Source organism: Culex pipiens, chromosome 2 (assembly GCF_016801865.2).
Source record: "Culex pipiens pallens isolate TS chromosome 2, TS_CPP_V2, whole genome shotgun sequence".
NCBI lineage: Eukaryota > Metazoa > Arthropoda > Insecta > Diptera > Culicidae > Culex > Culex pipiens.
The window spans coordinates 28,789,194-29,077,551 of NC_068938.1; the positions used below are offsets into that span (position 1 = coordinate 28,789,194).

A 288,358-nucleotide genomic window follows, 5' to 3' on the forward strand; every position below is an offset into this window, starting at 1 on the left:
ACAGAGGAGACTTTTTTCTGACTACCATCGCAGAGGTCTGTCAGGCTCCAACACAGAGGAGACTTTTTTTTCTGACTACCATCTCAGAGGTCTGTCAGGCTCCAACACAGAGGAGACTTTTTTTTTCTGACTACCATCGCAGAGGTCTGTCAGGCTCCAACACAGAGGAGACTTTTTTTTCTGACTACCATCGCAGAGGTCTGTCAGGCTCCAACACAGAGGAGACTTTTTTCTGACTACCATCGCAGAGGTCTGTCAGGCTCCAACACAGAGGAGACTTTTTTTTCTGACTACCATCGCAGAGGTCTGTCAGGCTCCAACACAGAAGAGACTTCAAAATTAACTATGACTAATCAATTATAACGGCAAAAAACGTTGCTCAAATCAAATTTCAAAGCAAAACATTGATTGTCAATTTCTGCATAAATCTATAAAATTTTCATTAGATTTCTAAAACGATAGTTTTCAATTTCCACAGCATCAAGCAACAATCTAATATTGCATCAAATTCACATCAAAAAATTTATCGTCAATAATAACAACAATCAAATCTTCATTCAAATGAGAACTATACATTTTTTCATTAACCATAAAATTAATAATCAAATTTAGCATCAACTTCAAAACAAAACATTGGTCATCAATTACCATATGAACAATCAAATATTGCGTCAAATTTAAAACTCAAAATTGCCCATCATAAAACCACAATCAAATATTGCATGAAATTTAAAACCGAAAAAAATACCTTTCTATAATAACAAAACTCAAATTCTGAAAACAAATCTTGGCCTTCGATTGCCACAACAAAAAGCAAATCTATCATCATATTCAAAATAATAACTGGTTTTCGATTACCACAATATCAATCAAACCTCGTATCTTAATCGAAACAAAATATTGGTTTTCATTTATCGCAAAAATAAGCAAATTTGTCATCTTATCATAACAAAACATTGGTCTTTAATTCCCTCATCAACAATCAACTCTTTCAATCAAAATTAAACCTGTAAATTTTGTAATTTGTGATTTTATTGGACTTTGCATCAAGTTATTGCCACAACAAGCATATCTTTCATTAAATTTAAAACAAAACTAACAAGAAGCAAATATTTATCTTATTCAAAAATAAACATTGGTCTTCAATTACCAAAATAATCAGCATCCAATCCAAAATAAAAATAATGATCATCAATAATAACAACAATCCATAACAATCAAATTTTGCATCAAATTCAAAACAAAACATTGGTCGTCAATTATAATAACAACTATAAAATTCAAACAACAAATTTGATTTCAATTACCAAAACAACAACTAAATTAAAAACAAATTATCTACCTTCAATCGCAAACTAATCCTCCATCAAATTCAAAAAGAAATATTGATTTTCAATTTCCACAATCTTGTCAAATCTTTTGTCAAATTATAAACAAAATATTGATTTTCATCAATCACAAAAATAAGAAAAAAAATTGAAGTCTAATTCGTAACAAAACATTGGAGTTCAATTTCCACAACAACAATTAAACATTGCATCAAATTAAAACAAAACATTGGTCGTCAATCAAAACAACAACAATCAAATCTAAAGCAAAAATGTGATTGAACAAAAACAATCAAATTTCGAGCAAATTATTTGCCTTCAAATTCCACCATTAACTTAGAATAAAACATTGGTTTTCAATTATCACAACGAAAAGCCAAACTTACTACTTCAAAACAAATCATTCATTCCCAATATCACAACAACAAGCAAATCATTCATTAAATTCAAGACCGTCAATTATCGCAGATAATTTTATGCCTTTTATCAATTTCAAATAACAAGTTCAAGCAAACATCTACCTGTTTCAAAACACAGGCAAAACAACAAAGCGAAACTTTGGACCTGCATCCTGGCAGGTAAACAAAACTGTTGGATTTCACAACACAACAATTCAAGCAAAACAAATGATCTTTCATGAATCAAATGGTTCGACTTACCGGACTGTGCCATTGTCGTGATCGGGGACTTTCTTTTATAATAAAAACACAGATATTTTGCAATTAACAAACAACACGTCTTATTCCACAGAAATTAACCACAAAACTGATTTGACAATCTTCATTCTCTCTTTCGCCAGCCGCGCGCATCTCGTTGTTTTCTCGCTTGTTGTTCTCTCTCGCAGCTCGCTAGCGCGCTCTCGCACTCCATCCGCAATCAGCTAACAAGGCAATATTCATGAAGGTGCGCACTTTTTGTTGCGCTCTTAACTATTATTTATGATTTATATCAATGTTATAATAAATACTCATTTAATAATTTATTACATATTCAATCCTGCAACCCATAATCCCTACATAAGACGTGTTGTTTGTTAATTGCAAAATATCTGTGTTTTTATTATAAAAGAAAGTCCCCGATCACGACAATGGCACAGTCCGGTAAGTCGAACCTTTTGATTCATGAAAGATCATTTGTTTTGCTTGGATTGTTGTGTTGTGAAATCCAACAGTTTTGTTTATCTGCCTGGATGCAGGTCCAAAGTTTCGCTTTGTTGTTTTGCCTGTGTTTTGAAACAGGTAGATTTTTGCTTGAACTTGTTATTTGAAATTGATAAAAGGCATAAAACTGTCTGCGATAGTTGACGGTCTTGAATTTAATGAATGATTTGCTTGTTGTTGTGATTTTGGGAACGAATGTTTTGTTTTGAAGTAGTAAGTTTGGTTTTTCGTTGTGATGTTTATGGTGGAATTTGAAGGCAAATAATTTGCTCGAAATTTGATTGTTTTTGTACAATCACATTTTTGCTTTAGATTTGATTGTTGTTGTTTTGATTGACGACCAATGTTTTGTTTTGAATTTCATGCAAAATTTGATTGTTATGGATTGTTGTTATTATTGATGATCATTATTTTTATTTTTTATTTTGGATTGGATGCTGGTTATTTTGGTAATTGAAGACCAATGTTTATTTTTGAATGAGATAAATATTTGCTTCTTGCTAGTTTTGTTTTAAATTTAATGAAAGATATGCTTGTTGTGGCAATGACTTGATGCAAAGTCCAATAAAATCACAAATTACAAAATTTACAGGTTTAATTTTGATTGAAAGATTTGATTGTTGATGAGGGAATTAAAGACCAATGTTTTGTTATGATAAGATGACAAATTTGCTTATGTTTGCGATAAATGAAAACCAATATTTTGTTTCGAATAAGATACGAGGTTTGATTGATATTGTGGTAATCGAAAACCAGTTATTATTTTGAATATGATGATAGATTTGTTTTTTGTTGTGGCAATCGAAGGCCAAGATTTGTTTTCTGAATTTGAGTTTTGTTATTATAGAACGGTATTTTTTTCGGTTTTAAATTTCATGCAATATTTGATTGTTGTTTTATGATGGGCAATTTTGAGTTTTAAATTTGACGCAATATTTGATTGTTTATATGGTAATTGATGACCAATGTTTTGTTTTGAAGTTGATGCAAAATTTGATTATTAATTTTATGGTTAATGAAAAAATGTTTAGTTCTCAGTTGAATGAAGATTTGATTGTTGTTATTATTGACGATAAATTTTTACTGTGAATTTGATGCAATATTAGATTGTTGCTTGATGCTGTGGAAATTGAAAACTATCGTTTTAGAATTCTATAGATTTATGCAGAAATTGACAATCAATGTTTTGCTTTGAAATTTGATTTGAGCAAGGTTTTTTTGCCGTTATAATTGATTAGTCATAATTAATTTTGAAGTCTCTTCTGTGTTGGAGCCTGACAGACCTCTGCGATGGTAGTCAGAAAAAAAGTCTCCTCTGTGTTGGAGCCTGCAGATCTCTGCGATGGTAGTCAGAAAAAAAGTCTCCTCTGTGTTGGAGCCTGACAGACCTCTGCGATGGTAGTCAGAAAAAAAAGTCTCCTCTGTGTTGGAGCCTGACAGACCTCTGCGATGGTAGTCAGAAAAAAAGTCTCCTCTGTGTTGGAGCCTGACAGACCTCTGCGATGGTAGTCAGAAAAAAAAGTCTCCTCTGTGTTGGAGCCTGACAGACCTCTGCGATGGTAGTCAGAAAAAAAGTCTCCTCTGTGTTGGAGCCTGACAGACCTCTGCGATGGTAGTCAGAAAAAAAGTCTCCTCTGTGTTGGAGCCTGACAGACCTCTGCGATGGTAGTCAGAAAAAAAAAGTCTCCTCTGTGTTGGAGCCTGACAGACCTCTGCGATGGTAGTCAGAAAAAAAGTCTCCTCTGTGTTGGAGCCTGACAGACCTCTGAGATGGTAGTCAGAAAAAAAAGTCTCCTCTGTGTTGGAGCCTGACAGACCTCTGCGATGGTAGTCAGAAAAAAAAGTCTCCTCTGTGTTGGAGCCTGACAGACCTCTGCGATGGTAGTCAGAAAAAAAAGTCTCCTCTGTGTTGGAGCCTGACAGACCTCTGCGATGGTAGTCAGAAAAAAAGTCTCCTCTGTGTTGGAGCCTGACAGACCTCTGCGATGGTAGTCAGAAAAAAAAGTCTCCTCTGTGTTGGAGCCTGACAGACCTCTGCGATGGTAGTCAGAAAAAAAGTCTCCTCTGTGTTGGAGCCTGACAGACCTCTGCGATGGTAGTCAGAAAAAAAAAAGTCTCCTCTGTGTTGGAGCCTGACAGACCTCTGCGATGGTAGTCAGAAAAAAAAGTCTCCTCTGTGTTGGAGCCTGACAGACCTCTGCGATGGTAGTCAGAAAAAAAAGTCTCCTCTGTGTTGGAGCCTGACAGACCTCTGCGATGGTAGTCAGAAAAAAAGTCTCCTCTGTGTTGGAGCCTGACAGACCTCTGCGATGGTAGTCAGAAAAAAAAGTCTCCTCTGTGTTGGAGCCTGACAGACCTCTGCGATGGTAGTCAGAAAAAAAGTCTCCTCTGTGTTGGAGCCTGACAGACCTCTGCGATGGTAGTCAGAAAAAAAGTCTCCTCTGTGTTGGAGCCTGACAGACCTCTGCGATGGTAGTCAGAAAAAAAGTCTTCTCTGTGTTAGAGCCTGACAGACCTCTGTGATGGTAGTCAGATTAAAAAAATGAATAATCTGTGCTGGAGTTCTTTGCGAAAGCAGTCAGATAACAATCTCCTCGATAAAAGAACCCGACAGACTTTTGTAATGATTTTTTTAAATAACTTCGCAGAAGGAGCCTTATGGATTTTAAAAATATATTGTTCAGCAAATCTTTTCATTCAATTAAGGACCGTCTTTAACATCATTAAAGAAATTGACCTAAGAAAATAAATAAATAAATTTAAATGTGAAAGTGAGCATTTTTTGGTATCCACAGATAAAGTAATATGTATTTTGGCGTTATGTCTGTGAACTACCTAAAAAAAATGATTTTAAATTCATCGAATAGGACTAAAACGGTTGTCACTATAACTAACACTGGAGTTTTCCTCTCTTGAAAGATAAACCTCTAAATTGAAAGACGTTAATGATTAAGTATTCCATATTGATAGTTGTTATTGTTAATTGTTACTTTAATCGATTTACTCAGCTGTGATAGAAACATTTCTTGAAACCCAACATTATTTCACAGGGACGTAAAAATTTAAGTAATCGTTAACATGAACAATACATTATTAGTTAAAAAAAGGTAAAATAATTCACTTAATAATTTAATTTGATGTATTTTTAAATAATAGATAAAGGAATGATTAATCATCAGAAATGCTTAAAATATAATTTAAATTGTGAGAGCGTTGCGTCACAAGAGAAAATAATACAAATATTTAAATATTAATTTTGAATTGAGCAACGAAAAAAAAACATAATTTCAAAAAAACTAGGAAATATTTATATTAATTATATTTATTTTTATTTTTCAATGCAATATCTGTGATTTGTATCAAAATAGTTCAAAATCATTAATTAATTTCGATAGAATTATATTTTAACAATTTATCATTTTATTGAGTTTAAAAAAAACTTTCAGAATTTTAGTAAAGTAAATATATCAAAATTTAATTAAGAGAAACATTATTTTGAAATAAATTAAAGAAACTTTGGGGTTCTTTAATCGATTGTACTTAATTATGAAACCAAACTTTTTCAAATTACATAACAGGAGTTTATCAGCAAAGAAAAAGTTAAAATTTTAAATAAGAAAAGAAACCATTAACAGGGATCGTAAAGATCGTGATTTAAAAAAAAAAATAAGTTTCTGTGAACAATCTACTGATGTAATATATCAAAGTTGCTTGGAACCCATTTTACATTACGAGAAAAATAAATCAAAATATTTAAAAATAAAACATTAAAAAATCTTTCAGCTGTTTTTAGATAAGCAAGATACGTTTTGAAGGAATTTATGGTTAGGATATTTTCTCCTCCGTGTTGGAGCCTGACAGACCTCTGCGGTGGTAGTTTGAAAAATGTTTCGCCTGAGCTGGAACCCTTTGAGAAAGTAGTCAGATTGCAATCTATACATCTATGCATTACAAGAATAATTGAATAAAATATGTTTTTTGTTGTTTCTGATAGGCACAGTACATTTTGAAGGTATTTATAAATAAAATGACCTTAAACATTGTTTTTAACATGATTATATGTAACATTGAATAATCTAATCTACGGTAATATCAATATCACCTTTAGCTACAATAAATACAATTTGAAGAGAAAATTAATTTGACATATAATAGAAATCGAAAATAGCAGAACGGCATTTATTTCAGTTTATATATTTTATTTTTATTGCAACAATTTACCACATGATTTTGATTTATTCATTAGAATAATATTTTCTGAACTATGTTTTGTTTCAAGATAAACAAAAATATTATTAAGTAGACACAACAGAGAAAAAAAAACTATTCGGTAAAAACTATCATTTGTTTGGTTGAAAGATCGCGTAAGTGAATATCTGGGTGCAGAATAGTTGTCCGCAAAGCGGCCTCAATTTAGAACTGTCAAAGCGGAACCAATTTACTGTTTGAAAAATGATGCCAAGAAGTGGCAAGTATTGTAATCGATCTATAATTTATTTTGTCAGGAATAAAAAAGTCGAGGGCGTCGAGCTTTTGAGTCAGTCTTAAGAAAAGAGACGAAATCGAGATTGCCATAATTCGTCGCTAACATTTCCATAAGCGCTATGTCTCACTCAAAACCTATGTTTACGAATTGTTTACGATGAATTATCAGTAACTGTGAATGGAACCTGCCAAATAATATTGAATTATCACTGCGCTTCAAAGATACATAATCTCATAACTTCCATCCGGTTGCTCTTCTGATTCACAAAATTCCCCCACTTCTGACGCAATATTTCATCACGTTGAAAACAAAGAAGGACTCATTTAACCACCCATCGTTTAGTCTACGAACAAAAAAAGCACGAAGAACTTAAGTTTTCAGCGAAAACTTAAATATTATTAGATCCAAAATGTTTTAAAACGAGTCACTTCAGCAGCAAAAAATATGTCACGCTTAAGCTTGAACAAAGCCTTCTACTTTGTTTATGTTTACAGCTGTAGTGCAGTTGTATTAGTGAGGAGCAGTAAGGATCATTCGGAAATCACGTAACGCATTCTGTCTTTTCAGCACCCAGGTGAATATTAATAGAAAGTTCAAAAATTTTAATATAAAAGTTGAAAAATGTTGATACTACCATGCATTTACAGAACAAAATCGTTAAATCGGTAAAAATGTTTTTTCAGAGAGCTTTTGTGGCAAGAATTAACAACATTTGATTTTATTTTTTTATAAAAAAATGAATTTTGTGCAGCAAAGCACATTTTGAGCATTAATTGAATTATTTATATTATTTTTGCAATTTGCTTCATTTATTGAGATTGCTTTTCAAGAAATCATCTTAAACTGAAATATGGACTATTTTTTATTTTATAAAAGTGTACCGGTACCCAGTCACGAAATTTTCTAGCAGAGCTGGTTCTGCCAGAACCCTTTTAGAACGGTGGAACATTTTTACTAGAATGCTGTAAGAATATCCAGCTCTGTAAGAACTCTGCTAGAATCCTGCTAGAACGTCGTGATTGGGTACTGATGAAAACAAATTCTTCGAAAATATTACTGATTTTGCATTTTAGTAATTTTTGCCATGATTTATTAACAGTTTCAAAATAAGTTAAAATGCGGTAATTTTTGATACAATGTTAAGCGGTGTATGCACATCGGAAGGAACCGGTCAAGACAAAATTCAAATGGGCAGCAGTTGAAGCGAAAGCAAGCCAGATAGGGTGAAAAAAAGCCCCAAGAAAACGCTCCCTCTCCTTTGTTCTGCTGTTCGTTAAGCTGTTACTTGACCCCTTTCCTTCCGATCTCCATACTAGCCTTTATTAAAAAAATGTTGTTTGTTTTAGCTGTACAGCTTGGTTGGGAATAAATTACAGAAAAGTACAGATAAAAATATTGAAAATGAGGAAGGAATAAGCTTGCTTGTAGATCCATTTTGGGTGTTTTTGGGTATTAATTACAAACTTATACTTTTCGTCACGTCTGCATTTAATATTAAAATCAGTTTATGTTTACCTTCAAGTCCCGTCTGGTGGATCAATCGGACGTGGCACTGGGCTTGGGCTCATAATCCATAGATCGTTTTGAACTCCGTGGCGGGCACACATAAATTCAAAGTGTAAATTTGAGTAAAAACAATATCTGTGCCTGTCATAGTTTTTGTTTCAGATTTTTTTTAAATAAGGTAAATAAATTACCACATTGTATATATTTTTAGAAATGTTTATTCTTTGTTTTTTAAGGTAAACATAAATTTAAAACTTTAAAAACGCCAGGATTATGCTTCATTTGTTATTTAAGTCAGCAACATGTTAGATTTTTGAATTTAGAACACATTGTTTTATATTTCATATTCACAAAATGATGTGATTCCATTTAATTCGAAATGTTTAAAAAAATAAAAATTGCTTTTGAATTTGAATTATTATTATTTTTAAATCGTGTTGTGTTGTTTCAGCAATGTTTGTAAAATTTGCTTTTTAATTTTAAATTACATAAAATTTAAAGAAAATCAGGTAAACAATCACTAATCTCGTATTGCATAAAAAATTGATAAACCTGCGTTTATTTGAGAAATATTTGTGGTTTTTGTTTTTCTCCTCGTTTTTTCTTTTTCTTATATTTTCAGGTGTTTTAAATTTTCAACCTCATCAGCGCATTCCATTCTCTACAACTCCTGCGATCGGATGTCAGTCTCTTGGACAACATAGATGAAACATTTCGAAGACTGCGCTTTCGTATTTAGATCAGCATGAAAACAAAGTCGAGGAACCCGACGAAAATCTTTTAGGAAATTTAAAAAAAAATTGATTGATTTAGCATTCATGCAATTTTTCTGTTAGGAATTATGATTGATATTCGTCATCTTGAGAGTAGAAAAGAGGGAGAATGTAGGGATTATGGGTTGCAGGATTGAATATGTAATAAATTATTAAATGAGTATTTATTATAAGATTGATATAATTCATAAATAAGAGTTAAGAGCGCAACAAAAAGTGCGCACCTTCATGAATATTGCCTTGTTAGCTGATTGTGGATTGAGTGCGAGAGCGCGCTAGCGAGCTGCGAGAGAGAACAACGAGCGAGAAAACAACGAGATGCGCGCGGCCGGCGAAAGAGAGAATGAAGATTGTCAAATCAGTTTTGTGGTTAATTTCTGTGGAATAAGACGTGTTGTTTGTTAATTGCAAAATATCTGTGTTTTTATTATAAAAGAAAGTCCCCGATCACGACACTGCCCATGTTCGCATAAATGTCCCATATGCAAAAACAGCAAGCTGAGAAAAACGCTAAACAAGTTTGTCCCACACATAAGGCTACGTGTTAAGTTTTCACTAAAAAACTGTATTTCCTCCTGATTTCTAGAACAAAGTACTGGATGTTATAGGCTCTTTTGAAAGAGCACACGATTTTGAACCAAACTGCATCAAAAACTCAAAAATGACGAAAATGCATATGGGACATTTATGCGATCATGGGCAGTGTAGGGCTCATTAAACCCCAATTCTTATGAAAAAGAATGTTTGAAAGTTTTCAAATGTTATGTGAGTTTTTGAAAATCTGAAAATATTTTTATCAAATCTTTTTCGCTTGCGAACTTCTTTAACCCGCGAAAGAGACAGGAGAAGAAACACGCAAAAGAAAATCGCTCCCGAACTTCTCAAAGAAAATCAATCAGTTGAAGATTTGTATGTGAATATACTTGTCAGCGCCACTTAAGGGGTAACATACATGTAAAAAATCTCAAAAATCCATATATCCGATTGATTATTAAATCCTTTCAAAAGATTATTTCCAATCACTCCTGAAAGTTTCATAAAGATATTTCATGATTTAAGTGAGTCGAAGACGATTTAAGTTTAAAGTTTTGCCATGCGCAAAGCGAACCGTCAAACTTTGTGAGCGTTTTTCTCAAAACACCGAGTTGATTTGCGGGTGCCACGATATCTCGAGATGGGATGGACCAAATTGGCTGAAATTTGGAGTGAGGACTCTCAAGACATATCCCGTGTGCATGACGAAGCCCGATTTTGAAATTTAGGTTTTTAAAAAATTACAAAAATCAAAAACTGTTGATTTTTTATATGAAAAACAGAAAAATATTTTTATCTTTTTTTTAAATAAGTGAGTCTTCACCAAAATTTTGAGCCGATTTGGTCAAGGCAGTGTTGAGATATCGTGGCACCCGTTTTTTGAAACTGCTACCTTAAAATAGCTATATCTCGGCAATGGTACATGCAAATGTCTTCATATTTATTTTGTTAATAGATGAAAATGTATATTAATGCCCTGAAAACAAACTTAAAAAAAAAAGTGTGTGCTCATACCAACCCTTGACAATTTTGCCAATTTACATGTATGTAACCCCTTACATGAGTTTGTTATATTATTATTACCTACAAAAAGTTACAAACCACCCGCGTTTGAATAAGCGCGACTTTTGGTCCGCTTCACTCATATATAGGGGCAGGGGGGGGGGGGGGGGGCAGAATGGCCCGCCAAAGTAAAATGCGCCAAAAACCATAGAAAAACATGAAAACTAACGAATTCAGTGTAGTAGGCTTATGTTTTGGGATGTTCCCTTCAATGTTGTATACTTGGTTGGTGAAATTTTTTAGCTCAAAACTATTTTTGAGCCACTTTAAAAAAAAGTTTTTTCGACTGCTTTTCCAGGGTGCGGGGCAGAATGGGCCACCTTAGAATACAAGCCATTTCGTCTTATACAACGTTGAAGGGAGATAAGAAATGACTTAAGGTACCTTTCTAACATAGTTTCCATGAAGTTAGACCACTTTAATAAAAATAGTCACTTACCAAAACAAACATTTTTTGAAAATAGTGTTAATACGTTGAAAAAGGACACTATTTTTACAAATAATCATCCAAACAACTAAAAAATCAACTAATGTTGCATTTAACGTTATTTGTGAAGCTACCAGGAGTTAAATATTCCATTTAATTAAAATTTCATAACTTTTGATTGCTTTTATAAGGCAGGATAAGGGTGGTCCATTCTGCCCCCAAGTGGATTTTAATTTAACACTTCCACCACCAAGCCTCTAAATGATTTTTAAGGTTCCGTTGTAGTTTGTACACCTTGGTAGTAACATCTAGTAACGTTATAAGCATTGAGCAAACTTTTTCAAACAATCCAACTTTTCAGAAAGCTTATTTAAAAACCTCGAAAAAAACAACATTTGCGTGATTTTGTCAATTATTTACATTTTTGCTCATAATTCGAAAAATACAATGAATTCAAACGTCGTTTTCGGTATGGTGAAGTTATTTGACGTCCTTTATAAGACCCTTGCCTTACAATTGGTCTAAATCCATTCTAAAGCCCAAAACCAAGGGTGGCCCATTCTGCCCCCCTGGTCCATTCTGCCCCCCCTGCCCGTATCTCAGCATATCTCAGCAACTAATGGTCCGATTTTCAATGTTAAAATATGAAATATATGTGAAATTTTTCGATCTTTTCGAAAAAAATATTTTCAAAATAATAATAATAATTATTTCACTCCTGGTAGCTTCACAAATCCCGTTTAATGCAACATTAGTTGATTTTTAGTTGTTTTGATGCTTATTTGCAAAAAAAAAGTGTATTTTTTCGACATATTAACACTATTTTCAAAAATGTTTGTTTCGTTACGTGACTATTTTTATAACAGTGATCAAACTTCATGGACACTATGTTGGAAAGGTTACTTAAGTCATGAGCAATTCTCTACGAAATCGGTCTTTTTTCTTCAATTTTAATTTTTGTATTTTTTATTCCGGCTGAAACTTTTTTGGTGCCTTCGGTATGCCAAAAGAAGCCATTTTGCATCATTAGTTTGTCCATATTTTTTTCCATACAAATTTGGCAGCTGTCCATGATGTATGAAAATTCAAAAATCTGTATCTTTTGAAGGAATTTTTTGATCGATTTGGTGTCTTCGGCAAAGTTGTAGGTATGGATACGGACTACACTGGAAAAAAATGATACATGGTAAAACAAATTTTGGTGATTTTTTATTTAACTTTTTATTACTAAAACTTGATTTGCAAAAAAACACTATTTTTTTATTTTTTTTTATTTTTTGATATGTTTTAGGGGACATAAAATGCCAACTTTTGAGAAATTTCCAGGTTGTACAAAAAATCTTTGAGCGAGTTATGAATTTTTTAATCAATACTGATTTTTCAAAAAATCGAAATATTGGTCGCAAAAATTTTTCAACTTCATTTTTCGATGTAAAATCGAATTTGCAATCAAAAAGTATTTCAGTGAAATTTTGATAAAGTGCACTGTTTTCAAATTAAATCCATTTTTAGGTGACTTTTTTGAAAATAGTCGCAGTTTTTCATTTTTTTAAATGAGCACATGTTTGCCCACTTTTGAAAAAAATATTTTTGAAAAGATGAGAAAATTCTCTATATTTTGCTTTTTTGAACTTTGTTGATACAACCCTTAGTTGCAGAGATATTGCCATGCAAAGGTTTAAAAACAGGAAAATTGATGTTTTCTAAGTCTCACCCAAAAAATCCATCATTTTCTAATGTCGATATCTCAGCAACTAATGGTCCGATTTTCAATGTTAAAATATGAAATATATGTGAAATTTTCCGATCTTTTAGAAAACAATATTTTCAAAATTTTCAAGTCAAGACTAACATTTCAAAAGGGCCAAACATTCAATATTATTATTACACAGTTCAACAAAAAATCAAATGTTTCTTGTCTCTGAGACGAGAATATGTGTTCCCAGTAGATTTTTGCCTGCTGAATCCGAATCCGGGTCCAGAATTGCTCCAAATGGTCCCAATTTTGAGATACACCCGTTTGAAATGTTAGTTTAGGCCAAAATTAGCTACTTTGTCGACTATTTTACAATAGAACTATTGAATAAACAAATAAACCAATACATGTATCTTAAAGTTCACGTTCTCCCCTTTCTGAAACACCCCTGGTTTTTAAAATTTGATTGTTTCTACGCATATTTATAGCCATTTCAAAATTAGAATTTGACTTGCATGCAAGTTGGAAAAACTTGAATGAGAACCAACTGAAAATATAATTTTAAAATGGCTATAAATATGCGTAGAAACAATCAAATTTTAAAAACCAGGGGTGTTTCAGAAAGGGGAGAACGTGAACTTTAAGATTCATGTATTGGTTTATTTGTTTGTTTAATAGTTCTTTTGTAAAATAGTCGACAAAGTAGCTAATTTTGGCCTAAACTAACATTTCAAACGGGTGTATCTCAAAATTGGGACCATTTGGAGCATTTCTGGACCCGGATTCGGATTCAGCAGGCAAAATTCTACTAGGAACACATATACTCGTCTCAGAGACAAAATCTTGTTGGACTGTGTAATCCATTTCAGGAGTGATTGAAAATCATCTTTTTAGTGAATTCAATATTTTCTAGTAATATGAAATTTTGTGATTTCTTACATGTATCTAACCCTTTAATTTGTCAAAAAAAAAACATTGAAGATTCGAACGCTGATTGTTGAGGTACAGCGGATAAAAGAATTCTTTTTTAAAAGAAACAGGCAAATTGAAGTTTTCTTATTCTTACCCAAACAACCCTTCATTTGCTGATGCAAATATCTCAATGAACATTTTGTAAAATTATCGTAACTTTTTCGAGAAAAAAATATCAAAAAAGTATTTTCGGAAAAAATCGAAAAAAAAAACGAAAATTTCAAATTCAAAGTTGGTGTTGTAAACTTTTTCTTACTTTTGCCTTCTATTTAATATTTATAAGTAATAATACTTTCGTTTGAATTACGATGTAACACACAGCTGAAAGGAACTCCAAAACTCTGTTATGTACCTAAATGAACTCATTGTAACTTGATTATTCACAAATAAACCGAATTGAATTGAATTGAAAGTTGGTGTTGTAATTTTTTTTTTCAAAAACTCATTTTTTTAATTATTATAATCCGTCAGCAAAACTTTTGTTCCGTACTTCAAAGACTGATTTTTGGTCATAGGAAAGGCTCAGAAGTCGAATGCATCTGTGTTCTTCTTGTACTAGACGCCATGTTCCTCCTCAGTTGGCAGCACTGTTGTTATTACGTTACGGGTGGATAATCCGTATATCCAAGCAGAATTGGTAGTTGATGAGAAAGAGGCGAACAAGCAGCTTGTTTTAAACTAAATTTTATTAAAAAAAAAACCACGATCAAAAGAAAAAACGAAAGGACGAACAAACAGAAGCCAAAAAGAGGACCGCGAAACCAAAGGGAAACCATACTCAAACGAAATAAAACAAAGCGTGTATCTTAACCGTATCAACAATTTACACTGTATTACATTAAATCACTAACTTTAAATAAACATTTAAAAGTGTGTTTTTTTTTCGCGATTACAGCAGGATCCCTCCTTCTTTACACTACTCCGCATCTTCTTCTTCCTCTTTTTTTTTACCTGCCCGCAGAGCAGAATCCTTACGCACTAATAATTATAATAGCTAGAGCGCGTTCTCGCTCGCTAGTGTTTGATAACTGTGTGTGTACTAAACCGACGACAAAAAAAAACCTGCTCAAATTAGTATCTCGATATGGACAATAGAGTGTGTAAAATAATTGAAACAGAGTGTTGGGGGTGGAATATATAAAAAATAAATATTCTGAGTACAAGTTGTTCGCGGTTCGCGGGGTAGGGGAAACGTAAAAAAAAACTAAAAAAATTTAAACTTTTCACGCACTTTTTTTTCTTTCGCTTCGCTTAGTCTGTGACTCTTTTCACCCGCGAACCCCAACCCGCCCCGCCGCCACCCTCGTACACACAAATCAGTGCAGCTTTTGAAGCTTCTTTTTTCGTCAAGGCGGAACAAAATTATTGTGCAAACTCGATTAAAATTTCAAAACTCTTGCATTCATACGTTGTACGTTAAAAAAGGAAGATTAGAAACAGAAGAAGAAAACAAAAATGGCACACGACTCGGGAAAGTGGTTTTTAAAATTTCGAAAAATTTAGCTGGCGAGAGTGCACACGGCGGGGTGAGGAGTTAGGGTAGGCTCAATAATAATCATAATCGTCTAAAAAAACCTTCCTGTTTTTTTGTTTCCTAATTGTTGTGTCCCTTTTCGCTGACACTCTATTTTAGAGGTGTGTGTGTGAACTTGTGTGTCTGTTTCTCTCTCTGTGTGTGAATATGTTGTGGGTTTGTTTGTTTGTTTTTTTACCTATAGTTTTTTTAGACTTTTTTTTATCCTTTTTTGGAGAGTATACTCGCTAGTTACTTTTTAATTAGTTGTTCTTCTTATAGAATATGTGTTGTTTTTTTTACTTACTTTTTTCTCTCTTTTTAAGGGGTTGGTTAGTGTGTGTGTGTGTGTTTGTTTAGATTGATAATCACTTACTGATCGTGCTACTACTACTGCTATCGGTTTGATTATTTATTGTTTGTGTTGATACAGAAGTAGCGACGTCTACGAGCTGTGAAGGTGTTGCTAATGGCAGTGTCGTGGCCGACGACGACGACGTTGCCGCCGAGTGATGATGGACCGGACTGGGGCTGTGTGGGACGACGACGACTTCGGCGGCATCGCCCTTGCCATCAACCAAGCTCATTCGACTCATCGAGACCGAGGCGGACAGTGCTGCGGGGGAAACGACTCCGACGGACGACACGACGCCCAGCGCGGGCGACGACGACGACGAGGACGACGAGGGTGCGACAATGGGCTGGGTGGGGCCACCACCGGCAGCGGACAGGGCGGCGGCAGCAGCGGCCGCGGCCAGCTGTTGGCTAGCGATCAGCGACGCGTTGTAGTCTAGCTTGTAGATCGAGTTCCGCGTGACGTCCTCCATCGAGGACTCCTGGCAGTCCAGCCCGGTGTGCTTCTGGGAGCCACAGTTGAAGCAGGACTGCGGCGAGTACAGCGAAGACGCGCCTCCGGTCGGGGTGGACGCCGCTGACGACGGGTGCTGAGGTGGAACGACGGCCACAGGAGGAGTGTACGCAGTGGGCACTTTCTGTTGCTGTTGCTGCGGCTGAATGAGTGGGGGCTGTTGTTGCTGGGGTGGAGGCGGCGGCTGCGTGGTCTGGGCAGCTGATCGCATCGTTTGCTGCAAGTTCTGCGGAGGCGCCGTCGCGGCGGTAGTCAGAAAGGCTATGGTCGGCCCACCCGCGTACGGGTACAGAATCTCTCCGTTGTGCTGCAGCGGCGGGTACGCAGCGGGTACGGTCGGCGGTCGGAATGCGGAACCCGCCGGGGCGGCAGCAATGAGCGTAGGTCGCGACGTAGGTGCCAAGTGTGCCGCCGTATGATATGGTGGATAGGGAGCGGGGGTAAACTGCGGCTGCGAGCTCAGAACCAAGTTCGCACCACCGGCCGTTGGCGTCGGGGGCCCGATCAGGACCGCGCCCGACACTACGCTATTGTTACTTCCATTGCTAGTGTTCATAGTATTCGTGTTATTATTACTATTAATTAAATTTTGAGTAGCTGAAGTTACCATTATCTCGTTACTACCGCCGACAAATTGCTGGGATTGAACCTGTTGCTGCTGCTGGGACACTTGCTGCTGCTGCGTCTGAGTATATATCACAGAACTACCTAATTGCTGCTGCTGCTGCTGTTGCTGTTGCTGTTTGTCTGGACGCCCGTTGATCCGGCCCAAGTTTGACGACCTGCTGCGGATCAACCCGCCGCCACCACCTACCACATTCGGCGGCGGCGGGACCGCACTCAAACCGGGCGTCTCCGGCGGCGAAATGTCCCCCGTCGAGCTGCCCGAGTCGCTGCTCGACTTTTGCGTCAGGTCAATCAGACTTATGTTGTTCAGCGTGTGCGTCAAACTGCCCAAACCAACGCTCGGCGTGCCGTGGAACCCAGACTGTTGCTGCTGCTGCTGCTGGTGATGGTACTGGATTTGATTGACGTAGCTCTGCTTGTTCGACTGGCGGGGCAGCGTGTTGTGGCTCGGCCGGTACCCGTTTCGCAGCTGCTGCAGCTGAGTCAGTGCCGTCGTTTGGTCCACGTTCAACAGCATCGACTGGGGGAAAAAAAACAACCACACAAAAATTTACTAACAATTCGGTCCAGCTCCCTCGCATCCCCCAAAACCCCCTCACCTCATCAAGCGCCTTAAGCGACTGTTGCTGCTGCTGCTGCTGCGAATCCCCACGCTCCATTACCCGATGATCCTGCTGTGGCCCCACCCCCACATGTGACGACCGCTGCTCGACCGGCGTCGCCTGCTGGTTCCGGCTGATCCGATGCTGCACGCTGCTCGTCGGCAAGATCCGCGTGGGGCTTGCGGTGCGGCTCGCGATCGGCGACGACGGATTGCTCAGATGGGGCGACGACGACGACGGCGGCGGAAACGATGTCTGCGGAAAAGAAGAGCACCATTTGGTTTGGTATATCAGAGACCCAACCGCCCAATGCCCATAGGCAAACCACCGGGCGGCGGCGAAACGGAACTACTGGGTCTGGGTCTAGTGGTGGGGATCTGGGGCTGGTCGGGGTGTGACGGAGAAGGAGGACAACAACAACAACTACTACGGGAATGGTTCTGGTGGTGGTGGTGGTGGTAAGTAGCATGATGAGGTGGTGCACTCACATCCAGTCCCACCTGGTGGAACACGGTGTTGCGCAGCGGCCAGTGCGGCACGGTCGACGGCGGTGGCATCGTAAAGTCCTGAGGTATCAACTGCAGCTGCTGGAGCCCCTCGACGGTCACGTGTGCCGGCATGCTGCCATCGGCCGGGATCATCTGCGGGGGAAAACAGGCAAAACAGGCCGATTAAAATTCATTCATGGTTTCTGCCTGTCTCGGTCATAGCCAGAGCGATAAATTTATCAATGAAGAGATATGACGTCGATCCCTCATATTTGCGTTGTGTCGTTTTTCAGCTTGCGTGCACTGGCACTACAATCCAACACGACTCATTATTCTGTGGCTAATTCGTAGTGCAACTGGTTGCTTTTCAATATGCGCCGCGACTAGCACATCATAATGCAAAACAAAGAAATTAAGGGAATTCATTAAAATTTGCTCTGAAATTTTATGAATTCCTCTTCAGTGGAGATAACTTATGGCGGAGTTTACCAGAACTTCTAATTTTATTTTCGAAAACCTTACTTTCATAGAAATTCACAATACAACATTTTTTTCTGTTCCGGAAAACACCATTTCAAAAGGATTTTAAGTGAAACGTCCATGTGATTAGTCAGGATGAGTGTTTAATAACAGTATTGAAAAGTATTACATTGCGATACATGTGCTGAAAAGTAGAAGTTTCTGCATTGAAAAAGTGCTAGAATGAACCTTTCTGCACCGTTTTGTTTTTGGTGATCATAAGGCCGGTACAATTTTTTTTTTAATTTTTTGTCTCCCCTTCAAATTTGACCCATCAAGGAGCAAAACACTTATTTTTTCAACAAACTCCAAAATTTAAGTGCAATCAGCTGCGCTTAGAATCGTTTTTAGCAAGTTCGGGTTGATTTAAAAATCTTTAGAATTTTTGAAAATTTTCGATGTTTACTATCGCAATTTTTTTTCGATAAAATTTTTGTTTTCGTCAGATCTTAAATTTTTTAAAATCTAATGATTGTAAAACAATTGAACAGTGTAAATTACATTTTAAAACACTTTTTCCATGCAAATGTTTAAACTATACATAGCTTGTTATTTCAATATTCATATTTTTTAATTTCTTCTCATTGAGCAGGTGGGATGCATAGGAATGAAACTTTGAAAAATTGATCAAAATAATCACTTTTCAAAAAACTTGTTTGCAGAATTCTGATAACTCGTAAAGAATACGTTATGTTTATAGATTTATAACTTTTTGCTTCTTCTTCAACTTTGTAATTGGTAACATTGGTACACTTTTAAAAGTGTAAAAACCACGTAATTTTAAAAGGACATTTTTTTATGAAAAAAAAACCTTTCTCGATTATTGCAGATTTGAAAAGTACATTAAATTTCCCATAAAATTACATGTCTCTCGATATTTTGTCAGTTGAGTAACGAAAAATTGCAGCGATTTTAAAACTTTTTTTTTTTAATTTATTTTCTATGAAAAATACCTTTTTTTTTTATTTTAAGTACGCTATGAAATCGGCAGTCTAGTTTTACGCATAAGTCCCTTTGTCAACAAAAAACATTTTTAATTTTTAAAACCGCTATATCTTCACAAGGATTGGACTTAGGATAATGGTCAACATGGAGACTTTTATGTAAAATTGTCTAGAGAATCGATTGCCACTATCGGTTTTTGAAAACTTCGAAAGTTAGACCAATTTAAAAAAAAAAACAACAAATGATTTTTTCCGAAAAAAAAATTGTGAAATCACCTTAAAATGTAACTTTTAAACTTAAACATCAAAAAAATATTTTATTTCAGACTATTTTTTCAGAAAGCCCGTCCAATGTCCTACAAGTTTGTCTTTGACAACAAATTGATGCGATGCGGCGGCTTCGAGATACACTAATTATACAAAAATATTTGAATAACTTTCACCCTTCTCAAACGTCATTAACGAGTACAATTGGCTCCATATACTTTGGCTTATATAAGCTTAGGATAAACTGTCCACAAAGTTTCATTGAAATCGGAGAGGGTCGGGTACAAAAGTACCAGAAAAAAAACCTGATTTCAGCTGGAATTGCTCTCTTGGAAGTTATGAATCCTATTTGAATGTTAAAAAACAGAATGTAGAGTTATTTTTTTATATTTCTGTATAAAATAAATATGTACAAAAAATTATACGCACGGCCCTTATGGCCTGTTTCTCAGCAGTTGGATCAAAAATGTTCTGTTATTCAGATTTTCATCATTCAGGCAGGACAGAACAATTTGTTCGTCAAGCACAACTAATCATAAGTTTGCACACTCTAAAACATATAAAAAAATGTAAGAGGGAAAACTTTGGAAAAATGTCTATGTAATGAAAATTTAATTTAAAAAAATGTCTTCAAATTTATTGGCAACCCCGGTTTACGTTAACATAACATGAAAACAAAATTTAAAAATACTTTTTTTTTCAATTTTGTTTTATTTCGTGTAAGTTGGCGAAGAATGACCCATAGTTTACAATCAATGAAATAAGTTATTATCAAGTGCGCTGTATTTTTTTTTGTTTTTTTTTTTTCATATAAAATGCTATTTTCTCCAGATTTTTTGGGAATATTTTAACGAAGGGAGGGGAAAAATCAAATATCCATTAAAAAAAACAATAGTTGGATGATCGAAAAACCACCGTAAACTTTTTTAAATCTCTAAAAATATCAAAAATTCTAATATAAAACTGGCGTAAATGGGAACAATAAAACGTTTCCATTTTAACCGAAATATATTTATTGTTTTGAATATTTTTCAGCATAGGTTAAAAATTCTGTTTTTTTTATATTTATTTTTAAGCATTGATTTGAATTTTTTTTTTATAAGGCTTAACTAAATTTATCTAAGATATTTGTAAGGAGACTCCGGTTTTTAAAGTCAAAGAAAAATGTCAATTCAGAAGGTTATTAACAAATGATCTTTAAAGTTTTGTAGGATTAATAAAAATATGTACTTTTTTTGTCTTATTTTATGTTTACTGACTAACAGTTGAAAATTTACAAAACAACTGAACGATAAGTACTATGATTCTGAATTTACAATATTTTGTAAGTACAACCCAGAATCGATTATCCTAAGGCCTTGGCAAAATTTCACTTCGGATTAGAGCGTCCAATTTCCCGGGGTTACAAAATTCCCGGGAAACGGGAAATTTTAAATTTATAGAAAATTGATCTTATCCTGCTCTGCCGCTCTAATCTGCTCCGTCCCATATGTAAAAAGTGAGTGCTGAGATAACGCTGTGAGAAACCCAAAAAAAGTTTCACCATTTTTCCCGTTCTAATCTAAATATTTCTATATAATTATTTTTACTGTTATTTCAATATCAGTCTTAAAAACGCAAGTACCATAAATTTGATTAAAAAAATTCACAATTTGGAGGTAAATTTGAGAAATTTACAGCAAGAGACCAACTTGACTTTATTTGTCCATAAATAAAGGCAAGTCAGTTATGATATCAAGGTAGGCTTGAACATTTACAACACAGTTTCAACCTGGTTCAACTGTCATTTCCAGGTTTGTGTTGGTAGTTTTCTAAGTAAATAATTATAAAAAAAATGTTTATTTCAGATTTATTTGCTTTAAATAATGTATTTAATAAAGTTCCTGGATATGAAAATGTAATCGCAACGACACCAGGAAATTGGAAATATACTACAGAGGCAAATTCTAGAGCGTCCAATTTCCCGGGAATTCCCGGATAAAAATATTTCCCGTTTGTGAATTTCCCGGGAATTCCCGAAATACAAGCAGAAGTATACACTTTCCTACCTTTTTGGCACCAATGTTTTGAAATTATACAAAAAATAATAATTGGAGAACCTGATTCATATTGAACAAATCAGATTGTCTGTAAATTTCATGTCAAGGTTTAATTCAGATAATATTTATTTCTGAAGTATTCACCACTAGGAATATTGTTTGCTTATATGTTGGGCAACAACAGTTACGCTGTTATTAAATGAATATTAACTATTTTATTTTTGACAACCTTTTTTAATGTTTTTTTTTTGTAATATCATTTGAAAATAAGATATGTACATCTTCCGGCCAATATCAACATTGAGATTTGTTTGACTTTTTTTACCTTGAACATGTTGGATGGAAATTGAACTGATATAATTAAATTTTTAAAAAAGGTTTGTGTTAGAAAATTTTGTTTCTAAGTATTCGAGAAATTACAGATTGAAGTTATAAATTTATTTATATAAGAAAAAATATCGTTGAATTTCAACCACTTTCAAATACTCAAAATTATTTTAATCTAATTGATTTATTAGGCTGAATACCATATAACTAAAATCATACAATAAAACCATGAAAAACCATTAAAAAACAACTTCGTATCAAATTTCCTAGTTGAAAAATAGTGTTTCAAGTTAAAAAGCGCTAGGAATTAGATTTTCAAGGTAAATTCAATGATTATTTATTTATTCACAAGTTGAATTTTTTGGTTTTTTTATTTTAACTTTAGGTCACTGTGACAAATTAAAAAGCAATTTTATGGTTGTGGAGCATAGATTTTAACTGTCCAAACACTTTGATTTAAAAAAATCCTTCTCAACATAAATACTAATCATATTTTCTTTCATTTGGGACGATTTAAAAGATTTAAAAATTAGAAAGTTTATATATTTTCTCAAAGTTGCATGTTTTTTTACAAGCAGTCAAGCCATTGATTGATCCTCTCACTCATTTTGACCATTAAAGTTGCTGTTCTATACAATTTCGTTGCAAAAGATTAATCAGAAACAGGAAAAGAATAATTTTCGTAAAATTTCAAATTTCCCGGGATTTCCCGGGAAATTTGTTGAAAATTTCCCGTTTCCCGGGAACTTTGTAACCCCGGGAAATTGGACGCTCTAGCAAATTCTCAACTGCTAAGCCCTTGAAAATAATACAAAAAACTACGCTTATCGTTGGTGGAGTCTCTCCCAGAACCAGGATCAAACTTATTCATTCAAGAAAAAATATAACTAATTTTATGGTTAATAACGGTATGTATTTTATATTTTCTTTCCGTAGTTGTACATTTCAAAAGAAAAAAGTCACTTAAGGTTTGGAGTATCTTGTTTTTAAATTTTCAACTATTTCTTCAGAAATGAACAATTAATGATATTTTCAAGTTATACGTACTATTAAAAACATACTCTGTAGATTTCAAATAATGACGCAGCAATTTAAACGATTTGCGAGACATTTCGATATGAGGAACTGACTTGCCTTATTTTGCATATGGGACAGCACGAAAGTCATATTTATTTTGGATTTTTTAGAACAAACACTACTTTTTTATTCAATATATAGGTTTATCTCAATTTTGACAAAAATACATATGGGACGGACTAGATTAGAGCGGCAGTGCTTCTGTTCGATGTTTTGCAACAAAATTGTATGGAACAGCAACTTTAATGTTCAAAATGAGTGTGGGGTCAATTAATGGCTTGACTGCTTTTGAAAATCAATACAACTTTATAAACATATTGAAATTTTCTAGATATTGTTTTTGACGATTGCAATTAAAAACCTTTTTTTATAAAAAAAAAACATTAAAATTTCAATGACCATTGCAAGTTTTTGATACATTTTTCAATATTTTAAAAATATTTCCAGCGATCTATTTTCAGTATGAATAATTTGATTTAAAAAAATGTTTATTTGACTTATTTTAATTTTTGCTTGTTTAAAATTGTATAGATATTGTTTTTGACGATTGCAATTAAATACCTTGATATATTTTTTTATAAAAAAACATTCAAATTTCAATAATCGTTGCAAGTTTTTGATACATTTTTCAATATTTTAAAAATATTTCCAGCGATCTATTTTCAGTATGAATAATTTGATTTTTAAGCTTTTTTTAACAAAACTTTATCACTAAAAAGTTGTTCTGGAAAAATACATTAGTTTTGCTTACTTATTTATTTAAAAAAAAAGAAAATAGAAAAAAAAACTTCAAATTGAAGTAAAAACAGTCAAAACTGAAAGAAATAACATTTAGTCTTTTTTTTGTAAATTTTAAGATAACAATCGAAGTTTTTTCATAAATTTAACAATTTTACGAAATGGATATTTTTTTTCCTGAGCATTTTTTTCAGTTAAATAATGTCAATATAAAAATTATAAGAATTAAATTAAACATGAAGAATGTTCTAGCAATATGTTCAAATTTGATCTCAAGCCTATTTTTTTAATTCAGACAATAATTTAATTTATTTAATACTTCATGAACAACCTTAAGGGCCGGCCATAGAAATATTTTAGAAAGCCGTCGCGGGCCGGACGTTGGGCAGGCCTGTTCTAGACCGTAATTTTATCAACAAAACTCATTTTAACGATTTTTCGGCCAAATTTAGTCTTTTTATCAATTTCACCAATAATTTATATGTATATTATTAAAAAGCTCATAAACTCAGTGATTGTGTAAAATTTGAGCACTTTAAATCTGATTTTAACAACAAATACTTTGTACAAAGTCACCCCAAAATACTAAATACAATTTTCAACGCCACTTTTTTTCAAATACTATTGAAAACCATTTTTTCCAACAATAGTGCATGGATCTTGTGTGGCCTACCCCAGTACATGTTTTACAAAATAATAATCTTGAGACAAACCTTACCAGTTGGAATTTTTTTTTATAAACATAGAAATGAAATCTTATCATTGTTACCCCGTTTTACAGTAAATATTATCTGAAATACACCTGCAATGAACCTGATTTATTCTTATTAGTTCAATATGCACAGTAGATTAAAATGAATAATAAGGTTAGGTTCTCTCATTATTTATTTTTTTATAAATTTTCAAAAAATTGGGACTAAAAAAAAGGAAAATGTATACTTCCGCTTGCATTTCGGGAATTCCCGGGAAATTTAAGAAATTCCCGGGAAACGGGAAATATAATTTTTCGGGAAATCCCGGGAATTTTTTTCCCGGGACGGGAAATTGGACGCTCTACTTCGGATAATCGAATCACGAAAACATTTTTTTTTATTGTTGAGTTTTAGTATGACCTCTAAACTTTTCTTAGATTATTGAGAATTTTTAAATCCAAGATGACAGCGGTGATGAAATATTGAAAAAAAGCATACCTCAATTTAATACGCAACTAACCATTCAAATTTGACTAGAATGGGGTCGCAGAACTCAAAGTTAGGAAATAAAAAAATACGATTTTTTTTGTTCGTGATTCGGTTATACGAAGTCCCATACAAACTTTCGGATAATCGAGTCTGGACTGTATACAGAATACCTAAGAAAATGTTTTAGAAAAGTTAAATTTAATAGATTTAGTAAATGATCTCATTCATAATCAGGATTCAATAAATAAACAAACTAAATTGCCATCTGGGGAAACCCCCTGATTGCTTGTTTGCTTTTACCGTTAACAAACCAATCGACACTTTCGGTCAATGACAAATTTACACACAATTGACCCATTTGACGAGGGGAAGGGGGGAGTAGGCGGAAATCGATCCTACATGTGTAAGTGGATAGCTTTGCTTGGCTTTTTGTTGTTGCGTATTTTGCAAATCATTGAACATAGCCAGCATACCAACACACCGTTCCATGCATTCATCACACTACTTCAACTCCCAGTTAAAGAAGCATGCAAGCTGCAGCAACAAAAAACAACCCTCTCTGAGCAAACGAACTGCTCGTATAGCATTAAGCTGAACAACATCGAGGCAAAATAAAATCATAAAAGGAAGAAAAAAAAAACACACGGGAAAAGGTGCAAAACGAGAGAAACTTGGCATGTGTAATGAATGTGCAAAAGACAAAATCAACAACAACAACAACAAAATGCTTGACAAAAGCAGCTTGGACGCTCTCGATTTGTGTGCGTTGTGTGGAATTTGGCGAAGCAAGGTCGTCCCCAAAATCGTTTCGATATCGTCCAGAAGACGGAGTTCACAATTCGCTGAGGAAGTTGCACTTTTGCTCTGAATCTTTGTTCTGTTCAGCGTTCGCAGAGCGAAATTGCTTTGTTCATTCTTCTATTCCAGGCAAGTACAAGCTTCTCAATGTGTGCGACTTCCATGGATGCCAGAGCCAGCCAGACAGACAGACACACACTCAGAGAACACGCAACAGTCAGTCGGGCGGTCGTCGGTTGGATTGGATGAGTCATGGAATTGATGGGCTTTCACATCGTCGTCGTGCATCCGTTCAATTTTTAATTCTACACCAGAGGTAGACACCGTGTTGTTGGAACGCACAAATCAAAGGCGCAACGACGTCGCGAATGCTACCGCTGGGACGCGTTACGACGTCTAGGTCAAGGACGTTCAACAGTCGCACAGCGGTCATATTTATTCAAATCGACATCGAATCCACTTCCGAGTTATACTTTCTTGTCACCTTACAAGGCATGAAACAAGACATGAACGCAAACACAGCAATCAAAGGCCATTCATAATTATGTAATGTGCACCCTACTCAGGATGACAGTGCACAAGAAGTGTGTTGACCGCAGTTCATTACAAACACAGCAGCAGCATTCATTCATAGATTTGTGTGGTGAGAGCAAACAACCCGAAATCATAACGAGTTGTGGCTCTCGAATGCAAATAATGCAGCTCACATGAGAACCATGTTTTTTCAGCGAGTGGGGAAGAAACGTTGAAATGAGGATCTTCTACACGAGTTTGGGTGCGCACAAAATGGAGAGAATAACAAGTGGAATTATTATTTTGGGAAACTAGTAAACAATACTGCTAGGTTCTTATCAGAAAAGTGGCGCACTGGCATTAGCTGACTGATTATGATGCATCCAGCTGATGGGTCTAATTAAATTGTTTCTTTAAAAATAATAAAAATTCAATACCATCAATATGCCGATGTTTAATGCCTTTCCCGTTTATTTTATTTTTTATCAAGCAAACAAACCACTTTATTTAGGAAGTGTTTTCAAATAATATAAATTATAAAATATTGTTTGATTATTCCCGTGTTTTAACGTTAAAGAATTTATGGTCCACGAAAAACCTTACTTCTCTCGATTTAGGGAAACAGCATCCAACTCCATCGTGCCTCTAATGTTGCCATATCAGCAGTTTGATGTTCAAGTACAGCTCATAATAAGCATTTTCAACAGAAAACGAGTGATAAAAAGCTCAATAGGAAGTGAGCAGGCAAGTTTCTATCAACAGTTTTTTTTTTGCAGAATAAGTTGTTTGAATCAGGGTTGTTACGGAGGAATCAATAAAAAAAATCCGCGCCGTCCAAAACCAAAACCACGCCAAATCCACGCCATATTAAGAAAAATAATTTTGAGTTTTATCATGATTTCATTTTTTATTCAATGTAAAAAAAGTATTTAAAAACAAAAACTCGTTTTATGTTTAAGGGCTCCGTCGGAAGGAACGCAAAAATCACAAACGTTTAACTAATGATGTATTCAATAAAAACAATATTAGGAAATCCATAATCAGTCTGAATCGCAAAAAGCAGAATTTTGAAACGCTGAAAATTTGGTGAACATGTTTATTTTTGCTAAGATGAAGTAAACCAGGACACGGCGCGGCAGTAAAAAAAAATATTATAAAATGACATACCCAGACGGATATTTATACGTAGAAAGTTGTGTTTTACCGGCTTGAATCAGAATCTATATAGGGGAAATATGCCCATTTTAAGCATAATAAGCGGTCGTGTTTCAATGATGCTGGATAATCTGGATTGTTCCTTGAAATTCACTAAAACCAAATACACCAACGAGTAGAGCAACTTTTTGTGAACATTTCTGTTTATTTTCACTTTCATTAAAAGTTATGCTATTCCTTTTACAAGCATTTAAAAAAAATATTTCAAAAATGCATTCTAATCAGTCGAATGCATTGAGCCACGCCCATTTTTTTCTATTTTCAGCTTAGTTCTTTTTTTCTTCCAGCGCTCTTTTGGGTCTGCTTAGTGCTGCCAAAATTGATGAAATTTTAAGCGAACACTCACGAAAAGTAGCATTCATAGCGAAAGTTTCCTGGCAGCACTTGCTCACTCTAACAGGCGCCGCACCAGCATGTTGGTGGTGTTGGTGGCCACCCTTTGTTCTTTATTTCGCTCGGTTTTCTTCAGCCTTCGATTGGAATGGATTTTTAAAATTGAAACGTCAAAAGACTTAGCGCGTTAGTTTTTTTTATGGTGCTTGCTAATTATTTACATTTTTCGGGATTATTTTTCAAGTGAGTGATTTTATATCTTAAGCGCTTTGAAATCGTTAGCGCAAGTGAAAAGATATTGATGGCGACTTTCGTTAAGCAGTTAACCTCGGATCTTGCGTGTGGATGTGTGTGCCACCAAGATGATGAAAAATGGTCTCGTAAAATAGAAATTATGATCAAAAGTGCATCTTTTTGGCCAGTAAGTGGCATACATACTCGAGGTGGTGCTGTTGCTGGTATGTTTATAGCCTAAATAGTATTTTTGGAGCTTAAATCGAGCATCAAACACTCCATATGACGAAGATAGGTGTTTGATTAGACGGGGTATATTTCCCCTATTTGAAAATATTCTATCAGTGAAAATTGCGTTTTTCCAAATTTTTAAGGTTTTTAATTTTTGGTACAGAATTGATCTGGCCTTATAGGTGGATCGATCTTTAAAAAATATTTTTTATTGCAAATTTGTAGAGAAATATCTCACTTTTACAACGCTGTTTAAGGTTTGTAAATCCGTTTTGAAATATTTTTCGACAATCAAAACGGATTTACAAACAGCGTTTTGAAGATGAGAAATTTTTCTACAAATTTGTAATAAAAAGTAATTTTCAAAGATCGATCCACCTATAAGCCTAGATCAATTAAAATATGTACCAAAAATCAAAAACCTTAAAATTTTAAAAAACGCAATTTTCACCGATACAATATTTTCAAATTTATAGATTCTGATTCAGACCGGTAAAACACAACTTTCTACCTATAAATCTCCGATAAGGTATCTCGGTTTATAACATTTTGTTCCAGCTACACCGTGCAGAAGGAAAAGTCAAAACAATATTTTTTTTTTTCAAAAATTCGAAGATTTAAAAAAAATTTAAATTAGGGGAATTAAAGATTAAAATATAGCTTGTACTCGATAATACTCGACAAAGAGTCACTCAGAAAAATCGAAACACGAAATTTGTATTATTTTTCTTCAAATTAATATGACTCCAAAAATGCTTCAAAGTTATCATCACTTTTTTTTGATGGTAACAATATAAGAATTCTGCAGTTTTTTTTTTTTAAGAAAAGAATTTAGGAATTAAGGAATTGAACAATTTTTTTTTTTTTGAATTTTGGAATGTAAGAATTGAGGATCTTAAGGTATTAAGAATTTCAGCTGTTAAGCAACTAAACATTTGAGAATTTGTGATTTTTTTGTTCTCTTGATTGTTTTTAATGCTCAATTTTATAATATTTTCCCATTTTTACCTTTTAAACTTTCAAAACTTTTGAATATTATTTTAATTTTGACTTTTAAATTTTAAAATTCTGGAATATTTTTTATTCCTAAATTTTTATAGTTTTGAATTAAAATTTTTTCAATGTTTTTTTTTTTGCAGCATTATTTTTTGAAGTTTAAAAAACAAGAATTTTTGAATTTTTGGATTCAAAAACTATAAAAATGAAAAAAAATTTAGAATTTTTAAAAGTTTGGATTTTGAATATTACAGCTTAAATTTTTTAAATGTTGATGTTTTCATTTGTTCCCTCAACATGCAAATCAAGTTCATATTCAGGATTTAAGCACATCCACCGAAATAAATCAAAACTCATTTAAAATTGAATATTCAGAGCCGGTAAGCAGATTTGAAAAATTATTTAATAGAGGTAATCAATTTATTATAAAAATCCTCAAAAATACATTCTAAAAAAATCTTTTCGACCAGTATTTGCGTGGAAAAGGTGTTTTAAAATGCATTTTACACTAGTACAGTAGTTGTTGGTAACTGGGCTGAGAACATAGCCCAGTCACCGAATGTTGCTCGTTAACTGGGCTGAACAAAAAATAACGAGGGGACCACCGATGCATAAAATTTTCCAGATGGAATATAAAAAAAAGTTACCCAAATTTATTTACAATGCTTTTCATATTTCTTTAATTGTAACTTGAAATCAAACAAATGTTTGATTTTTTTTTATTTATGGAATATGATTTTTGCATCCATTAACCCCTCGGTCATTTTGGTTTGTTTTGGTTTTTTGACGTTTGTCTGCTTTTTAACTGGGCTACGGCCCAGTTATCGAGCGCCCAGTTAAAAAGCAGCCTAGTTAAACAACGCCCTGTTACCGAACAACTACTGTACAGTTGTGTTGAAATCATTAGTTTTCAAACAATTTAAGATTTGACGAAACAGGTTTTTTCTCTCAAAATTTATTTTCCCTAAAAGAGCACTCAGCTAGCAAAATCTTAACTTAGAAACATGTACCCTCCCTGTAAAGGCTTATGAATTGATCTCAGTTGAAAGGTTCTCCAAATCACTGAATTGCAAATGTAACATCCTGGAGCAGAACTGTTAAATTCTAATAAACATCAATTGAATTGAAATTGAAGTTTTGACGAAAACCAAAAATTTAGGGAAAAAAACTTGTTGCGATAATAAACATCGACAATTTTCGAAAATTCAAAAGATTTTTAAATCAACCCAGACATGCTAAAAATGATTCTAAACTCAGGGGAATGCATTCATAATTGATTTCAACGAATTGCACTTAAATTTCCATTGAAATATTGCAGTTTTTTGAGAAAAAAAAAATTGTTTTGCTTCCTGATTTTTTAGGCCAACTTTGAAGGAGGGGACCCAAAAACTTAAAAAAAAAATTGTACCAGCTGAGCAATTCTCTACGAAATCGGTCTTTTTTCTTCAATTTTAATTTTTGTATTTTTTAATCCGGCTGAAACTTTTTGGGTGCCTTCGGTATGCCCAAAGAAGCCATTTTGCATCATTAGTTTGTCCATATAATTTTCCATACAAATTTGGCAGCTGTCCATACAAAAATGATGTACGAAAATTCAAAAATTTGTATCTTTCGAAGGAATTTTTTGATCGATTTGGTGTCTTCGGCAAAGTTGTAGGTATGGATACGGACTACACTGGAAAAAAATGGTACACGGTAAAAAAATTTGGTGATTTTTTTATTTAACTTTTTATCACTAAAACTTGATTTGCAAAAAAACACTATTTTTAATTTTTTTTATTTTTTGATATGTTTTAGAGGACATAAAAAGCCAACTTTTCAGAAATTTCCAGGTTGTGCAAAAAATCATTGACCGAGTTATGAATTTTTTAATCAATACTAATTTTTTCAAAAAATCGAAATTTTGGTCGCAAAAATTTTTCAACTTCATTTTTCGATGTAAAATTGAATTTGCAATCAAAAAGTACTTCAGTGAAATTTTGATAAAGTGCACCGTTTTCAAGTTATAGCCATTTTTATGTAACTTTTTTCAAAATAGTCGCAGTTTTTCATTTTTTTAAATTAGTGCACATGTTTGCCCACTTTTGAAAAAAATATTTTTGAAAAGCTGAGAAAATTCTCTATATTTTGCTTCATCGGACTTTGTTGATACGACCTTTAGTTGCTGAGATATTGCAAGGCAAAGGTTTAAAAACAGGAAAATTGATGTTTTCTAAGTCTCACACAAACAGCCCACCATTTTTCAATGTCGATATCTCAGCAACTAATGGTCCGATTTTCAATGTTATAATATGAAACATTTGTAAAATTTTCCGATCTTTTCGAAAACAATATTTTCAAAATTTTTAAACCAAGACTAACATTTTAAAAGGGCGAAATATTGAATGTTTGGCCTTTTTGAAATGTTTGTCTTGATTTGAAAATTTTGAAAATATTGTTTTCGAAAAGATCGGAAAATTTCACAAATGTTTCATATTATAACATTGAAAATCGGACCATTAGTTGCTGAGATATCGACATTGAAAAATGGTGGGCTGTTTGTGTAAGACTTAGAAAACATCAATTTTCCTGTTTTTAAACCTTTGCCTTGCAATATCTCAGCAACTAAAGGTCGTATCAACAAAGTCCGATGAAGCAAAATATAGAGAATTTTCTCAGCTTTTCAAAAATATTTTTTTCAAAAGTGGGCAAACATGTGCACTAATTTAAAAAAATGAAAAACTGCGACTATTTTGAAAAAAGTTACATAAAAATGGCTATAACTTGAAAACGGTGCACTTTATCAAAATTTCACTAAAGTACTTTTTGATTGCAAATTCAATTTTACATCGAAAAATGAAGTTAAAAAATTTTTGCGACCAAAATTTCAATTTTTTGAAAAAATTAGTATTGATTAAAAAATTCATAACTCGGTCAATGATTTTTTGCACAACCTGGAAATTTCTGAAAAGTTGGCTTTTTATGTCCTCTAAAACATATCAAAAAATAAAAAAAATTAAAAATAGTGTTTTTTTGCAAATCAAGTTTTAGTGATAAAAAGTTAAATAAAAAAATCACCAATTTTTTTTACCTTGTACCATTTTTTTCCAGTGTAGTCCGTATCCATACCTACAACTTTGCCGAAGACACCAAATCGATCAAAAAATTCCTTCGAAAGATACAGATTTTTGAATTTTCGTACATCATTTTTGTATGGACAGCTGCCAAATTTGTATGGAAAATTATATGGACAAACTTATGATGCAAAATGGCTTCTTTGGGCATACCGAAGGCACCAAAAAAGTTTCAGCCGGATTAAAAAATACAAAAAAAATCGAATGACCGAAATCCTAGAGAACTGCTCAGCTTTAAAATTACAAATACACTCAACCCCCGGTGGTTGGTCAAACTCAAACTAAAACGTGACGAACTGTCACTTTTTACACGGCGCTCACACACACTATCAAACCAAACGTATGATAGTGTGTGTGAACTCCGTGTAAAAGGGGTGTCAAACTAAAAAGTGGCCCCGCTCGTTTGACAACAGTTGGTGTCAAACCATCGAGGTTTGAGTGTATATTATATGTTTTTTGATTCAGACCTGAACTGCCCATGATCGCATAAATGTCCGATATGCATTTTCATCGTTTTTGAGTTAATGATGCAGTTTGGTTCAAAATCGTGTACTCCTTCAGAAAAGCCTATAACAGTACTTTATTCTAGAAATCAAGAGGAAATCCAGTTTTTTCACGAAAACTTAAAACGTAGCCTAATGTGTGGGACAAACTTCAAATGCGTTTTTCTCAGCTTGCTGTTTTTGCATATGGGACATTTATGTGAACATGGGCAGTGAAAGGGTTGAAACAGTTCTCCTTATATTGTTTAATGTCCTGATTGAGATTAATGTTGAAAAAGTTACGGAACGTTGCAGAATCATAAACGATTTGGAACAAAATATTTGTAAAAATTTTGACAAAATATTCATTTGAATTAATGGAAACATGGTGCAATTTCTATAATGAATCAATTTGCTTAAAATTTTGATTCAAGTTTAGAATAAACTTCGTGGACGTGGAATATAACACTGTGTAAAATAACGGCTACCCAAACCCCCCTGATATTCCCCTTCTTCGATAGCTCAGTTGGTAGAACAGAGTAGTGCGTCTACGCATCCCTTCAACATACCTGCGCTAGCGCCGGCTGCGGAAAGCCCGGAATCGGAATCGGGCCTGGCACCGCACCCACGCCCGCGCCCTGCTGCTGCGGCGGCACCACCACCGGCATCTGTGGCAGCTGCTGCGGCGGCATCGCCAGAATCGTCGGCTGCGGTTGGGGCGGTGGCGTCGAGTTGGCCGAATCCGAGTGGTGCTGATGGGGGCTTCCGCTGCCGGCTGGGCCGGGTTTCAGTTCGCAGTTTTTGAGTTTGTTGAAGATGTCGCCGCACTTCATGCGCTGCTCGAACGAGAAGACCGGATGGTTGGTGGCCATGGTGTACACGAGCAGCAGCTCCTGCAGTACGTCCTCGTCGAAGAGCCGGGTAAAGTCGCGGTTGCCCCAGCCTTCCAGCGTGCGGAACAGCTCGTTGACGCAGGTGTGGTTGCAGGCTCGGATCAGGGCCAGAAAGAGGGCCATCTTACGGCGGTGCTTCCGGTCCGTCGGCTCGCCGGTTTGGCAGGACGCAATGTCCGAGATGAACTCCTGGGGGTTGTTGACGCGCAGCTCGATGCCGCGCAACTCCTGGGCGTCACGCCGGCCGAGCTCCTCCAGGCACGTCCCCAGAAAGCGCAGCTCGAATGGAAGGCACATGTTGAGCAGGGTGCACATCGTATCTATCCGGTTGTAGCTCTTTAACTCTTTGAACCAGTTTACGACTTCGTCCTTTGTGTTAATCATTTCCAGCAGCACATTTGATGACGAACAGCGGGGAGGGGGGGGCGTGACCAGAGTTGTTGTGTTGGGGGAGGGCGGGGCAGAAGGTTCAGCGGGGGTACTCTTAAAAGATACTCTTGCGCGCCCTCTCGCTCCTTCTCGTTGAGGGAGGTCGTGGGGGGCGTGTGTCCGTTTCTGGGAGCGCTTCCTGCTCCGGGTCAGTTAAGCCAAGGCAGGCCAAGCTTAGCGCTTTGAAGTTGTTGGTTTTGTTGCTGTTGTTGCTGCTTGCCGCACACGGTGGTCGCCACACAAACACATCCGAGTGCTGGTTCAGGCCTGCTGCAGTGGAATCGATTCCAACGGGGCCTTCTTCGATCCGATCTTAACCAAAAGGGTGCTCCGCAAACTACCCCTTCTTGCTGTTGTTTTTGTTGTTGTTGTGGTCTTCTTTTTCCCTCTCGAGCTGTCAGTCTGAAAATTTCTACTGTGCAGCGACTTCCGCCTGTCCCGGAAAGGGGAACCGTTTCCCGAAACTTCCCGTGCGTGCCAAACGGGAAGACCACTTTCACGGCCGCTGCATTCCCAGTTTCGGGGTTCGATTTCAAACGTCGACGACTCGGAATCTTTTTTCGCACGGCGCTGGGAAAAAAAATGTCCGCGCTCTTGCCGTCTCTTTCACTCCTTCTGTGTCCTCCGCAAGGGCCCAATTCCTACCTCCTTCAACAAGAAAACTTTCTTCTTAAAAAAAAGTACGCCGCGCTGTGACGACGCCCCCGTGAGGACCACAATCGAAGGGGAGGCTACTTCCTTCCAAAATTCCGGAACGGGCACACGGATTTACACTTCCTGCGCCACCATCATCGTCACACGAACATACATACACACACACACGTACGCACGCACCGACGGCTGCAAAAAGAGGAGGAAAAGAAAAAGAACTCTTCTCACTTTTCGGGTCGCGCGACCGAGCAATATCCGCGGAACGTACGCGACACTTCCGTGGGCACAAACCGACACCCACTACTGCGGTGGACACAACCGACGGCGATGATGCGGATTTCGAACGGTGTTTTACGGCGGCGGGGCGCACTCACAAGTTAATTTTCTCTGTGGCCTGGCTCTGTGCTCTTTGCTCCCTCCTCTTTGCTTTTTCTTGCTCTTCTTCTTCTTGTTCTGTCCGCGTTTCGGAAATGTCATGCGAACAGCGCCCCGTACGCGGACAAACCGGAAAACTACCTGACGGGAAGGGAAAAAAGCCCGCACGTAGGCAACGCGCACAACACTTGGCAGAATCTGTAGTGTCTGTGAAATATCTGTATTTAATAGAGATATTTACGCGCGCATGTATTGTACGATCAGCGTGTACATATACAAAAAAGAATGAGGTTAAATTTTGTACCGGCCAGCAAAACAAATGGTCCGCTAGTGTGCGTAAGATCGGGCTTAGATATAGTTATAGTTTTTAACTATATAACATATAGTAAGATAACTCTTGTCGTTTTCTGAAAACAAATATTTTGAATGCATATTTATATTTATTTTACGACAGTTATTAGAAAAGGGCATCAATATTACTTATCTTCAATTGGGTACTAAAGCTCGATACCAATTTTTATGTACAACGGTTAAAAACACGATCCAAAACCATTTTTGATCACTTTTTTATTGTAATTCAAAAAATTATTGACAGGACAACATATTTTCGATGGATCAACGCCGTGAAGTTAATTTTTTTTAAAAATATTTAAAAATCCATTTTAAATCCTTATAGCGATCATTCAAAGGGTCATTGTACTCAGAAGAATAAGCTTTATCGTTGTGAACAATGAAATCACAAATTTAAGCTTAAGGGCCGGTATGCTCTTCGAAAGAAAGGGGGTCAAGAAACAGCTTTACGAACGGCAGGACAAAAGAGAGGGAACGTTTTCTTGGGGCTTTTCTTCACCCTCCCTGGCTTGCTTTCGCTACCGCTGCTGCCCATTTGAAATTTTTCTTGACCGGTTTCTTCCGAAGTGCATACCTTACATAAGGGTGCACACCAACCAGGGAAGTTGTTGTCTTCTTATTCCAAAATGGTCAAACTTACGGACCCAATCCTGCAAGAATCTGATTGTAAAAATAGTCAAACTTTGTTGTAAATAACTACAAAGACAGTAATTTAGGGGATGAATAAAAAATTATGTCAAAAGTTCCCGTAGTTTTGAAAATACTAAAGTATCTGTAATAAAAATCTGGGTGCAAAAGCTATGGTTAAATCAATTTAAAAAAAATAACTTAGCGAACCTTCTTGACAGAAAGGTCCTCCTTGACAGCTCGTTCCAAGGGGACCATAGTTGATCCATTGAAAATTTTTTGTCCTGTCAATTTTTTTTTGTCATTTCATTTTATGGCACCATAAAGTTTGCTGGTAGCAGGCGTGCCACAAAGTGGAACCAAAAATCAAGAGGCAGGGGTTACTCTGTGGTGAAACTACTTTTTTCTGTCATTCTGGAATGACGAAACGACCTACTTTTCATCGACCAATATAAGAGTTATCTACGTGCGCATGTATTGTGTGTACGTCCCGCATAGTCAACAACCATACAGTCACCATTTGTCGAATGATTTTTCCTAAATGATCTTAATAATACACCAAATAGGGTGCAACCGTACATTTTCCATTCCCCAAACAATCCTACAATTTATTAAATAGGTCGTTAGGTAATGTTACAATACATTTTTACAAGGGATTTTTTTCGTGGATCATAGTCATACCCTACCCCAAACTGTTCAATTCTTATTTTATGGGAACCGTACCACAAATTAATAAAATATGATTTTAAATGGTGAACTGCTTTACCGACACTTACCGACACCATTTGAAAAGGGAGGAGCCAAAAAATAAACTTTACAAATGTTCTGGGAGCTATGGATTTAACGGGAATGGTAAGTATATGATTATTAATGGTGAGCGTTTTTTTTTTGTAATGTCCGGGATTTGTTACCGCTTGATGATGATGTCTCCTCCCGCATAAAAATGTATGATGATTTGCACTGTTAAAACCATCCAATTACAATACATATTACAATATTTATGGTAAGTTTATTGTTGACTTTTTCGAACTTTACTGGAATGGCGATGAAGCTACTATACAATTCATGGTTACAGCTAATTGTAAGGTTTTGTTATTGGAAATGTTATAAATGGAAACAATAAAACTATCGTAAAATGCATGAATATAGCAAATCTTATGGTTTTTGTATTGGAAATCTCATAATGCATTTTTTCCAATTTTTTTGTTACATTACGTTCATTGTAATGTTATAGTTGCGTAGTGTGAACTTTTTTGAACGATTTTTTTAAAATAATTTGAATCATGTAATAAAAGTATTAAAAACGAGTTATATTTTAAAAACAAAACATCACAAACGATTTTGTGAAAAGCTCAAATCAAATCAAACAATTTTAAAAACTTAAGCATTAAAACATTAATTATTTTACTGTTCCCTCACAAAAAAAAATATTAAAATATTAATTTATTAATATATTGATATATTAATATATTAAAATATTCAAATAATAAAATATTGAATTATTAAAATATTAATTTATTAATATATTGATATATTAATCTATAATTTATTAATATATTAAAATATTAAAATATTAATACATTTAAACATTTAAACATTTAAACATTTAAACATTTCAACATTTAAACATTTAAACATTTAAACATTTTAACATTTTAACATTTTAACATTTTAACATTTTAACATTTTAACATTTTAACATTTTAACATTTTAATATTTTAACATTTTAACATTTTAACATTTTAACATTTTAACATTTTAACATTTTAACATTTTAACATTTTAACATTTTAACATTTTAACATTTGAACATTTTAACATTTCAACATTTTAACATTTTAACATTTTAACATTTTAACATTTTAACATTTTAACATTTTAACATTTTAACATTTTAACATTTTAACATTTTAACATTTTAACATTTTAACATTTTAACATTTTAACATTTTAACATTTTAACATTTTAACATTTTAACATTTTAACATTTTAACATTTTAACATTTTAACATTTTAACATTTTAACATTTTAACATTTTAACATTTTAACATTTTAACATTTTAACATTTTAACATTTTAACATTTTAACATTTTAACATTTTAACATTTTAACATTTTAACATTTTAACATTTTAACATTTTAACATTTTAACATTTTAACATTTTAACATTTTAACATTTTAACATTTTAACATTTTAACATTTTAAAATTTTTAACAATTTAACATTTTAACATTTTAACATTTTAACATTTTAACATTTTAACATTTTAACATTTTAACATTTTCACATTTTAACATTTTAACATTTTAACATTTTAACATTTTAACATTTTAAAATTTTAAAATTTTAACATTTTAACATTTTAACATTTTAACATTTTAACATTTTAACATTTTAACATTTTAACATTTTAACATTTTAACATTTGAACATTTTAACATTTGAACATTTTAACATTTTAACATTTTAATATTTTAACATTTTAACATTTTAATATTTTAACATTTTTACTCAAAAAAAGAAAAGGCATAAAATAATAAGGATCCCAAAACGAACACACCATGACACCTGACGTCGTCGCCTGAACCGTACGACGCTCCCAAACGAACGCACCATGGTTGAGCGGGTTGAGCAAGCTGTCAAATTTTTTCACTCGCGATGCGTGTTCGATCCTGTTTTGTTTGGCCGCAGTTTCAAAAGTTTTAATCGAAATGAAATCGCGTGTGCTTGTGAAAAACCAAACTCCCGGCGTCAAATCTGCCGGGTGACTGATCCGGGAGGGAGAAGAAGATTAGTGTCAGCAACTTTTGGTGAGTATTTGGACCGGTGAAGAACATTAATGCGTCCGCAATTTGGGGCAGATTCCGTCGCCATCGTCGTCGTTTGAAGTAGGTACGTGTGTTTTGGTACTTCTTCCGGACCGGTTTGGAAGAAGTTACCAGATGCGTCCGGGATTTGTGCCAGATTCTGTTGTCGTCGTCCTTCCGGACCGGTTTGGATAAAAGTTGCCAGATACGTCCAGGATGTGTGCCAGATTCCGTCGTCGGTCATGTGTGGGTGCGTGTGTTTTTGAACTTCTTCCGGTTCCAAAGAAGTTGGCAATCGCGTCCAAGATTTGTGCATCGTCATCGCCGACGTTTGTAGTGTTTGTGTGTGGTTATGTTTTGGAATTTCTTCCGAAACGGTTTGAAAGAAGTTGCCAGTCGCGTCCGATTGTTTATGCCGCTCACACGTTCCGTCGTCGTCGTTTGAAGTGTATCCAGCCCCATTTTTATAGCCCTCTTAGGAAATACCTTTTTTTTCTATTTTACAGGATCCTCAATCGTCAACGAATCAGAAGAGCTCCGGGATGTAAATATCAGGCGTTTCATGAAATTTGGAGATGGCGGAACCCCTCCTGCAGCAGCAGCAGATGTTTGTCATGGTCTGATGCATTAAGTGATTTGTTTAAATTTTCAAGATTCTTTCCGCAAACGTCAAACCATAAAAATTATTGCCGGATCTTTTCTGGAAGAGATTCGGCACCAGTTTGTACTGATTTGACGTTTGCTGAGGGTGTCGAAAAGTTTGACTAAGTCAACTGCTTGCAAAAAAACAATGGTCTGCTTGGGTAACTTTCTTAAGTTTATTTTGTTATTTTTTTTCTTTTACAGGAGGCATTTGCAACGGTGCGGAGCTATTTGATTACGGGACACGGAAGCTTGATCAACGAAATGAAGAATTCAAAAGTTAAGATATCTTAGATTTTGAAATTTAGCAATTTAAACATTTGAAAATTATACATTTAAATATTTTTTTTCAAAACTTGAAAAAAGAAAATTTAAAAATTTAAAGCAAATTGAAATTCTACAATTTCAAAACTCCCAAATCCTGAAAATACAAAATTAAAAAACGACGGTATAAAAAATTAAATTAGAAACTGTGGGTTCAAAAATTCAAATACAGTCTGCATTTGATTTGATAATTTGAGAAATTTAAAATAAAGGGCTTAAATAAATTTTAAATTTAATAACCAAAGTTTTTGTTTAAATATCTTGAATAAAAGCATTTAAGAATCTCAGAATAAAATCTGAGAATTTTGATCTGGGGGGGTGAATAGAGCGGTTCAAAAGCGGAACCGTTTTGAACTGCAAAGCGGAGCCATTTTACTGTTCGCCAGAAGCAGCAAGTATTGTAATCATTCATTAGGGAAATTATTGTAAAAACCAAATATGGTTTGTTGATTTTCTTTTTCTTTTGATATAGCGAACCTTTTGTAATTATTCTCCGAATCACCATAACCATTACCAGTAAAGTCGTCGTAGAGCCATTCTTTCTCCAATGAACCCACTTCCTACTGGCTATTTCTCCCTTTTCAGTGCTCATCCGGAGGTCGTCTCCAACAATTGATTCCGCCCGAATTGTGGGCACGATTCGCTTTTTCTAGTACAAAACGTTATTTATTAAGACTTGTACTTTGTCTCAAAATGGGCACTGTACTTCTTAGAGCTCTTGCTTACATTTTGTTCCAAACCGACTTCGCAAAACTTCACCCACTTCTGACGCAGTTATTTGTCTTCCGAAAACTTGGAAAAAAATGCGCACAGAAGATTTCAAAACAAATTATTCAAGTGCAAAGAAAAAGTCACGCTTGTGCTCATTCGAAAATCACGTTACGCATTCTCTCGTCTCATCCCCCAGATTTTGATTATTTAAATTAAGATTTTTCTTAACTTAATTGTCTTCTCATTTATTAATACCAGCAAATCAATCCGGAGTCTCCAGTCGACAAAAGGTACCGGCGGACAGACTGAACACACCACGGCATCACCCACCCGAGGGGGAACAGGAACCGGTCTCGATCGAGGGTTTCAAACGGAATCGAAAGCGAAAGAAAACGTCGTGGAAGGATTCCTTTTGGCGATTTGCAAAAAGCTGAAGAAGGCGTTAACAATTCATGAACAAATAAACAAAGTGGTTCAATGTTGAATATAAATAACATACTATGAATAACAATAAAACTACTGTAAAATTTACTTTATTTACTATTTATTTTAATGTCCGAAAATAGTTTTCACAGTAGTATTTAGTGGGGAATAAACCATAAAGAATTATAATTTTACTGTGTAATTCATTGTAATGCTTATTAGTTTTATTGTCCGCATATAGTTTTTACCGCATCATTTACTAGATAAAAAACCATGAAGAACTGTAAATTGACTGTGCAATGCATTGTAATGCTTGCTGTTTTTATTATTAATGTATGATGATTTCTATAGTCAGGACGAGTTTTTGGATGAAAAATGCAACATTAGATTAACAGTAAAATGCGTCGTATTTGGTAAAAAAATGTATGGAAAAATTTCGAAATTTTTATGGTACCGGTGCATAACAACCCCCCTTTTTTATGGTAAAATCCCAAAATACGACGCAAATTATCTTAAAAAACGATGCTGTCTACTGTTAAAACACTGTCAAAATGACAATATATTTTATCGTTTTGTAACGTTAAAATTTACTGTAAGTTCATCAGAAATCTTTATGCGGGCTGTTGATTCTTCCGTGGTGCTGCCGCCTTATCTAATTGAGCTATCTCAGTTACATTACGTTTGGCGGTTTAAAATGCATTTTATTATGAAATGTGACCTCAAAATTTATCATAAATATATCGTAACATGTATGGTAGAACCATACAAATAAATTATAGACCAATCACATGGCGAACAGTTATCGTTCTGATAATGGTCAATCAATTGATTAAAGATTTGGACTTATAAAAATTATCACGAAAATAAATTAGCTTTACATACAAACTATATGGCAAACAGGTATATCGTTCCATGAATTGTTGAACAATGGTTTGAATTGTTGGGACTTAGGAAAATTTTCGCTGATTCAGGTATATCGTTCCATGAATTGTTGAACAATGGTTTGAATTGTTGGGACTTAGGAAAATTTTCGCTAAATTCAGGTATATCGTTCCATGAATTGTTGAAGTATTATTTGAATTATTCGGACTTAGGATTTTTTTTTTTGCTGTAGTTCAATTGGCTCAATCATACAATACCTGTTTCAAATAATCCTAAGCGTTTGGCGAACAGTTATATCGTTCCATGAATTGTTGTACAATTGTTTGGATTATTGGGACTTAAGAGTTTTTCGCTGAGCTTCAAGTTGGAAATACTACGTCGGCTATGGTACCCTTATGTTTTAACAATAGCTGTTCCGAAAAATCCTTACCATATGGCGAAAAGTTATATTTCTCCATGAATTGTTGAACAATTGTTTGAATCATCGGGACTTAAGAAAATTTTCGCTAAAATTCATTTTTGGCTCATTCATACAAAAACTGTTTGAAATAATACCAAACATATGAGGAATAATTATATCGTACCATTAATTGTTGTGCAATTGTTTCAATTATTAGGACTTAGGAAATTTAGGAAATTTTCCGCTTAAGTTTCTTTGACTAAATCATACCGAGTATCATAACTTTTATCATACCGGCTACAGTACTATTATGTTCTAACAATAGCTGTTTCGAACCATCCTAATCGTATGACGAATAGATACCGTTCATTAAATTGTAGGGAAAAAAATCAACCATTCGAATATGTCAAGATAAGTGTAACAATTCGGGAAATAGTACCATTTTAATTTTGTTATATGGTCGTGACATTATATCAACAATATCACAAATGGTAACCATACCAGAAATAATTTTCTTATGATTTCGACAGTTTTACCTTTGGTATCCCGAATAAAATTATATGATAATATGCATTGTCAAAACCATGCAGTTACAATAGATATTATAATATCTATAGTTAGTTTATGGTTGATTTTTTTGAACTTCATTGGAATGACGATAAAGCTATCGTAGATTTCATGGTTACAGTCAATTTCATGGTTTTGTTATTGGAAATGTTATAAATTGAAACAATAAAACTACCGTAAAATACATGAAGACAGCAAATATCATGTTTTTGTTATTGGAAATCTCATAATGCATTTTTTTCCAAATTTTTGTTACAGTAAGTTTAATTGTAATGTTATAGTTGCATAGTGTAAACTTTTTTTTAACGATTTTTTTTTCAAATATTGCAAATCATGTAATAAAAGTATTGAAAATATTAAAATATTAAAATATTTAAATATTTGAATATTAAAATATTAAAATATTAAAATATTAAAATATTAAAATATTAAAATATTAAAATATTAAAATATTAAAATATTAAAATATTAAAATATTAAAATATTAAAATATTAAAATATTAAAATATTAAAATATTAAAATATTAAAATATTAAAATATTAAAATATTAAAATATTAAAATATTAAAATATTAAAATATTAAAATATTAAAATATTAAAATATTAAAATATTAAAATATTAAAATATTAAAATATTAAAATATTAAAATATTAAAATATTAAAATATTAAAATATTAAAATATTAAAATATTAAAATATTAAAATATTAAAATATTAAAATATTAAAATATTAAAATATTAAAATATTAAAATATTAAAATATTAAAATATTAAAATATTAAAATATTAAAATATTAAAATATTAAAATATTAAAATATTAAAATATTAAAATATTAAAATATTAAAATATTAAAATATTAAAATATTAAAATATTAAAATATTAAAATATTAAAATATTAAAATATTAAAATATTAAAATATTAAAATATTAAAATATTAAAATATTAAAATATTAAAATATTAAAATATTAAAATATTAAAATATTAAAATATTAAAATATTAAAATATTAAAATATTAAAATATTAAAATATTAAAATATTAAAATATTAAAATATTAAAATATTAAAATATTAAAATATTAAAATATTAAAATATTTAAATATTAAAATATTAAAATATTAAAATATTAAAATATTAAAATATTAAAATATTAAAATATTAAAATATTAAAATATTAAAATATTAAAATATTAAAATATTAAAATATTAAAATATTAAAATATTAAAATATTAAAATATTAAAATATTAAAATATTAAAATATTAAAATATTAAAATATTAAAATATTAAAATATTAAAATATTAAAATAATTAAATATTAAAATATTAAAATATTAAAATATTAAAATATTAAAATATTAAAATATTAAAATATTAAAATATTAAAATATTAAAATATTAAAATATTAAAATATTAAAATATTAAAATATTAAAATATTAAAATATTAAAATATTAAAATATTAAAATATTAAAATATTAAAATATTAAAATATGAAAATATTAAAATATTAAAATATTAAAATATTAAAATATTAAAATATTAAAATATTTAAACATTTAAACATTTAAACATTTAAACATTTAAACATTTAAACATTTAAACATTTAAACATTTAAACATTTAAACATTTAAACATTTAAACATTTAAACATTTAAACATTTAAACATTTAAACATTTAAACATTTAAACATTTAAACATTTAAACATTTAAACATTTAAACATTTAAACATTTAAACATTTAAACATTTAAACATTTAAACATTTAAACATTTAAACATTTAAACATTTAAACATTTAAACATTTAAACATTTAAACATTTAAACATTTAAACATTTAAACATTTAAACATTTAAACATTTAAACATTTAAACATTTAAACATTTAAACATTTAAACATTTAAACATTTAAACATTTAAACATTTAAACATTTAAACATTTAAACATTTAAACATTTAAACATTTAAACATTTAAACATTTAAACATTTAAACATTTAAACATTTAAACATTTAAACATTTAAACATTTAAACATTTAAACATTTAAACATTTAAACATTTAAACATTTAAACATTTAAACATTTAAACATTTAAACATTTAAACATTTAAACATTTAAACATTTAAACATTTAAACATTTAAACATTTAAACATTTAAACATTTAAACATTTAAACATTTAAACATTTAAACATTTAAACATTTAAACATTTAAACATTTAAACATTTAAACATTTAAACATTTAAACATTTAAACATTTAAACATTTAAACATTTAAACATTTAAACATTTAAACATTTAAACATTTAAACATTTAAACATTTAAACATTTAAACATTTAAACATTTAAACATTTAAACATTTAAACATTTAAACATTTAAACATTTAAACATTTAAACATTTAAACATTTAAACATTTAAACATTTAAACATTTAATCATTTAAACATTTTAACATTTTTATTCAATAATAGAAACGGCAAAAAATATTAAGGGTCACAAAACGAACACGACGCTCCCCTAACGAACGCACCATGACACCTAATCTGGGCGACGCTCCCCTAACGAACACACCATAGTTGATCGAGCTGTCATCAAGGCTGTCATTTTTTTTTCACCCGCGCGCGTGTTTGATCCTGTTTGTGTGGCGCAGTTGAAATCGAGAATACTCAAGTCGAATCGCGTGTGCTCGTGAATGAAGTTGTTCCGGCGTTCGTTCAACATGGTTCTGATGGACAAATCCACCGGGTCACCGAACCGGAACGGCTCTGGGATGGCGGAATTTTCGCATATTTGGGTGAGTATTTGGAGTTTTGTTGAACTTGGAGAGGGCGGAATCGCACCCGCAACAGCAGCAGGCATTTTCAGGCAAATTTCCCAAGCTACTGTCTGATGCACAAAGTGATTTGTTTACCTTTTTTTGGTACTCTCCGCAAACTTCAAGCCATACAAAATTGTTGCCGGATCTTTTACGGGAGAGATCCGGAGAAAGATCCGGCAGCAATTTGTTTTGATTTGACGTTTGCTGAGGGTGCGGACAAGTTTGGTTATGTTCAAAAGAGAATGGTCAAGGTCAAGTTTGCGAGAGCAATGGTCTGAACAAACTGTGTGTGTTCCTCTTTTTTACAGGGACTTCTTCTACCAGGCCCGGCGCCTGCTGCGGACACTTCCGGCCGGATTTGTTCAGGATGGTCGTTTCGTCTGGAGGCGAAAATCGTTAGGTAAGTTGTGTGTTAATGCTCAACGGTGAACGTTCAAACAACGGTCAAGGAAAAGGTCACGAAAAGAATTTTGTTGAGTGGTACGCAACTGAAAATAACAGAAACAGAAAGTAGCGTTTGACGTTTATTGACACGGTGCCTGTGTTAAATTTGTTTTGATGAATAAATAAAATAATAGAATTTGCAAATTTGAATGCCACTGATAATTACAAATGTTTATATAATTTTGTTTTTAATGTAAACATATAGAGCTGCTCATCAGCCCGAATCTCAAAATGCTGAATCTTGGAAGGAAATTAGGCAATTAGGATATTAGGAAATTCGGAAATTAGGAAATTAGGGAATAAGTAAATTTGGAAAATAGGAAATTAGGAAATAAGGAAATAAAGAAATTATGAAATAAGGAAATTTGGAAATTTGGAAATTAGGCAATTAGGAAATTCGGAAATTAGGCAATTCGGAAATAAGGCAATTCGGAAATTCGGAAATTAGGAAATTCGGAAATAAGGAAATTTGGAAATTAGGCAATTAGGAAATTAGGAAATTGAGAAATTCAGAAATTCGGAAATTAGGAAATTAGGAAATTAGGCAATCAGGAAATTAGGAAATTAGGAAATTAGGAAATTAGGAAATTAGGAAATTAGGAAATCAGGAAATTAGGAAATTAGGCAATTAGGAAATTAGGAAATTAGGTAGTTAGGAAATTAGAAAATTAGGGAAATAAGAAATTTGGAAATTAGGAAATTTGGAAATTAGGAAATCAGGAAATTAGGAAATTAAGAAATTAAAAAAAATAACAATTAAGAAATTACAAAATAAGTAAATTCGGATACTAGGAAATTCAGAAATTCGGAAATAAGGCAACTAGGAAATTAGGAAATTAGGAAATTAGAAAATTAAGAAATTAGGAAATTAGGAAATTAGGAAATTAGGAAATTAGGCAATTAGGAAATTATGAAATTATGAAATTAGGAAATTAGGAAATTAGGAAATAAGGAAATTAGGCAATTAGGTAATTAGGAAATTATGAAATTAGGCAATTAGAAAATTAGGTAATTAGGAAATTAGGAAATTATGAAATTAGGAAATTAAGAAATTAAAACAAATAACAATTAAGAAATTACAAAATTAGTAAATTCGGATACTAGGAAATTCAGAAATTCGGAAATTAGGCAATTAGGAAATTAGGAAATTAGGAAATTAGGAAATTAGGAAATTAGGAAACTAGGAAATTAGGAAATTAGGAAATTAGGAAATTAGGAATTAAGGAAATTAGGAAATTAGGAAATAAGGAAATTAGGCAATTAGGAAGTTCGGAAATTCGGAAATAAGAAAATTGAGATATAAAGAATTTTGTAATTTTAGAATTTTAGAATTTTAGAATTTTAGAATTTTAGAATTTTAGAATTTTAGAATTTTAGAATTTTAGAATTTTAGAATTTTAGAATTTTAGAATTTTAGAATTTTAGAATTTTAGAATTTTAGAATTTTAGAATTTTAGAATTTTAGAATTTTAGAATTTTAGAATTTTAGAATTTTAGAATTTTAGAATTTTAGAATTTTAGAATTTTAGAATTTTATAATTTCATAATTTTAGAATTTTAGAATTTTAGAATTTTAGAATTTTAGAATTTTAGAATTTTAGAATTTTAGAATTTTAGAATTTTAGAATTTTAGAATTTTAGAATTTTAGAATTTTAGAATTTTAGAATTTTAGAATTTTAGAATTTTAGAATTTAGAATTTTAGAATTTTAGAATTTTAGAATTTTAGAATTTTAGAATTTTAGAATTTTAGAATTTTAGAATTTAGAATTTTAGAATTTTAGAATTTTAGAATTTTAGAATTTTAGAATTTTAGAATTTTAGAATTTTAGAATTTTAGAATTTTAGAATTTTAGAATTTTAGAATTTTAGAATTTTAGAATTTTAGAATTTTAGAATTTTAGAATTTTAGAATTTTAGAATTTTAGAATTTTAGAATTTTAGAATTTTAGAATTTTAGAATTTTAGAATTTTAGAATTTTAGAATTTTAGAATTTCAGAATTTTAGAATTTTAGAATTTTAGAATTTTAGAATTTTAGAATTTTAGAATTTTAGAATTTTAGAATTTTAGAATTTTAGAATTTTAGAATTTTAGAATTTTAGAATTTTAGAATTTTAGAATTTTAGAATTTTAGAATTTTAGAATTTTAGAATTTTAGAATTTTAGAATTTTAGAATTTTAGAATTTTAGAATTTTAGAATTTTAGAATTTTAGAATTTTAGAATTTTAGAATTTTAGAATTTTAGAATTTTAGAATTTTAGAATTTTAGAATTTTAGAATTTTAGAATTTTAGAATTTTAGAATTTTAGAATTTTAGAATTTTAGAATTTTAGAATTTTAGAATTTTAGAATTTTAGAATTTTAGAATTTTAGAATTTTAGAATTTTAGAATTTTAGAATTTTAGAATTTTAGAATTTTAGAATTTTAGAATTTTAGAATTTTAGAATTTTAGAATTTTAGAATTTTAGAATTTTAGAATTTTAGAATTTTAGAATTTTAGAATTTTAGAATTTAGAATTTTAGAATTTTAGAATTTTAGAATTTTAGAATTTTAGAATTTTAGAATTTTAGAATTTTAGAATTTTAGAATTTTAGAATTTTAGAATTTTAGAATTTTAGAATTTTAGAATTTTAGAATTTTAGAATTTTAGAATTTTAGAATTTTAGAATTTTAGAATTTTAGAATTTTAGAATTTTAGAATTTTAGAATTTTAGAATTTTAGAATTTTAGAATTTTAGAATTTTAGAATTTTAGAATTTTAGAATTTTAGAATATTAGAATTTTAGAATTTTTGAATTTTAGGATTTTAGAATTTTTGAATTTTTGAATTTTTGAATTTTAAGTTTTTAGAAACAGCTAATTTAATAGAATTTGTATTGAAACAAACATGTTTAAATATTCCCCATGTCTTATTTACTATTTTTCTCTTCTACAGAGGCCTATTTCACTAAGGATTGTGCTTCACAAATACGCGAGAGTCCGCAGTAGATCCGGCACCGGCTACAAACATTTCGAACAACGTCAGAAAGTTCGGATTGAAGCAGAATATTAAAAGAAAACGACGCAGAAAAAAAGTACTATTTTTTTTAATCAACGAAAAAAAACTATAAGAATACAATAAAACTTACCGTATTGACCATTAATTTCAATGTATTAATATATGTTTTAAAGTACAATTTAGTGGAGAGAAAAAAATAAATACAATGAAAATACAATGAATCATACTGTAGTTATTATTTATTTCAATGTACGAATATAGTTTAAACCGTACTATTTAGTATGGAAAAATCCATGAAGAACTGTAAATTTACTGTGCAAACCATTGTAATGGTTACTGTTTTTATTATAAATGTATGATGTTTTCTATGGTCAGGGTAATTTTTTGGACGGAAAAGGCATCAATGAAAATACGGTAGAATGTATAGTTTTTGGTTTTTTTTTGTATGGGGAAAAGTCGAAATTTTTATGGTGACTGTGCCTAACAATACCCCTTTTTTATAGTAAATTCTCAAAATAAGATATATTCTATGGTGAAAAAACATAAAGGCTACTGTAGAATCATGGTAAAAATAACCATAGAATTTATCGTGTGATAACCATAAAATCTACTGTTGGTTTATAGTAAAACTTTATGCGGGATCCCGCATAAAGTTTTACTATAAACCAACAGTAGATTTTATGGTTATCACACGATAAATTCTATGGTTATTTTTACCATGATTCTACAGTAGCCTTTATGTTTTTTCACCATAGAACATATCTTATTTTGGGAAATTACTATAAAAAAGGGGTATTGTTAGGCACAGTCACCATAAAAATTTCGACTTTTCCCCATACAAAAAAAAACCAAAAACTATATATTCTACCGTATTTTCATTGATGCCTTTTCCGTCCAAAAAATTACCCTTACCATAGAAAACATCATACATTTATAATAAAAACAGTAACCATTACAATGGTTTGCACAGTAGATTCACAGTTCTTCATGGATTTTTCCATACTAAATAGTACGGTTTAAACTATATTCGTACATTGAAATAAATAATAACTACAGTATGATTCATTGTATTTTCATTGTATTTATTTTTTTTCTCCACTAAATTGTACTGTAAAACATATATTTATACATTGAAATTAATGGTCAATATGGTAAGTTTTATTGTATTTTTATCGTTTTCTTTAATTTCACTTAATTTAGCACTTTTTTTCGTGTCGTTTTCTTTTGTTATTCCGCTTCAATCCACACTGTTTGAAATTATTCGGAATGTCCGTAGCCGGTGCCGGATCAACTGCTTCGTAATTGGGATAGACATTCGCGTAATCTAGAAGCACAATCCTTAGTGAAATTAGCCCCTGTAGAAGAGAAAAACACTGAATTAGACATAAGGAAAATTTACATATGTTTGGCATGTTAAGGATCCGGTTCATTTTCTATTAAATTAGCTGTTCTTAAATTCTGAAATTTAGAAATTCTTAAATTCCTAAATTCCTTAATTCCTAAATTCCCAAATTCCCAAATTCCTAAATTCCAAAATTCCTAATTTCCTAAATTCCTAATTTCCTAAATTCCTAAATTCCTAACTTCATAATTTCCTAATTTCCTTAACTCCTATATACTTAAATTCCTAATTCCCTAATTCCCTAAATTCCTAAATTCCAGAATTCCTATATTCCTGAATTCCCAAATTCACAAATCCCTTAATTCCTAAATTCCTAAATCATGAAATTTTGAAATTCTTAAATTCCTAAATTCCTAAATTCCTTAATTCCCAAATTCCTAAATTCCAAAATTCCTAATTTCTTAAATTCCTAAATTCCTAACTTCATAATTTCCTAATTTCCTTAACTCCTATATTCTTAAATTCCTAATTCCCTAAATTCATAAATTCCTTAATTCCAGAATTCCTAAAATCCTATATTCCTGAATTCCCAAATTCACAATCCCTAAATTCCAAATTTTCTAAATTCCTGAATTTTTAAATTCCTTTATTCCTAAATTCCTAATTTCATAAGTTCATAATTTAATAATTTCCTATATACCTGAATTCCTAAGGAATTAAGGAATCTAAATTCCAAAATTGAAAAAAAAACCTAAAAAATTCTAATTTCCTAGATTCTTAAATTCCATAATATCTCAATTCCTAAACTACTAAATTCCTAAATTCTTAACTTCATAATTCCATAAATTCCTATAATCCTAAATTCCTTAAATTCCTAAATTCTTACATTTCTAAATTCCTGAATTCCTAAATTCCCAAATTCCCAAATTCCCAAATTCCTAAGTTCCAAAATTTCAAAAATCCAAAATTCTTAAATTGCTTAATTACAAAATTGCAAAATTCCAAAATTGCAAAATTGCAAAATTCCAAAATTGCAAAATTCCAAAATTCCAAAATTCCTTAATTCTAAAATTCAAAAATTCCAATACTCCAAAATTCCATAATTCCTAAATTCTTAAATTTCTAAATTTCTAAATTCCAAATTCAAAAATTCCAATACTCCAAAATTCCATAATTCCTAAATTCTTAAATTTCTAAATTTCTAAATTTCTAAATTTCTAAATTTCTAAATTTCTAAATATCTAAGTATCTAAATTTCAAAATTTCTTAATTTCTAAATTTCTAAATTTCTAAATTTCTAAATTTCTAAATTTCTAAATTTCTAAATTTCTAAATTTCTAAATTTCTAAATTTCTAAATTTCTAAATTTCTAAATTTCTAAATTTCTAAATTTCTAAATTTCTAAATTTCTAAATTTCTAAATTTCTAAATTTCTAAATTTCTAAATTTCTAAATTTCTAAATTTCTAAATTTCTAAATTTCTAAATTTCTAAATTTCTAAATTTCTAAATTTCTAAATTTCTAAATTTCTAAATTTCTAAATTTCTAAATTTCTAAATTTCTAAATTTCTAAATTTCTAAATTTCTAAATTTCTAAATTTCTAAATTTCTAAATTTTAAAATTTCTAAATTTCTAAATTTCTAAATTTCTAAATTTCTAAATTTCTAAATTTCTAAATTTCTAAATTTCTAAATTTCTAAATTTCTAAATTTCTAAATTTCTAAATTTCTAAATTTCTAAATTTCTAAATTTCTAAATTTCTAAATTTCTAAATTTCTAAATTTCTAAATTTCTAAATTTCTAAATTTCTAAATTTCTAAATTTCTAAATTTCTAAATTTCTAAATTTCTAAATTTCTAAATTTCTAAATTTCTAAATTTCTAAATTTTCTAAATTTCTAAATTTCTAAATTTCTAAATTTCTAAATTTCTAAATTTCTAAATTTCTAAATTTCTAAATTTCTAAATTTCTAAATTTTCTAAATTTCTAAATTTCTAAATTTCTAAATTTCTAAATTTCTAAATTTCTAAATTTCTAAATTTCTAAATTTCTAAATTTCTAAATTTCTAAATTTCTAAATTTCTAAATTTCTAAATTTCTAAATTTCTAAATTTCTAAATTTCTAAATTTCTAAATTTCTTAAATTTCTAAATTTCTAAATTTCTAAATTTCTAAATTTCTAAATTTCTAAATTTCTAAATTTCTAAATTTCTAAATTTCTAAATTTCTAAATTTCTAAATTTCTAAATTTCTAAATTTCTAAATTTCTAAATTTCTAAATTTCTAAATTTCTAAATTTCTAAATTTCTAAATTTCTAAATTTCTAAATTTCTAAATTTCTAAATTTCTAAATTTCTAAATTTCTAAATTTCTAAATTTCTAAATTTCTAAATTTCTAAATTTCTAAATTTCTAAATTTCTAAATTTCTAAATTTCTAAATTTCTAAATTTCTAAATTTCTAAATTTCTAAATTTCTAAATTTCTAAATTTCTAAATTTCTAAATTTCTAAATTTCTAAATTTCTAAATTTCTAAATTTCTAAATTTCTAAATTTCTAAATTTCTAAATTTCTAAATTTCTAAATTTCTAAATTTCTAAATTTCTAAATTTCTAAATTTCTAAATTTCTAAATTTCTAAATTTCTAAATTTCTAAATTTCTAAATTTCTAAATTTCTAAATTTCTAAATTTCTAAATTTCTAAATTTCTAAATTTCTAAATTTCTAAATTTCTAAATTTCTAAATTTCTAAATTTCTAAATTTCTAAATTTCTAAATTTCTAAATTTCTAAATTTCTAAATTTCTAAATTTCTAAATTTCTAAATTTCTAAATTTCTTAATTTCTAAATTTCTAAATTTCTAAATTTCTAAATTTCTAAATTTCTTAATTTCAAAATTTTTAAATTTCTTAATTTCAAAATTTTTAAATTCCTAAATTCCTAAAATCCTAAATTGCTAAAATCCTAAAAATCAATCAGAATTTTAGCAAAAAAAAATATAAAAAAATACTAAAAACATTCCATTTTTTCGTACTCGATTATCCGATAACTCGACTATTTCGGTTTATTTTGATTAATATCGAAAAATCAATCATCCGAAGGTTCAGATTACCGAAGAAGGAAAAATTCTACTTTTATTTTGGACTGAAATTTTAGTTCACTCATACAAAATAAGTTGATTCGATCTGTTGGTTACAGTTTTCCATTTTAGGTTACACAATTTTGTAATTTTAAAATGTTAGAATTTTTTTAAACTCAAATTTTCTGATTTTCTAAATTTAAATTATTTGAAATAAATTGTAGAATTCTTAAACATTTGAATCCTAGAAAATCTCTTTAAAAAAATATGATTTTTCTCTATGGTTTCCAATATTCTGAACAATAAGCAAAATCCTGCTTTTTGATTTTCGTCCTTTCAAGATTCAGCGTTTTGAGATTCGGTTTGATGAGCAGCTCTGGATTATCAATATTTTTACATTAAATACAACTTTATTTGTAATTTTCAGTTGCATTGAAATGTGCAAATCCAAATTACACTCAAACCCCGATGGTTTGACACCAACTGTTGTCAAACGAACGGGGTCACTTTTTAGTTTGACACCCCTTTTACACTGAGCTCACACACACTACCAAACGTTTGTTTTGATAGTATGCGTGAGCGCCGTGTAAAAAGTGACAGTTCGTCACTTTTTAGTTTGACTTTGACCAACCAACGGGGTACAAACTAAAAAAGTGTCAAACGAAAAAGTGACCAACCACCGGGGGTTGAGTGTATTTGATTCACTAATCAAAACAAATTGCACCGCGTGAAACGCTACATTCCGTTTCTGTTACTTTTCAGCTGCGTACCGCAAAAAAAAATCGTGACCTTCTCCTTGACGTTTGAAAGTTTTCCGAGCTGCGCAGCCCCAACACAGAACTCACCTAACGATTTTCGCCTCCAGGCGAGACGAGCTCACCATCCGGAACAAACACGGCCGAAAGTGACCGCAGCAGGCGCCGGGTCCTCTCCCAATCGAACGCATCCGTTGGGTTGTGTCCCGTTAGCGAACCCGGTGGGAGAAGTCCCTGTGAAAAGAGAAACAAACAGTTTGTTTAGATCAAATGTTGCTGCAGTAGGCCACGAAAGATATCTGCTGCTGCTACGGAGATTTCGCACCGTGGCTCTCCCCTCCCACAACAAATCAGAGGAAAGTTTTCCAAGCAAAATTCCACCACAGCTGAAATACTCACCCAAAATGGTTGACAATTTCAAATTTGCTTTTCCGGATCGGTGACTCGGCAGATTTTTTCTGCCGGAAACGTGTGGAAGAAGTCCCTGTAAAGTAGAAAAAAACAAACACTGTGATAAAGCAATCTGCCCAAGCAGGCAATAGATAGTGCCGCTGCTGTTTTGTTTGGAATTCCCCTCCACCCTCACGAAACTCAAAATACTCACCCAAAGTTCCGCCATCCCGGAGCCGCTCCAATTCGAACTTCGAACATCCGTCCACCAACACTAGGATCGCGTTCGGCAACTTGATTGCCAATCGCCGGATGTTGCCAATTGGCTTAAACGACCGCCTCAACGCGAAAAATCCGGGTTTCCCCTAAAACTTCAGCAAACACCGTCAACACGAACATGATCGGACACGCGCGAGTAAAAAAAGTGACAGCTCGCTCGAACCATGGTGCGTTCGTTTCAGGAGCGTCGCACGGGTTCAGTGTAACTTGGTGTAACGGTGCGTTCGTTGCATGAGCGTCGGCTGAACAGGTTCAGTGTAAAGTTGGGTTTGTTAATTGATATTGGAATGTTTAAATGTTTAAATGTTTAAATGTTTAAATGTTTAAATGTTTAAATGTTTAAATGTTTAAATGTTTAAATGTTTAAATGTATAAATGTTTAAATGTTCAAATGTTTAAATGTTTAAATGTTTAAATGTTTAAATGTTTAAATGTTTAAATGTTTAAATGTTTAAATGTTTAAATGTTTAAATGTTTAAATGTTTAAATGTTTAAATGTTTAAATGTTTAAATGTTTAAATGTTTAAATGTTTAAATGTTTAAATGTTTAAATGTTTAAATGTTTAAATGTTTAAATGTTTAAATGTTTAAATGTTTAAATGTTTAAATGTTTAAATGTTTAAATGTTTAAATGTTTAAATGTTTAAATGTTTTAATGTTTAAATGTTTAAATGTTTAAATGTTTAAATGTTTAAATGTTTAAATGTTTAAATGTTTAAATGTTTAAATGTTTAAATGTTTAAATGTTTAAATGTTTAAATGTTTAAATGTTTAAATGTTTAAATGTTTAAATGTTTAAATGTTTAAATGTTTAAATGTTTAAATGTTTAAATGTTTAAATGTTTAAATGTTTAAATGTTTAAATGTTTAAATGTTTAAATGTTTAAATGTTTAAATGTTTAAATGTTTAAATGTTTAAATGTTTTAATGTTTAAATGTTTAAATGTTTAAATGTTTAAATGTTTAAATGTTTAAATGTTTAAATGTTTAAATGTTTAAATGTTTAAATGTTTAAATGTTTAAATGTTTAAATGTTTAAATGTTTAAATGTTTAAATGTTTAAATGTTTAAATGTTTAAATGTTTAAATGTTTAAATGTTTAAATGTTTAAATGTTTAAATGTTTAAATGTTTAAATGTTTAAATGTTTAAATGTTTAAATGTTAAATGTTTAAATGTTTAAATGTTTAAATGTTTAAATGTTTAAATGTTTAAATGTTTAAATGTTTAAATGTTTAAATGTTTAAATGTTTAAATGTTTAAATGTTTAAATGTTTAAATGTTTAAATGTTTAAATGTTTAAATGTTTAAATGTTTAAATGTTTAAATGTTTAAATGTTTAAATGTTTAAATGTTTAAATGTTTAAATGTTTAAATGTTTAAATGTTTAAATGTTTAAATGTTTAAATGTTTAAATGTTTAAATGTTTAAATGTTTAAATGTTTAAATGTTTAAATGTTTAAATGTTTAAATGTTTAAATGTTTAAATGTTTAAATGTTTAAATGTTTAAATGTTTAAATGTTTAAATGTTTAAATGTTTAAATGTTTAAATGTTTAAATGTTTAAATGTTTAAATGTTTAAATGTTTAAATGTTTAAATGTTTAAATGTTTAAATGTTTAAATGTTTAAATGTTTAATGTTTAAATGTTTAAATGTTTAAATGTTTAAATGTTTAAATGTTTAAATGTTTAAATGTTTAAATGTTTAAATGTTTAAATGTTTAAATGTTTAAATGTTTAATGTTTAAATGTTTAAATGTTTAAATGTTTAAATGTTTAAATGTTTAAATGTTTAAATGTTTAAATGTTTAAATGTTTAATTTTTTTAATGTTTAAATGTTTAAATGTTTAAATGTTTAAATGTTTAAATGTTTAAATGTTTAAATGTTTAAATGTTTAAATGTTTAAATGTTTAAATGTTTAAATGTTTAAATGTTTAAATGTTTAAATGTTTAAATGTTTAAATGTTTAAATGTTTAAATGTTTAAATGTTTAAATGTTTAAATGTTTAAATGTTTAAATGTTTAAATGTTTAAATGTTTAAATGTTTAAATGTTTAAATGTTTAAATGTTTAAATGTTTAAATGTTTAAATGTTTAAATGTTTAAATGTTTAAATGTTTAAATGTTTAAATGTTTAAATGTTTAAATGTTTAAATGTTTAAATGTTTAAATGTTTAAATGTTTAAATGTTTAAATGTTTAAATGTTTAAATGTTTAAATGTTTAAATGTTTAAATGTTTAAATGTTTAAATGTTTAAATGTTTAATGTTTAAATGTTTAAATGTTTAAATGTTTAAATGTTTAAATGTTTAAATGTTTAAATGTTTAAATGTTTAAATGTTTAAATGTTTAAATGTTTAAATGTTTAAATGTTTAAATGTTTAAATGTTTAAATGTTTAAATGTTTAAATGTTTAAATGTTTAAATGTTTAAATGTTTATGGAGATCGAAGTAGGTCGCGTAATAGGAAGGTCGTGAAATTTTCGCTCGCGTCATTTTCGATGAAAAAATATATTTTCAGTTAAAATTAACGAAGATTTCTTTATTTAAAGTCGTCGGTTACATACCGTCCCGTTGTCCCTCGCGAACTGTTAAATCTCCGATGAAGAGGAGGAATGTCTCCAAACATTTGAATTAGTGTTTTCAATAGAGGAAAAGTTTGTTTGTGGATAAAAATCATCTGGGTCGAGTGTAGCAAAAGCTTTAAAAAGAGTATTCCGTGTGTTTTACGCAGTGCCAGTTGGAACCGTTTTGGCATTAGTTTTAGAAAAACGTTTCACTCGCTGTTATGTGATGCATGAATGTAGTATTGTGGTCAGCAGCATCATGAATGGCCTGTTCCGTGAAGTGAGGACCAACTCCGTTCGAAAATGGGGCCGGAGGTGGATCCGGGGCATTCAGAGGACCATGACCGGAGTGGGTTCCACTGAAGATTTAGCTGAGGAGGCAAGTTTGCTGCGCGAATGATTTCGAGTCATGAAGACCAGTTCTAGAAGAAACGCAAGCCATCATCGAGGAATTCGGTGAGATCAGTCCATTTTAAATCCTTATCTTAACTGAACTCGCATTGACTTTATCTGCCCTCAACTTGCTCTCCATCTGCCTTGCCTTTTTTTATTCTTGATTTTCAGTTCTAATTTTGCTTCATCCTACCATCTGTTTCTTTTATGTCATTGTGAGGGGATCATCGATCCATCCGCATTGACATACTATCTTTTCATTTTTCTTCTTGTCTTTTCTCACATTTTCTCTTTTTTCACACTTACTACCAGTCTTTGTGAGGGGATACTGAGCTCGATTTGCTCTCCATCCGCAATGACCTTTTCTCATCTATGATTTTCCTTTTTATCAGTAGTTAGAATCAAAGCCGGGGATCGGGGTGTTAGCATCAGGGCAGTGGACAGTATGCTGTAATGGCGGAGACTGGATGTAGATAGTGGAAGACCAGAACTACGTCACAAGGGGGAACTAGTTTATTAATTGTACAATTCTTAAGGATTGTCCAATTACTACATCTATTGACCTCTGTCAGTTTCCAGCTGTCTGCCGCGCCCTTTTAGGCCCCCAACAGGGTGCAAGCCCTGTTTTTCAGCTTTGTCAGTCTTTTTTCGGAGTCATTGAAGGTTACTGTCGGAAGGAGATTCTTTTCCCCTGAGGACACCGTGAGTGATTTTGCTTGTTCGCGTCCAACCACCCCCTTTTGGCCCTTCATACGACAGTAATTTGAAGATGCTCCCTTTAAGTCTGAGCCACTGTAATTCTAGGCAACCGCTACATAGGTCATCCTTGTGGCCCTGTTGGTTATCAAATCAAATCAAATCAAAAATGTTTAAATGTTTAAATGTTTAAATGTTTAAATGTTTAAATGTTTAAATGTTTAAATGTTTAAATGTTTAAATGTTTAAATGTTCAAATGTTTGAATATTTTAATATTTTAATATTTTAATATTTTAATATTTTAATATTTTAATATTTTAATATTTTAATATTTTAATATTTTAATATTTTAATATTTTAATATTTTAATATTTTAATATTTTAATATTTTAATATTTTAATATTTTAATATTTTAATATTTTAATATTTTAATATTTTAATATTTTAATATTTTAATATTTTAATATTTTAATATTTTAATATTTTAATATTTTAATATTTTAATATTTTAATATTTTAATATTTTAATATTTTAATATTTTAATATTTTAATATTTTATTATTTTAATATTTTAATATTTTAATATTTTATTATTTTAATATTTTAATATTTTAATATTTTAATATTTTAATATTTTAATATTTTAATATTTTAATATTTTAATATTTAAATATTTAAATATTTTATTATTTTAATATTTTAATATTTATTTTTTTTGTGTAGAAACAGTTAAATATGTAAAATTTCTAGTATTTTAATGTCTTAATGCTTAAGTTTTTTAATAATTTGATTTGATTTGAGCTTTTCACAAAATCGTTTGTGAAGTTTTGTATTTAAAATATAACTCGATTTCAAATACTTTTGTTACATGATTCAAATTATTTAAAAAAAATCGTTAAAAAAAAGTTAACACTACGCAACTATAACATTACAATAAAACTTACTGTAACAAAAAATTGGAAAAAAATGCATTATGAGATTTCCAATAACAAAACCATAATATTTGCTGTATTCATGAAATGTACAGTAGTTTTATTGTTTCAATTTATAACATTTCCAATAACAAAACCATGAAATTGACTGTAACCATGAAATCTACGATAGCTTTATCGTCATTCCAATGAAGTTCAAAAAAATCAACCATAAACTAACCATAGATATTATAATATCTATTGTAACTGCATGGTTTTGACAATGCATATCATCATATAATTTTATTCGCATAAAGATTTCTGATGAACTTACAGTAAATTTTAACGTTACAAAACGATAAAATATATTGTCATTTTGACAGTGTTTTAACAGTAGACAGCATCGTTTTTTAAGATAATTTGCGTCGTATTTTGGGATTTTACCATAAAAAAGGGGGGTTGTTATGCACCGGTACCATAAAAATTTCGAAATTTTTCCATACATTTTTTTTCCAAATACGACGCTTTTTACTGTTAATCTAATGTTGCATTTTTCATCCAAAAACTCGTCCTGACTATAGAAAACATCATACATTAATAATAAAAACAGCAAGCATTACAATGCATTGCACAGTCAATTTACAGTTCTTCATGGTTTTTTCGCTACCAAAATGTACTGTAAAAACTATATCCGTACATTGAATTAAATAATAACTACAGTAAGTTTTATCGTTTATTTATTGTTTTTTCTCCACAAAACTGTATGGTAAAAAATATAAATGGACATTGAAGTTAATGGTTAATACAATAAATTAATGAGTATTTTTATCGTTATTATTTGTATTATTTTTTCACTTTATTTAGCACTTTTTTTAGCGTCGTTTTCTTTTGTGATTCCGCTTCAATCAGCCAAGCAAACAGTTACTGTTTGGCGTTGTCCGGAATGTCGGTAGCCGGTGCAGGATTCACTGCTTCGTACTTGGGATGGACATTCGCGTAATCGAGAAGCACAATCCTCAGTGAAATAAGCCCCTGTTGAAGAGAAAAGACTAAATTAGACAAAAGGAAAATAATAAATAATGTTGCAAAACTACGTGGTGATTACTGCACTCGATCGTCAAATTTCGATCGTAATTTCTCGACTCACGATCGAGATTCATCGATACAGAGCGGATTCGTTTTTTTGAAAGGAACTAAATTCGAAATTGATTCGCTAATAGGAACGAATAACAGCTGCCAAAAACTTGAAACCACATGCTCAGAAATCTTCGAACAATGGGGTTGAAATGTCAACAACAACAAGTTTGACAATAGGGTCCTAAAGCCATATGCCAATTTTTATGTACAACGGTAAAAGCCCGTTTTTTCGAACCAATTTTGAACTTAGAAAAAAAAATGCAACAGACAGGTTTTTAATCGTGTTTTTTACCGTTGTACATACAAATTTACATAGGACTTTAGGACCCTATTGGTTTTGACGTTAGAGTGCTTTTTTAATTCAAATATGTTCGATTTAACTAATCCGCTCTTTGGTAAGATTTCGATCTACCATCGCCAAATTACAATCGAAAGTTTATTACACCGACCAACAAAATTTCTCCGCAGGCTCAACTCGAGGGGAAGCAAGAACTTTGGGGTTCCCAGAAGCACGTGCACTTTGAATTTTTACAAAAATGATAGAGAGAGAGTAGTTCAAAAATATGTATGGGGTGGCACGTCAGTTCGTCAGTGAATGAACTTACAATTTGGATTTTCTGGAATCATTACAACGTACAAACCTAATGGCACATGTCAGGCCGACGTTTGGCGAAAAAGTGTCCATCCCCGCCAAACTTTTCATCGACATCACCGAGTCACGACGTTTTAGCAAGTTTCTAGCAGAGTTCTTACAGAGCTGGATATTTTTACAGCATTCTAGCAGAAATGTTCTAACGTTCTAGCAGGATTGGCAGAACCAGCTCTGCTAGAAGAATATTTAGTGACTGGGATGACGCGAGAAAATTTACCGATGAAACATTCCAAAAATTCTACCAAAATTGTAAGTTTAACAACACCGCTCTAGTATCGGAAAGTTAACTCAATCCGAATTCTGAAACGGAATCTAATTGGAATCGCAATTCGCAATTCCGTTTCAAACGCAACAACCGGTTCCGTGTTCGAACCGGTTGTTGCGTTTGAAACGGAATTTGTGTACGATTCTAATTAGATTCCGTTTCAGAATTCGGATTGATTTGACTGGGTTCCCAACTGATGTGAAAAAGTTTTAGTCTATAAAAAAATATGGATCAAAATTTTGATCTCTAATCACTTCTCCGACATCAGTAATCATTTTTCGAACTTGCTCGCAAATTTTAAATTTAATCGGAAATTCTTATTTTTATTGAAAAAAGTTTTATTTTTAACCACATGATCACCCCTAATTCTGGCCCGATGTCGCCATCATGTGACCGCGCGCTCTGTTTGTTTGTCAACAAAGCTGCAGCTGGATGGTGAGACGAAGTGAGGGGGAAGAGGTTTTGACATTTTTATGCCCGCATCTGGCCCGCCGCCTATTTCGTCGGTCGTTTCCAACGACCGAGTCCAGTTAGGAACTGATCGTACAATACTTTTGAGAAACTATAATTGAACGTCAAAGACTCGTTCGAAATAGAAACAACATCGATCAAAAATCAAATGAGTTTTTCAACGTTAGCTTCTCAAGCCGTACCTCTGCCCAGATGAAAGTTTCCAAGGTAAACATTTCACTTCATACCCCAATACTCACACGTAGTTGCTGAACTCCTTGTTACCATTCCTGAGTCGTACTAGATCCGTCACCCGGTGGATCTATCCAGCGGTCCAGCCTACACCGAGAACGCAGTCACTCCTTGCCAGCGCTTCCACACATACTTTCGGCGCGCCACGGCGGTCCGGGATGTGTGCAGCAGCAGCCGGTCCACCGTGGAGAAGTGTCCCTGTATAGAAAAGAAAAAAAAATGGTTATGGAAAATTTCTTGACTTTTTTTTTGATTAGGTCCTATAAACAAATGTAAACATTGAGTGTATCCCTTTCACACCTTATGTCAAAGTCCATCGGAGTAAGCGGGATACACTCAATGTTTACTTTTGTTTATAGGACCTTATCAAAAAAAAGTCAAGATTTCTGCCGCTGTTGTGATATGAGATTCCGCCTTCCAAAAATTACGCCAACTTTCAATTACTCACCTAAAAATATTGTTGCTTCACAGCGGCAACACCTATTCGCCAACCCCGAACCTTTCCGATTCGGTCTTCCGGCGGAACTGTCCAACCAGCACCGGGATCGGGGCCATTATTAGCACCGCGAACACGCACAAATGCCGGGGATGTTCCACATCCCCGGGGACACACGACTTTACGCGGAAATTTCCTCTCGAAACGCGCGACACGAACAGGATCAATCATGCGCGAATGAAAAATAATGACAGCTCGCTCGAACCATGGTGCGTTCGTTTCAGGTGCGTCGCACAGATTTAGTGTAATGGTGCGCTCTTTAAAAGAAGGTCGCACGGGTTCAGTGTTAATGTGAGTTTGCGTTCAAAAATGTTAAAATGTTTAAATGTTTAAACGTTTAAATTTTTAAATGTTTAAATGTTTAAATGTTTAAATGTTTAAATGTTTAAATGTTTAAATGTTTAAATGTTTAAATGTTTAAATGTTTAAATGTTTAAATGTTTAAATGTTTAAATGTTTAAATGTTTAAATGTTTAAATGTTTAAATGTTTAAATGTTTTTAATATTTTAATATTTTAATATTTTAATATTTTAATATTTTAATATTTTAATATTTTAATATTTTAATATTTTAATATTTTAATATTTTAATATTTTTATATTTTAATATTTTAATATTTTAATATTTTAATATTTTAATATTTTAATATTTTAATATTTTAATATTTTAATATTTTAATATTTTAATATTTTAATATTTTAATATTTTAATATTTTAATATTTTAATATTTTAATATTTTAATATTTTAATATTTTAATATTTTAATATTTTAATATTTTAATATTTTAATATTTTAATATTTTAATATTTTAATATTTTAATATTTTTATATTTTAATATTTTAATATTTTAATATTTTAATATTTTAATATTTTTATATTTTAATATTTTAATATTTTAATATTTTAATATTTTAATATTTTAATATTTTAATATTTTAATATTAAACAAAACACTTGATCAACATATCCTAATTTCCTATTTTGTGTTTGTAAAAGTTTGAGTATTGTAAATTTTTACTGTTACTAATTTTTTTTTAAATACGATTTCACTGTAAGTGCCCATGCGAAAAAGTTTTCAGAAGTATTTGAATCAACGCGGATTTTTGGATTAAGCCAGTGGTTTCGGCAGTTGCGACGGTGGTTCCTGTGGATTTATAAGAAGCTCGATTTTGGATCCTGGAAGAAGCACTGGCACGATGAACGCCATGAAGGCCACGATGGGTTATGTACCGGAATTGTCCGAACTACAAACCGGTGCAAGAGATTGCTTCAAGGGTGTGCGTTGCAAGCTGCTGCTCGTGGCCAAAGATCCGGACGGTGGACCCGCGACCAGACGCTGAACAAGGAACAAGCCCAAGGTTGGTTTCGTGGCGCACAAATTTACACTTACACACCACACCACAACTGTTTCGGAGCGTTTGGTACGGTATGTCCACGCATCCTTCCTCCCCTGATGATTCTATGAAATGTGATCCGTTCACAGAATCTGTCTCTGCGGTTAATGCAACGCAGTAGGCCTGGCCGCTTTAATTTTTGCTATACATTTTCGGGGTAACTCGGATGTACTGTAATCATTAATATTGATAAGAAAGGACTTGAGGCGTAATCTTACCACAAGTTCTTCCAGGATGCTTTCTTCGGACTGGCTGCGCTTGTGTTCGATTAGATTAGATTAGATTAGTTACTAATTTTTTTTAAAATACATCATGAGAAAACCAATATAAAAACCATGCAATTTTCTGTAACCATACGCTTTACGGTAGCTTATTTGTTATAACTTTATGAGACTTCCAATAACAAAACATTTCAATTAGTTGTAACCATGAATTTTATAGTAGCTTCATCGTCATTCCAATAAAGTTCGAAAACGTCAACAATAAACTTACCATAAATATCATAATATGTATTGTAATTGCATGGTTTTAACAGTGCAAATCATCATATAATTTTATGCGGGATTTGATTATGCGGGGTACATGAAAAAGATTGAGGTTAAATTTTGTCCGGCCAGCAAAATCAAATGGTGCGCTAGTGTGTGTACGCGAAACGTCATTAAGCTCTATTGAATTTTTTCAGAATTTTTTTAAATGCTTAAATTCCTAAATTCTAAAATTCTAAAATTCTTCTTAAATTCTTCTTAAATTGGGTACTAAAGCCCTATGTAAATTTTTATGTACAACGGTGAAAAACACGATTAAAAACCATTTCTGATCACTTTTTTTTTTATTTTAATCATTTTAAATATTTACCGTGGCAGATATTTAACAAACCCAACACATACCTGCACGCAGAAAAATAAGGCGTATTTGAATCAACAAAATGTTTTGTTGATTTGAAAATCAAGATTTTTGTTGAATCAACGCTAAACGTCAAAGCAACTTTTTCAAAACAACAACAGATTTTTGTAGAATTGAGAAAATCAAGGTTTTTTCAACGCAAAATCGGCGTTGATTATATTCAACAAAAATTTTGTTGAATCAAACCTCGTACAGGCTGATTCTACAAAATATTTTTCTGCGTGTGTTCAGCGGAGGGTGCCGTGTAGTGCGGGTTGCCTACATGCGGGCTCATCACTAAAATGATAGTTTATCGGTTTGGCCGCCTAGGGGACGCTGTTGAGGTTATTTGACTACTGGCAGCAATGATGCCAGATTGTTACTTTAAAATCTGTATGAATCTTATGAATTATCTGTACAGGTCGGTGAAATTTGTTTTTCACACACTCATCCAAAACCAACTCAAAAATTCGGATTGTTTATCTACACGTCCTTCAAGTTTAAAGATAAATGAAATTTTGTTTCAATTTGGAGAAAAATGAAAACTAGTGTCGGAGGTCAAGTTGGCTCTTACGGCTTTTTAAAAACTCACCCGAGACATAAATACTTTAAAAAGCTGGTATTATCATTATCATAGTTCGTTTGGTTGCAATTTTTATAAAAATGAAATTTCTCTTAGACTTAACATCGACCTCTTTTCGACGACAAATCAGTTTTATTGTTCATCAGAATATTAGAATAATAAAGGGTTTGCAATTACAGTAAGTGTGTTCTCAGCGGTGTTTAAATGGATTTGATTACTAAATTCAGCACTCCTGCTCTCCTCCTTTCTCTCTCCCGCAGCTTAGAAGCCATCATCGTCCTCCTCGGCCATCTCCTTGGCAAGCTCCAGATCCTGCTGTTCGCGTTCGCGCCGCTCTTCGGCACTTTCCAGCTCCTTGCCGTACGACTTGGGCGGGTAGCGCATCGCCTTCACACTTTGGTTGTGCAAATCCAAACAGAAGCTGATGCGCTGATGAAACGCGAGTTGGGGCTCGCGAGTGGAGTAGATGTCGGTGCTTTCCTTGCTGCGCATGTATCCCTTCTCGGGGTCCAGGGTGGCCTCGATGACTCCGTCGCGGATCGCTTTGGCCACGATGAACTCGGCGTCCTCGTGCGAGTCCAGTCCGAGCTTGCGGGCAATGTCCTTCGGGCTGATTCGGCTGTAAGACAGGCCAATCGACCGGATTGCGGTTTTGATGACGTTGTGGCGCAGACGGATGATCAGCGTGAAGGTGTGATCCAGACGGAACTGGTCGCCAAAGTTCTCCAGAACTTCTCCGAAGCGTTGCAGGTTTCCGAGGCGGACGGCTTGGGTCAGCTGGAAATAAGGACCGAGGGAACGACGCAGCGCGGCCTGGCGGAAGATTTGTCGCTCGGGGATGTCTCCGAGCAGGAGTTCAACGACAATGACCAACTTTTGGACGGTCTGACGGAATCCAACGGCCGCCTGCTGTGGGGCTTTGCGCAATGCCTGGACCAGGTTCTTGTGAGCAGCGCTGTAGTCCAACTTGGCACCCTTGATGCGACCCAGATAGTACAGGAAACGGGCCCACTCGTTGTTGCTGGCCGTCTCCGGGAACACCGACTTGTTGACCAGCTTGTCGGCCTGGTCGTACAGCGAGTAGTGCAAATAGTTTCTCAACAAGCAGTTGATCAGCACGGCTTGGCCCTCGAAATCGTTACGAAGAGTTGCGGTGCGCAGCCGGGAGTGCAGGAACGAACGAATGCTATCCAACTCCCCGTTCAACTCGGCCACCCGCGAGTGATAGAAGTAGCTCTTGGCCGCAATCAAATCCAGCGAGCGACGATTCTGGCCAACAATCTTCGTCATCAGATCCTGCGTGCACTTCGAGGCCTTGGCCAATTCGTTCTTGTCCAGCAGTCTCACCAGCAGCAACAGATGGAAGTACGCGTCCACCTCCGGCAGCGGACTCTTAATCGCAGCTCGTGGCCGCGGCAACTCCGGCTCCTGCGTACCCTCCGGGAACTCCTCGATGTAAGCCATAATCCCCTCCCTCTCCGACCCGGCCGGATACAGCTGCACCGCCAGCGAACGGACCACCACCAGACTCAACTTCCGGCGGGTGTTCGGCAGCGATCGCAGCACACGCAGAATAAATCTCGGTTCCTTGCTCGAAACGGCTTTGTCAATCTGGCGAGCGTGTTCACGAATCTCCTGCACCGACAACAGTTCCGCATCTTTCTTGGCGGCCTCCACGTCCTCGGCGCTCTCCATTTCCACGTCCTGGACGGCCGGGGCCGGGTCCGCAGTTTGGGCGACCATCGTTACGCGTTCGTTCCGGGATGATTTTACACAATTTTCACGGGAGAAATCCTTTTCTTTTTCAACGACGATGACTTGTTCCGACCGCGGTGTTTTGTTCAACAATGGCTGACGACTGTCAACTTGGTTTGTGTCGAGTCATTGGAGCTGTCAAAAGCGGATGAACTTTTCCTTCTAGCGCAGGGTGAACTTTTTGGGGGTTGAAGTTTGAGGTTCGTTTCCAATCGAGTCGAGGGTTCGATGATACACTGTAAATTGAAAATGTACAAAAAATGTAAAAATTATGATGTATATTAAATATCAAATTTTGTTTTTTTTTTCGATTTTAATTAGAATAAGGCTTTTCAGTCAGAAAATTACCAACATATTCAAAGTATGTTTACATGACAGCTGGACATTTTTTAACTGACCACCCGATATTGACGTATTTCGCAGGGCTGAGCGCAGCCTTTCCCAAACACATTATTTAGATTCAAGTATCTAGCACTTAGCAAATTTTACCTTACCTTCTGCTTCCGTGGAATTGTCACGCGAGAATGTTGCACCATGGTTGTAGCATGTCGTGCGATACTATTTAAGCTAGCACTTAGCCTCAGAAAATTCAGGGGTTTCATCCGAGGCGGACCTCGCGTTGGTTTTTTTTCTTCTCTCACACACACACACACACACACACACACACACACACACGCGCGCGCGCGCGCACGGTGTGAGCACCAACTTGGATGAAGTTACTTCATCATGAAGATTGCCAGGAGGCTTTCGGACCGCAATGATTTGGGGCAATGGGGTTAGGACCAACTGATAGAATATGGGTCTCAACTTGGAGTGGCCGGAAAGCCGAAAGTGGTAAAGAAATTTTAAAAATCAACATGGCGGCGATGAAGTATTGAAAAAATAAATTCGGTATTTTATAAGGCAATCAACCAATCAAGTTTGACTAAAATGGGGTCACAAAATCCGAAATTGATAATTAAGAGAAAACATGATAAGAGCTTTGTGCAAAGTTCTCTGTCAATTAGTCATATGTGCATAACCACCTTCACCTTTTTGCATTAAAATGAAAAAAGTGATCGCAAATGGTTGAAAATCGTATGAAAAGATGCAAAATTGATCAGTTTCAGTAACAATAAACAGTGTTCCTCCAACCTCGCTGTGTATCGAGGAACAGTGAAAATCAAGATTTTTAAATGCTTCCACCTTACCAAGCTTTTTGCCTTCCTCACTTCACTGTGGCAAGGCTATAAAATCACTCGAAAAATGAACTTCTTAAATACACCTCCTAGATATATCTTCACGTATACCTATCGACTCAGAATCAAATTCTGAACAAATGTCTGTGGGGATGTGTGTAGACACGATTTTTTTTCCACACGATTATCTCAGAACTGACTGAACCGATTTTGGCTGGATCCGCCTTTTTCTGTTCGTTTTGGGGTCCCCTAAGACCCTATTAAATTTTATTTTGTTTAGTTAAGTATTTAAAAAGTTATGCCATGAAAAAGATTTTTGTAGATACAAAAACGGTGATTTTTTGCATAACCTCAAAAGACCGGGTCTCTTTGTTTACGTGCGAGAGTCGCGCCAGATGCGAAACGCCCGGTTGCCATATTGCTTCAAATGAGAGTCTGAATGTTTTCTGGAAAAGTCTGTATCAGGTATATATTTTTTTCACAAACTTATTTTCATTATTACTTTGTAAATGTGAGGAAGGCACCACCCACCTAATGGTGGATTAAGAAACGTTTTTTTTTTTTTGTCTGCCTGTGTGGATCAATCAGACCGCGCACTGAACTCGCAATCCAGAGGCCGCCGGATCGAATCCCGAGGTGGACGCAAAAATATCTAAGTGTAAATATAGGTATTCGGTGCCCTCTCCCCGTGCCATACCGTCACACTTAGGAGATCCGGGAGGCGGAGTCTTATCGCAAAAAAAAACGATACACGCCTGTGTATCCGTTGACGAAACCGAAAAGGTTAAAGAGGGCCACATTATAAGGTGTTACGCCGATTCCGTTCCGTTCCAAAAGCTTATGTCTGGAGTTTTTTTTTTAAAGGACCAATAAACCAAATTTTTAGTTTTTGCTTTTTGGGTGTTTTTCAATACCCCTGACTCAAGGCGGTTCTAAAAACACCCAAAAAGCAAAAACTGGAAATTTGGTTTATTGGACCTTTTCAAAAAAAAACTCCAGATGTCTTCTTTCTAGTCAGAAATTTACCAACACATTCAAAGTATATACACCAAATGTCAAAACTCGATCGAGAAATTAAAAAGAAATATGTGAGCCGATAGCATGGAGTGAAATTTTCGCAGCTGTCATGGTAAACATCACAGAAGCTTGACAATAAGTTTAACGTCGTCGGTTTAAAGGTGTATTCACATTATACCGCATCCGCAGCCGCAGCCGCATCCGCACAAAATTTGACAGTACGGACGCACAGTGCGGACGCGATTTCTCCAATGCATTTCATATGCAACCATTCACACTGTTCCGCATCCGTATCCGCAGTACGGATCCGTATACGGATGCGGAACAGTGTGAATGGCTGCATAAGAAATGCATTGGAGAAATCGCGTCCGCACTGTGCGTCCGTACTGTCAAATTTTGTGCGGATGCGGCTGCGGCTGCGGATGCGGTATAATGTGAATACACCTTAAAGGGTGACGACGGGTGAACTGGAAAAAAGGATACTTTTTACTTTGAGTGTTCGTTGCATTTCTGAAATATCGGTATGTAAATAAATTTAACCCAAATAAGAACTATTTCAATTGCGCGTGCACATTTATCGCCCCATCATTGGATACTAACCTCGACTGTTTCGAGTTTCATCGATTTCGCAACACACCCTGAAAATCGAGTGACGTGAAGACGAACTGTCAGAATCGCGCGACGGTCAGAAATCAAGGGTGAAGATCGCGGACCAGGAGAATTTTATTGGCCTCTTCTAGTTCGATTAGTCAAGTGTGTGTGTCCCCTGCAGGAACGAAAACCTTCCCGATTCCGGTGCCATTCGTTAATTAACTTATCCCCGATTCCAAGATGTGGTCCGACACGTTGCTGATTGTGTTTATCTCCATTTGTACCGCCTTCCTCGGCGAAGGTCAGTCCTGCGGCTCACATGCTCCACACGGATAAAAATATCTAACTCTTTTGAACTCTTCCGCACAGGTCTCACCTGGGTCATGGTGTACCGGACCGAAAAGTACCAGAAGCTGAAGGGCGAGGTGGAAAAGCAGAGCAAGAAATGTATGGACTGCTTGAGGTTGAGAAATTTAGGAGGTTTTTACAAAGATTTCTTTTTAAACTTTCAGTGGAAAAGCGCAAGGAAACCCACGGCGACTCGCTGGACAAATCGGCCAAGAAGAAAATCGAACGCGATGAGGAAAAGCTGAAGAACAACAACCGCGATTTGTCGCTGGTCAAGATGAAGTCGATGTTTGCGACGGGTTTCGCCTTCACGGCACTGCTCAGCATGTTCAACAGCATCTTTGACGGTCGCATCGTGGCCCGACTGCCGTTCACTCCGATCTCCTGGATTCAGGGACTGTCCCACCGTAATCTTCCCGGTCAGGACTACACCGAGTGTTCGTTCATCTTCCTGTACATTCTGTGCACGATGTCCATCCGCCAGAACATCCAGAAGTTGCTCGGCTTTGCTCCGTCGAGGGCCGCCAGCAAGCAGGCCGGAGGACTCTTCGGACCGACGCCCGGACAGTTTAAGTAAAGCGGGAAAAGGGACAGTCATCAGAGATAGGCATTTTTGATTCGTTTAAAAATCATTTCAAGAACAAGTCAGCCAAAAAGCGTGAGTTAAATTAAGGGTTTAGCGAAAAACAGTTAATGTTTGTAAACTTAATCGACGTTGATTCATTTATTTATAACTAGACTAGATTATGATTTACTCCTTACTTTTGTGTGTTCTTTTCTCCAACTATCACGCTCCACTCCCAAAGAAGAGAACGCGATCAGCAGAAGAAAGGTGTTAACAATCAATCATCCTACCGAACCGCGCGCGCGCATCAGCATCAATCCATAGATTAACAGTGTGTAATGCATGGAAATTTGCGTTAAAAAGTTTTTTGCTTTCTTTCTTACCAAATCTCACAGTCCTTGCGTCGAATCCTTCGCCCGCTGTCAGACGATGTTGGCCTCGAACAGCGGCTGGTCCACCAAAATTCGGTCGAATCCGAACCGCGTCAAGTCCACCGTGCGGAAGTCGCCGTCGATGATCATTTCGGAGATGGCACGGCCCACGGCCGGGGTTTGTTGGATGCCTGGAATGGCGGAACAAAAGTGGGTGGTTCGTGAAAGTTTCACGGTGAAACTCGAATTTGAAAAAAATAAGGCATAAAAAGGTTGCCAGATTTTTTTTAAATGTTTGTCCAAATTATCAAAACGTGGTCGATTGGTACCTTTGATTTAAAATGTGACTTTTCTAACAGTGTAGCGTTCTTTACAATTTACTTCAACCAACTAAAATTTGACTTTTTTAAAGTGAGGTTACAGTGCTGAATACCAAAAATAGCAATGCTAAAATTACACTGTCAAACAACTTGTAAAATAAGATTTGTAAAAAATAATGACACGTTTAAATACCTTGAAAAAAATCATCGTAGATAACATACAATCCTTCCTTTTTTGCTTACCTACTTCTTTTAAAATGCCAAAAAAATGTTGTGAAGTGTTTGAAGTTAAAAATCAAAGTTTAAATACATTGAAGGAGGTATTAGAATATGGCAAACAAACAAACTCGCACTTTTTCGTGTTTGACAGTTTGTCAAACTCGCAAACAAAGCAAAATGTATGCAGGCTGACCTTTCTGCAAACAAATAAACTGTAAAAAAGTGCGAGACTGTTTGTTTGTTTGTCGTAGTCAGATACCTCCTTGAGGCGCAATTCGACAATAGATTATTTCGAATATCGCGGCATTTCACGGTGTTTACCAATATTAGAAAATCTATATCTTTTGAAAGAATTTTCTGGTCGGAAAGTTGTAGGTATTCAGAAAAAATAGTACACGAATGAAAAATTGTAATTTTTTATCAAGGTTTTTTTTAACAAAAAAAAACATTTTCCAAAATCTATATTTTTTAAGTTTTTTTATATGTGTTAAAGGACAAAAAATCGCTATTTTGAGCCAAAAATATGAACAAAAATTTTACCGCAGAGTTTTTTTTTTTAATATAAATTACTTGAAAAACAAGTTTACTTCAGCTTTTTATGTAAAACCAAATTTCGAGCCAAACATTTCATTAGGGCACAAAACCAAAACGTAAACATTTGGGATTATTCCACTACTCCATTCATTAGTACACTCCCTACATGCCCTCCAAGAATCAGATTGATAGCAAACAATTTCCTATTGAAAAAAACAAAAAAAAAGTTCAAGATGGTATGTCAGAGACATAACCGAAAGACATAGGACCAAACATTTTGAATGAGTTTTTGGATTGCTAGTGAAATCTGGGATAAGATTATTATATTTTGTTTCATAGATTTGTCGGCAAAATTGTCCTAAATGTTCTCCCAAGGTGAACTTTCCATGAGGGCACCGGCAACTCCAGGTTGTGGCCACTACTGTCGAAATGGCCATTTTCATGTTCAGTATCAAAAACCATGAATTTTGATACCCATATTGCCAAAACTCGTATGGTTCTGTAAAAGGCCCCCCAGGCCCCGGGGGAACCTTCTTTGAGGGCACCGGCCACTCCAGGTTTTGGCCACCACCCCGTTGAAAATCGCTGTACTAGGTTAAGCGATTTTACTCCACTGCCTAAAAGTTGCCTACGCTAGCGGTTTTGCTCGTCCCCGGGTGTTTCTGTAGTTGGTCGCAGTCTTTGATGGCCTTTTCAGGTGACGAATTTAGATACATCAATCGAACATCCGTGGAAGGGAAACTCGACGCATCGAACCCAATCAGCGTGTACCATGAAACGGGAGTGTGTGTGTATGTGTGTGTGAACGCGCATTTGGCAATTTTCTTGAATCTGCCATCCTACGGCATTTGGTGTGTCATTCTACGGCATTCGCACACAATTTGCCCTCTTCGGTGCTGCTCTCCGATTCTCTCTCTCTCTCTAGAAAATAAAGGTAATTTTTCAGAAGAAATCCTTCTCCGGAAGAGAGAATTTGCGTTGCTAGGGCTCTCTCTCTCCCTGCTGCTGCTGCTTCACCCGTCTGCGGCTCAGATATTATGAGCCGACCCGACTTGTTCAGCATCTCGGTGGCAACTAAGTGGAGTGGAAAGGGTAGAACGCATTTTTATACTTCTACTTCGCTATTACTTCCCCTCTTTCCACGATCGTCGACGACCAGTTCTGCTGCGGCGATTTTCCCCTCAAAAGCTATTCTGCCAATACTGAAAGATTTATAGAAAATTGCTGAAGGTTTTCCGAATCGAATGGTCCAAAAATTATGTAATTCCAATGTGTCGGGATGAAGATATTACCGTTTGAAATAACGTTCGCCAAATGTGACGCTTGGGATCGAAATTTTGAACTGCCCCCCCAGTATAGTAAGTAAGGGTTCGTTCAAAAATTACGTCCATGAATAGGGGGAGGGGGGGGGGGTCTGAGGTTTGTGACAGCCCATGTTAAAGGTATAGGAAAAGTGCGTGACAGGGGGGAGGGGGGGGGGGTCTAAAATCCCGAAAATCTCTGGACGTAATATTTGAACAAACCCTAAAGACATAGTCCTATGTCAAAAAACAAAAGGGCACATAACAATGTTCACTCCAAACCAGAAAAAAAGTTCAATTGTGCCCTTTTCTTTTTCGTTAGTTTTTCGTGGTTAAGGAATTTTCTATGTTATAAAGTGAACTTTTCACACATTCTTAACACTAATTCACTTCAAAACAAAGTTTGGTTTACGTTTCACCAAGGATTTCTGCAGAAAAAAACTTCGTATAAATACAATATTTAATACGGCCCGCGGCTGCTGTTCAGTACACTTTTGAAGAATTTTTATGTTTCACATACCTTATCTACACCATTCGATCACAAAACTTCACAAATTATCAAAATTTCCGCTGAATTCCTCATTATTTCTAACTAAACAAAAGGGCCCATAAACATCATTAAAAACAACAATCAGGTGACAGCGCTTTAGTGCCCTTTCAGTTCTTTTCGAAATTGCATTAAGAAAGGGCCCATTATGAACAACAGTTGGAAAGTTAAAAGGGCCCAATAGGTAGATTTTTTAAAATTATGAGTTTTATTGCGAAAATCAACATAAATTAAGAAGCATTAAAGCAGAGTTGAGGATAATGATGTGTTTTATCGTATCATCAGTAAAAATACCACTAGTCAAGCTTTCTTTTTAAATAGGAATTGAAACAAGTTGTCCACTTTTTGCCAGCGATTTTCTCGAATCGCGGTTTTTGGTTTTGTGCCCTAATGAAATGTTTGGCTCGATTTGCAGATTTGTTGATAAAGATAAACATTTCATGAGGGCAGAATACCAAAATGTAAACATTCGGGATTACTCAACTACCTACTCTATTCATTAGTACACTCTCTACATCCCCTCCATGAACCAGATTGGTAGCAATTCAAATAATTTCTTATTGAACAAATTAAAATAACGTAAAGGAACATAATGATGCATTTTTCATTAATCATATTTAGCATGTTTGGGCTTGTTTAAAAATGTTTTGAAATTTTATGAAATTCCAATGTACAGCACAGCAAAAAAATATTTTTCGCAAATATTTTTTTTAAATTTTTTTGCCTCCCCCCTCGACTTTGGCCAGCGTCGAGGGGCATAAACTTCAAAAAATATTTGCAACGGCCTTATGCAACTTTTGGTGTTGTCACACAATCTTCGCACTAAATCACTTCAAAACCAAGTTTGGTTTACTTTTCACCAAGGATTTCTGGGATTACTGCAGAAAAAACGTGTAGGCCCTAATATTTAATATTTGACCTCTTATTTAAAATGTCAGTCTTGATTCCAAAAAAAAAAATCGAGGAGATCACAAAATTTCACAAGGTTTCATTTTTAACATTGAAAATTGGACCATTGAAGCATTAGTTTGCGAGTTTGGCAAACTGTCAAACACAAAAAAGTGCGAGTTTGTTTGTTTGCCATAGTCTAATAGCTCCTTTAGTATCTGAGATATTATTATTATTATTAGTACTGAGTAGTTCTCTACGATTTCGTAAATATTTTCGCGTGTTTTAAATTGTTTTTATTTTTTATGTTTTTTTTTTTTGTTTGAATGAAACTTTGTCCATGCATTCCTACGTAAAAAGAAGCCATCTTGGAAAAATAAAATAAAAGAATAAAAAAATAAATGAAAAACAGAAAAAAAAATTATAGTTTTCCGAATATGTCCCCATACAATTTTGGGGCTGACCATGTAATCGTATGAAATTCAATATTTTGAGAGGGGTTTTTTTTCTAATCGATTTGGTGTCTTCGGTAAGGTTGTGGGTAATGGTTTAAGACTTTTCGGAAAAAAATCCCGTTTTTGTTATTTGACTTTGTGTCACTAAAATAAATTCTTAAAATACGTAGATTTTTATTTTCTAATTTCTATGATATGTATTACTGCCGTTCTACGCATAATTGTCCCATGTCATTTTTGGTCGATACTGACTTTTTGTCAGTTTTAGGTTTAGTTTGACGTTTACTTTTCGAAAAACACATAAAATCTACTACTTTGTTCGGAAACTCATTGAAAACAACACCAAGTCTGTTTGTCCCATCGTTGTACTTCTACGCATAATTGTCCCACCAAGTATTTTCTTACACGAAATCATTAGTTTTACTAAGCATTATGTCTTGTTTACCTATTGTATAGCAAGAGGATTACTAATAAGAGTGATAAACTGCTAACTGGGATGATTAGGGACTTATGGGGTGAATAGGGACTCACGGGACAATTATGCGTGGAAACACAAAAAACAGACGAAAAATTTCAATCGCGTTTTTCTCAGTTGCACTTTTTTGAACATGGGACAATTATGCGTAGAACGGCAGATTAGGGGACTAAAAATAGTGCGTCATGGAGCATAATTTGGTTCAGGAGTTATGATTTTTTTTGACAAATATTGAAAACTTTTTTTTTGCGGAGCGAGGTGGGACAGCTAGGATCAAGTCAGTCCAAGTCCGGTTGTGTCAAGGAAAGGTAATGAATGTGTTAGCCTGTGAAGTGCCACTTACATCCCATGGGGAGCGGGGAAAGAGGACATGAAAACTTGAACAAAACATTTTAAAAATATTTTTTTAAACAAAATTTAATTTGGAATATATATTTTTTGATAAAATATACCGTTTTCAAGTTTTTGCTACTTTTAGGTGTAAATTCTCGATTTCTTTTATTTTTTTTACGTTTTAAAAATACCTCTTGAAAGGAAATCACTTCTGAAAAAAATATGTTTGAAAATAAAAAAATACTACAATTTTCTTTCTGGAACTTTGAAGATCGGGCAAAATGTTTCTGATTATTAGCCTCACAAAGGATTCGAATGGATGAAATGTTTTTTTTTATAAGTGTCACCTAATTAGCCTGTCATTTTTAACTGACGATATCTCGAAAACTATTGGTAAACTTTTGTGAAATTTTCTTATCTTTTCAATAAAAATATTTATATTATATTACATTATTATAATTATTAATGTACAAATCTAGAGTTTTTTTTATTAGGTCCTATAAACATATGAAAGACAATAGTTTATTGGTCCTTTTAAAAAAAAACTCTAGAAATAGATAATTTTCCAAATTTTATAATTATAAAATAATACAAAGAAATAAAATAAATAAATCGAATAAATTGGTCGAGGTCTTGATCGCGTTTCTTCTTAGGTTAATAAATATTAAAAAAAAAAAACTAGACAATATTTCAAACTCCAAATCGACGCCAACATTTCAAAAAGCATCATGTACAAACCATCCGTTTTGAGAAAAGCGCATTTGAATGTTGAGCATCCATTTTCAATTCCCATTTTAATATAAAAGCAAAATAAGATGTTCTAATGATAACAAACGATGAAAAACGTTGCTTTTATTAATACTTGATCATCCAAATTCAATAAAACATTAGTTCCGTAATTTTATTTGAGAAAAACAAACATAACTTCTTTTGAAATCACCAACGTCTATATCACCCTGCTGTCATTGAGGGGAGCACTTTGTTATGATTCGTTTTTCTTCGCCGAATGTACATGGCGCTTTGTTCATGTTGCTTTTTTTTCGTCACGAGGTTCATGTAGTCTTTTGTTTGACAGATTGACAGGGCTATATAAACAGGGACTGCAGGTGGCAGAGATTTTGTTTATGTTACTTTATTTAAAATCATGATTAAACAGACTTTACTGAAGTAACTTTTGCTCATTTTTTGTGAAGAGGTAACTTATTAGGAGTACTTTCAGAATATGCAATATGCACCCAGAAAGTGTCAAAATGTACATGATGCTTTTTGAAATGTTACCGTCGAAATAGGCAAAAGATAGGGAAAAATCGCTTATAGGAAATTGTAAAACAGACCTAATAGCCACTACCAATACACAACAAAAACTAAAGAAAACATAAACAAAAGTTGCTCAAAAAGACCACTTTTCCAGTTCGCAAAAAAAAAACCAAAAACACACCCAGATATTACTCACCATGCCCGCTGAACCCGGTCGCAATGTACAGATTGTTGTAGTACGGATGCGGCCCGACGATGCCATTCTCGTCGAACGTGTTGTACTCGTAAAACCCGGCCCAGGCGCTCTTCACCTTGATGTTCTCAAAGCACGGCACCAAATTCGCCAGCTGCGGCCACACGTGACTGTCAAAGTAACCGTAATCCACGTCCAGGTTGTCTACCGAGGGTTCTTCCTCAGGACCGGGGCTCCTTCCGGCCAGATAATTTCCACCAAGGCCATCCCGCCGGAAGTACGTTCCGGTGGGATCGATCGTGAGCGGGGTGTTGATTCCGGGGCCACCGTCGCTGCCACACTGGTACACGTACACGTACCGCTTGCGAGGTTCCACCGGCAGTGGCACACTCAGCATGCCCTGGCCCGTTCCGATGCGAGCCATTTTGGCAATTTTGCCCGATTGGGCACCGGCCGCAATGATCGCGATGGAGAACTTGATGTCGCGCACTTCGCCGTCCTTCATCCGGATGTACGCCTTGTCCAGACCTTCGTACTCGCCCTGGTTGATGCCTTCGGCTAGAATATCCGGCTGTTTGCGGAACTCGAATCCGACCATTTCCGCCTCGACGTAGTGGGCGCCGTACTCGATGGCGCGTTTCTTGAAGCCGGAGAGCAGTGCCCACGGATCAAACCAACCTTCCTTTTCGAGGCCGTGACAACCGAGCGCGATTCCTTCGGTGTTCATCCAGGGGAAGCGTTCTTTGAGTCGTGCCGCAGTTAAAATTTCATTCTTCGCTCCGAGCGTGTTTTGCAGTTTGGAATTCTCCTGCAGCTGTTCCGCTCCTTGCTCCGAGGCCAACATCAGATATCCGTACGGGGTGAAGTTGACCTCCACGTCGTCTCCCAGATGTTCCTTAATATTCCGCATAAACTCCGCCCCGTACAAACTCATCTGGATGTTTTCCACAATCGAAAACTGCTGCCTCAACCCGCCCACCGACAGACACGTGGACGCTTCCTGGTAGGTCGCATCTTTCTCCACCACGACCACGTTCAACCCATTCCGGGCCCGTTTCTTCAGCCAGTACGCAATCGACGAACCCACGCCACCTCCCCCAATGACCAGCACGTCACAGTGGCTCTGGAACTCCTCCCTCCGGTACCGTTCCAAATAGTTGTCCACACTCTCGACCGATTCCCGCTTCGGCAGGATAAAGTTCTTGACACGTTTCATGTCGTTCCCGAGAATCTTCATCGTTCGCGACAGCGGGTTCTGCAGGTTCGCCTCGACCTCCTCCGGCCGCACCTTGGAGTCATCTCCTTTTCCGCCGTCGGATGCGAACCTCCGGGCACTTCCACACGACAGCGGCCGCCGGCCCAAAAGGGATCGACTCAAACGGAACATTCTGTTCTAATGATCCTTTCACAAGCCTCGTTGACGATTGATTGCCACAATTTAGCGTAATGCCGTCCTTATGGGGTGGCCGGTTATCTTATCAGTGGCAATTTACGTATGATTCTGCCTCGCTGTTTGCTGTCTAGCAGATGCTTGAGATGTTTGCTTGCGTTGATTTGCTCAAAGCTTAACAACAAGTGCTCCCATTCAAAAATGCACGTTCATGACGAGGATTTCCGGCTATTTGTGTGGCTTAAATGCATTCAAATCCTTTCCATTACCGGGCAAATTTTTAATGATGACTTTTTTAGTTTATATTTTGCCTAGAAGTTTGATTCTTATGTAAGACTTTCTTTCCTACATTAATCACTTTCGGCAATCACATTTATTTTCATTCTAGGATCTACTCGCATGTCGGTTCACCATTTCGCGATAACTTTTTTTTAACTTATTTTACGAATTTAAAATAAAAATTTGGTAAACTTGTAATCTCGCACGCCGCGGATACAGATGTTTACATAAAAGTTCTGAACCGAAAGTGAAATTTTGATTGACAGATGGAGTGGCCGCGCGCGGTAAACAAAACACGTTTTCGTGCAGTTTTTGCACGGTGAAAAAAAAAGATGCACATTGGAGGGGAAATTTTCAGTGAAAATTTGTTTTACCCAAAGTATGATGACACGCAAAAACAACAAATTTGAGACCGTTTTGACATTTTGTGACGCGTCAAAAATATTAAAATTTTAAGCCATGGTTTCAAAATTTTAAAGAAAAAAGTGTTTTAAAAAGGCATTGTAGGGGATTGAAACTCGTCTGAAAAACTGTATTAGTTTCTCCTTCAAAACGGTAGCGGCCCTGTTTATTACACTGTGAAATTATCCATGGCTAATCCAAGGAACCAAAAGGTGGCAACAGGTCCGTCCAAAAGGGGTGCTGCCAAAGGTGCTGCAAAAAACTTATTATTTTTATCAAATTTTCGAACAAATCAGCAACTTTTTACAAGTTTGATAGGCAACCTACACTTAAAAGTTAGTTTTGTTATTTGTTTTTGCAAAACTCATGTTTTTTAATGAAAGTGCAGAAAATATTCGTAATTACCTTTTCCCTCTTGGTGGCGCTTTGTATTAGTATGTGTGTGGTCGAAGATTGCGAACGTGCACGCAGAACACAGAACAGTGAGAACTAGCGAAAATGCCTCACTTTCTTCTGATGCAAGTCGCCATATTGAAATTGGGTACTAAAGCCCTATGTAAATTTTTATGTACAATGGTAAAAACACGATTAAAAACCATTTCTGATCACTTTTTTTCATTTTATTACAAAAAAAAAAGACAAGACAACATTTTATCGATGGATCAACTCTGGTCCCCTTGGAACGAGCTGTCAAGTAGGAGCTTTTCTGTCAAGAAGGACCGCGAGGTTAATTTTTCAAAATTGATTTAAAAATCCATTTTAAACTCTTTGTGGTCGTACAAAGGGTCATTGTACTCAGAAAAATAAGCTTTATCGCTGTAAACAATAATATCAGCAATCTAAGCTTCATTTTAGGACCCAATTGCTTGGAGTTTATACCCGTGACACTAGTCCATTTGTTATGCAAACCTTAGTTTTCAAAATATCTATGTATTTAGGTATAGACAAAAAAAATCCCAACAAAAAACTTTTAGTGGCAAAAATAGAAATATTTTTAAAATTATAAAATTATAACATTATAAAATTATAAAATTATAAAATTATAAAATTATAAAATTAAAAAATTATAAAATTATAAAATTATAAAATTATAAAATTATAAAATTATAAAATTATAAAATTATAAAATTATAAAATTATAAAATTATAAAATTATAAAATTATAAAATTATAAAATTATAAAATTATAAAATTATAAATTATAAAATTATAAAATTATAAAATTATAAAATTATAAAATTATAAAATTATAAAATTATAAAATTATAAAATTATAAAATTATAAAATTATAAAATTTAAAATTATAAAATTATAAAATTATAAAATTATAAAATTATAAAATTATAAAATTATAAAATTATAAAATTATAAAATTATAAAATTATAAAATTATAAAATTATAAAATTATAAAATTATAAAATTATAAAATTATAAAATTATAAAATTATAAAATTATAAAATTATAAAATTATAAAATTATAAAATTATAAAATTATAAAATTATAAAATTATAAAATTATAAAATTATAAAATTATAAAATTATAAAATTATAAAATTATAAAATTATAAAATTATAAAATTATAAAATTATAAAATTATAAAATTATAAAATTATAAAATTATAAAATTATAAAATTATAAAATTATAAAATTATAAAATTATAAAATTATAAAATTATGAAATTATAAAATTATAAAATTATAAAATTATAAAATTATAAAATTATAAAATTGTAAAATTATAAAATTATAAAATTATAAAATTATAAAATTATAAAATTATAAAATTATAAAATTATAAAATTATAAAATTATAAAATTATAAAATTATAAAATTATAAAATTATAAAATTATAAAATTATAAAATTATAAAATTATAAAATTATAAAATTATAAAATTATAAAATTATAAAATTATAAAATTATAAAATTATAAAATTATAAAATTTTAAAATTATTACTGCGGGCGTCAATAATTAGAGTTCACGCGCGGTGATACGACCGCAAGATAATGGTCGCATGACAGCCGCATGACAACCGCAGAACAAATTTTTGGCTGTTGTCAAAGGTTGCCTTGTGTTTTCAGTTGACTTTTTGGAAAATATTCAAAACAAACCAAGTTGACAACCAAATCAACGCAGAATTTCAGTTCAAATTGCTGATTTTTACACTGCGGTAGTTAGGCGGCAATAATCTCCTGTCACTCACAGCGAAGGAGAAACGTGATTTTATCTCGCAATAAGCAATATAAAATTATAAAATTATAAAATTATAAAATTATAAAATTATGAAATTATAAAATTATAAAATTATAAAATTATAAAATTATAAAATTATAATATTATAAAATTATAAAATTATAAAATTATAAAATTATAAAATTATAAAATTATAAAATTATAAAATTATAAAATTATAAAATTATAAAATTATAAAATTATAAAATTATAAAATTATAAAATTATAAAATTATAAAATTATAAAATTATAAAATTATAAAATTATAAAATTATAAAATTATAAAATTATAAAATTATAAAATTATAAAATTATAAAATTATAAAATTATAAAATTATAAAATTATAAAATTATAAAATTATAAAATTATAAAATTATAAAATTATAAAATTATAAAATTATAAAATTATAAAATTATAAAATTATAAAATTATAAAATTATAAAATTATAAAATTATAAAATTATAAAATTATAAAATTATAAAATTATAAAATTATAAAATTATAAAATTATAAAATTATAAAATTATAAAATTATAAAATTATAAAATTATAAAATTATAAAATTATAAAATTATAAAATTATAAAATTATAAAATTATAAAATTATAAAATTATAAAATTATAAAATTATAAAATTATAAAATTTTAAAATCCAAAAATTTAAAAATTTTAAAATTATAAAATTATAAAATGAAAAAAAAATTGAATTATAAAATATTAAATTATAAAGCTAATCGATTATAAAATAAGAAAATTGGAAAATTATGTACAAAATTGGGAGGTACCCAAAACTGCAACGCTCACACTCTACCCACACTTTAGGTAGTCTCCAATTTACCCTCATTCTTTTCGTGCAGTTTTGAAACGACGACGACTGACAAGCCGCGAAGCAGATTAAAAATAAGAAGAAGAAGCACACACACTCTTTTCTCGATGGTGGTCATTTTACGGTGCGCGTTGCAGTTCGTTTGAAATAATTCGCATTAATTACCCGTTTTTACGCCGGAAATCGTTTAAAAAGTGTCGCACTCTGTAGTTCACGTTTCGCGGATTCGGGAAAGTGTAAAAGTGAGCGGCGGAGGTTGAAATTTGACCGGAATTAGGGCGAGGTAAGTTGGGCTAGATTTTGACGTCAGAAAGGCGAAAAATTGAAATTGTGGCTCCGGCGGCTGCCATGGTTTTTAATGCCGGCTTGGTTGCGGGCTTTGCGATCTGAAATTTAATGGCTTTTCTTTTTTTTCTGTTTGCGGTAGGATTTAAGATGCGTCGCAAGGCAGCGGATAAAAACAAAACATCGCCGGAGAAGGTGTCCCGGCGGTCGTCGCGGAGGGGCCGCGAGCGGGAAGAGGAAGCCGTAGAAAAGGATGAGGCGGTTGAGCAGGAAGGTGAAGAAGCGGTTCCGGCCGAGGCCGCCGAAGAGAGTGGCGGTTCCGATAGAGAGGAGGAGGAAGCTCCCAAGAGGCGGGGTGGCCGCAGGACGGCGGCAACGAGAACCAGGAAGACGTCGGAAAAGTCTGTGTCGACGCCCCGGCGGAGCAGCCGACGCAAGTCGTGCTCGGTGGAACCGTCGGATAAGGAGGACAGTGACCGGGAAGAGAACGGAGGCGAAATTGCGTCCGGCAAGGACAAGGACACCACGGTGATGGAGACGATCGTGGAGGAGGAGAAGGCCGAAGAAGAGAGTGCTCCGGTGGCTGAGGTTGTGGAGAAGGTTGAAGAGAAGCCGGAACCGGAGCCAGAAGTTGAGGAAGAGCCTAAAGCAGAGCCTGAAACGGAGGCTGAACCTGAAGAGACGAAGGAAGTTGAACAAACACCAGAGCCAGAGCCGGAGCAGGTCCAGCGGAAGGAAGAGGAGCTGGAAAAGCTCAACGGTGACGACGAAGAGGAGGTGGCCGAACCGGAGCCAGAGCCGGCATCGGTTGCTGAAGAGCAACGGGATGAGGACGAAGCTCCACCGTGCGAGCAATCGCGTGAGTCTGGTGAGGTAGATTCCGAGAGTGTCCAGGATGACGAAAGTCAGCAGGCGCTGCCCAAACGAGAGGAACCGACCAAGGAAGCTTCTCCAAAAGCTGGTGAAGCCTCCGAGGACGATTCCTCTTCGGACAAGGGCGATCGCCAACCTGAACCTGAACCCGAACCAGCACCTAAACCTGCACGTAAATCACGCTTCAGATCTCGCACGCCCGAACGTAGGGAACAAACGGAGGCTCCGACGCCGGAACATGAGGATGAACCCAAACAGCAGCAGCAGCAGCAGGACGAAGAAGAGGACAAAGTCGACGAAGAGCTGGAAGCGGGCGAAATCAAGGACGACCCTGCTCCGAAGCGAAGCCCCGAAAAGAAACCGGTCGAACCGGCGCCACGTCGAACTCTACAGCGAAAGCGACGTTGGCTTTCTTCGAAACCCGACAGCTCCAAGTCGTCGGTCATTACAATTTCCACAGATTCACTTAAAAACATCATCTCCGAGCCGGTGCGACCGGTTCCGCTGTCGGATGTCAAGCTGGAATCCTCTCCTGAACCGGAAGAGGTCGAGGACAGCGCCGAAGAGGGCCGCCGTCGTCGCTCCCGGGACAAACCGTCCAAATCTTCGGAGAAGGAAAACGTCGAACACGACGACGAAAGCGGCGAAAAGCCAGAAAAGCAGGAAAAACCTGCGGCTCGCAAAATCAGCATCGTCAGCGACGATGGCAAACCGCTGGCCAAAGCACCGAGCCCGTCGCGGAACCATTCCAGTAGCATCCTGTACATCACCAACCTGGTGCGCCCGTTCACCGTGCTGCAGCTGAAGAGTCTGCTCGCTCGCACTGGAAAAATCGTCGAGAACGGCTTCTGGATCGACAAGATCAAGTCCAAGTGCTTCGTGAAATACGACAACGAAGAGTGAGTTCAACTGTCCCCCCATTTCTCCTCAATCTAGATCTTAACCCTTGTCAAAATTTCCAGCGAAGCGATTGAGACGCGCCACGCGCTGCACGGCGTCCGGTGGCCCACGTCCAACCCCAAATGTCTGAACGTGGACTTTGGCACCGAGGCGGCGATGGAGAAGGCGATCATCTCGACGCTGGATGACGCCGGCACGACGCGCATCACGATCGACAACAGCAAGGACGCGAAGGAGTTTGGCTGGAGCAGGGATGCGGTGAAGCAGGAGGAGGTGAGTAATGGGGATGGGGTTGGGAAGATTTACGGGTCGAGTCTCGTGGTAGCGTGGAACTCTAAACAAAATGTTGCAAAAAAAAAATCCGTCCGGGAGTCATATGGATGACGTTGCAGGAATAAGTTGTCTCTGTACATTTACTGTGCGTTTCGCTCAGTACTTGTACAGAGCCAAATTAGAAGGCTAAAAGACTTGATCACACACACATACTTCCTCAAATGGCCCTTCGCTGACTTAGTTTTCCGTCCTTTATATCTTCTTCTATGACTCTTAGTCGACCTATCCACCTAAAATTTCATTATCTTTCTTCTAAAATTTGCGTCAGCTTTCACCGATAAAGACCGATTAAATTAAATTAACAAAAAAAAAAATGGGATGCTGGACTCGGGTTTCAACAATAAGAAGCTGTCTCTGAGGAGATATCGCTTGGTTTGCCAAGCAGTATCGATGCTCAAAATATCGTCCTGCTGAACAACGGTCAGCCAAGCTTAAGAAGTTTCCCCAGTCCTTCACTGTGAGTTGTTGATTGCCTGCTTCTCTTGTGCTGAGGTTGAAATGGTCACGAAACGGGTAGTGGTGGATGCTTTGGACGTGAATGCAAAAGATCTACGGGATGTTGTGAAGAAATCGCTACCACGAGGTGAATTCGAAAACGTCTACTAGAATACGTTGTTGATTTCAATTTCAAAGCTTGCGAAATCCAAGAAACTAGAAAACCACAGGATCTGTACAACTCAACTGATGTGAGACAGTCTAGTTTCAATATTTCCTTGAATTGACGCCACCTAAATGCTAATAGGGGAAATCTACCCTTTCCAATCAAACACCTATCTTCGTCATATGGAGAGTTTGATGCTCGATTAAAGCTCCAAAAATACTATTTGGGCTATAAACTTACCAGCAACAGCACCGCCTCGAGTAAGCACGCAAATGTATGCCACTTACTGGCCAAAAAGATCACATTTAATGCACTTTTGATCATAATTTGTATTTTGCGAGACCACTTCTCATCATTTTGTTGGCACACACAGTGACACACACGAGAATCCCTCAAACGCTTAATGAATATCGCCAAAATTAACTTTTCACTTTCGCTTACTTTTTCACGGCGCTTAAGATACGAAATTGCTTCCAACTACCGGCAACATGTTCTTTTGATCATTAGTAAGGCACTCACTTGAAGAATAATCCCGAAAAATGTAATAAATTAGCAAGCGCCATCAAAAAAACAAACGCGCCAAGTCGTTTGACGTTTCAATTTTCACTTTGCATTCCACTCGAAGGCTGAAGAAAACCGAGCGAGAGACGAAGGCAAAAAAGAACAAAGGCTGGCCGTCAACACCACCAGCAGCACAGCCAGCGATGCCAGGAAACTTTCCCTATAAATGCCACTTTTCGTGAGTGTTCGTTTGAAATGTCAGCGCAAATGGCAACACTCGACAGAGTGTTGGAAGAAAAAAGAACTAAGCCGATATTAGAAAAATGGGCGTGGCCCAATGCATTCGCCTCGATTAGAATACCCTTGGGAATTTTTTTTTGTTAAATGCTTGGTAATGAAATAGAATAATTTTTAGTGAAAGTGAAAATAAACAGAAATGTTCACAAAAACTTGCTCTACTCGTTGGTGTACTTGGTTTTAGTAAAATTCAAGGGAGACTCTAGATTATCCAGCATCATTCATACACGACCGCTTATTAGGATTAAAATGGGTAGATTTCCCCTATCACTCGAAATGCAGCAATCCAAAAACGAAAAATTCTACAAAATTATTAAAATTTAAAGCATACCAATTTCAAAATAAATCATTAGATTTATGAAAAAAATCAAAAACTTATTATCACATGTTTGGACCTTGGACTGAGCCGACGAACACGAGTGTTTCTGATAAAGATAACCGCTTTTACTACAAACTAACATAAACTATTATAATTATTAATTTATCACGTGACCATTGTGTTCGAAAGTTGGGAGAGACAAAACGCTTCACTTGTTGACGCGTGATCCTATTGATGCGCAAACTTTAAGAGATCATGAATTCAAAAATATGAAAAAATACTTATCGTGAATTTTAAAATTTTAAATCAAGAATTCAAAAATCAACCATTTTTTTATAATAACATATATTCTTCTCAAAATTTTTGAATTTCACTCAACAATTGAAAGTTTTTGGTCGTTAGATTGTTTTTTTTTCTTGCAAAATAAAATTTCACAAAATATCTGTTTTTTAATACTTAATTTTTCATAATGCGCAATAGAGGAATCAAGCAAAGCGATTTTTTATATGCATGTTCACTTTATTACAGTATTTTTTGTAAAATAATCTAATTTTCAAAATTATTGTGTTTTTCAAAAATACTGCATTTTATTATTTGAAATATGCTGCCGCTCTAATCTAGTCCGTCCCATATGTATTTTTGTCAAAATTGAGATAAACTTGACAAAAGTTTTAATTTTACATGTACTTTTAGCCTATTGAATAAAAAAGTAGTGTTTGTTCTAAAAAATCCAAAATAAATATGACTTTCGTGCTGTCCCATATGCAAAATAAAGGCAAGTCAGTTCCTCATATCGAAATGTCTCGCAAATCGTGTAAATGGCTGCGAAATCATTTGAAATCTACAGAGTATGTTTTTAAGAGTACGTATAACTTGAAAATATAATTTATTGTTCATTTCTGAAGAAATATTGAAGATTTAAAAACAAGATACTCCAAACCTTTAGTGACTTTTTTCTTTTGAAATGTGCAACCACGGAAAGAAAATATAAAATACATACCGTTATGGCTAATATCTAAACCACAAAATTAGTTATATTTTTCCATGAATGAATAAGGTTGATCCTGGTTCTGGGAGAGACTCCACCAACGATAAGCGTAGTTTTTTAAATTATTTTCAAGGGCTTAGCAGTTGAGTAATATATTTCCAATTTCCTGGTGTCGTTGCAGATCACATTTTCATATCCAGGAACTTTATTAAATACATTATTTAAAGCAAATAAATCTGAAATAAACATTTTTTTTATAATTATTTACTTAGAAAACTACCAAAACAAACCTGGAAATGACAGTTGAACCAGGTTGAAACTGTGTTGTAAATGTTCAAGCCTACCTTGATATCATAACTGACTTGCCTTTATTTATGGACACATAAAGTCAAGTTGGTCCCTTGCTGTAAATTTCTCAAATTTACCACCAAATTCTTAATTTTTTTTAATCAAATTTATAGTACTTGCGTTTTTAAGACTGATATTGAAATAACTGTAGAAATAATTATATAGAAATAATCAGTTTAGAACGGGAAAAATGGTGAAACTTTTTTTGGGTTTCTCACAGCGTTATCTCAGCACTCACTTTTTACATATGGGACGGACCAGATTAGAGCGGCAGTATGGGTATCATACGAAGCAAAATTTTTAATGCATTTTAATTTTATTACAGATTTTTTTTTTTTGTAAAATGCACAAATTTTCATTAAATAGAGTATTTTTTTTATCGTCTCAAAAATTTAGAGAAAATTTATTTAAAAAATAATAATAATGTCTACCAAAAAACTACCAAAACTATCAAAATTTAAAAAATTTTAACTTCAGTAACTACTTTCAACCTGGGTGATGAATAGAGATAATGCGTAACGTGATTTTCGAATGATCCCACTTTGTTTACTAATCTAATCTAATCTAATCGAACACAAGCGCAACCAGTCCGAAGAAAGCATCCTGGAAGAACTTGTGGTTAGATTACGCCCCAAGTCCTTTCTTGTCAATATTAATGATTGCATTACATCCGAGTAGCCCCGAATATGTATTGCAAAAATTAAAGCGGCCAGGCCTACTGCGTTGCATTAACCGCAGAGACAGATTCTGAGAACGGATCACATTTCACAGAATCAACAGGGGAGGAAGGATGCGTGGACATACCGTACCAAACGCTCCGAATGAGTTGTGGTTGGTTGTGTAAGTGTAAATTTGGCAAGTAATTATTATTTTTAAGGAGGGGGAAGAGGGAGGAGGGGGTAGAATTTGGATTAAGGACATGGAAGATGGGGTGGGGTAGGAAGGATATTTCATTTGATAAAAAGAATATAAATTATCTGGCAAAAAAAAAAGTATGGAAAGATCTCACCAAGGTTCTTCAAAGCATTCGACAAACCGAATATACATCGAATACGATGCTGTTGCTTCACTAGAACATCATCGAATTCAGGCATCCGCAGGTTGTGAACAGCTTCTGGCCTTGCTCAGGGTTGTTACGGACGGCGCGGATCGCGCGGATGGCGCGGATGGCGCGTATCGCGCGGATCTGGCGCGGATTTGCTGACTAATTTTGCTCAGGCGCGGATTTCGCGCGGATAGCAATTTTGATAAACAAAATAATTGAGAACGATAGAATTTCATTCAAATTACAAAGGAAAATATTATTATGAATTAATTAAATTCATTCTTATTCGTTGAGTGCGAAAACATCAATTTCTAAGAAGTTGTTAATGAAGACAATTTTCTTCTAAAAATTATTGATTGTTTTTTTTTTCTTAATACGAAACTTTGAAATAATCTTCAAGGAGCGATTTTGTTAATGTATTGAGATTTGTTATATAAATTTAACATAACATTACAATTAATTATTTTTAAAACATCTGCTTAACAATTCAAATAAATACCAATTTTATGAAAATCAAAATAACAAAATTCGAAAAAATTACAAAATTAAAAAATTTGAAGCTTTTTTAGATTTTCTATGTTTTTTTCAATATAAAAATTTAAATTTTTAAATTTTTGGTTTATTGAAAAAAATTCTGTTGCCACTCTGATTCAGGTAGAATTGATTCTACTCCCAATTATCACAACATGACGAAATCCACTTAGAAATCTGCTAAAATCTCCGTCTAAAAGCGAAATGTAATGTTAAAATTAAAAAAAAAAGAAATCTGGAGTTCAACAATTTGAAATTTCAGAATTTACATATTCAAATAATAAAAAAAAAATAGAATTCATTATTTGAAATTGTCAAAACTTACAGACTCAAAAAACGTAAAAAAGTACGAATTATTAAATTGAAAAATTACGAAAATATTACAATTCTCGATTAAATTTTCAAAAGGTCATATCTGCATAGGAAACCCATGAGGGATAGGTTGTTTTGAAAATTTAATCTAGAATTGATTTTTTTGTTAATTTTTAATTTTTCAAGAAAGTTCTTAAGTTATTAAATTATTAAATCATTAAATTATCAAATAATTAAACTATTAAATTATTAAATTATCAAATTATTATAATATAAAATTATAAAATTATAAAATTATAAAATTATAAAATTATAAAATCATAAAATTATAAAATTATAAAATTATAAAATTATAAAATTATAAAATTATAAAATTATAAAATTATAAAATTATAAAATTATAAAATTATAAAATTATAAGATTATAAAATTATAAAATTATAAAATTATAAATTTATAAAATTATAAAATTATAAAATTATAAAACTATAAAATTGTAAAATTATAAAATTATAAAATTATAAAATTATAAAATTATAAAATTATAAAATTATAAAATTATAAAATTATAAAATTATAAAATTATAAAATTATAAAATTATAAAATTATAAAATTATAAAATTATAAAATTATAAAATTATAAAATTATAAAATTATAAAATTATAAAATTATAAAATTATAAAATTATAAAATTATAAAATTATAAAATTATAAAATTATAAAATTATAAAATTATAAAATTATAAATTATAAAATTATAAAATTATAAAATTATAAAATTATAAAATTATAAAATTATAAAATTATAAAATTATAAAATTATAAAATTATAAAATTATAAAATTATAAAATTATAAAATTATAAAATTATAAAATTATAAAATTATAAAATTATAAAATTATAAAATTATAAAATTATAAAATTATAAAATTATAAAATTATAAAATTATAAAATTATAAAATTATAAAATTATAAAATTATAAAATTATAAAATTATAAAATTATAAAATTATAAAATTATAAAATTATAAAATTATAAAATTATAAAATTATAAAATTATAAAATTATTAAATCATTAAATTATTAAATTATTAAATTATTAAATTATTAAATTATTAAATTATTAAATTATTAAATTATTAAATTATTAAATTATTAAATTATTAAATTATTAAATTATTAAATTATTAAATTATTAAATTATTAAATTATTAAATTATTAAATTATTAAATAATTAAATTATTAAATTATTAAATTATTAAATTATTAAATTATTAAATTATTAAATTATTAAATTATTAAATTATTAAATTATTAAATTATTAAATTATTAAATTATTAAATTATTAAATTATTAAATTATTAAATTATTAAATTATTAAATTATTAAATTATTAAATTATTAAATTATTAAATTATTAAATTATTAAATTATTAAACTATTAAATTATTAAATTATTAAATTATTAAATTATTAAATTATTAAATTATTAAATTATTAAATTATTAAATTATTAAATTATTAAATTATTAAATTATTAAATTATTTAATTATTTAATTATTTAATTATTTAATTATTTAATTATTAAATTATTAAATTATTAAATTATTAAATTATTAAATTATTAAATTATTTAATTATTAAATTATTAAATTATTAAATTATTAAATTGTTAAATTATTAAATTATTAAATTATTAAATTATTAAATTATTAAATTATTAAATTATTAAATTATTAAATTATTAAATTATTAAATTATTAAATTATTAAATTATTAAATTATTAAATTATTAAATTATTAAATTATTAAATTATTAAATTATTAAATTATTAAATTATTAAATTATTAAATTATTAAATTATTAAATTATTAAATTATTAAATTATTAAATTATTAAATAATTAAATTATTAAATTATTAAATTATTAAATTATTAAATTATTAAATTATTAAATTATTAAATTATTAAATTATTAAATTATTAAATTATTAAATTATTAAATTATTAAATTATTAAATTATTAAATTATTAAATTATTAAATTATTAAATTATTAAATTATTAAATTATTAAATTATTAAATTATTAAATTATTAAATTATTAAATTATTAAATTATTAAATTATTAAATTATTAAATTATTAAATTATTAAATTATTAAATTATTAAATTATTAAATTATTAAATTATTAAATTATTAAATTATTAAATTATTAAATTATTAAATTATTAAATTATTAAATTATTAAATTATTAAATTATTAAATTATTAAATTATTAAATTATTAAATTATTAAATTATTAAATTATTAAATTATTAAATTATTAAATTATTAAATTATTAAATTATTAAATTATTAAATTATTAAATTATTATATTATTAAATTATTAAATTGTTAAATTATTAAATTATGAAATTATTTAATTACTCTATTATTAAATTATTAAATTATTAAATTATTAAATTATTAAATTATTAAATTATTAAATTATTAAATTATTAAATTATTAAATTATTAAATTATTAAATTATTAAATTATTAAATTATTAAATTATTAAATTATTAAATTATTAAATTATTAAATTATTAAATTATTAAATTATTAAATTATTAAATTATTAAATTATTAAATTATTAAATTATTAAATTATTAAATTATTAAATTATTAAATTATTAAATTATTAAATTATTAAATTATTAAATTATTAAATTATTAAATTATTAAATTATTGAATTATTAAACTATTAAATTATTTTTTTGCCGTTGTTCAGATCATTTTCGGAGTCATATTTTAGTTTAGAGAAATTTAGAGAAGAAAATAATAGAAATTTCGTGTTTTGATTTTCGAGAGTAAAGTTTTGGCGAGAATTATCAAGTACTAAATCCTTAGATTTTATTATTTGGTGATTTATTTTATGGTTTTAATTTTTTTAAATTTTCTAATTTAAATTTTTTTTTTCTGAATTTGTTTTTAAAGCAACGATATTTAATGTGTTGCAAAAAATGCTAATATTGTTTCAGAAATGGCAAAAAAGGTTCCATTTGGTACAGGAGGGATATGAATTCACAACTGATCAACGGTACTGATCCAAATGCCTTCTGTATTATTCTTTTTTCGTTTAAACTTTCATTCATTATGTTACTCTCTTCTATGTTTGTCGCGATTTTTTATATGACGCGGATTTCGCGCGGATCGGGTTTTGGGGTCGGCGCGGATCTGGCGCGGATTTTTTCTCGGCTTTTCCGTAACAACCCTGCGTTGCTGGAACGGCTGGAACCAAACGGAAATCCTTTCCGTTACGCCACACGAAAAAAAAACACGCAGAGCTTCACTTTTGTTTTCAGTATTCACTTACAGCACAAACAAATCTATAAAATCATCAGAAACCTTTTTGGAATTTGCCAATGAAAACTAACTCTAAACCGAAGAAAAACGTCAAATTATCGGCACCGAAAAAATTTCACGTCCGAACTCCCGAATGATCCCACTTTGTTTACATCTACAAAGTAGGAGGCTGTTCAAGCACAAGCATGACTTTTTCTTACTGGTAAATAAGCTGTTTTATAATCGATAGTATGTGTTTTATTTTGTCTAGTTTTTTACTTTTTTGCTTTAAAATCGTGTGTTTTCAAGTTTCGATCGGTTAGAAGGTGTTTTCTTTTTTACGGGTGATGACGAACTGCGGCGAGAGTGTCTCTTTGCGTTGTCGCAGATAAATTCTCTGGCTGATTCAGGAATCCTGCAGCTCTTCCTGGTCCAGCGAAAAAACATCGCTATTTCTAGCAAAGCTGATCCAACAAACCGAGCAGATTTTCACTAAACCAGCAGGTTTTCAAACGAAATTTAACAATGAAGAAAGCTTGTAGATGGATACAACCGCATCGACTCTATAAACAACTTCCATTCATCATTATAAAAAATGACGATCTCGCCTTCAACTTTCTTAAGATTTCTTGACTTCAACTCCAGGTCCTCAAATGCTTGTGGCCTTAGTCATTCTCGCAAAAAAAAACAATTTTTAATGATCGATAACAATACTCTCTACTTTTGGCGAACAGTAAATTGGTTCCACTTTGACAGTTCAAAATTGAGGCCGTTTTGCGAACGACTATTCAGCACCCAGCTTTCAACCATTTTAATTTAATTATAAAATTGATTTTAAAATATCCAAGCCAGTGCTGAAAATGTCAGGGGTCATGACGCGAAAATCGGCGACGCTGACACGAATTTTTGAGATCCATTCACTGAACCGCAAAACCGTGACATAAACGAACCCGGCGCAGTCGTGAGTGCCCTAGCTCATTGAGCAGCTGCAACGCTCATTTGACGTTGCACGCACACACATAAAGAAACAAGTTTTTACACAAAAAGTTCGTATTTATGCGTGAAAATGTAATTTTGAATATGAGTTATGGTTGTTTTAAGTGTTTTGCACAGTCTACAACCATTCAATTGTTTACAAATAGTCAAAATAGTGTTTAAAGAGGATTTTACGAGTCAGTCATATGACACGAATTGAGTGAGTGTAGCTCATTTTTTCTCGTCTCTCATTCTCCAGCAGCCGACTGGCTCAAGTCAGGCGGCCGTGGTTGAATAGACACAGTAGGCCTGCAGTCACATGCTAGCAGTGAACTGACATTTTGGTTTGCTTCATGTGTACGCTGGGTTAGAAACTTTTTTCCTGATCCAAGCATTAAAAAAAATAATGCGATAAACATAAAAAAAACACACAAAAAAGATTGAATTCAAAATTATTTATAAAGAAAAAAAAATAAAAAAAACAAAAACTAACAATTTTTTTAAATTAAATTCAAATATTTAACAAAAATCAGAATTTTAAAATTTAAAGTCAGTCCAACAAAAAAAGATACCGAAATAAAAAAAAATCGAAAATTTATTACATTAAAAAATTCTGAATCAAGTCAAAAAAGAGAGAATAAAAAAAGTCGACCAAAAAATTAATAAAATTGCTCGAATTAAAAACAAAATAATTTTAAATTCTTTTCAAGGATTCAAACAGTAAGAATCATATTTTTTTAAATATTTAGAATTCGACTCGAAAAAAAAACACCAACATTCAAAACCTGGGTGCTGAATAGTGGTTCGCAAAGCGGCCTCAATTTAGAACTGTCAAAGTGGAACCAATTTATTGTTTGCAAAATGCTCCCAAGAAGTAGCAAGTATTGTAATCGATCAATAATTTATTTTGTCTGGAATAAAAAAGTCGTTACGTGGAAACCAAAAAGGCCTCTTATGACCGCTTATCGTTAAGTCCTTGAACAAATACGCGCTAAGTACTTAATCCTGAGCGAAAAGTCTAACTTCAACAGATCCAAAATGTTTCATAACAAGTCACTTAAGCAGCAAGAAAATTGTCACGCTTGAGCTTGAACATAGCCTTCTACTTTGTTTATGTTTACAGCTGTAGTGCAGTTGTATTAGTGGGGAGCACTAGGGAGCATTCGAAAATCACGTTACGCATTCTGTCTTTTCAGCACCCAGTTCAAAACTATCAAAATTCAAAAATCCGAAAATTATGAAAATTATAAAAATAATTATAATTTAATCTCAAAAATATTTTGTTAATCCCAGCTTAATGCTGATAATAAAAAAAACTCCGAAACATCTAATTAAAATTCTTAAATAATAAAGCAAAAAAAAAAATAAAGGAAGGAATTAATTATAATTGAATTCAAATATAAAAAAAATACATTTTTAAAATTGAAAGTCAATCCAATAAAAAAACTGAAATAAAAAAGATCTTAAACATTTTACTCTAAAAAAATCAAAATTGAAAAATCTAATCTAAAAAAAAGGGGTCAATAAGCGACTGAATTTTTTTTCTTAATATAAACTTAAATCCAAAAATATGTAAATTTACAAACAAATGCAATTTCGAAATGAATTTCAAAAATCAAAATTAGAATTTTTACAATTCCGTACTTTTCCTGTCATTCTCGAGCGACGAATCGGCCTACTTTTAAATACCATAAATATCAGACAGGAAAAATAATACGTTTCATTAACAAGTTCTGAAATGGGTGCTGTAAAGTTGAACTTTTCAGCACTTATCGAAAAGTGGTGCTGTAAAGTTGAACTTTTCAGCACAAGTATCGAAAAGTAACACTTTTCATTTTTTAAACGGTCAATTTATTTAACACATGGATCGGTAAACCTCGTTGGATAAATGTACGATTCGTGCTGAAAAAATCTTCTTTTTGCAAATTATGATCACGAAACTAACCCCACCGTGTATGTCCCCTCTCTTTTTTCAGGACAACCACGCACCACGCCCCGTCCGCGAGTGGGATCTCGGCAAGAAGGACACCTTCGAGGCTGGTGACCGCAGCCGGGACGGACGAAGCGGGCGCGGCGGCGGCGATCGGGAGGCGGACCGTGCGGCGGCGGGACGGCGCGGCGACGGCGACGAGGGACGTGGACGGGATCGGGGTGGAGCTGCGGGCGGAGCGGATGCGGACGGAAGCAGCCGACGGTCGAGACGGTCGTCGGAGCGGGGTGGGGGCGACCGGAACCGACGGCGGAGCGCCAGCTTGTCACCAGGTTGGAGAGAGGGATTTTTTTGTAAACGAGACTGGATATTGAAAGTCTTTTTTTTTCGCAGCGAGGAAGTTCAAGAAGAAGGAAAACGAACCGCCAATCAGACTGTTGGATGATCTTTTCAGGAAGACCAAAGCGACGCCCTGCATCTACTGGTTGCCGCTGACTGCGGAGCAGGTGGGTTTCCTGGACATTTCGGAGTTGAAACGGTTTTTGATTTGAAACTTAATTTCTCGCAGATCGTCGTACGGGAGGAGCACCGTCGCAAGCTGGCTGCGGAAAAGGAGCGTCGCCAGGAGGAGTCTCGTCGGCAGGAGGAAGAACGGCGCAAGCGTCGTGAGCGACCACGTTCGAGCTCGCGAGACCGGCGTCGTCGTTCCCGCTCGCGGGACGATGGTCGCCGGCGTCACCGATAAGGAATGACGTTTGAAAGTGTAAGAAGGAATGGGGAAGGATCGAGAGAATGTTTTGATGTTGATATCGATGTTTAATTCAGCAGAGATCGCGCGGATTATGCTCCGGAGGATTCACACTCTAGTGTGCGCGTGAGAGGCAGAAAGAGAGAGGGAGAGAGAAGCAACCTTTTCCCGGAAGAAACCTCCGCGAATTCGTCCCCGACGAATCCGAATAGGGTCTGTTCAGATATTTTTTTGATTTTCTTTTCGACTGTTTTTTTGACTACCCTCTCTCATCCTACACGTTTTGCTTTTCCCTTCCTTTTCACACCTTATTTTTCCCCTGTTTCCCCCTTCTTTAATATTTCATAATTGTAATTTGGTAAGCGCTTCTCGCTTATCATTATTTTTATCCAAACACATCGCATCGATTGATGCGAGGAGTTTTTTTTAAGGTTTATCCCTAAAATATTTGCGCGGTAAATTTCGCGTGGGCATAACAAAAACAGTAATCTGGCAAAGAATTGTTTCGTTTTCGGAAACAAAACAGTATTTGCAAAGATTTCCCTCGATTGTATTGATTCTATCCGATTTGCAAAACAGAAAAAAAACCTAACATTTCTCTAAGAAGTAAGCTGCTGTTAATGATTTACAACAAAAAATAAATATTAGCACTTAGATAGGGCGCGTAGAACCGAACCACAGTCACAGACACACAAAACCACAGAGACAGGAACTAGGCCGCAGTCCCCTCAACCCCGTAAATTCTCTAGCACGAAAGGATCACCAGCTGAAGAAGAAGGGCGCCAGGAACTTTAAAATCCACCATCAACGACCAACGACGATCGTCGGCTGCAAGCAAAAGCAAACTCAGACCCGTATTCTCTCTCTTCTGTATATTGTGTATTTCCCAAAACCCAAATCAGAAGCCGGAAATGCAACGTCGAACCTCTCGAAGGACCCCCAAAAAACGCAGAGAGAATAAGGAAGTCAGTACGATTCTGGTGCGAAATGCCCAGCTATGAGGAACAACAACAACAACGTCACATCAGCAAACATCACGGGAAATAGCAACTTGGACGACAATATCTTGTGAGAGTTTCATGGATTTCGGATTTTGGCGTCGTCCCTAACAAGTAAACAAGTAAAAAATTGTGTAATCGCTCATCGATGCAGTATAATAATAATGTAATTGAATTCAAATGCTTGAACCGCACGAAGGCACCCGAGTTTGTGAGTGTGAAATGAAACTGATGCGCGTGTGGTAACGACGCGGTTGATTTTGTATAAAATACTGGCGTGAAGCACCGCGACCTGTGGAGAGACCCCAAGTCGTCAGTAAGTAAAGTCTACGCAAAAAAAGATATCTCCTTCCCCCCCATTGAAATATCGCAAACTCTCTGATCAACAAAACAAAAAAATCAGCAAATAAAGTACTATCCTTAGATAACCGACCGTCTTTAAGCGCCTCCACCCCTAGTGACAGTTCCGGCAGCTTGGGTGGCACTTGCGGCCGCCAACGCCGCACTGGCAGCCCCCGCTAGTGTCGCCCTGGCCGAGCGGTCCCCAGCGGGGTCCGCGCGTCGCCCAGCAGATGCCCGTTTTGCAGACCGTGCACGGCACAAAGTCGCAGCCGGCAATCTTCTGCACCACCACCGTGCACCGCGGACAGCGCATCGCTTCGCCCGAGCTGATGAGGGCCTGCACCTGCCGTTCCGAGCACTTGAGCTCGTAGTTTCCGTTCAGGCGGTCCTGATACTCCTCGCAGCCTATGTTCGGGTGGATCGCCTGGAAGAGAGGAGGGTTTCGGAATTAAACTCGGTGCTTGATTTAAACTATTTCATTTCATTTATTTCGTTGTTGTTCTCCCCTAACAATTTAAATTTGTTTAAAAAAATCTGGGAGCCAAAAATAGAAACATTCCTTAAAAAAAATTACTTTATCCACATTTAAAAAGTTGGTGCACGCAGAAAAATAAGGCATATTTGAATCAACTAAACATTTTGTTGATTTGAAAATCAAGATTTTTGTTGAACCAACGCTAAACGTCAAAGCAACTTTTTCAAAACAACAAAAGATTTTTGTGGAATTGAGAAAATCAAGGTTTGTTTCAACGCAAGATCGGCGTTGATTATATTCAACAAAATTTTTGTTGAAACAAACCTCGTACAGACTGATTCTACAAAACATTTTTCAGCGTGTGCTTTTCTCATGATCATTCGGCCTTCAGTTGTATAATTCTCGAGTTAGTTTTCAAAAGGTACTTTGCGCTATTTGTAGACTAAGCGACTTTTCGATAATTGTTCGTTCAATTTACGGAACAAAATTTTTTTTTTTTCAAATTTTAAATCAACTTTTATGATTTTTTGATAAAGTGCGCCGTTGTTAAGGTATAGCCACTTAAAATTTAATTTTAACTAAAAAAATCCTGTTTTTTCAGATTGGACCTACTTTTCGAATGCAAATTAGATTTTACACTGTAAACTAAAGTCAAACATTTTGTTTGACTAAATTTCTATTTTAACCAAAAAACAATTTGATTTTCAAAAAATCATAACTTGGTGGCAAAAATTTTGTCCATTCCTCTGGTTTGTTCAGAAATGACGTCCATGAAAAGTTGCGGTTTTTGTCCCCTGAAACATATGAAAAAATTACAAAAATAAAAAAAATACGGATTTTTTAAAATAGATTTTTTGTTACCAAAAATAATTTTAAAACCGGCAATTTTTTTTTTCATATGTCTATGTTTCTGAATAGTCCCCATCAATACCTAGAATTTTGCCGAAGACACAAAATCGATCAGAAAATTCTTTCAAAGGTTACGTACATTAGGTATGCAGAAGAAATTAAAAAAATAATCGGAAATTCATAAATTCAATAAAAAATGACCGAGCCACGTAGCCCAGTGGTAACGCTTCCGCCTCGTAAGCGGTAGATCGGGGTTCAAATCCCGGCTCGGACCAACACAACTGGTGATCTTTTCTTTTCTGGATTCGATTGCTTAGTAAAGGGAAGGTAGTGTATCGTCACAAACTGGACCTTATCAAGACACCTTTAATAAGACATTTAATATGAAACAGGTTTTTAACATAGCTTTTTAAATACATGAGAAAACTGCATAATTTAAATAGCAACTTAGGGGACGTTAAGACGGATCGATTAAAACCATTCCGGCCAAAATCGGTTGAGCCTGTGACAAGATATTCCAGTGACATTGATTTGGTACACATGTCTACATACAGTCAAAGCACACAGACATTTGTTCAGCTGATGATTCTGAGTCGATATGTACAAATGAAGGTAGGTCTAGGAAGTCTAACTAAAAAGTTCGTTTTTCGAGTGATTTTATAGCCTTTCCTCAGTAAAGTGAGGAAGGCAAAAACAAATATTATTAAATTCAAAAAATAAAAAAATCAAGAAAATCAAGAAATTAAATCTAAAAAAGAACATTGAAGCGGAAATACCAAAACAGTAATTCAAATAAATTAAATTTCAATGTTGTGGCAAAAAATAGAAATTAAAAATATGTGCAAAATCATACATTTATAAATTCAAAAAAAAAATAGTCTTCAAAAATCTAAAAAATAAAAAATTAACAAATCAAACTTCTAAAACAAAAAAAAATCCAAAAAAAAAATTACAAAAAAATTGGAAATTAAAAAAAATAAAATTTAATTAATAATTCCAGAGTTTTTTTTTAAAAGGTCCTATAACCTATTGTCTTTCATATGTTTATAGGACCTAATCAAAAAAAAGTCGAGAATTCAATTTATAAATTCATAAAAAATTGAAAATTAAAATCAAGAATTTAAAAAAATCACAAATAAAAAATTCCAAAATGCTTTATTTTCTAAAATAAAAAAAACGAGAATAACAAAAATAAATAAATTTAGAAAATCAAAAATCCAAAACATAGAATAAAAATAAATTTTAAAATTGAAAATAAAAAAAATTTCACTCCACTTAAATTTATGAATGCTTTTGATTTATCTTAAGGAATTAACAAATTTAAGATTTCAAGAATGTATGAATTGATGAATTTATCCCATGGCTTCAAAGTACTTTTAAAAATAATTCTAGAATTGAAGAATGGAACACTTCCTTTGGAGCAGTTTTTGCTTTTTTAGACAATGTATTCCTCCATCAATTTTTTTTAAATTTTTTGGAGTTTTTATGATTTTAGATTTTGTGAATCACGGATTTAAGAATATTTTTTTTAAGAATTAGAACTTAGTTTTTTTTTATTTCTTGATGTGTATGATGATTTTACACAGAAACATAGAAAACTAACGATATTTTGAAACTTGAGGTAAAAATAAGTACCTGTATCAATTTGAGCCAAATCGGTTAAGGGTTAACCCCTTCCCGCCCAAAGCAAAATAGAGATTTTTACGGTATTCCTTGCCATTTTCTACAGAATTGACCAAACTGGATAGAATTTGAATTGGAGGCAGTAAACATCTTAAATAACACTGTGCAGAAAGAATGAGATCATTTCACTCAATAGTATTCGAGAAATTTCAATTTGAAGTGAAAAATTAGTAGTGCTCTGGTGCAACCATGAGTGTTAGAGGGTTAAGTATCGCTTTTTATCGTTGAAGTTTGTATGGGGAAATCCGAAAAAAAATATCGGGAAAAGCAAATCATTCAAAATTCCGTTATTCGCTGTTACTTATTTTTGCCTAAGGAATCGAATCAAGGGGTATCGCTGATGTCGATTTTTTTTTATTGTCACCCTAATGCTTACTCTAAGTTTGGTCGTACTAGGTGTATATTGTGAGATAAAGTTTGGTGTCTTCGACAAAGTTGCTTGGCAAGCACAATATTTTTTGAGAAGACAACAAATTCTCAAAATATTCCTGAACAGTTGGATTAAAAAATAAACACCCCAAACGTGAACTACCCTAATTTTCAAGCAAGCCAAAAGAAAAGTAATTTCAAGTGTTATCAAAAAGGAAAAAAATATCTTACCTTGCACTCCAAGCAGTTCATAGAACCGCACACAGGACAACGGAAACCGCTGACATGGTCCTCAACAAGACACCACCCGTTACAGTTCGGCGTCTTACAGTGAAACGAGTTCACCGCCAAACTCTCCGCTTTTTGCAGCGATCGGCCCAAATAAGCGTTGTATTCGCCTTCGCTCAGCAGACTCTTGATCTCGCGATCCTGAATCATGCTGTCACAGGCGTAATTCTCATCCTGAAAGGGGCAGCGCACCACGACGTCGTCCGCGTGCTTGATCGAGCTGGCCAAACACTCGCGGCAGAAGGAGTGGAAGCAATCCCGCAGGATGACCCCTTCGTAGGCCTCGAACGGACCCATACACACCGGACACTCAAACGCTTCCGGGTTGGGCACCACGCTGGCGTCGGTCAGCGTCACCAGCAGCTCCAAATCCTCCGGCAGGATCGCCCTTTTTGGGGCTTCGTCCGTTTGATAGACTTCGAACTGCCGCTGAAGGAAGCCCTTGTACTCTTCCGGGCCTAGCAGCGACTCGATCTCGCGATCCTCAAGCGTCCCATCGCACTCGAACTGACCGTACGGGTAGGGACACCGGACGGTGGCGTGTTCCAGCAACGAAGTCTGCAGACAGTTGCCGCAGAACGTGTGCAAGCAGTTGACAAGTACTACGCCGCGGCTCGTTTGGATCATTTTACTGCAGAGGAAGCATTCGCTTGGCTCGCAGTTTCTGATAAGATCGGTCGCCTTGTTTAGCTGCATCAGCAGTTCGTACTGCGAGGGCTTGCGCTCGATCGACAAACGAACTGCAGCTCTAGAAGGTCCAGCCTGGGGAGTAAAGTTTAAATTAATTTAGGACATTTAATACGCTGAAAGAGATTGATTTACCTGCTGTTCAGAAGCCTGCTTCAGGGCCATCATTAGTTCGTGCGGAGAGGGTTTGCGGTCGATCAGCAAATTAACTTCAGCTCTAGAAGGTCCAGCCTGAGGAGCAGCGGCTTGCGCCAATGCCATCATCAGTTCTTGTGGAAGGGGCTTACGATTCTATCCACAAAAAATAAAATTATTTTTTTTTAAATCACAAATTGTAAAAAAATTGTTTACCTCGTTCAGCCCTTGCATCGGCAGTCCTGATGGACCGGCCACGGCAACCGTTGCCGTCGTCGGTGGGAAATTCTAAACCAGCGCGCAAATCGTAATTAATTCATAAATCCAAAACTAAAACAGGCCGAGTTAGAAATTACCTGGTTCGGTTCCGAGGACGTGCTCGCTGCGGCTGCCGGTTGAGCCATGGCCATCGTGACACATTTAGGGGAACCTTTGGGACACAAACTAAGACGGATTAAACGAGCAATAAACGGTTTCTTGTTCCGCGCGCAGAATCAAACCGAAACATTCGAAACGAATGATGCGTTTGAAAAGTTGACAGTTTGGAGAAAACACTTGATCGTGCGGGAGTAAGGTTTGAAAATGGCTTAGGTGATGAGCTGAATTTTATTTTTCTGAAAACAATTTGGATCAAATGTTAGATTCTAACAGGGCTATATTTAATTACACCCTTATAGAATGGTTCCAAAACATTACACAAAACAGTCATGTTCTTCACCTATCTACAATCACTTAACTTAGAAGTTAGAATCTAGAGTTTTTTTTGATTAGGTCCTATAAACATATGAAAGACAATGGTTTATTGGTCCTTTTCAAAAAAAAAACTCTGGAGTTTAGCTTCTTAGAACAGATAACTTTGTTTAGAGAAAGTATACGTAACTTACTGCCGTTATCTACAATCTACTTAGCTCTTGCTTGGTTGTTACCAACGTAATCTATAATATCTATTAGAGGGACGTTGTTACACAACACGAGAAAAGAGCGGATAAGCATTGGACAGCTGGCATTCTCATAAGGTAAGTTTATCACTAAACTTGAAGTTAAAAACAATATGGGTTTTGTATTTCTTTGTTAAATTTGTTTATTGCTGCCTGGGAAAATGCAAAAAAGTCGAGCAAATAGCTGAAGCTGTGCTGCAGGTTGATGCGCCCTTTTCCAATGTTACTCTAGATTTGCCTTTGGCTGATGAACGAAGCATTAGGTCTATTCCCGTACTGCAGAATTCTGCAATTCTGCACAAAAACGGCAGCAGAGCGTTCCCGTACTTTTCTGCAACAAAAGTAACTTTTCTTCCAGGCAGAACTTCTGCAATGAGAGAGGCTGAAGTTGCAGCAAAACCGTTCCCGTACTTTTCTGCAAGTTCTCTCTTCTCTTTCGTGTTGAAAAGTAACTGCAAGTTGGTGTGAGTACACGCTTACATAAAATTTGCAAGTTGGGTTAAATCAAGCATTTTTTTATTATGTAGTTGTAATAAATTTGATGTTTTATTATTACGAAATTTAAGTAGTCTTTTTGAAGGGACGTTTGTATATTTGGAATTGATGGATTTTGGGGTATTTTTTTTAATGTCTGGTTTCATTGTTTAAGGATTGATTTTTGATCTTAAATTGTTTTTGAACAGACTGTGTTAAAATAATAGGTAAATTTAATTGGCAAATAATAAATTGTACCAGTGACGGAGCTACCAATTTGTATTCTTATATGCAGGGTTGTTACGGACGGCGCGGATCGCGCGGATGGCGCGTTTCGCGCGGATAGCGCGGATCTGGCGCGGATTTGCTGGCTAATTTTGCTCAGGCGCGGATTTCGCGCGGATGGCAATTTTGATAAATAAATTAATTGAGAGAGATAGAATTACTTTCATGTTATTAAGAAAAATATTATCAGGAATTACGATAATTTGTTTTTTCCTTTGAGTGCAAGAATTTTATATTTTTTATTAATTGAATTTTCTTCTGAAAATGTTTGTTTGTATTTTCTTGGTACGAAACGTGGAAAAATGAAGATGAAGATTATGTAGAAATTATTTTGTATATGTTTCTTGTCATTTCTTAACATCTCCTGCTCCGAATATTTAATTTCTTTTGAGTTTTGAGTAATGATTTTTAACCTTATTTATTTTTAATTTTATACTGGATTTATAAAATTTTTAATGTTGTAAATCAAATATTACAAACTTTTCCCGAAGATATAGACATTAGAATGTGTAACAAAAACTATTATTGGGGCTTGTTCTGGTGGGCGCCAAATATGAGCTTGATGTAACAGAACTCCACTTTCAAATTTTAGATAGAATTTAGAAATATGGAATTGAAATGGAGTTTAGAAATTTTGTTTTTCTAAGTTTAAACAAACTTGGCGAAAATAAAAAGACCAGAACATTCCAAATTCAAAGGTTCCGAAATTCAAAAAATCGAAACTTGTTTTTGTTTTAATGGTTTTTATAAACAAAAAAAATCAAAATACATATATTTTTTTTCGAAATTTCTAAAATTGTAATTTAAAAAATCTGAAACTTCTAAATTCAAAATTTTAGAAATCTGAAAAAAAAATTAAAAAATTTAAAATCTAGAAAATATCAAATTCAAAACAATATAGAAAACAACAAAAAATATTTCTCAAATCTAAAATAATTTTAGTATTCCTAAGCTTTTTAATGATTAAATTCTTAAATTCTTAAATTCTTAAATTCTTAAATTCTTAAATTCTTAAATTCTTAAATTCTTAAATTCTTAAATTCTTAAATTCTTAAATTCTTAAATTCTTAAATTCTTAAATTCTTAAATTCTTAAATTCTTAAATTCTTAAATTCTTAAATTCTTAAATTCTTAAATTCTTAAATTCTTAAATTCTTAAATTCTTAAATTCTTAAATTCTTAAATTCTTAAATTCTTAAATTCTTAAATTCTTAAATTCTTAAATTCTTAAATTCTTAAATTCTTAAATTCTTAAATTCTTAAATTCTTAAATTCTTAAATTCTTAAATTCTTAAATTCTTAAATTCTTAAATTCTTAAATTCTTAAATTCTTAAATTCTTAAATTCTTAAATTCTTAAATTCTTAAATTCTTAAATTCTTAAATTCTTAAATTCTTAAATTCTTAAATGCCGCCATCTTGAATCATAAAAAATACACATATTTTGGAGTAATATTCTAGGTTAGAAACGCATATTTAGAGGATTTAGAGATTAGAAATTTTGAAGAGGTCTTCGGATAACAGAGTACAAACTGTATCTATTTTTTATAATTGAGTTTTTAATTTTTTTTATATACAAAATTTTCAAATTTTACTTTTTTTCAAATTATAATTTCTTTGAATTTTTTAACTGTAGATTTTGAATTTTTGATGTTCTAAACTCTTAAATATTCAAACTTTTGATTTTTTATTTCGAATTCAAAATATTTGAATTTTTGAGGTCTGAACTAGGGTCTGAACTTTTATATTTTTCAACCTTATTTTTTATAATTTGATTTTTTTAAACTAAGCTTTTTTTTAATTTTAAACATTTTGAATTACTTAATTTTTAATTATTTGAATTTTTTAAGCTTTGAATTTGTGATTTTTTTATTTTTCTGATATAAATATTTGCATTTCAAATTTCTCAAATACCTGATTTAATGTTTTTTTAGTTTCTCAATAAAAAAATCTTAGTTTTTTTAAATATTTTTATTTATGAATTTCTTAATTTCCGAGTTTCTAAATTTATGTGTTTCCATATTTTTGAGTTTGTGATTCATTTACTTTCTAATATTTTTCAATTTTGCTGCGTCACCGTTGTTCTTCCATGTGACATCCATAATTTATTTATGTTATCCTGAATAAAAAATCCTTCAAATGGTCTGCTATCAAAACATGTATTTATGATCCCTTCTATATTAAACCTTTGTTTGTCATTTTTTTAATTATATTTGTTGAACTTACCTGCAACTCTCATTTCTATTTTTTTACCTAATGTAAAAGTTTTGAATTGTTTCCAATGTATAATTTCTACCTAAGCATAAGTCGTCGCATAAGCATCTTTTAAATAAAAAGTTGAGTTGCATAAAACAATAAGTCCCCGTTCTAGAGGTAAACTTCCTTCAATTAAATTTTTGTCAATCCCTTTTTTTTAGTAATAAAAAAAACTTTAATACCCAATTTGAGTAAATCCACTCAACTGTGTACAATATTGCAGAAAAAGTACTGGAACGCGCTACCCAGGCAAAAGTTTTGCGGCTTCTCTCCTTGCAGAACTTCTGCAAAAGAGAGAGATGAAGAGAGCGTGCTGAAAAGTACGGGAACGTGCTGCAAAAAAGTGACTTATGCTGGCTGCAGAATTCTGCAGAAGCTGCAGAAATTCTGCAATTCTGCAGGTACGGGAATAGACCTATTCTGTCAAAGAGATTTGTTGACATTTTTTTCCGACTCTCGATCCCAGCAAACGCAAACCATACCAATTTGTTGACGGAGCATTTCCCGAAAAGATGTATTTCAAACAGTTCTTTAAAAGATAATTACTTCAGGTAGTGTCTTCGTCTTTAAAAAATAATCAAATTTCAAAAATAACCTAATTTTGACAGCGACTGAAAACAGTGTTTATGTTTACGCTGTGGACAGTTGAGAGCGAGGTTGATAGTGAATGTTCGGCGCGGAAGTGTGGGTGTGATTGAGTTGTGCTGGAACCGGTTGGCGGAAACCGGAACAGGACACGATGGAAGCGGGGTGGGTGGTTGGAAGGTTAATAATCGGCAGCGATGGTGCTGCGTCCGGAACGTCGCGTCTCATGGAGTCCCGGTTGCGACTTTACACTACCAGAACGTTTACCGAAGGTAAGGGTAATATTTTTTTTTCTCTATCTTATTTACATGTTATTTTAATAATTTTTTAAGCCATTGCCAATTTTATTTAAAGTTTTTGCATTTTCTTTTTTTTTTGGAAAAAGGTGACACTCCAAAAAACTTTCCAAAATTAAATTGAAACCCATGAAAAAAAAAATATTTTTCCTTTTTTCTTTCAAACTTGCCCGCTGCTTAAATAGTCTAAGAACTCCACAGAACTTTGTTTTCTTTCAAACTTGCCCGCTGCTTAAATAGTCTAAGAACTCCACAGAACTTTGTTTTCTTTCAAACTTGCCCGCTGCTTAAACAGTCTAAGAACTCCACAGAACTTTGGGCATTCTTGAGAATCTTCTTGAATGTTATCACTTTATTGTGTTTTATGGGAGTTCGAAAGTTATAAATCTCGAGTTTTTTTTGAAAAGGTCCTATAAACAAAATTTTTACTTTTTGATTTTTGGGTGTTTTTAAATACCCCTGACTCAAGGCGGTTCTAAAAACACCCAAAAAGCAAAAATTAAAAATTTTGTTCATAGGACCTTTTCAAAAAAAACTCTAGAAATGTACCACTAACTCTTAGTTTTTTTTTTCTTATTGCTTTTATTGAGGCTTGAGATACATTAGATTTAATATCCACACGGTATGTTTGTTAAAACGCACAATTTTTACGCTATACTTTCGTGTTCCACTCCTCGCTCTTTGGCATCGACCCTTATACGGCACAAAAGAACTCGCGCGTGAGCGCTTAAAACTTAAGTATAGGAGGCATTAACTCTTCAATGGCAGTAATTGCAAGATGGATGGCACTTTTTTCCGTCGACACCACACCGGCAGCCGGCACTCGTGTCGCCCTTTCCGCCGGGGCCCCACCGTGGACCCCGCGTAACCCAGCAGATTTCCGTTTTGCACATGCTGCACTTGAGCCAGTCGCAGCCCCACTTTTTCATCATTACGACCTGTGCGGAGGGAGGTTAGTTGGTTATGTGGTTTGATTTTGGCCACATTGGCATGTCTACAAACCTGGCATGTCGGACACATGAGGGCATCTCCCCGGTCGACCATTTCCTGCAGCATGTCCCGGGTTTGTCTCGCTTCGATATTCGTATCACAGTCGTTTTTAATTCGATCTTGGAACTGCTTGCAGTCAAGCCCGTCGTGAATTGCCTGCAATTTGCGTAAATAATATCATTTGATGTGGTTTAACATCTTTCAAGGCGAGCCAACTTACTCTGCACGTGAGGCAATTTACGATCGTACACACGGGGCACTTGAACTGATTGACGTTGTCCTCGTAGATGCACCAGCCGCGGCAGTTGGGCGTCTTACAGTGGAACGTATTGTCCAGCTTGCTTTCCGCTTGTCGGATGGACCGTGCCAGGTAGGCCTCATACATGTCCTTTGTGACCAGAGCTTTGATCTCGCGTTGCTGCAAAAGGACTGAATTAGCAAGCTGTTCAAAAGATGAAGAAATACCCCCTACCGTGATGACACTCTCGCAGCTGTACACGGCATCCATGAACGGACACCGGATTTCCGCTTCTTCGCTGAAGTTGATCGTGTTCGCCAGGCATTCCTTGCAAAATGTGTGCAGACAATCGCGCAGCACAACTCCTTCGTACTGCTCAAAGGTTCCGAAACAAATGGGGCACTCGAACGCATCGACATTCGCGATTACATCTGCAGAATCCAGATTAACCAGCTCCATGTAGTGATTCGTTACGTCTGTTTCATCGTCCGGCATTACCAGCCCATTGCGCTCGAACTTGACGGGCTTCTTTTCCTTCAAGAGAACCGCTCGGACTATCGGACTGGCAGTGCTGATGATGGGTCCTTCCTTTGGCGCGGGTGCCACTCCGTTGTTGTACGAGTTCGGATTGAAGTTGTCCACTCCCCGGTACTTGTTCCGGGTTATGTTTGGACTAGCAAAGGCCGTCATCACAATGTTCTTCTGCTCGGGAACCTGGATATGTCTCGTGGTCAACAGATCCGTAGTACTTGGATTGGGTTGACTGGTTCTGGTTTGTGATTCCGCGACTTTACTTTCATCCAGCAAGATGTTGAAAATGTCCGAAGACTTTCGATTGCTGGACACGCGATTGAGATCATTCCGCAACTCTTTGGGAGGATTCCGAAGCTGAACATCGGAAGATTTCCGGACATCATCCTGGATGAATCTTTTCAGTTCTTCCGGAATTAATTCGTCGTCGTTTGTTCTATAACGAGCAGGGACTACGTAAGAAGCTGGTCTTGCCTCGGAACATGCTCCACAGCCAGGACGATTCGGTGGATTGATCAGCGTGCACAGTGGACACACCCATCCCTCCTCGGTATCATTTTGAGGTCCGTTGTTCTCGGAGATTGTTGGCAGCGCTGTTGCTCCTAAAATAAATTAAGAATTGGTAGCGACACCACGGACAAGGACTTGAGGTCAAGGTGGTTAATAACTACTTACCAAGCTTGGAATCATCCTCATGCATCTCGTTCTGCGTATCGGACCCATCTCCGTCGGAATCCGACACGGACAGTATCTTTGCCTCGGTCTTGCTGAACTGGGGCTTTACCACAGTCATCACTGGAACGACCTTCTCCTCAACCTTGACCACGGAAGCAGCTGCTACCGTTGTTCCCAACGGTTTCAGGGGCTTCACTGCTTCGCTTACAATGTACAGCTGCAGCACGTGGTCGACGTCCACACCGTAGTCGTACAGCGTTTTGCGCTCGTTCGAGAGATACAGGTCGTTGCAAACCCAGCGCTGAATTGCGAGCGGAATTCCGTAATCCCGGGCAAACTTCAGCTTCCACTGGGCTAGCGTCAGTGTCGACGAAACGCTGACCTTTAGCGGACCCTTCCGGCTGTTCTTGTCGTTGATGTAAACGGTGATGCTGAAAGCGGAAGAGTCTTGCCGTCACTACTTCAAAGACAAAAGATCAATCGTAATTACCTAGTTTCCGTGAGACTTCCCGACGATCCAGAGTCCGACCCGCCCGGACTCTGCCGCGTAACCGACAGCGACACCTTCATCTTGGCCAGATCCATCGCCAGCCGAGCGGCCTTGTCGTGCGCTCCCTCGCCGATCGCCAACTCCAGGTTCCTCAGCAGCTTGTTGATCGCCAGCGTGTTCGTTCGGGTCATCGAAGTTCCCGCGTACTTGAGCGTGTTCTTGAAATGCTGAACTCCTTGGGCCGAACGCAGCTGGTGCGATATCTGACGGACCTTCTCGTTTTGCTGATCGGAGAACGGTGCCTGACGTGTGAGTGAGTCTTGCCGTGGAGCTGGGTTCTGCTGCTTGAACTGTTCTTCGTCCATCACTTCGTAGCGAATTCGTTGAACGTCGTTGGTCAGGATCAGCTTTGGTTCGTTCAGTTCGGTAACGGTCTTTGGTATTGTTTGTGGGCTCAGGTTCTGCTCCCTAGCAGGACTCTTCACCTCTTGGTTGATGATCTTTGGTTCCTCAGTTTTTCGAACGAACGTTTTCTTGATCGCACCCAGCTTGTACGGTTCCGCTACGACGGGTGGATGCTCCTCGACAATTGGCGCGGCTCTTTTCGCCATTGTCGGACTTGCCTTACGTATCGGCTTGGGACTGTTGGTAGAGACTGGAATACCCGAGATGAACCCGTTCCTTCGTTGCATTAGTGGCGATTCTCGCTTTGCTGGGCCACTGCTGGGCGGTTTCTGAAGCACAGGATACTTGTCTGCCAGCGCTTTGGCGTTCATCGCTCGAATCATCTCACGTAAGCGTTCCTTTTCCTTCTCCAGCGCTTCATCGTCCATGTCTTGCACGTGCTTTGGTGGCTCGTCATCGTTCTTGTCAAGGTTAGTGCTGAACCGAGCGATTCGTGCGTTGCGAACTTCGTCTATGTCGATCTGACTGGTAGGCACTCCTTCCACAGTAGGTTCCGGAGAAGCTAGTGGAGCAACCACCGTTGGAACTGTTGTCACAACAACAGCGTTTTCCTTCAGTTTCTCGTCGTCAAACTTGTTCGTCGTGTGGTACACGTCAGGAGTGGCGTTGAAATTTCTAAAGCCGTTCGGTTTGTCCGGTGACATGCGGTTCATCAAACTCTTGACGCCCATTTTCGGCGATGCAAGCATCTTAGCTTGTCCGAACGATTTTTTGGGCGATTCTGGCGTTCCACCACTGCCCATGGTTGGGTTCGTCTTGGGCATAAAGTACTTGAGCACGCGTTCCGTTTTCTTGTCCCAATCTTCGGCGGTAGGCTGTTGCGGTGGTGGTTTTACCTCAGGGATTGCCTTCTTCAGTGGGTGATTGGGTCGCAGTGGGGGTTCCTCGAGAATGCTTAGCTTTTCGTACGGTTTGATGCGTTCGCACGCTTCACAGATGATTCTCCAGTTGGGGTTTTCCAGGGTGCAGTACGGGCATGACCACAGGCCGAGCAGGTTTTTGTCGCTTCCCGTTTTGACGATGCCTTGCGGTGGAGTGTTCTCCTTGGAGTCCGGTGGCGTAGGTTGCGTGTTTCGTGGCTCGCCAAAGTAGTCCTTCTTTGGGATAAAGGACGGATTCACCGTCACTTTGCTTATGTTTGTGGAAGTCGCTTCAAACCTGGATATGAGTTCTTTGGTTGATTTCGGTTTTCCGCTTGCTTGATCGATCGATTCCGGTTCATCTTTGCTGACGAAGGATCTGCTTCGCTTCACCAGCTGTTCCGGTGCCGAGAAGTAAAGGTCGCTTTCCGCAGCTTGGTGAGTTTGCTTGAGGGCGTTTTCCTTGTTGATGATCTCGGCAGCTTCCCGATCGAGTTCGCTGATGCTGGGGATTCCGATGCCGGATTTTCGCTTTTCGTTATCCCTCTCGCGTCGCTTCGTATCGTCGGATTTCTCGGTGATCTTGGCAAACAGGTTGAATTTGGTTGCGGAGTGGCTTGTGCTGCCCGTGTCTACCAGTGAGTTGCGACAGTATCCAACTTCGGGCAGATCCTCCTTGTCACGTTGTTTGGCCTTCCGCTTGTCGATTGTTTTCAGAATGATGTCTTTCTTGAACGGAAGGGAGCTTTCCTGTTGCTTTGTTCCGGAAATGGGACGCTTGTACCAGGGACGGGGAGAGATCGGCGATGTTGGTATTCCCGGCTTGACGTTGCTGTTGACGGCTTCTGCGTAGAGGTAGTCGTGTATTGGCGATCGTGTTCCGTTGGTGTTGATGAAGTTTTCTTCCAGTTTCATCACATCGTTGTTGGTGAGCATAAACGATGGCGAAGGAGCGTTGGTTGGCGTTGGAGGATCTGCTTCGGGTGTTTGTACCCGTCTGATGTTATCGATCAGCTGTTGCTTTTGTTCTTCCGTGAGTCCTCCGGGTGTTCGCTCTTCGCTGATTCCTGGCAGAGGTGTCGTTCGGATTGGCATTATGAATGTGGGGGATTTCGGGCGGGAGGTTCCTTCGATTATGGCTTTGATTTCTTTATCTTCGAGTAGACTAGTGTTGGACACTGCTTCGTTCAGTGTTGGGGACGTGGGTGATCGTGGCGGTGGTAACGGAGCAGGTCGTTTCTTACGAGAAAGCGTTGATCCCGGCGATAGCGTTCCGTATGAGCTTTGCGATTGGTTGGAAAGCGTTCCTTGCGAGTTTGCGTTGAGATCTAGAGGAGGTGGCGGAGGTGCCCGACGTTTTCCACGGACGTGGACGTAAGCGCCCGCTTTTCTGTCCTTGGAGCTGTCGCTGACCGTGCGACGGTGTCTCTTCACGGTAGAATCAGTGGGATCGTCATTTTTGTTTGCTTCTGCGGTAACTTTTGAAGTGCTCGGTAGACTGAGGTCGGGGTAAGTTGGCTTTTGGTTGTGTCTCGTAAGTGTTGCGTCCCGTTCGGGAGGTTTCGGTGCGGCTGATCGTATGCTTGAGAATAGATTGTACTTTTTGCGCAGAGTTAGGTCATTCTTTTTGTCCTGCTCTCGCGTTTGGTCGAGTTGCCTTACGCGTCGCTTGTAGCTATCGGTGTACGGACCCGGGTTGATGACACGTTCAGTCTGGGGCAGCCTGCCGATCACTTCGTCGTAGCAATTCGGTGGCACGAACGCGAAACCGGTGGTGGCCGTACTAAGGATACTATCACAGCTGGAGGCTTTCGATAAGTTATTGCAGTCTATCACTGGGCTCGGACTCGGCGAGGAACTGTGCGTTCCGTTGCTTTGGCTCACCTCATCGGACGAAGTTTCGCTGGCCACTTGCGGGTTACTGGCGCATGCTACTGCTGCTGGAGTGCTCGGTTCAGCCTGTACGGGTTGTGGTTGTCGGATATCAACGACCTGGGGCAGCTCGAGGTCTGGATCTCTCTGGTCCTTGCGGAACCAGCGGAAAAACGAGTGAAACCCACCACTTCCGGTCGCAGACGATCTGGAGTCGGGAACATTTTTGTTCTAAAAGAAGATTTTTTTTAGTTAAATACGAGTCAGTTACATCTTGAACACACTTTGCCTACCGGTACTATTTTCTTCTTGTTCTTCCGTTCGTTGCTCAGTGCCTTGTCGCCATCGGATTTGTTCATATTACGTACGGGCAATCGCCTGAACACTCTTGGAAATTTGTCGCATTATTGTGATCGTTGACGGCGTTGAACTAGTAGTTTGATGAACCTGTGTAGAATAGAGAATTCCGTTAGTCGCTAGTTTTTGAATGAACGTGCGTCCCTTCACGAGCACGCTAGCAAATGACGCCAGCCGTCCAAAGATTCTGTGCGTGTCACGCAGCTCAAATTTCCCCATGCGTTGGACGACGAACCACGCTTCTAATAATATTGCAGTTGCACAGCGTTTTACTGGCTGTAACAACAAGCAAGCACACGACATTTATAAATAACTCTCTCTTCGAAAAGGCAAAAAACTGAACTGTATATTAAAGACACGGTTCAAGATCTTTGGCGGAGGAGAAAAAAATGTTGCTAAGAAAACGACGGAACAAAAACCAAACAGATTTATATTATTATATTTGTCCCATTGTACGTCCGGTTTCACTCGGCACAGCTTTGCGCTGGGGAATGTTCAGGATTCTCTCGCATTAAGTGACGCTGTCTCTGTGCATTTTCTGCATATTTCCCGATGCAAAAACACAACCAAGCTTCTCCATCTTCTTGGACGTGTGTCAACGACTTTCTTTGCGCCGTTTGCACGTGGAATGCGTTCAAATTCCCGTGCGCGGAACGGAACTATATTCGCCAACGCAGATGACCCCATTCCAAGTGGCTCGATCTGCTCGCGTGTTTTCAAACTTAAAATAGTTGGACGAATGTAAACAAGCAATCGAGCAATAGTTATGACTGAATGGCCTCAATTTCGGCGTAAAATTAAATCGCAAAATCTTCAGAGATTCCAGATTGCTCTGCTGATTTCTAATTGTCCAACCGAAGACAATGTGGTTGCACCGAGTTCGTTACACAATCCCAAGAATCACTATAGAGACTTTTAATTGTCGATCCTCCACTGACATCGACATGTGTTTCCAACTGATGGGTGGCACGGAACGGAACAATATCATTCAGCTGGATAGATCATCCGTCCAATATCGTGTTTTGTTTAGCTTTGGCCGCCACCGAGGGTGTACTTAACCACCGTGGTGGAGACTGAAGCTGTACTCAGAACTGCTGGCTGCATCGGAACGCGTGGGTGGCACAATTACAAATCCGGCGACCGGCGGCCGTGGTACCCCTCCGGCTGCTGTTGAGTGGCAAGCGTGGGTAATTAAATTGTACAATTACCATTAATTGGGTGGAATCACACGAACGTGGTGCATCCGGATGTGGTCGAGAGTTTTGTTTATCAGGTGCCAATTGGAAATAGATATGATAATTTCAAATGGTTAAATATTTTCAAAAATATATATGAAACTATCTAAAGTTTTCAAAATTGGTTGAAAGCAAAAAAATCTACCCGATTTTATTAAAAATTCAAAAAAATAAATCCAGAGTTTTTTTTTTAAAAAAAAGGACCAATAAATTATAGTATTTCATATGTTTGGACCTAATAAAAAAAACTCTAGAAATGTTAACGCTTTCCAGGCCAACCCCATCAGCCGAAGGTCGCACCAATTCCAATTTGTTCGATACTTTTTGGGATGGTTTTTTTTTATCGGTAAAAACAATTTACCTAAAACAAAACCAATAAAAAATTAAATAGTTCATATTTGGAGTGAATCTTTAGCCTATAGTGAGGAAGTTAAAACCGACGACGCAAAACGGTTTCGTTTGGATTCTGGAACTTGTGTCGTGTTTAATGTTTTTGATATTTTTTTATTAATTGAAATAAAGTTATATTATTTTAAAATATCAATTTCTATTGAAACTAACTACACTCAACCACTTTTTTAGTTTTTACCCCGTTGGTTGGTCAAAGTCAAACTAAAAAGTGACGAACTGTCATTTTTTACACGGCGCTCACGCACACTATCAAAACACACATTTGGTAGAGTGTGTAAATTCTGTGTAAAAGGGGTGTCAAAAAAAATCAATGTACGTTTTAACAAACATTTTTTTTTCAATAGTCCTTTAAAAATGGTTTGAGTCGCTGTAAATTGAAAGTCTTTACGTCAAATTGACCGATGGTAAGGTAACTTCGAATGCTTCATTTCAAAAAATCACAATCAAGTGTTTGTTTAACTAAGTTCATTAACTTTTAATAAAATGTATATAAATTTGGGTTAAGTTGATAAAAAGTATCAAATTTAATCAAAATTCATTATAAATTGTATTTTTTTCAGAAAAATATAAAATTTTGTTACTACAAAAACCCATTTTGTAGCATGATTTTCCTAATTTACAAAAACAAAAAAAATACGGAAAATGCCTGTAAATCTGATAACATTTTTGAATTCGGTTTCAAACTTGTTAAACTTATATAACATTCGATATTTTCGAAAACAATATTTTAATTTTTTTTTAAATCAAGACTAACATTACAAAAAGGCCAAATATTCAATATTACGCCCATTTGAAATATTAATCTTGAAAATATTGTTTTCGAAAAGATTTCACGAATGTATCATATTTTAACATTGAAAATCGGACCATTAGTTGCTGAGATAGACATTAAAAAATGGTTAGTTGTTTGGGTGAGAAAAAATCAATTTTCCTGTTTTGAAATCTTTGCATGGCAATATCTCAGCAACTAAGGGTCGTATCAACAAAGTTCAAAAGAGCAAAATATTGAGAATATTCTCAGCTTTTAAAAAATACTTTTTTCAAAAGTGGGCAAACATGTGCACTAATTTAAAAAAAAATTACATCGATAAATGAAGTTTAAAAACTTATGCGACCAATATTTCGCTTTTTTTTTGAAAAGAATCAGTATCGATTCAAGAAATCATAACTCGGTCAAAGATTTTTTGTCCGTTCTGGAAATTTCTGAAAAGTTGTCATTTCATGTCTTTTAAAACATATCAGAAAATAAAAAAATAAAAATAGTGTTTTTTGCAAATCAAGTTTTAGTGACAAAAAGTAAAATTAAAGATCACCAAAAAAAATTTACCGTGTATCATTTTTTTTTCAGTGTAGTCCTTATCAATACCTACAACTTTGCAGAAGACACCAAACCGATCAAAAAATTCCTTTAGAAGATACAGATTTTTGAATTTTCATATAACGTTTTTGTATGGACAGCTGCCAAATTAGTATGGAAAATTAAATGAAAAAACTTATGATGCAAAATGGCTTCTTTGGGCAAACCGAAGGCACCAACAAAGTTTCTGCCGGATTAAAAAATACAAAAAAATCGAATGACCGAAATCTCAGACAATTGCTCACTTAGAGAGTTTTAAAATCTTGTCCTATTAACATCATATGAAACACAATAGCTTATGGGACCTTTTAAAATACTCTAGAAATAATTCTATTAACCTTTTTTCCTAACTATAGTGTACTAACTTTTTGAGGTACTTCTTTAAACACTTCTCTACCTAATTCCGTCTTTTTATCTTTGTAAAAAAAAAAAACAAAAACTTCAGCCTATCAATGTCGCCCCAGTTTACAGTTCTTTCAAATCGAACAATATCGTGCGAATTACGGTATTTTTGCGATAAATTCAAAATTTGGCCGTGTCGGTCACATTTGGTCTTTCAAAGAAGTCAACGATCGGAAGCAGAAATGGATTTTATTTGCACTCATTTTTTTAATGTGTATATCTCTGGAACAAATGGTTCGATTCTAAAAAGGAAAAAAAAACATTCGTGAAATTTTCTGATCTTTTTGAAAAATGTTTTGTAAATTTTAAACATAAGACTAACCTTCATTTTTCGCGGAAAAATCGTTTTAATTGGCAAAAAATAAGTCCTGCAAGTTTTGAAACCATTTGTTTCTAAATGGATCTTTTTGTATGGAGCGTGAACAATCGCCAAAGAATATAAAGCTCAAACAATAATACAAAATTTGTCCTTCTGAACATGGAAGAAATATAAGACTTTATGACATGGAATAAATAAGAAATCAGAGGCCTTCATAAGTTGGAAAAAATATTTGTGGCTCCGATACAACTCAACGATTTTCAATAATTAGCAAACGACACCGTGCAGTTTTGCACCTTGCCCGTTAATTAGAAAGACAAGCTATGTCTTTGTTGGTAAAAAAAGGATAGCAAATTTGGAATCTAAAAAGAAATTTAATTTCTTAAATTATGTGATTTGTATTCAATATGCTGATTTCAACATTATTTCAATTCCCGCAGTTTGAAACAGTAATGTACTCAGTTATTCTTCCGACTCACTCCCGGCAATCTGTGGATGGATTCACCTTCATGTGGCATGATTCCCGTCAACGTTTCCGGCCCAAACTCTCGACCGCAGTTCACGTAAGACTGAGGGGGTTTTAAAATAAGTTCTTTTTTGAAATATTCCGTTTGCACGACTATGACTACTGCTGGGTGTAATGTGTCACGATCACCGACAGCGCGCAACGTTCGGCGCATAAACAAGGCTTAGCTCATCTCTGAATCATACCCGCCGTTAAGCCGCCAAGAATCAGTAGTAGTGATGCAGTCTGCAGGTTCCTCTTTTTTTTTTTGCTTGGTTCACTTCTGTACGGTAACGACATTGGGTAATTCTCTACCAACTCACACGAAATCGGGAAAAGTTGCCCCGACCCCTCTTCGATTTGCGTGAAACTTTGTCCTAAGGGGTAACTTTTGTCCCTGATCACGAATCCGAGGTCCGTTTTTTGATATCTCGTGACGGAGGGGCGGTACGACCCCTTCAATTTTTGAACATGCGAAAAAAGAGGTGTTTTTCAATAATTTGCAGCCGGAAACGGTGATGAGATAGAAATTTGGTGTCAAAGGGACTTTTATGTAAAATTAGACGCCCGATTTGATGGCGTACTCAGAATTCCGAAAAAACGTATTTTTCATCGAAAAAAACACTAAAAAAGTTTTAAAAATTCTCCCATTTTCCGTTACTCGACTGTAAAAAATTTTGGAACATGTCATTTTATGGGAAATTTAATGTACTTTTCGAATCTACATTGACCCAGAAGGGTCATTTTTTCATTTAGAACAAAATTTTTCATTTTAAAATTTCGTGTTTTTTCTAACTTTGCAGGGTTATTTTTGAAAGTGTAACAATGTTCTACAAAGTTGTAGAGCAGACAATTACAAAAATTTTGATATATAAACATAAGGGGTTTGCTGATAAACATCACGAGTTATCACGATTTTACGAAAAAAAAGTTTGAAAAAGTTACTTTTTGCATTTCTCTTTGTTTCGTCGTCCGTGTCTGTCGCGGGTGACCATGAACGGCCATGATCAACGACGACCAACTTTTTCCAAACTTTTTTTCGTAAAATCGCGATAACTCGTGATGTTTATCAGCAAACCCCTTATGTTTATATATCAAAATTTTTGTAATTGTCTGCTCTACAACTTTGTAGAACATTGTTACACTCTAAAAAATAACCCTGCAAAGTTAGAAAAAACACGAAATTTTAAAATGAAAAATTTTGTTCTAAATGAAAAAATGACCCTTCTGGGTCAATGTAGATTTGAAAAGTACATTAAATTTCCCATAAAATGACATGTTCCAAAATTTTTTACAGTCGAGTAACGGAAAATGGGAGAATTTTTAAAACTTTTTTAGTGTTTTTTTCGATGAAAAATACGTTTTTTCGGAATTCTGAGTACGCCATCAAATCGGGCGTCTAATTTTACATAAAAGTCCCTTTGACACCAAATTTCTATCTCATCACCGTTTCCGGCTGCAAATTATTGAAAAACACCTCTTTTTTCGCATGTTCAAAAATTGAAGGGGTCGTACCGCCCCTCCGTCACGAGATATCAAAAAACGGACCTCGGTTTCGTGATCAGGGACAAAAGTTACCCCTTAGGACAAAGTTTCACGCAAATCTAAGAGGGGTCGGGGCAACTGCTGTGTGAGTTGGCGGAGAATTACCCCATTATAAATAGAAGAACTTGTCCTAGCGCATCATTCCGTCGTCATTGCGGATCTTCCGGACAACGACGCCCGCTTGTACACTAGGACGTGTTTCTCGCGCGAACCTCTACGACTGGTGACGTCTTTATTACGCACTTAAGGTGAGTGGCACTAAAATTCACAGATTGAAGCTGGATCGTGATGGATTTATTGCAATCGATTCGTTCGTACATCGAAAGTTCGGCAAGTCTTCGCGACCTCGCGTCTAGACACGGTCCTGTACTCTGCAGAATTTCACTCTCCGTATGACTTAATTCACATCCGCACCACACTAATCCGGCTTAATTGCCAGAACCACAACGCGCTACGGTGCCAATTTTTCACCACCGGCCAGCAGTCGTTCACCACGGTTGTTGATCTTCGACGTCACGCGGCTGGACGTCCATGGATTTCCAAGTGGTTCACGCGTGCTTATTCAAGGGTAAAATTTTCCTTTCTTTTTCCTTCACCGAAACACCCCAAAATCACTCACGTCTAGTTTCTAATGCAAAAAGAAAAAACCAAAACCCGTTACAATTTTTCACACATCGTTCTGCCCGTCAACGTCCGGACAAGAAGGTTGAAAAGTCCCCCCAAGTCTGCGCACACTTCAAGTCCATCCGAGTCCCCCTTTTCCGATTTGCTTAGAGGCGGGCGCGCGCGCCTACAGGATGAGCTGAACAATCTTCGCGATGCCGAACCGCTCCCTCGGCGGGATGAAACGCTACTACCGCGATCGACCGATCGAACGAGAGCGACATGTCCAACTCGAGATGTCGTCGGCGAGAGCTCCATCAGACACGAATATTAGGATTAAGGTAGGGGAGGTAGTTTTGATCGTATAATTTTCTATACTGATTTAAGCTCTTTAAATCATTAAAGCGTATTTAAAAAAAATTGATATTTTTTTATTTTTTATTTTATTTTCTTTAAAATAAATCATATTTCAAACTTAATTTTATAAATTTGTAAGCAAAAAGTATCACAAAATACATACATTTTTATAGTAATGCAACGTAATGCCGCTGTCACAAATTTGCTGAATACAAGGCTAAATATCAATAAATTTGTGATTTTTTTTTCTATAAGGTTTCACGTCTTTTCCGAGGAGCGGCCATGGCTGACTGGTTACGGTGTTCGCTTTGTAAGCGCAAAAAAAAAAACAAAATATAAGCCACCGTCTCAACATTTTAATGCAAAAATTGGTTTTAAATTCATTTTACACTAGTTCCTCTGTTTTGCAATCATTAGTTTTCAAAAAATGTAAGATTTGACGAAACCAAGCATCAAAAATTTAATTAAAATTTAAATAAATTAAATTTTTTTTGTTTAATTCGAAACATTTTTTTATCAACCCAAACATGCTAAAAATGTTTCTAAACGCAGGGGAATGCTTTTTAAATTGAATTCAGTTGACTGTACTTAAATTTTCTTTGACATTTTGAAGTTTTTTGAAAAAAAAATAAAATATTTTTGCCCCCATGATTTTTTCGACCGACTTTGGGTGACAAAAACTTAAAATAAAATTTGTACCAGCCTTAGATTAGATTAGATAAAGTTTTACGTCTTTTTTCGATCTGTGGTCCTAAAATTAAAAATTTGTAAATAATTTTGTAAAAATTTAATTTTTTACCAATATTTTGTTTGCTCTCTGAGATTGGTTCAATACAAATTTCTGCATTTTTGTATAACCGTTTTTCGATTTTTTTTTTAAAGCTTCCATTTTTTTCGAGAAGTTCACAAAATCGATGCTTCTGTGCTCTCTTGTACTAAGCTTGCTGGTTTTCCTATATAGTTAGCATAAGAGAGCACAGAGGCATCGAAATGTCTAATAAAGTTACCTAAGAGACATCGAAGATTGGTCCTCTGGTTGCTGAAATACAGCGAATAAAAGAAACAAGAAATTCCCACATTTTCTAATGCCATTATCTCAGCAACTAATGATCCAATTTTGAAAAATGAACATTTGTAAAATTTTATGATCTCTTAAAAAAAATATATTTTTTGAAAATTTTGGATTCAATAATAAAATTTCAAAAGGGCCAAACATTCAATTTACGCCCGTTTAAAACTTTAGTCTCGATTCTTCTTTTCCATGTTTTTATTCATTTTACGGCCTCAAAAATTAACAAAAGGCTTTTGAGCAATTCTCTGAGATTTCGGTCATTCGATTTTTTTTTGTATTTTTTAATCCGGCTGAAACTTTTTTGGTGCCTTCGGTATGCCCAAAGAAGCCATTTTGCATCATTAGTTCGTTCATATAATTTTCCATACAAATTTGGCAGCTGTCCATAAAAAAGGATATGTGAAAATTCAAAAATCTGTATCTTTTGAAGGAATTTTTTGATCGATTTGGTGTCTTCGGCAAATTTGTAGGTATGGATATGGACTACACTGAAAAAATACACGGTAAAACAATTTTTGGTGATTTTTAATTTCACTTTTTGTCACTAAAACTTGATTTGCAAAAAAACTCCATTTTTATTTTATTTTGACGAAGAACTTCGTCTTAGGGCTCTATACAGGGTAGCAATCCAAAATTTCGCGAAGCGAAATGAAACCGAAAAATGAAACGCCTTCCCCAAGCAGAGGGGAAAATCACAGAAGCAGCGCGGCCGACGGTTTTGATATAAATATAAACGGCACCCCCTCCACCGCATTAGTTTTATTTTTTGATATGTTTTAGAGGACATCAAATGCCAACTTTTCAGAAATTTCCAGCATGGGCAAAAAATCTTTGACCGAGTTATGATTTTTTGAATCAATACAGATTTTTTTAAAAAATCGAAATATTGGTCGCAAAAATTTTTCAACTTCATTTTTCGATGTAAAATCGAATTTGCAATCAAAAAGTACTTTAGTGAATTTTTAATAAAGTGCTTCTTTTTCAAGTTACAGGCATTTTTAGTTAACTTTTTTGAAAATAGTCGCAGTTTTTCATTTTTTTAAATTAGTGCCCATGTTTGCCCACCTCTGAAAAAAATATTTTTGAAAAGCTGAGAAAATTCTCTATATTTTGCTTTATTGAACTTTGTTGATACGACCCTTAGTTGCTGAGATATTGCCATGCAAAGGTTAAAAAACAGGAAAATTGATGTTTTCTAAGTCTTACCCAAACAACCCACCATTTTCTAATGTCGATATCTCAGCAACTAATGGTCCGATTTACAATGTTAAAATATGAAAGTTCTTGAAATTTTCCGATCTCTTCGAAAAAAATATTTTCAAAAATTTAAAATCAAGACTAACATTTCAAACGGGTAAAACATTATATATTAATTTGATGTTAGTTTCTAGTTTACAAATGAAGGCTTAAATTTTACACTTCAAAATCTTGTTTTAATCAATTTTCAAGTTGATTTCTATTCAAACAATGTTCAACATCCAATCAAAATAAATTAGGAGATTTAATCTGTTTTATTATTTTTTGAAGCCATGAAGCTTACTTTCTGAAAACGCATGGTTATGAAAGATTGATAAATGTACGTCATTATGAGAAATCTTTTTTCAAGAATAACCCTGTTATTGGATATTTACCATTTTGTATATGTTACGTATTTTTTCAGAAAAAGTTTGAAGCTTTTGGCTTTTTAGTCTCAATACTTTCAAATCAGCATATTTATTCTCAATCTTAAAATCTCATCTTAGTTTTTGCAATGACTGAAGTTTTAGGCCTAAAAAATATTTTTTCTTTTCATTTAACAATTTATTTTAAAACGTTGAACTGAAATTGGTTGAGTTATTAGGGAGAAATGATTTTTTAAAGTTATTTTTTGTGAAAACTCTTTATTACTAGCTTCAACTAAAGTACGATTTTTAATTGTATAAATGTTAAAATAAATCTTACTTTTAAAATTATTTTGACAAAAATATGATGTTAAGTTTTCCAAAAAAGTATTTGCATTTTATTTAATAAAAATAAGATGTGTTTTTGATCTTTTATATTTTCACCTATTTTTATATGGAAGCATTATGAGATTTAAGTTAAATAAAAATTTCTTACAGTTATTCAAATTAATATCAACGATCGACAAGCCCCATTTCGTTCCACTTACCCTAAGTTTTTCCTCATTCAAAGTTAGAAATTTATAAATACCCAGCGCCGCCGCACACATTTTAGAGCACTCTCTCGGTCATAATTGCGAGAGGGGATTCCAATAGACATCATATAGGCTGAGGAGGATGTGGTCCACCGGTACACAACCAAGAAGTTTGAGGCAGGTTTGCTGATGTTTCGTCAGAGCGGGCGACGTTCATGAGAGAAAAATTGAGTGACGATGAAGAACGAACAGTTTTCTGTGGCGGCAATCACAGCTCACTTAACGAATATCGGATTCCGTATGATGGGCATGTCGCACGGAACGCCGCACTTCATGACGGGTTTGTTGCGTATATTTTAAGTGCAGAGGATCTGAGTCTGCTCGAGAGATGCACGTGGATAGAATGAGATTAATTATTTCCGGAGGAGACTTTGTTCATTTTGTCTTTAAATTATATTGGTAGAAACAGTTTATTTAGCATGATGTTTATTAATTTTAAACATTTTTTTTTAATTTCTGATGCAAACTGAGTTTTGTTTCATTTCAGAAGAATCCAAAAACACCTCTTGATCAACTTCAACTTTGTCACCGAATGAAAATCGTGCTATTATTTCACTACCCACAATACGCAAGGGTGATGGAATTGATATTAACGATTGACTAAGTAAGTGAGTAACCGGTCTGCACAAAGATCACGTTATTCTCGCGCTGTACTTGTACACGGGTATTGGCTCACACCCATCATAACCTTTATATGACCGCCTCCACTTGATGGTGCCCGGCCGTGCCGGAATGTCCCACCGTCTGTGGCCGTCGAAACGATGATGGAATGGATGCAAATTCCAAACATCACGTCGCGCAAATTCGAGCACTTGAGACACAGCGCTGGAAGAGCTCTTTGGATTGCACCAATTTGGCGTGATAAATTCAATTAGATGGTGCGATCAACTTTGAAATTTGGAACGTCTCACTTTATTTGAAAGTCGATTTTTTAAAAATTCATTTAAGTTGCTAAAAGATGCAACGTAACCATTTCAAATATATAAATTTCCCAAAAAAATAAAAAAGAGTAAGCGAAGGGAAACAGTGGAGAATTTCCCATGTCATCTTAAAAAAGTTGGACATCATTTCACTATCCGGCCTTTAGCGAAATGATACAATATTGCAGTTTTGATAATACACTTAACATTGTCCTAAGTTAAGTGTTTTAATATTGTACTTCAACATGTGCGAAACGTTTCAAAATTTAATTGTTCTTTTTTTTACTTTGCTTTGATTTGAACCTAACTTCGTTTTATTTATTTTTTGTCGTCCTTGTCACTTACTTTTTTTTTCATTATTATTGTGTGAATCACCAGCCGGTAAAAAATCAAAGCACCAAACCTAATTACTCTCTTTTTAACAAGAGGATTATTATTGTAGCAAAAGCAACGCGCTGTCTGTGTTTGTTTTGTTTACTTTACGCATAATCGTTTTGCTGTCCGTTCGGTTGGGGGCCAACAGGGTGTCGACACTTGCTTGCTGCTTAATTATTGGTTTTTATTCCCACGCCCGTGCGTGCGTCATCCGTCACCCGTGTTCGGTGTGTTGTCCACTTTGCCGTTTCCGCGTATCGTAAAAGCGGTTTGTTTATTTTAACCTGAATTACTTTCGGATTGTAGTACTACACTTGCTACTTGGCGTGCGGTAAATCAGTGGGGATTTCATCGGAACTGGTTGATTGCTTTTTATTCATCAGGAATTGTGTAAAAAAGAACTTTGGCAATAAATTTTCAAGATAAATTCTAGGATAAACTGATTTAAAACAGAAATAGCAAATCTCCTTAAAATAGGCTATTTTTGAGATAAGTATGAATGATTGAATCAAACCATAAATTTTAGTTAAAATCGCTGTAAACACAAAAATCACAGACAAAATTAGTTCCATTTAAAATGTCTCATTCAGAAATTTAACGGACAATTTGAATGATCCAGAATTCACCACGGCAATACGGGCAATAGAGCTTTATGACGTTTCGCGTACGCACACTAGAGCACCATTTGATTTTGCTGGCCGGACAAAATTTAACCTCACTTTTTTTCGTGTACGTACACGCAATACATACGCACGTAGATATATCTATACTGATCATACCACACATAAAAAAATGATGGTAATATTCATCAGGAAATGGTGACAGATTTTGTGTCAAAAAAAAATGATTAATTTTACCTCTGAAAATGATGAATTTTCATCAGTTTTTGATGAATATTCATCAGGTTCACATTTTTACACATTTTTTATGTAATATTGCTCAAAAAAGAGGTAATATTCAACCTACCAAATTTTCAACATTCCAAAATTCAACTTTTTTTTTCTGTGCACTGCAATTCTGACTCAACAAGGTTAACTTGCATTGTTTTTTTTTCCACTGAATGCACTGAATGCCCATAAAATTGATGCAATGCAAGAGTCCATAAAAAATGGTTTATGAAAAGATATTGATGTGTTTTTTGGTTAATTGTTACGTCCGTTCGTCTTTGCTAAAAAGTTTCAAAATAATTAATTTTATGGAAATGGTCTTGTATACAGAAAATCTTTCACAAAGTCATAAATAGTCAAGATATTGGAAATCACAAAGAAATCAGTTCCGCTATTTCCGTTTAAGTGCTGTTTATTTAGCCCGAACTTCTAATAAAACCATGATTGGTTGAGCAGAACATCTAATCTGTTATCTAATTTTTTAGTAACTTTGCATTTAAAGATTTTTCTAAAAAAATACCTAGAACGGTGCCCAAGACTACGAAGCGATTCGATGAATTTAAAGGATTTACAGAATTTGCTGCTTTTTCTTCCAAAAATATTGTTTCATGTAGCTCCATTAGAAAAAAGTTGATTTCTATTTTACTTTTTATGTATGTTTAACACAAGTCAAGAAAGTTTCCCCTTCTTTAAAGAAGGGAAAATTCAACTTAACGGTGCACATCAACCAGAGCTTTTGCACCCAGATTTTTGTTACAGACATTTTAGTATCTTCAAAATTACGGGTACTATCGAAATATTTTTTTATTCATCCCCTTAAGTACTGCCCACAAAGTAATTTACAACAAATTTTGACTATTTTTACAATCACTTTGTTGCAGGATTGCGTCCGTAAGTTTGATAATTTTGTAATAAGAAGATAACAACTTCCTTCGTTGCTGTGCACTCTTAAGATTAGATGATCCATTAAAAGTATCGTAGGAGTAAAAAAATCAAATCGATACAAAATGAATGTAATTTGACGAGTTTTGTATTCAATTTGAATTTGTGATCCAATAAAACTTATGGCACTTAACAGCCTAAAAAGAATAATCTTCAAAAAAAAAAAATCCATAATTTTTATGATTACAGAAAAAAAACTATGTGTTCAAAATTCGAGAGAATTGCTCGTCTGTTTTTTTATATTTTCAATATATTTTTTCTAACAGAAAAATTAAAAAAAAATGATTTCAGAGTATAACAGGGTAAAAATTATTAAATATACAAAGGTGATGAATTAACAAAAAAAATATAGGCAAATAAGAAAAATGCAAATTAAAAGATGCACATGTTTCACACAACCAAAAAGGAAACCCATCCTAGACATTGTTGCAAGGTCAGAGGCCAGACCCGTGTGCGCTCGGATCGTTAACCTACAGAATTGGTTATTAATTTGTTCCAATTAATCAATGTCATGCGGGGTGGAGAGGAGGTTTCTTCGCTTTTTTGCTTAATGAGCATAACGCAAACAACAACCAAAACAGCAGCCTCTTTCGCATGTGGGTGAAATTTGCATCCCATGTCGAGGAAGCCGAACATTAGACTTGTAGGGTAGCGTGAGCTATGTTTGTCTAGTTTAGTATTTTTTTGGCGTATAAACTTAAACTTTTTTTTTGTAGATGCTACAAGTTTATGGTTGCCCTTTGATGTATCATTTCTAAATGTATCCTGTTAAGCCCAATTGAGTGTCATTTACCCCGACATATCTGCCCTGTCGCTGGTGTATACATTTTGCCCCAATCGTCTAAAAAAACCCCGTTGAAAGTGTGCGAATACACGTTTTGCAGACGAAAGAACGAAAAGATCGAGTTCGCTAAGTCAAATTTTGTAATTTCAACACACGGCCCAGCCAACTATAGCTAGGAGAGAGAATCCGCGCCACATGCGCGCCATAAATCGTAAAAGAAGATCCTCGCGTCTGCTTTGCACGATCACCGGCGAGGAAAACCCCTTGATATCGTTGCGCTCGGGATGAAACCACAGACAAATTGTCGAATATTGTATTGGTTCGATTGGGTTTTGAAGTCAAATTTGATCGATTGAAGATAACAGTTTAGAGTGGCGCCACAAAAGTCTTCAGTGACAAAAACCGTAACTACAGTTTGCTCAAATCTTGATTCGAATTGACCGTTTTTATAGGCGTTGAAGTAGAAAGAACTTTCTGGTATGTTGATCTTTGGTGAAACTTTCTTCATGCTGTTCGGCCCACCAGTGGACGCGATCTTCTCTAAACGATCCCCGCAAGTAATTGAAATTGAACAATAAAAATAAATTATATCACTCATGGAATCATTAGCTGTGTCAATTGTCACCACACCAGAACTCGGAACCATAGGTATTCCACGGGACACAACCCATACGACGACCACGTACAAGCACTCAACCAATTGAAGATCGTCGCGAAACAGGTCACGGTTCGAATCCGGCTGCGCCCTTCTTGTTTTATCTCCAATCGATCGCGTGTTTTTTTCCCTGCTCCACTCTCAATGACTTATTTCGAGCGCCGAATGTTGTTGATCAATGAGCGTCTAACGGTGGCCAGGGGAGGTGATGAAAAAATAGCCCGATTTTCCCACGCAGCACCCGCAGCAGTCGTCGGTGGGGGGTAAGTCCGGCGGGAACCGACGACGGAGGTTGTGGCGGCGAAACGGTTTGCAAACTCGCGAGGAAAAACCGCGATCCACACGATCAGAATGCCGACGAGAAACTGAATCGGCGGAGGTTGTCGTGCGTGTTGAGGGCTTGCGAGCGATGATCGGTAGCGCGTTTTGCGCGCGATATTGTCGCGTTTCACGATTCACGGCGTGTCGTTCGTGAGTGTTGTGGTGTGGACTCGGATGGGACGTCGCGAGCAGGTCACACTTTGTTGTCTGTGATAGAGGGAGGAAACGGTGAGTGATTGTTCTCGGGTTGAATGAATGAGTTTGATTTTAGAGTATTTTTCTGTAGTAAAGTTACAGTTACAATTATTGTTTTCGAAAAGTTAGATTCACAACTGAATAAACTTGGTTCAAACTTGATGATATTTGGTCAACAACTGGCAGAGTTATTTCACTTTGAAAAATACACGAAAATCGGAAATAAATTACAATGACCAACAAAAATTTACACAAATGTCTGCGCAGGCTCAACTTGAGGGGAAGCATGAAGTTTGGGGTCCCCAGACTGGACACTTTTTTTTGGGAATCTCAAGTCCCCCCCCCCCCCCCCCTCTTCCATCGTGGACAATTTCTATAAAAATTAAATCTTTTTGTATGAAGCCGGTGACCGTGGTGTAGGGGTAAGCGTGATTGCCTCTCACACAGTCGGCCTGGGTTCGATCCCAGACGGTCCTGGTGGCATTTTTCGAGACGAGATTTGTCTGATCACGCCTAAAAACCTAACCTAAAAAAGGTTAGGTCGTTAGCTCAGTCCAGGTGTAGGAGTCGTCTCCCTGGGTCCTGCCTCGGTGGAGTCGCTGGTAGGCAGTTGGACTAACAATCCAAAGGTCGTCAGTTCGAATCCCGGGGTGGATGGAAGCTAAGGTGTAAAAAGAGGTTAGTTTCGAGTAGGAATCTCGCAATCGAGAACGCCAAGGCAATGCTGTAGAGCGAATAATTAGATTTGTATGAAGCGTGGACAATCGCCAACCCTCCCTCCCCTCAAGGTGTCCCCGTGGTTTATGGATGGTCCCTATGGAGAATTAGGACGGTTCGTCGCTCTTGCATCGCAAAACCAGTATTTTATAAATAAAAAATAACCTTTGAGTAAATATTGTTTTCAAAATTTCATGATTTTTACCATTTTTTTTTCCTTTCAAAAGTTATTGCCACACGCAGAAAAATGTTTTGTAGAATCAGCCTGAACGAGGTTTGCTTCAACAAAATTTTTGTTGAATATAATCAACGCCGATTTTGCGTTGAAACAAACCTTGATTTTCTCAATTCCACAAAAATCTTTTGTTGTTTTGAAAAAGTTGCTTTGATGTTTAGCGTTGATTCAACAAAAATCTTGATTTTCAAATCAGCAAAATGTTTTGTTGATTCAAATATGCCTTATTTTTCTGCGTGCATTTGAGGGTTGCTTTCAAATAGGAAAATTAACAATTTTGATATTTTGCAACCTCTGATTTTTTTTTTCAGAAATCTATATATATATATATATATATATATATATATATATATATATATATATATATATATATATATATATATATATATATATATATATATTATATATATATATATATATATATTCTATTCATACTTTGAAAACCAAACAAATAGTTGCCGTAATAGCGAAAAATTAAGTTAGTAAGTTTAATTAAAAGCACTGTTTTCAAATCATAAAAAGTAAATCTATCCCTGTTCCTGAGGAGAACACCCGTGAAGAGTATCAGGCCGGCATTTACAAAGCGGATTCAGTGACAGTTTATGAATCAACTTAATGTTAACATGTTAAAATTAATGTTTACATTCCATAGATTGTCTTCCTTAATAAGGTCCAGTTTGTGACGATGACGATACACTACCTTCCTTTTACTAAGCAATCGAATCCAGAAGGGATAAGATCGCCAGTTGTGTTGTTCCGAGAAAGGTTTTTTTTTCCCAAATCATAGCCAAATTTTAAAAAATCTAAATTTCAAGCCCAGTTTTCAAAAAATTCAATCAAAAAGTAAAATGCTTTATAAATTTTTAAAAGGTGTCAATGTCATAAATTTACAAAATAAGAATGAACTCATGAAAAAAATCTCTTAAGTTTTGCGTCTTCTTTTTTTTTGCGAAAATCAGAAACCGAAGCGGAAAGACGCGTGCGTTTTACTCTTCCGCTAAAATCAAAATTACAGTCCGCTAAAAATCCGAAGTTATCGAGGAACAGTATATTTAAAAGTCTTGATTCAAAATGAAAACTAAACGCCAGACTGTCTGTGCACAAACGTTTTGTGTATTTTAAATAGAAAATAGTTAATATGTCATCCAATTTAATTAATTTTCAAATGATTTTTGTGCAAGATAGCACACAACAGACGAAATGGTTGATGACTTTGCTAATCGAAAGCTTTTCCGAAGCTTTTTCCGACCGAGAGACCGGGCTCCCGCTTCTCAGTTAACCAGGGTTGCCAGTTGAAATTTGATTCATTAGAATGTTGCTGCTTTTGCGTTAATTTCTGTTGAATCGTGATTGTTTTCTTATTGTTTTCGAAAAAAGAACTTATAGTTTTTATATTGTGTGCGTGGTGTTAGATTTGTGTTTCAGGTCTAGCTATTGTACGTTTCTTTCAAAGGTACACGCCGCGCGGCATTTCAGAACGTGCCGTAGACATTGTTGCCAGCGATTTTCTGCACTTTTGGTGCAATTAAAAACATATCTGCCAACAATGCCAGGCGATTCGAAGAAGAAGATCAACAAAAACAAAACGTGCAGTATGGGATTTGACAGCGCGCATTTGCCGAAAGTGCGGCGCGTCGTTCCGAGGCTGGTTTGCCGCGTGTCTTTCTCGGGAATACGGGCAATAAACATTGTAATAGGGCCGAAGCCGAAGTGTAAACAAAGAGTCTATCCTGCTCGTTCCAAATGTAAACATCAACTGACGTGAGCAGGATAGACTCTTTGTTTACACTTCGGCTTCGGTCCATTTACATTGTTTTGCTTGAGTTCATGTTTTGATCCGGTAACAATATTAAGTATTAAATTTGTTAAATTAAATTATTTTTGTTATTTAAATTTATTTCGTCCTACTTTCCGGCAACCCTGCGCATGCTCTCACAAACACAACCTTACTTACACTCAAAAAAATATTCACATTGAAGTTACGTGAAAAGCTATGTGGTTTTTTTTTTTCCACCAGACTATTCACGTTACTTCTACGAGGTGGCCCTAGTAGAAACGGAATTTGATTGACCAGATTATTTCACGTTGATTGTACGTGTTTCACACGTAAACAAGTTTATGTAAATTATAATTACACTGACTTCATTATTATTTCCATTCGAAAAATGAAAAAAAGTGAAAAAAACCAAAATCTACTACTACAAAGTTCATAACGAGAAATTAAAAGTGAGAGTGTGTGCAACATGGAGTTAAACTTTTTGTGCAGTTGCTGTGAAGGTTTCCATGGCACTTCGAAAAGTTTAACTCCATGTTACACGCACACACTCTCACTTTTAATTTCTCGATAACGTTTACTAAAACAAACACGTTTATATCATCGACGTTTCTTTTAGCTTTTAGGTGTGAAACACGTAGAACAAACGTGAAATGATCTGGCCAAGTAAATTCCATTTCTACTAGAGTCTCCTCGTAGAAGTTACGTGAAAACTTCAGTGGAAAAAGACGAAGTTCTTCGTTAAAATACCGCATAGCTTTTTACGTAACTTCAACATGATTTTTTTTTGAGTGCAGGGAAAATCGGGATTACGTGATTTTTCACGTAGCATCAACGTGTGGATTTTTTTGAGTGTTCGAAGCCCAAGCTCGTTTCTCGTTCGTCGACCGTCGATTTTCTCCTCATTACAGTTCAAGCGCTTGCCTAGATCAGTCCTGACGAATTTCTCCCGCAGAAGAAAACAAAAATAGTCCCAATTCGCATGCCCTCTGCCCGTTTAAAGTGCGCCCAAAGTGTAATTTCGTGCATTACGAGTGCTTTGACGAACTGACCGCGTGCGTGAGCCGTGATTTCGTGCGTGAATTTGAGCCAAAAAAAGGCAGCGAAAATGATGGAAAAATATAAGTCCTCTTTGTACGAGTACATGTAGCTGTGCGTGTGCTACCCACTGAGAGTGAGTTGGTGTTCGTGTGAGACCTGAGACAGATTGCGTGTGTTGACAAATATTCCACACTGGGAAAAATAAGTATGCAGATGTTTATTATTATGACTCAACTTGGCTAGCCAAAATCGAAGAAGAAGCAGAAGTTTCTGTGAATGTGAACAGGGAATCAGGAAAACCTGAACCACAGTGCGTGTTTGTGAATAAAGCCCTCTTCCGATTGAGGAAGTGTGAAGGACTTGACTTGCTGTGTTGTGACTACTTTTGGAAGTGGTGCCCTTAGTTGTCGCCCTCAAGGCTTAGAACAGTGACTTAAAGCGAAACATTGGACAAACTCTTCAATCGCGCAGTGAATTTACTTGCTAGCGGTACTTCTAGTTACCGCCCGTTCCGGAGATCGACCCTGATTAAATGTGCCCCCAGCGAACGCAGAATTGCAGCAGCCGCCGAATCGCCAGCACCAAGATATTAAAAAAGAGACTCTGTGTTCACCCCGCCACCATGTTCAGGATCGCGCGCGTCAACAACAGTCTCATAAGTCAGCGGTCCCCCAAGATGGTCAAGTACTCAGCAGTTCCGCAGGTCTTCCCGGCTTTGCCCCATCACTGTTAAGTCCTCAGATCTCCGCTGTGTGGAGGGTCGTTCGTGTGCATCAACCATCATCAGAGCACACCAACTAGCTTAGTTTTGTAAGCCAAAACGGCATCGTTCGAGGGTGTAGAAAATTGTTCAAAATAACATAACAAAACGTATATTAGAAGCTAACTTAACCGTTACATAAGCGCGCAAAGCAAACCAAACATCTCTTCGAAGCTCACCACACTCATCGCCCCAAAACAACACACTTAATCGCCCAACGCCCCAAGATGAAGCTGCTCGAGAGCACCAGCTTCGAGGCGATCAACAACGCGCTGCACATCCAAACCAGCGGCGACAGCGCCGTCATCCACGGCAGAATCGAGTCGTACTCGTGCAAGATGGCCGGCAACGACAAGGCGCTGTACAAGCGCTTCACGTCCGAGCAGGCCCCGACCGACCTGCAGGCCCTGTCGCCGCCCCAAACGCTGCAGGATCTGTCGCCGCAGATCATGCGCAGCTCGCTGTCCGGGGACGAGAGCGGCGCGACTCTGTGCGATACCATTTCGCGCAAGACGCTGTTCTATTTGATCGCGACGCTCAATTCGGCGTTCGAGCCGGACTACGACTTTAGCGATGCGAAGGTGAGTCAAAACAGAAATAGACGAAAAAGTACGGGACGCCGCGGAACAAGCGCAGAGAAAGAGGCTATTTTTAAGGGTGGTGTGTTTGAGCATCATCATTCGTAACATCGAACCTGCAGGGAATGGAAGTAAACAAGCTATGTTTCAACTGGTTTCGATTTTGGTTCTGCTTTTAGGCTGTACTTTATTGTGTGTTTTCCATTTTCCTTTATTTTGGGGTGACTGATAGTGCAGGAATGTGCGCAAGGGAGAGGAAACAAACCGCTAACAAAGACGCTTTTGTGTGAGAATGCCCTGAACAAACTGGAAATTTGGGTAGGGTACGAACAGGATGGTTTTCACTTGTTACAAATGGAACTTTACTGATTTTTTTTTATTGAGATTGTCTATTATTTCGGAGTACTTTCCCATTTTCGAGTTTTCCTTTCCTTACGAAATCATCTCGGAATTTGGAACCTGCATTCACTACAATAAGAAGAACGGGAGACGGCTGAATATGCCTCGTACGAACTCAGTACGGAAGGGAAGATACTTCTCTTAATGGAACGCAGAACGAATATTGCCGGTGACGATGGTTCGGATGTATCATCTGAAGGACAAACGCTACGTGTTGTTTCACGTCATTCCTCATTGTCACTTATTTGATCCAATGAAACAGTAGGTAGCAAGCTGTTTGAAATACTTGGTGCCATTCGATGCCCAAATGAACCTCGGACCGAACTCACACGAAATAGGGAAAAGTTGCCCAAAACCCCCTTCGATTTGCGTAAAACTTGGCCTTAGGGGTCCTTAGGGATAACTTCCCGAAGAAAAGTATTTTTCATCGAAAAAAAAAAACACTAAAAAAGTTTCCAAAACTCTGCCGTTTTCCGTTACTCAACCGTATTTTTTTTTGGAACAGGTAAATTTAAGGGAAATTTAATGTACTTTTCGAATCTTTTTTAACCCGAATAGTTATTTTTTTTTAATTTAGAACATTTTTTTCATTTTAAAATTTCGTATTTTTTCTGACTTTGATGCTGTCAAAGGCAAACTTATGGGAAATTGGACGAGCTTTCCGGTAAAAATATTTTTGAGACTTAAAAATCAAGTCTGTCATATAGAAATTGCCAAAAACCACCAAAAAACCTATTTTTCAACATTTTTGCCTTCCTCACCTTACTGAGGAAAGGCTATAAAATCACTCAGAAAATGAACTTTTTGATTAGACCTTCTAGACCTACCTTCATTTCTAGAGTTTTTTTTTATTGGGTCCTATAAACCTATAAAAGGCAATAGTTTATTGGTCCTTTAAAAAAAAAACTCTGGATTTGTACATATCGACACAGAATCACCAGCTGAGAATGTCTGTGTGTTTGGCTGTATGTAGACATGTGTACCAAATCAATGTCACTAGAATATCTCGTCACTGGCTGAAACGATTTTGACTGTTTTGGCCTCATTCGGTTCCTCTTGAGGTCCCATAAGTCCCTATTGAAATTTATAAGATTCGGTAAAGCACATCAAAAGTTATGCTTAAAAAGCTGCTGCATATAAATTTCACAATTTACAAAAAAGGGTGGTTTTTGCATGGAAACCTGCCATATTATATATTTTTAGAAAGGTTCTGAAATGACCTTTCTTGTGGATTAAGAATTTTCAAGATCTGACTTACCTATCTAAAATTACAAGCAGTTTAAAAAATGGTCTGAATTTACGTAACCTCAAATGGTCGAGTCTGATCACCATGAAAAAGCCGTGTAGAGGGATGCCATTTTCCTCAAAGGCGGTGTCTGTATAATCTTGACAAAAAGTCTGTAGGTAGTCTTTTTTTTTACTCATCACTTATTTTTTTAGGACCTCTTAGGTGCTGCAGGAGAGATCCATAAACTATGTGGACACTTTAGGGGGGTTGGAATCACTCTATAAATGAGAGGAAGGCACCAACCATCTAAAGGTGGATTAAGTAACGTTGTTATTTTAAAACCGCTGTATCTTCACAAGGATTATTGGACATAGGACAATGGTCAATACGGAGAATCGGTTCCCAGTATCGGTTTTTGAAAATTTTGACGTTTAGACCACTTAAAAAAAAACTGTTTTAGTAAATGATTTTTGTATTTTTTTAGGAGAGGCATACCATCCTGCATTTTTTGTGAGTCTTTTTGTTACATCTTATGCTATTTCTTCAAAATATTTGAACAAAAAAAAATCGTGACATCACTTTCAAATTAAATTTTGAAGCACAAAAATTGAAATTTATTTTTCTTTCAGTGTATTTTTTCAGAAAGCTCGTCCAACTAAAGCCCTATGTAAATTTTTATGTACAACGGTTAAAAATACGATTAAAAACAATTTCTGATCACTTTTTTTCATTTTAATGCCAAAAAAAAAATTACAAGACAACATTTTTTCGATGGATTAACTATGGTCCCCTTGGAACGAGCTGTCAAGTAGGACCTTTTCTGTCAAGAAGGGCCGTGAAGTTAATTTTTCAAAATTGAATTAAAAATCGATTTTTAATCCTTTGCGGTTGTTCAAAGGGTCATTGTACTCAGAAAAATAAGCTTTATCGTTGTGAGCAATGATATCACAAATTTAAGCTAGATTTTAGGACCCAATTTCCTACAAGTTTGTCTTTGACCACTTTTTGATACGATGCAACGGCTTTGGGTTACAGTAGTTTTTAATCACAAAATACAAACATATTTAAATAACTTACGCCCTTCTCAAATGTTACTTTTGAGTACAATTGGCTCCATATACACTAAAATGGCTTAATTTAAGTTTCATTGAAATCGGAGAGGGTCGGGTACAAAAGTACCGGATTTGAGATCCAGATCCAGGATCCAGATTTGAGCTGGAATTGCTCTTAAAATTTTATGTTCAAAAAAATTTACAGTTGAGCAACGGAAAATTGCAGAGTTTTGAAATTTTTTTTTGAGTTTTTTTCGATGAAAAATACGCCATCAAATCGGGAGTCCAATTTTACTTAAAAGTCCCTTTGACTCCAAATTTTTACATGTATTTTTTCACATGTTCAAAAATGAAAGGGGTCGTACCGCCCCTCCGTCACGAAATATCAAAAAACGGACCTCGGATTCGTGATCAGATGCAAAAATTACCACTTAGGACAAAATTTAACGGAAATCGAAAAGGGGTCGGGGCAACTGCTGTGTGAGTTGGTGGAGATTGACCCATTTTGCAATACGGATAAACAATCTGTCGAGTTCAGAAATTAATTTCAGTTCAACAAGAGTTTTTTAAGAACTGTCTTTCCGAAAACAAACAAATCACAACCTGTGTTTTTAAACACAGATTGAAGAAAAATACAGTTACTTTCGAAGTTCAGTTCCAAGCACTGGCTTCCCGTTTCACCTTAATACATAGCCCTTTTGAGGGTCATTTCATAAAATCAACCATCTCACATGTATTACAAACCAGCCTAGCTCGAGATGTGCATATTTTCCACTTATTAAAATTACTAAGCGAGAGCGAGCCTTCAACATCCGCCGCTTCGCGGCCGGTGTCTACAGCCAAACCCCATTACACAAATCCAACCAAAGTTGTAAATCGGTACAACACAGACAGCTCACCAACACCAAGCCTCTTTTTTCACTCGAAATTATGACCTGCCGCTGTCTCAAGTGCATTCACCAAAAAACGCACAATCAAAGAGAAGACGAAAAAAAAGAGGTTGAAACTGATTTCACGTCCCATTTACACCGTCCTTCGGCGCTGAAGAGTGTGCGTTGTGTTGATTTTGTGCGTGCCGAAATCAACGCACTCTTAATCGCAAAACTGTCGTATATGATTGGGCGGTGTTCTAATGATTTTTGTTTTTGTTCTACCTTTCAAATTTCAGAGTCACGAGTTTAGCAAGGAACCGTCCCTGCAGTGGGTTCTCAACTCGATCGAGAGCAACCTGTCGGCCGTGGCCGGAGATCAGTACCACAAGATTCGTACCGCGCTGTGGTCCACCATCGAGGACGAGATCTCGCTGAACGATTGCGACATCTACAGCTACAATCCGGACCTCAACTCGGACCCGTTCGGCGAGCCGGGCTGTCTGTGGTCGTTCAACTACTTTTTCTACAACAAAAAGTTGAAGCGCATCGTCTTTTTCACCTGCCGGGCCATCAAGTAAGTGCTTGTTCGTTTTGTTTTTGCTCGCTTTAACTCATTTGTGCAAACTGTTTGTCTTTGGTGGAGAAAAACAAAATTAGTCTAAATCAGAATCAGTTGAGTCTACGAAAACAACTTTTTTGGTCTGTCCTAACATTTCCTCCGTTCGTAATCGAGAGACCGTACAGGCACAACACCAACACCAGCTAACCACCGCCAAGCACTCAGCTGGTTTTACATTCGGATATTAATACCTGGCACAAATACACACTCGCGGAACCGCTTTCTTTCCCGCGGCCCATATAACTCTTTGATTTATTCAAGACCGTCCCCTTCCTCCCCGCCCCTAACTCTAGTCGATCGTCTTTGTCGTTGAACCCTTGACTCGAGCAATGCGAGTGTTCTAATTTTACAACACTCTCCGATGACTGCTTGGAGTGCTTGGCTGTGTGTTTACCAACGCAAAAGCGTCGCAAGTTTCTTTTCGACCGTCAGCAATCAGATGGTTTTGGTCACCCACAAAACAAAATATAAAACTACGCGCGTACTTGTGACGTTCTTGACCTGAGAAACCGAGTGAGGACGGGGTTGTTCGGTATTGGTTGCTTGTTTACTTGAACTTGATGGTGATTTTGGCTACCATTTTACGCAAAATTCTATTGCTTATGGCTAAGAACAGTTGAAAGTCGTTCTACTCTAATTCCGACTCCTTCTTCAGCTCTCATTTTCACTTTTGTTTATTGAAATATCAAAACTGGTTATTTCTAGAGTATGATGAGTCATGGGTTTCCTATGCAGATAGAACCTATTGAAAATTTAATCTAGATTTTCTAGTTATACAATTCATGTTTATTGGTTGACACGAATGCCTAATTATGGTAAAGTGTAAATAATAAACTATAATAATAATAAAATGTTTATTGGAACCTGTTATTATTACAACTAATCCGACCATCGCAATAATTTCGTGCATTTAATTTTTTTGTTTTTTTTTTGTTGGCCCAACCTTTTTTTGGGGCTTTTTCTATGACCCCAGAAGTCATTTTGTGTCATTGGTTTACCCACACGCAGAAAAATTCAGCCTTATCAATTTGATAAATAACATTATCAACATTAATAATTTTTAGTTATTGATTTGATAACCTTGGTTTATCGTGTTGATAAATTTTTAATATCAAAACGATAATGTTTATTGTTAGTTTGATAAATTCAATTATAGCTTGATTTTTCTTGTGCACGTTTTCTCCTGTCATTCGAAACATAAACAAAACAAATGTGGAACCTGTTTCGATGCAAAGCCGCTGTATCCGGAGAATTTGTCCTCGAAACCCGTGAAAACCGTGCGGCGAATCGAGGTCGTTGTCGGCGTCGAGTCAGTCAAAAACGCAGTCTCCTCTGAAGCTACCAAGCGAAAAGTGTACTGGAAGAAGTATATAAAGCCGGGAATGCCACCACCAGCGCTATCCCTGCTGTTGCGGCTTCCAGTAGAAACCGGGAACCTCAAAAGTTAAGGTAAAGGTGGTCACTTTGCAACGGCAAGTCCGCTAGCACCAGAACCGGAGGTAGAGAAAACAGTAACAGAGGAATCTACCTATTTTCATTTTTTCAGATAAATCTCACCCGAGGTACACCTCAGAAGCACTTGGCTGCTATTTGTTGAAGAATCGGTCACTAAGAATGTTCGAGCCAGTTGGTCCACCATGGAGGTGACCCACAGCCTGGAGAGTCGAAACATTCCAGCGCAAAAGGCGGCAATGACCAAAAGCAACCGATTGACCTTTAAAGAGTTTGGTGTATGCGAGATTGTTGGTGAACCAGCGCAGGATGGGAATAACATAATGTACATGTTAAAAACACAAATTTATGTAAATAAATGAAGTTTTTTTAAGCAAAATAAAAATGTTTGAGTTCAATTTTCAGAAGTACAAAAAACGACCTGCGTAATAACGATAAATACAATTTTCATCTTGATAAAACCATTTATAGTTTTAATAAAATGATTTATCAAAATGATAAATAGTTTTATCAATTTGACAAATTTTGCTTTTGACGTTCCATCGATGACGTTTTTCATTTCGATAATTGTTTTGTCAAATTGATAAATTACATTTATCAAATTGATAAGAAAACTTATCAAATTTGATAAAATAAATTATTGGTTGCCAACCGATAATTTTATTTATCGAATTGATGTCAGAAATTTATCGAATTGATAATTCTTTTTTCTGCGTGCATACAAAGCTCGATACAATTTTGGCAGCTGTCCATACAAAAATGGTACGTAAATATTCGAAGATCTGTATCTTTTGAAGGATTTTTCTAATCGGTTTGGTGTTTTCGGCAAAGTTGTAGGTATAATGAGGACTATTTAGAAAAAGATTAGTACATAGAAAACAATTTCTGACTTAAAAAATCATTTCCCTAAACCAGGCCTGCCCAACCTTTTCGGCTAAATTTTCACATTTTTGATCGTCAAAATTACAATTGTTGATTTTTTTATGATTTCTTTGATGGAATCGGTTCTCAGATGACCAGTGAACATAGCTTTGATAAAAGCTTGAAAAAATATTTTTGCAGGTCGTTTTTATGTAAGTTTTAAGTGAAAAATTGGTCCGGCCCGCGGGCCGGATTGATTTTTGACGTAAAATGTAGATAAAAACGACTTGTTTAAATATTTTTTCAAACTTTTGGTAAAGTTCTGTTCACTGGTCATCTGAGAACCGATTCCATGAAAAAATAAACAATTGTAATTTTAACGATCAAAAATGTGAAAATTGAGCCGAAGAGGTTGGGCAGGCCTGCTCTAAACCCACATTTTTTTATTTTTTTTTTATTTGGGAACAAAAACCCGCAACTTTCGAGCAATAGAAAAGCATGGAGAAAAAATAATTGCCACCGAACTACGTTTTATTTTTTTAAATTAAATTTCATCCGAAAAAATGTTTGACACCAGTTTTTAATGAAAAATCAAATTTGCAGATTTTTTACTTAGCAGTTTCAAGATCATCTAAATGTTTAATTTTAACTAAAAAAACAATTTTTCGATTTTTCAAATAGTTTAAAGGTCTATTCTAAAAAAATAGTTGAGAATTTTTAATAAAATTGAAAATTAGACCTTTGGTTGCTGATACACAGCTAATTAAAGGAACAAGAAAACTAGAAAATTTAAGTTTTTTAAGTCTCATACAACCAGCCTTTAATTTTCTGGTTCCAATATCTCAGTAACTAATGGTTCTATTTTCGATGTTAAAAAACGAAACGATACTACTGATCTTTTCGAAAATAAAACTCAAACATTCCAAAAGAACGTAATATTAAATGTTTGACCTTTTGGAAATGTTAGTCTTAATTCCAAATTTTAAAAACATCTTTTTGCGGAAAAATCAGAAAGTTTCTCAAAAAATATTCTCATTTCCTTCTTTTTTATTCGCTGTATTTCAGCAACCAGGGGTCCAATCTTCAATATCTCTTAAGCAATTTTAGTGGAAATTGCCTCAACCATTCGAAAAAAATATTTTTAGAAATGGATAATCATGGACAATATAAAAAAACCTAAAAATAAACATTTTTCAGAAGAAAATTTTAGGCGAATATTGCCACAAAAGGATTTAAGGGGTTACATACATGTAGAAAATCACAAAATTTCATATTACAGAAAAATTATTTAATCCACTTAAAAGATGATTTTCAATCACTCCTGAAAGTTTCATGAAGGTATTTCATGTTTCATGAAGGTGCTAACTTCAAATAGTTATATCTCGGCAATGCTACAACCAAATGTCTTCAAATTTGTTTTGTTAATAGATGAAAAGGAATATGTTAATGCCCTGAAAACAGATTTTGAAAAAAGTTGAAGTGTGTGCTCAAACCAACCTCTGACATTTTTGGCGATTTACATGTATGTAACCCCTTAAAATCAATTTCTATAACTTTTCGTCTGGGGTTTCACAATTCAAAATGTGTAAAGAGATTTAAAAGTATTTATTTAAATAATTACGAACAACATAAATAAGTATTAAGTAGCAATGTATTCTGAATAGTTTACAATCGATTGAAAACGTTCATTTTTGTCATTTTTTACCCTTTCATTTTTTTTTTTTTTTGGGAAGTTTGGAAGAGGGAAGGGACAACAACTTGAAATAAAAGCAATTTTAGTGGTTAGTGTGAGCTCAAACTAAAAAAAGACCCCGTTCGATTGACAACAGTTGGTGTCAAACCATCGGGGTATGTAATAATCCAAAATGTGTCAAAATGTACATGATGCCTTTTAAAATGTTGGCGTCGAAATTGGACCCTGCAAAACAGTGTTTGGAAACAACAAAGTGTCCTGCAGTGAAATACCCGCGAGTGTGGTCATATCACAGTCAATCTTTAATTATATGTTTTCTTTTCTTTTTTGATAATCCTGAGCAGACAGAAATAACTTGGGAATAACATTTTTTGATGTTTGAAAATACTAGGCGAATAACATTTTATGTTATTTATAACAAAATTTGTTATTCGTCGTTATGATTTTTTTGTTATTGGGTTGTTACAAATCTTTGTTATTATTTTTTGTTATTTCAACAACTAATCCGATCACCCCAATAACATTTGGAGTTATTCTTCCATAACAAAAAATGTTATTCCAAAGTTGTTTTAGCTTTTAACCAATATCAGACCAATAACAAATGTTGTTATCATAACATAAACTGTTATTAAACTCTTATGCAAAAATGGATTTTTCAAGAAGATTGGATAACATTTTCTGTTATTTTAACAGTATTTGTTATTGAAATGGCATGAATTTTGTTATTACCGTCTGCCCGGGATACTATAAGTGTTCTTACAACAAACGTCATTGGCTCCAACGAAGCTTGTCAAAATCTTTTCTTAGCATTATTTTTAAGTTTTCTTCAATGTTGTAATTTTGATGAATTCAAATAATCTTTTCTTAGTAAGGAAGGTTTTTTTTAACAAACTGTGAAGGTAATCAAAAATTTAAAAAAGAAATAAATAATTTTATGGGAAATTCTGAATAACTTATATTTTGCATGATTTTAATTACCAAGCTTGCATGGCATTAGACATTAAACAAACTGCGACAAAAATCGCACATTAAAAACAACATTTTTTTCTTTATTCTCTCCCCCTTCTCCAGCTCGGTTTACGCCGACTCCGGCTTTAGCAGCGATTTCGCGATGGAAGATGACGAGTGTTACTAAAATGCGATGATAGCGGGAGCAGCTACAACTTTACTTTTTTTTTGATGAAAACGCATGATTTAATTTTTTTCCAACCACAATTTTAAGAAAGACGGAGCAATTAAGGCGAAGGGATTCTAACACAAACCTGCAAAGTTTTTCCAAGTGAAGGATTTTTTTTCTCTATATTTTTTTTCTTCGTTTAGAGTTAGAGAGTTGTTTGTTTTCTTTGCGAGGGCGAAAAGCCAGACTTTTTTTTGTGCTAAAAATGACACCGAAAAGAAAGGAAAAAGGAAATACTTAACCACCATAGGCTATCAATGTTTGCTAAAGAAAGCACGATTATAATTATTACAGATATATACATAAAGAGTAACAAGTAACAATGGAACAATTTTGAACAATTTTTGTAACACACCACACAGCACAGCACCGTTACGTGAAGGCAGGTGAGAGCTGCGGCGTGAGAATTTACGTAACCGGTGAGTGCGCGATGCTGGCAATGTGTAGCCAACTGGAACAGCAAACGGCGCGGGGGGTGAGGAGCAAACAGTTTTTAGATGTTTAAGGCAAATATAATTAGCGAAAAAAAAAGCAAGGCATGATGCATTGATGACGGCCAGGATATGCACCTCCGGCAATGCAACGTGTGTGCGGGGTGGTGGGCAATGACCCTCTCGATGAAGAATTAAACGTTGAAATTGTATAGAAATCGAAGGCTGCAACACACATCATGCACATGCAATTTACACAAACATATATATATTACAAGGTACATTACAGAAACGCGCGCGCCCGTTTGCGACTGCGATGGAGCGAAATTTGGGGCTTATTCCGGTGTTGTTTTCCACCAAAAAAAAAAAAAAAAAAAACAATAATTGCAAAAAAACGATCCTCGGAAGCGGTTCCAGATTTCGTTCCAGCTCGCGGTCACCAGTTGGTGAGATTGCCCCTGTTTTTGTCTGGCAGAGAGTTGCTTTTCCGAACGCGAAAAGCTTCCCCCCAGTTGGACTCTTCTGGGCGGAACATTCACTGGCAAACATTAACAGTTTAAAAGTACACTCAGTGAGATAGGGCGGTAAAGAACTTCTTGATCCCTTCGAAGCGGGGGGAGCCGCACGTGAGAACTATCTGATTGACTGTACTCTGTGATATTAGCTCGTAGGAAGAAGAGAGAAAACTCGTAGTTTTTAATCGCAAAGTTTTTATGCTTCAAATGGATGTGAAATTTTTCTCTATACTTATACAAATTACAACACAGATTGCTGTTTTCCCCCCACTGATCAAAATTATTAACAAAACTTTTCAATTGCTTTGAAGGAAAACAAAAATCAAAAAACTGCTCAGTTGATCTTGGGTGAACCGGAAAACTCGAAAGATGGCGATGGCACCGCTCAACTCATTTTAAACATCATCATTAGCGATTTCTGAAGTACAAATTACATATTGTGATAGGTAGCTTTAGGAGTAACATTTGCGGGTGTCATTCGCGAAAAGGATTAAGGTTTGGCTCAGCTGAAAAGATTGCTAGAAACGTCCGGTTCACCGTTTAGTAAAAGTTTGAAATTTAAAGCTTAACTTTATTTAATTTTTTACCAGCTAAAACCATTAAGAATCACGAACGAAAAATAAACTATCAATCGAGTAAACTTCAACTTAACCCTAACTCTTACAATAAACTAACAGCTACAGTAAAAGCAATAGAAATCCCGAAAAAGCGAACAGAAATCCCTTAAGAAAAACAAAAAAAAAACATGCAAAAGGCACATCATTTGACAGACCGAAAGCGTTGCCCAAATCGATCCCAACCAACGTGCGTCACGTGCCGAAAAACAAAAACCCCGCGGTTGCGAGATAGTGTTAGTTTGGCGTCGCCGGTAAATAGGGCAACAAGCGGTTATTTCGACACTAGAGGCATCTCCACTTGAAGCAGTAATTTTTTTCTTCAATTTTGTTGAAATGGATGCAAATTTGATGATGTCACATGGAAAAAATGTGTCGCAAAATAAAGGTGCATACGAGCGAATTTTAATTAAATCGCGATTAACTACCCTCGGCGGAGATACCCTAAATTTCGATGAATCGAGTACTGAATAGGTCCAAATCAGGTGTCCTGCTTAGATAGTACCGCTCTTACGGTTAGTTCTGTTGTGCTTTTCGTTGCCACAAATAGGACATCGAGTTGTTATTTCTACTCTATTGGCATCTCCATCTCGAGTAGTTATTTATGTTTCAAACTGAAGAAATCAGTGGCAAATTTGGCTACTAACGTGAAAAAAATTGTATTTTTACGCGTAGCAAAATAAAATCCTAAAAGCATCAAACTTTAATCGTGTCACGATTAACTACCCTCGGTGGAGATGCCCTCAAAGTCGATAAATTTCCCAACCGAACTCAAAATAGGCCCAAATTAGGGTGCCCCGCATAGATAGCAGCGCTCTAACCCCTTAAGCCGCGGCGGCGAACAGAAAGTGAGAAACGATTCAGATAAAACGCAACAAAAAATGAATAAAACTGAATGTCGACAACCTTCCGTGCAGTGCAACACGCCCCGATTGCTTTATCGATATCTCGTGCACCGCGGCCGGCACACGCCGACCGGCGTCCAATTTCACTTTCCGTTTCTCTTTCTCTGTGTGTGTGTTTTCGGTCCAGGCACCTATTCAGTTCGGCTTGATTGACGTGAAAGGAAGGTAAAAGGCATAATGAATATTTGATATAAAAATGCGAAAAAAAAAATGTTTTCTTTAAATTACTTTTGTTTGTTTCAAATTTTGATTTGATACACATTTTAAAAATTTCTAAACAAACAGCTATTTTGTCAAATATTCATCATGCCAAATAAAAAAAAAAAGATGAAAAATTGTAACAGCAAAAAACCTGATCTCATTCAACAAGTTGCAAGTTATTTCCAAGCGTGAATCTTTAGTTTCTCGAAATAACCCAACTTATTGACAAACCAGCAGAAGGTTCCAGTTGCATTCGTCACGTTCAATTTGACCAGCGATTAAGGTGATGCTGACAGCACCGTTGTGGATGTTTAGTACGGCTGAGAATGCCCGTGTGGACGCCGGAGAGATAAGCAAAATGTCCAACTGATAAGCGCCAGTTGTGCGGTGGTTTCGAAAAAGGCGCGAAAGACGCAAGTGACCGGTAGCTCGGGCTGCAACTCATTCGAATTTATCTTTGCCTGTCGATTTTAGGGACTTCCGGTGCAGTTGCGAGGGTGGCGTTTTCGGCAAGCGATTGGTCTGTCTTTGATGTGTCTGGGGCTGTTTAGTTTAGATTTTTTTTTTTAATTTTCGTATTTTTTACTTTTAAGCAAGTTAGTAGTCACTCTTTCTTGAAATATAATTCTCTGTTTAAACTTACGATGATTATCATGACCTATGAATTACAGAAAACAGTGAGTTATACTTCAAGGAAGCGTAACTACACCCACTAACATTGAAGTTGTTCTGAACTGACTGTGCTCAACTCATTTGTGGAGTGGGCATGAACTTATTTCTTTTTTTTTCATGAATTTGATTGCAAACAGTGTAATAAGCAAATAAAAATAACATTATTCAACTTAAACAAGAGTATGTTAAATGCAAGAAAAAATATTACATATGATGTTGTTTCAATGAATATCAAATTCTCTGTAGTAGAAATAATATCTTGTAGAAACGTAAGAAATTACATACATTACATTATCAAATACCTTAAAACCAATAAAAATGCTAAAAAAGCATCGTTTGCCTCTGAATAAAAGAAAAATATCACATCCTTGAAACGTCCCAACATTGTATTTTCCGTTGAAAATATACAGATAAAATCCAGAGCAAAGGAAAATAACACAGGAATTCCCTAATATGGTATTACTTTAGCGAGGGCGAGGGCGAGGGCTACAGAATGAAAATAAAAATCAACCATTTCAATACTAACTTAAGCTATTCTGATTGCTTAAATACCAATATTTGGCAATTTGATAACTAAATTAATCGAGAGAGATAAAATTACTTTCAAGTTATAGAGAAAAATATTATCAGGAATGAGAAAAAAATATTTTTTTTTTCGAAGAGTGCAAAAATTTTGATTTGTTAGAAGTGTTGTTAGGCCGTTGCAAATATTTTTTGAAGTTTATGTCCTTCGCCTCTCGCCAAAGTCGAGAGCTGGGGGGGGGGGGGGGGGTTTAAATTTTAAAAATTGAATTTTCGAGCCATGGTTTCAACATTAGAATGAAAAAAGTGTTTTAAAATGCATAAACTTTGAAAAATATTTGCAACGGCCTTACTGCCAAAAAAAAATGAATTGATTTCCAAAAATATTTGTTTTTTCTTAATAAGAAACGTCGAAATAATGTTCATTAAGAGTGTATTTTACATCCACAAAAATTTAAAAAAAATCCAAAATTTATATCCAAATGATTTTTTTAACGTCTGCTTAACGGATCTGAATATTAATTTTGTTTTGAGTTAAGCTTATTTATTGTTTATTTTGTACTAAACACATATAATTTTTAATCTAGTCATTCATATTTCAAATTTTCCCAAAGATTCATCTGTTATCAAAATAAATTTGAAGACATGTGGTTGCATCGTTGCTGAGATATAGCTATTTGAAATTAGTAGTTTCAAAAAACGGGTGCCGCGATATCTCAAAACTGCTTTGAACAAATCAGCTCAAAATTTTGATGAAGACTCGTTAAACCGGTCCTGTGTGCATGACGAAGGCCGATTTTCAAAAACTTAATTTAAAAAAAAGATAAAAATATTTCTATGTATTTCATATAAAAGAACGTCAGTTTTTGATTTATGTATTTCTAAAAAAAAGCAAAATTTAAAAACCGGGCTTCGTCATGCACACGGAATATGTCTTGGGAGTCTTCACCCCAAATTTCAGCCAATTTGGTCCATCACATCTCGAGATATCGTGGCACCCGTAAATCAACTCCATGTTTAGAGAAAAACGTTCACAAAGTTTGACAGTTCGCTTTGCGCATGGCAAAACTTTAAACTTAAATCGTCTCTTACTCAGTTCAGTCATGAATTATCTTCGTGAAACTTTCAGGAGTAATTGGGTACTGAAGCCCTATGTCAATTTTTATGTACAACGGTAAAAAACAAGATTAAAAACAATTTCTGATCACTTTTTTTTTCATTTTAATGCAAACATTTTTTTTACAAGACAACATTTTTTCGATGGATCAACTATGGTCCCCTTGGAACGAGCTGTCAAGTAGGAGCTTTTCTGTCAAGAAGGACCGCGAGGTTAATTTTTCAAAATTGATTTAAAAATCCATTTTAAACTCTTTGTGGTCGTACAAAGGGTCATTGTACTCAGAAAAATAAGCTTTATCGCTGTAAACAATAATATTAGCAATCTAAGCTTCATTTTAGAACCCAATTGAAAATCATGCTTTTAGTAAATTTAGTAAATTTTCTGTAATTTGAAATTTTGTGATTTTTTACAAGTGTGTAACCCCTTAAATTGAAGAAAATGAACTACACTCAACCCCCGGTGTTTGGTCACTTTTTCGTTTGAGGGTGTCAAAATAAAAAGTGACCCCGTTCGTTTGACAACAATTGTTGTCAAACCATCGGGATTTCAGTGTAGTTAAAAACACAAAAATATAAAAAAAATAAAAAAAAGAGATACATTTTTAATTTTTAAAGTTTATGTCGGCTCCTTCAAATTGGGCCGAATAATCACAAACCAATTTTTTTTTGTTTTAGTTCGGCTTGTTTCTAAATACGTTTCTGAACAAGGTAATCTAGAGTTTAAATTTTCACCGACCTGCCACCCGAGCTACGATGCTATAAAATGGACCAGATACATTTTTTTACTCGATTTAAAATTTCAGAAGTGGGATTTCGGATATTAACTGATCGACTGATATATATATATTTTTCCAAGTTTCATTCATTTCCCAACTAGGTACAAGGTTTTAAACATATCCAGCACTCTGGAGAACAGTTCCCAATTTTGTTGCTCATCAAGCTGCAGTACCCACCTCGGTACCGCGCCCAAACTCTGGTGTTCAATTTCTTACTTTTTGGAAAATCGGCCAATTTCGACCGACGTGATTTTTTTGTTCTATTTTATATAGTAATATTGCATTGGATCTAAACAATTTCTACGTTTTTTTTTTGTTTCGCTTGCAAATAGTTTCGCGCTGCTTTTGAAGCATCTTTCTTTCATGTTTTGTTTCTCTGTCCAGAAAAAAAAGTTGTTCAATAAGTTATTATAGGTACGGTGTTCGTTTAACCTTCCCGTCACATGCGGAAGGACGTAACATTCGCTGTATTTTTGCAGTTATTTTTTCTCTCGGTTGGTATTTTGAATACTCTCTTTCTGTTTTTAAGTAGTTATTAATCAAACGCAAACTTGTCACACGGCGCTGTTGTTGCTTGTTGTGTGTGTACGGTGAGGAAGGTGGTAAATATTTCCTTCTAGCAAGAAACTCGAAACCCTTTCGTCAGTGTGTGAAGCCTCTGTGTTGATGCGACAATGGTCGCCCGGTTGTATATCGAGCTCTGATTTTCTTTTTTTAATTCTTCGTGGGTGCGTGTGTTTCTTTGTTTTGAGAAATGATCCCTAAATTGGTGCGTACTTGTAGTATCGTCAATACAATTTACGAACAATTCCTCAAAAGCTTTTAAAGCTACTGTTACACTTGTTCTCGTGAGGATTTTTCAGTATTTTTACGCGCGTGATAAACAGACAAAGCAATAATATAGTGTTATAGATTTTGGCCACACCTAAACTACAAGTGAAAGGTCAACTCTTTTTTTTTACTTGATTGTAGTAACAATTCCACCCTTTCTAAAGAACGATAAAGATTTGTCTTTTAGTGTTTTGCTTTGCACAACAACAGTAAGATCTCACTTCCGCTAAATTTGAACTTTCCGGTTGTCGTTCGTATGTATTGCATTAAGTTCTCTGCTTCAGTTTGTAGTGTTTTAGTTTGGTTGAACGAGACTTTCATCTCGCCGATGTAAATATAAATATATTTCTCTTTTTTTGTTTGTGTTCAGGAAAAAATCACGTTTTTGATTTGTTGTTTCTATTCCAAAGCAATTCGTCCTACGTATTCATTATTTTGGTTCCATAAACAGCCGATGAGTAATAATTGTGGTTACAACAAGTGCATTTGCTTTCGCTGGTGGTTTTTAAAACCTAAGTTTGCAAAATAGTTAGGAGGTCGTTAGAGGAGGATGAGACAAAAAACAGTTTAAGGTACAGGAACATGATCGCAATTTTCGCCGCCATTTTTTATCGATACATCATCACGTCGGTGCTTTGGTACATGCACATGTACGCGTCGCAGAGTAACCGTTTGGCGTGTTCCGGTAACATTTTGTCGTTGATGGCTTTCTCGTTCAACTGGCGGGCACCGTCCTCGGACAGCCACTGCGGTAGATCCGGCACCGGGATCATCTCCGGTATGTTGTAGCCGTTTTGTTCACCTGGTAAGGAAGGGAATTCGTTAGAAATGTAGTAGGCCGTAATAGGACGTAATACAGCCACAGTTACCCAACAAATTGTCTTTCTCTGTTGCCTAGCAACGGATACAACAAGATAATGACTTTCTCATACAAAATCGTATGGAAAATAAATCTGACTTAGTCTCTTATTCAGTATTTAAGCTGAGTCCACACTCCCTAACGTACCCTTCCGATCGGCCATCGAGTCGAAAAACACCCACGGCGCGTCCTGGCCGGAGGCCGCCTTCACGAACGCCACGTAGTGCGACGTTTCGATGCACACGACCGCAAACAGCTCCATAAACAGCCGCGGCACCGGACAGTGATCGGCCATCATCTTAAAGTCCTTCGGCACCGTCAGCGGGCTGGGCGTGTGATTTTGGCGCTTGTTGTGCGTGTGCGCCTTCTCGAGGCAAACCCGACAGAAGGCCGTACTCTCCAGCCCGTCGATGCTGCCCTGCATCATGCCGAAGCAGTCCCGGCACTCGTGCTCCGCCAGGCAGCCACAAACCGTACACTGGCGGGGGGCTGGAAAAGGGAAGTTAGTTTACATCTTGCTTGCGAATTGCTGGATTGAAGTGACTTACAGTCCTCGATGATGTCCGTTACGTCCAGGACCTGCGACGGCAATATCCTGGGGTACATCTTGAAGTTCTTGCCGAAGCGTGGCATCTGGATGATCAAACAGGACGGAACCTCCTTGAGCTTGATGTTGGACGTGAGGAAGCTCTGCTCAAACAGCTGCTGCACCGAAGGTAGCTTCAGCTGGTCATCTTTCTCCACGAAAAGTTGATAGTAGAACGTATCTAGGCCGGAACTTAGCTGTAACGAAGCACGTTTATCTATTTGTTACGCTTGAATGCTTTAAGTGACTACCTTCAGAAAGGGATCTGCCCGCAAAATTTGCGCCAACAAGCTGTTCAGGAACTCTTCCGGGTCCTTCTCTTCGCTGGTTAGCCCGGTGACCGAACTCAGCCGATCCAGCAGCTGGCGTAGCTTCATAACGCGATCCGCTCGCACAAAGTGGTTCGCCCGTAGTGGATTTACGATTTCTTCGCGTAGAACACGCTGAACCTCCTCGTATTGGGAGTTGTCCTGTTGGAAAAATACAGATTATTAGGAGGCTTAAAAAAAAACGACCTTTAAACGCATACCTCCGGTTCCCTCGGACGAAACAGCAACGAGTCAAATACACTCGTAAAGGTAAACATGGAAAACAGCGTGGCGTCCAAATAGCAAGAGTTGTGGTGTCCTTGTATTCCTTTGAACTTGCCACAAATGGCGTCCAAATCGTCTGGTTTTAGAATATCTGTAAAACAACATCGTCATCATTAGCAGCAACCCACTTAAAACCTCGCCTCAAGTCCTTACTCAGCGGAGCCACCGATCCGACCACGATGGGGCAATCCTTCGCGCCAAACATCTGCCCGGCTTCGGACTTGGACGACGAAGCCACCACCTTCGGCGGGATCTGGTTCGCCGACGGCAGCACGTCCTGGAAGCGTCGGTCCTGATTACACTGAGCCGGATACACAAAGATGCCACGGTGCGCCGGACATTTGTACAACCTGCAACACGCAATACCAAAAATGAATCTTTCACTCAAAACCCAGTCCAACCCGATCCTCACCTAACATTGTCGTAAACCCCGTCCGTGATCTCCACGCTGCCCTCCATCGGTTCCTCCTCCAGCTCGATGCCGACCATGACGCGCGTGTTGCTGCTGCTGATCGTGCCCGGGATGTGCAGCGGCCCGATCCAGCGGATGACGCCGTACAGCTCGGCATGCTCGACGTCCACCTCGACCATCGAGCCCACCTCGAGCAGCGCGTTGTCCGGCAGCTCCTTCAGCGGCGACGGCTGAATGACCGCTTCCGGATCGGACGGAGATGGCCCGTGCGGCGGCGGTGGAGGTAGCACAGAGCCGTTGCCATTGTCGAATGTGATGAGCGACGAGGTGTCGGTTGGATCTGCTGGGGGCGGCGGGTGCGGAAAACAGAGCGGATGTTGACCATCGGTGAGGGCGTTGTTGTTGTTGGTGATGGGGAAGATGTAACGAAACAGAGCGTTCAGAGCGGTCAAGTACTGGGCGTAGAAATAGTCTCGCAGGGGAAACATTTAACCGAGTAGCGCGACACGATTTCAAAACAAACTGTCGTTAGTTATGCTGATGTGTGCATTTTGACTAATACACACTTAATGAAATCATTTTTGTGTGAATGTGATTCACGAGTGTGATACAAGTATTTGTGAGTCACATCTTAGCAAATGTATACACATTTGATACGTGGTTTTATGAGTGTACTAAATGTTTCACAACATTTTTTAACTTATTTAGAATCTTATTTCAATTAATTATCATGAGACCATATTTTGTTTTCTGACACAACATTTAGCAATGATGATTTAAGCCCACTCAACGAAGGCCTTAGTCTGTTTTCAGGGCATTAAAAATACATTTTCAGCAGACCACAAATTCAAATTTGGTAATATTGAAGGCACAGTTTTTTTTTTATTTTAAAATTAAATTTTAAATCAAGATTTATTTTTTTTTTAGAAATTGTGTGTTTTGCCTTCCTCACCTCAATGAGGAAAGGCTATAAAATCACTCGAAAAATGAACTTCTTAATTTGACCGTCGACCCACCTTCACGTATACCTATCGACTCAGAATCAAATTCTGAACAAATGTCTGTGCGTGTGTATGTCTGTAAGTCCGTGCACCGAAAAATATGCACACGATTATCTCCGGACTGGCTGAACCGATTTGGACCGTTATGGTCTCATTCGATCCGTATTGGGGTCCCACAAGACCCTAGTTAATATTATGAAGTTTAGAAAAGTTCTTCAAAAGTTATGCTAAAAAAAGATTTTAGCTAAACTTCGGAAGATTGTTAAAAAGGTGGTTTTTGTGAGGAAGGCACCAACGAACTAAAGGTGGATTAAGTAACGTTTTTTTTAAAGGATTCAGAACCTAAACATTTTCATTTGAACCATTAAAAAAAACTCTAGAATAAGTTTCAAAATATTTTTGTTCGATCTCTGACATGCTAAATATGATTTTAAACGCAAGAAAATGCATTTTAGATTGTTTCAGTTAATTAGACTTGGATAGGTTTGAGATTTTATGGCAAAATGAAGAGTATAAATTAAATTTGTACGGAATGGTATGGAATCATACTGTCCGTGGTAGAGAAGTGTTCAAAGTACCTCAAGAAGAATTTTTCATAAAATTTTGATGTTTTTAAAAAGTTAGTTAACTATAATTAAGAAAATGTTGATGACATTGTTTTAATCTTCTCAAAGTGTCATCATTTTCTCAACGAACATGATTTTGAATCGGAAAACGGAATGCATTTTCAGATTCTTTGGACAATTTTCCACTAAAAGAAGGTAAACAAAGTTTGCAGATAAAAAATATTATGTATTTCTGAAACATAATTTCATAAAATCTCCAAATTTATAGGCATTTTCAGCTGAACAAATTTCAGTTGACTCTCATCATCCGACGTGATCGGTTGACCTTTTTCGTTCTCCTAGAACAATATAGACTTCCTTACGTGTCGTTACCTATCGGCCATCATGGTGAACTCTACCGACCAATTTCAACATCTGAACAGTGACCACCTGAGGAAAACAAGGAAAAGCATTTTTCACTTTCCGGCATCGAGCAGCTACGACGTGTATTTTCGTCAAATCGAACAACCATTGGAATTGCTCCGAATAGCAACCGCTGTACAAGCTAGGTACAAATCCTTTCAGTCTATTGAAAGGGTGAGTACAACGAAACTCAAGGTCATCTTTACAAACCGAGAAGACGCTAACAAAATCGTGATGGATTCCTTATTCTCTGCAAGTTATCGGGTGTACATCCCGGCAACAAGCGTGGAGATCAATGGTGTAATCGACCTAGAAGGAATGGACCAGTCTGTGATAGCACAACATGGAATTGGAAAATTTCGCCGTTGTGATGTCAACCCTGTTCCTCTTCTGCAGTTTAGTAGACTTGCCAAACAAACCGCAGATCGAAGTTACGTCCCAAGTGCTGCGATCAAGGTAACTTTTGCGGGTACGTTACTGCCCGATTTCGTAGAAGTCCAAAATGTACGTTTGCCTGTGCGACCGTTCTTCCCGAAACCCATGTTTTGCCACGTGTGTCAGCGATTCGGACACACAGCTAAGTACTGTGCAAACCAAGTCCGATGTCCAAAATGTCTACACCATCACGACTCCTCTGATTGTTCTATCACAAATGATTTTTGTCGATTGTGTAAGGAACATCATTCACACATTTCTCAGTGTCGAATATTCAAGGCCAAAGAAAAAGCTCTTCGGAAGAAAACGCGGCAAAGCGTGAAGTCTTCATCAAACACCATCATTCGTCAAACGCCCACTGAGAGCCAACCCGGAGTATCAACAACTGAAGATCCTGCCAGCACCCGAACCATCGAAGGCCCGAGAGTTTCATCGTACAAACTCAAGAAACAGGCTCAAGCAACATCATCTGGAACGACACCAAGCTCAAACAACCTCCAAAACCGGACAGACCAAACCCAGATCAACGATCCTCCAAAATGCAAAAAGAAGAAATCAGATCCTCATACACCCGCTAACATACCAAGTTATTCAAATAGTTATCCCATTGAACTAATTATTTCGAGTATATGTAGTGTATATCAAATTGATCAATCTTTTGTTGATCTCATAACAACGTTGATGCCAATAATTAAACTTTTTTGGGGTAAAATCATCGAAGCAGCTCCGCTTCTCGGACACTTTATTTCACCATAAATCATTCATTATTTTGTATTGTAAAAGAGATACACGGCTCCTTATCGCTTATTGCTACCGAGCCTAAATAAATAAATCATGAAATAAAAAAAAAAAAAAAAAGCTGAACAAATTTCATATAAAATGTTGAAATTTTGATTCGTGGTTTGAATGACGTTTCAAATGCAATTTTAATCGATAATTTTATAAACAAATCTCCGCCAACTCACACAGCAGTTGCTCCGACCCCTCTTCGATTTGCGTAAAACTTTGCTCTAAGGGGTTATTTTGGTTCCTGATTACGAATCCGAGGTCCATTTTTCGATATCTCGTGACGGTGGGGCGGTACGACCCCTTTCATTTTTCTGGTTTTTTTACTAAGACACGTTTTTCAGTGATTTGTAGCTCGCAACCGTGAAGAGACAGAAATTTGGTGTCAAAGGGACTTTTGTGTGAAATTAGACGCCCGATTTGATGGCGTACTCAAAATTCCGAAAAAACATGTTTTTCATCAAAAAAAGTTAAAAATTGTTTCAAAATCGCTGCCATTTCCCGTTACTCAACTGTCAAAAATCGTGAGACATGTCATTTTATGGGAAATTTAATGTACTTTTCGAATCTGAAATAACCCAGAAGGGTCATTTTTTCATTTAGAACAAATTTTTTCATTTTAAAATTACATGTTTTTTCTAACAGGGCAGGGTTACATTTTAAAGCGTAACAATGTTCTACAAAGTTGTAGAGCAGACAAAAACAAAAATTTTGATATATAGACATAAGGGGTTTGCATGTATTCTTCACGAGTTATCAGAATTTTACAAAAAAGTTTTTTGAAAAAGTTATGATTTTGACCATTTTTGACCAGTTTTTCGAATTTTTAACCCCAAAAACTCAATCGTGTGCTTTTGAAAGTATTTTTTTCGGAAAGTTCAGCTAATTTTGCATAAGAATGACCCCTTGGACGATTGTTGTGGCTTGTGCACTGCTTGTATGTGGGGATTTTTCGAAAATAAAAAAAAACAAACCGGATACACTCACTCATCACAAAAATATTTTCTTTGAAAAAAAAATCTGATTCTCGCAATGCAAGAGTCACAACAATCGTAAAATGACATGTCTCACGATTTTTGACAGTTGCGTAACGGGAAATGGCAGCGATTTTAAAACAATTTTTAACTTTTTTTGATGAAAAATACGTTTTTTCGGAATTTTGAGTACGCCATCAAATCGGGCGTCTAATTTTACACAAAAGTCCCTTTGACACCAAATTTCTATCTCTTCACGGTTGCGAGCTACAAATCACTGAAAAACGTGTCTTAGTAAAAAACCAGAAAAATGAAAGGGGTCGTACCGCCCCACCGTCACGAGATATCGAAAAATGGACCTCGGATTCGTAATCAGGAACCAAAATAACCCTTTAGAGCAAAGTTTCACGAAAAACGAAGAGGGGTCGGGGCAACTTTTTCCGATTTCGTGTGAGTTGGTGGATATATATATTTGGTTAAAAAGCTTATTAACATAGTTAACTCAATATAAGCATTGGTTTTTTCCTTGAAAACTATGTTAGCAACCTTAGTGGTGGTACAATTTGCGTAAACATAAAGTTTGAACACATTAAATTTGATATTAACGAGAAAAAATATGACTGTCAAAGTCACCCCGGAATTAAAACTATGTTTTTTAATGTAACTATTTTTTTAAACACTTTTGAAAAAAAATGTTTTAAAACGGTGCGTGCACCTTGTGTGACCTACCCCAGTACATGTTTCAAAAATAAGAATGTCGTGAAAACCCATACCAGTGGAAAACATTTCAAAAATAAATTGAAATCCTACCAATGCCACCCTGGTTTACGGTACTATTTTGAATACAAAGAGACAACCATTTTGAAGTTTTTTGGTATTTTCTCTTGCCTCCTGATTTTTTAGACCGATTATGAAGATACAAACTTTAAAAAATATTTGCAACGGCCTAACTCTAAAAAAATAAATACAGTCCAGACTCGATTATTCGAACACTTTTGTCTTTTTCATATATCCGTGAACCACGCTACTGTACAGAGCTCCAAAGTGCTCAAAAATTCAATGTTGTTCAGTCCAGACTCGAGATCCGAAGCCCCGATTATCCGAAGTTTCGATTATCCGAGGTTTTGTTCGGATAATCGAATCACGAACAAAACAAATATTTTTTGTTTTTTTTTTTGGCTTTTTCTTGTTTTAAACATCAAATTTGAGTTTTTATTTTTTCATCATAAAATTATTTTTATTAGGTCCTTTTCGGTACTGGTTAGGACCGAGTCGGCTATTGTAATTACATTTTTCTTAAAGCTAAGAGGATCTTGTGTGTAAATGTTAGTGGAAGGGGAGCCGATTCCAATTCGAGTTCTGTGATCCTATTTTAATCTAATTTAAAAAGTTGATCGCCTAGTAAATAATAAAATGCAATCAAAAATAAGAAAACGAAAAATCATTTTTTTTCGTTATTCGATTATCCGAATTGAATTTTTTCGAAGCCTTCGGATAATCGTGTCTGGGATGTAGACGATTGCAAATTAAATTTTGCATTAAACAAGAAAGTCAACTTAAAAAATATGCCGGGAAGTAAATTTTTAGTTGAAAAAAAATATTATGTATAGAAGTATTCAAGTTGGATTTCAAATTAAATTTTTCTGTTATAATTTATGAAACTGACATTTCTAAACAATTTCAACAAACGTTTTCGTTGATTTATCGAAAAAAAAAACCTTAAAATCTTCGTAACGTCAGCCTCAAATTGTCTAACCTTCGTAGTGCTCTGAACTATCCGCCGGGTCGTAGAAGTCCAGCACGGTCAGCGGGATGTCGGAAACATCCGAGTTCATGAGGTCGACAAAATCGGGAATCATTTTAAACTGCTCAGTCTTGTATAGTTGCGTTATCTAACTTGCTAAAGTCACTCGGTCGATTGCACATTCAATGATCGAACAACACGAACTTGCACACACGGTTACTCACTAATTACGGGGAAAAAAAGAGTCTATTTTAAATGCAACGTTTTACACCTTAAATGGAACACGCACAAACGCAAATATTTTAATCACTTTCACTCCGGTTTAGCCACAAATACGTTCCAACGGATTTTGTGGGTGAGAACCTCCTTTTAAACGCATGATTTTTTCACGATCCTTTGTTAAAATTTGAAGACACTTGAAAAGTTGGGCCACTATTTGGAAAGTGATAGAATTCGAAATGCAACAACGGGGTTGAAACCGCGCCGATATGTGTCAGCGAGTGATCGGGTTTGCTATTATTAGGTCGGTCGGAGTTTCGAGCATGCAGTCTCGCTGTGCGTGCGTGTCCGTCTGTCTAAATTTACCCTCAGTAGTCGCGTGAATGTTTATTTTCGAAAAAAATAACACACTGATGGGATGTTTTCGAAAGAGACCGGTTGCGAACCTCCTGCGCATCCGAAATTGGCGTCTCGCACCGATTTTTGGCGGTATCTGGCGGAAAATTTTAATATTATTTTGAATTAAAATTTGAAGAAGTCAAGTTATTTAAATTTGTCATATTTGCAAAATTTACTTCAGATGTGAGAAATAAAAAAAACTTATCAAAACATAGTTTCTTCTTAAAGATTTTTTTTATTTTTCCAATTTGTGCTGCTAGTCAGTGTTGCAAACTGATCATTTCATGATTCTAACTGGTTGCGACAGTAGCGGTACACGGAGAAAAAAGAGTTCCCAAAATCGTGAACAAGCGTTCATGAAAATGGGAACCGCGAACAAAGTGTTCAAATTTCATGGTACGTTTTTCAAAATCGTACCATGGGATTTGAACACTTTGTTCGAGGTTCCCATTTTCATGAACGCTTGTTCACGATTTTGGGAACTCTTTTTTCTCCGTGTAGCTACGGCTTTGAAATTTAAATAGGATTTAACCCGTTAAATCGGTGATTTTTGATTTTTGCAAATTTCTGATTTAAAGATTTGTCAGCTTATACTTTCTCTACCAGATAATAATATTACCGAAGAGTGCGAAAGGGTTTGTCCTCTCTGAAAAATGTTATATCGAATAAAAGTAACTCAGTCGAGGCAAGACAGTGAGCAAGTAAGCAACTCTCTTTATCCCAAAACAACATTTTAAAGTTATATGATGAATTCTCTTAATTTCATCAAAAGGCTTCGATACTCACTTGCCATCGTCGCCGCGTCCTGCATCATCCTCTGTTCCTTCCTGTAGCTTATCGTGCCCGGCTTCGAACTGGCCAGGTGGCTCAGCGGATTCGGCGACTTGTTCCGCTCGAACTTGCCCGGCATCCGGTTGCTGCTGGTGCTGGTGCTGCTACTGCTGCTGTAGCCACCGCCACCGCCACCGTTCGTAGCTACCGCAGCCGCATAGCTGCTGGGCCGGGTTTGCGTCTTCTTGTTTTCCGTGTTCAAGATGCTGGCCGTTCCGCCGGCCGCTGCGGGCCAATTGCTGCCCAACACATCTTTGAGATCGACGTCGGTGGTGTCCGGCTCGGGCACGATGGCCGGCGGATCCACGATTATCACAGCGCTTTCGTTACTGGTCGCTTCCTTGATGTCGGTTGTATCTATGATGACAATGTCCCGGTCATCAAGGCGGAATGTGCTCGCTTTGGGGGACTTTCTGCGAGTTTTGGAATGCTTTAGGGTACTGTTGTTGGAGCTGTTCTGGGAGCTTCTGCCCGAGCGGTAGCTGTCCTCGGTTTGGCTGTCGATGTACCGGAGGTCGGGATCCATCACTACGTTCAAATTGTTGGTTATCCGACTGGAACTGCCGGTGCTGCTGCTGCTGTCCTGCTTGGACAAATTTGGGCTCGAAACCGAGGCGGCAATTCGCTTCTGGTTTCTGGTTTCCATCGCGTGTGTCGCGTCGAAGCAGCTGGAGAAATCTCCCGAGTTGCGATTGGGCCCCACCGGATCTGGCGTAAAGGATCTGGCGACGGAGTCTTCGCGGTGATCGCTGTAGCTTTTCGTTAGATCCGTAAAACGTTTTCCGTTGCGTTTGATTTTTTCCTTTGCGCCACAGAGTAAATCACTCACAAAGTTTTTCTTCGATTGTTTGCTGGTGTTGGGCAGCTCGTACTCGTCCAGATCAAGCCAGTTAACAGCGAGGATCAGAGCCAATTTGGGCTCAATTTTCATATAATTGGACACGAACGATAGATCATCCTTCTGGGGCGACTCACCAAACGTAAAGCTCTGCAAATGAAAATGAGTTTTAGAGGGGATAATCCGGGGGATACATGAACACCTAAACTATCCGTTGAGTGCTCAGAAATGATTTGCGACTGGCCTTTTGTTAGTCTTGTGCTGATTTTGCCAATCGTTTTGTTTAGTCAGGTAAAACTTTCAGGGTTTCTGCTGAAAAGCACTAGTAGATCTACTTGATTTCTAACTGTTTCTAATAATTCAGATGATAGTAAGGTGAAAGCCAATTCTTGATTAAAACCAGATGCAATTACTCTAGATAGAAAAGCCAACTTTGGAAAAATTCAAACAAAAGAGAGTTAAAATCCAATAGACAAGCACATTGAGTAAAAACAGGGAAACAAAAACCAAACGTTACATTACCAACAGTTCCAGCCCAATGTAGTGGCCAGGGCCAATCTCCCGCACGGGTCCAATATAGCGGATGATGCAGTCGAAAAATTCTCCCGTCTTCCCGAATGGTCGGCCAGACACCTTAACTATTTTGGATACATCCAGCTGCTTTGCTTGTAGCATTCGTTTCGGGTGCTTCGCAAAGTTCAGCCGCTCCTGGGGATCGAGTATGGCAACGACGTACATCCACAGGTCATCCGGGACGGGCTGCAGCTGGGTTTGCAGACACTGAAACAGGTGACTTTCGTGCGCCTTATGGTCCGGATTGTAATAGTCCAGTATCTGGATCGCGGCATACCTCCCGGATATTCGTTCCACGATCTTCAGTGTCATGCCTGCTTCGATGTCGATCGTATTGCGATCATTGTACTCCTCCAGCTTGACGCCTTCCACGGAGATCAGCTTGGCCTGGAAATCCGTCAGGCTCACGGCATAGTTGGACGTCATCTTGCTTTCGGTTCACCGTCGATCATCTGTGCTACTGCAGCTTACGACCGCCGAGACTCGACCGTGTGCACTGCACAGTTATCCTGAATGTACGTGTGTGTGTATGTCTCCTTTTGTATGCAAACAAAACCACTTGACATCGAACCGAAGAGAAGCAAGAAAACGTAATCAAAATAAAGAAAAACGTTCACGCACACATTTACAGGGACGCACACAAGCATGCACTTGAAACGCGACTGTATCGTACGCAAATAACCGTAACGTTGCAAACAAGTTATACTATGAAAGTTTAAATTTGTATTTTTTAGATTAAACAAGCGCAATTTTTTGTGTTGGAAAATATTTTTTTCTTTTTTTTAATAGTTGTTGTTTAGATAAATTTTCAAAAATAGTTTCAAACTAGCACTGCTGGAATTCCAAACTAATTGGCACGTCGTCGCATACAATCTCGAGATTTTGATGCACACATACACGTACACAATTCCACGGAATCGAAAAAGCAAAATCGATTTATCACTTCGTTTGATGAGGAAAAAATAGAGTTGATAGCAAATATTTCAAGATAACAGCCTACTGAGTACGCTTACTGATACTGAAAAGAGTACTAAATTCATGCGAAAAAATAAAACAGAGATTGAAAACTTCTCAGAAACAGTTTCGAAGCACTTTTTCTCTACTATCAAAACCGATGACTAACATCGATGGCCTTCGTGGCTGCAAGGAAGCCCCTTGAAAAAAAAATATACTATCGCGTTGACACTCGTTGTTCTCTGTTTCGAAACTCACAAAACTATTCAACTAATCAGAAAAGTATCAAAATCTTCAGAATCAATACCAAACAATAATCCAATAGTAGGGGTGAAAACTTTCAAACCAAATGGTCATGCCAATCAAAAAGGGGGTATAAAAACAACAAGTAATTTAAGCAACTGCATCCAACTGTATCGCTTACACTAATCGCACAAACTAATCCGATTTTGTCATCCGAGGAAAATATCCTTTTTTCCAACTGAACTAGCGCTTTTCCTTTGCGTTTTCGTTCCACGACACAATGCACCAACAACGCAAGTAGGTATTATTTTCGCAAGGACGACGAATGACGACGGACCACCTCGCGCAGCAGGAAATTTATGAATGAAATGAAGAGAAAACCGCGTTCAAACGCGTGTACACTTGGCTGGCTGCGAATTTGGTGTGTGTGTTTCGTTTGTATGTGTGTTGGTGCGATCAGTGTGTTTGTGTGTTTTTTTTTTTCGCAACGTAAGAGTTGCCAGTTTGGTGTTTGAATAAATAAAGCAAGACCATTTAATATACCTTTTCAACCAAAAAATTTTAACCAGTCGAATAACTTTAAAATCCTTGCAACTATGAAACAATAACCCTACCTTTTTAAAATAATTCTTCACTTAACTGTGTGATCTTTCTGTTTTTAAATACGCTTCCAGAGAGTAGTTTTAAGCATTTCTATGCTAAAAAGTACCATTCTTGTTTTGTTGTTCTAACTCACATTTACAAAGATTGTTATTTTTGTTTTTGAATTGTTTTGGCTTATCTTCTACTATCTACACCCAACCGGAGGTCACACAGTTACAATCTACCGCTTACGAGGTGGAAGCATTACACAGTAAAATAAATGGTAATACATTCCGGACTTGATTATACGAAGTTTCGATTATCCGAAGTTCGATTATCCGAAAGTTTGTATAGGACTTCGAATAAACGAATCACGAACAAACATTTTTATCCGTTTTTTTTTCTCTTTTCTTTCTTTAAAAATCAAATTCGAGTTCTGCGGCCCCATTTTAGTCAAATTTGAATTGTTGTATTGCCTTTTAAATAATAAATGTAATGTATTTCATATCGGAATGGGTACATCTTTTATGACTGAAGAAATGTCTAATTTTACCTCTAAGAATGTGTAAATTTATCACTTTTTCGTTGTAATGTCAACTTTTCCAGTCGAAATTGAGGTCACAGGTCACATCACAAAAGATGCAAAATCATACCTTCCCATTTTACATTTTCGGGATCATTGTTTAAGTTTTCCATTCATTATTTCCGTGTATTGCCTATTTTCACAATAACATGAAACAAGTGTATCACACAATTTTTGATATGTATTTTGGAAAGTTCAATTTTTCCAATGATTTTTAATCATCAAAAATTGGTTGAAAATTGATTTCAAGTGAATTTCAAACCCGTCTACATGCGGGGTTGTGTTGAGGAGGATTAATTTTTTCGGATTCACAATTCTTGGAAAATTATTCGCCGCTAATGATATCGTAAGCCAACCAAGATTAAGACCTCAATATCAATTTGCTTGAATCCATTTGCTTTTTTTATCTGAAAATTCTATTAGATTTGAGATACTTGGAATTGTGCACCTTGTTCAAGAAATTTTGTTCCCGAAATTGATGGATCTTTAAGTTCTATGAATCAATGTTTAAGTTTTAGAGAAAAGTGATGTTTGCTGCACCTTAAGAGCTCTAAAAAAACAAACAAATTTTTATGTTTTGACAAGAAAATTTGGACTTATTTGGCAAAAAAAAAAAATTTAAGCGCCAGGTTGCAGTCGAAAGGGGTGTTTCCATTAAACTTGAGGTATCTTCATTTGAAAATGATTAATTTTCAAGGGAAAAGTGTATGGGACCACCCTAACGAAATTTTAAAATTGTCCAACTATATATTTTTCCATGTAATTTTGCCCCCTGAATTTTAATCTGCCCTCAGAGCCAAAGTGACGAAATGTCGATTTCTGGTAATATTTTTTTAGATTTTTTCATCGTTTGTAGTGCTAGATCTCCCCTTTCGATTGCAACCTGGCGTTTTAAATTTGGCAGCGGTTTTCAAGATATTTAAGTTAAAAATGTTCATCTTTTAGTACCTTAAAATGGCTGTTGTTTTTGACCCTTAAGTCGAAACTGACTAGTCAAAAAATAAATAAAAAATCTTTGTTTATATAGCTTTAAAAGTGCTCCAAACATTACTGTTCTCTAAAACTTAACCCTAAAGTGTTACGTTCAAAAAACTGATTTTTGGAGGTTTGCTCAGATGCTTTCGTTTAATTTAGTTGTAAAAGGTATAAATTGCGAAATAAAATTTCGGTGGTTTTGGTTAGGATTGGCAAACCCAAAAACTTTCTACCAGACAAAAAAAAATCTCAAAAATATTCCTGAAAAGCTAGATTTTCAAAATCACAATAACCGTGAACTACCCTAATTTTCAACCGAACCAAAAGTTGAACCTTTCCATTTGCAACAACAACTCTTCTAAAGACACCAAACCTCCAAATCTTCAGCATTTTTCGGAAAATCAATTTTCCACTTAATTTTACTGTATAGAATAGACCACTGCACAGTGGTCCGAAACCGAAATCTAGCGTGACAAAATTGATAGCGGCCACACGTTAAGATTTAGAGCTTTGGTGTCTTCGGGACAAATGATCAGGGTCAATAGAGGCATCTTTTGGTATGGTGGACATTAGGGTGGTCCAAATTTTAGGGTGGTTCAGAATTTTTATTTTGGCCGGATGACGAGATAGCGCTTTGGTGTCTTCAGAAAAGTTGTAGGGAACACCATTCTGAGCAACTTTGCTGAAGGGCACAAAGCTCTATTTTCAAACGGGAAGTTTCTAGAGCCATTTTTGTAATTTAGGTTTAGGTGTTTATGAAAAAATGAGTTTTTTGAATTTATCAACTCAGGCTTATGTCGTAGCGAGTTGGTGTCTTCTAGACATTTGAAGAGCTTATCAAAACATACATTTATCTTCCAAGAGAGCGAAAATCGGACCTTTTAAACGAAAGTTATAGCCAAAATACGACGAAAAAGACGCCATTTTGAAATGTGAATAACTCGAAAAGGTGGTGGAGTTTGACCTCGCTCTTAGAAGCATCCGAAAGTACACGTTCTAGAGTACATTTGCTGAAAATATCTCGGAGGTCTTTTTTGTTTAACTCATTTAATCTTAATTTGAAAATGAGCATTTTTAAATCGTTTTTTGCCCATAACTTTTGATAGAATTGGCCAAAATTCGTTTTTCAAGAACGAAAATGTTCATTTTGACAAGCTCTACAATTGTCTAGAAGGGCTCAAAAATGTACAAAATGATCTAGTGGTTGTAAAAGAAGAAACAAGTTTTTACTGAAATATTTCAGGAATCAACAAAATAATTAAATTTATTCCTGAAATATTTCAGTAAAAACTTGTTTCTTCTTTTACAACCACTAGATCATTTTGTACATTTTTGAGCCCTTCTAGACAATTGTAGAGCTTGTCAAAATGAACATTTTCGTTCTTGAAAAACGAATTTTGGTCAATTCTATCAAAAGTTATGGGCAAAAAACGATTTAAAAATGCTCATTTTCAAATTAAGATTAAATGAGTTAAACAAAAAAGACCTCCGAGATATTTTCAGCAAATGTACTCTAGAATGTGTACTTTCGGATGCTTCTAAGAGCGAGGTCAAACTCCACCACCTTTTCGAGTTATTCACATTTCAAAATGGCGTCTTTTTCGTCGTATTTTGGCTATAACTTTCGTTTAAAAGGTCCGATTTTCGCTCTCTTGGAAGATAAATGTATGTTTTGATAAGCTCTTCAAATGTCTAGAAGACACCAACTCGCTACGACATAAGCCTGAGTTGATAAATTCAAAAAACTCATTTTTTCATAAACACCTAAACCTAAATTACAAAAATGGCTCTAGAAACTTCCCGTTTGAAGATAGAGCTTTGTGCCCTTCAGCAAAGTTGCTCAGAATGGTGTTCCCTACAACTTTTCTCAAGACACCAAAGCGCTATCTCGTCATCCCGCCAAAATAAAAATTCTGAACCACCCTAAAATTTGGACCACCCTAATGTCCAGCATACCAAAAGATGCCTCTATTGACCCTGATCATTTGTCCCGAAGACACCAAAGCTCTAAATCTTAACGTGTGGCCGCTATCAATTTTGTCACGCTAGATTTCGGTTTCGGACCACTGTGCACTGTGCAAAGCAATTTTTATGGATAGAAAAATGGTACAACACATTTTTTTTTAAAGATATCGATAATTTTCCATAAAAAAGCTTTATTCAGGATCACTCTGAATTATGTTCCAAAAATAAGTAAGCAAAATTTTAGTTTTATTCACAAAACTTTAATTTTATACGACTTTTTTGTTGCCCGATGGAAATACATAGAATACTGTTCTCTTGAACTAAAAAAAGAAAGGAGCCGAGCAGCCTTATACAAAACATTGTATAAAAATATCTGGAAAATAGTTGCTTAAAGGAAAACTTTATGATTTCACCAGAAAACGAAACACATGCTTATCAAATATCACTTTTCACTTTGAATATTTTATTTTTAACCATCCTGAATTTTCTAACATTTTTTAGAATAATTTGATTATTTTTAGCAACGTGTTAATGAGTAAAAGTTGCATACACGCAAAAAAAAGCGTTCCCGTAGCCATGAACAAAAAATCACGAATTTAGCAAACAAGCGTGTTCATGGAAACGTGAACAAATTCATGAAATCATGGTACGAAAATCATGAAATCATGATGTGCACTTTATGAAGTTATGAACTAGTTCACGAAGTTGTGATCCCTGTTTAAAGCCGAAAAGTTGCGTTATTTTTTTAAAGTCGACCGTAACGCTTGGAAACAAAACAGACATGTTTTGACGTGCTGGCCAGCTGATTGGCGGAATTTGCTTGGGTATTGAATTTTAGAGAGATTTGAAGTTTTCTTTGCTAATAAATGTTTGTGTTTGTTGAGTGAACTTTCGATCGTTCGACTTCTGGGGACAGGTAGTCCAGGTAAGTTTCGTCAGGGGGAAATGGCCAGAATGGCTCATGCATAAAGCCCGTGGCTTTTTGGGGGAGGGGAGAATCTAGCGAAAAATCACGTTCCAAAGAAAAAGTTGAAATTTTGTGTAAAGTGAAAAGCAACGTTAGGGTTGGATGGGTATTTCGATAAATTCAAGTACATGTAATGTATTTCAAGTAATTCAGGGTATTCAAGTTTTTTCAATAATTTCAGTAATTCAAGCATTTCAAGTAATTATAGAATTCAAGAAAGGCCGATGCAAAAAAATTTCAAAGTTTTTGTCCCTCGGCTCTGGCCGTGGTCAAGGGAAGAGGGGGAGTTGTTGTGGTTGTTGCAATCATTCAAAAAAATAAAATAAAAATTATATTTTTTTTAAATCAAAGAAATATTTGAAATATTTCAAATATTTCAAATATTTCAAATATTTCAAATATTTCAAATATTTCAAATATTTCAAATATTTCAAATATTTCAAATATTTCAAATATTTCAAATATTTCAAATATTTCAAATATTTCAAATATTTCAAATATTTCAAATATTTCAAATATTTCAAATATTTCAAATATTTTGTTTTTTTTGTATTTTTGTATTTTTGTATTTTTGTATTTTTGTATTTTTGTATTTTTGTATTTTTGTATTTTTGTATTTTTGTATTTTTGTATTTTAGTATTTTTGTATTTTTGTATTTTTGTATTTTTGTATTTTTGTATTTTTGTATTTTTGTATTTTTGTATTTTTGTATTTTTGTATTTTTGTATTTTTGTATTTTTGTATTTTTGTATTTTTGTATTTTTGTATTTTTGTATTTTTGTATTTTTGTATTTTTGTATTTTTGTATTTTTGTATTTTTGTATTTTTGTATTTTTGTATTTTTGTATTTTTGTATTTTTGTATTTTTGTATTTTTGTATTTTTGTATTTTTGTATTTTTGTATTTTTGTATTTTTGTATTTTTGTATTTTTGTATTTTTGTATTTTTGTATTTTTGTATTTTTGTATTTTTGTATTTTTGTATTTTTGTATTTTTGTATTTTTGTATTTTTGTATTTTTGTATTTTTGTATTTTTGTATTTTTGTATTTTTGTATTTTTGTATTTTTGTATTTTTGTATTTTTGTATTTTTGTATTTTTGTATTTTTGTATTTTTGTATTTTTGTATTTTTGTATTTTTGTATTTTTGTATTTTTGTATTTTTGTATTTTTGTATTTTTGTATTTTTGTATTTTTGTATTTTTGTATTTTTGTATTTTTGTATTTTTGTATTTTTGTATTTTTGTATTTTTGTATTTTTGTATTTTTGTATTTTTGTATTTTTGTATTTTTGTATTTTTGTATTTTTGTATTTTTGTATTTTTGTATTTTTGTATTTTTGTATTTTTGTATTTTTGTATTTTTGTATTTTTGTATTTTTGTATTTTTGTATTTTTGTATTTTTGTATTTTTTAATTTTTGTATTTTTGTATTTTTGTATTTTTGTATTTTTGAATTTTTGTTTTTTTGTATGGTTCGTTGACATTACATTAAATGGTCGTAATTTTTAATTTGATGAATTTTGATTTGTCACATGTCATGGTTCCTTGCAAATTCCGAAGTGTCCCCAAATGGCCACTGGTTACCGGTGATCCGTTCCGAAGTGGCCAGGTTGAACCAGAGAACGTTGGTATCACATAAAATGGTCATAGTTTTTATTTTGATGAATTTTGATATGTCACATGCCATGGTTCCTTGTAAATTCCGTAATGTCCCCAAGTGGCCACCGGTTACCGGTGACCCGTTCCGAAGTGGCCAGTTTGGACCAGAGGACGTTGGCATCACTTAAAATGGTCATAGTTTTTGATTTGATGAATTTTAATATGTCACATGACATGGTTCCTTGAAAATTCCGAAGTGTCCCCAAGTGGCCACCGGTTACCGGTGACCCGTTCCGGAGTGGCCAGGTTGGGCCAGAGGACGTTGGCATCACTTAAAATGGCCATAGTTTTTAATTTGATGAATTTTGATATGTCACATGACATGGTTCCTTGCAAATTCCGAAGTATCCCCAAGTGGCCACCGGTGACCGGTGACCCGTTCCGGAGTGGCCAGGTTGGGCCAGAGGACGTTGGCATCACTTAAAATGGCCATAGTTTTTAATTTGATGAATTTTGATATGTCACATGACATGGTTCCTTGCAAATTCTGAAGTGTCCCCAAATGGTCACCGGTTACCGGTGACCCGTTCCGAAGTGGATAGGTTGGGCCAGAGGACGTTGGCACCACTTAAAATGGTCATAGTTTTTAATTTGATGAATTTTAATATGTCACATGACATGGTTCTTTGCAAATTCCTAAGTGTCTCCAAATGGCCACCGGTTACCGGTGACCCGTTCCGAAGTGGCTAGGTTGGACCAGAGAACGTTGGCATCACTTGTAATGGTCATAGTTTTTTATTTGATGAATTTTGATATGTCACATGACATGGTTCCTTGCAATTTCCAAAGTGTCCCCAAGTGGCCACCGGTTACCGGTGACCCGTTCCGAAGTGGCCAGTTTGGACCAGAGGACGTTGGCATCACTTAAAATGGTCATAGTTTTTGATTTGATGAATTTTAATATGTCACATGACATGGTTCCTTGAAAATTCCGAAGTGTCCCCAAGTGGCCACCGGTTACCGGTGACCCGTTCCGGAGTGGCCAGGTTGGGCCAGAGGACGTTGGCATCACTTGTAATGGTCATAGTTTTTGATTTGATGAATTTTAATATGTCACATGACATGGTTCCTTGCAAATTCCGAAGTGTCCCCAAGTGGCCACCGGTTACCGGTGACCCGTTTCGGAGTGGCCAGGTTGGTCCAGAGGACGTTGGCATCACTTAAAATGGTCATAGTTTTTAATTTGATGAATTTTGATATGTCACATGACATGGTTCCTTGCAATTTCCGAAGTGTCCCCAAGTGGCCACCGGTTACCGGTGGCCCGTTCCGAAGTGGCCAGTTTGGATCAGAGGACGTTGGCATCACTTGTAATGGTCATAGTTTTTGATTTGATGAATTTTAATATGTCACATGACATAGTTCCTTGAAAATTCCGAAGTGTCCCCAAGTGGCCACCGGTTACCGGTGACCCGTTCCAGAGTGGCCAGGTTGGGCCAGAGGACGTTGGCATCACTTGTAATGGTCGTAGTTTTTAATTTGATGAATTTTGATATGTCACATGACATGGTTCCTTGCAATTTCCGAAGTGTCCCCAAGTGGCCACCGGTTACCGGTGGCCCGTTCCGAAGTGGCCAGTTTGGATCAGAGGACGTTGGCATCACTTGTAATGGTCATAGTTTTTGATTTGATGAATTTTAATATGTCACATGACATAGTTCCTTGAAAATTCCGAAGTGTCCCCAAATGGTCACCGGTTACCGGTGACCCGTTCCGGAGTGGCCAGGTTGGACCAGGTTCCGTCGGCATTGCTTTATTAAAGCAGGTTCTTAGTATCTTTCGTCTGCGGCCAAAAAATCCAAAATCGGTTAAATTATCTAATTTTGATATGCGAATAACTGATTGCAGATAAATATATCCGTACCCGGGCCAAAATTAAATAGTTCATCACGTAATAATTGAATGATACCCTGCAACTGTCACTTTTCCGTATAAGGATTTCTGAACGTTCTTCGCCTCTGTTTCAAAGCTGTGGCAACGCCCACAAAATTCCCCTGAAGAAAAATTTCATGCTTTTTGTTCGCATGAGCGTGAACAAATGTATGATTTGTTTCCCATTACCATGAACGAAGTTTATGAATACGAGATCAGGAAAAACGTAACCAGACCTGGCGTTACGGTTTTTCGTGAACAAACGTTCATGGAAATCGGTTGCAATCATGCATTTGTTCACGGTGCAAAATCTTATCATAAAATTTGCTTTGTTTCCTATTTTCATGGTACGTTGTTCACGTTTACGCGAACGGACTTTTTTGCGTGTAGATAAACACAACACATCCCAACAAGCCAAGCCTACAAGATTAAAAAATTCGAAAAAGGGAAATAAATAAATCAATGCATTAGCATTTGGAGGACGCCCCACCACCGGAAGGCTCAACAACGCTTATCCCACTGTTTGGTCTGGTTGTGTTAGACCCTCATCCGGAACAATAATCCAACACAGGAGATACCATGTCTTCATCTTTTGATGAGTGTGTAATACAGCCCAGGGCATAAGGGGGTCCACGCCGGGTCCAAGCTATCCTCGGGGAAATGAAGGAATGTTAGTAAACACCGATCTAAAGTGCGCAGGGACCCCTACGTCACCTTAGTGGTATAGATGTTTGTAGGGAGGTTTTGGACTCAATGTTAGTAGGAGAGGTAGAACCCTAGGATATACCCCGAAAGGTATTGCGGGCGAATTAAGTAGATTATTATTAAACTTATACTTGTGATTGTATAGTGTTAAAGATGCATGATTTATTTTTTTTATATATTTTAAACCACGGCAGAAACAACGCGACGAAACCGTGCATGATTAAATTGACTGTCGTATTACTAAACCAACCATTTCCTCAGATAAAAGCAATGCTGATTAATCACAGTTTTAACATGTCTGTTATTAAACTCATTCTATCAACTGTAAGAGTAGAGAGAAGTTTATATTTTCCTTTAAATTATTATATGTTTAAGCGAAATTCGAGGTTGTAAATGATTTAACGCATAATTGATATTTTGATTTTAAACTCTTACAGCGATAAGGAGTAAACATTCATTATTCACTCATTTGTTTTATTTTGAATGTAGGATTTAGATGTTTCATTAAAACGACCGATTCAAAAAGCATACTTAGTTAACAGGAAATAAATAAATCAATGCAAGCCTTTAAAATATTAAACAATTAAAAGGAAAGAAACATTAAATTTTTCTTATAAATATTTTCTTTTAATTTCGCAAATGTTCTTATCTTCTTGAAGAAATATTTTCATAATGAAGCTTAAAATTTAAAATAAGGTTCAAAATCATCCGAAAAAAATCGAAAAGCGAAATTGTTGTCGAATTTTATTTACCTTACTGGGTCGTAATGATTTTCGGATACCATGATATAAAATGTTTTTTGTTTTATTCAAATATTTACTTTTATTTGTTCTAAACCGACTCACTTACAAAAGGCGATATATAAAGTGGATATAAAAAAAACTTTCCCTGTGTTTTTTCTTCTACTTCTTGAAAGTTTCTTAAAACGAATTAACCAGTACAGAGTATATAATGTATTTACAACTAGTTATTACATCTTAAAGTACAAACGTAAAAAAACGAAATTCAGCAAATTTGATGTGATCCTTTTGTTTTCTTCTCTTTTGTTTTTTTTTTCGTTTTGTTCATTGCTTCATAGAAATAAATCGTGTTTTACAAGTTTTTCGTATCCTGGCAGATTTGAAAAAGTTTTAATTATAAATGCTACACTAAGCAGTTCCTACAAGCTAACAATCTACAATTTATCAAGGTACTTTTTGATTCATTTACTTGATCGCCAATTTGCATTGCGTGTTCCGAAGGCTTTACCATACATCACTATTTGTTAAACTATTTATATAAAGGCCTCAAACAGGAATATGCACGCATAGTAACCGTTGTGTGTGTGTAACCTTTAGCCTAAGGCGGTTCCTTTCGACAAAAAAGCTCGAAATCGGAATCCTCAATTACATCGTGTGAGCTAACAGTCTTGTTGATTCTACAGTTCATAGGAGTTGGTTGGTTTCGCTTGTTCGATTTTCTTTTTTTAATTAAATGCATTTGATCATACTTGCTATTCCAGCTGCTACGTGATTAAGTCTTATTATTCTCGACAAACTCTGTCAGAAAAAAAATCTGTAAGTGTTCTGTTGGAAGGGTTTGCAAATTTTACCGTACGTAATTTGTCTATGTGTATTCAAAAATATCACTAAAATGTCTTGTAACCATTTTGTTTTTTTTTTCGGGTTAAGATCATTCCTATTCAAGCATTACACTGTTTACTAGAGTGTAACAAAAAAGACTTTTTGGCGGGCATTCAAGGGTTTGTTCCGGTGGGCATACTAAGCCCAAATCCAAAATATGAGCTTGATTGGACGTAACAAGAGCTGGCGCTCCGCCCTTCAATTTTAAATGGGATTTAACCCGCAAAAAAAAGATTTTTTGAAAAATGTCACTTTTTGAGGCATTTTGGCTACTGAAGCGTTTATTTTCAACATCATTGGCGTTTAGGCCAGATCCTTGCGCATCTTTTGGTATATATAACATTGAAATTTGGAGCACCCTGAAGCTCGGTACAGACCTTCAAAGTTTGGCATTTTTTCGAAAAATCGGCCCCGGCAAAATCAAATGGCGTCTAGGGCGTCGCGAGCCGCGACGCATATCTTTTTTGCCGGGACCGATTTTTCGAAAAAATGCCAAACTTTGAAGGTCTGTACCGAGCTCCAGGGTGCTCTAAATTTCAATGTTATATATACCAAAAGATGCGCAAGGATCTAGCCTAAACGCCAAAGATGTTGAAAATAAACGCTTCAGTGGCCAAAATGCCTCAAAAAGTGACATTTTTGAAAAAATCTTTTTTTACGGGTTAAATCCCATTTAAAATTGAAGGGCGGAGCGCCAGCTCCTGTTACGTCCAATCAAGCTCATATTTTGGATTTGGGCTTAGTATGCCCACCGGAACAAACCCTTGAATGCCCGCCAAAAAGTCATTTTTGTTACATCCTACTGTTTACACAACAATTTGTATTTGTTTATCTGCTTTTATAGCTCGAAATCGAACTATCTCTCTCTCTTTCACAACGAAGGCACCGTAACTGTAATAACGTTTTTTTATTCTCTTTATCTCTTCTTTTATGTTAAACATAAACAATTTTGTTTACCTGCAATCTCTTTAAGCTTGCATTACACCAGAGTGGGGCTTTATAACGAACGGGTGTACCCCATTTGGCATAATGGACATTTGGCATAACGGGTTTTCAAGATGGACGTTTGGCATAATGGACGTTTGGCATAATTGGTCCAAGACATCAGGGACGTTTGGCATAATGGACATTTGGCATAATGGACGTTTGGCATAATTCGTTCAAAACCCATCAAGGACGTTTGGCATAATGGACGTTTGGCATAATTTTTGCTAGCTATTGATCCTTGCACTGTAACTTGGATTTGGCCCGCACTTTTCTCTCGCACTTTTGACAACAAAATTTCCTAAAACTAGGCAACCAGCAGTTGTTTATTTACATTTCTAATCGCTGTTTCCACCAAACTGGCCATTCGCACTTTAAAATTGCGATTGACAGGTGAGCAACATCGGCTCGCTTTGATCATTTTTTGAGAAAATTATAATTTCCCAAGCCAGTTTGACAAGTCGCAATAGTGCGATCGATAGCAATAATTTAGTGCGAAGTCCAAGTTAGTGAGAATTGCGCAATATTTTTTTTCCTTTTTTCTAAGCAGATAACTTTACTTTAAAAATGATTTTTGTTTTCAAGAAATCTAGTATCTTTGTCATTTTCTCCCAATAGATGTATTTTTTTCCTTTTTTTTCTTAATAAAGCTTGAAAATGCAATTTTTCATAAATATAAAATGCATTTTTTTCATAAATATATAATATTGAGATTTGTCTTCTTTTGAAATATTTTGCAGCTAATTTTTTGTATTCAATTATTCCTTCTTTTATTTTAAATTCAACCTAACAAAGTGATGTAAGTTTTGCCAGTCTTTGAAATTTAGCAATAAAGATTTTATACTGTTTACCCTTTTCCCTCCTTTTTCAAATTCAAACTAAAGAATTTATGTACATTTTGCTCTTCTTTAACGAAATGCATTTAATTTTTTTAAAGCAATTTGCTCTTCTTTCATTTTAAAGCTAAAATAAGGTGAAATCTCTCAAAAATGTGCAGTTTGTTTTTTTCAAAATTTTGCAATCATTGTTTTTATGCAATTTTTTCTTCTTTAATATTCATCCTTAATAAGGGATGTACATTTTTTCTTTCTTTAAATATTTGACAAATGAGTTATGAAATTTTCCCTTCTTTTATTTTAAATTCAACTTTTAGAAGGGAAAATCTCTAAAAACAATACTTTTTGAATATTTGACAATTAACTTCGATTATGAAATTTTTTATAACATTTATATTTATTTATATAAAATTCAACTTATGGAAGGAAAAGTAAATTTAAAGATTCACATTTTGACACTCTTTAAATGTTTGACTATCGCAAAATTTTTATGTTTTTCACCTACCGCTCTTAAAAATAACATTTATTCAGCATTTATTTATTTTTTTGGGCAGTTGTCCCTTCTTTAAGATTAGTATTGAATAAATAAAAGAAGGGAAAATTCCATAAACATCTTTATTGCAAAAATTAAACCAACAGAGAAAAAATGTGCATAAATTATATAAATGTTTAAAGACAACATCTATAAGAGAATTTCCCTTCTTCAAGTTAAATATAAAAAAATGATGGGAAAATTGAATAAAAAAACTTAATTGCAAAATATTTAAAGAAAAGCAACATCGACATCCATTCACCCAAAATACAGGATCGAGAGTATAATTCCATCAAAATTTATAGAGAGCTCAATGCTAAACTCGATAGAATAATGGTACCAACTCACACCTGCAAAACAATTAATTTAATTAATTAATTGAAACAGTAAATCTGCAACAAGAGTCATACATCGAAATCTGACTACTCTTGTGTCACCAAGCTGCTGTGGCCAAGGCAGTTTAGTCATTGAGTTAGTCTATTAAAGGTCTCTGGTTCAGTTCCCGTAGAGAACACTTTTTGTTTTGAAGGATGAACTTTTTCTTGAAAATGGACTCGAGGGCATAATTCTCTCGGTCATCTAGAACTGTGTTCTCTGTGTCTGTGAATCTTTCCGCTAGTCTCGTGTCGGATGAGTGCTGCCCAGTTCTGGGGTTTCTTTAGATTAAATTCGAAAAAGAAGGGAAAAATGTGAATTTATTTAGAGATTTCCTTCTTCAAGTAAAATTTTGATCAAAAGAAGGGAAAATTGCATTATAAAAGCTCAATTGTCGAAAATTTGAAGTGGTTTTTCTCATCATGAATTTCATATAAAAGGGAAAATTTCATTTAAAAATTACTGCTAATTATATTGAAAGGGGAAAAATCTTAAGCAAACAAGAGATATTTTCTTCTTTATATTAATTTTTTAATAAAAATATCAAAATTTCATTGAAAAGATTTATTGTGAATTATTCAAAAAGGAAAGAATTGACTATTGGGGAAAAAATATAGAGATACCTAATTTTTTATAGAAAAAATGATAATCTTTTAAAGTAATATAAAAAGGTAAAAAATATACATTTTCGTTCGTGAAAATGACAAATACTTAACAAAAAAAAAACAAGCTAGTAATAATTATGCCAAACGTCCATTATGCCAAACGTCCTTGATGGTTTTTGAACGAATTATGCCAAACGTCCATTATGCCAAATGTCCATTATGCCAAACGTCCCTGATGTCTTGGACCAATTATGCCAAACGTCCATTATGCCAAACGTCCATCTTGAAAACCCGTTATGCCAAATGTCCATTATGCCAAATGGGGTACACCCATAACGAACTGTTGTTGCTGCTGCTGCTGCTCTTCGCAAACGCAAGTGAGAATCATTCCACCAGCAGTACGTATCATCATCGACATCGACCATCATTATCATCATCCGTGATCAGTTTTTCTGCTTTATCATCAACGACTCCTCTTCTTCGCTCGCTTGGGTGTGTTGTTGGGCGCATTCTTTGCTCTTTTTAATGACTCTGTTTATTCATGCAAAGTTGTTTAATACACAACACATCAGTATCGCTTTAGCTGCGCAGACTACCAGTATTAATTAGCATACACTTTCACGCACATATGTTTTGATTGATATTTATTCTACAGTATTTTTCAATAAACCTTGTTTGTGTTTATGTACTTGTGGTCGGTGAAAGACAGTGAAAGTCTTGAAATTAAAAAAATAGTAAACATGAAAAAAACAGAGTGCCAATCTTTAACAACTTGTGACAAATGTTTGATTCTGTTTCTTGAAAATGTTAAGTCATTACCAAAAAAGGAAAAAAAAATACACTCAAACTAAACTCCACTTCTATTCAGTGATGGCAAAACTACTGACATCCGTTGACAGCTATACTGCAAAGCAATGATAAACTTCGTTCGCCAACCTTACAGAGTACAACGGTGATTGCGTTCTGCCTCTCCGCTACCAACAAGATCGCGCAGCGCAGTGGTAAAGGGTTAGACTCTCATCCAATGCGCTCCGGTTTGAAACTCGGAGTAAAATGGTTTTAACACACATGTTTTAAGCTTTGATCAGAATTTCAGAGTATTTTTTCGCTCTAGTATGAGCGTAGGAGGAAGAAAGTACGATCAAGTGATCAAGATGATGATAATGGTGGAATGTCTTACTAAAAAGTTCAAAATCCTAGTCTAACGTGTCCATTTTCCACGAGAAAATCTACGCTGACTATCCGATCTCACCCACCAAACACACTCAGTTGTAGTTGATGGGCCTACAAATGGAAGGATTGGGTGGCTGATAGACCGCTCGCTGCATCAGCTCTCCGTTGGGACCCATGCTGTTCCCGTTGGGACTCAGCTGATCAGCCAGTTGTTGTTGCTGTTGTTGTTGCGGGTGATGAAACTGGTGCTGGTGCATCTGGTGATGCTGACCCTGCTGGTGGTGCTGCTGCTGCTGCTGCTGTTGCTTCTTCTCTTTAAACTTGGTAGAGTACTTGTAAAAGTCGGACATCTCAAAGGGCTTGGTAACTTCCTTGTACGGCATGATTTTACCCTGCTGCACAATGGTTACGTTTTTGGGTGATTCCGTTTGGATGTCCGGCGTCGCGTGGATGATCGCTGCCGTCGAGGTCGTGGTGATGGTCGAGGGGGTTGGGGAAACGGATGAATATGGCCGTAACGTTGGCGACGTTAACGTGTTGGATGAGGACGCTGAGAGTGTGGGCGATATGAGGAGATCGGGATGCCGTGCGGAGAGGTTGTTCTGCGACGGATGTTCCTGGGATTGGTAGTAGTGCGGTGGTAGATTGTGGTTCTCGTGGTCGTAGAACCGAGGAGATTGAGGCAGCAGGTCCAAATGTTGCTGGCTTGCCGGTTGCGACTGTTGACTGTAGTTGTTGTGCTGATGCTTTGGCAATTGTGGCGGAGAACGAAGATGCTTCTGCTGTAAGAGCCGCTGATGTTGTTGTTGCTGCTGTTCGAGCATGTAAGCATGTTGCTTCTGTTCTTCTAGTTGTTTAATTCTTTGACGTTGTTGTTCTTGTCGCTGATGGTAGTATCGCATTTGTTGAGGTGATAAGAGGAGGGGTGACGATGGCGATACACCGTAATTGTGACTGGTATTGACGTGTAGAGGAGTTTGTAGGTGAGCTTGTTGCTGCACATGTTGTGAAGAAGGAGGTGGTGGTGGAGGTTGAGGATACGCCGGAAGCGGAGGTGGATTCGACATCATCCCAGGGGATGGAGATGGAACCGTCCTGTGCTTCACAACCGGACTGTCTAACGATGTTTCTCTCCAGACCTTTTCCCGTTTCTTGTTCTCACTGGAAGCTGAAGTAACCGATATTGCGTCGGGTTGTATCGAGTCTTCCAGCTGCTGCTGTTGCTGTTTGTTGATAAAATCAAAGTTTCCCATCGAATTGCTCTTGATAGGAGCTGCGTGGGGATACTGGCTAAGCTTGGAACGAGATATCTTCATGCTGCCACCACCCTGCTTCCGATCTAAACTGGAGAATCGTGAATCCACCGAACACCAAACCTTTTCTCCCGTTTCAAGCATCATCCAGTAGCCACCAAGACCGGACGTCATCATTTCTTGCTGGGAATCGTAGCTATTGCTATTCGGAGGTATGCTGGATCCATAACCCTGATCGTTCTGGACACCTTGGCCAGTTGATGCAGGAGCCGGAGGAGGAGGAGGAGCTTGGAATCGTGAAATCATTTTCGTATCATATACGAACGCTTGTCCAACGGTGTTTGACGAAGCACTTGCCGGGGGCGATAGTACGTATCCGGGACTGCTTCCATGCTGGTGATGTCCCGGCGGAGGGCTGTAGCTCTGCATCTGCTGTTGCTGCATCAACTTGTTCAAGCGATTAGCTCCACTTTGAGGTTGCGGTTGTTGCTGCGGTTGATAGTGTTGATGCGGGTGCTGATGGTGATGATGACTGCTGTTGCTACTGACAGGAGACATTTTTGCGGGATCAATCGCTGCTCCGGAAAGATCGTAGCTCATGATACCGCTGAAGCTGTCACATCGAGATCGATGCCGTAGCATGCTCAGCTGGGACACCATCGCGGCCGATGCTGCAGGAGTCATACTCTGCGAACCGGATGGCATTACCGAGAGGGTTCCCGAATGTATGGAGTACGGTGAGATCTGCTGTGAATGGTAGTGAGCCGAATGTTGAGGTGGGATTTGTACAAGCAGCTGTTGCTGCTTCTGCATTGGTCCACCCGGTGCGATAAGGTTACTGGAGTGATTCGAGGAATTGTTCGATTTGATCGAATTCCGTCGTTCCGACATGTTTAGCATCATACTGTTGCTGTTTGACCGGAAACGATTCGCATTACTGTTTTTGTGGAGGTCGATGTCATCTCTGGTTGCAGGCGGAGGTTTCTGCTGTTCGGCTTGCTGTTGTTGGCGCTTTTTCAAAAGACTCAAGTTTTGATTCATAGCCAGCAACTTTTGCTGAGCAGATTCATAGTTTTGCTTGTGTGTCCTTCGTACCGATTTTGGCTGCGACGTATCGTTAGCAAACCTCAACGAAGCTTCCGATATCTGCTGCTGGATTTGCTTTTCCAGCAACAGCTTGTTAATGTCGTCTTCTTTGTTGTTCAAAAGGTTCTCCGGTAGTTTAAAGCTTGTACCAATCTTCCGCCTCAACGTCGGTGCCGCTCCGTTCTGATCTTGACTTCCAACACCGGAACTGAAATCGCTCGGATACATGCCAATAAGCTGAGCCTCTTCTCGCTTGATTTGCTGTAGTTGCGCATACTTCTCGTTGAGTCGTTTCTCGAGCTCGGCTTTGCGCGCCTTGAGGAGTTCATATTTCGTAGGACTTTTGGAAGCTGCATCGTCCTTCCCACTGGGTTTCAGCGTATCAATCATGGTGGTTGGTGATACCACTAAGCCGGCCTTCGATGTAGTCGCCTGTTGATGAGGCGGAGTTCCAAAGTAGGGTTGCTTCACCTTAGCATCACCCATGTTTCCTTTCGATCTCGATCCTAGATTTGCCTTTCTCCTATATACCAGTACGGTAGTGCTTCTACAAGTGCGCTATGCTGTGATCGCCCTCATGAATCATCACCGTCATTGATCGACTGTCAGTCTGCTGCTGCCGTCGCCGCCGCCACACAAGAAAAGACCTTCCATTGAGGTTTTACTGATTATAATTAATGCAATTCGCGCTCTCACTTCTCATAACAGCTCGAAGCGAACCACAACCACATATTGTACTCGCACACGACGTTCCAACCGAACTAGAAAGCCTTTGTTCAAGTACATTTACACATGGACGCGACAGCACGTTTCTTCTTCTGAACACTTGGGCCAACTGTGGGTCCGACTGGCGGATGGCAGTCAACCGATTCACTGTTTTGCCAGATTAGATAAGCCTTGTATTATTATTTCCACACACATACTCATTTTGTTTCTGTTATTATTATACCCCACACACGCTACGCTACAGTTGCAAACTGTTGCTTCGTTTTCCTTTTGGCCGTTGGCGCAGAGCTTATCACTCCTAAATTGACCGAGGTCAAAAGGCCATCCTCCACTGCTGCGCCCAGCTGTGGTTAGCCTGTGTAATGATTCAGCTCGCTTTCCTTTCGACGTAGCAGCAGCAGCGAACTAATGAATATCGGCTGTTGTCACCATACGCTGATTAAATCCAGACTGGCTAGAACGTTGAGCCACTTCCAAGTGGCTGGGTGAATCACAGTTGGCGCTGCACACAATTATCGTACTGTTTTTCAAAAAATTCCTCCAGCAGCAGCTCCCCAGTCTCACGTCGGTGGAATGTTGTGCTTTTTTGTGTTGTTTTCGCGACGTCAAAGTAGGTGTATCATTGATGTTTCATTTTCCCATCGGGTCGTAATCACGACAAGTCATCATTTACGAGCGTTGTAATACACCTTAGCAGGCAAAGGGCTGAACCGCTACCATCATCATTTTGTAGTTCCATTCTCACCAACACACCATCCCTGGCGTACGCCCAACATTTTTCCACAGTCGCCCTCTCTATCCACACACTGCTGATGTTGACGGTCGCTCTGCTCTGCTTACTCTGCCTGCCTTATATGGGCCTCTCTGTCTGCGCTGGGTGTCCTGAATTCTTTGGCCCAACTCTCTTCTTCACGCAGCAGTTTGCTGAGGATCCCACGACGATTTTTTCGCAGGCGATTTTCGCCGCTTGTACGCGCCGGAAACGAAACACCAACTAGTGTAAACTAAACTCCACGAACTAAGGAACAAAACTTAACTAGTACCGAACCGAAATACTAACTTAAAATAAACGAAATTAGAGGAAAAATCGCAGCTACGCGAAAACCTGGCGAGCTGCCTGTTAGTTTCGTCACGATTTCACAAATACACCCATCTACGTCATTCATTCGAAAATGAATGGTTCTGGTGGTGGCGGTGTGTGCTCTCTCGCTCTCTATCTCTCTTGCTCTTTCTCTTAACCATGCTCGAATACCTTATGCTGGTGGTGGAAGCGAGAGCGCACCACTTTGGCTACCTAATGTTTGGGTGTTTTGAGGCGAATGTGTGAAAGACGTCAACTTGGTTTGTTCCAATAAAGAGCCAAAACCGTAACGGGGGACGGTTGGCCAAATATATTGTGCATCTTTCAAGGCATTTTTAATGCGTTCTTTTGATTTGAAAAAAAAAAATTGTCAAGCTTTAAAGAAAAAATAAAAAAAAAAGCTGAGAGAAATTATTAATTAAACCTCAAAGAACCACCTTCACATACACAATTCGACTTGGAATCATAACATAGCGACCTGTTAGTAACAGCAGTTGAATAAGTAGTAGTGTTATAATAATTATAATGCGTATTTCAAAAATAAAAGTCATGTAAATTGATGTTTAAAAAAGTTGGTGTAATTTTCAAAAAAGTGTTTTTTTTTCAATTATAGAGTTTTTTTCAATTTAATCAACAGTACCCCATTTCTGTCCCGTTTTGGGCGTCGTTCACAAGTTTTCTACCTATCTCACTCAACGCACTAAAGTCCATCCTGTAGTAGTCGCTACGATAACAGCCGTAATGGTTCATACGTACGGGCCGACCTTTTAAATTTATTCAAAGAATTGCTGCTTTTCATTGAGCTGGAGTCCACGAACTCGTATGTTTCTCAAATACCACGATGGCACTGAAAGGTTTAAAGGTTCTGGAGTTTGCGGGGCTAGCTCCCGGTCCGTTCTGCGGTATGCTACTGGCGGACTTTGGAGCCTGTGTTACTCGGATTGATAAGGTGAAGTGGCTTGTGTTTGTTTCGATGAAGATTTTCTGAAAATTTGTATTTTCAAGACCCCTTACAACAGCATAGATGTACTGCAAGGCGGCAAGCGGACACTGGCGCTGGACTTGAAGAAGCCCAAGGCGATTGAGATTGTGCGCTCTTTGTGTCGAAAGTCCGACGTTCTCATTGAACCGTTTCGTCCTGGGGTTATGGAAAAGCTGGGACTGGGGCCGAGTGAGCTTATGAGGGAAAATCCGCGGTTGATCTATGCACGGCTAACGGGGTTTGGCCAGAATGGGGCACATGCGGCTCGCGCTGGTCACGACATCAACTATGTGGCCCTTTCCGGGATTCTTTCGCTGCTGGGACGTAAGGGTGAGCGACCAACGGCGCCGATCAATCTGGCCGCGGACTTTGCCGGTGGTGGATTGCTGTGTGCTTTTGGGATTCTGGCTGCAGTGCTGGAACGACACAACTCGGGCAAAGGACAAGTGGTGGACCATGCCATGGTGGAGGGAGCGGCTTACGTTGGAAGTTGGCTGATTCGATCGCAAAAGTTGCCCATTTGGGGAAGACCTCGAGGGGAGAACATGTTGGACACGGGCGTCCACTTTTACGACACGTTCCAAACCAAGGATGGAAAGTTCATGTCCGTGGGAGCGATTGAACCACAATTTTACAAGGAACTGCTGGAGGGGTTGGATTTACAGATGGAACTGCCACAGTATGAAGATGTCGAAAAGAGCAAACACTTGTTTGAGGTAATCTTCCTAACCAAAACGCGCGCTGAGTGGACCAAGATCTTCCAGGATCGTGATGCTTGTGTATTTCCCGTGCTCGAAATGGACGAAGCCTGTGAGTATCCTCACAACCGCGAACGAGAGGTCTTTCTGGATAAAGGAAAGACTAATGACGAGCTGGTGCCTACACCGGCTCCCAAACTGAGCAGAACTCCAGCTCAGTCCGGTGCGTTGGCGCCTGAGAAAGATGAGCTTCAGATGGTGGAAGAAATCTTGAACGAAGTCGGTGTAGGTTCCGAGGATATTTTTAAATTATACGAAGATGGTTCTCTTTTGTTAGCCAATCCCAAGCCAAAATTGTGATACTCAGAATAATGTTATTCAAATAAACATGGTTGTTTTTAAACGGTATAAGGAACGAAGAAGAGTATTTTATTATTGATTATTCTGACTAGTTTAAGATCACTAATGATTGTAAAAGTCGTCATGTCAACAGCTTATCGATTAAAGTTTCATAGCTTTTTAATTCATCGAACAAGTTTAAGCTTCTCAACAGTTCTCCCCTCATTTCTATCATTGAAATGAGAACGTCTCGTATTGCTTTGAGATCAAACACGATATGATTTTTACCCAAACGATACCTTTCAAAATGAATTATTTTTGCTTCGTCACGATACGCACTTACACGATTCTTACAGATATAAATTAGCATCTTTATAAATCCATTTAGATCCATTCCATATGAAGCCTTAAGCATAAGTTGGCAATGTTCGTCGAAATTTTCCATATCTTTACAATCATCAATTTCCTTGATTACTTGCACCAGAGCATCGTTCAAGCTAAGCCAAATCGTCTTCACATTACATCCATTGAACCAGTTGTGGTTAACGGAAATGGCATCCTCAACATTTTGAACCTGATGATACCATCCACTTGGGACGAAAATAGCTTCCCCTGCCTTTTGCAGTATATTGTAATACTTGACTTCCTTCTCATCAAGAAGTTCCTCGCTTATCCTAAACGGCAAATTCCCCAACGAATCCTTCAGCTTCTGTTCCTCCTTCGGTGCCAACAGCAGCCACTTTTTGACCCCAAATATATTCGTGGACCAGCTGTACGACGAAAACACATCCGCGTGGAACGAAGTCCACGTCCCCTCGCGTCCCAAATAAACAAACATGTAATCGTCCTCCCCATGATCCAGCAGATACTCGTTCAGCCAATCCGACGCAAAGCAGTACGGCGTTTCGTAAAACTCATACTCCGGCAGCATCTCCCGCAAGTGCCAATCCTTAAGGTACAGCTTCGACGTCGATTCCTCCCGGCAGTCCCAACAGTCCAGAAACTCGTGAAACTTCATCTCCGTCTTCTCGTGCGAGTTATAGTACTGCTTGCCGCAATCGGCCACCGGTACGGTGAGGTTAGGAATGGCCTCCCTCAGGTAGGCCCCGTTGAGGCCCTTGGAGTCGTGATTGATCCAGCGGCGGAAGCACTCCCAGCTGTCGGCGACGGAGCTCAGGATGACGGCCTTGTTGGGCAGCAGGTAGCGTGCGAAGAACTGTTCATAGCTGAGGTCCGCAAGCGGAATGCGTTCGATTTCCGGGGGCGGCTCGACGACAGGATCGGGTGCCAAGGGGATAGAACTTATTTCGATTTCCAGCTCGGTGGACATTCTTTTTGGCAAGATTTTGGCTCTAGAAGTGTACCGTACAAACGTAAACAAACTCGATTGTATGTCTGAACATTGCGTAAAAAGGTCAGAAGCATGAAGGGAATTCTCTGCGAATTCGTTCTGTACCTTATTTTATCTCTCTAGTTTTTTTTTTTAAGTTCATTAATATAATGTGTTTGATAATTTTCTTCCACGACCGATATTCGAAATTTTTAAATATTTTATGATTTTGAAAGGCTTGGCCACGGGTCCCCCACAGACCGTTATTATAAATAAAAAATTTCCACCCAAACCAATGATTGGACATGGTTCCTAGGACCATTCTGCACCTCTGGGCCGAGTTTCAAAATATTTGCCGGCGGAAATTTCGAATACGGTCAGTTTTAGTGTTTCGAGTAGAAATTAAGGGGAAATCACATGTAAAATGCGTAGGAAAAGATCAAAGTTTCAATGTTTTAGCTACAAAACATTACTGGTCATGGTTTTAAATTGTATTAACATGTAGCAGAATGATATAAAAACGATTTACAGCACTGACTTAGCCGGATTAAGCCGAAGTTAAGTGACTTAAGTATGTTATTTACAAGTTTTATACCTTAATATTAAAAAAAAACTCCTACATCAAGGAATTTAAAGTTAAGGAAAACTAGATAGCACAAAAATAACTTAAAATGGGGTGACTTTGAGCCAAGGGGTGACATTGTACCAATAAATGCTTTAAGATTGCTTTGATGAGCTTGAATTTTATGTTAATTTATTTATTTGTAGACGGATTAATTTGGTCTACTAATGATATAAAAACGATTTACAGCACTGACTTAGCCGGATTAAGCCGAAGTTAAGTGACTTAAGTATGTTATTTACAAGTTTTATACCTTAATATTAAAAAAAACTCCTACATCAAGGAATTTAAAGTTAAGGAAAACTAGATAGCACAAAAATAACTTAAAATGGGGTGACTTTGAGCCAAGGGGTGACATTGTACCAAATTTTACGATTTTTTAATAGCCAGATAGCTTAACACCAAGCTCGATAAGCTTGAATTGCAAAGTATAATCGTTGCAAATATTGTTTTTAGATTATGTCCTCTGCCATAAAAAGTAACTTTTGCTAAGTATAATCATTACTCAGCACAACAAAAATAATAATAATGCATAATTTTGCATTTAAACTCGGGTCCCAACCGGCCATTTCAAAATTTAGTTCTATTTTTTTAGTAGGAACAAATGAAGAACTCTCAATTTTTAATCGAACTTTGGACTTATGGTTCAAAAATTATATCATTTTTTTCAAAATTTATATTTGAAAATAAATTTTACATTGGTCGGATTGACCATTGCTCTTACGCCCTTAAATTGCACGCGTTTCAATGAGACGAAAGGCCGTATGAGCAATGTCGTACCGCCCTTTTCGATTGTTGCACCAGAACTGTTCTCTTTTTTGTTTTTTCTCGATAAAGAACTAACCAAAACCTGCAAAAGAACTAAACAATTCAAAATCCAATATGGCAGCCAAAATGGCGGCGATGAAACATTCAAAAAAATTGATTTTGTAATTAAATAGGCAATCAACTATTAAAATTCCACTAAAAAGGGGTCGCAGAACTCGAATTTGATGTTAAAAGTAAGAAAATAAAAAAAAAATACAAAAACATTTTATTTTTGTTCATGATTCAATTAACCGAAGTCCCTTACAAACCTTCGAATAATCGAGCCTGGACTGAGTAGATTGAGAACAACACTACTATCGACAAATTACGACTGACGGTCGAGAAAATCTCGATAAGTGGAGGAAGCTTGATTTAAAAAAAAAGAAAACAAACCTGCAAAATTAAAAAAAAAATAATCAAATAAACAAAATCTTTAAAATTTAAAAATGAAAAAAAAAAAACAAAATTCAAAAAGTGCGACATTCAAAATTAAAAAAAAAATCAGACATTAAAACATTCTAAAATTTAGAAAAATCCAACAAGGCCGTTGCAAATATTTTTCAAAGTTTATGTCGCCCCCCCCCTTCAAAATCGGTCCGAAAAAAAATTTTTTTTTCAAAAAACTTCAAAATTTCAAAGGAAATAGATGTCTAACCAACTGAAAACAATTTGAAATGCATTTTCCTGCATTTAAAATCATATTTAGCTTGTCTGGGATCGATAAAAAATATTTTAAATTTTTGTGGAATTACAATGTACAGCAAAACGTTTTTTTTTTTCGGCGAAAAAAAAATCTCTGCAACACTTGCATATTTTGAACACTAATGATTGCAAAACAACTGGTTAGGTGTAAAATGCATTTTAAAACACTTTTTTCATTCAAATGTTAAGACCATGGCTTGTAATTTCAATTTTTTTTTGCCCCGAGAACCAGCGAGTTCAAGTTACCGTTCAAACTTTTTTAAGGGCTTGGGCATCCGTGTAAGTTGGACATGCGTTTTTTTATTTAAAAAAATAAATGTTTAAAATGAAATGCCGTCACCTAGGGCGAAACGGGACACATAAGACGAATTGGGACAACTGTTTAAGCCGTAAGCTTAATATTTTTCCATATTTCAAGCATCTAAATGTTCCAAAAGCTTATGTCCCTATTCAGACTGTAGTCCCGATTTGCCCTAGTTGACGGTGCGTGAAATTTGAGAAATTTTTAATTAGATTTTTTATAAAAAATATAAAATTATTTAGTTTAAAAATGTTAAAAAACTTTTTTTTCATATTCAATTTTTATATTTTTAGAAATTGTGTAGGTTTTTTTCTTGAACTTTTTCCTACTTGTGATTAGCCTTTAGAACAACCAATTGTGTCGAAAGACAAATTTATCAACACATAGCTGAAAGGATCTCCAAATTTCTATTAGCTTTAATTTCAAAACAAAGTGTGAATTCTAGATTAAATTTTCAAAACAACCTATCCCTCATGGGTTTTCTATGCAGATAGGGCCTTTTAAAAAAATATCTAGAATTGATTATTTACTTAATAAAAATTGAATAAATTTCTAGAAATAAATATTTTTTTAATACCTAGGATTTTATTTTTGATTTTTTTTTAAATTGTTGTCTCAAATTTAGATCGTGTTTTCTCGATCCAAGATCGAGATTTCCCGATAGTAACATTTCGATCGTAATTTTTCGATGATAAGTAATAATTTGTAGATCAAAATCTCACTATCGAGGAATCTCGATCGTTAGTCGAGATATTACGATTTAAATATTGGGATCGAGTGCAATAATCATAACGAAAATGAAAATTGTAGTTATTTTTATCACCTTATAACAAATAGGGGTTTCAGTCATGTACAAAGGTGGCCACTATTTCAAAGTTCATAAAAAACTTTTTTGAAAAAAATATTGAAAGCGGTTAGATTTCGATAACGGAGCACATTATGTGGCAAATGGGCAGTATTCATGATTGCTGAGAGTCGCAGGACTCTCGCCCTTTGCTATTAGTAAGTATCCAGCAAAGCAAAGTGTATAGCATGCATTTGATACTGTCAACTCCCATTCGGCTGTGTTCTCGTCGCTGTCATGTTGTAAACTGGAGCCGAGGGGGGTCCTGTTGTGAATTCTAGTTGGAGGTGGTCCGAAGATCATTGAAGAAGGTAGAATTCGCCATCACCCAAGACACGAAGGCACGAAGGATAGACCATGTCTTGGGGGGTGAAAGGATGATAGGATTTAGTGATAATACCACAATTTTAATATTTGTCTTTCTCTCTTATTTCAGACAAAATGTCTGGTCCGAATCCAAGGTGTTGCAGAAATCTTCCACTATACAGAAGGGGTCTTCCTTCTATCATTTCCTGTATTTTGAAAAAAGGTGGTGCCCCGAATGTGGACATATAGCTTATCACATTTACTCCATACGGTGTGAACGTGACATGCTGTATGTTTGCAATTGGTGCATTGGCTATTTTCAAAACAAGATAGATGTTTACTATTCTTTTAAGATACAATTTAGTAAAATCTAAAATCTATCCATCTATTAATTTTGCTATTGCTATAACTTGTCCCTTACCTCACAAACTTTAACTACTCTATTCTTCAAACTTGGAATCGCAATACATTATTGTAGAAATGTAACAGTTGAAAAAAAAATGGTAAGAAATTTGGGCATAACTGTTATTAATATGATTAAAGGTACGTTCAATCTGTTTTATTATATATATTAACTATTCTAGTTTGTTTGTCCTGTCCCATATTTCACAACTTCAGTTGTTTTCTTGTAAACTTCTCGTTACAAGTTGGTATTTCTGTCTAGTTGCAAAATAAGGTTTCTTTATTCTTTCTTTCTGTGTTAGTCTGTTCCAATGTTCGATTTTATTTTACATTGTACTTATCCCATTTTTTCTCTTTTTCTCTTTCATGTACCTTGCGAGCATACGATGACCGAAAAAGTCATTGTATCAGCCAACACACGTGTATTTTTCACAAAGCCGCGAAACAGAACAAGTATTTTTATAAGTGCGTGAATAACAATCGGTCGTTGAAGCTCAAAAAATGTGAGAACAATATCGCGCCGTGGTTCAGTGATAATAAGGCGAAGAAATTAGACGAAGATTCCGCATGAAGAATATAGCGGAAATTATGTGTTAATTGCACAATAGCCTGTCCCATTTTGAGGTCATGTCGAGGAATTTCAGGTGCTCACTTCTTAAATGATAGATTATGTTGTTAGGAACAATGTTTTCTTAGACAAGAAAAAATAATAAAATACTTTCTCGCACCCCCTAGTCGATTTACTGAAAAAAGTCACTTTTTTGAACAAATTTTCTAAAATCGCTTGGAATCAATACAAAAACTGTTTCGATCAGGTGTGTATTATCTTCAAACGATAGGTTTTTGTCCATAGATTAAGATGCACTATCAATAATGGACCAAAATTTAAGTTTTTGGACTCTCCCAGGCGGATTTATGTCGAAAAAATCGCATTTTTTCGAAACTTTTTTCAGAAATGTTCATTTAATTTAGGGTAGCCTATTTTTCCCAGTAAAACTAATACATGCAGCTTGTAGGAAATTTCATGGCGAACATTTTTCCCTCTGAGAAAATGCAATTTCGACACTCCAGAGCCGAGATATTTGAGTTTTAGTGAGGAAAAAAGTGCCAATTTTCAAAATTTCTCAGAATTCAGAAGCAAGGCCTACTAATTACACGATATAGCAAGCATATGTCTCAATGGTCAGGGTATGCTTTTTTATAGTAATTTTGGCCGCTGAATCCGAATCTGAAATCAAATTTCGTGTAAACAGTGATGTTTTGGAGCTACACCCTTTTGGAATGTTATTTGCGTGTTTAAGAGGCAGTTTTTGTAAATATTGCTCGGTTTGTTCTAGAGGTCGTATCGAGGTGCTCCGATTTGGATGAAACTTTCAGCGTTTGTTTGTCTATACATGAGATGAACTCATGCCAAATATGAGCCCTTCATGACAAAGGGAAGTGGGGTAAAACGGGCATTGAAGTTTTAGGTCCAAAAAATATATAAAATCTTAAAATTGCTCGCATTTTAGTAAAACTTCATTAATTCCAACTCTCTTAGATGCATTCGAAAGGTCTTTTGAAGCACTTCAAAATGAGCCATAGACATCCAGGATTGGCATTGAAGTTTGAATTTTCCGAGGATTTCGAATATGACAAAAGTGAGACTAAAAAGTGCCGCTATGGATGCAAGACAATAACTAACGTTGTAAAATGTTTGTTATAGAAAAATCGAAAAACTATGACAAAAACTGCATTGGCCAAAAACTTATTTCCGTAGGCTTATAGTCTATGAAACTACCAATCTTTTGACGTCTGGGAGTATGGGCGTTGGAGGCTGTCGCAAAAAAAAAATGAGGTTTTAAAAAAAACATTTTTAACAGTAATTTGCAAAAGCTATGAGAAAAAGTTAAACCAATCCTGGATGTCTATAGCACATTTTGAAGTGCTTCAAAAGACCTTTCGAATGCATCTAAGAGAGTTGAAATTGATGAAGTTTTACGCAAATGGGAGCAATTTTAAGATTTTTTTATGTTTTTTGGGCCTCAAACTTCAAAGCCCGTTTTACCCCACTTCCCTTTGTCGTAGAGAGCTCATATTTGGCATGAGTTCATCTCATGTATAGACAAACAAACGCTGTAAGTTTCATCCAAATCGGAGCACCTCGATACGACCTCTAGAACAAACCGAGCAATATTTACAAAAACTGCCTCTTAAACACGCAAATAACATTCCAAAAGGGTGTAGCTCCAAAACATCACTGTTTACACGAAATTTGATTTCAGATTCGGATTCAGCGGCCAAAATTACTATAAAAAAGCATACCCTGACCATTGAGACATATGCTTGCTATATCGTGTAATTAGTAGGCCTTGCTTCTGAATTCTGAGAAATTTTGAAAATTGGCACTTTTTTCCTCACTAAAACTCAAATATCTCGGCTCTGGAGTGTCGAAATTGCATTTTCTCAGAGGGAAAAATGTTCGCCATGAAATTTCCTACAAGCTGCATGTATTAGTTTCACTGGGAAAAATAGGCTACCCTAAATTAAATGAACATTTCTGAAAAAAGTTTCGAAAAAATGCGATTTTTTCGACATAAATCCGCCTGGGAGAGTCCAAAAACTTAAATTTTGGTCCATTATTGATAGTGCATCTTAATCTATGGACAAAAACCTATCGTTTGAAGATAATACACACCTGATCGAAACAGTTTTTGTATTGATTCCAAGCGATTTTAGAAAATTTGTTCAAAAAAGTGACTTTTTTCAGTAAATCGACTAGGGGGTGCGAGAAAGTATTTTATTATTTTTTCTTGTCTAAGAAAACATTGTTCCTAACAACATAATCTATCATTTAAGAAGTGAGCACCTGAAATTCCTCGACATGACCTCAAAATGGGACAGGCTATTGCACAATGAGTGAAGGTTTGAAGTTGACACTATCAAAAGGGAATGGTAAGATGCAATAGTAATATTGCTAGGTTTGATAGTGTCAAAAGGTAAGATTAAGGAATAAGGATTATATGAAACTATATTGTCATAATTATTGTATTCACTGAAATATCTATCCGCTTTCTACCCCCAATGTGTCCTGCACTGGGGGTGCCTGGGGTAACTTCGAGTTGACCTGGGCCGCCCGAGGAATTATGTCGTAGGTGGTTCGTGTACTTCTCACTCACCTCTCCTCGCGGCAAGGTTTTCCGTAGGTCTACACTCGAACATGCAACATGGGACAGCATGAATCTTCAGCTGAAGCCGGACGAATGTATTCCGAAATTACAGAATTACAGATAACGGAGCACATTATCAAAATTTTACACAAGTATTTTTTTTTTTCAAAACATTCCATAAGATTTTTTTCTTAAAAAAAAACTTGTGCAAAATAAAAACGTCCGTCACATAAGAGTTGACATTTTTGGTCTACACAAAGTTTGTAAAGTTGGTCAAAATCATGTCTTTTGTGATCAAAAGTCAAAAGTTTTATAAAAAAGGTAACTATTTTTTTCAACCTAAAACTTTGCGGAAGACACCGAATTAAATGAAAAAAATTACTTCCTAAGAATATTTTCGGAGCCCCAAATTTGTTTGGAGACTTGTATGGCGAAACCAATAATGCAAAATGGCTTACTTGGAGACAAGAAATCGATTAACAAAATTTCACAAATAGATAAAAAACAAATTTTAAGACCACGTCCCCAATCAAAGAAACAGACCCAGCAGATGAAAGTTCGGATTTGAATAAAAACAAGCTCTGTTGAGTTTTAGGATAACGGATTCATTTTTTTTGCGTGTTTTTTTTGTTTTGTCATTTTATATACTAACTTGCTTACACATTTAAATATGTAGGTCTGAAAAAAGTACACAAGACTGGTTCCTTGTACGTTTACCAACTATTTATATTCCACAGTGTGTGTGAAGGGTTTTATTTTTCTCCGCTCTCCATTATATTGGTTGCTATAAAGTGTTATTTTGCTTTTATTATAATTAAAATTGATTACCTAGTACATGTTTCATTTGCGATTCATCTGGATTAATTGTCCTGTAAAGCTGCTGTGCCTTACAGCTCACACCACCGCTTTTCCCATAACTTTCTCTCTCTTTCTCTCGCTGTCAATTTTTATTTCATTTTAATTCATCAACGTGTCTGCCGTGGTGAGCATGCACGCGCGATCGTATGGTTGTGTGTGTTTACTTGCATTTTATGTAATATCAATTTCCTAGTTTTTAAGTTTTCCATTATCCTTTTGCACGCTGGCTGGCTGTGTGTGTGTCAATTTGCCCACAATCCTCACAAGTTATCGTCAACCATCGATTGTTAGGTTCTTCTTTTTTTATTGCGGGAAGGGTTGGGGATGATTGGAAGGCCATTGGAACTTACTAAAGTTATGTGTGTGTGTGTGTTTTTTTTTACAATCCATTGTCTCTCTTAATAAGTTCATTAAACGATTAGAATAACTTGACTATAATTCATGTTTTACCTGTCCTGTGCTTAATCAATCGTTCCTTCATTAATCTCCACTTTTATTTATGCTGTTTATTTTTTTCAAAGTCATTTCCGCTGCAATGATATCAGTTCACTTGGTGTGTGTCACTTTTTTCCGTAATCCGCTGCTGCGTTTTTGCATTCATTTTGGAATATGCAGCACGGTTCACTATTTATTGCAAAAGGAACTTTAGTTAGTAATATTGGCTGTTTGTTTTTCACTTCTTCTCTTTTTCTTGTTAGTCCTTGTGAATGAGTTTTTTCATCTGTGAGGCTCCATTACGTAACTGTGAGTTCTGTTCAATATACCGTGTTTTATTTGAATATTCTATTAATATATGTTATGAGTTAAACTCCCGCACAATCCAGTTCAAAAATCCTATTAAAGTTAAAGATGCAACGTAAATTTAACCGTACGAAAAATAACTGTTAATCGTGTAACGGAAAGCAAAAGCAGATTTTGTTAACAGGAGTGTGATCGCGTTCGGTTAGATCTCCACCCACACCGCCTCTTTCTCTCTTTTTTTTCTCTCTGATGGCATAACATTTCGTGGAAGATCCATTTCTAATATTACAAAAAAAGAAACACTTTCAACTTCTGCCCTCAAAAAAATATTATAAACGTATAATTTCTAAAAAATAATAAACCATAAGAAACCGTCCAACAGTCTGTTGTTTGTTGATTCAATCACGCTCGTAATGCATCCCGCGGGGAAACTCATTATCAGAAGCGACTGCTGTTCCTGCCATGGTAGTACGGCTTCTTGCCGTCCCGCCCGCCACCACCACCTCCTCCTCCGCCTCCGCCTCCTCCACCAGACTTTTTATTCCCTCCACCGTAACCACCGCCGCCGCCTCCACCACTTCCGCCTTTACTGCTGCTTCCGCCGCTGCTGCTCCCGCCCGGACCAGAACTGCCAAAGAAGCTCGGCGGCGGAACCGAACCCTGCTGCTGCTGCTGCTGGTCGTCCGTGAGCGATGCAAATGCGTTGTTCTTGCCCCAACCCTGGAACATCGAGGCCGATCCGAGGCGCGTCACGTCCGGCGATTTGGGCTGCAAAAAAATGAAAGTGAGCGTTTTAAAAGGTGGGATATTCGAGGGTTTTTTGAGTAACTCACCGTCAGGTTCAGCTTCTTCGGATCGAACGTCTGGGGCAGCGGACGTGCCGTTTTGTTCGACATTGGCTGCACGAATCCGTCGTCATCGACGAAGCGCTTGTTCTTGGACGCGCTGCCGCCGTCGCCTCGGTGTCGATCGTTGTTGTCCTGGCGATTACCGCCGCCGCGGCCGCCACCGCCCAGGTTGAAGCTCAGGATGCGGTTCTTGTTCTCCTCGGTTTCGACCTCCTTGGCGATTTCGTCCATAGTTTTGGGTGCGGCCTGGGCACGACGCGGTTGCCAGTTGTTTTTCCGCAGATCCATCAGGTCCAGGATCATGAAGCGATGCCGGTTCGAGACTTGCAGGGTGGATTTCTTGTCGGCGATTTCCTGCAACTTCTCGAAGCAGTACTGAAGTCCCTGCGAGTCCTGCACCGGGTCCTTCTCCATGCGGCCACCTATCGTGGTCAGCAGTTTGCACAGACACTCGAGCGACTCCTCGTCCAGCATGTCTTCGCTGAGCAAAATGTTAATACAAGTGTACATGATCTTACAGGTGAGCTGTTCGTGCTTGAACAGTTCTCCAATGAAGCGGATCGTTCCGAGGGCACGTCTTCGGATCTTGACCTCCTTTTCCTCGAGCTCGTACTGCAGATCCTCGGCCTCTTCCGATTTTTCATCCTCCTTGGCCTTCTTCTTATTTTCCTCGATCTGTTCCTTGTCGGTGTGGTGCTTCTCGAACTCGCGTTGACACTGGGTGATGAGCTTGCGCTTAAAGTTGGGCTGTTTGTTGTCGCTCGTTTCGATCTTGATGATCGTTCCCAGCTCCTTGCACATCTGCGCGTAAGTGTCGGTAAAGTTCGGCTCCATGATGGCCTTCTCGAACAGAATCTTGATGCATCCATCCAACCGCTCTTCGGTGTCGATTTCGTACGCCTTGACCTGTTCGACCAGCGCGGAGAAATTGTCCGGCGTCAGCTTGTTCAGCACGCTACGGAATTTTTTAAACAGTTCCTTAGTTTTCTTGCTCTCCTCGTCGAGGGCTTCCTCCTGCTTTTGCAGGAAGCGAGGTCTCCATGCATTGGCCGATTCGCGCAGCTTAACCTCCTCGGTAATGTTCAGGTTGACCTTGATCATGCCACCGTCCACGTCGTCCGACGAGCGCATTGCCTTCTCGGACAGTCGACCCTGGTACGGGGCTCGTCTCATCGGCGGCGGTCGGCTTCCCATCATGCCACCGCCCATGCCACCACCGCCACCACCTCCGTCGGCTCCACTTCTCATGAACGTCGGCAGCAGCGAGTTGTCCTGGTTGCCAAAGTTCTTGCTCATCATCGACGACGGGTTGTGGGATGACTTGAGGATCGATCTGCACACGTCCGGTATCGTCGTCGGCTTCTCCCGGCTGATTGTGGTATCCTTGAGCGACAGCAGCTGATCCAGCGAATACTTCTTCCGGCCGCCGGTTTCCTCGCCGAGCAGCTTCTCCGAAGTGCGACGGATGCGGATTCCTATCGATTTGTGGCCAGCAGCATCGTTGTTGTTGACGGCGGCGGCAGTCGTATTGCTCTCAGCAGTTTGGTTGTTGTTGTCCTCATTTTCCTCGTTGCTGTTGTTGTGAGACTGCTGTTCGTCGTGGTCCGTGGCCGTTCCGTTGAGCGTAAGCTTGGTCACCGCCGTATCGATCAGATCGATTTGGTTGTTGTTGTCCTCCGGTTGCTGGTCAGCAACGACCGGCTCTGCCGTGTCCGACATCGCTTTGAGGGTATTTGTCGCCAATAAGAACCAATAAAAGACGTTACAAATAAAATCAGATGAAACACGTTTCAAGTTTCACTTGGCAGGGATTTCGTGGCACCAATTTCCGGACTGTGAGTGTGTGTGGCAGTATGCGGTTACAATTAGATCGGCAGCTTCTGAAATTAGAGTAACAAAAGTGTGATAAGTTGCTGATTTATTTTGCTAAACCATCTCTATTTGCCGATCGAGGCCGTTCTTATCACATCCTTGAAACAATAAACAATTGTCCGGTACGTAAGCACTGCTCGACTTCCCATTGATTACGCCATACGCTACCATTAATTATTCATGCTAAACATTGCATATTCTTTGAATATGCTGTGAAGGAAATTGCAGACTGGATTTTGCCATGTAGGGGCAGGGGGGGCAGAATGGACCGCCTAAGGGAAATGCACCAAAAACCATAGAAAAACATAAAAATTTATGAATCCAGTGTAGTAGGCTTATGCTTTGGAATGTTCCCTTCAATGTTGTATACTTGGTTGATGAAAATTTTTTACTTAAAACTATTTTTGAGCCACTTTAAAAAAAAAGTTTTTTCGACTAACTTTCCAGGGTGCGGGGCAGAACGGACCACCCTGCGGGGCAGAATGGGCCACCTTAGAAAACAAGCCATTTCTTCTAATACAACGTTGAAGGGTGATAAGAAATTACTTGAGGGACCTTTCCATTATAGTTTCCATGAAATTTGATCACTTTTATAAAAATAGTAACTTGAAAAAACAAAGATTTTTGAAAATAGTGTAAATATGTCGAAAAAAGACACTATTTTTCGAAACAACTAAAAAATCAACTTTTGTTGCATTAAACGTGATTTGTGAAGCTACCAGGAGTGAAATAATCAATTTAGCTCAAATTTTGTAACTTTTGATTGTTTTTATAAGGCAGGAAAAGGGTGGTCCATTCTGCCCCCAAGTGGATTTTAATTTAACACTTCCACCACCAAGCCTCTAAATGATTTTAAGGTTCCGTTGTTGTTTGTATACCTTGGTAGTAACATCTAGTAACATTATAAGCATTGAGCAAACTTTTTCAAACAATCCAACTTTTCAGAAAGCTTATTTAAGAACCTCGAAATAAACAACATTTGCGTGGTTTTGTCAATAAATTTACATTTTTGCTCATAATTCGAAAAATACAATGAATTCAAAAGTGGTTTTTGGTGTGGTGATGTTATTTGACGTCCTTTATAAGACCCTTGCCTTACAGTTGGTCTAAATCCATTCTAAAGCCCAAAACCAAGGGTGGCCCATTCTGCCCCCATGGTCCATTCTGCCCCCCCCTGCCCCTATAGATGGTAATTTTCCAGAACAGGAGGCAAAAAGGAATTGATAATTGGGAATAAAACCAATTCCACCTGAACCAGATTCTCAGCACCATGACAGCTGTCCATTGCCCTCTGCTCCCACCTCACGGCGCACCAGGGACAAGGAAAAGGTTCTGGTAGCAGGGAAGTGTTGTTGCTCCACTTTTTTTAGGGGACAAGGAAAAATCTCCACTGTATCCCCAAAAAAGTTTCGCTTGGAGTTGGCAGGTGTTTGAGAAGCGAACTACCTTGATTAAGTTTCGATATCTTCCAAAGGAGGTATTAGACTACGGCAAACAAACAAAAAACTCGCACATTTTGACAGTTTGTCTGCGTTGTTTGTTCGCCAATATTTGTTTGCAGAAATGCCAGCTTGTATACATTTTGTCTTGTTTGTGAGTTTGTTTGTTTGTTTGCCATAGTGTAATTCCTCCTTAATACTAGCTTAAAGCAATGGAAACAATAATTCTAAAATTGGGTTGAGTTGACTTGTTTTGTGTTAAATTTGTTGAATCGAACCTCTTACAGGCTTATCGTACAAAGTATTTTTCTGCGTGTATGAGCGAGGTAAATAAGTTACACTCCCTTATCAACGTAAAATTTACGTTATTGCAATCAACACTCGCTCACTCGATTCAGCGCTTTCATCTTCCGTACGAACCGGCTTATCTCGTGCAAATTTCAAACGGTAAAAATGGTACCCTTTGATCAGAGGAGAGTCATTGTAAGAAGTGAAACGTTTGAAAAAACGAAAATTTACCAATCGTTCACTCGCGGGTAGTAGCAGCAGGTGGGTGGTTGTAGAGATGTTCATGGTTTTGTGCAGCTTCCTCCCCATATTCCACCACCCCCCTCTCAACAGACAGGAGAAAGGAACAAAATGGAATTAGATCATCGCGAGTGGCGCCGCACCGCACACCGAAAGTGCATTCGCATCACCGTCATTCATGCAACTTTCCTTCCCGTTTTCGATGTGAATCAAACCCATTCATGCAGTTAGTTTTTATTGCTCGTTAAACATGAAATAAAAATAAAAATGCTTCTTGTCTAATTTGGCTTCGATTGTTACCACGTTTGGTATGAATTGAACCTTTGTGCCAAGTCTTGTCTTGTCTTACTATCGATCGCACCCGTTCCCCAAACACATCTGCGGAGAGTTTAATTGATAAAAATACATTTTGAGACGAGAAACAAAAAAAATAACTCGCCCCTACCACAAATACTGAGAGAGTTGTGTACTACTCATCATGAGAAACCAAAGATTCTCTTGGATGCTGGCAATAATAACAGAGCCGCGACGACACCCACTCGTTTGCTGCCCCCCTCGCGGCAGCTGATCTCACGCCACACACAAAACGCGAATTATTACACTTTCAAAATTTGCAATCGCAACGATAACGTCAGCAGCAGCTATGTGGTGCGAAAGCGTAGCAATAATGCCGAAAATGAGCAAAAATGAGGCGCGGAGCAGCAGCAATGCTGATTTCGGCTTGGGAAAGGTGGATTGCAACAAATTTAACCTTCTACTGCTTTTTTTAGCCAGAGCAATTCTCTGAGACTTCGAACAACGATTTGTAACGGTTAATGTTTATAAGAACTTTCATCAACATCGTCATCGATAAACCAATTGAATATTATCTGGAAATTTCAGACTGTAGGTATACAGTTCAGACTCCAGACTCGATTATCAAAAGCTCTAGAGAAAAAAATGTCTTCGTAAATGCTTTAACGTGATTTTTTTTTCTTTTTATTTAATTTTCATTCTCTTTAATTTATGGGAAACTAGACAATCATCACATTACATGGCGAAATCCAGTCTGCAATTTGCTAAAATTACCGTCTCCTAGTGAAGCGACGCAATTCGATTATCCGATGTTATTAGGAAACCCTCGGGTAATCGAACTACATATAATCTAGTCCGGATTATAATTTTTATTTTTCTAGTCATTTTTTCAACCTTCTAACCCATTTTTTCAGTTTTTTATCTAATTTTTCCGTGTTTAGGAGAGCATTTTGAACAAGATTGTTGACGATAAAATCGTTATTCAATTTGTTAATTCGTTTTTCCGATAATTCTATCCACGATAATGGACGATAAAGTTGGAAGATACAAAACATTGTTCACAAAATATCGTATTTTTCGAATGTATTTCTGTTTATTTTCACTATTATTAAAAGTTATGCTATTCCTTTTACAAGCATTTAAGAAATATATTTCAAAATGCTTTCTAATCAGTCGAGTGCATTGGGCCACGCCCATTTTTCTATTTTCAGCTTAGTTCTTTTTTTCTTCCAACGCTCTTTTGGGTCTGCTTAGTGCTGCCAAAATTGATGAAATTTTAAGCGAACGCTCACGAAAAGTCGCATTTACAGAGAAAGTTTCCTGGCAACACCACAAGCTCTGCTGGTGGTGTTGGTAGCCACCCTTTGTTCTTTCTTTGCCTTCGCTTCTCGCTCGGTTTTCTTCAGCCTTCGATTGGAATGGGTGGTCAAAATTGAAACGTCAAAAGACTTAGCGCGTTTGTTTTTTTGATGGCGCTTGCTAATTATTTACATGTTTCGGGATTATTTTTCAAGTGAGTGACTAAGTAATGGTCAAAAGAACATGTTGCCGGTAGTTGGAAGCAATTTTATATCTTAAGCGCTTTGAAATCGTTAGCGCAAGTGAAAAGATATTGATGGCGACTTTCGTTAAGCAAAAATGAAAGAAATTATGATCAAAAGTGCATTAAATTTGATCTTTTTGGCCAGTAAATGGCATAAATTTGCGTGCTTACTCGAGGCGGTGCTGTTGCTGGTAAGTTTATAGCCTAAAAAGTATTTTTGGAGCTTTAATCGAGCATCAAACTCTCCATATGACGAAGATAGGTGTTTGATTAGAAAGGGTATATTTCCCCTACTCAAATTTTCATAATAAGCAAAATGAGTATCAAACGAAGAGACATTTTTTATGCTTTTTCACTTCATTGTTAGTTTTGTTTTTGTAAAAAAAATTTAGAAGGTACTAAAATTTTCATAATTTGGAATATCATGAGTATGAAACGAAGCAAAATTCAGTATAATTTTTCCCTTCATTGAAGTTTTTTTTTGGAAAAAATCCATTACAAAATACCGTATTTTTAGATAGTACCTACTCAAATTTTGATAAGTTGCAAAATGGGTATCAAACGAAGCGCACTTTGTATGCTATTTACTTTATTAGTGTGTTCAAAAAAACTAAAAAAATTACAAAAAAACGTATTTTTATAGAGTACTCAAAAAAGCAAAGCAATCCACTTTAACGACCCCCGGGTCTTTTGTGGTCTCTGTTGCAAGCTTCCAGTGTTCCCACGAGCCTAAGCCATCGGCTAGGCTAGGTTCATTTTTCTGGTTCAGGTTCACACCACACGTCGGCAAGCATCGTCGGCTCAGGCTCATCGAGAGCCGTGAGCCATGGTTCATTTGGTTCAAACCAGGCGAGGCTAGCCAAAATGAACCATTGGCTTGAACCAGGCTTGAACCTGATCAAAGAATGTTAGGCTAAACGGCAAGCTTTGTTACACCGTGACACTGTTCAACCCTAAATCTACTACTCCGTAATATTTGTTACACCGTAACACTGTTACACGGTGTAACGAATGATGCGGTGTAACAATGTTACGGTGTAACGAATGTTACATTGTAACATTGTTACACCATAATATTTGTTACACAGTAGCATTATTGCTATGGTTTTCATTAGCCTGGTTAGCCTGGCTTAAGCCATGGTTCATGGTTCACTGAACCAGGATTGAACCACAAAGGGAGGTTTAAGCCGAACCAAGTTTATAGGTGAACCTAGCCTAACCGGTTCATTTGGGAACTCTGCAAGTTTCTGCTCATTTCTAGGCGTCCGAAGCTTATGTGTGGTGAGTCACTCAAAACCTCTTTTACGCTAATGGACCAACGTTTTACTTCCCCATCCGATAGAAGGCATACATTTTCTTAATTTGTAATATGGTTATCAAACGAAGAGAAAATTGGTATGCTTTTTTACTTCATTGGAGGTTTTTTGAAAATACAAAAAAAAAATTCACAAAATACAGAAATTTTTCGAAAATACTCATATTTTCAAAAATTTTAAAATGGGTATCAAACGAAGCGAAATTTAAATAAACTAAACTCTAATGAAGTGAAAATGCACACGATATTAGAAAGAATTTAAAAATTAGTCCAAAGTCCATTATCGACGATAATCTCATAAATAACGATAGATTATAGTTTTTTTTTTTGCCGAGAATGACTTTCGCTGCGGCAGAACATCAAAAAAAATATTTGCAACGCTGTAATACAAGCTTGACATAAAAAATAGTGGACATTGTAAAGTAGAAAGTCTTATGTTTCCAAAAAATAAAATTAGGTTCAACGATTTGACGAAATTTGTTACAACAATTACAATTCAATGCCGGTGTGCTCCTTTGTACTAAGCTTGTTGGGATTCCTATCTAGATAGAACACAAGAGCACACTGGCATATAATTATTAAAAACAAAAAGCAGATAAAATTATGGGAGATGTCGAATAGTTCTAAAACTATCCCAAAAATGTATGCAAAAATACTTAAAATTGAATGTAAAAACCCGAAGCAAGAAAATAAGGCTTCCTAGAACAATAATTTGGGAAGGTCAAAATTACCTCCTGAACACGATATAAAAATAATCGAAATGAAAATTTGAGCAGTATACTATATTTAATGGATATATATTTAACTACGTAGAATATATATTATAGCGAAACAAAATACAGGTGCAAGCAACTGTTCCTTAACATTTTCTCAACCAACTGCCAAGCCTTACAAAAATTGACTAGCAGAAAAGTTATTTGTACCATTTGGATTTGGTTGATCAACAGTACTTATTCAGAACTTCCAGTCACAAACACTACCGACATGCCAACGTGTGTAACAAGCATGCTTTCTAGATGAGATTGTCCTCTCTCCTTTTGGACTCGCGAATAAACCCAACGCATACTACAATCGGTGTAATCAAAAACGCACACACACACATTTCGTCCGTCCAACATGAAAGGGTACGTGTGTGGTGGTATGTAGCGATCCAAGTGTGCGGCTGCGAGCAGTGAGTGTGACGTATCCTCATCAACCTCACCGCATTGACGTGACTGCCGCTGGCAACTGATTCGCACACGGAACTTGGTCGCATTCGAAATGCTAAATAGCCCCTGCTCTGGCTTTGTTAAGGTGATCAGGATCAACTTTTTTAGATTTCGATTAGCAAGAGACATGGCGAGGTGCTGCACCGTTTTTGTACCGTCCAAGTTCACGTTCAACGGGAAAATTCCAACCTCACAATTTGGGTCAGGATTGTCAAAAGTTCGGAACTTGTCTTGAATGGAATTTTAATCGCAGCAAACCGTGTGCGGCCCGACACGCAACCAATCAACCAGCAGAGTGCAACGCACACTATGTCGGGTTTGAGGTTTTTTTTCTCTTCTTTTATAATAGGTGTTTTACAGGCCAGGCATACCTTCTAGACAAGAGAGATACCACGACGACAGCGAGTTTCCCTTTCATTAGAGGAAAACCACCCAAGGTAGCAGCAGAGCGCTGTCTTATGCAATTTCCATTCTATTGGCAGGCACCATGATCATATGAGACTCGCGAAAGTAGGAAAGTCGCAAAATTCTTACCTTTTATGTCCTTTGACTAGTGGTCTACGCTAGATTTGGTGATATCCAAGTGTGCTCTGCACTGTACACTGGTCGTGGCCAAGTGTACTCTTCTTGTGGGGCACTCTGAGTTGCTACGTTGACAATTATGCTGCTGCTGTTGCGAAGGCCAGCAGCTTTGGTTCGATGGATGGTTGGAGGGGACACACAACGCCTTCCAATCCGGATATCTCTCGGCTCGTAACAAATCTCAGTGTGCGCTGCCTTCTAGCTTTGAACCCGCGTCTACTAGAACCCGAACTTGGTGTGGTTGTTTCGCGTTTTCCAGTCTTTTGTCCCTGCGCGGAATGACGAATCTCTATGTCGTGCGAGAATCCTGTGTGTGGCAATTTTCTTCTTCTTGTTCAACCTTTTCCGCAAAGTCGTCGACGTCTGCCACTCGCTGTTCGTGTAACACTTTTTTTTTCTTCGCAATTTTCGTGCACTTTAGCACTGCACAATTTCGTGCGTGTTCCTGTTGTTCACTGCTTCACGGGTACGCGGGCGGACCTGGGGGTCGGCCTGTTACCGCGAACTAAACGGGGCTTATTCAAACGAAAATGTTCCCGATATTACACACCGCGAGAGAGCAGGAACCAGATTCGACTTTCATTTAATATTTCACGTGCTACGACGATGAAGGTGCGCGATGGCACTAACACCAGCGACCCGCAGTGTGACAGCGAGGAGAAGGAGGTTGCAATTTTCTGACAGAACTTACCGACAACCGTCAAATGTATCGCGCGATCTGCTTTATCGAGCCGCGAAATTTGATTCGCGGGATTCGCGGCAACCGCGGCAACACGCGGACTTCGAGCACAGTACGGAATCAATAATCCGGGATTTTAATGTTTGACTTTTTATTTATTTATTTATTACAATAAAGGTGCTCAGCACTGGCTAGGCTATTTGCACCTGATCTTCTACAAAGGTTTACAATGTTTTTATACTCTAAAAATAACTAAGCCCTAAATGCCTACTCTATATTCTAGTATAAACATCAATTGCTTTAAGATACTCAAATAAATTTTTGTGCAGCAAATATTTTTCATCAAGTAGAACAGAGTCATCAATCCTAAATTGTGCCCTCTCGTTACGAAAGCGACTACACTCAAATAAGAAATGGTTGACAGTAATTTGTGTTTTACAAATCTCACAGTTTGGAGGATCTTCTCTTACAAACAGATGTTTATGAGTATAATTACAATGACCTATCCTTAATCTGCATAACACTACAGATTCTTTTCTCGATCTACGACACGATGACTCCCAAGCAGAAACATCAGTCTTAAAAACTGTTGGAGATAACCGAGTAGGCCGGTGCTAACGAAGAAGAGGACTTCAAGTCCACCAATAATTTATGTCATTACCTGAATAAACTCCAAACCCTACAGACGTGTTTTAATCCACACTCTTCAATAACCAAGTGGTTATGGGCCCAGAGTAGGAAGTTTGGAAGATTCTAGAAGTTGAAAAATTTTCTCAAGAAGTTTTGCTGGTCAAGATGGTTCTACCGAACGCTTCCGGAAGCGGCGATGGTGCGCAAACGAATCCCCCAGGCTCCAGTTCAAGTCTAGCCGGGTTACCACCGATTCAACGGCTGATTGGACGCGAAAACTGGTCGACCTGGAAGTTCGCGGTCCAGATGTACCTGGAACACGAAGAACTGTGGGAAATCGTGCAGCCAACTCCGAACGCCGACGGAACGTTGCCAGAGGTGAACGCCAAGCTGGACCGGAAAACGCGAGCGAAGATCGCGATGTTGGTGGATCCGGAGAATTTCGTCCACATCCAGGAGGCGAAAACGGCGCGCGAGGCGTGGATGAAGCTGGAAGAGACGTTCGGAGATCTCGGACCGGAGCGGAAGATTGGCCTGCTGTGCAAGCTCATCAACACGAAGCTTGTGAACTGCAGCTCGATGGCCGATTACGTGAACCGGATCGTGACGACGTCGATGCAGCTGCGAGGGATCGGATTCAACGTCGACGAGGAGTGGGTTGGAGCTCTACTTCTCGCCGGATTGCCGCCGGAGTACAAGCCGATGGTGATGGCGATCTCCAACTCCGGATTGCCGATCAACGGGGACGTGATCAAGACTCGACTGCTGCAAGAGGTCGAGGAACCGCCAGTCACGGTAGCCCTAGCAACGAAGGACAAGCGGTATCCCAGCAAACAAGCGGCAGGTCAGTCGAAAGGACCGAAGTGTCGGTCTTGCCACAAGTTCGGGCACATCGCCAAGGACTGCCAGAGCAAGAATCGACTAGGAGGAAAAGGACAGAGCGCCCTAAGCACCGTTCTGTCCACGATTGGCGCAGCTGAAGAAGACGAGTGGTATTTCGACTCTGGAGCGACCTCGCATCTGACGAAGGACAGAGGTCTGCTGGAGAATCTGCAAGACGGTAGCGGAACGGTGACGGCAGCCAACAATGGTGCCATGAAGGTGGTGGCCACAGGGGACGCGAAGCTGAAAGCAAGCTGTTGCCCTGGTAGCCCAGCCCTTGATGTCCGCAACGTGCAGCTGATTCCGGAGTTAACCACGAACCTGCTTTCCGTAAGTCAAATAGTTGAGAAGGGAAACACGGTGATCTTCGACAAGCTTGGCTGCCAAGTAGTGAACCCGGAAGGAGATGTGTTCGCAACCGGAACCAGGGTGAACAATCTCTTTCGATTCGACGCTGAGAAGCAATCCCGAGCGATGGCGTGTCGAGAATCTGGACAAGCGGAGCTGTGGCACAAACGGATGGGTCATCTGAACGTGCACGGACTGAAGCAGCTCAAGAATGGTTTGGTAACCGGCATAAAGTTCAGCGACGACGGCATCGGCGATTGCAAGGTATGTGCCCTCGGGAAGCAGACGAGACTACCGTTCGGGAAGGCCGGGTCTCGAGCTGAAGAGCTGTTGGAATTGGTCCATTCCGACATCTGCGGACCCATGGAGGAGACGTCGATGGGAGGCAAGCGATATTACATCACCTTCATTGATGACAAGTCGCGGCGCATCCACTTCTATCTCCTGAAGACCAAGTCAGCAGAAGAAGTCCTGGCCGTGTTCCGGGAATACCACTGTCTGGTCGAGAGGCAAACTGGACGCAAACTGAAGACAATCCGAACGGACAACGGTAAGGAGTACATTAACCGCATGTTCCAGGATTATCTGAAAACGAATGGGATTCGGCACCAAACGACGGTTGACTATACGCCCGAGCAAAACGGGATGGCAGAGCGAGTCAACAGATCCATCGTCGAGCGCTCCAGGTGCATGCTCTTTGAAGCGAACCTACCGAAGCGGTTCTGGGCAGAGGCAGCATCCACATCGGTGTACCTGCTGAACCGATCACCGACGAAGGGACACGCGAAGACTCCGGAGGAAGTCTGGTCTGGCAAGAAGCCAGATTTGTCTCACCTGCGCATCTTTGGAACATCGGTCATGGCTCATGTACCGAAACAGAAGCGACGTAAGTGGGATGCCAAGGCGGAGGAATGCGTTCTAGTCGGTTACGAGGAGGACACCAAAGGTTACCGAATCTTCAACAAGACGACCCGGTCGGTCACGGTCAGCCGGGACGTGAGGTTCATCAGCGAAGGAGAAACGAGTCACGCGGAAGTTGCGGCCACCGAGCAAGGTGCCGTGTACGTGAAGCTGGATTTGCTGGAATCGCCGGCACAACCTGGTACGGACGGTACTAGGACGACGCCAACCGGGCAGCAGCCGGAGCTGTGCCAACCCGGGCCAAGTCGTGAGCCGGACATTCCGTCGGAGCAAGAGGATCAGTTCGAGGACACCTCGGATGACGAAACGTCTGGAGAATCGAGCTACGAGACAGTCGAAGAAGATCCAGCAGACGTGACAGTGACGCTTTCTCCGGCGCTCCCTCCACGCACATCTTCAAATCCACCCGTGTCACAGGTGTTGAGGCGAAGTGGTCGGGAGCGCGCGTTACCAGGCAAGTTGAAAGATTTTGATTTGGGCAACAAAGGTGTACCCCGATCCAATGTTTCAGACAACCCCGGCTCTGGACCTGCGCCGGCAGACGATCGACAAAGCCTGATTGCAGCTGGACGTCCAAGGAAGCGGCTGAACAAAGCGAGCAGCTGTACTGACGATCCATGTACCGTGGGCGAGGCGCTCGGCGGTGGGCAATCTGCGCAGTGGACGGCTGCGATGCAGGAGGAGTACGACTCACTGATGAAGAACGGCACGTGGGACCTGGTGGACCCACCCCCGAACCGGAAGATCGTCGGCTGCAAATGGATCTTCAAAACGAAGCGTGACTCGGAAGGCGCAGTGGTTCGTCACAAGGCCCGATTGGTCGCACAGGGCTTCACGCAGAAGTACGGGTACGACTACGACGAAGTATTTGCGCCCGTGGTGCGACAGACGACTTTCCGGACTCTCCTGGCCGTAGCTGCGAAGCGGAACATGGTGGTGAAGCAGTATGATGTCAAGACCGCGTTTCTCAACGGCGATCTTGAGGAGGAGATCTATATGCGCCAACCACCAGCGTTTGTTGCGGACGGCGACGAGCGGAAAGTGTGCAGACTCAAGAAAAGTCTTTACGGCCTCAAGCAAGCAGCCAGGTCGTGGAACAACAAGCTGCACACCGTACTCGCCAAACAAGGATTCACCAGATGCAAGGCAGACCCCTGCCTGTACAAGAAGGTGAAGGCGAACAAGTGCTGCTACGTACTGGTGTACGTCGACGATTTGATCGTGGCCAGCGATGCGAGTGGACTCCATCAAGAACTGGTAGCTGCACTGGAAAAGAATTTCGAGATCAGTCAACTGGGCGACATCCACTACTATCTCGGAATTGAGGTCGAACGCGATGACCGTGGTGACTTCTTCATCAACCAAGCGAAGTACATCAACCAGGTCGTCGTGAGCAACGGTCTGGGTGATGCGAAGGTCTCCAAGATGCCCCTGGACCCTGGGTATCTGAAGCAAGAAGCGGAAGGAGAGCCATTGCCGGACAACGTCGAGTACCAGAAGGTGGTCGGACAGCTGCTGTACCTGTCGGTGAACACAAGACCGGACATTTCCGCAGCGATTTCGATACTGAGCAGGAAGACAGCTGCACCGACTCAAACGGACTGGACCGAGCTCAAGCGGATCATCCGATACCTGAAGGGGACCAGCCACTATCGTCTGCAGGTGAGCAAGACCGATGAACGAGCTGGACTGATCGGATACTCGGATGCAGACTGGGCGGAGAGCACCTCGGACAGGAAGTCGAACAGCGGACAGATTTTCCTGTTCAACGGTGGGACGATCAGCTGGAGCTGTCGCAAGCAGACGTGCGTCGCGCTGTCAACGGCGGAAGCAGAGTTCATCGCGTTGGCTGAAGCGACACAAGAAGCTTTGTGGCTGAAGCGATTGCTGGAGGATCTGGACGAGGACGGCGCTGTGACGGTCAACGAGGACAACCAGAGCTGCCTCAAGATGTTGGAGAAGGAGAAATTCAGCAACCGCACCAAGCACATCGCGACGAAGTACCACTTCATCCGGGACGTGAAGGAGAAGGACGAGGTGAAGTACATCTACTGCCCAACTGAAGAGATGGTAGCAGACATCTTGACGAAGCCACTACCGGGAGTCAGGATGTCCAAGCTGGCAGGAGCGTGCGGATTAGCACCAGCACCTCGAGGAGGAGTGTTGGAGATAACCGAGTAGGCCGGTGCTAACGAAGAAGAGGACTTCAAGTCCATCAATAATTTATGTCATTACCTGAATAAACTCCAAACCCTACAGACGTGTTTTATGAGTATAATTACAATGACCTATCCTTAATCTGCATAACACTACAGATTCTTTTCTCGATCTACGACACGATGACTCCCAAGCAGAAACATCAGTCTTAAAAACGCGCAGTTTGTTATTTTCGATTGTTTGCCATTCAGTTTCCCAAGAACGGAAGATTTCTGCCTTTAGTTTAGATTTTAGATCACTTATTACAAACTTCATATTAGTAATAGGTTTTTGTATACTCATTTTTGCCAAATTATCAACTATTTCATTTCCCAGTATTCCTATATGACTGGGTATCCAAAGAAAAACTACTGAACGATGTTGATCATTGATGTCTTTTAAAATTTTATGAATTTTTTGAACAATTGGGTGCTCTGAGAAAATGTTTTCAATACTTTGCAATGAGCTTTTAGAGTCTGAACAAATAACAAAATTAACGCCAAAATCAGAGGAAGAAATTTTTTCTAGAGAGTGCAGGATAGCTAAAAGTTCCGCGACAAAAATCGATGTAAAGTTCGGTAAATGAACCTGAACTTCAAATTTTTCGCTATAACACGCAAGTCCGGTCAAATCGTTTTGTTTTGAACCGTCGGTGTATATGAAAAAATGATTTTTATATTTACAATTACAAAGCCTCACATATTCAGCTCTAAATATGTGAGCATTATGGGCAGATTTTTTAAAACTACCAAGCGTATAATCAATTTTAGGTTTTGAAATGCACCATGGTGGAAAAGAATGAAAACCACGATAAAAAATATTCATAGTATTAATACCATATTTTTCTAACAGTACGTTACATCTAAATTTAAATGATTTGGAAGATTTAATTCGTGAATCATTGTCAAAATTTTTTAGTGGATGATTTTCGATTGAGGCAATCCTTAAGCCAAGTTGGATAACTTGATTTTCTCTTCTGAACTTTAATGGCATAATACCAGCTTCTGCAAGAATACTACATGTCGGACTTGAGCGGAATGCTCCTGTGGAAAGACGAACTCCTAGATGGTTCACTGAGTTCAATTGATCTACTAAATTTTTACGGCCAGTTGAATAAAGTACGGATCCGTAATCAATTTTTGATAAAACAAGAGTTTTATGCAAAGTCAACAAAGTTTTTCGATCTGATCCCCAAGATGTGCTACTAAGAGTTTTTATTATATTTGTTGCATTAGAAGCTTTAGATTTCAAATGTTTCAAATATTGAACCCAAGTTAATTTTTTTTCAAATATGATACCTAGAAATGTATGCTCTTCAACTACCTCTATAGATTGAGTTTGAAGGAAAAGCTCAGGGTCTGAGTTGCAGCTTTTCAATTTGCAAAAATGTACCATTTTGGTTTTAGTTGGAGAGAATTTAAAACCGGTTTTATCACACCAAGTAGAAAGATTATCTAAAAAAATTTGCATTTCGGTCTCTATTTCTATTAAACAACTACTTCTCATATAAACAACAAAATCATCTGCATAGGACAGTCGCTCCATATTTAATGGTAGAACATCATGAATGGAACGAATTCCAACAAGAAATAATGTAACACTGAGTACTGAGCCCTGTAAAACTCCGTTTTCTAAATCATAAAACGACGAAAATAAATCACCGATGCAGACTCTAAATTTACGCTTACTCATAAAGTTTTTAATAAAATAAAGTATGTTGCCTCTAACTCCTACATCATGCAATGTTTTAATAATATTATGTTGCCAAGTCATATCATAAGCTTTTTCTAAATCGAAAAAGATTGCTACAAGATGTTGTTTGCATGCAAAAGCATCTTGAATTGCCGTTTCCAAAGATACAAGATTATCCATTGTATTACGATACTTACGGAAACCATTCTGACAAGAACTGAAAAAATTTATTGATTCAAGATACCAAACTAATCTACGATTTATCATTTTCTCCATCGCCTTGCAAGGGCAACAAGTTAATGAGATTGGTCGTTTATTGGAAGGAAGTAGAGGATTTTTATTACTTTTCTCGATTGGAATGACAATTGATTCCTTCCAGATGGATGGAAATGTATGAGTAAAAAATAGTTCATTGTAAGTTTTTAAAAGATATAGTTTTCCATCAATTGGAAGATTTTGAAGCATTTGATAAGTTATATCATCAGGTCCTGGTGAAGAACCTTTAAAACTATAAAGAGTAGATTCTAATTCGATCAGAGTAAACTTAATATTTAGAAAAGAGGAGGTACTATCTTCGTAATCTATTAAATCAAAGTTTTCACAATGTTGTTTGTATGTTAGAAAATTTGGAGAATAATTTTCTGAACTCGAAATTTGAGCGAACGTTTTACCTAATTCTTCAGCAATTAATAATGGGTCTGTAATCAAAATATCGTTAACTTTCAGTGAACAAATCGTATTATTTTTAAATTTACCTGAAATTTTTCTAATTTGACTCCAAACTTGTGTAGGTGCTGTTCTAAGATCAATAGAAGATACAAAATTTTGCCATGAAAGTTTTTTGGATAATCTGATAAGGCGTCGCGCTTTAGCTTTTGCAAAAGAGTACGCAATTTTATTTGCGTCACAAATGTTTTTGTTGAATGTGCGAAGAGCTTTTTTCCGATTTTTAATTGCAATTGCAATTTCTTTATTCCACCAAGGTGGCTTGGCTTTTTTGATAGTATTAGATGTTCTAGGAATTGATTCTGTCGCTGCTTTTATAATGACAGAATTTAAAGACTCAAGTCGATCAGTAGGTGAAATGTAATTGCTGTTATCTAAGTTTAGCGAGACAAGATTCTGAAAAGACTCCCAATCCGCTGCCTTGGATATCCATTGAGGTCTTCTTTTCCTTGGTTTTTGATTTGAAAGAAAGGATAAGATAATGGGAAAATGGTCACTGTTGCATAAATCTGGGTGTACATTCCAGTCAAAGAGAGGACTTAAACTGGGACTGCACAGGGAAAGATCAATGGCTGAGTAAGAATTGTGAGCTTGAGAAAAATGAGTATACGAACCTGTATTTAATAAATTTAAATCAAGAGTACTAAGAATAGTTTCAATTATGTTTCCTTTTGTATTGGTTGAGTTACAACCCCATGTTAAACTATGCGCATTGAAATCCCCAGTTAACAGGAAAGGTGTTGGCAACTGATTGATTAAATTACTTATTTCTGCTTTAGATGTTTGTAAATTGGGTGGAAGATACAGACTGCAAATAGTAAATTCTATAGGGTAAAAGAGACGCACTGCGACTGCTTGGAGGTCTGTGTCGAGATCGATTTCATTAGGATGGTACTGTTCTTTAACACATACTGCGGCTCCTCCTGAGGCACGTAAGTGGTAGTTGTCAAGGGCGTAGAAGATTTTGTAGTTTTTGAGTGTAGGCTTTTTGCTGTGCACAAAATGAGTTTCTTGCAGACTAATCGCTCCAGGAGCATAGTCGTGTACCAATAGTTTAAGTTCTTCAAAGTTATTGTAGAACCCGTTACAATTCCATTGTAAGATGTTAAAGGCCATAAAACGAGAGTTTAGGGGGTATTAATAGATGTTAGTGGGAAATGGTACGGCAAGAAACAATAATAAGCTTGCTTAGAATTCTTCTTCTGATACTTGTTCGAGAATGTTAATAGAGTTAGTAATTGCTTGGGAAATGGTTAGTAGGTTGTTAGATTCTGCTGAATTCGTGTTTGTGTTGGTGTTGGTGTTGTTGATAGTGTTAGTGTCGGTGTCAATTTGTTGGTCACAATCCATAAGATTGTGAGGTGTTTGTGAGAGAGCGAGTAATTGTTGTGGCTGGAGTGTACCTTCGATCGTTTGTGTGTGCATCATAAAGTCGGGTGGCATGCTGGTCTGCGAGACAAACAATGCGTTCACATCGTTCGTCGTAGTGGAGCAGCTGGGTTGTTGGTCTGCGTTGTTGAGTTCGTTCATTGGTGATAGTTGTCCACGGTTGTTTGGTCCAGTTGGTGTTGGTGATGATTTGTTGTCGTTCTTTGTATTCGTAGGCTTGGCTGGTTGCGGCGTTCGGGGTTGATTTGGGGCGACTGCTGATTGTAGATTTCTGCTCGGATCAGTTGCTGTTCGGAGACCTCGGGCCACCTGCGCAAAGCTGCTGGTGAAGACTGGGACTTCGGGTACTTGTTGTCTTCTCTTCTTGCGGGCATCGTTCAGCGAAAGGCGTTCAGTCACACTAATTTTTTGGATTTCCATTTCGTCCAAGTATCTGGGACATTTTCGGTCAAGAGCGGAATGTTGTCCTTGACAGTGTAGACAGGAATTCGGCTTTGGACACGGGGCGTTATCATGGTATGGGGTACCACAATTGGCACAGGTCCGAGGTCCAGTACAGCGATTTTTGGTGTGTCCGTACTTAAGACAGTTCATGCAGCGGAGGGGGGATGGGATGTATTGTTTGACCTTGCACGGGTAGAATCCAACATCAATGGAGTCAGGGATGTGGCACAAATCGAACGTGAGGATAAAGACTCCCGTATCGATAAGCTGTCCGTTGTCGAGTTTTTTCTTCATTCGATCAACCTTGACTACCTTCTGGTCCTTGAGTTCGCTGAGGATGAGTTCATCAGAGACCTTGATCAGATCTCGACAGAAAATGGTTCCGGAGCAAAGGTTCAGTTTGGGATGTTCCGTGATTTTGATGTTCATCGTGCCGCCAAACTTTTCTTGCTTCAACAACTTCGCTGCTTGTTGTCGGTCAACCGTTTTCAGCAACAGGTCGCCATCTTTCAATCTGCTAATTTGAACGTTTGTCGTGATGGCGTCCATCGCTTTCTTAATGAAGAAAGGATTTTCGAGTTCCATTGTCTTTCCAGGGTCAGTGCGTTTGAGGATCAGAAAACGTGGTCCGTTGTACTGGTCCATCCGGATTTGTTTGGTGTACAGATTCTGGTTCGGTACCGTGTCCTTCCGCTTGCCTGACTTGCCGGGCTTGTTTTTCGGTGATGTCACTTCCGTAAATTCTGTTGAGTCACCTCCGGACAACGGCTCAAAGCGTGAGCCAAATGTCCGGACTCCCCCTCCAGGGTCCTCACTCATCTCCCAAAACTCCCTCAGCACTGCAAATGTGGTAACTTCACTAGTCAAAAAGTCTTTTGTGTACGAGCGGAACGAGAAAACAATAACTGAGTTCGCGATACGAAAGCAATCCAAATACGTCTTACTCCGTCTGCGGTTGAACTCGGAATGGTTTGACTTTTTGTAATTTCAAATAAATCAACTGCTTCAAACATTGTATGCGACATGTACAAGGAGCAAACTACGTCAAACAGCCAGCTCTAGTTGAAACCAATCAAAATAAGGAATGATTAATTTCGCTATCTACATCCTTTGTTAGGGACAACCATTAACCATGTGGCCACTTTTATAGAAATATTTAAATCCTTGTTACATGCAATTATGGGTCCTGATAACAAGTTCAAAGATAAGAAATCACTCACTCATGGAACACACATGGAACGAATAATTTTTAATTTTTGCTGACTGGAGCGCGCAACCATTCGCGAGCGAACACGACACGCTGGCTGCCAGCGGATCGCTCAATCGCGTCCCAAAACCCAATTCGCGCGAAATCCGTGCCATATTAGGTAAAATAATTACGCGACAAACACAGACAGAGTTTTACGATAAAGGATAGTAACTTTACACAAGTAATGCTTAAAAAACGAAATAAATGAAATAAAATACTGAATTTATAATTTTGAAAATCTTCAAACTTAATAAATCTATTTAAAATTTAAATACAGAATACTCACCAAAAAGTCATTCAGAAAAATCGAAACACGTTTTTTTTTTCTTCTTAAATTTTCTCTAGCCTAAATTATGACTCCAAAGTTATTAAATTTCTTGTTAAATTTTCTGTTATATAAGATAGTGACAAAAATGGTAGCATTTAAGAATTCTACAATTTTAAATTTTTTTAAGGGTACAGAATTAAATAATTCTGCAGTTCTTTTTTCAAGGGGGCGAATTTAAGAATTTGAGAAGTAATAAATTAATGAATAAAGGAATTAAGAATTTAGGAATTTAAGAATTCAAGTATGCACAAATTAGAGAATTTTTGTTGGTTTTGAATTTTTAAATTTGAACTTTTAAATTCTTGCATTTAATCTGATTTTTTTTTTTGTTATTTTAAATTCCTAAATTTTGGAGTCTTGAATTTTAGATCTTTTAAAATTATGAATTCAAGAAATCTTGGATTTTTTTAAATTTTGGATATTTTACAAATCAGAAATTTAGCATTAAAAGTTTTGAATTTCTGAAACTTTAAATTTTGAATACTGGAGCTATAATTTTTAATGTTTTGATCTTTTATTTTTCCCCCAGAATGTTGAAATTTAGAACAAATCTACGGGTTCTACCAATCTAAATATAAAGGCGAAGAGCTAGGTTCAGTTACGTCCAATAAAGCTCATATTTGAGATTTGAGCACAGTACTCTGCCGTTCTACGCATAATTTTCTTATGTAATTTTTGGTCGATTCTGACTTTTTGTCATTTTTAAGTTTATTTTTACGTATTCTTTTAGAAAAACACATAAAATTTAGTACTTTGTTCGGAAACTCATGAAAATCAACACCAAGTCTGTTTGTCCCATCGTTAAACTTCTACGCATAATTGTCCCACCAAGTATTTTCTTACACGTAATCATTAATTTTACGAAGTATTATGTCTTGTTCACCTGTTGTATATCAAGAGAATCACAAATAAGAGGACACATAGGGCGAATAGGAACCCACGGGACAATTATGCGTAGAAACACAGAAATCAGTCGAAAAATTTCAATCGCGTTTTTCTCAGTTGCACTTTTTCGAACATGGGACAATTATGCGTAGAACGGCAGTACTCCCACCAAAACAAACCCTGAAAATCAGTTTTTTATACATTTTAATGTCTATATCTTCGAGAAAAGTTTGAAATTTCATTCACAAGATTAAAAATTGAATGTATGCAGTATAAAATAAAAAAATAAAAATTTCTTACAAAATGATGAAACTCCGAAAAATATATTGGTGCAATTAATTTTTCAAAAAAATAATGATACCATCCAGTGAGAATTTTACCTAAAGCTTTGAATATTTTTAGGCTTAACCTCAAATGCCATTTTTTTAATTTCAGAAGTACATTATTTGTCGCAAGACATTTAAATTAGAAAAACATATTGGATTGACATTATTAGAAAAAAAAATAAAGGCTGGCGTTGAAGCTTCGACTTGACGACTTGTCGAGCTTTCGAGCGAGAACGAGCCGAGACTTCGAATTTGATGTTCAGTATATGATTTTGTATAAATCCAAAAATTTAATAGGAAAAAATAGGGTAAAAATAAGACGAAAAACGCTAAAATCGCTATATCTCTGGAAATACATTTTGGAAAAGCTTCAAATTTTGGGCCCAAACAGTTTATGGCGCATGTTTTCGAATGGCTTTTTGTTTGAAACTGAATTCTTTAAATTTGATAGTGTTATCTGTAAAATAGTCCAAAAAATACCTCTAAAATGGCTTTGACCACATTTACTGGTCGAAAATTGTGAATCGAAAAATAAAATGTTCGTCTCCGACCCCACGGCTACAGATCTGACTTATAAAAATTGTGGGTTTTACGAGCGGTTTTCCAGTGATGGAAGACACAAATTTTTAAGAGCGGATACAGCAGACAGCCAGGGTTGCGAATGAGCGAGCGCTCACGGAAGGAGTGCTCGCTCCAGCTGGAGCGTGAGTTTTTATCAGGTAGCTCGTGCTCGCTCACGCTCACCGGAGCGTTTTGCGCTCACGTGAGCTGGTGAGCCAAAGTAGGTAGTTGTTTTTCCCTGTTGAAGCATCTGCCTGTTTGAAACGAACTTTCTAGAACTATCTCAGCGCAGGCAGCAAAAACAAACTAGAAAGTGGTAAAACAAACGAAACTAAGCAATGAAATGGATTAAGTCGGAGAACTGAAATATACGTTATATTTTAAATTCAAAATTAGCCAAGGGGCAGAATGATTCACTCTTGAGTGAGCTAACAAAGAGCTAACTCATTCTTAATGTAAAAATTCATTGACGTGAAGAGATGCACTGATATGTTCAAAAAAAAAAAAAAAAAATTAATTGACAAATTATCTTTATTTTAAGTTTTTTGAATCCGGACTCAAAGCGGTTTTAAAAACACTAAAAAAAGTAAAAAATATAAAATTTGTGTTAATGTACCTTTTAAAAAACTAGCAGTAAGCTTTATTAAAGTTGTAATCATCCCTTATATTCGAAACAATTTACATTCTCTAAATTGTTCCGAATCCTCAAAAAATCTTTTATTAAATCTATAATTAAATATTTTCAAAGGCTTGGTAGCGGTGTTAAAAATAATTTACATGGGGGAAGAGAAGCCACCCTTTATGTGGTAAAACAAAACAATGACAATTTATATTATTTCATTCAAATTGGTTATTTCAAACACTAGCAATTTGGAAGTTTTTTTTTTGTAAAAAAAGGAACTGTTTCAACAATTTTACCCTATTTTCTAGAATGAGAAAGAGAAAGATTAACTTTATAGCACTGAACGATTCATTTAACGGAATGACGTTTTTTAATTGTTGCTCAATCTGACCCGCACGCTGGAAAGGTAGTCAACAAACTGTTTAGGTACATAAAACAGTTTAATGTTATATTTTAATCAACCAAGCACATAACATTGAATCGAACTTACCACAGCATAAATCTTCTTGAATTAATTCATTGTTTTGTAAGTTTTTATAAGGTTTTCAGTCATTTTTGTTTACGCGCTCATACCCTTCCCCCAGCAGTTATCTCTGCTTACCTTAACTATTATTAAGGTAAGGCCGATTAATTCGAAAATATTTATATTTTCAACTCTGACTGTAGGACTCCAATATGATTTGACCCTTGCGAATCCAATTTATTATTCAAACACATAGTTAATTAAAATAAGCTATTCCAATCTATACATAAAAAAGATGTTACTATGTGATGTTTCCCCTGACATGCTGCGCCTTAAGCAAAAAAAATTACCTAGTATTGAAAAACAAAAACTTTCTCAAAAACGAAAAACGATTCAATTCGCGATACTTCCAAAGTGAGCGCTCCGTGAGCGAAAAATGAGCGCGAGCGCGAGCGTGGGGCAAACGCGAGCTGAAAAAATCGGAGCAAACGTGAGCGCGGGCAAACGTGAGCTAGCTCGCGCAGCGCTCCTCCTCACGAATGAGCGAAAAGTGAGCGCTCATGAGCGCGTGAGCGCGTGAGGATCGCAACACTGCAGACAGCGCTCATGTATTTCAGAAAAAGTGCTCTCAAAAATCATACTTTGAGTTCCGGGTTTCGGGCCAAAATTCAATCGAAAGAGCGCATCTAAACCTTCAATTTAGTAATAGGATTTTTTCCTGGGACGAATCCTCGCCGTGCACGAATTTTTTAAGATTTCTGAAAAAAGCGTTTTTCTAAAAGCAAACCTTAAACCTTTCTTTTGTTAGAAAGGCAAAAAAATCTCTTTTTGAAAATTTTCTTTTCTTATTAAGAAAATACTAACAAACATTTCAGTAACAACTTCTAAGAAATCAAAGTTATTGCACTCAACGAATAAAATAATTATCCTAATTCCTGGTAATATTTTGTAAAATTGTGTCATCGAAGTATATAAAAAAAAACAACTTTTTTGCGTAGAAAGAAATAAGTAATTTTATAGAGCCACAAAGAACATTTTGGCAAGTGGTTTTATTTTCCAAACGTTGTCTATTATCTAGTTTTTTTTATTTATTTAACACGAAGTTTTAAAATCTACTCTAAATAAACCCTTTTACTCTGTATTGCCATTACTGCTATCACTAAAAACTAGAGACACACGCACTGGAGACGAGATTCAAGGACCATCTTAAAAGTCCGAAACTCGCCCCTTGCGCTCCCAGTCCCCATACCGGGTTGGCTCTGGTCCTCGGGGACCGCCAACTTCCCCGGTGTTGGGGTTCGTATTGTTGGGCCATGCCTGCAGGGGTTCCTTCTCCTGGTACGGATGTTTGCCGACAATCTCGTCCAACTTACCGATCGGCGTCTTCTCGCGCAGTTTCTTCTGGAACTCCTCCATCCGTGGACTCGGCGTTTTGTCCGACGTCGGCGGTTTGGTGGCGAACGAGAGCGAGGGAACTGCGAATTTAATTAGAAATGTTTTTAAGCAATATTGTGTAACTGGCGAATGCTCCAAAAACCTACCAAAGTTCACCACGTAAACGTGCCTCGCCGAAAGGTTGGAGATTTTGTTCAAAAGGACCTTGGAAGTCATTTTGCTGCCAGGTGTGAAGCTGCACAAGTGCACACGAGCGGCGGAACAGATTCGTGAAAATCTCGTGAATGCAAATTTCCCAAATTACCGCAATGCTGATGATAAATTTAAATGTCACTTTTCAAAACAGGCACTGGCCGAGAGGTCGAAACGGATAATGAGCCAAAAGCAGAGCGCATGGCGCGCCATCTACGTGTCAGATGTGAACTAGACTGGTACAGTTGAACTACGTTGGTTTGGCACCCATTCAACATGGGTATTTTTATCGGAAAAAAATGTTTTTTGAACCTCAAACTTTACTTCTTTTTGGCGTGATTCTCGTTGCAAGTGAACTACTATTTACACTAGATTTTCAAAATTCAGCATTTTTGTATAACCCAGGGTTGACCAAACTCCATGAAAAATCGGGAAAATGTCAGGAATTTGTGATTTATTGTCAAAAAGTCGGTAAAAGTCGAGAATCCCAAGCATGCTTGTTTAACCATAATTTTGTAATCTTAAATAGTTTTGTTTAATTTTGTAAAATTTAATAATAATTTCTCTCAATGCAATTGGTATGTAAAATTCCTTTCTCTATTTTTTGTCTTTTTGAAAATAAAAAAGGCTGTTTAAGAAATAATATATGAATCTTATGGCATGCATTTGTCACATATTTTCAAAAAAAAAGTGAGTCAAATGATTTTATTTATTTTTGGCTAAGTTTGTCAAACAAAAATTACCTCCCAAATTTAAACAACAAAATAGACCAATACAAAATAGAGCTTAATTTATGACACTGCTCAAATATCTAGAAAAAAAATTCAACATGACTTTGGTGGGTGGTAAATATTGTTTATGTAAAACTGAATTAATTAAGTAATTTCAAATATTTGTTTTCCCAAATGTTTGTTTCATTAAAAAATGTGAGTATGGGCAAAGCTATAGATAAAGCTCGATTTTCACTCATTAGAAAAACCTTATTATCAAATAAAATTCAAACTCTTTTCGTTGTGAATAAAAAATGGAAAAATTACTTATTGAATTATGAAAAAAATATCGAAATCGCAAAAAAAGTTAGGTTAATTAAAATTGTGCTTAAAAACGTGTCTCTTCTAAACATTTTGCCTAAAATAAAACATTAACTGGATCATTCATTGAAAAAATAAATAAATAAATAAATGAAAGCATTTAAATATTGACATCGTTCAATCAACGTTGATAAAAAAAAAGATTTACGAAAAATGAAAGGGAACTTGTTTAAAGCGTTTCTTGATAACAAGAGTAATTAAATTAAGAATAAAATTCTAAATTCAGTTATTTTTAATTCTTTGCTATTCCCTTTTTCATTTATAGTAAAATAAAATTGAAATTAAATGTTTCGTTAAGTTATTTTGTAAAGACTGATAAGAAATTTTGTTCTACATATTGATTGTTTTTTATAAACAGTTTTTGATTTGAAACTATTTTTTAGGTAATTTTTTTTATTTTTTTTTATTTTTTTTTGTTTCGAAAAGTCGGGTTTTGGGTGGTCAACCTCAACCAAATCCATTTTTGTACCTCCCCAAAAAATCGAAAGGAAATTCTTGCCAAATTTGAGCAGGATTGTAGAAGGTAATTTTAAATTTGCTTTGTTTTCTTGCACACTCATATGTTGATACCATCAAAAGAGATTTCAAAAATGTTCAAGAGTTAACATGTATGTACCTCCTATAACTTTTTGTGCCAAAATTCCTCTAAAACTAGCATAAATATTTCAAGACAAAAAAGCAAAAAGTTTCGCAAATCGCTATGATGCGGGCTATGATGAGACTCGTATTCGGTCTTTAATTTTTTATGATGTTTTTAGAGTATTCCAAAAACATTAAATAAAATGTGTACACTTATTGATAGTAAATTTAAATTAAATTTGGAATTATTTATAAAGGGGAGAATAGTTTCTGTTCTAAACTAATTATTTTCAAACAATTTGTGGGCAGTATTCATCTGTCACAATAAATAAATTTGCTCCACTTTTGTTGGAAAAAATAGCTAACATCCATTTTGAGCAACGTTTACAAAATGCAACTTTATGATCGACTAGCGCACCAATTAACGCATGAATGCCAACCAAAATTAATATGGCAAACTACACGTGCACCTTAAAATGCAAAATATGAAAATGTAAAAGCATGTTACGACATTCGTCGAGTGGAAATATGTACAAAATGAAACACAATCGTTAGGGGATTTAAAAATAAACTTTCGGATTTTACCACTACTACCGAAAAGAACGGTCACTGGCATTACACACATGCAAATGAGGATGGAGTGAGCAGTTTTCGCAAGCGCAGAAAGTATCCCGTGTTTTACATGACTTATCTTGGGCATGACTGTAAAATTACATGCATTTCGATGAAATTTTCCTTTTTTCTTGCAAATCATTTTGCTCCTAAATTTCTCTCAGCATTTGGGGGGTGCTTTTTTGCTCTATAGTAAACAATGCGCAAATCACGATAATTTCGCTTCGCTGCTACAATTCATTGACAAGCTGTTTTGGATGGGCAAACATTGAATTTTTCGACGAAAATAGAAACATTTTTCTTCGAACACGACGAGCTCACAACACGTCCAACCAACGCCGTCGGTTGGTTTTCTTGGCTCTTCTTTTTGAAGTCGGATTAGTTTAAATCTAGCGCACACGCCTCGGCACGTTTTTCAGCAGTAGGGACGACGGTTTTGGCTGGTTTTCTCTTGGCTTTTCTTGATGTGCTGGAAATTTATTTTTACCTTCGTCGTCGCGCGCGCATTTCGAAATATTTTCACCAGGCCAGGCATCATCTTCCGTCCAATAATGGCGTTGGTTGGCTCCCGCTGACGCGAAGGGTCAGGAGGAGCTCTGCTACATCCGAGAGAAATGCTACAGATGCCACTATATAGATATGTATGCTATAGCAGCTCCGTTGGTCGGTCGTTGCTGGCCAGAACTTGAAACGACCAACAGTCAGTCAGTACCAACAGGAGAGAACGCGATATATTTAAAAGCGAAATACAGCGCTAATGGTCGTGCCTGGTCTGACTACGGCTATATACGACTGCCAGCAGCCAGGTTTCTCCCGAGATTCGGTCATTACATCAGTTATTTTTAATTTATACGAACCCATACGTAGCTCGCGTCGACCAAACCAGAAACTTTTTGAGAGTTTAGTTAATCCATACCAATTTTTGGAGGTTTATGCTCGTAAAAGTTCGAATTTGGCTCTTACTTATGTATAAATTAGTAGAGGAGGTGGGGGTAGGAAGGCCATGCACTTGTTTATCTAATAAATTTGATAAGATCTACCAAAATACCTAACGATATTGCACCTTATGAAAGTAAAATTTGCCTTAATCACCAGTGTGACGTAATATTTAAAATTTGAAAAAAAAAGTCTTATTGAGGCCGTTGCAAATATTTTTTGAAGGTTATGTATAAAGTGGAGGGGGAGGGCACAAATATATTTAAAAAAAATAACAAGGCATGGTATTCACATTTTAATGAAAAAAGAGTTTTTAAAATGCATTTTTCACCGGCTCAGTTGTATTACAATTTGCAATCATTAGTTTTCAAAATATGTATGTATTAACGAACTTTTTTTTTTCAGCCTAAAAAAAACTTATTTCATTACTGTACAACGGAATTTCACAAAAATTCAAAATAATTTTGGTCGATCCCATATATGCTAAATATGATTTTAAACACAAAAAAAGCATTTCAATTTGTTTTCAGTTGAAAAGACATTTGGACGTTGCTTTGAAAAAATATTGTTTGCCCCCTGATTTTTTCGGACCGATTTTGAAGGGGGAAGGGGGCTTTTCATTTTAATATGACGAAATAAACCTCTTTAAATCACCAAAATAATCAGTACTGAAATAGTAGTTTATGCAACAAGTTGCAAAAAGAGGATTTTTTCAGCAGCACGAGCACGAGTCGTACATAAATACGACGCACGGAAAAAAATCAATTCTCGAAATCGTGAATTAAATTCACGAATGCGAGAACCACGAAGGAATATATGCACGTTTATAGTGCAAATGCACCATACCCAAGTAGCAAGAAAAACATCGCACTTTATTTTTTTGTTCAACAATTGCTGCATAAGTGTTTTTATTCGTTAATTATTGAACAAGTGTCAAAAAATTTGGTCAATTGTTCACATTTTGATCAAAAAACCATTGTTCAACATGGCTGTGTAACACAAATGCCAAATCTAGCAACGGATTACGAATAGTTCATTTTGAAGTTTATTCTGACCTCAATGAAACATGCTTGTAGAACTCGTAAAGCAAAATGACATTTGCAGACATGATGTTTCATTTCAGTTTGCAAAACGTGATAACATAGTAGATTTGACCTTTGGCTTTGGCTGGGATTTCTCGTAAACAAGTTGTTTATGTGAAGTTCGCGTTCGTGTTGTAAAATCCGAGCAAGGACATGTTGACGAAACAAGCAAGGATAGTTCTAATAATAGAAACAGCTTATGATCGACAGAAGTTTTGGCAAACTGTTAGTGAACTTGGTAAAACCTAGATGACCGTAGACTTCTTATTGACGTTTATGCCTGCTCATCCAACATAACCCCTCGTGGAAAGAAGCAGACGCGCGCCCGGACTTACATTTCGAGTGATCTTGGGTTCGATACTTGCCCTGAGCATTCTTCATCAAAAAGGAAAACTGAAAATGCAGCACCGGGAACCAGCAGCAGTAGTAGAGTAGTAGTAGCAAGCGATGTTAATTAGCACTCAAACATAATTGAAAAAAATCCCCAAAGGCATAACTAGGAAACTGAATGATTTTTTAAGGTTCATATTTTTGTATTATCCATCATTCATATTATTATCATTCATAAATGGCGTATCCCTGTACAAACTAATAAATTACAAAAAAAACTAGTGGTTAAAGTATCGTAAAGCGACATTACTCACAAATAAAGGATTAAATTAAGAAAAAAAAACTTTTGAGCGAACACTTTGGACGTATTTTATGAAAAGCCTGTTAAACATTCTTGTCTGCCACGATATGTTCTTGAACGGTTATAAAAACGTTTGCCTAACTCCCTCCTGAATCTTAAAGGCAGAATGTTGTTAAACGGTTCTAACGACGTTATCCAACCCGGTTCAGAATCTTATAGTCAAGAGTTCTTATGACATGTTCAACAAACGTTCTCTATGCAAGTAGGACGTGCGCTGGTAAAACTTAATTAGACTACGCACATTTCTAACCGATGAAGAGATGTTCAACAACAGAAAAACGTGCGCTTTTTTCAGCATTCAAGAGTTCTCAGGGACGTTGGGAAAACATAGTAAATGAGTTCAACAACAAGTTCGGAAATCTTTTTGCGAACAAAGTGTGCTACTTGGGTACTCATGAATAAATTCCTTCGTGGTTCTCACATTCGTGAACTTAATTCACGATTACGAGAATTGATTTTTTTCTGCGCGAGTGATGAAAAAATCAGTGTTGCAACGAGTTCCATACAAGGTATTTTGCAATTCCGAAAAACACCCTTTGGACAGAATTATAGGACAAATGTCCATGCATTGAGTTAAAAAGCAAAGCAATCCACTTTAACGACCCCCGGGTCTTTTGTGGTCTTGTTGCAAGTTTCTGCTCATTTCTAGGCGTCCGAAGGTTATCTGTGGTGAGTCACCCAAAACCTCTTTTACGCAAATGGACCGACATTTTACTTCCCCAACCGATTGAAGGCGTGGTCAGGCAAATTATTTGGATTTTACCTTTGTATTTTTTAAAATGTTTTTTTGGTTCAAATTCAAACATTCTTATTGTTTGAATTTAATTTTTATCATTTCTATATTGATGTTTTTAGAATCAATTATTCAGCTGAATGACAAGATGACAACATTTCATTAAAAAGTGAAGTACACGAAAAAAAACTTGGATTTTTGTCTAAAAATGTTTTGAATTAAAATTTCTTACAGTTTCGACTGTGTTTGCTTTCAATTTGAAGTTTTTCTTAAACTTGAATTAAAATTGTTTTTTTTATTAAATTAGCATGCAGAAATTTTTTTTAAAATTTTTTTTATTAATAAATTTTGTATGAAAAAACGCCTAAAACAGCCAGTTACTAAAATTAAAGATCGCTGCAAATATTTGTTAAATATTTAAAAATGGTTTTATCCCTTATCCCCAAATCCCACTTTCCCGAATCCCATATCCCCGAAAATCATTTGCCCGAAAATTCAACATCCCCGAAAATCATTTTCCCGAAAAATTCCATATCCCCGAATGTCATTTACCTGAATGGCAATTTTACCGAACTGTCGTTTTCCAGAATTTACATATACCCGAATGGTTACTTCCCGAAAATTTCATTTTAAGAGTGATATTAACCTAGATATAAACTAAATTGTTTTTTAGGGATAGGATTTTTATTGAGATCATCCACGTTCCATAAAAAAAGATTCTTTTTGTATGGGCAATTTTCAGCAAAGGACAATTTTCCAAAACGGTATCCACGTGGTAAGGATTGCACAGCAACGATATCTTTATGCGACGACTCGAAGCGCAGGATTCAGTTTGTTCCAGATTTTGTTTAACTGGACTGATTTTTGCTGGTTTTATGAAGGTTTTTTTTTCTTTTTTGTCTGACCTAAAATACCTTTGGCCAGTTGTCGCACTTACATCAATTTTCAGGGTGTGTCAAGTTAGCACGAGACTACATTTTTCGGATTTCATTGAATAAAGATGAGGCAAAAGATGAGGCATTGTGAGCTGCACAAAATGGTGTTCTTAAAACAATTTGGCCCAATATCGACGTACGACAAGTTAGAACGAAAGCGTTCTCCTTCTTTACATCATTTGTCATAGTCGGAGTTTTTGTTAGATTCGGTGGAGTCAGTTTTTTTTTTTTTGAGATGCAGTTGGAGTAACTAAATCTCAGAATCCGGAGTTCGAATCCTTTAACTCCGCAGACTTGGAAAATATTCAAAATTTAAGTGAAACTGGAATAAAACGCTCGAAAATTTTTAGGAATTTTTTGAACGTTCAATTGTGGATACTTTATTGATCGCCATTTCACCGAACCCAGTTAGACGCGGTTCTGGGCAACGGGCATGCCCGCCTGACCGGATTCGGGGAAGTGGCGTTCGGGGGAAAGTCCGTTCGGGGATATGGTCATTCGGGAAAATGATTTTCTGGGATGTGGAAAATTAGGGGAAGTGGCCATTCAGGAAAATGGTTTTTAGGGGAAGTCGCCATTCGGGGATGTGGCCGTTCGGGGAAATGGATTGTTCGGGGAAATGATTTTCGGGTAAATGACATTTCGGAGATGAGGCATTAAAAATGTCTTAAAATGAGTCAAGAAATCAGCAAAAACTTTTTTTATAGACTTCAATAGGTTAAAGATATTTGGAAAATAGCGAATTAAAAACTTACAAATAAATAAATATTTTTAAACACTTTTTAAATTTTGTGTGTGTTTAAAATCATTTTAAAATATTCTGAAAAGTGCACCATAACGCAAAAAGTGTCTTTTTTTGTAAAAAAAGATTTGAATCCAAATTTTGTTTCAATAAATTTTATGATGCCTCATTGATGTTTTTTTTAACATTGTTGTAATAAGGAAATTGAACTTTTGAAAACTTGCAGCGACCAATGCAATTTGAATTTTTTAAAGTTAATAATATCAGGGTACTCAATTGCAATCGACAGAGCAATTGCAATACAATTTCAAACAAAACATAATAAAAATAATCACATTTTTTAAAGTTATCTTTGTTTTTCTTTCTAAAAATCTAGATAAATGAATCTAATTTGCAACACTAGTTTTTTATGTGTATATATTTAAAGGGAACTGATAAAAATATTTTTATGACAACAAATTTTACATTACATTTACAAACATTAGTTCCGGCCCACCCCTGCTTCAGAAAAATCAAATCGCAGGGCCAAAAGGTTGAATACCCTTGTCCTAAAGTTAAAATTAAATTGGTGATATTATTGTTCACAACGATACAGCTTATTTTTCAAAGTACAATGAACTTTCGTACGACAGCAAAGATTTTAAAACAGATTTTTTAATTCAATTAAAAAAATTAACTTCGCGGCCCTTCTCGACAGAATGCTTCTTACTTGAAAGCTCGTTCCAAGGGGACCATAGTTGATCCTTCGTCAAATGTTGTTTTTATTTTATTTTTTTTAATATATAAGTATTGAAATAACAAGCCATAGTTTTAAAATGCATTTTACACTAGTTCAGTTGTTTTGCAATCATTAGTCTTCAAAAAAAGTAAGATCTAACGAAAACACAAATTTTAGCGAAAATAAAAATTGAAATTTTTTAAGAATTCAAATTTTTTAAATCATCCCAAACATGCTAAAAATGATTCTAAACGTAGGGGAATGATTTTAAACTGATTTCTGCTGATTGCACTTAAATTCCCAATAAAATTTTGATGTTTTTTGATAATTTTTTTTTTCCTTGATTTTTCCGGCATACTTTGAAGGGGGGGGGGGAGACGAAATTTTTTAATAAAATTTATACTAGCCTAAAGGCAGGTTTGTTATTCTTTAAAAAATAACACCTGATTTAAATAGTATTCTCGTGTCATTTTTCGAAATTTCCAAAATGCCTCTAAAAGAATCAAATCACGCCATTACATTTTCAAATTAGTACACAACACGTGCAACGCGACCTTATACATCCATTTTTCCCAAGTTCCACCCGCAAAGCAGAGACCTCCCCCACACACCGGTCGAATAATTTAGAAGGAAAAGTCGCAGTCCCGCCACCACCACCCTCCCTCATGAGTAAATCACCACAGAAGAAAACGCGAGACTGCAGGAGACTCGAACTTTTTCATCAGCGCGCGATTACAGCGCGTATCTCTGTTTGCAGGGTGGGCTTAGAAGGAGTAAACAAAATTGTTGTTTTGTTTTGACGATGTAAAACTTTTATAAGGACGTTTTTGTAAATACTTTCAAATTACGTTGGATTTTTGTGGGTACTGATTTTTTTTTGCTAGGAATATCCCATAATTTATTTGGCTTTGCAACATTTTTTCTGTTTGTTTTATCAGATTTACAATTATTTAAAAATTGTTTTTTTTTTTGTAAATTTTATCAAAACCCGCCTTACATCCAGTGAGAATTACATCTAAACCCTGCATATGGATAAATGAAAAGTTAAGGGACTCCCTGGTGCGTACTCCACGCTAGTTCTCCGTGGTTGATCTACTTGACATTTTTTTTTGGTTTTTTTTTTCTTCATCTTGCCAGTTTCCTTTCAGAACACACTTGATTTAATTTTATACTTTCGCCTACGGACCGAAAATCTTCGAGAGGGCCACCACCACCAGGAGGGGCAATTTCTGCGCTGGTGTTGGTACTGCTGTGCGCGATCCTTACCGCGAGATCGCGTTTGCGCGCGCAGTTTTCCCCGATCCCGCGCACATGCTGGTGTGGGTTGGCCATTTTTAGAGACCCCTTCGAAGACGCGCCGCCGGTCGTCTCGCGCGCGCGTTCCGGGCTAGAATTTTAATGCATCCAGTGTGCATTTTATATTTGGTTTTCGAGCGGTGCACATCACCTTCGCTGGCTCTGGCTTTCTGTGGGGGACACACATTCCGGATCTCTCCGGCCGCGGGGTTCCAAGTTGGTTTCTCCAAGTGGCCTCGGTCAGTTCTAGTTTGGCAGCCGGGGGGACACACGGTGTTTGTACGTGAAGAAATGGTTTTGGTGACCTCGCGGTAGTTTGGTTTTTGGTTGTTCTGCGAAGAGTTATGTAATAGTCGGAGTGATCAGTGATTTGGCGAGTCGTTTCTGAGGACAGTTTTTTTTAAAACGGCTGGAAAAAGGCTGGATTGACCTTCGATTTTGAGCAGTTTGTCACATGTGTTTGCGCGTCAGTTCCAGACTTTTTGTTTAAATCCCAAGAATGCAGCAAGATCTGCTCTCTGCGTGCGTTTTTGCCCTCGGATCTTGGCCTGTTTGCAATAAAACTGTGCTCTAGCGAAGTGGACGAGAAGTGAAAAGAAGGGATCGCTGGAGATCCCGGCCAACATGTGATCAACATACGACGCACATTTATGATTTTGTTTTGTTTTTTCCCCGTCACTTCTTCGGAAGGATGACTCGAGGACTCGTCCCAGACGGAGCCGTTGTCTTTACATAATGTTCCAAATTTTTACATAAATTATTCATCCTTGCCTCTCTTCTTCACTTACTCGCAATTTGCTCACCATATGGACGAATCGGCCAGCAGAGCCATGACGCTTCTCGTGATCCGATCGGGCCGGCTTGAACCGAATCAGTTACTCATTGGCTTGCAAGCCGTCCAGATCGTCAGTCGTCCCCTCAAAAATGGTCCAAATCGCCAAAATCGCCAAAAGTTCGTTAGAGTTACGTAATCAGTTCGTGCAGTGTGCAAAAATCTGTGATCCTCGTGCGATCTTCGCGTGATCTTCGTGCAAACCTGCGAAAGTTCCATGCTTCCTTGCATTCAATAGTGATCTTTGAAACGTATGGAATGTAAAGAAGTATGGAGCGCTCGGGGAATTTCAACGGTGAAGTGGCTCTCATCCGGCACATCCGGTCCACAGTTCAGTGTTGGGGCAGTGTTGCCAGAGGCAGACCAGCAGGGCGCGGTGTTGAAACGTGGTTCGCAACCAGAGCGTTTTATTTTTAGGCACATTTCTGTTCGCGACGATCGTTCGTGAAAAAAAACGGTATGTACCGCTGGCGTGACGTGCTCCTCAACACATGTAAAAGAACGCGCTCACCAGGCTCAGAGTTTCCTCACCCGTCGAGTGATCAGAACGTTTATAAAAATAGAAAATCTCTGCTACCTCCGTTCGTGAACCGCGCGTTTCTCACTCTCTCCTCTCTCTTGGCAGAAACACCCCGAGGAGCTCTAATTATAGTAAAAAGTCGGAAAATCGGCTTTTCCACACCAACACACAGACACATACATTTCACTTGAAAAATTCCCAATATAGCCGTAAAAAAAAGGAACCTCCTCGCACCGCATGGGACACACGAACAACGAGGGAGGCGGTGATCGTCGTCGTCAAGGGACCGTGGAATTTTGACCTGGATGCGACGACGGCCCTAGAGGCGGGAATTCCACCCCCGCCAAGTCAAGTACCTTGCTGAGAGCGATCGTGCGATCGAGAGGGATCGCGCTAAGTGATTTATCCGAGGAACAGGTGCAGCGAAAATTTCTTCTTCTTTTCTGAGTCATTTCAGGTTGCATGGTTTAGATCCGAACTGAGGAAAAGTTGTTCTCTTCACATATAAAAAAAAAATCATAATTTATCTCAAAAATTTGAATTAACAAACAAAATATTTTTAATTCAATCTAGTATTTTGATGTTTTCATCTGGAAATTTCATGTCATGCATTTTTATTGTCCAAAAATCAAAATCATCAAATCATTTATTGGTGTTGGCGAAGGATGGCGAAGCAATTGTGATCACATTGTATCTTATGCCAGGAGCAGGATATCAACATACATTTTCGTAAAGTACTAATTTATTACCTTTGTTTTTGTTTTGTTTTGTAAAATCCGTTGAAAAATAAAAACAACAAAAATTATGAAGCAAAAAGTGAGTTTGCTCATACAAATTCCCACACAAAATTATTATTACAACATTGTCACAAACGATCCAAAATCATTCTTTATGTCTAATAAACAAGTTCGTTCATTTAAGTTTCCGATTAGTTTGGGCATCTGTCTATGATCAACTAAAAAATCATTTAACATGATTAGAAATATGTATCATTCAGAAGAATCCTGTGATCGGTTTTGCATCTTTAACAAAATTAACCCTTCAATATTTTTAACTTGAAGAGAAAATTGCACAAAATAACCATTTTTGCACATTTTTATAATATGATTTGTTTTATGTACCAATCATTAAAAAAAATCTAATTTATTAGAAATACCTAGCTTTTCATTACTTGTGTAAAGTTACTATCCTAAGCTGTGTGGACTACCTATCAACAACTGATTTATTCAATGTTGGGAACAGAACAGAACCGAGTAAATCTACTGAAATTACAAAATAATCAAAATAGATGCATATTGCCTAGCTTTAAATTTGTTTTATTTTTGTTTTTGGTTTTTCAAAATATTCTGGGATTAGATACCATTTCCATTATTTTGATGGCTGGTTTCCAGATAGGCTTACACGTAAGTATTATGCATGAATGTTTTTAATTCGGTATTAATCAAACGGTAAGTATTTTGTAATTTATTAACCATTTCTAATATTTATAACCCATCCAAAAACATATAAAGATATTTGACTCAGAAGTATACATTTTTTATGAAAAATTATCATTTATTATTGCATTTATGAAGGGTTGCGCAAAATAGCACAAAAAACAGGATCAATCAGTATTACTTTTCGATACAAGTGACTGAAGTTTTACTTTTCAGTACTCAAATTAGTGCTACAAAGTTGAACTTTTCAGCACTTGTATCGAAAAGTTGAGTACGAAGCTGGAAAGGAACGCGGCCAAGAAAAGATGCTCTTGAAAATTTAACAGTTTGGATTGTGATTGCTGGAAAAAAAATGACTGAAAACATGATCAAAAGCATTTTCTTGCTTTGATAATAATTTTTAGCAGTAGAACTAGCACAATACATTATTGCAATATTATGTCTAAAATTAGCAAAATATCAATGAATTTAAAGAAATATTTTTTCTCAAGGATTTACGTTTTTTCATCTGTTAAAAATGTGTAAAAAGCTGCCATATTTAGGAATCGAATTTCTGTACACATTAGGGTGGGTACGTTTTTCAAAAAGTTCTCGGATCAAGTTTTAGTGTGGTTCCCCTTGTAGGGCATGCCCATAGGGACTTTCATGCCAAATATCAGCTCATTTGGTTGTAAACTGGCTGCGCGCATCAGGGTTAAAGTTTACATGGGAATTACTTTGGGTAATTCCCAAGTAACATTTTTAAACCAACTAGCCACCACCAAGTTTTATTAAGGGTTTATTGTAGCATCTTGATTGCCTAATAGTTTTATTTGGGTATTCACCGCAACCAACAAGCAAGAGCTAATTAATAGGTTCTAACAGGGTTTTATGCTTCGGACATAAAACCGGGTTTAAATAAAAGCCGACTGGCTTTCAATAAGGTTTTATGAAAGTTTTAACAGAGGCTTGAAAACCAGATGGCAATGCCATGCCAAACAGTTTCATCGCATGCTTTGTTAAAACCTAGGGTGTTGCGTAGCTGTCAAGTGCCATTAGGCATGTAAAAAGCTCACTTAAAACCATAAGCTCCTTAAAGAGCATTTATCGCGGCCAAATAACAGTGCATAAATATGGCGCTAGACGCGTGCTCTGATTGAATATGATTGACCGCCATCTTGGTTGAAAAAATAGAAAACTGAGAAATTTGATTTAAATTTGATGAAAACACACATTTATGCTGAATTTCTGGTATGATTTATATAGCGATAGATGTTTAAAAATATTTTGAACATTTTTTTCAATGAATTGCAATAAAATATTTTTTAACATTAAACACTATGATTACAAAATATTGATTTTTGATGAAGCGAGTTGAATTTTTTGGCTCTATCTCCCCTACATTTATCAATAAAATTTCAACCGCAGCTGAATTTGAGCCATCAATTGTGAGAAATAAGCTTTCAAATTATTTGGATTAGCTCTAATATCTATTATTTATCATCGCCATTTTTGACAACCATCTCCATAATTTCATTTGGCAAGACGAAGACTTATTTTTGCCAAAATAAAACCTATGTGGCATAAGACGTTTGAAGACGTATGAAATGTCATTTTTTTTTTGGTAGCTGCCTGACGTATGGCGTCGCGGTGTTCATCAAGCTTTCATAGCATGCTAAGGAAAATTTGATGCTTTTTGAGGGAAAACTGTTGATTCACACATGTCGAAATTTTTTAAAATTTGGAAATTTAAGATTCAAAACCATTTGGAATCAAGTATAAAACATTCTGCTTAGAGCAATTCCATGTCAAAAAGGGAATCGGTTGCATCCGACCCACTCCGATTTCAATGAAACTTTGTAAACATGTTATCCTACGCTTATATAAGCCATTTTTGTGTATATGGAACCAGTTTCACTCGATAATGACATTTGAGAAGGGCGTAAGTGTTTTAAATATTTTTGTATTTCGTAATTTAAATATTGCTGTATCTCGAAGACCGAACACGAGAGTTGATTCTCCAGACAATTTTACATAAAAGTCTCTATATTGACCATTGTCCTACCTAAGTCCAATCCTTGTGAAGTTAAGTTAAGTTAAGTTTGTCTTTTATCACATTTCAATTGGATGTATGGGCTTATAGATATAAGCTAATTACATTGCTCATAACTGAAAACATAATATTTTTTCATTGTAGTATAGTAACCTGGATAGTACATTAGCCTAAATCATCAAAAAAACGAGTTAAATTTTTTGATAATATTTTTTTCGAAAGGATCGGAAAATTTAATGAATGTTTCATATTTTAACATTGTAAATCGGACCAATAGTTGCCGAGATATCGACATTAGAAAATGGTGGGTTGTTTGGGTGAGACTTAGAAAACATAAATTTTCCTGTTTTTAAATCTTTACATGGCAATTTCTCAGCAATTAATGGTCGTATCAACAAAATTCAAATAAGCAAAATATAGAGAATTTTCTCAGCTTTTCAAAAATATTTTTTTCACTGTTTTAAAAAAAATGAAAAACTGCGACTATTTTCAAAAAAGTCACCTAAAAATGGATTTAACTTGAAAATTGTGCACTTTTTCAAAATTTCACTAAAGTACTTTTTGATTGCAAATTTGATTTTACATCGAAAAATGAAGTTGTGGCAAATGGGCAGTATTCATGATTGCTGAGAGTCGCAGGACTCTCGCCCTTTGCTATTAGTAAGTATCCAGCAAAGCAAAGGGTATAGCATGCATTTGATACTGTCAACTCCCATTCGGCTGTGTTCTCGTCGCTGTCATGTTGTAAACTGGAGCCGAGGGTGGTCCTGTTGTGAATTCTAGTTGGAGGTGGTCCGAAGATCATTGAAGAAGGTAGAATTCGCCATCACCTAAGACACGAAGGCACGAAGGATAGACCATGTCTTGGGGGGTGAAAGGATGATAGGATTTAGTGATAATACCACAATTTTAATATTTGTCTTTCTCTCTTATTTCAGAGGATGCCTGGTCTGAGTTCTAAGTGTTTCAGAAGCCTTCCGCTCTACACAATGGAGCCTTTCTTCTATAATTTCCTGTATTTTGAAAAAGGTGATGCGCCGAATGTGGACATATAGTTTATCACACTTACTCCATACGGTGTGAACGTGAAATGCTGTATGTTTGCAATTGGTGCATTGGCTATTTTCAAAAAACAAGCTAGATTTTTCCTTTTATTTTAAGATAAAATTTAGTAAAATCTATCCATCTTCTATTGCTATAACTTGTCCCTTACCTCACAAACTTTAACTACTCGAACTTGGAATTGCAATACATTATTGTAGAAATATAACTGCTGATAAAATTTTTGGTAAGAAATTTGGGCATAACTGTTATTAATATGATTAAAGGTACGTTCAATCTGTTTTATTATATATGTTAACTATTCAAGTTTGTTTGTTTTGTCCCATATTTCACAACTTCAGTTGTTTTCTTGTAAACTTTTCGTTACAAGTAGGTAGTTCTGTCTAGTTGCAAAATAAGGTTTCTTTATTCTTTCTTTCTGTGTTAGTCTGTTATTCAATGTTCGATTTTATTTTACATTGTACTTATCCCATTTTTTCTCTTTTTCTCTTTCATGTACCTTGCGAGCATACGATGACCGAAAAAGTCATTGTATAAGCCAACACATGTGTATTTTTCACAAAGCCGCGAAACAGAACAAGTATTTTTATAAGTGCGTGAATAACAATCGGTCGTTGAAGCTCAAAAAAATGTGAGAACAATATCGCGCCGTGGTTCAGTGATAATAAGGCGAAGAAAGTAGACGACGATTCCGCATGAAGAATATAGCGGAAATTATGTGTTAATTGCACAATGGATGAAGGTTTGAAGTTGACACTATCAAAAGGGAATGGTAAGATGCAATAGTAATATTGCTAGGTTTGATAGTGTCAAAAGGTAAGATCAAGGAATAAGAATTATATGAAACTATATTGTCATAATTATTGTATTCACTGAAATATCTATCCGCTTTCTACCCCCAATGTGTCCTGCACTGGGGGTGCCTGGGGTAACTTCGAGTTGACCTGGGCCGCCCGAGGAATTATGTCGTAGGTGGCTCGTGTACTGGTTCACTCACCTCTCCTCGCGGCAAGGTTTTCCGTAGGTCTACACTCGAACATGCAACATGGGACAGCATGAATCTTCAGCTGAAGCCGGACGAATGTATTCCGAAATTACAGAATTACAGAATTACATCGAAAAATGAAGTTGAAAAATTTTTGCGACCAATATTTCGATTTTTTTTTTAAATCAGTATTGATTAAAAAAATCATAACTCGGTCAAAGATTTTTAGCACAACCTGAAAATTTCGGAAAAGTTGGCATTTGATGTCCTCTAAAACATATCAGAAAATGAAAAAAATTAAAAATAGTGTTTTTTTTGCAAATCAAGTTTTAGTGACAAAAAGTTAAATAAAAAATAACCAATTTTTTTAACCGTGTATCATTTTTTTCCAGTGTAGTCCGTATCCAAACCTACAACTTTGCAGAAGACACCAAATCGATCAAAAACTTCCTTCAAAAGATACAGATTTTTTAATTTTCATACATCATTTTTGTAGGGACAGCTGCCAAATTTGTATGGAAAATTATATGGACAAACTAATGATGCAAAATGGCTTCTTTGGGCATACCGAAGGCACCAAAAAAGTTTCAGTCGGATTAAAAAATACAAAAATTAAAATTCTAAAAAAAATACCGATTTCGTAGAGAATTGCTCTTGTTTCTTTATATTTTATCCACTGTGTCTCGGCAACCAATGTTTCTAAGACAATTTTAGAATAAATTTTCTAATCTTTTCGAAATAAATATCAATAAATTACAATATTTTTCAAAATATAAAAACTTTAAGTGGCTATATCTCGAAAACGATGCAATTTACAATTTCAAATTTCTGTAAGATTTCCACTTTTTCTAAAAACAAAATTTGAAAAAAAAATCATAGCTAGGCGGCAACCTTTTTTCGTATTTCTTTTATATGACTCAAAAGTTGGGTGGTTTTATCCCTTAAAATATATAATGAAAATTAAAAAAAAAGCTTTCGGGGAATTGTAATTTTTGAAAAAAAGTAGTAGTAATCATTTTTTTTAAGTTGTATTATTTCTAATTGTCGAGCTTAAGTATGACCCCTAAACCCGCTAAAGTGAAACAATTTTTAATCCAACATGGCGGCCAAAATGGCGGTGATATAGTGAAATATTGAAAAATTCCATTTTGTAATTCAAATTCAATAGGCATTCAACTATTCAAAACTGACTAAAATAGGATCTCAGAACTCAATTTTGATGTTACAATGAAGAAAATAAAATAATACGAAAAAAAAATTTGTTGGTCATGATTCGATTATCCGAAGTTCCATACCTTTTTTCAGATAATCGAGACTTCGGATAATCGAGTCTGGACTGTACATAACGATAAAGCTATTTTTTCAAGCACAATGATAGTTTGTTTGTGTTTTTTTAATACTTGTATTTAACTGATTTTTTGTTACTTGATTTAGAAAAAAATATTTGTTCGCGGTCTTCTTAGACAAAATATTATTTCTTTGACAGTTCATTCAAAAGTGTAGAATTGTATTGTGATTTTTTATGTTCGAATAAACCATTTCTGGAGCTTTTTTTTGAATATGTCCTATAAACAGATGAAAGACAATAGTTTATAGGACCTTTAAAAAAAACTCTAGATTTATTCAATAATTCAATTTAAATATCATCAGAGAATGATATTTTCGTTTTAGAGGCAGTTTTTGTAAATATTGCTCGGTTTGTTCTAGAGGTCGTATCGTGTGCTCCGTAAACAGGGTTGCCAGGTTGCCAGATAAATCTGGGAATGCCAGATTTTTCAAGTGTCTGCCAGAATAAAGATTCGCCCTTCTCTGTGCCAGATATTGACAGATTTTGCCAGATTTTTTACTTTAAGCCATTTTTGTACAACTTTTTGATTAAAATGAATGAATTTTCTTGCAAATAAAATAAAATTGATTGTGTTTTCCTTAGAGATAATGTAACTTATAATTTTTGTGGCTCGACATGATCGATTTTTCAGAACAAAGTTTTTTCGGTCCCTTTTGGGTCCCTGAACAACCCCCCAAAATTTGGGAGCGATTGGTTCAGCCCACACTTTGCGCAAAGCGATTCAATTTTGTATGGGATTTAGTATGGGAAAACCAACTTTTTTGTATTTAATCAAGGTGACCACTCAAATTTCATTTTCAAATTCCCGACTTTTTTTTCAGACTTTTCCAGAATGCTCAAATAATAGGCATTTCTTATCTAAAGAATGATTTCACACAAAAAACTTTCTATAAGAACAGTCAATATTAACCACCGAAAAAAAATCTCAGTGGATTTAAAAAAAAATCCAAACATAGGCAAAAAAAAAACATAGGCATTTTTTGTAAATACAGAAACTAAACAACAAATAAAAAATCTTTGAAAAAATAATCGAAAGTTCAACAATACTTATAACTTCCATGTTATTTTTTAAATTGGCAAACGTATAGTTTTTGATACTTCGTTTCAACTAGAAATGACACAAAGTTAAATATAACTGAACTTAAAATAGCGTTTCAATTTTTTTTAAACTTCATCATTATTTTAAAACAAAGAATGCTTAAACATGACTACGGTTATTATTCATTCAAAGGATTTAGAAAAATGTCAAGGAATGCATAAAAAAACGTTTTTGCCAAGTTCCCTTTTTAATTTTGTAATTTTTGATATTGAATTTTCTAATCAATGTTAATTTATCTAGTGGTCAGTATTTAACTGTTTTTTTTTCAATGATAATTCAGTTTAATATGATTTTATATTTTCCAACTTATTTTAAGCAAAATGTTTGAAGACAATTTTTTTTTTAAATTGCTATAACTGAAAATTTCTTGGATTATTGTTATTTATATTATTTATGTTTTCAAAACGAAAAAAGTTTTTCAATTTTGGATTTTATTCGATATTTAAGTTTTCCGAAAACTGAAAATAAGCTTTATCTATGGTAGGTAATTTACCCATACTCACAAAAAAAAGTTCAATGGCAACATTCGGAAAAAAAACAAATTTTAAATTACTAAATGAATTTAGTTAAACAATTAAAAATATTTACAAAAAAAAACCATTGCCAAACTCAAGTTAGAATCTGTTTTCAAATATTCAATTATGTGACAAAATTAAATAGAATCATAATTCTAAGGCTCTATTTTTATATCAGTTTTTCATTAACTTTACCTCTTGTTTGATGAACAAAAATTAATAGCGATCATTTGATTCATAAAAAATATTATGAAAATCTGTGTCAAAGACTCCAATATTCAATAAGATTTTGAATGCCTCAAATTTATTGAAATAGTGAAAAGAACCTTGAATTTAAAGTAAGTTACTAAAGCAGAAATGAGTGAACTCAATTTGAAAATTGTACAAAATATTACAAAATAATTCAAGAGTTAAAAAATAATTTTCAAGCAAGTATGCTCAAAATTACCGACTTTTCCCGACTTTTTGACAAAAAATCATAAATTCCCGACTTTTTCCCGATTTTTGGCGGATTTAGGCGAATTCCCGACTTTTTCCCGACTTTTCCGATTTCCCGACTTGAGTGGCCACCCTGGTATTTTGATTTTTATAATTTTCAGGTTTCACTCAATTTTAAAACCAATACCGTAGGAGTGTAGCCCTGATTGTCCTCTAAAACTTTCTGGAAGAAAGTATGGTTCTATCTCTCTTCTGAAAAAAGATATAGCGTTTTCAAAAGTCCGATTGGAAAATAAGAAAGAAAATAAGAAAATAATTATATTTCCTGACAACACTGGCAGTACATTTACCTAATATGAGTACGACACTTATTTCTAACTCGTTTTAAGTGCATCCTAGGTAAATGGTGTCTTCTGAAAAGTTGTTGTATATAAACAGGGCCTATCTTTTAAAAATATTGACGCCCATACAACCAGTAAAACCATCTGAATTCAACAAACTTTTGGATTGATTTATACCCTCCCTCCCCTTCACCACTCCGAATTGTTAGATTTCCGTCTGCCAGATTTTGCCAGATTTTATTCGATACTTTGCCAGATTTTTCAAATTTTGACCTGGTAACCCTGTCCGTAAATCAAATTTACCACTACAATACTTTTAACTTACGTGAAATTTTCCAAGGATTCCGAATATGACAAAATTGAGACCAAAAAGTGTCGCTATGGAAGCCTACAGGGCAAAAACTAATACCGTAGGCTTATAGTTCATGAAATTCCCTAACTTTTGACCTATAGGATTATGGGTGTTGTTAACATTTTTAACAGTAATTTGCAAAAGCTATGAGAAAAAGTAAAACCAATCCTGGAAGCCTATGGCACATTTTGAAGTGCTTCAAAAGACCTTTCGAATGCATCTAAGATAGTAGGAATTGATGAAGTTTTACCTAAATGCGAGCAATTTTAAGATTTTTTATGTTTTTTGGACCTCAAACTTCAATGCCCGTTTTACCCCATTTCCCATTGTCGGCTCATTATTTGGCATGAGTTCATCTCATGTATAGACAAACAAACGCTGAAAGTTTCATCCAAATCGGAGCACCTCGATACGACCAATTACACATTGGTGAAAAACTCGCTCTTAATTTTGTTTTCCGTGTTCCTCGTTCTAAACCCAAAAATACCTGCCCATTATCATAGATTATTAATCAAGTAGATGTCCCACTTGGAAGTTGCTCCATATACCTAGTTGGCGACACCCCTTTAGCGATCTGCGCGCCGCCATCGTCAATTTACAGGTACTAAATTGGAAAACAAAATCATAGTACTCTGTGCACTTGCCTGTTGAAAAATGGTTTGTTTTTGACAAAGTGTCACCAAATTGGGTTCAAAACGTTCTTGAACAAACTATTTTTGTAATTTACCTTTTTTAAATCCCAAAACACATAAAAAATCGGCCGCCAGGTGTGTACTCCAGCAGGGCATGTAGCAGTGGCAGCAGCAGTAAATAATCTGACTAGAATAATAGAACCGGAAACGGGAGGAGATAACTCTCTTCAAGCCGAAGACGGGCAGTTTCCACTCTATGGCGAAACCTCTGCGGATTTGCACCACTCTCCCGGCCAGGTGAAAAAGTCTCGAGTGATGGCAACGAAGGTTAGCGAACTGAGCTACAGTCCGCTCCTCAAAGAGATGCTTCTTTGTATATGGTTGTTTAGAATCCTTTACCGTGTGTAGATGCTTTATTTTATTATTTTTTTCCAGACATGAAGAACTGTGTGTAAAACTTTTGCCAAAATGCAACGCAAGAAAAGACAAACAAACCTAACGCTGATAACTCCGTTTATGTGCATCAGAATTAAAGAGGCCACTTCCGTATGCTAAACTACCTGGCTGACATTTAACCGCAAGAACAATCTTCAGCTTTGGGAAATGTTCTGGAGCTGCTACAAAATCTAAGACCAGTGTTTCCCATAGTGGGTACTGGGCCCCGCTAGTGGGTCCTGACATGTTCCTGGAGTGGCCGTGGGTCCCACCATTGATGTATGAAAGGTGGGGCCTAGGCGAAAATAGTATGCAATCAGTGATTTAGACAAATAAAATTTAATCAGCATGTAGGTGCATTATATCCGTTTTATTGGGTCAACGTTTTATTATCAATCAATAAAATAGAACAAGAAACAGTTGTAACAAAAATCGAGGCATTTCCCATGTGTTTAGATTAGACTTGTGTTTCCGCTCGCCTCCGCTATTACGGCAACGGTGGATTGTCGCACGCCGTGGTTCTTGTGGAACCGGGCCCCGGGAAAAGCTTTGCTTGAGTTCTGTTCACACGAGAAAGCTGTGTCCGCTAGAAGCACCAACAGTTACGGTCAGATTCTAGAACGCTGCGCAGTTTCCGTTTGCTGTGGTGGAATGGTTGGCAGGGTCTTCTTAATCAGGTTTAGAGTGCAACCAGAGGGCCTGTAAAAATAAATGTTCACATAAGCAATTTTTCTGTTAAACTTTGTTCTACTCACTTCCTAACACGTCTCCAAGATAAACGGATGGCACCCTCGGAGGAATCGACTCCGTTCGTAGGATTTTCGGTTGTCACCGGGTTCTTCTTAGAGGAAAAAAGCCAACGATTTGAAGTCCCACTGGATGGTGAAATGTTGACAGAAAATAAACAAAGTTTGAAATGCAGCTGTTGCTACGATGCAACCGTAACACTTGAACTGAAACTGGGGAAAAATAATTTTCCCTTTGGAAACATCGAAAAGTAGTACCTGTGAATTGCCACCAGGTGCAATTTTGGCGTGGCGGTAGTGTCGCCAGCCCCAACAGGGGAGTGGCGTATCTATATATATTTAGTCTATGCCATTATCAAACACAGATGTCGTTCTCGCTATTCCGTTGGCTCACATTCTCATTCGACCAATTTCGCTGATGCCAGTCCACCCAACGAGCGCACGCGGAAGCAACTGTCGATAAAGTAGATCCACCCGCCACCCGCGATCGAAGTAGGCGGCTTTGGTTTTTTGAAAATTTTCTCCACCCAAGCGTCCTTTCGCAGCGCAGCTGGCCCGAAGTTTGGTCGCGTCTCTTTTTCTTCCACGTGGATTTTTTAATGTGTTTTTCCATCTTGAAATTTAACCCAAAATCGTGAATTTAAAAATAATCCTTTTGTGTTGATAATATCGTGTGATTAAAATGCGTTCCGCGGATATTAATCTGGTGAAGGCCAAGCTGGGGCAGCGTTTGAACCGGCTGCGCCGGAACGAAGATCCGGACGAGCAGTTCCGGCTGCTGAAGCGCTATCTGTCACATTTCGTGAAGCTGTTGCAATGCGCGGGGAGGGTTTTTGAGGGGTCCTTTGCGGACCACTTGCAGCTTGTTGTGGTAGGGTTTTTTTTTTGGTAAAACTTGGAGATTTTGTTAGGGGATTGAGTTTTTGAACTTTTCAGAGTCACTTGACCGACCGTCGTCGCAATTCCGTGGACGTGGAGGTGCTGGCCGGGATCATCAAGACCATTTGCGTGATTGGAAGTATCACGGCCGTTCCGTACCAGACGATGCTGGTTGCGCTGCTGCACCTGTTGGAGATCTTCGAGCGGATTTCGGCCAAGGAGACGGTGGCCAGCCTCGAGATTTGCCAGAACCATTTGTATTTGCGACGCTGTTGAAATTTTGTGAATTTTTTGGATATTAACTCAAGTTTTATGCTTTTAGCAACAAGCTGATTCATCAGATTCGACGCCTCGGCTATTACGCGATCCACCAGCAGCTGGTCGAGTTGGTTTTCGTGTGCTCGCAGGCGTTTGGCGATTCGCCCGAGCGGAAGCGATTCGTGCAGCACATGGGCAAGTCGATCGGAGGTCCGTGGGACGTTTTGACCACCTGGAAGCCGGCGCAGTTGGAAAAGGAATGTCGCAGCTTTCTGGTGGATCTGCAGCAGCAGTCTCGCATCACCAACGTGTACTCGCTGCAGGTCGAGAGCTGCTCCGCGGGCAAGTCTCGGCTGGTCAAATCCAACAAGGGCGGCGAAAAGCTGTGGTTGGACTTCAACTACAGTCCTCGCACGATTAACTTCACTACGGTCATTCCGGAAAAGCAAGAGTCAAACGGCACGTTGGAGCTGGAGATCAAACACCAAGACATAACCGGAATCGATCTGATCAGGTAGAGGTCACGCTCTTTTGTTTATCAACAACTGACTCAGTTCTGTTTACAGCTCTCGTCTGCTGAAGATCACCTACAAAGACATCCTCGTCGCCCCGAGGAAGCTGAACGTCGCCAAGTCGGGCTGGCTGGAGTTCCAACTCCCCGTCGATCTCGACCTCCAGCACTTCATCGACGAAACTCTGCCGCAGTTCCGAACGGGCGCCGCCCCAGCAAGCCAAGAACCACAACTCCCCAACGACAGTCACCTCGAAAACCTCCTCAACATCTCGATGCTGGAGTCCATTGAATCGGAGCCAACCGGCCAACGCACCACCAACAGCAACCTGGACGAGTCGCAGCGCCTGCGCGACAACTGCGACACCATCGAGCGCCACCGGAACATCCGGCGCGAGCTGCTGAACGAATCGAGCGAGAGCAACAAGGAGAACGAAGTTCCAAACGTTGGTAATGTACGCGTGGTTCTGCAGGACGTTCAGCGGCTGCGCGTGTTCGAACAGCTCCGGACGGAATGTCAACAGCAGCAGCAGCAGCGGCAGCAACAACGGCCACCCTCGAAGCGGGAAAGGGTTGAATCTGGAAGTGATTCGTCAATCTGCGTTTGGTTGCCGACTGAGAAGGAGAAGGAAAAGTCGGCGGACGTAACTGGAAACAGTTCGAGCAAGAAGCGCAAGCTGTTCTTGAGACAGAGTGTGGAAGAAGATTTGAACGAGAGCAAGGACTCGCAGCTGCAACGCAACAAGTACGTGGAGGGCAAGCTGATCAACACGGTGAAGCCGCTGAAGGCCATCGAGGAGGACATTGTTCACTTGAGCAGGTCCGAGGTGCTGGACGTGACCGGATCGTCCGATTTGATGTCGTCGGAAGAGTTGGAGCAGTCCGTGCAGGCGTACATCGAGAACAACGGGACGTTTGGCATCGCGCAGCAGAAAGTGCTGGACAAGAAGTTGGAGCAGAACATCCGTAAAATCAACCAGATGGTGGACCGATCGGCGCTGCGATTCTTCAAGCGGGATCCGGCGCCGGAGAATCCGTACGACTTCAACGAGCCGGACGATGGCAGCTCGAAGAAGCGCAAGGGACGCAAGTCGGTCTCCGGCAAGAAGCGCAAGCCAGCTGGCGAAGGCAGCAAAGCTGCCAAAAACACTGCGAACGCGTCACGGCGCCGTAAGTCTACCAAGGAAGTGAAGCCGATTCCGGAGCCAAGTCGGTTGTCGCTGCCCCGAGCCAAGAAACCTACCAAGATCATCGACCTGAACAGCGACGACGAAAACGAGGACGTTGGCCCGGACACGTTCCAGCACCTGCAGATTTCCTCGATCGAGCCGAAGAAAGAGGCCAAACAGCGCGCCAACACGGCGACGGTGGCCAAGCAGCTCTTTGCCAAATCTACGCCGATCAACGACAGTCTGGGCGGAATTGAGCAAATCGCGCAGGACTCGCGTAATGGCAAAACGTTCGTGGTCGAACCAAAGTCGGCTCCCAAGCGAGAGCGCGTGCCCCTCGTCGAACCGACCGTAATGCTGCGGCGAGACTACAAGAAATCCCAACAAACGAACAGCTTGATGGTGGAGAAGGCTGCGGCGTTGATTTCCGCCGAGAAGGAGAAAAAAGCCAACCAGATGCCGTCTCCTGCACAGTCGGAGCACAGCTCCGAGGCGGCCATTTCGATCTTCGTCCCCGCACCGGGCCGCGTCGAGCTCAAGCGTGCGTCCAAACCCAGCGAACCCTCGCCGCTCACGGAAGAAACGCTTCGACAGTGCAACCCACCCGGAAGCAACGACGTCTCGGTGCCGATTTCGGTGGCGGCCAACGCCAGCGGAACCGCCCCGAACACGTCCACCGAGGGCGGCTTCAACTTCCAGTTTGCCAAGCGCAAGTACATCCTGTCCAAGTTCATCTCGGAAGACAAAGAAGCGGAAAGCGAGCAGTCGTTTGCGAGCATTGCGGCGCCAGATTGCAGTTTGGACATGCGCGTTGGAACCGCCGCAGCTAGGCCGCCTTCCTCGCTGGGAGACGACTTGCCCGAGCAGAGAAGTCGCTCGCAATCGCCGTGCTATCCGCAGCTGGTGGAGCACCAGTCGCCGGAGCAGAACAAGCGTAAGAGGGTGCGTAGCGAGGAGGTTGAACAAGCTCCGGTCGTCAAACAGCCGCGTCGACCTGCAGCCAACCGCGAGGTGGTGCCGGTGCCGAAGCCCGTAATCATCTCGGTGACCCAGATCGCCACCAAGTCGGAACGACCAACCAAGGTTGGCCGCACCATGCTGGACCGATTCATGGCCAGGATCCGCCAGGAGCTGGATCCGTCGCTGAATGAGTTGGAAAAGAAGGTGAAGCATTTGAACGATATCGGCAGTATCGTTCATCGCGTTTCCACCAATCTCCGCGCGAAGGAAATTGGCGAGAAGTGCGCCGCTATCAAGGAGTTGGAGGCGCAGCTGGACAAGGCGCACGCCGAGCTGGTGCAGATGGGCCGCGAGTTTATCGAAGCGTAAGTTTTGACTCAACTATTCAGTGTAGAGAGATTTTCATTTAACAATGTACACAACTTTCAGCAACGAGAGCCAGGCCAAGATCGTCAGGAAGCTGGCCGTGTACAACGAGCGTAAGCGGGAGCATTACGAAGAGCAGATCCGGGCCGGCCAGAACGAGCTGCCGGCGATTGCGAAGGATTGTGTGCGCGATGTGTGGAACGAGCAGATGCAGATGCGGTTCAACCAGCTGCGTGAGCTGTTTAACAACTCGTTGATGTGAGTTGATGGCTCTGGTGGTGGTGGATTTCAATTGTACATTGTTGATGATATATTTACTTATCATATGAATTATGTACCGAGATTTCGATTATGAACTCGAAAATGATTTGGCATTTCATTGTTATGAACTATTTTAATTGTTACATTTTCTGTTAATTTGAATTATGTTTTGAAATATTTGATAAATAAATGAATTGAGATTATGAAAAACGTTCATGAGATTATCAGTATATTAGTATATTAACATACAATAAATAGTCATAGAAGAATTACAGTCACGACTAGATTATCTGAAGCTTCTATTGATCGAAGTTTCGGATAATCAAATCATGTAAAAAGAAAATATTTGTTTTTTTTTTGTATTTTATTCTATTTTTAGGTATGCGCGGAAGAAAGCCTAACTCCATTATGTTTTAAAAAATAGGCGTTGCTTGGTTGCAATATACTTTGATATAAAAATTCAAACAATTTGGATTTTCTTGTTTGAATGCGACTGAAAATTATAAGCGTTTAACTAATTTTGTATTCGATATAATAATATTGAAAATCCAGCTTTGCCTCATAAGGTCGAATCTAAAAAGGCATAATCTTCAAATGAGCAATTCTCTACCAAAACCGGAAATGGATTTTATTTGTATTTTTTGATTTGGCTCAAACTTTGTGGGGGCCTTTCCTATGACCAAATAAGCTATTTTGTGTGATTGGTTCATCCATACAAGTCTTCATACAATTTTGGCTGCTGTTCATACAAAAATGGTATGTAAATATTCAATCTGCTGTAACTTTTGAGTGAATTTTCTGATCAATTTGGTGTCTTCGGCAAAGTTGTAGGAATTTTTGAGGACTTTTGAGAAAAAAATAGGTACACTTAAAAAAAATTTGCAGATTTTTTAATCAACTTTTTTTTCACTAAAACTCAATTTCACAAAATACGTATTTTTTGATTTTCGAGATTTTTTTTATATGTTTTAGGGGACAAAAATCTGCAACTTTTGAGCCATAGAGAAACATGGTCAAAAATCTGCAGCCTAGTTATGAATTTTTAAAAAAAATAGTGATTTTTGGAAAAAATCGAAGTTTCATGCAAAAACAAGTTTGACATTATTTTTTATTGCAAAATTGAGTTTGCAATCGAAAAGTACTTTACAGATTTTTTGATAAAAGGCTCCGTTTTCAAGATATAGCCACCGAAAGTTTGATTTTAGCGAAATATTTGCAGTTTTTCAATTTTTAAAAATAGTGACCATGAGTGACCTAATCTAAAAAAAAAATTTTTTGAAAAGTTCAGAAAATTTGCTATAAAATTGTCTAAGAGACATTGAAGATTGGACCTCGGGTTGCTTAGATAGAGCCGCTTTAAGAAAAAGAAACACGAAAATAGAAGTTTTCTTGATCTCACCAGAACAACCCACCATTTTCTAATGACGATATCTCAGCAACTAAGGGAGCGTTCTTTTATTACGTAACGCAGTTAGGGGGGGAGGGGGTGTCGGTGTCTGTTACGAAATGTTACGAAAATTGGGAGAGGGGGGGGGGGGTGTGCTGAAAAATTCTGTTACGTAACGCAAAATTTTCATATAAGCACTCATAAAAATTTGCAAAAAGACCTTGCGTTACGCGTTACAGGGGGGGTAGGGGGGATGGCTCATCTGTTACGATTTGTTACAAAGGGGGGGGAGGGGGGTCAAAAATCCATAATTTTGCGTTACGTAATAAAAGAACGCTCCCTAATGGTCCGATTTTCAATGTTAACACATGAAAAATTCGTGAAATTTTCCGATCTTTTCGAAAAAAATATTTTGAAATTTTTTAAATCAAGACTAGCATTTTAAATGGGCATAATATTCAATGTTTGGCCCTCATGGTCACTATTTTTAAAAATTGAAAAACTGCAAATATTTCGCTAAAATCAAACTTTCGGTGGCTATATCTTGAAAACGGAGCTCTTTATCAAAAAATCTGTAAAGTAGTTTTCGATTGCAAATTCAATTTTGCATTAAAAAACAACGTCAAATTTGTTTTTGCATGAAACTTCGATTTTTTCCAAAAATCACTATTTTTTCAAAAATTCATAACTCGGCGACAGATTTGTTGACCATGTTTCTCTATAGCTCAAAAGTTGCGGATTTTTGTCTCCTAAAACATATCAAAAAATTTCGAAAATAAAAAAATACGTATTTTGGGAAATTGAGTTTTAGTAAAAAAAAGTTGATAAAAAATCTACAATTTTTTTTTTCCGTGTACCTATTTTTTTCTCAAAAGTCCTCAACAATACCTACAACTTTGCCGAAGACACCAAATTGATCAGAAAATTCACTCAAAAGTTACAGTTGTTTGAATATTTACATACCATTTTTTTATGGACAGCAGCCAAAATTGTATGGAGACTTGTATGGGTGAACTAATGACGCAAAACAGCTTATTTGGTCATAGGGGAGGCCCCCACAAAGTTTAAGTCAAATCAAAAAATACAAAAAATAAAAATGGCCGAAATCGGCCGATTTCGTAGAGAGTTGCTCAAATGCCAGAACCGAAAAGAATATTTTTTTCCCAGATTGAAGTAAAATTTGAAGTAAAGTCATAACAAAAATCTTTTAATTTTTTGGCAAACACAAATCTAAAATTCAGAAATTTAGAAATTGAAAAAAAAATCAAAACCTCATTAGCTTTAAACTTTAGGAAATTGAAAATCTATAAAAAACAAGCCTTGCCCGACAAACTTCGTTCTGCCTTTTTTGTTTGTTGACGTTTTTAGCTTTTTTGCCTGTTCAGCCTCCTGTGATCAAAATTTGATTTTACGTAACTTTTCCCATATAAACCACAGGTGTTCCAGAATCGGTCCCAGAGTGGCCAAAGTGCCAATTAGTTAGCGTATAAACCTTCCTTGGGCTTATACGAACCCAACGCAACAAAGAGCACCTCGATCCGACGCTCCGTATTGAACTGATTCGCGTTCGAACAAAACCGTCGAATTTTTTTTATATATATTAGGGTGTTTCATCCAAAACCAAAAGTTCTCAGAATCAGGCAAACCGAGGTTCCCCTAGTAGAGGATACCCATAGGAACTCTCATGCCAAATATCAGCCCATTTGGTTGAGAATTGGCCTGTCCCCAGCGGTTGAAAGTTTACATGTAAATTACTATGGGATTTTTATGCTTTTCGTTCAATCGTTCCTACAGGTCTGGGGACAACATGGATTCACTCGGAATAAAGACAGGTGTGTAGGGGATGGTCCAACGAACAAATTCCAGAAGGAATTAGGGTTGTCCATTCTGTCCCCAAGGTGCGCATTGGATCGACGTCCGGTGTCTCCAGAATCAACGATTCACCCTTCAAATGTACGCATTGTCCTTAGTATGCTATGATGGCTAGGTGAAAATAACGACACCCCATGTCAGACGGTGAACACGTGGCAGAGCATACACTCAAGTTTTGGCTCAGAAACATTCTTTAAAATTATAAAATATAATTATTGATGTTCCTGTAACAAATTGAACTATTCCAAATAACGTAACATGATGAGTTTGTAATAATAATGCAATCGATGCCTCTCCACGTGTTCACCGTCTGACATGGGGCGTCGTAATTTTCACCTAGCCATCATAGCATACTAAGGACAATGCGTACATTTGAAGGGTGAATCGTTGATTCTGGAGACACCGGACGTCGATCCAATGCGCACCTTGGGGACAGAATGGACAACCCTAATTCCTTCTGGAATTTGTTCGTTGGACCATCCCCTACACACCTGTCTTTATTCCGAGTGAATCCATGTTGTCCCCAGACCTGTAGGAACGATTGAACGAAAAGCATAAAAATCCCATAGTAATTTACATGTAAACTTTGAACCGCTGGGGACAGGCCAATTCTCAACCAAATGGGCGAATATTTGGCATGAGAGTTCCTATGGGTATCCTCTACTAGGGGAACCTCGGTTTGCCTGATTCTGAGAACTTTTGGTTTTGGATGAAACACTCTAATATATATAGAAGATAAGATACTGAAACTCAAAAACACAAATTCAAAAATTAAAGAGTAAAAAAGAATTCGTGAATGTAAATGAAATCCGAAAAATAAAAAAATCAGAAATATAGGGAGTTAAAAAATTAAAATATAGTTTGTGCCAAATTATGCAAAGTCTAAGTCAAAATTTCACTACAATTATTCGAATCAAGAAATTAGTACTTTTATCAAAATTTGGCTCTCTGACCTAAAATAAAACTTCAAAAATCTCCAGATTCGACTGATTTTCTGTAACTCAAGATGGTGGCAAAAATCGCTGAATTTGTTAATTTAAGAACTTGGGGATTTAAAAATTTAAGAATTGAGGAATTTAAGAATTTACTAATTGAAGATTTTAGGAATTTTAAAATTTAATTCTTTAATAACTTAAGAATTCAACAATTTAACAATTTAGGAATTTATGAATTTAACAATTTAAGAATCTAAAAATTTATAAATTCTAGAATTTAAGAATTTAAGATTTTTAGAATTTAAGGATTTAAGAATCTAAGAATTCAAGAATTTAAGAATTTTTAGAATTTAGGAATTTAAGAATTTCAGAATTTAGAAAATTTGAATTTTAGAATTTTAGTATTTAGGAATTTTAGAATTTAGGAATTTAGGACTTTAGTAATTTTAGAATTTAGTAATTTTAGAATTTAGGAAATTGGGAATTTAGGAATTTAGGAATTCAAGAATTTAAGAATTTTTAGAATTTAGGAATTTAAGAATTTCAGAATTTAAGAATTTAGAAAATTTGAATTTTAGAATTTTAGTATTTAGGAATTTTAGAATTTAGGAATTTAGGACTTTAGTAATTTTAGAATTTAGTAATTTTAGAATTTAGGAAATTGGGAATTTAGGAATTTAGGAATTTTAGAATTTTAGAATTTCAGAATTTTTGAATTTTTGAATTAAGAAAGTTAAGAATTTAAGGAATTTTTGCAGTTTGATTTTCACAGTTTAAATTTTGGTATGCTTGTGAGTCGATTATCTGAAGTGAAATTTTTGTGAGGAAAATAATTTAATTTTTTTTTGCAATTTCGACCTCCGTGAAATCGTGACAAATCACCACGGCTATGCCACCCTGCACCAACATCAGCATAACTCGCATTCGCGCTCACCTTCAACATCCACATACGCTGGCAAAAACAACATAAAATCCCGACCCAACGAGCATACGCGGAAGTAATCCGCATAACTAACAACTCAAGTCAGCATAGACATAGATCGCGTCCCCGACGACAAAGTTCTGCACCATGGCATAACAACAGCAGACAACCCGGATGGAAGTGAAACCATTTCCGTGCAAGGTCGCCGGCTGCAAGGCCAGCTTCGCCACCGAGGACCACCTGAACGCCCACCAGGAGGCCCGCCACGACGAGTCCGGAATGCTGAACCTGGAGCTCGCGAACAAGTCGAACCTGTTTGCGGACCAGACTCCGACGCCAACGCGGCTGATTGGCAAGTGCGAGGAGGTGGGCCTGTTTGAAGATCTGCAGAATGTGAACCCGTTCGAGGAGACGTTCCGGCGAGCGGTCGAGGAGAAGAGTGAGGGCGCGGCTGGTGAGGTGGGGAAGGCGGGTGGGACTGGGGACGATACGCTGCATACGCCGCACGTCTTTCCGTTGTTGGAACGTCGCGAGAGCATTAAGGAGCGCACGTACAAACTGTCCAAGTTGGTCATCTCGAGGTCGGTGTCGAGAAAGGACGAAGTCGGCAGTGGTCAACCTGTGACAATCGCGGCGGATCTCAAGAGGAAGGCGAACGACGCGACGAGTGTCCTCATTGCACCCAAGAAGGTTCCGGTGGCCATCTTGCCCAAAGCAACTCCAGTTCAACCCGACGCACCACCATCAATATCCGCTGCTTCCAGTGACCCCGATCCGGACCCAGTAAAGGTCAAGTTGAAGAAGTACCTGGCCAGAAACGGTTCAACTCCAGTTGAGGCTTCCAAATCGACGCCCAAGAAAGTCACTAAACAGTCTACAGATACTACCAAGATCACAAAGTTGCCCGAACGCAACCCAAGCAATTCCCACGAAGAAGACAAGGAAAAAACAGAAAAGCACGAGCGGTGGAAAGCTGCCGCAAAGCGGTATCGGTAAGAATCTCCCCCAAAACCCCATCAAAACACACAAAAATCAATCCCAACTCCAATTCCAGCACCCGCCTCAAGCAAAACCAGGACATGATCGCCCAGCGGAACGCCGCCCTGGAGGAGGAAAACGCCCGGCTGAAGGCTGAGGTGGTGCGGTTACGAAACCTGCTCCAACTGCACCGGGACTGTCCGGTGGCGCGTGCCTTACCAACGACGACGGCTGGTCCGTCGAAAGTGCCTCCGCCGATTGTACAGCAGCAGCCGGTGGTTGTGGGTAAAAATCCCGTGTACATTGTCATTGCTGCTGCTGCTGCGGGGTCACCGCAGAACCATCCTACGGAGAAGCGATCGTGAGTGCTGTTGAGTTTGTTGGTTTTAGAGAAATAAAGTTAGATTTTTAAAAAGATTTGTTGTTATTCGGCGGTTTATCAGTAACAGCGGGAGACCTATATTTTGCGCTGCAGAAATCACGATAAGCTCAGTCTGCGTAGAATTGTTGAAGGAGACGGAGTAACTTTGCGTATTGGTTGAGCGGGTTGGGATTGATGTGTTGAGTTGATACAATTTGATTAACGTTATCAGTGGCATGTTAAGCAGGTGTTTGGTGCATAAAGCACATTATTATCAAAGGTAAAAAGCTGGAGTTATTAGAAAAAAGTTGTACGACAAATCAAGTGTATTTACTAATTTCAGGTTTATGCTTAATATGCGGTAGAGATTGAAGGCAATAGAATTCTGTTGATATTTTACTCAAATTATAGAGGTAAGTAAAGGTTGTAATCGACTTGGTCTAGGGTCCCATGCATCGCTATTGAATTGCATGAAGTTTCGATAACTAATTCAAAAGTTATGTATAAAAATGTGTTTTCACATATATCCAGATCTCATTTATATGCATGTAAACGATGTCCGGATCCATCATCCGACCCATCGTTGGTTAAGTAATCGAGAGACCATTCCAACGAGTCCACAACATTGAATATCTGGCAGCCCTGTCTCGAGTTATGACCACTTAAGCGATATTTATGTACTTTTTTGAAGCCAGATCTCACTTAAATGTATGAAATCCATGTCCGGATCCATCATCCAACCCATCGTTGGTTAGGTAATTGAAAGACCTTTTCAACGAATCCAAATAATTGAAGACCTGGCAACCCTGTCTCGAGTTATTACCACTTAACCCTCTACAACCATACCCCGCCTTTAGACGGGCTTCGATCTGAAAAATCACCAAAAATCCATTTTTCAACCAATTTTTGATCTTTTAAAAGCATTGGAAAGAAGAACTCTTCAAATTTTAGAAAATTTATGGGTTGGAAGTTTTACTTGTTTTATGTGAATTTGCCAATGTTTTAAAAAAATTTAAATTTTAAAAGGGTAAACTTTGGCTGTGTTTGTTACTAACATTTCCTATATTTTAAGTAAAAAGAAGTATGCAGTATTTTTTGTAGTGTCCCAGACTATGCCTCTACGCATTTTTTTACAATTTAAATGATGATGGTGCCATTCTATAGCAGAAAATGTGAAAAACAAGCAAAAAATTGAAAAAGTGACTGTAAAAACGTAAAAAAAATAGATAGGCAAAATGTAATTATATTACGTGGTAGAATAGGCCAAACACTACCAAAAACAAACATAAACTAAACAAGATAAATGCAAATTAAAATACTAAAAATAAAACAAGAAAAACATAAAACAAGAGAAGTAATTTTTTTTTCGTAGAACAAAAGTTGCTCAAAATGACCTCCTAAACACGGAAAAAATAAAAATTTTCGAAAAAAAAAATGTGGGCAGTAGAGGGTTAAGTTATATCTATGTACACACAAACCCCGATGGTTTGACACCAACTGTTGTCAAACGAACGGGGTCACTTTTTAGTTTGACACTCCTTTTACACAGAGTTCTCACACACTACCAAACGTTTTTTTTGATAGTGTGCGTGAGCGCCGTGTAAAAAGTGACAGTTCGTCACTTTTTAGTTTGACTTTGGCCAACTAACGGGGTACAAACTAAAAAAGTGTCAAACGAAAAAGTGACCAACCACCGGGGGTTGAGTGTACTTTTTTCTGGATCTAAAAAAAATAGCTGAAATTTGTGTCCTCATATTACTCATATTACCCATTGTTGGTAAAAAGTGAGGAAGGCATCAACCACATAGGTGGGTTAAGTTAGTTTTTTAAATTTATTTTTATTTTTAGAGTTTTTAAATTGTTTAAATTTTTACCTTTTTCAAATTCTTTCAATTTAATCTAGAATAGCTCATTTTTTTTAGTTTTTAATTTGTTTGAATACTTCATTTTTTCTATTTATTTCAGAATAACCTCACTTTCCCCTACGTATTTTTTTATTCAAACATGTTTTTAATATTTAAGAATTTATGAATTTTCAAATTCTTTAATTTAATTTATATTGGCCCCACTTTCCGCTACGATTTTTTTTCAAATACCAACTCTTTTATTTCTTTTATTATTTGAGTTTTAAACTTGTTTGATTTTTTTATTTTTTTAATTCTTCAATTTAATTTAATTTTTTGCTCAAATATCAAAATTTTAGAATTTTTTATTTGTTGGGGTTTAATTTGCTTGAATTCTTATATATTTTTTTGAATTCTTTAATTTTATTTAAAATAGCTCCACTTTACCCTACATCTATATTTCTTTAGTACTAGAGGTGGGCAAAACCGCTCTTTTTTAGGAGCCGCTCATTTTCGTTCGCTCACTAAAAAGAGCCGCTCTTTTGAACGGCTCTTTCGCTCTTTTTCAAAATTTGGATGAAAAGGTTATTTTTAAGAATTCTGTGATTTTGTGAACTCTTTTCTAAATTCTGATTTAATCCATGAAGTCTATAAACACTGAAGTTAAATCAGGCAAGAGAATTATTGTTTTCCATCATCTCTCAGCTATTTAGTAGATTTTTGGTAATATTTTACAAGCTATGCAATTTAAAAATGCCCAAATTTGTATTTGGATAATATTTTTATGTACGATCAGTTATATAAAGAAAAGCTTTTTCATTTTGTTTAGAAAATTATTTACTTTTGGAATTTCAAAGAAAATTAGGAAACTGAAAATAAGTTTAAAATTTTAAAATGGTGTTTGGCAGCAATGCTATTTTGGGATTAATTTTTATAAGCAATTATTTTTCAATTAAGAATTGCATTTTCAATTCTAAAAACAAATTTTGTGATGCAATTTGTTCGAAATTCGATAAATTATATTTATAACAAATTTAAAAATAATTCTAACTTGGAACGGTTCTGTCAAAAGACCGGAGTTTAAAAAAGAACCGCGGTTCTTTTTTTGTGAGCCATGGTTCGTTCGCTCTTTTTAGTGAACCGGCTCTTTGAGCGGCTCGCTCTTTTTTTGCCCACCTCTATTTAGTACCACTTTTAAAAAAATAAGTTTGTAAAGTTTGTTTCAATTTTTGAACTTTTAAATTCTTGAATTTAATTTAGAAAATTGAATCCAATATCTAGCTATTTATATTTTTGAGTTGATTTTTTTATATTTATATTCTGAAATTTAAAAATCTAAGAATTTGTTAAGTATTGAATTTTTAAAGTCTTGAAAAAAAAAAGATCAGACCGTTGCAAATTTTATTTCAAGTTTTTGTCCCCTTCCACACCCTTTCAAAATTTACCAAAAAATCAGGGGACAAACAATAATGATTAACTAAAACACTTGTTAAACCGATGGAATTGTAAACAAAATTTGTACCAGCCTTATTTGTGATTTGAACTCCTAAATCCCTGATTTTTTTAGTTTTTGAATTTTTGAATTTAAACTTTTTCGAATTACTTTTGAAATTTGGAATTTAAGAATTTTTAATAATCGAGTACGTATTTCATTATTTCAAATTCCCAAAGTTTTAATTTTTTGAAGTTTTTAAATATTAGAATTTTCAAAGTTATTATTAGATTAGATTAGATTACAATTTTCAAAGTCATGCATTTAAAAATCTAAGACATTTTTTATGATATTGATATTTTAAATTTTTTGGATGAGTATGGTTTTATTTTTTTCAAAATCCAAAAAGCAAAATATTGGTATTTTAGAAAACTTGAAGAAACTACAGATTTGTATCTATGGAATTCAAAATTTCTAGGCTTGAGAATTTTTAAATTTCTATGCTTTTGTATTTCTGCATTTTTTTTCTTCAAAGTCCACGCCCACAACTTTGCCATAGACACCAATCGTTCAGAATATCATTTCTCAAGATTTACGAATTAAATGCCCATTTTTACGGCCAGCCCTCCAAATTGTATGGAGACTTGTATGGAAAAACAATTGCTGCAAAATGCTTCGTTCGGTCCTAACCAGGTCCCAGTACCGAAAAGGACCTAATAAAAATAATTTTATGAAAAAAAATGCTTCGTTCGGCATGGAAAATGTTTCAATAAATACAAAAAATACAGAAATAAAATAAAATAAAATATTGCGAAATTCCAGAGAATTACTTAACTTTTTTTGATATCCTTTCGAGTACCAACAAAAACTTCTACACTCGTCCAATAATTTTGTATTTTTAGATGCTCCGCCTGAAGTACCCTTTCGAACCTGTAGGAAAAATTCAGGCACGCGACATTCTCGTATGGAAAACGGAACCCGCTAGTCCCAATCACATCCTACTAGCGTCCAACGGAAATCTGGTAACAGTATTGGAACAAACCAACGGCCAGTGGGTTCAGTTATTCCACTGGGACATCCCAGCTCCCATCCTTCAATGGCATCAAGACAACAACTTGCTGCTCGTTAGAGTTGACCACGGATTACAGGTGTACCGTTTGGACTTGCCTAACCGGACGTTCATTTCGCTCGGTGAGAATGCCGAAATTGCGAGTCACTGTGAGTTTGGACAGTTTTATTGGGACAAGCGGGATACCGGTGCCGTAACCGTCGATTGGAGTGGCAAGGTGCAGTTCTACAAGCTGGTGGCTGGTCGGACGAGTTGTCCGATGCGATGGCTGCGGGATGACCATTATCGGGAGCAGCTGGTGGATGAGGTGGAGGGGGTGTTTGTACGGGAGATTCGGGAGAAGCTGGAGGTGGTTGTGGTGGTGGGACGAACGACGGGGATAAGTATTTTTACCTTTGATGAGAAGTATTATTTGGTAAGGTTGATGAAGTTTGGTGTTGGGGAATTGCATGTTAAGGATTTAGTTTTTGTACCAAATGATCAAGAGTTTCGAAACATTATTTTAGTTGGCGAAAATAGTACTTTGTTGTATCATTACCAAGATGAAGCCTACAGTAGAGTTAGTAAAAGTTTGAATCATTTAACAAACCTAACATCTAAATTGCTTCTTTCAAATGAAGGACTATGTTTTGGAACAACTTCCAGGGGAATGGTTTGTCTTTGTACTGACTCTTGGGAGTCAATATTGGATATTTCAGATTTGAAACCGGAAGATCGCTTAGCTCAAGTTCTTTGGGTATGCAACGAAATGATCTTTGTCAAGTCCGTCAAAGGGAACATCTTCGTCACGTCGACTTACTCGATTGACAACCAGAAAGTAGTGAGTCAACCTGAGTTACCAAAACCCAAGTACTACCCCACCGTTGAACTCCCTCTCAACGAGTCCTTTTCAAACGAACCTCGCGTTCTCTCCCTCGCGGACATCGTAACGGTCAAGAGCTTCGCCGAGTGCGTCAACGTGAAAACCGGCAAGCTCTGCTTCTCGCTACCCCTGGTGCAGATCGTCAATCCCTTGGGCGTTGACATCGTTCAGCGGCTGGACTACATTCAACCAGCGCGGAGATCGAGAGATCCTCAGGGAACTTTGGGTTGCGGTTGGAGGCTGGAGTTGAACTACATCTGCCTGTTGGCGGAGGTTGCGCACGGTGGCCATCGGTACGTGTGGAACCGGAATGGGGTGGTTCTTCGTTTGGAGGGATGTGGACAGGGGAGATTTACGGTGCAAGGGATGTCGGAACAACAGTTGACCGTTGAATATCTTGGCGTGGAGGAGAAGTGGATTGTGCAAGGGGATCGATTCCGGTATGTTTTTGGAGGGCAAGCTGTTCAGCGGACCGTTCGTCACGCAGATTACTCCGGGCCTGTCGTTGGAGGTCGGAATCTTGTGGAGAGAAGTGTGGCTTGGTATTTGACGGAAGTCAATTCGGATCAATATGTTCAGCGATATTCGTACGAATTGGAAGAAGTTGATGTTGAGCAGCATAGGGTAACTCATGCAGTTTTGATCAAGCAAATGACGGATTCTTTGGAAACTTGCATCACATTTGAGTATGATAGTAAGAATCCTGACGAATACCAGAATTACTTGTTCGATCACGAGTCAAATCTTCCTATTTTACCATTTTCTACAAAGTTCTTGAACAAGCTAATGGTTGATTCAAAGCAGTTTAAGAATTGCTTCCTGTTCAAATACATTCTTCAAGATAACATTCGTTACTTGCAAACGATCAAGCAGTTTGAAGAAATGATCAGTTTTAGTTATACTTCTTCGAAGGTTGAAGATATCAAATCAATTTCAACGATAACTCTTCCAGATAAAAGTACTTTTGCCTTCCAGTACGAACCACTGGATATAACTCAAAACCTTTCCTCTCCCATTGAAGTTCCGGTGCAAGATCAACCAAAGCTGTATCAAACTACCCAGAACGTGATCGTTTCGTACATCGGGGAACATCAACTTTGCGTTGAAATTTACGATCGTCAAATCAAGAACAAGCTTGGTCACTTCAAAATTGGTCACGACAAACCTCTGACGTACATCTTGAAGGCAGGTGAAGATCACGTGGTGGTTTCTCTAGTATTTGAAACTGGGATCAAGCAGATTTCACTATTAACTAGAACCGTTGAAGGTCGTTGGGAGCGAAGCCCTAGCGAGATTTCGATCAACAGTGATGAACTGTTTAAATTTGGAAACGATTTCGTGGTAATTTACAAGAGGACTTCGCTGAAGGCGATCTACCGTTGGACAGAGGGAACTTTTGAGTTGTGCAAGATACCGAAGGGCTTTGAACAGGTCGAAGACCTAGCCATCACTACGACGGATGATGCCTTCTTAATGTGCTGCAATAAGGCGATTTGGATCGTTCTGTTTTGTGCGTGGAAGAATTGCTTCGAGTTTCGTGCCATTTGTGAACTCGATCCAAAGTTAAGAAACTTGAACGCCTTCGATGCCTTGGACTGTTCAGAATCTGAGCGAAACGTGCTAATAGAAGCGTTTCTCTCCTCTTCCATTTACGTGTTTCACAATGTGATTGCTGTAGCGGATTTGCAACGGGATGAATCCTATTTCCACCTTGTAATTCAACTGTACCATTTGGACGAAAGTTTGAAGATCATCAAAACTGCAACTTTCAAGCAGTTTATCACAAGGTTCGAAGAAAATTTCGAATTTTTCAACCAGGAGATTCACGTGGAATGCTTACTCATTGATGGCAAGCTTCAAATCAAGCTGAAGAACCTACCACGAGGTGTTGCCCCTTCCGAAGAGCAGACCCGTCAGTGTTACGAGAGATTGCTGGAACTGTTGGGGAAGAAGATTCGTGCTGGGTGGTTCCAGCTGCATCAAACTGGTGGAGGATTCCGTTGTGGCGATGTTGAGTATTTGTATGATGGGCAGGAATGGTCTTCAACATTTGTAGAACGATCTTTTCCGATAGCTGAAGGTGTTACATTCACTCGTAATGATGAATGCTTCTCTGTTAAGAATTCAACGGGAATGATTTTGTTTGAAGACCATCTACAGAAGGAAAGTACGATTCTTAGTGGCAAACACTTCATAGCATACCAAACTGAGTGTGATTCAAGGTATGTTCTTTTGAACAGTACTGTTAGTGATCGCTTGGTGCACCACTCCTTGCCACGGGGAGAGCAAATCTTCACCAAAACTGATCACATGCTTGTTACCCTGAAACCGAGCAACGTAATCGGAGATGGTTCGATTTTAACGTTCCATAACCTAGCTCTGCAGCATGAGTTGCTGAACAGCTTGGTATTGCAGAGAGCTTGTCTAACAATTGGAAAAGAATCATTCCAGAACGTCTATCAGTATACTGAACCCGAAGTAACCGCTGTTGGTCTGATATTTCACCGTACAACCAAGATTCCCCAGCAAGGATTCGGCTATGTGCGCTACTTGTCCGACGAGGACGGCGATCGCGAGGAATTTTACAGCGAATCCGACGAGCAAGTGCTCGTCCGCGATCACTCCAAATCCACTGAAAAACCAATAGAGCCGAAGAGCATCATCTACGATTCGCGAGGAAAGCTGGAGATCGTGGACTGTTCGCCGTACTGCTGGGAAAAACAGCAGATCTGCTACTACGGCTTCGAAGAGTACGAGAGACTTCCGGAAGGTTGGGACTTTGAAGATGTCCAGGTCGTGCGGAACGGATTCGCTGGTAGTGGACAGAGTTTTGGTAGAATAGGGCAAGGTGGCAGGATCGTTGGTCACGTGACGCCAAAAGATTTGTCCGGAATGTTTAGGTTTGTCTGTTTGGTGCGTCCCAAGGATCATCTCGTAGTTGGCGAGGTCTCATCAGCAGTAACCGCTACGATTGGTAAGACGCAACTCAATGGAAGAGTAATGCGCCGAAACAACAGCGATTGGTACACGATCGAGTTGGAGATCTTCCTTGAAGAGTCCGACGCAGTACAGATTACAATTTCTTCGGATAAACCTCTGGAAATCGATCACTTCTGGTTTGCCCCGCTCGATTTCGAGTTCAAAGCAAAGATTTACGACACCATCGACGGCAGCATTGCCGGGGAAATTGATCGTTACGGACGGTCGAAGCGCTTCTTCTACGACCTTTGCCAGAGACAGGCAGTGGCCACCGACTTTGACGGCAAGCTGGATTTGTTCGTTGCCTTTGCGGAGAGCAGCACCGATGGTTTGAGGTTGAAGATGCAGATTCAACCAAAACGAGGGTTTGTTGAAAGTTTCGAAGGCTTTTCACAAAGGTGGAGGGTAAGATCCAGTTCCGGGTTGAGTGTTCAACCTTATCGACTGTTGCATGTTGGGAATGACGTTGGGCTGATTTCGTTGATTGAAAATGTACCTGATAATATTGGAATTGGATTTGGTTATTCATTACACGAAAACTCCAAATTAGAACTAAATTTTGCTTCTCATAACATTCATCTACAAAGATCGTTAGAAGACGTTGAACTGGTTGTAGATTCGTCCAATTTCAGCGTTCCATGTAGTGGAACAATACTCATACTTTTCCTTGAAGATCGATTGATCGTTACTGTCGATGGTTCTGTTCTACACGATCAAGTATCACCCATTCAAACCCCAAACCAGCTTAGCATTCACCTATCAGGGACCATCCACCTGGAAATGCTCCGTCTAGCCATCGATCCCCTGATCCGCGTCCAATATATCGACGCATCCGACTGCGTGATCCAGGAGCTCAAGATCACCAGCGGCTCCGAAGTCGACATCCAAGAATCCGTCTACGATCACCTTCATCGACTTGCCTTTCAAACAGTTTGGTCACGCTTCCGCTGCCCTCCGTCATCCCCGTTGATCCGTTACTACGAGGAGTTCGTCGACAAATCGAACCTCTTCAAGGACGGAATCATGCGCGGTCTAGTCCACGATCTCAATCCAGCCTTCGCAGGCTTCCCATACTATCGCTACCACTACGAGAACGCTCCAGTTGCGAAGCAACTACAGCGAGATATGCCCGGAACACGAGGTGATCAACGGAAAACTTCCCGCTGCAAGGTTCCGGACGTGCTGGAGCGAATGTATCCACGCGGGGAAGGATTCAGCAAGGTTTGTAGGAGCTCGAGCGTCAAGATCAGCGACGATCGCGGCAATACGGTGGCGCTGTACGAGGAGTTTGCCGGGGCCAAGGCTCGGTTGAGCAGCTTCGCGTACGACGGGGATGGTAGGATGATTGCGAAGTTTTCACCGCTGTATCACGAGCGGGTGGAGACTTTGCTGCGAGGGGATGGTTGGAAGGTGGATAGGAATGATCGTTTGCAGCAGCAGTGGGGATCGTGGTACGAGTATGATCGGGAGGGGAGGGTTGTTGAAGAGCGTGGACCGGATAAGGGAACTGTGAGGTATCGTTACGAGGGGAAGTTGCTTGTCGAGAAGCAATATGGGTCGGCTACGGTGAGGTATTCGTATGATCGAGGTGGTGAACTTTGGCGTGCCAGCTACGCTGGAAGCAGTATTGAATATTTTGTAGAGAAACAGCTTCACGATTCCGGAAACATCTGTTTCAAGCGTAGAATTATGTCTGAAGAAGTGGAGGAGGTCATCATTTACGATTTCGATGAGAATCTTCTAGAAAATACTGTCAAGGTGAAGTCAGTGGTTCCTAAAGAGGTGACAATGCGATTTGAATACGTCAAGAAGAAGCTGTCTGAGGTCAGATATCCAGAAGGAAGTGATCTTCATTTGATCTACTCCTACGATCCAAGCGGAAGACTGGTTGGTATTGGAGATTCTGGGAATCCCTACCGATTTATTCGCAATAGCTACAATGCTAACGGATTACAAACCAGTCAGATTCACTGTCAAAGCAATGGTGAATCATTTGCGAGATTATTCGCTTACAACAACGCTTTCTATCCAACAGTCTATGAAGATCCGTTTATGAAGCAGACAATAAGTTACGGAGAGGATAGTTATGGTGGTCTCAACTATGACTACAAGAAGGTAACAGCTATCCAAACCGACTATAAGTGGCTAGATAGATGTGAACCAGGTGCAGTCCGCTTGAACACGGAAAGTTTTTCAGGGGTTACAAGCTCAGAAAAGGTATACGACCTCTTTCAACAGATAGGAATCGTTGACAGCGATGGAATCGTTACAAAGTCGTTCTATCCTGACTTGTACCCTGAACTACCCATGAATTTGGCCTCCGACAATGCTATACGGAAAATTTTGCTGCAAAAATTCCCCAAATGTAGTGGCTATCGCTGCGATTACGGCATCGATAACCAGTTGATCCGAGCAAAGTATTTCACAGGTGACGAAAAAGCCCGAATGCGAGCTCTGACCGTGGATAGCTTCAACGATTTACCAGATCTATCGCCGAGCTGTAGAGAACGGATTTGGCGAAAGCTTGTAAAATTGGGAGTTATCATTGAGGATAACGTTCACGATCGTATTGGGACATCACATGGAAAAAAGGGAAGGACTATGCTCAACGAGGACATCAAATGTTTCCTGGATAAGAGTGAAGATCTTGGTATCTATTACAATCAAGTTGAAAACCTTATCCTGAATGCAATCGCTTACAGAGTGGAAATCACCCGTGAAGTATTCTTGGACTATTTCATGAAGTGGAACAGTCCAATCAACTCACAAACCTACGAAAAGAAGCTACTTTCGATTGGTGACTCAATCTGGACAATGCTCTCCACGAATCGATTCCTAGACGATTCCTGCCTGCAAGCACTGTCCCCATCGTTCCGTGACGCCTTATCCGACTACTCAAACCACTTCCGTTCAATCGTCCGGATTCTGCACGAGGCCTTTGCGGTATCGCTGGGCACCTCCCCAGCGGACGTCGAGTCGTACGATATCGATTCCAACGGCAATCACGGATGTTTTCGTACGGGATCGCGATGGTTCAGCTTGAGCTACTCGCGGTGCGGTAATCGGCTGGACTCGGTGACCGTTGAGGATCCCGTTGAGCGCGGGCCGTACCGTGTTCGGCACGATGAGCGGGGTAATGTCGTAGAAGCGAGACATAAGGGGATCGTTGGGATTGAGTATGATGTGTTGGTTAATCGAGCGAGTAAGGTCATTTTGGAGGATGGGATGTCTGTTCAGTTTTCGTACAATTCTAGAGGTGAACGCGTTTTGAAGCGAGTTGAACACGTTGATGGAACGATCGCCGAGCGAGTCTACGCCCGAGACGACAAAGGTCGCTGCTTAGTGGATTACTATTCCAGCTACTCGAAACTCGGAGAGCTTCAAGATCAAGTGACGACATACTACATCTACGACGATCGAAGATTGGTCGGCTTCAAGCGGGACAACCTGTACTACAACGTCCTAACAGATCACGAGGGATCCATTCGTTTGGTACTCCTCAACGGCCAAGTCATGGCGGCTTACGACTACATGCCCTACGGTCAGATCATGCGTAAATACGAGGTAGACGGTCGTAGCGGGACGATCTACCGGTTTACCGGTCAAGAATACGATGAAGAGCTTAGACTCTACAACTACCATGCTCGGCTGTACGATCCGGAGTTGGGTCGTTTTCTTCAGGTCGACCCGCTAGAGCAGTACGCCAGCCCTTACAAGTACGCCGGAAACTCCCCGTTGGACATGGTTGACCCCGACGGACGCTTTGCGTTCCTAATTCCACTGGCCGTCGTAGGAGGTGCCTACTTGGGAGGACTGATCTACAACAGCAGTGCCAAACCGTGGGAGTGGGACTGGCACAGCCGGGGAACGTATCTTAGCATCGCTGGAGGTGCTGCCACCGGAGGAATATTCTCAGGAATACTCGGCTTAGCCGGTACCGGTCTACTCCTGGGGGCATACCTCGGTGGAGCTAGCGCGGAAGACAGTTGGTTCCCAAGCGATTGGAAGTGGGACAAAGCAACCTGGTTCGGCATCTTTGCGGGAGGTGCCTCAGGAGTGCTTCTCCCTAATTCTTGGGCCTCCCTGGTGAAATCGACCAGCGCAACCCAGAGCACGCTGGCTATGGCGATCTTCGGGGGTGTTGTGTACGCCGGCGGTAATTACGCGCTAAACTGGCGAAAGTTCAAAAGTCCGAACCCCCTGGATTGGGACTGGAGTCATCCGGGAATCTACTACAGAATGTTTGCCGGTCTCACGATGTCTATCAATGTGGCGAACAGTGCGTTTACGTTCGTAAACCTGCTCGATCAGATGACGGATTGCGTGAACGTTTTTGGGGTGCTAGAAACGGCCAAGGATTCTGCCGTTGTGGACGTGGAGCTTTCGCTGGAAGCGTTGGCTCAGAATCGGGCGCTTTTAGAGCAAGCTTTCCCGCATGCTATCAAGGCGTTGACGTTCTTTGTTGCCTTTATGAAGTAGATGATAGGATATTTCAACCTTCTAGCATCTTCACATTAAAAACGTTACTTAATCCACCCTTAGGTGGTTGGTGCCTTCCTTACATTCGTTGGAAAGGTCATTTAATTACCTATCCAAATATAGGTCGCATGATATATTTGGACAACGTTTTCTTCAAAATATCTGAGATCTGTCCTCCAAAAAGTGTATTAATTACACCTAAGTGCTTATAACTTTTGGTAGGGTTGTCAGATTTTCAATGTTTTAAACGCGTAGGAAAGGTATTTTGATTACCTATCCAACGACAGGTCGCATGATAGATCCGGACATCGTTTTCATCAAAATATCTGAGATTCCGCCTCCAAAAAGTACATAAATAACACTCAAGTGCCAATAACTTTTGGTAGGGTTGTCAGATTTTCAATGCATTGGTTGCGTTGGAAAGGTCTTTTGATTACCTGTTCAACGACAGGTTGCATGACAGATCCGGACAACGTTTTATCATGATATCTGAGATCCTGAGTACATAAATAACACTTAAGTGCTAATAAATTTTGATAGGGTTGTCAGATCTTCAATATATTGGTCGCGTTGGAAAGGTCTTTCAAATACCTTTCTAAAAATGTATAGCATGCCAAACTACCATTTTTACAATCTTCCGGACTTTTGTTAAATTTTTTTTTCTGCAATTCCGTCGTGAAACTACTTACTTTTCCTGTCATTCATGAACGACAAAATAGCCTACTTTTCTGTACCAAAAATAACAGAATCGAATAGCAACACTTTTCAAAATAAATGCTGAAAACTTCCACTTTTCAGCACTAAAATGGGTGCTAAAAATTGAACTTTTCAGCACTTGTTTCGAAAAGTAACACTTTTCAACATTTTTTTGATTTAAACGATTTATTGACAAAATACATGAAAATTTGACATAAAATTTCACTCAGTATGTGTTTTTTGGAATTGCAAAAAATGTTGCATGGAACTCGTTGCAAAACTTGATTTTTTCAGCACTCTTCGTATTTATCCAACTCGGTGAACCTCGTTGGATAAATGTACGACTCGTGCTGAAAAAATCCTCTTTTTGCAACTTGTTGCATAAACTACTATTTTAGCATAACTTTTGAAGTACTTAACTAAACCGCATAATTTTTAATAGCGACTTATGGGACCTCAATACGGATCGAATGACGCCAAAACGGACAAAATCGGTTTAGCCAATGTCAAGATAATCGAGTGACAATTTTTTGATCAACATCCCACCACACACACAGACATTTGCTCAGAATTTGATTCTTAGTCGATAGGTATACATGAAGGTGGGTCTAGGAGGTCTAATTGAGAAGTTCAGTTTTCGAATGATTTTATAGCCTTTCCTCAGTAAGGTGAGGAAGGTAAAAATATTGTGAAGGCCATATTCATTTTCATCATTTTTGAGATAATTATTCAGTATAGTTCAAAACCATGCAAGCTCTCCACCGTTATCTGGGGTGAATCGGGGCTACAGTTTAAATAGGGGCAGCAGTTTTTAGAGGATTTGAAAGCTTGAAATGTGTTTTTCGGTTATGTCTCCAACATACCATCTTGTACTTCTTTTTAATATGTATTGTGTGCTTCCAAAGGAAATATGCATTCACTTTTTAAAATTTATTCGCTCATTTTAGAACTCGCTAAATCTCGGAAATTATTGGTTCAATTAAAAATGTAAAAAAATTAAACCTTTATTTTTTTTTCTGATTTTTTTAATAAATAATTTAGGAATGCTATGATGAAAAGTAAGTAATGAGTTTTTAAAGGGCTAAATTAACTTATTTTGTACATTTTTAAATATTGGGCTTGACGATTTGCGAAAACGTAGAGAATTAATCATTTGACAAAAAATGTGTTAATTTTTGTATTATATGTTAGTTTGGTCATTTGAAGTCAAATGAAATAGTCTTTTTATGACATACATTTGAAAACATTTAAATAATCATTTTAAATTAAGCAAATGAACAAGTAGACTCTAAGTGTTATAAATTGGAATTTTAAATGTTAATTAAAAATAATCCATTCTATTTTTCCCTTTATCAAAACATATGTTTTACGTTTTTAGGAGATTTGCTATTGACAAAAATGTTGTTCTGATAGGGGAATGTAATTTCCGTACAAATCTGTACGAAATATGTTCCAAATATCGTATTCTATATTACTAAATGTAATCAAACACAAACGCAGTTGACTACAGTAAAAAAATCTTAGGCTTGATAATAATACAAAGATAAAAACTGGCATATTGATATACATTGGAAGCAATAAAATGAAAATCCACAACGCTAAAAAAATAGTTTTTACATTTTTTTAAACAAAAATACCTTGCGAATAAAAAATAAATGCGTTTGCAAATATACGGCAATTTGAAACATAATTCAATTTTCAAAGATACTTTTGTCTTAGTAATCTATCAGCAGGTTTGTTTGAACTATTGCTGTTATCCAAATAATAAAATATCACTTTAAAAGTTAAAATACCATGCGTTTCCATATTCTACCTTGGAGAAAGTCCGTTCCAACCCACTGCGCACCAGAGAATCATAATTTCTCTCACATTCACCCAACAACTGAGAGTGGCGAACGATCCTCCTTAAGCTTGGTAAACAACAACAAAAAATTTAGCATTCTGAGGAGCATTCCATCGTTCCGCGCTGAGATCGGACACTAGTTCTGCAGATTTCAACGCGTGAGCATCGTCAGTCTCGTCCAAAACGCCGGCCAGTTCACATCGTGTCGACAGAAAACTTCTCGTGTGCGTTATATAAATAACGAAACTAATTTGCCTCTGTTTATATACAGAGAAATAAATTTTAAATTTTACACATCCCATTCATAGCAGCAGCAGCAGGATCAGTGAATAAAACACCGGTAAGTAGCCGTTCGGATTAGGTGCATCTGCTTTTTGTGGTGAGGTTAGAGAGTGTCCCTTCCAATATGAGAAGGTATCACAAAACGGATGAGACTGTTATGCTTCGAAGTTGTCTAAATTTACTACGCATTCTCTTGAGACTCTTGGCACAGTTTTCAACTAGGTGGTGTGACATGATTAATGATTCAGTTTTTATGAAATCGGGACTTTTTTTTTCTTCGCTAAGGTGTGCGACGATTGATCGTTGGCGCGGTTTGACTAGTGATTTGCTGTGGAATATTTTGGGATAGGTTTTAAAAAATGATCGAGGAAGTTTGGAGTGGATGCTGTGGCTTGAATGGAAATAAACTGAGTGATCATAGATCAATATAAATTAGGATTTATATTTGACATGGAATCCGCAGTTATGACAAAAAATGTGATGTCTTGATAATCAATTAATTCACTAATTTCTGGGCTAAATCGATATTTCTAAATTTTGGCCAAACCTGATTCAAAGACATTGTAGCCCAACTCAATCCCTATAGAGCGTCGAAAGAAATGTGAAGAAATATAAGTTTTGGTGTAAATGGCAGCCTACGAGCGAAAAAGTATTTTTTGTCCATAATTTACTTTTACACCCCAGAATCAAACATTTATGAATAACTTTTCAAGGGAGCGTCCATAACCAAAGCCACTATTATGGTAGACGTGTATCCAGTAGACACACCTTTCCCCCAAATATGTGCCTGATTGGTTGAAACTACGACTTGTGAGAGCCATTTTATCATTGTTCCCCGTGTCTCATTGATGACTACTCTACCCTACAATCTTAAAAGAAGAATATGTTTTAGAGCACTTGAAACCTGATGAAAAAAATGTAAAAAAATACATAAAATATGTTAAATCTAAGAAAAAAAAAGTTGATTAATTTAACAGTATTTTGCAACATGGATTACTCAAACTCGACTAAAGCTGAGGGAATCAAATTCATCATTTTTTGTTCTTGTTTGATGTGCTTAATTAAAAAAAAACAATCACGAAAAAAGTTAATTTTCGTTTTTTTTTTCAAAGTTTATGTTTTCAAATTGTTTCCAGCTGATTAGTCAGCTGATTATATTTCATTAAAATTTTGAAGTTTTTTGAACAATTTTTTTTGCCCCCCAATTTTTCGAACAAAACATTATCTTTGAAAAATATTTGCAACGGCCCTTTTTTTTTAAAAAAAAGTTGTAGTATTTTGCCATGAATGTTTTGAAATTTTGTGTTGATCCATAAAAAATATATATGAAAATGATAACGATTTAATAACATCTGTTCTGAAAATGTTTGTTTTCGTTCGCAGTGTAACTAAATATTTTCTAATCCGAAAACATCCGTATGCTGAATTCATTCCTAAATGAACGTTGGAAATATGCACAATCATCCAACGTTCATTTAGGAATCTTCGTCACGTAAAAAACACGAAATAATGTGATTTTTTGTTTGGCCATAAGGGTTACCTACGCCGTATTAGGGTGGCCCAAAAACTGCAAATTTTCGCTGATTTTCTCAAAAAATACATTTTTCAATAAATCATTACACCACGCCGCGCTATTACAACCGATTTTAGCTAGCTTGGCCTTTTAGGAAAAACCGTTTGAAAAAGTCGTATGAAAACATTCATTAAAACAGGTGACAGGTTTCGGGATAAAAGGACCTATAATTAAAAATATTTTTATCGGATTTCTCGAGAAATTTTACATACCACATATCATCAAATGAGAAAGTTTCATCAACAGGATTTAGAGATACAGTTTCAAAATAAAATCTTGGTTTTCGATGCGAAACATTCCGAAAACGGCAAAATCAACTTTTTTACTAAAACTGTGATAACTTAATAATCAGACCAGTAATATTTTTGGATACCAAAAGTTGCGATATTCTATTGAAAATGTGTTTTTATGTGAAAATCGACAAAAAAAAGGTCTGGTTATTTTTGCCAAGGAACGCCCATGCCAAAAACCTTTTTTTTTCAAAAAATATATATCTCCAAAACGGCTCAAAAGAAAGGAAATTGGTTGAACTTTTAATGAAAAATACTGAGATATTTTAAAACATAACTGTATAACCGTACAGATCAAATGCAAACTTTGTTTGCTGTCTCAGGACCAAAGAGCTCACAGCTGAATTTTTTAATATGATTTTTCAGTATGTTTTATGTTTATGTTACAGCTTCAAAAATGGTGAATATCTCGAAGCGCCAAATTACGAAATAAAAAAAAAACTTTTGCGCTAAAACTGAGACAACTTGCGTTTTTCAATTCTTCCACTATCCACCTTGAAGAGATGAATGCACAATGGTGTAAAGTCTCTATAATAAAACAAAAAAAAAATTAAAAAAAAAACATTCCCTGTCCTACACTGCCCCTGATCGCATAAATGTCCCTTATGCATTTTCATAGATTTCAAGTTTTTGTTGCAGTTTGGTTTAAAATTGTGTGCTCTTTTAAATGAGCCTATAACATCCAGTACTTTGTTCTAGAAATCATGAGGAAATCCAGTTTTTTCGCGAAAACTTAACACGTAGCCTTATGTATGGGACAAACTTTAAATGCATTTTTCTCAGCTTGCTGTTTTTGCATATGGGACATTTATGCGAACATGGGCAGTACAGTTCTTAGGGGTAATTCTCGTATGTTTGGCAGGTTAAGTCGCTCCTAACTCCATCAAATTTGCTGATTTTCACTATTTAAACAACTACAGTCGACTCTCTGGCTGTCGATCTTCTCGATATCAATATTGCTCAATGTACCGATGAATTCTTCAGTCCCTTAAATCTGCATACTTCGATTGTCTTTATTCCTCGTTATTTTCCCTTGCTTGAAGGATCTCTTCCTCGACGGTCCCTTGGATTCTGTTTGCTTTAAAAATCTCTTCCGGTTGTCAATAATTTCACTTTCTCATGGCTTGCATAGACATTTTTCTTGGCGAAACGAAGCTTTGTTGGGTGTTTGACATTAGTTTGTTTTTGTTTGATGGACGTTGCCATGATTCTCTCCCATAGCTGGGTATAAAGAAAAAAATATTTTCAATCGATTCTTCATTTTGCACCTTTCTGTAAACTGATGATTCTCTTCCTCGACGATCCCTTGGATATTGACAACCAGAGAGTCGACTGTAATTCTGCAAAACTTTTGATAGAAACTTGCTTGCTCACTTCTTATTGAGCTATTTATCACTCGAATTCAGTTGAAAACGCTTTTAATTAGCTTTAATTGAATGTCAAAGTTCTGACCTGCCAACATTAGAGGCACGCTGGAATTAGATGCTGTTCTCCTAATTTACTTTTTGTGGAGACGCACATTCCAATGCTCAACCTAGCGTCTCCATGGAAAGTTCCACTTTCAATCTAATCTCCAAAAAGACGATCATTAAAGAACCATCCCATCCCAGCATGCGGGGGCCCCACTTTCAAACGAATCCCACGCAGTTATCCAGCTGCGTGTTTTGCTGGACAAGCACGTCCGTCGTCCTCCCATCACCACCCCCCGGGTTTACCACCCAGGGTAGAAGGAAAGGCGGCTGGCAAATGATGTGTTTATGTTTATCCGATCGACGCCTGCTTGGGCGTTGAGCAAATCTTTTCGGATCTTTTTTTTTTCTTCCCTGAAACGACGAGACGAGGACTGAGAGCAAACAGCAACCGCCGCATGCCAATCTTTCCGTGTCGGTCGTCCGGGGGGCTGCTAGGAATGCTCGAATGATTTTCGATCGACGAGTGATTTGCCACCCCATGCTACCGCGGGGTGGGATTAGTTCACTCAGAAAAAAGTACTGGCAAAATCCATAAGAACGTCTTATGACCTTTCGACATCAGGATTTTATTCGGATGTCATAAGATATTCTTATGGCTGGGAGGGGAAATTTGACAAAGCCGTCAATTAAGATTTCCATTGAGTTATCTTATGACATTCATAGATGAAATTGTGTATAGAATATATGGCAATGCTCATGGAGATTATATTGATAAACAATGTTTTTTATACCTATTTTTTCTTATTTTTAATTGAATGAAAACATTTTTTTTTTAATTTTAAACGTATATATTTTTAAATTATCGTAATATAACTTCATTTCCTTCCGCTGCTCGTCGTCCCGTTGGTTTACGCAGCCTCCGGTTTAATCGTCTTTTGCTGGTGATTCGGCATGTTCTGCCGGATGGCCACCACCTTCGGCATGACCGCGTCAATCAAACTTAAACCTTCGACCGCTGCTCGGAACTGTCCTCACCGATGCTATTCTCCGGATCCTTCTGGAGGATGCTGGGGAGGGCCGCCGGCGGAACCAACGGCCATTGATATTACCTAAAATACCAAAACAAAATATTCAACTTCGAACCAAAACCCACGAAACACCCGCCACAGAACTTACCTGTGTCTTGGAGGTCGCGGTAAAACTCATAGCGGCGGCGGCAGCTTTGTGAAGTAGTTACCGGAACGAACTACGGGGCGATTTGGAGTAGCGAGCGTTTAAAATTGTCTGCTCGATCCGTCCTTTCGCCATCTTGAAATGTCAAAAAATTTCACACTAGCATCATACGCGAAAACCATTGAAAAATTACAGATGAATTCCATAAGAATTTCTTATGAAGTCCATAGTCTATCAACAGTGGACCAAATACATAAGTAAAGTTTAGTTATAACCATATGAATTTATAGTGACGGTCATAAGATTGTCTATGAAAATCGCGAGAGCCTAGTGGATACTCAAATCAGGCAGCACATAAGATGTAGTCTTATGAAAATCTTACATTCTTTTTCCTCAGTGTTGGAGCAGGTTGGATCTGATTTAATTTGAACGGGCAGTGCAGTGGTGTCGGTTCTGTATGCGGTGTGTGTGTGTGCGATCATCAAGGTTAGATTTGTGGTCGTGGGTGGAAAATTCCCGCACAGGTGAGAATGTTGAGCTGGTGAATGAGTCGGATTTCGTCACGCTGAGTGAAATTTCAAACCGAATGAACTATTAAGAAATGTGTCCAGTTTTGGGTTGAAGACCTGGCTGTGTCAACATGAATTTGTTTTATTGAGATGAAGATTTTAAGTGAGCTACATTTAAAATAAAATAAAAAATCAAGTATTTTATAAATACATTAAATAAATCAATACTTTATAAACCTTCATAACTTAAAAAGACCTTGCCAAATTTTAGCTGCCCTGCTATTTAAATTGAGGATATTTGTGTATTATACGGTCAAACATATAGTAGAACTTGTGAGATTCCGTACAAAAATTAACAAAGTAAATTTCATTACAAAATTCAAAAAGTTAAATATTGTAGGAAAAAATGAGTTGAACAATAGATAAAATTATAAATAAACCAAACTTAAACTTTGTAGACATGCTTTTCCTTAGACCAAACAAGCAATTTTTCGCCAATGACAACAGAACTCTATTCTGTATCTTCCGCAAAGTGTGAGATGTTGGTAAGGACTATTCAAATACACGCTTAAAAAAAGGTTTCAAACCTTAAATTCAGTGTTATTTTTTAGCGTGATGCGATTTTCATAGATAGAAGAAACATATATTTTTCTTCATAAAAGTTGGGGCCATCCCTATGACCAAAGAAGCTATTTTGTGTCATTGGTTAACCCATACAAGTCTGCATACAATTTTGGCAGCTGTCCATACATAAATGGCACGTAAATAATCGAAAATCTGTAACTTTTGAATGAATTTTCTGATCAACACCAAGTCTTCGGCAAAGTTGTAGGTTGTAGGAATTTCCCGAAAAAAAAATATTTTCATTTTTTTTCCACAAATACTCAATTTCCCAAAATCCATATTTTTGTATTTTCGCAACTTCTGAGCCATAGAGAAGTACAGTCATCCCACATATTCGGAACGGTTTACAGATCGGCCGATGGTACTTGAACATAATGATTTGCTTTTACCTTCATTTGGAAGCTTTTCTTGTGATTTTTCGATTGATGTATAGACCGGCTGCGATTTTTTACGTTTTATATAAAAAAAAATAAGAAAAACATTGACCCATGAAAACCACAAATTCGGAACACTTTTTTCTTACGGATGTAAACAAACTTTGATTCTCTCCAGGAGTACATGTTTTTAACAAAATATTGACTTCACACACTGACATCAAAGAAACTCAAGCTTAGTGATGTTTTATACATGGTCTGATAACTATTTTTGTGATTATATCAGTTGAACTCAGGTGTTCCATTATTGTGGAAGGCACAATAACATCCCACAATTATGAAACAGGCAATTTGGAGGCAGTGTTTTGCTGCTCTGAATAAAATAGTCTCGAAATGCAGTTTTATGTTCAAAAAGAACTACTTTTACTAGAGAAATAGCAAGAGAATGTCGAAATGAAGGTCCTAAAAATAGTAGGGTCGACAGAAAAGCTGCATTTAGCATGCTATTGACAAATTATCACAACACCCAACCGGCGGTCGCATGATTGTGATGCATGGCTGCATGAAAGCATATCAGAATCTGCATGAAATCTGTCCTCATGCATTTTTTGCGCTATAAGGGTATGACAATTTTGCCCGTTACCGACAATTATTGTCATTACCGACGGCTGTTTGGTTGTATTGCACAAAAAAATCATAACAGAACAAGGATTAAACCACGAACTTTTTGGTAATAGATCCAACACGCTACCACCGCGCCATGGACGCTTGATGGATTGTGAGGGACAGAGCACCAACACATTCTTCTCTCTTCAGTTATGCTAGGGGACGGCGCGCTTTATATGTGTTGGTGAGAACTGCAGATCGCTGACATGTTTACGACGCGGGCAAAAATGAGCTATGAGCTTGCTGCAAAAACTGTTATAAAATATAACAATTTCTGCAGCAAATCCACTGTTGCAGACTTTGTTATATATTTTTCCTTTGGGTGAAAAGTGTTCCGAATTTGTGGGTGTTCCGAATATGTGGGATGACTGTATGTTCAAAAAAAAAATAATTTTGGGAAAAAATCTAAATTGCATTCATACTTTTTTTGAACGATTTTTTTTATGTAAAATTGATTTTGCAATCGAAAAGTACATCACAGATTTATTGATAAAAGGCTCCGTTTTCAAGATATAGCCACCGGAAGTTTGATTTTAGCAAAATATTTGCAGTTTATCGATTTTTAAAAATATTGACCATGAGTTACCATTTCTAAAAATATTTTTTCGACAAGTTCAGAAAATTTGCTATAAAATTGTTTGAGGGACATTGAAAGTTTGGACCTATTTTTGCTGAAATACAGCGGCTTTAAGAAAAAGAAACAGGAAAATTTAAGTTTTCTAAGTCTCATCCAAACAACCCTCCATTTTCTAATGTAGATATCAAATATCCGATTTTAAATGTTAATATATGAAACATTCATGAAATTTTCCGATCTTTTCGAAAACAATATTTTTTTTAAATCAAGACATTTCAAAAGGACTAAACATTCAAAATTACGCCTTTTTGAAATGTTAGACTTGATTCAACAAAATAAAATATAGTTTTCGAAAAGATCGGAAAATTTGAGAAAATTCACTCAAAAGTTACAAATTTTCGAATATTTACGTACCATTTTTGTATGGACAGCTGCCAAAATTGTTTGGAGAATTGAATGGGTGAATGACACAAAATAGCTTCTTTGGTCAAAGAGAAGGCCCCAACAAAGTTTGAGCCAAATAAAAAAAAAATACAAAGAGATAAAAATGGTCGAAACCGGCCGATATTGTAAAGAATTGCTCAAATTCTTTTGGGACCATCCAAAAATCACGTGGATTTTTTTAAATCTCAATTTCTTAATACTCAAGAAAAAAGATACTTTATGTTTAAAAAAAATGAAATTCGCTTGAAATTAGAATATTTTTAAAATGAATTTATACCGGCGACTACTAACACGGTCTTAAGTTTTTTCTTAGCTGGGTGCTTCTATCTTTCTTCACAAATTGTTCAGCCGTCAAAAAGCAAAATAATATTTAACTCGAAGGCAACATTATTTTTTTTAATATTAAGCTTGAGTAGTTTTTTCGAAAAAGCTATCTGCAATAAAATATTCTACAATGATTTCTTTCATATACTATCAAGTTTGAATCAAAATGTGACATTCAAATTAAAAAAAAATCAAAGATATTTTCCAGTTAGTAATGCCGATGATTAGACTTTACTTTAAACATGCTATCTTTTGAATGAAGAATGATGGAATAATTATTTGAGGCACTTTGTGTTATTTTTTTTGTTTTGAAATTAACAATTTAGCAACGATTGACGAAAAAATTGATTGAAATGTGGTAAAAAGTAATTGAATTTATTGAAATTAATTTTTAAATATTGCTAGATATGCGCAAGAAACTGATTTCACTATTTTTAGGAAAAAACTTTCAAGTGACTGTTCATTGAAAAAAGAAATTCAATTTTAAATTATTTTTCGACCATCCCAAAAAAAACCCAAACCCAGAAATGATCACCATCTCAAAAGGAATAACACGCGCGTTCTGGCGTGTGGCGAATTGCTTGTTTACTCTCTCAATAAGCATATTTTGCTTGCATGGGCCATTAAGGCCAAAGCCAAAGTGAGCCAAAGTTTCCCGACCGCACCGACCGTTCTCTTTGAATTTCCCTCGCCATCACTTTACTGCTCATTAAGACCGTGATGGCCGTGAAGATCCGTGCGTGCTCTGGACTGCATCACGCAGCGTGGAATTCACACGCGTTCGGTGTCTGAACGAGCTTGTTTCCAGGCACATGTCGCGGTGACATTTATCGATGGTTTCCCATGGGATGGCGAAATATGCGGACAGGTGCAGCAGTGGCGGACGAGCCGTGCTAAATTCGCGACAGTCATTATTAATTTTTAACGATGTGGCGTTTAACGGACGAGACGGGACCGAGTGAGCAGCATTGCTGACTAACATCTCGGCGACTGTTTCCTGGCCGCATTGCATGCCAAGATTTGGAGATTAATCTTGAGCATGTCTGGGGAAATTTTTGTTGCATCGACTTTGGCTGTGATAATATTCTTTTTCAGGATGTTGAAACGCAAAAGCCAGAAAAACAACATAGAAGCTTGAAATTGAAAAAAATTAAACCTCACTATAAAAAAAATCCAATTATAATTCTGAAACTCAGTACCTGCATTTGCATCATTCTAAACCTTTTTTAGTATTTAGCTCAAAACATAAAAAAAAATCGAAAATAAAAAAGTGATGAAAACATTATTTCCCTTGTACGATTTTCTTTGCCTTAGCCTTAGACAGTTATCCTAGCTCATAGCAGCATTTTCAATCCGAGCCCCGAGCTTGCAACAAAAAAATCAAAATTTTTAAATTGTTTTTATTTTTTTTATTTAGATGAAACGTTGTCCATGCATTGCCAATGCCAAAAGAAGTATTTTGCATAATAGACCGATTCTTAGCGAAGCTACACCAAAAAGTCACTTTTTTCAATTTTCAACACGATTTTTATATGAAAAAAATCATTTTTATTTTGATTTAAAAATTGCAATGTTCTTTGAATGCGTTTTCTTACCTCAAACGCCATAAATATTGACCAAATAAGGTCTGCAAACTATAGAATGGGAGAGGAGTTTTTTCATAAATCTTTTTAATTTGTGATAATGTGTATTTGAGAACCTATATCTTGTAAAGAGTGTACTGATCGATTTGGTGTCTTAGGCAGATTTATAGGTTAAAATTAGGAATTTAGTTCTCGACTTATAATATCAATTTAAAAAAAATCAACAATTTTATAAAATTTCAAACCTATTGAAAACTGTTTCTTCAATTTGAAAAAAAAATAAATAAAATAAAAATAAGAAGTTTGAAAAGGTTTAATCTGTTTTATTTTTTAAAATTTCAAAACATACTCATTTAAGCCGTTGCAAATATTTTTCAAAGTTTATGTCACTCCAGCCCCTCCCCCTTCAAAGTCGGCCTGAATAATCAGGGGGCAACACATTTTTTTCGAAAAACTTCAAAGTTTTAATGAAAATTAAATTGTTTTCAACTAAAAACCAGTTAAAATGAATTTTCCTGCGTTTATAATCAAATTTAGCATGTTTGTACTGTTTTGAAAACATTTTAAATTTTCATAAAATGTCAATGCACAGTCCCACGAAAAAAACTTTTTTTTGCGAAAAAAAATCGTCAATACATCGATATTTTTAAAACTAATGATTGGAAAGCAACTGGATGCATGTAAAATAAATTTTAAAACACATTTTTCATCCCAAATCCTAGGCTTGTAGTTTTATTTTTTTAATTTTTGAAAAAACTTTATTCAATCTTATCTCCCGTGCACTATGGGGTTTCAGGCGGCCATAAATCGAAAAACCGACATACTCTAATTATTTTTTTGGTATTTTTTTTCGAAAATAAACATTCTAACTAAGAAAAATCCGGAGTTTGAAAGTTGTAGGTTCAAAATTCACTGAATTGCAGACCTTCAAAGGCAAAAATGGTAAGAAAAAACATGTTTTTTGACAAAAAAATGATTATTTTTCATAGTTGTACTGTGTAGCTGTTATTGTATTTTTTCCTGCATCATTATATATATTCAGAAAGGTAATTGATTCAACTTTTCAATAACATTTTACAAAACACACTTTTACAGGCTAAAAAAAATAATAAAAATCAAAAAAGTTGGATTTTTATTCAAAATTTAGTTTTTTTTCAACTTTGTTAATGGAGTACTTTTTTTGTGTGCATTTGTGCGATCTGAAAATTTTGCAGCTTAAAATTTGAACCATGTCCTAACTTGTCTCCAAATTTTAAAGTGCACTTATGTGCACTTTTTGAGTTATGCCATTTTGAACATTTTGATTCTTGCAAGAAAAGTAATGATTTCGCGTATACGCTTGGTTAAAATCGCATTATTTACCTGCGGAGGCAGAAATGACGTACCTGCTATGTATGTTTTGAAATTGATTTGATATTCATGACTTTGTTGGTACTTAGGTACGTTTAATAAAATTAGAAATTTCTATTCAAAGTATTTTACAGTAACGATTCGTCGAATATTCATATCAGGTCGTTGTTGTGTTCTTTTGAAAGTATGGATAATAATACCGTAGTGTCCCTATACGATATAACGAAGCACTATTCTGAAAACGTGAGAACTGCTTTCGAGTATATTTGTAAGAATTACAACATTGCAGAAGTTCATATTTTAAGTAATCTAACGACAATCGCTTACGTAGTGATTTTGATTCAGAGGAATTTATCGTGGAAAACGTGAATTTTGCAAGTGGATCAACCAAAACGTGGACGAGAATCCATACAATGTTCCATAAAATAAACCGTCTAAAATTCTAAAATACCGCAAAAATCAAATTTTAATTAGAGAGGAAGGGGGGGGGAGGGTCTTCAAAGAGAGGTGGATTTTAACTCAAGAAAAAGGGGAGGGAGATTGAACGTAAATCAGAAACTTTAACATAGCATAAACCGCCATTCCGTGCATTAAATAGACAGAGCAAGAATATTAAAATTCACCACTTTAATGCATGTGGCCTCAAATATATGAAAAAATCGAAAATTAAACTTTTTTTTTGGAAAAATATCAAAATTCATTTGTTTTCATTATACTAAGTACAAACAACACAAAAAAGTCACAAAAAAGCAAAAAAATATTTTTGGCCGCTCGTTTATATGGAAATACCCCATAGTGCCGTGGCGTTTACGTCGTTTTGGCGGTTCTGTGGCAGTAATTAACTAATTAAATTGCTATCAATAATTTTTCATACTGGAAAAATCAAAATTGTAAAAAATACGATTATACGAGCGAACCTCTTGTCCCACCTTCCCCAACGTATTTTTTATTTTCGGATTAATGCAAAACTGCAAAACTAGAGGCAGACATTTTTGGAAATATATGCATTACAAAATTTTAAAATTATATTTGCTTACAAACTTTATAAATTCATGGTATGGGAAATATTTTTGGTAATTTTATCGCACTTTTATACATTGTTCGAGATGATTGTAATAATCAAAGACGAAAAGCACAAGAAAATAAGGGAAAAGAACTTTTAGTTGAAGTAATAAATTAAAAAGTAAGGTAAGTGAAAACGTTATTTCAACAACAAAAAATAATGATAAAATGAGCTTGCGAGATTTTTTAAAGGAATCTCCTGAAATTTTCTAAGAAATGACAGAAGAAAAAATATGGGTTATGTTCTACAAGCTGACAATAAAAAAAACATATTTCGATCTTCAAACGAAGAAAAACTGTGATCCAATTTCAAAGAAGCCCCCCTCCAAATGGTTCCAATCAAACGTCGCTTCCACGATGCTTAAGGTCACACTCCTTCGCTCAATAGCCCATTAAAAAAAAACTGCGAAAGTCAAGAGTGCGTGTTAAACCAAAACCAATTTGTAAAAATCTCTCAGCCCATCGGTCTTTCAAGTGTTTTTGGCGCGCACTCTCGCGGGGTTGGCATCAAGTGGAACATCCTGGTTTTTCGTACACACATAAACCAAGAGTGATTGATGTTCGCTGCGTGCTCTCTCCCGTGCCGTCTTCACATTCACCCAATTCGACAGTTTTAACGATCTTCTAATGTGCTAAAAAGTTGTTTTTTCCTGCTCTCTTTCTCTCGACACACAGGTTCTTTGCGCCAATGACTTTTGAGCGGAATGACACGTTCTACAATCTGGACCGGATCTACTCGACGATCGAGCGGATGCTGGTGCTGATTCGGCAGCTGAGCGGGTGTTCACGGCTGGGGGAAAGTGGCCGAACGATCTCGTTGGAGTTGCAGCTGCTGAACACGATCGACGATCGGGCGTATCTGCTGCAGGAGCTGCAGGATTGTGTCAGCTATCTGTTTGGGCAGTTTCGGAAGATTTACCTGATCAACAAGGATTTGTACGTGCAGCTGAACAAGCGAGGGGGGAGGATCTTTGAGCTGGAGAAGCAGTTCAAGGAGCAGGGCGAGAGCAAATGTTTGTATTATATGGCTGATGTGATCAAGTACGAACCAGCTTTGTTGGCCATGCAGCGAGTGTTGGACAGGACGATGAGGGAGATTCGGATCTTCCGGAATCAGCGGAACAAACACAAGCTGGAGCTTTGCATCAGTCACATTGTGAACGGGAATTTGGATAAGGCTTTCGATGAGTTTTCCTCGTTTGAAAACAGCATTGAACAACTGCCAACAATTGTGGAGGAAGTGTTTGATGGGGTTATGAAGAATCTGATAAAGTTGTTGCTATTCCTCAAGGGTTATTATCAGCTGAAGAAACCAAACTCGGCACAAACTCTCGTAACCGGATGTGAATTTATCGTTCAGTATTTGAAACAGTCGACCATGTTTTGCCGCGTGGAAACTGTCCTGCTTTACAGTCTAATCAACGAAGTTTTGCAAGAAGAACATCAATTTGAAGACTTCTTTCGCGACCGTCTGGAGCTCATGCTGGTCGACTTAACTGGGAATAAAGATCTTGCCATCAAAGTCATTCAAACTGACCCTGATGACTCCAGCCAATTTGCTAAACTATTCAGCTACGTTTCCGATCCATTGCTTCTTGAGATGATCCGACGATCCTACCAAGGCTCATCCGACAACCTCAAAAACGTACTTAAATTCACCGTACATCTTCCGACAATCAATCAGGTCATCATCTGCTACCAAGAGCTCTACCAAGAAATGCGTCGCCTATCCCTCATCAACACGCCCCAAATCTTCATGCTGGCCTTCCACATCAAACGGGTCATGCAAAGCCCAAAATTTCCCTCCGCCACCCGAGCACTAGAGCTGGAAGAACTCAAAGCCGTCCTACACCCCAACATTTCCAGCATAATCTGGAAGCAGATCAGCATTTCCCGCCACGAGTCCCGCATCCTGATGAAGTTCAGCAGCATCGGCAAGGAAATAAACTTCACGCGCTACACCGCGGACAAGAACCGCTTCGAGCTGGAACCGGTTGAGGAGGGTGAGGCGTTCCGCATCCGGAACGTAGCGATCAACGGGTACCTGGTGGAGGGAAGTGGATTTCCGCTGGTCGCGAACGCCAAGTACGATCCGTCCTGTGAAAGTGGCCACTGGCGGTTGGTGCCGTGTGAGGAGTGTTGCTACTTTCAGATTGAAAATGTGGCCAGTGGGCGGTGTTTGTATTCGAGCTTTTCGGAGTACTCGGAGAATGATTTTTATAACAGTCCCGAGCTGGTGCGGTTGACGGGGGAGAAGAACCGGTTGAACGAGAATAATTCGTACTGGAAGATTGGGGAGTTTTCGCGGGGATCGCGAGGGGATCCGGAGTGTGTAATTCTTTGAAGTATTAGTAGATTAGGGTTTTATGTTTAAAATGTGTTTTTTTTTTTGGAAATATATTACTGTCGTGTATTCAATTTGTTCTTCTCTGAAAGAAATGCCCATATCTATTTAACAATGAGCAAGTCTTCCAGATATCAGCCTGTATTTCAATTTTAATTTTGTTTTTTTTATTTTCCTTTAGGAGACAACTTTCATCATTGTCATGATTTTGCGATTGATGATATAAATTTTGCCTCGTTTATTTTTTTTTTTTTTGGCAGGGAAAAAAAACGAAGTTGACTTTATAGCGGTCGGCCACCATTGCTAGTACCAACCACTAGTGTCTTCCTTTTTAACTACAAGGACTTCGCCGCCCTGGGCTCCTAAGTGTTTGAGTACGGCACGGAGCGACGGCGCCGGATACCCATATTTACACTTAGAATTTTAGAGCGCCCGCCGCGGGATTCGAACCAGCAACCTCTGGATTGTGAGTCCAGTGCGCGGTCCGATTTTTGGCAGGAAGTTGATTCAAAAACTAAATTTCAAAATTTAAGCCACATTTTGAAACAATAATTAGGCGAAAAGTATAACAAAATGCATCACAGTTATGCTTCTATCCAAAATTATCAAAATATCAATGAATTCATATTTTTTTTATTCTAATTTTTTGTTTGAAAACTTTTTTTTTGACCCTGATTTTTCTGAAAAAAATTGAAGGGACAAAAAAATTTAAATAAAATTTGCATTCCTCTAAGTTCAAATTCGAATTTAAGACAAATTTAAATGGATGTTTTTCTATTTAATTTTTAAATGCATTTTTTTAATATTTAATTTCCGCCATTTTGGCCGCCATCCTGGATTATAAAATTCTTAAGAGTGGTTTAAAGTTCGACAGTAAAAAATAAGACAACAAAACATTTGTTTTCGTGATTCGATTATCCGAAGTGAAATTTTTGCATGGCCTTCGTATAATCGAGTCGGGACTGTATCTTGAAAACAGTATTTCTGATAAAAGTTGTAGGACAGACAATTAGCATTAGCATTAGCATTTGAGGACAGACAATTCGTTAAAAATTAGGTACACCCTTAAAAAAACTTTTATTTTTTTATTTGACAACTATTGCACAAAAACATGTTTTATATGTTTTAGAGCAACTATTCTAAACCTTCTTCGAGGCTGCCATGTAAATCAAGTAGGCTTGGAACCTCCGTTGAGAATCGCAGTTTTAGAGCAGGCCTGCCCAACGTCCGGCCCGCGTAGGCTGTTCATAAAATACTCAATAAATAAATTGAGCGTCAAAATTTAAAAAAATCTTGAGAACAAATTTTGAAGATATTATAACAAAATATTTATTTGTTTTTTTTTGCTTTTGACATAAAATGTTGCTAATTCAACGTTTTAATTAGATTATGCCTTTGTATTTTTTAATGATTTTATTTCACTTTTTAACATTCTTTATGTTTGAATTTATTTTTTATTATTGCTATATTGATGTTACAAGAAAATTCTTAAACTTAAAAAATGTGCAAAAAGATTGCGAAAGACACTTAATTCAAATTACTCAATGTTTTGGCTGCTTTACTTCTTATTGAATTGTTTCTATTTTGAGGATTTTGATTTAAGTTGATTTTTCATAAATGAGTAAGCAAATATAATTATTTATATTTGCTAGAAAAAAGCTTTAAAAAGCAAATTAATCATATTGAAAATAAAGATCGCTGCAAATATTAAAAAAAAATCTAAATGAGTCAAGAAATCAGTTAGCAATTTTTTTCATAATCTTCAATAATTCTAAGAAATTTGAAGAATGACGAATTAAAAACTATCAGATATATATTTTTATACACTTTTTTTATTTTATGTCTTGAAAATTATTTTGAAATTGTTTTTTTCGTAGAGAAGATTTGAATCCAAATTTCGTTTCAATCAATTTTATCTTGAATCGTTCAGACTTGAAAAAAACTTGTAGCGACGAAATTTTAATGTTTTTAAAGCTAATGATATCAGGGAATTCAATTTCAATCGACAAAAACAATTACAAAATTGTTTTGTCCAAAATAAAATTAAAATAAATCTAATAAACACAATTTTTAAAGAAATCTGTTTACTTGAATTAACCTATTAAAAAAAATATGAGGAAAATGTTTACTTTCTTTAACTTTTACCAACATTAGTTCCAGCCCGCCCATGCTTTAGAAAAATAAGATCTGGCCCGCAGGGCCAAAAGGTTGGGCACCCCTGTTTTAGAGGATAAGAAAACAACTTTTCAGCTATGACCCTGCACGAGTTACGATATTATAAATTCCGAAGTTGAACGCCACGTGGTTTATGTACGAGCCTTCAGCTTGCTGTTTTTGCATATGGGTCATTCCATCTCAACTGTGCACGAAAAAGTGCAAATTTGAAAATTACCCTCTCCGATCCTGCTCAAATTTGGCAGAGCTGTTGATACTATCAAAACATGTAAGAATCCCGAATTTCATCCAAATCGGACCACCCCCTCCATTTTTGTACCTCCCCAAAAAATCGACTTTTTGGCGATTTTTGACCAAACCTCCTAGTTTCAAACGGCGATAGCTCAGGAACCACAAATCTTAGAGGGTCGGTCTTAGACTCAATTTTGAAGGAAATTGGACGTAGAATCCATTTCCGTGATCAAAATTTAGATTAATTTATTTTTTCTACCTGTATTGCGCAATTGAAAACTTTAAACGGCCGTATCTCAAAACACCCCAACTTATTTTTTTTATTTGACCTCACCATCGTGTTCACCGGCCAATTTTACATAAGAATCACTTATCGACAGAAATGAATATGTTTTGTTCCAGAGATATCGAATTTTAAAGTTTTGTGTTTTCGAGATTACCTACATTAGCTTCATTCGCCGCATCTGCTAGAAGCACACAGGCGGGCTGATCAATAACTGCTACCTGGTGTTCTGGGAGATAGTTAATTTAATTTATCTTTTTATAATTTTACGCAAATATTTATTCAAATGGCTAATAGGGGAAATTCTCGTATGTTTGGCAGGTTAAGTCAAAAAGCCGTAATTGCCAATGGTAAACAAAGCCTATTTTGCATCGGTATCCGACCTACTTACGAAAAAACAAATTTCAAAAATGCTTAAGATTGTTCATCAACTCGTCTCTCAAGTGCCCCAAACTGAAAAAAAAATTAAATCTTGTTACAATTGGGAGAAAAACAAATATTAGTGTCGGAGGTCACGGTGGCTCTTACGGCTTTTTGAAAACTCACCCGAGATTTTCACTATTTAAACAACAAATTTTGCAAAACTTTTGATAGAAACTTGCTTGTTCACTTCTTTCTTATTGAGCTATTTATCACTCGATTTCAGTTGAAAACGCTTTTAATCAGCTGTAATTGAATGCCAAAGCGCTGATATGGCAACATTAGAAGAACGCTGGAATTAGATGCTGTTCCCCTACCTTGATCAATCTATTTTTGTGAAAAAAATATTTATTGGGTTATTTTGAATGCACCGTTTATTTACGTGTTGCTAACCGTTTTAGAGAACCTCCGAGGCCATGACTAGGGCCTTTATCATGGGCGGTAGCAAAATAGTACCATTCAGCAAAAACCCCAAAACCTGCTTTATTATTATTATAGTTTATTATTGACACTTTACCATAATTTGGCAAATCTCATTTATGGGTTAAAAGATTGATCATATTAAATCAATTTTTATATTGTGAGCCAGCTCCATTTGATTAAAAGATGATTTTGGTCAAGGTACATTTTATTTAAAAAAAATCCTTTATACGTGAGGACAGCAGCCGTATTGTGTTCCAAGAATCCAAGAATGACAGAAGAAAAAAAACACTGTTGTTCGGACGATGTCGAAATCATCGCAACAAAATTTGGGGAATTAGCCGCTTTGCAGCAGATCAAACTTTGTGATTTTCTTACATTTTTCAGTTTTATACTTTACAGAAATCCTTTTCCTACTCCTTGTGATCGTCCTTCACTAGAGTACAACAAATCAACAAATTTTATTCATTTTAATTCATATTTTTAACTCAATAATGTATCGTGCACTTATTGTTCAGTGTTACTAACAAGATTAATTGCATTTTGCATCGGAATCCAATTCTGCCCTTTACTGTGTGTCGTTATTGCTCTGTCCTGTGGGTTAGCACAGAAATTCACTTCATTCATTGTTTTTAACAGATAAACATTCGCGATTAAACTCCAGTTTCCTACAGTGTTATACAGTTAATTTTTGCCCAATTTGATAAAGATTATTTATGATGAAATATTATTTCAATAAATGACCAGGTAGCAGTTATTGATCAGCCCGCCTGTGTGCTTCTAGCAGATGCGGCGAATGAAGCTAATGTAGGTAATCTCGAAAACACAAAACTTTAAAATTCGATATCTCTGGAACAAAACATATTCATTTCTGTCGATAAGTGATTCTTATGTAAAATTGGCCGGGGAACACGATGGTGAGGTCAAATAAAAAAATAAGTTGGGGTGTTTTGAGATACGGCCGTTTAAAGTTTTCAATTGCGCAATACAGGTAGAAAAAATAAATTAATCTAAATTTTGATCACGGAAATGGATTCTACGTCCAATTTCCTTCAAAATTGAGTCTAAGACCGACCCTCTAAGATTTGTGGTTCCTGAGTTATCGTCGTTTCAAACTAGGAGGTTTGGTCAAAAATCGTCAAAAAGTCGATTTTTTGGGGAGGTACAAAAATGGAGGGGGTGGTCCGATTTGGATGAAATTCGGGATTCTTGCATGTTTTGATAGTATCAACAGCCCTGCCAAATTTGAGCAGGATCGGAGAGGGTAATTTTCAAATGCTGTTCCGCTTCAGATGGAATGACCCATATGAGATATTGTCAGGATGTCGCTT

At 36.5% G+C, this 288,358-nt stretch overlaps 17 protein-coding genes and 3 long non-coding RNA genes across 29 annotated transcripts; 8 read left to right on the forward strand and 12 right to left on the reverse strand.

Moving 5' to 3' along the window:
- Window positions 1-15,190: 15,190 nt before the first annotated feature.
- Window positions 15,191-35,471, reverse strand: LOC120415535 (dual specificity protein kinase splA). Of its 3 annotated transcripts, none has more exons than XM_039577094.2 (5): window positions 35,291-35,470; window positions 33,619-35,211; window positions 18,043-18,195; window positions 17,552-17,809; window positions 15,191-17,472 (listed from the first exon to the last, which is right to left on the reverse strand). In XM_039577094.2, exons 2-5 carry the CDS (start codon window positions 34,324-34,326, stop codon window positions 15,826-15,828), a joined length of 2,766 nt encoding a protein of 921 aa, XP_039433028.1. In that variant the 5' UTR covers window positions 34,327-35,211; window positions 35,291-35,470; the 3' UTR covers window positions 15,191-15,825. The 3 variants fall into 3 exon arrangements, with proteins under 3 accessions (XP_039433028.1, XP_039433029.1, XP_039433030.1); XM_039577095.2 differs by having other exon boundaries at window positions 35,397-35,456; XM_039577096.2 differs by having other exon boundaries at window positions 18,055-18,195; window positions 33,619-35,471.
- Window positions 35,472-38,715: 3,244 nt separating this feature from the next.
- LOC120415590 (uncharacterized) lies at window positions 38,716-41,299 on the forward strand. Of its 2 annotated transcripts, XM_039577183.2 has the most exons (4): window positions 38,716-39,191; window positions 39,695-39,805; window positions 40,035-40,109; window positions 41,124-41,299. In XM_039577183.2, the coding sequence occupies exons 1-4, from the start codon at window positions 38,996-38,998 to the stop codon at window positions 41,297-41,299; spliced, it is 558 nt and encodes a 185-aa protein (XP_039433117.1). In that variant the 5' UTR covers window positions 38,716-38,995. The 2 variants fall into 2 exon arrangements, with proteins under 2 accessions (XP_039433117.1, XP_039433118.1); XM_039577184.2 differs by having other exon boundaries at window positions 38,809-39,805; window positions 41,124-41,262.
- On the reverse strand, window positions 40,039-55,544 carry LOC120415591 (uncharacterized). The gene is made up of 5 exons (XR_005605220.2): window positions 55,196-55,544; window positions 54,991-55,075; window positions 54,682-54,825; window positions 49,901-50,770; window positions 40,039-41,908 (listed from the first exon to the last, which is right to left on the reverse strand). It is a non-coding gene; the product is annotated as an uncharacterized LOC120415591 (long non-coding RNA).
- Window positions 55,545-60,552: 5,008 nt separating this feature from the next.
- LOC120415561 (uncharacterized) lies at window positions 60,553-63,386 on the reverse strand. The gene is made up of 3 exons (XR_005605214.2): window positions 63,037-63,386; window positions 62,597-62,786; window positions 60,553-60,864 (listed from the first exon to the last, which is right to left on the reverse strand). It is a non-coding gene; the product is annotated as an uncharacterized LOC120415561 (long non-coding RNA).
- A 2,673-nt stretch (window positions 63,387-66,059) lies between these two features.
- On the reverse strand, window positions 66,060-67,812 carry LOC120415522 (probable 26S proteasome non-ATPase regulatory subunit 3). The gene has a single exon (XM_039577079.2). It carries the CDS (start codon window positions 67,688-67,690, stop codon window positions 66,209-66,211), a length of 1,482 nt encoding a protein of 493 aa, XP_039433013.1. The 5' UTR covers window positions 67,691-67,812; the 3' UTR covers window positions 66,060-66,208.
- A 2,744-nt stretch (window positions 67,813-70,556) lies between these two features.
- On the forward strand, window positions 70,557-71,597 carry LOC120415523 (calcium load-activated calcium channel). The gene is made up of 3 exons (XM_039577080.2): window positions 70,557-70,789; window positions 70,858-70,935; window positions 71,001-71,597. Exons 1-3 carry the CDS (start codon window positions 70,729-70,731, stop codon window positions 71,411-71,413), a joined length of 552 nt encoding a protein of 183 aa, XP_039433014.1. The 5' UTR covers window positions 70,557-70,728; the 3' UTR covers window positions 71,414-71,597.
- Window positions 71,598-71,623: 26 nt separating this feature from the next.
- LOC120415521 (FAD-dependent oxidoreductase domain-containing protein 1) lies at window positions 71,624-80,175 on the reverse strand. Its single transcript, XM_039577078.2, has 2 exons — window positions 78,298-80,175; window positions 71,624-71,963 (listed from the first exon to the last, which is right to left on the reverse strand). Exons 1-2 carry the CDS (start codon window positions 79,679-79,681, stop codon window positions 71,824-71,826), a joined length of 1,524 nt encoding a protein of 507 aa, XP_039433012.1. The 5' UTR covers window positions 79,682-80,175; the 3' UTR covers window positions 71,624-71,823.
- Window positions 80,176-83,523: 3,348 nt separating this feature from the next.
- LOC120415584 (apoptotic chromatin condensation inducer in the nucleus) lies at window positions 83,524-99,190 on the forward strand. Its single transcript, XM_039577172.2, has 7 exons — window positions 83,524-83,720; window positions 83,865-85,494; window positions 85,558-85,768; window positions 97,063-97,348; window positions 97,410-97,522; window positions 97,585-97,779; window positions 97,845-99,190. The coding sequence occupies exons 2-6, from the start codon at window positions 83,873-83,875 to the stop codon at window positions 97,759-97,761; spliced, it is 2,409 nt and encodes an 802-aa protein (XP_039433106.1). The 5' UTR covers window positions 83,524-83,720; window positions 83,865-83,872; the 3' UTR covers window positions 97,762-97,779; window positions 97,845-99,190.
- Window positions 98,112-129,822, reverse strand: LOC120415583 (uncharacterized). Of its 4 annotated transcripts, XM_052708583.1 has the most exons (9): window positions 119,337-119,413; window positions 114,838-114,991; window positions 111,348-114,775; window positions 110,858-111,288; window positions 109,886-110,784; window positions 109,634-109,831; window positions 103,807-103,878; window positions 102,712-103,530; window positions 98,112-99,528 (listed from the first exon to the last, which is right to left on the reverse strand). In XM_052708583.1, the coding sequence occupies exons 2-9, from the start codon at window positions 114,901-114,903 to the stop codon at window positions 99,217-99,219; spliced, it is 6,225 nt and encodes a 2,074-aa protein (XP_052564543.1). In that variant the 5' UTR covers window positions 114,904-114,991; window positions 119,337-119,413; the 3' UTR covers window positions 98,112-99,216. The 4 variants fall into 4 exon arrangements, with proteins under 4 accessions (XP_052564543.1, XP_039433103.1, XP_039433101.1 ...); XM_039577169.2 differs by lacking the exons at window positions 98,112-99,528; window positions 102,712-103,530; window positions 103,807-103,878; window positions 119,337-119,413 and adding exons at window positions 108,986-109,361; window positions 109,426-109,569; window positions 129,496-129,822; XM_039577167.2 differs by lacking the exons at window positions 98,112-99,528; window positions 102,712-103,530; window positions 103,807-103,878 and adding exons at window positions 108,986-109,361; window positions 109,426-109,569 and having other exon boundaries at window positions 119,337-119,415.
- Window positions 129,823-133,612: 3,790 nt separating this feature from the next.
- On the forward strand, window positions 133,613-148,108 carry LOC120415585 (repressor of RNA polymerase III transcription MAF1 homolog). Its single transcript, XM_039577173.2, has 3 exons — window positions 133,613-135,088; window positions 138,933-139,210; window positions 144,333-148,108. Exons 1-3 carry the CDS (start codon window positions 134,735-134,737, stop codon window positions 144,394-144,396), a joined length of 696 nt encoding a protein of 231 aa, XP_039433107.1. The 5' UTR covers window positions 133,613-134,734; the 3' UTR covers window positions 144,397-148,108.
- Window positions 139,217-141,151, forward strand: LOC128093061 (uncharacterized). Its single transcript, XR_008212202.1, has 2 exons — window positions 139,217-140,704; window positions 140,802-141,151. It is a non-coding gene; the product is annotated as an uncharacterized LOC128093061 (long non-coding RNA).
- A 2,151-nt stretch (window positions 148,109-150,259) lies between the features above and the next one.
- On the reverse strand, window positions 150,260-163,806 carry LOC120415529 (ubiquitin carboxyl-terminal hydrolase CYLD). Of its 3 annotated transcripts, none has more exons than XM_039577086.2 (10): window positions 163,621-163,806; window positions 162,192-162,800; window positions 160,787-161,819; window positions 153,475-153,817; window positions 153,216-153,412; window positions 152,999-153,153; window positions 152,721-152,939; window positions 152,432-152,666; window positions 152,031-152,372; window positions 150,260-151,826 (listed from the first exon to the last, which is right to left on the reverse strand). In XM_039577086.2, the coding sequence occupies exons 2-10, from the start codon at window positions 162,666-162,668 to the stop codon at window positions 151,633-151,635; spliced, it is 3,195 nt and encodes a 1,064-aa protein (XP_039433020.1). In that variant the 5' UTR covers window positions 162,669-162,800; window positions 163,621-163,806; the 3' UTR covers window positions 150,260-151,632. The 3 variants fall into 3 exon arrangements, with proteins under 3 accessions (XP_039433020.1, XP_039433022.1, XP_039433023.1); XM_039577088.2 differs by having other exon boundaries at window positions 153,475-153,814; window positions 163,621-163,805; XM_039577089.2 differs by lacking the exon at window positions 162,192-162,800 and having other exon boundaries at window positions 163,621-163,804.
- Window positions 163,807-173,544: 9,738 nt separating this feature from the next.
- LOC120415531 (alpha-protein kinase 1) lies at window positions 173,545-183,516 on the reverse strand. Its single transcript, XM_039577090.2, has one exon. The coding sequence runs from the start codon at window positions 181,699-181,701 to the stop codon at window positions 178,969-178,971; it is 2,733 nt and encodes a 910-aa protein (XP_039433024.1). The 5' UTR covers window positions 181,702-183,516; the 3' UTR covers window positions 173,545-178,968.
- A 261-nt stretch (window positions 183,517-183,777) lies between these two features.
- Window positions 183,778-185,121, forward strand: LOC120415533 (alpha-methylacyl-CoA racemase). Its single transcript, XM_039577092.2, has 2 exons — window positions 183,778-183,971; window positions 184,028-185,121. Exons 1-2 carry the CDS (start codon window positions 183,864-183,866, stop codon window positions 185,060-185,062), a joined length of 1,143 nt encoding a protein of 380 aa, XP_039433026.1. The 5' UTR covers window positions 183,778-183,863; the 3' UTR covers window positions 185,063-185,121.
- On the reverse strand, window positions 185,084-186,501 carry LOC120415532 (2-oxoglutarate and iron-dependent oxygenase JMJD4 homolog). Its single transcript, XM_039577091.2, has one exon. It carries the CDS (start codon window positions 186,369-186,371, stop codon window positions 185,184-185,186), a length of 1,188 nt encoding a protein of 395 aa, XP_039433025.1. The 5' UTR covers window positions 186,372-186,501; the 3' UTR covers window positions 185,084-185,183.
- A 7,587-nt stretch (window positions 186,502-194,088) lies between these two features.
- LOC120415534 (eukaryotic translation initiation factor 4 gamma 3-like) lies at window positions 194,089-205,374 on the reverse strand. The gene is made up of 3 exons (XM_039577093.2): window positions 204,685-205,374; window positions 195,937-197,831; window positions 194,089-195,871 (listed from the first exon to the last, which is right to left on the reverse strand). Exons 2-3 carry the CDS (start codon window positions 197,668-197,670, stop codon window positions 195,542-195,544), a joined length of 2,064 nt encoding a protein of 687 aa, XP_039433027.1. The 5' UTR covers window positions 197,671-197,831; window positions 204,685-205,374; the 3' UTR covers window positions 194,089-195,541.
- Window positions 205,375-210,994: 5,620 nt separating this feature from the next.
- On the reverse strand, window positions 210,995-215,602 carry LOC128092926 (uncharacterized). The gene has a single exon (XM_052708124.1). The coding sequence runs from the start codon at window positions 215,456-215,458 to the stop codon at window positions 213,995-213,997; it is 1,464 nt and encodes a 487-aa protein (XP_052564084.1). The 5' UTR covers window positions 215,459-215,602; the 3' UTR covers window positions 210,995-213,994.
- A 4,483-nt stretch (window positions 215,603-220,085) lies between these two features.
- LOC120415559 (succinate dehydrogenase assembly factor 4, mitochondrial-like) lies at window positions 220,086-220,802 on the reverse strand. The gene is made up of 2 exons (XM_039577132.2): window positions 220,615-220,802; window positions 220,086-220,548 (listed from the first exon to the last, which is right to left on the reverse strand). Exons 1-2 carry the CDS (start codon window positions 220,682-220,684, stop codon window positions 220,280-220,282), a joined length of 339 nt encoding a protein of 112 aa, XP_039433066.1. The 5' UTR covers window positions 220,685-220,802; the 3' UTR covers window positions 220,086-220,279.
- Window positions 220,803-243,469: 22,667 nt separating this feature from the next.
- On the forward strand, window positions 243,470-247,302 carry LOC120415557 (uncharacterized). The gene is made up of 5 exons (XM_039577130.2): window positions 243,470-243,719; window positions 243,785-243,984; window positions 244,050-244,499; window positions 244,552-246,990; window positions 247,055-247,302. Exons 1-5 carry the CDS (start codon window positions 243,531-243,533, stop codon window positions 247,251-247,253), a joined length of 3,477 nt encoding a protein of 1,158 aa, XP_039433064.1. The 5' UTR covers window positions 243,470-243,530; the 3' UTR covers window positions 247,254-247,302.
- Window positions 247,303-269,035: 21,733 nt separating this feature from the next.
- Window positions 269,036-283,556, forward strand: LOC120415574 (uncharacterized). 2 transcript variants are annotated; one of them, XM_039577153.2, is made up of 2 exons: window positions 269,036-269,251; window positions 281,830-283,555. In XM_039577153.2, exon 2 carries the CDS (start codon window positions 281,843-281,845, stop codon window positions 283,496-283,498), a length of 1,656 nt encoding a protein of 551 aa, XP_039433087.1. In that variant the 5' UTR covers window positions 269,036-269,251; window positions 281,830-281,842; the 3' UTR covers window positions 283,499-283,555. The 2 variants fall into 2 exon arrangements, with proteins under 2 accessions (XP_039433087.1, XP_039433088.1); XM_039577154.2 differs by lacking the exon at window positions 269,036-269,251 and adding an exon at window positions 274,043-274,165 and having other exon boundaries at window positions 281,830-283,556.
- The last annotated feature ends 4,802 nt before the right edge of the window (window positions 283,557-288,358 follow it).

What these genes read in the sequence shown, in the direction of transcription:
- LOC120415590 (XM_039577183.2), top strand. Translation starts at nt 38,996, where the DNA reads ATGGTTGAGCGGGTTGAGCAAGCTGTCAAATTTTTTCACTCGCGATGC. An exon ending in ATTAGTGTCAGCAACTTTTG is followed by an intron (nt 39,192 to 39,694) that starts GTGAGTATTTGG and finishes TCTATTTTACAG; the next exon opens with GATCCTCAATCGTCAACGAA. An exon ending in ACGAAATGAAGAATTCAAAA is followed by an intron (nt 40,110 to 41,123) that starts GTTAAGATATCT and finishes TATTAATACCAG; the next exon opens with CAAATCAATCCGGAGTCTCC.
- LOC120415585 (XM_039577173.2), top strand. Translation starts at nt 134,735, where the DNA reads ATGAAGCTGCTCGAGAGCACCAGCTTCGAGGCGATCAACAACGCGCTG. An exon ending in ACGACTTTAGCGATGCGAAG is followed by an intron (nt 135,089 to 138,932) that starts GTGAGTCAAAAC and finishes TTCAAATTTCAG; the next exon opens with AGTCACGAGTTTAGCAAGGA. An exon ending in TTCACCTGCCGGGCCATCAA is followed by an intron (nt 139,211 to 144,332) that starts GTAAGTGCTTGT and finishes CCCCTTCTCCAG; the next exon opens with CTCGGTTTACGCCGACTCCG.
- LOC120415522 (XM_039577079.2), bottom strand. Translation starts at nt 67,690, where the DNA reads ATGGTCGCCCAAACTGCGGACCCGGCCCCGGCCGTCCAGGACGTGGAA.
- LOC120415521 (XM_039577078.2), bottom strand. Translation starts at nt 79,681, where the DNA reads ATGTTCCGTTTGAGTCGATCCCTTTTGGGCCGGCGGCCGCTGTCGTGT. An exon ending in GACCGGGTTCAGCGGGCATG is followed by an intron (nt 71,964 to 78,297) that starts GTGAGTAATATC and finishes CCGCCATTCCAG; the next exon opens with GCATCCAACAAACCCCGGCC.
- LOC120415532 (XM_039577091.2), bottom strand. Translation starts at nt 186,371, where the DNA reads ATGTCCACCGAGCTGGAAATCGAAATAAGTTCTATCCCCTTGGCACCC.
- LOC120415523 (XM_039577080.2), top strand. Translation starts at nt 70,729, where the DNA reads ATGTGGTCCGACACGTTGCTGATTGTGTTTATCTCCATTTGTACCGCC. An exon ending in TACCGCCTTCCTCGGCGAAG is followed by an intron (nt 70,790 to 70,857) that starts GTCAGTCCTGCG and finishes TCTTCCGCACAG; the next exon opens with GTCTCACCTGGGTCATGGTG. An exon ending in GGAAAAGCAGAGCAAGAAAT is followed by an intron (nt 70,936 to 71,000) that starts GTATGGACTGCT and finishes TTAAACTTTCAG; the next exon opens with TGGAAAAGCGCAAGGAAACC.
- LOC120415533 (XM_039577092.2), top strand. Translation starts at nt 183,864, where the DNA reads ATGGCACTGAAAGGTTTAAAGGTTCTGGAGTTTGCGGGGCTAGCTCCC. An exon ending in GTGTTACTCGGATTGATAAG is followed by an intron (nt 183,972 to 184,027) that starts GTGAAGTGGCTT and finishes TGTATTTTCAAG; the next exon opens with ACCCCTTACAACAGCATAGA.
- LOC120415535 (XM_039577094.2), bottom strand. Translation starts at nt 34,326, where the DNA reads ATGATTAACACAAAGGACGAAGTCGTAAACTGGTTCAAAGAGTTAAAG. An exon ending in CGCAGCCGGCGCTAGCGCAG is followed by an intron (nt 18,196 to 33,618) that starts GTATGTTGAAGG and finishes TTTCCCCCGCAG; the next exon opens with ATGATCCCGGCCGATGGCAG. An exon ending in CGCTTAAGGCGCTTGATGAG is followed by an intron (nt 17,473 to 17,551) that starts GTGAGGGGGTTT and finishes TTTTTCCCCCAG; the next exon opens with TCGATGCTGTTGAACGTGGA.
- LOC120415574 (XM_039577153.2), top strand. Translation starts at nt 281,843, where the DNA reads ATGACTTTTGAGCGGAATGACACGTTCTACAATCTGGACCGGATCTAC.
- LOC120415583 (XM_052708583.1), bottom strand. Translation starts at nt 114,903, where the DNA reads ATGAACAAATCCGATGGCGACAAGGCACTGAGCAACGAACGGAAGAAC. An exon ending in ACAAGAAGAAAATAGTACCG is followed by an intron (nt 114,776 to 114,837) that starts GTAGGCAAAGTG and finishes ATCTTCTTTTAG; the next exon opens with AACAAAAATGTTCCCGACTC. An exon ending in TAAATTGCCTCACGTGCAGA is followed by an intron (nt 103,879 to 109,633) that starts GTAAGTTGGCTC and finishes GCGCTGGTTTAG; the next exon opens with AATTTCCCACCGACGACGGC.
- LOC120415529 (XM_039577086.2), bottom strand. Translation starts at nt 162,668, where the DNA reads ATGACGTCCAACTATGCCGTGAGCCTGACGGATTTCCAGGCCAAGCTG. An exon ending in ACATTGGGCTGGAACTGTTG is followed by an intron (nt 161,820 to 162,191) that starts GTAATGTAACGT and finishes TTTCATTTGCAG; the next exon opens with AGCTTTACGTTTGGTGAGTC. An exon ending in TTCGTCCGAGGGAACCGGAG is followed by an intron (nt 152,940 to 152,998) that starts GTATGCGTTTAA and finishes TTTTTCCAACAG; the next exon opens with GACAACTCCCAATACGAGGA.
- LOC120415534 (XM_039577093.2), bottom strand. Translation starts at nt 197,670, where the DNA reads ATGTCGGACACGGCAGAGCCGGTCGTTGCTGACCAGCAACCGGAGGAC. An exon ending in CGAAGAAGCTGAACCTGACG is followed by an intron (nt 195,872 to 195,936) that starts GTGAGTTACTCA and finishes ATTTTTTTGCAG; the next exon opens with CCCAAATCGCCGGACGTGAC.
- LOC120415559 (XM_039577132.2), bottom strand. Translation starts at nt 220,684, where the DNA reads ATGACTTCCAAGGTCCTTTTGAACAAAATCTCCAACCTTTCGGCGAGG. An exon ending in CGTTTACGTGGTGAACTTTG is followed by an intron (nt 220,549 to 220,614) that starts GTAGGTTTTTGG and finishes TTAAATTCGCAG; the next exon opens with TTCCCTCGCTCTCGTTCGCC.
- LOC120415584 (XM_039577172.2), top strand. Translation starts at nt 83,873, where the DNA reads ATGCGTCGCAAGGCAGCGGATAAAAACAAAACATCGCCGGAGAAGGTG. An exon ending in GTGAAATACGACAACGAAGA is followed by an intron (nt 85,495 to 85,557) that starts GTGAGTTCAACT and finishes CAAAATTTCCAG; the next exon opens with CGAAGCGATTGAGACGCGCC. An exon ending in ATGCGGTGAAGCAGGAGGAG is followed by an intron (nt 85,769 to 97,062) that starts GTGAGTAATGGG and finishes CTCTTTTTTCAG; the next exon opens with GACAACCACGCACCACGCCC.
- LOC120415531 (XM_039577090.2), bottom strand. Translation starts at nt 181,701, where the DNA reads ATGGGTGATGCTAAGGTGAAGCAACCCTACTTTGGAACTCCGCCTCAT.
- LOC120415557 (XM_039577130.2), top strand. Translation starts at nt 243,531, where the DNA reads ATGCGTTCCGCGGATATTAATCTGGTGAAGGCCAAGCTGGGGCAGCGT. An exon ending in GAGATTTGCCAGAACCATTT is followed by an intron (nt 243,985 to 244,049) that starts GTATTTGCGACG and finishes TTATGCTTTTAG; the next exon opens with CAACAAGCTGATTCATCAGA. An exon ending in GGCCGCGAGTTTATCGAAGC is followed by an intron (nt 246,991 to 247,054) that starts GTAAGTTTTGAC and finishes CACAACTTTCAG; the next exon opens with CAACGAGAGCCAGGCCAAGA.
- LOC128092926 (XM_052708124.1), bottom strand. Translation starts at nt 215,458, where the DNA reads ATGAGTGAGGACCCTGGAGGGGGAGTCCGGACATTTGGCTCACGCTTT.